General features: G+C 46.7%; 4 protein-coding genes and 2 long non-coding RNA genes across 23 annotated transcripts; 5 read left to right on the plus strand and 1 right to left on the minus strand.

Moving 5' to 3' along the window:
* Positions 1–5,372: 5,372 nt before the first annotated feature.
* SORBS3 (sorbin and SH3 domain containing 3) lies at positions 5,373–85,659 on the plus strand. Of its 4 annotated transcripts, none has more exons than XM_077919392.1 (22): positions 5,474–5,502; positions 40,201–40,309; positions 40,686–40,793; positions 42,230–42,487; positions 50,841–50,949; positions 52,542–52,774; positions 53,879–53,942; positions 56,934–56,972; positions 58,093–58,186; positions 61,467–61,563; positions 61,978–62,028; positions 63,883–63,960; positions 65,476–65,546; positions 70,108–70,253; positions 71,424–71,509; positions 73,020–73,066; positions 73,733–73,847; positions 76,723–76,848; positions 79,433–79,948; positions 80,801–80,883; positions 81,712–81,818; positions 82,919–85,659. In XM_077919392.1, exons 3-22 carry the CDS (start codon positions 40,755–40,757, stop codon positions 82,978–82,980), a joined length of 2,421 nt encoding a protein of 806 aa, XP_077775518.1. In that variant the 5' UTR covers positions 5,474–5,502; positions 40,201–40,309; positions 40,686–40,754; the 3' UTR covers positions 82,981–85,659. The 4 variants fall into 4 exon arrangements, with proteins under 4 accessions (XP_077775520.1, XP_077775518.1, XP_077775519.1 ...); XM_077919393.1 differs by having other exon boundaries at positions 70,111–70,253; XM_077919395.1 differs by having other exon boundaries at positions 42,230–42,463.
* Positions 85,660–90,694: 5,035 nt separating this feature from the next.
* Positions 90,695–143,504, plus strand: PDLIM2 (PDZ and LIM domain 2). Of its 3 annotated transcripts, none has more exons than XM_028708066.2 (10): positions 90,695–90,764; positions 107,337–107,457; positions 112,860–113,011; positions 122,450–122,519; positions 125,840–126,033; positions 127,563–127,635; positions 135,197–135,360; positions 138,558–138,703; positions 139,544–139,664; positions 143,168–143,504. In XM_028708066.2, the coding sequence occupies exons 2-10, from the start codon at positions 107,365–107,367 to the stop codon at positions 143,361–143,363; spliced, it is 1,209 nt and encodes a 402-aa protein (XP_028563899.2). In that variant the 5' UTR covers positions 90,695–90,764; positions 107,337–107,364; the 3' UTR covers positions 143,364–143,504. The 3 variants fall into 3 exon arrangements, with proteins under 3 accessions (XP_028563899.2, XP_077775760.1, XP_028563900.2); XM_077919634.1 differs by having other exon boundaries at positions 135,200–135,360; XM_028708067.2 differs by lacking the exon at positions 90,695–90,764 and adding an exon at positions 105,166–105,276.
* Positions 143,505–154,082: 10,578 nt separating this feature from the next.
* LOC144325677 (uncharacterized) lies at positions 154,083–157,922 on the plus strand. The gene is made up of 2 exons (XR_013390897.1): positions 154,083–156,124; positions 157,597–157,922. It is a non-coding gene; the product is annotated as an uncharacterized LOC144325677 (long non-coding RNA).
* Positions 157,923–168,245: 10,323 nt separating this feature from the next.
* C15H8orf58 (chromosome 15 C8orf58 homolog) lies at positions 168,246–188,070 on the plus strand. Of its 5 annotated transcripts, none has more exons than XM_077919640.1 (7): positions 168,258–168,423; positions 179,665–180,335; positions 182,158–182,319; positions 183,520–183,712; positions 185,486–185,598; positions 185,954–186,065; positions 186,876–187,013. In XM_077919640.1, coding segments are annotated over exons 1-7 (1,302 nt in total). In that variant the 5' UTR covers positions 168,258–168,374; the 3' UTR covers positions 186,878–187,013. The 5 variants fall into 5 exon arrangements, with proteins under 5 accessions (XP_077775767.1, XP_077775764.1, XP_077775763.1 ...); XM_077919639.1 differs by having other exon boundaries at positions 168,268–168,423; positions 185,954–186,069; positions 186,876–187,119; XM_077919638.1 differs by lacking the exon at positions 185,954–186,065 and having other exon boundaries at positions 168,248–168,423; positions 183,532–183,712; positions 186,876–188,070.
* Positions 179,398–195,313, minus strand: LOC144325678 (uncharacterized). Its single transcript, XR_013390898.1, has 2 exons — positions 189,277–195,313; positions 179,398–182,941 (listed from the first exon to the last, which is right to left on the minus strand). It is a non-coding gene; the product is annotated as an uncharacterized LOC144325678 (long non-coding RNA).
* An 87-nt stretch (positions 195,314–195,400) lies between these two features.
* Positions 195,401–226,735, plus strand: CCAR2 (cell cycle and apoptosis regulator 2). 9 transcript variants are annotated; one of them, XM_028708917.2, is made up of 22 exons: positions 195,411–195,527; positions 195,716–195,830; positions 195,998–196,080; positions 196,568–196,659; positions 199,617–199,708; positions 201,374–201,488; positions 204,729–204,873; positions 205,335–205,431; positions 206,485–206,601; positions 206,939–207,173; positions 208,566–208,679; positions 209,618–209,781; positions 216,540–216,714; positions 217,206–217,463; positions 218,258–218,485; positions 219,127–219,304; positions 219,691–219,770; positions 220,574–220,720; positions 220,866–220,974; positions 221,480–221,677; positions 222,882–223,087; positions 225,499–226,735. In XM_028708917.2, the coding sequence occupies exons 3-22, from the start codon at positions 196,014–196,016 to the stop codon at positions 225,553–225,555; spliced, it is 2,874 nt and encodes a 957-aa protein (XP_028564750.1). In that variant the 5' UTR covers positions 195,411–195,527; positions 195,716–195,830; positions 195,998–196,013; the 3' UTR covers positions 225,556–226,735. The 9 variants fall into 9 exon arrangements, with proteins under 9 accessions (XP_028564749.1, XP_028564752.1, XP_028564753.1 ...); XM_028708916.2 differs by lacking the exon at positions 195,716–195,830 and having other exon boundaries at positions 195,401–195,527; XM_028708919.2 differs by lacking the exon at positions 195,716–195,830 and having other exon boundaries at positions 195,401–195,527; positions 204,747–204,873.
* The last annotated feature ends 521 nt before the right edge of the window (positions 226,736–227,256 follow it).

Below are 227,256 nucleotides of genomic sequence, written 5' to 3' on the forward strand. Positions count from 1 at the left end.
TTTTCTTACTATTCTCTTGCGTGGCAAGGCCACAGTCCCCACAGTTCCCACAGAAATAAACACACAAACACAAATATGTTGGGTTAGTGGGATAAATTAGGCCAAAACTTTATTGGTTACAGATGTGAGCGATTTGGCTTAGGCAATTGGGTGAAGCCAGACTATATCCTGACTCCTGCCCGTCTGCAGGAAGTCTCAAAAGGGTCAACCATCAATAGGGGGAGCCCTATGATATACATCAGACATAGGCAAACTCGGCCGCCAGATGTTTTGGGACTACAACTCCCATCATCCCTAGCTAACAGGACCAGTGCTCAGGGATGATGGGAGTTGTAGTCCCAAAACATCTGGAGGGCCGAGTTTGCCTATGCCTGATATACATCAATTAAGAGCTCCCCCAGGGTCCCCGATGGGGTCGTGGCATGGCCCTGGCCCACGCCCAGGCTTCGGACAGGAACCACACCCCCGGATATGGGATACCCTTAGCATGGAGGGGCAGACGGAGGCAACAACCTCCCCTCCCATAACAAGGCTTACCCAATGCCAAGTGGAAAAATTCCGACCCAGTCCCCACAACCAACATTAGTCATAGCAAGGCCATAGTCAAGCAACACAAGAAAGCGGGTGGGTGGGCTGGGAGATGCACCAAAGTAGATGAGAGGCTGCCCCCAGCTGTGCCGTGGTTTAAATGGCAAGTAGCCATGCCCCCCCCCCCCGCCAACCCGATTGGTCAACCGGGGGGCATGACGCGGCTGGGCAGCCTCGTGACATGGGCAGCATCCCTCTGCCCACTGCTGGGTAACACAGGTCCCGGAACCCTCCTGCAATGCAGTCCCCCCCCCCCCCGGAAAAAGGGAGCTGTCTTGTTGTATTTCCTTGGTGGTGAGAGAGGTTGGGGGTGTGGTTGGTTGTCTTTGGTTGGCTGGGGCAAGATAGAGAGTTGAAGAGCAGGGAGCTGATAAGTCATTTCTAATCAGCAGCTATTGCAACAGGAGTGTGACTTCCTTAGGATAGGTAAAGGTACCCCTGCCCGTACGGGCCAGTCTTGACAGACTCTGGGGTTGTGCGCCCATCTCACTCAAGAGGCCGGGGGCCAGCGCTGTCCGGAGACACTTCCGGGTCACGTGGCCAGCATGACAAAGCTGCATCTGGCGAGCCAGCGCAGCACACGGAATGCCGTTTACCTTCCCGCTGGTAAGCGGTCCCTATTTATCTACTTGCACTTTGACGTGCTTTCGAACTGCTAGGTTGGCAGGTGCTGGGACCGAACGACGGGAGCGCACCCCGCCGCGGGGATTTGAACCACTGGCCATGCGATCGGCAAGTCCTAGGCGCTGAGGTTTTACCCACAGCGCCACCTGCGTCCCTTCCTTAGGATTAAGGTGTTGGCTATTTGCAGATCAGTTGCGCTGCAGAAAGCATGCTGGGGAGACCACACATTACAAGGAACGCAAAATAACTTTAGCTAGGTTTTCATAACAAAAACAAAAACTCCTTTACACTAAATATATCAATAAGCATGACCGACCAACCCCCCAGGGGATTGAGAGAGCTAGGTGCTGCTCTTTATATACTAGTATACCCAACTGTTGACACAGCTTAATTAACACAACTTAACAGCACCTACTATACTGCTTCACAGCTGTAAAACCAGGTCACGTTATTTGCTCTGGCCCTTAAAGACATACACATCTTGTGGAAGAATAATGAACCTTCAAATTTAGAGAGACCATTTAACATAAGGCCTCCTCCTCCTCCCAGAGGGGAGGGGGTGTGAGCGGGAGCAGCCTCCCGTGGGGGCAGGGAGGCATATTTGACTCCCTGCATCTGATTGCTTCAGCTGCCGCGGCCAAGACTCCCAGCTGACCAATAGGGCCGTTTAATAGGGCTGTTTAAACAGCCTTGGCAGCGCTCTGCTCCCAGTCGGTTACTGCTTTCTTTGGATCTCCCTCCCTCTTAGGTCAGCTTCTTTTGTGTATTGACCTTGCCATGGTCTTCGGTTGGTTGCCTTGGTTGCCCAAGGGGCCTGGTAGTAGGACTTCTTTATCCATTTGGCAAATTGGCACCAGCCTCTTGGTTTTTTCGCCTACCTCGTAGCAATTCGTCACAACTTTCTGGTACTGGCGGTTAGGCATCGGAATAGGTGTGCTGTGTTGGAGGACTGGGTATGGGCCATCATCTACCCCTCCTCTTTGGATATTCCGTTAAAGGAATCCGGCAGTTGTGGATCCTGTCCGATGCCCTGCTGGTGGCTAGGGCCATGGCACGACCCCCGGAGACGTCATGGGGGAGCTTCCAGTTGTATTTGCATCAACAAGCTCCTCCCATTGATTGCTAACCCTGACATGACTCCCGGCTGTGCGGGTTGGAGTCTGGTATTGCTGTTTCATCCAATGCCTAAGCCAATACTACTCACATGCTGCAACCAATAAAAGTTGTGGCCTAATTTTGCCCATTAACCTAAAATAATGTGTCTGTGTGTCTTATTATACTCCTATGTGGGTGGAGGCTCCTCGACTCACAACTATAGATTCCTGATACTAAAAAACCTGGGAGGCAGCACTGTTTGAGAAGCCGACACGTAAGTGCAAGGTGATGCAGGGCCAGTGTAGAAATGATTCATTTTTGGCAGTATGGCATGATTTTATTGTTTTTACAAACATGGAGGAATATTGCCGGCTTTTGCCTCATGTTTTTCATTGCCTGTGGGCATTATGAAAAGCGTGAGGAGGGTATAAAAGCTTAATGTAAAGATCTTAATACTGACACTATTGACAGTCTACAACAATTTCTGTGTAATGATTTCATATATCTTCCGGGATTATCTGTTATCATTTATGCTGTATCTGAATGTTGATTTTTAAAAAGCGATTTAATATTTGAAATCTACATTTTAACTGTAAAATTAATCAATCTAAGAACAATCACAATTCCTCTCCTTCCATACATGCATGTGTCTGTTTATGAAATGTGGGTTTAAGTGCACAGGTCTGGATGCCTGTAAGCTCTCAAAATTAGTATTTCATAACCAGACAGAATGAACCAAGCCCTGTGTGTTTGTGTGTGTCTCCAGTTAATGATTTCAATGTTTTGGCTCAATGCCTTGGCTATCTGGAACCCAGCCTCACTCCCACACTGTTCACTGGAAACACAAGGAGACCTTGTGCAAGCTGTAGGTTGGCATTAACTTGAACTATGGAGTTGTGCAAATGATGTTGGCTTAGGGATGGGCCTTGAGAATCCAGATGGGCAGGGAACTATAGGGCATTGCTTCATAGAAAGGACAAAGGGGGGGGGGAGCCACCTACTGAAAACCCCAAACACAAAGGACTAATAATGTCACCCGTCATTTATATAGCTCTTTCAGCTCCTCCAGACAACTTATTTATTGAGGCACCATCCTGATTTGCTTGCATAAAGCTTATGCAGAGCTTGATTATACCCAGTCTTTATTGTGCAGCTATTTTGCTTTGTCTGTGGGGCAATTAATACAACAATCAACATTCAACCAGGTTTGCTTGCATGGTGCTTATGTCTACCCATTAACTATTTGTTCATCCCATACTTTCCCTGTCCCATTTCTAACCTTCAAAATTTCCATTGAATGAAACACTTTAGTCTGCTTTAATTGTGCAAAGCTGAATTTCCTGATATGCGGTTGAAGCCCTCCTGCAATATACTGCCTGCCTGGAGGCACCCTTGGAGCGTATGTAAAGTGTTTTGCATACAATGGCTGCATTCACGCATCATAAAAAGGCAGAGCACCACTAAGCTGATGCACACTGCTTGATTGCTCCTGCTGTGCTCCCCTTCTGGTGCAAGCCAGAGAAACAAGCCAAGAAGCCACAATTAAGCTTGATTTCCCACCCCTATGGGTGGTTTGCTTCTTCCTAACATGCCAGACCAGCCTTAAACCCCAATCCCATGTTCACATGTCACAGGAAGCTAACATACGTTTCTCCAATGCAAATAGGGACATCCTACTCCGTAACGATGATGATGATGATGATGATGATGATGATGATTTTATGATTTATACCCTGCCCATCTTACTGGGTTGCCCCAGCCACACTCGGCAGTTTCCAACATACATAAAAACACAATAAAACATTAAACATTAAAAAAAACTTCCCTCTCAGTAATGATCACCATATTGCATAGGGGAACACAGGAATCTGCCTTATACCAAGTCATACCATTGGCTCTTGTCAAAAAACCAGAAGCCTTTTTACTAGGTATAATAGGTGAAGCGTTACCAAGAGAAGATAAAAGACTTTTTATGTATGCAACGAGGGCAGCAAGAATGCTACTAGCCCAGAGATGGAAGGAAGGAAGGAGAGTACCAAGAAAAGAAGGATGGCAGGTGAAACGGATGGAGTAGGCAGAGATGGTGAGACTGATGGGGAAGATCCGAAACCAGGAGGATCAAGTCTTTTCTAAAGACTGGAATAAATTTGTAATTTATTTAAAAGACCACTGTAAATAGTTAAAATCTTTGGCAGGGATGTAAAGTCACTTGTAATGTGAACTTTTTTATGGTAATTATGGTTATAGATAAGGGTAAAAGATTCAGTAAATTTAATCTTAAAGATGGAACCATGGAGGGAGGGAAGGGAGGTCTAAGAGTTCGAAAGAACGCTGTACAGTGGCACCTCGGGTTAAGAACTTAATTTGTTCCGGAGGTCCGTTCTTAACCTGAAACTGTTCTTAACCTGAAGCACCACTTAAGCTAATGGGGCCTCCTGCTGCCGCTGAGCAATTTCTGTTCTCATCCTGAAGCAAAGTTCTTAACCCGAGGTAATATTTCTGGTTTAGCCGAGTCTGTAACCTGAAGCATCTGTAACCTGAGGTACCACTGTATTTTAATGTTTGAAATGGTTTTGTTTTATACAGTATGTATAAAATTTTTCAAAGACTTAATAAAAAATTATATAAACACACATATAAAATATAATATAAATCTCTCGCCCTCCATAAAAAACACAGCTGGAGGGCATCCGGGATGTCAAAGCCGGCTGGGCTCTAAGGGTGCGAGGCAGCCTTAAGCGGCCCCAGCAACCCGCCTGGCGAGGCGCCTCTTCCCCCTTCCTGGCCGCTGCGCGTGGGAAGGCGGGCTTCTTCCCGCCCCGGAATGTGGCGCTTTCCTGACAGGCCTCCCGTGCTCCACGCGTGTCTGTGGGAACCCCCTGGCGGGGGCGCGGAGACACACCGAGTTATCTGTGACGCAGTTGGTTAGCTACGTGTTTTTATCTCCTTGGCTGAGGGGCCCCGCGGCGCGTGGACGCGGCACGCGAGGAGCGCCGCCGCCGCCTCAGGGCCTTTCCGGGGTCGGGCCGCCTTGGCGCGCGCTCCTCCTTGCGCCTCTCCTGCCGCGCCGCCCCGCTCGGCTCCCCCCGGCCGCCCGCACACTCGGCGAAGCGGAGGCTCCGCGGGAGAAGCGGCGCCTGGCGGCTCCTGCTCCGCAAACCAGCGCGGGACCCGCCGCCGAGATTTCTGCGGGAGGTAGGACCGGGCTGCGCTCTTCATGGGCGCCAGGAAGCTCGTGTGAATGAGCAGCGGTTGCGGGTCGGGGCGGCAGGGCGGGCGGGCGGGCGGCGCGCCTCTGGAGCTCCGCGCCCGGCGGCCCCTCCGCCTGACTGCCCGTCCGCCGAGGGCGAAAGGGGCGCGGAAGGACGCCTTCTCCCTCGCTCGCTCCCCGGGCGCGTCGGAATCCACGAGTTGCCCAGAGGTTGCGAAGACTTCCCGAGTGCCAGAAGGGCTCCCAAGTGGAGGAAGGAGGCTGGGGTTTTTGTTGCAACCACATGAATATGGATTCCAATGCTTTTTGGGGTAGAGTTGTGATGATTTGGTTGCCCCTCCGCAGGTGGAAAAATAACGTTTATAGAGGACGTAGGAACAAGTGAAGTGGCCCTGACAGGGTTGAAAATCAATTAAAGAGGCACTGACTTAGTCCTCCCGGAGAGGCTGGCGCACTGCAACTCCCATGATTCCACAGCACGGACCAGGCTGCCTGCAAGGGGTGGTTGTCCGAAGGGCCACATTCACCCCGATTTCGCCTGCTGTCCATTTTCTGCTTGCAAGTCTAACTAAATTAGGGAAACGAGCAGGGTGTTGGAAAACCTAGCATGGAAGCATAGATATCCTGAAAGCTGTATGGCAAGTGGAAGGTGTTTTATTTTACAGGCAGATGAGCTTTGAAGAAAATTGTACTTTGTAGGTGCAGCAAATGGAACTGGACCTCAGGGCTGTTTTCTAGCTACCAAAGTGGATTAGGGTTGGGGAACAAACTAGAAATAAATATTTCAATGGAACATTAAAACATATATATCTGTGGGGGAAATTGTGGGTCTGTGCTTGGCAGAACTTGCATATATGATTGAGTATATTGGAACCAGCCAGACCTATGCTTAGATCTGATTATTTATTTATTTATTTATTGGGGCATTTATTTCCTGCCCTTCTAGTATAAATATACCAAGCAGAGTGGCTGACAACATATCAAAATTGCAAATGCATTAAAATAGTAGAAAACTCTACAGCAGCTAAAAAATCCTAAAGACGTTGGGCTGGATTCAGCTAACCTGGTGCACTAGTAGAAGGCAGCTGCAGTGACCCTCCTGCTTCCCCCAAATCTGCTCTGTTGTGTTGGGAGAACCCACAGAACAGTTCACAGGGGGGGGGGGGGGAATTGTTCCGTCTGATAAGCAGAAATACTTGTGCTGATGGAATGGCTGTATTAATGTGATGTTGAATCCTACCCATTGTTCCAGGGGTTCTGTTATATAGCCAAATCCTTGGAGCCGCCCGGTGGGTGGGGTGGGTGCCGGGAGAGGGCATCTCCAGCACTCCCACAGCCGTGCCCACAGCGGGACTTGCCCAGCACGCAAGGCCTGGAGCTTCAAGCCCTTTTTGTACTGGGTAACCACAAGTGGCCCCGGCGTGTGAAGAGCTTTTCAACGCTTCGCCTTGCTTGGGACTTGAGTTGCACAGTTTCAACCAGCCATCCTTCAGCCGTGTATGGTTGAAATTGCCCAAGCCACATGCATGTAAAATGAGAGTTTACTGTAATAGAGGAGGAGCCGGCAGGAGCATTAATGGCTACCTAGAGTAGTACAGGCAGTGGATTGTCAAGGTGACAGCAAAGAGAAGAGCAGAGGCCTTGCAGGCCTCTAAGAAGAACAGCCACCGCAAACCCCCAGCCCAGGGGTCTGCAACCTTTAAGACAAAAAGAGCCACTTGGACCTGTTTCCAAAGGGAAAAAAACTGGGAGCCGCAAAACCATTGCAACATTTAAAACAAATATAACACTGCATATATTGTTTCTTACCTTAATGTCCGATCTGACAGCAGGCAGGAAGGTGACGTCGGGACGGTGCGTGACTAACGCACGCACCGCCCCCATGCGACGTCACAGCCAGTACAGCGCCCGCCACAGTGGGGAGTGTTGGGGCGCACAATGCGCCTCCTCCCCTCGCTAGTATCTGCCCCGGAGCCGCGGCAAAGGTGTAAAAGAGCCACATGCGGCTCCGGAGCCACGGGTTGCAGACCCCTGCCCCAGCCTATATCATCCCAGTGTATTCACAAATCAGAATCCTCTTCGGCCTCCTTTGTCAAAGCGCCCACACTAGGTGCTCCTCAGTCTGTTCTTGAAATGCTCCGAGGAATGAGATTCACCTTCATTCCCAATTAACCATTTATTTCACTGGTACTTAAAATATTTCTTCAGTTGCCCTTTTCCTTTTATTTAAATGCATCATTGCTTGTTTTGTGCCTTTGAGGAGTAATTCATACTTCCATTTTTTGCTGACGTCTGTCCGTGTTCTCCCATGTGGGGTTTTCCCTCTTCCTGGGCTGCTCATAATCATCTTCAACTTTTCCTTTCTACAGTGCAGAGCTTTCTGCTGCTCTTTATCTTTCTAACCCTCCTCAGAATTCTTTCCAGTTTGTCAACTTAGCAAAGGCACTTCTGTTTGCTCAGAGGGTCATGGGGTGGTCTGAAACTGGAGCAATTTTCATGGTTGCTCTGCAGCAAATTGGCTTTTGATCTAAGGTCAGGAGACTCGTAGATTTTGTTTGAAAAACTCCTGAGATGCACACACCCCCTTTCTGCTTCCCGCCTCAGTGTTTCTACTAAAGAATAGGCATAGGGCTGCCAACGCCACACGCTTGCAAGGGGCTAAATTTTAAGTAAGGGCGGCTATTCTTTTTGTCAGGAGCCCTGCAGGGCAGGAGTCCCCAACCATTCATATGTGACCATCCTTCAAGGAGGGGATCTGTTTCCTTCTGAGCGCCTTCTGGGGGGCAGGAGTAGAGGCCGAAATGGGCAGCACGGTCCCTGTATTTTCCTCCTTTGTACAGGAGGCTAGTTTCTGCAAATGCTCACACAGCCCTGACCAACTTCTGCCCAGGCAAAAGAGGCATCCTCAGAATTACCAGAGCACATGCCAGCTAGGCAGAAGCACACCAGGGAGGTGCATCTGCCGAGAGTCTGTTTCAGCTTTCTACCAAACCATGTAAAGCCTTCTCCTGCACTTAATAATTATAATAATAATTTATTATTTCTACCCTGCCCATCTGGCTGGGTTTCCCCCAGCCACTCAACAGAACATTAAAAACAGAATAAAACTTCATACATTATAAACTTCCCTAAACGGAGCTGCCTTTAGATGTCTTCTAAAAGTTGGATAGTTGCTTATTTCCTTGATATCTGGTGGGAGGGCATTCCACAGGGTGGGGGCCACTACTGAGAAGGCCCTCTGCCTGGTTCCCTGTAACCTCACTTCTCGCAGTGAGGGAACCGCCAGAAGGCCCTTGGCGCTTAGCCTCCGTGTCTGGGCAGAACGATGGGGGTGGAGACGCTCCTTCAGGTATACTGGGCTGAGGCCATTTAGGGCTTTAAAGGTCAACACCAACACTTTGAATTGTGTTTGGAAACGTACTGGGAGCCAATGGTAGGTCTTTCAAGACCGTTGTTATGTGGTCTTGGCAGCCACTCCCAGTTGTAGTTTCCAGGTCACCTTCAAAGGTAGCCCCACATAGAGCGCATTGCAGTAGTCCAAGCAAGAGATAACCAGAGCATGCACCACTCTGGCAAGACAGTCTGTGGGCAGTTAGGGTCTCAGCCTGCGTACCAGATGGAGCTGATAAACAGCTGCCCTGGACACAGAATTGACCTGCACCTCCATGGACAGCTGTGAGTCCAGAATGACTCCCAGGCTGCGCACCTGGTCCTTCAGGGGCACAGTTACTCCATTCAGGACCAAGGAGTCCCCCACACCCACCTGCACCCGGTCCCCCCCAAACAATACTTCTGTCTTGTCAGGATTCAACCTCAATCCGTTAACCGCCATCCATCCTCCAACCACCTCCAGACACTCACACAGGACCTTCACCGCCTTCACTGGTTCTGATTTAAAAGAGAGGTAGAACTGTGTGTCATCCGCATACTGATGAACACCCAGCCCAAACCCCCTGATGATCTCTCTCAGCGGCTTCATGTAGATGTTAAAAAGCATGGGAGATTGGACGGAACCCTGAGGCACCCCACAACTGAGAGCCAAGGGGTCTGAACACTCATCCCCCCAACACCACTTTCTGGACACGGCCCAGGAGAAAGGAGCGGAACCACTGTATGACAGTGCCCCCAGCTCCCAACTCCTCTAGATGTTCCAGAAGGATGTCTTGGTCAATGGTATCAAAGGCCGCTGAGAGATCCAGCAGAACTAGGAAACAGCTCTCACCTTTGTCCCTAGCCTGCCAAAGATCATCGACCAGCGCAGCCAAGGCAGTTTCAGTCCCATGATGTGGCCTGAATCCTGATTAGAAGGGATCCAAATGGTCTGCATCCTCCAGATGTGCCTGGAGTTGTTCAGCAACCACTTGCTCAATCACCTTGCCCAAGAATGGAAGATTTGAGACTGGGCGATAGTTGGCCATATTGGCCAGCTCCAAAGATATTTTTTTAAGAAGTGGTTTAATGACCACCTCTTTCAGTGGGTCTGGGAAGGCTCCCTCGCAGAGAGAAGCATTCACCACCCCGCAGAGCCCATTGCCCAGCCCTTCCAGACTCGCTTTTATGAGCCAGGATGGGCAAGGGTCAAGGAGACAGGTGGTCAGTTTCACTAGTCCAAGCAGCCTGTCCACATCCTCGGAGGTAACTTGTTTTCCAGTCGTCCAACTGGCTTTCAGCATGTCTTTCGTGAGGTCCCCACTTATTCCGTATCACATCCTTAACCCTCTCAGCCAGTTTTTCTATTCAGCTTATCTGTCTTTGTGCTGTCCACTCACCACTGTTCTTCTTGCTCACAGCTTCTCCTTCCTCGTTTGCTGATCTTCCTTTCTTTGTTCTTCCTAAGGTTCCTGTGTCTTAGGGCCCACTGTTTCCTCTGCTCCCTCGTGCTGCCTCCGGACTCGCTGCCACTTTGATCAGGAGCACCCCACGTACTGCCCTTAGAAGTTGATGGACTACAGCAGCCATCGTTCCTGGCCCTTGGCGATGCTGGCTGGGGCTGATGGGAGCTAGAGTAAACAACATCTGGAAGATTCCATGTTGGCCACCCCTGCCTTAGTTTGTTTCATCCTGGGCTCTTCCTTTTCTAGAACTAGTAAGGAGAGCAAACCCCATCATTTCTCACCATTGGACATGCTGGGATGGATGGGAGTTGTAGTCCAGCAATATTATTGTTGTTATTATTATTTATTAAACTTATACTCCGCCCTATACCCGGAGGTCTCAGGGCGGTTCACAACAAGACCGCAACATATAAAATCAAATATCTGAAGGGCCACAGTTTCCCCACCCCTCTTCAACACCTTGTGTGAAGTTTTCCTAGCCCTGCTCACTGGCTGCAAGGCACACCATACCTTAAAGGACACACACACCTGAGTCTTGGAAGCTGCTGTTACTCCTCACAATTCGCAGAACCCTTAGCAAACTACAGTTTCCAGGTTTCTCTTTTGGGGGTTGGGTTGCTTTAAATGTATGATATATACACAACCATGTTTTACTAATAATTTAGACGCGGCCCTGTTTGGAAACATGCTGTTTGCAGTTTCCCTCCTCACCAGTTCTGTGCTTTTTTTCTAGGAAAAGAGGTGCCAGAACTCACCATGAACGCCTTCCTTGTCCCTGAGAGGTGCTGGAACTGAGTTCCTGTGAGTTCTGGCTGAAAAAGAGCCCTGCCAGTAATGATCAGTTTGTGAACATGATGTGAACTGATACCCCAGCAGGTCAGGTGGTGAGGGGCTGGTAGGGGGTTTGCAGACAGACAGGCAAGCAAAAAGCAAATGGCAGCTTTCAGTCCTTTGTTTAGTCCATTATTGGATTAGGTGTATTCCGGGAAGGGCCTATGGCTCCGCTGCAGAGCATGGGCTCTTTTCTCTGAGAAGAAGCAAGACTTTCCCTTTCCTCCCAAGAAACATTATGTATTATTTGTAAAGATAGCATTTACCATGCTGCTGCAAGGAGCTGTCTTTAGAGCAGGCTTCTCGCTCTACGCCAGTCTTGGCCCGTTCTCCTTGACCTCAGCCACATGCACACAAGAAGTCTCCCAAAGGGACCTGCTTTGTGAAGCACATCCTCCCTTGACATCTCCCCTTGATGCCAGCTAGCCAGGAAAGGACTCTGCAGCAGCCTGGAGAGCTGCTCTCTGTCTGCCTAGATAGTGCGAGCCATGGGGGAACCGACTTGCTGTAAAGCAGATTTGTATTCTTTGCTCATTGCCTAAACATCTGGAGGCATCTGGCTGTAGGTGTTTGTGGAGACCAGATACACGAGTGCCCTTAATGTACAGCATTTGCTTTTTGAGCAGGCTGCTCAGGTGCAAAAGGGGAAGGGGCTCCAATAGCTGTGCAGAAGAGGGGATTTCAGCAGGTGTCACATGACAAGCCGAACAGGGTAAAATTCCCTCTTCTGCATAAATAGTATTAAGAAAGGAGTGTTGCTCCGTGGCAGAACACCAGCTTTGCATGCAGGTCGTCACAGGTTTGACGAACCCAAAGGGTGCTCATCAATGGTTCCTCTTCATCCTGGAGAAGAGTGACTAGTGGGGTGCTACAGGGTTCTGTCTTGGGCCCGGTCTTATTCAACATCTTTATCAACGACTTGGATGATGGACTCAAGGGCATGCTGATCAAATTTGCAGATGACACCAAACTGGGAGGGGTGGCTAACACCCCAGAGGACAGGATCACACTTCAAAACGACCTTGACAGATTAGAGAACTGGGCCAAAACAAACAAGATGAACTTTAATAGGGAGAAATGTAAAGTATTGCACTTGGGCAAAAAAAATGAGAGGCACAAATACAAGATGGGGGACACCTGGCTTGAGAGCAGTACATGTGAAAAGGATCTAGGAGTCTTGGTTGACCACAAACTTGACATGAGCCAACAGTGTGACGCGGCAGCTAAAAAAGCCAATGCAATTCTGGGCCTCATCAATAGGAGTATAGCATCTAGATCAAGGGAAGTAATAGTGCCACTGTATTCTGCTCTGGTCAGACCTCACCTGGAGTACTGTGTCCAGTTCTGGGCACCACAGTTCAAGAAGGACACTGACAAACTGGAACGTGTCCAGAGGAGGGCAACCAAAATGGTCAAAGGCCTGGAAATGATGCCTTATGAGGAACGGCTAAGGGAGCTGGGCATGTTTAGCCTGGAGAAGAGGAGGTTAAGGGGTGATATGATAGCCATGTTCAAATATATAAAAGGATGTCATATAGAGGAGGGAGAAAGGTTGTTTTCTGCTGCTCCAGAGAAGCGGACACGGAGCAATGGATCCAAACTACAAGAAAGAAGATTCCACCTAAACATTAGGAAGAACTTCCTGACAGTAAGCGCTGTTCGACAGTGGAATTGGCTGCCAAGGAGTGTGGTGGAGTCTCCTTCTTTGGAGGTCTTTAAGCAGAGGCTTGAGAACCATATGTCAAGAGTGCTCTGATGGTGTTTCCTGCTTGGCAGGGGGTTGGACTCGATGGCCCTTGTGGTCTCTTCCAACTCTATGAGTCTATGATCCCCAGCATAGGCAGGTGGAGTTAGGAGAGACCCCTGCTTAAGACCCTGGAGTAGCTGCTGCCAGTCAGTGTGGCAAATATTAAGCTAGATGGACCAATGGTCTGACTCAGAAGAAGGCAGCTTCCTGTGTTGCCATTAAAGGCGTAGGAGCCCTGTCTTCTTGGGTATTTGACCGCCCTATCTCTCAGTCTGTTGTCCGAGGTAGAGAGATATTTTGCAGCGGAAACATCCAGTCTGAAGCCAAAGAGGGCAGTTGCTAACACTGCTCAAGGATAAACGTTAGCCGTGCAATCTGGGGGTGGGGTGGGGAACATTTGGGTGGGGAATGGAAATGTTTACATGGAAAGCAGAAAGGAACAACAGAATTGGCTGCAACAAGTAATGAAATCCAGACCGCCCCCACCCTGCAAGAAAGGGCCATGCCAGCATCTCCCCAGAGGGAGCCAGAAACTTCGCAAAAGAAAGATAAGTAGTAATGCTGTGGCTGGAGGCATGTTTATTGGCACCAGGTACTTGGGGGGACACCCCCCTTCGTAGCGGTTTGGAGAGGGGGAGTGAGGCTTGGTTCTCAGGATGGTGGGACGTGGCACACTTGCAGGGACTGGGGGTGGGAATGGATTTGGCACCTAGGATCACACGGTGCAGCCGGCCAAAGCCTGTCTAAGTAGGAGAGCCACATTGCAAAAATCTTCACGCAGCTCAGAATGGAAAACACAGCCGTGCTGTGGCTGCTCCCCTCCTCCTGCTGCTGCTCTTTCTGAGAGTGTTTGGGCTCTCTGTCCAGGCTGCGTGTCTCTGAATCCTGCTTGCTGGGAATACTAGTGAGGAGAGGGCTTTTGCTCTCAGGCCCGTCTTGTGGCTTCCAACGTGCATCTGGTTGGCGACTAGGAGAATGGGATGCGGGATCAGACACAGCTTTTGTTTGTTCTAGCAGGGCTCTGCTTATAAGGACAGAGGGCAGGTCTCTGGTCAAGGACACCTGGTGCAAAGTCTGCCTCTGACAGTGGCCCAGTGGGTAACTTGGGGCAAATCACTATATTTGCATAAGTCCCCACATACATACAGATTTATTCCATTTGTTTCATAGGTTAGGTGAAGTGGAATAAAAATTATAAAGCATGTTGACATGTCAGAGTGCCAAATAATGCAGCAAAAACACTTTGAAGACTGGCAAGTGTATTATGGCATAAGCTTTTGCAGACTACCCCACTGGAAATAATGAGCTGGAAGCATTGTTTTTCAATATTTTGGGTCACCTGATGACTGACCACTCACGTACAGGGATATGGGGAGCTCTGGGTCCAGCTTGCTAGCCAGATCCTATTCCGGACCTCACCCCTGAGTTGGGAGAATCACCAGGATAACAGGAAAGACCTTGTCTTAAGAGACTTTGGACAGCCATCATATTTCAGGGAATATTAGGTTAGAAGGATTAAAAGCCAACCTGCTAGTATAATACTGTTACCTTATTCCACCTTCAGAAGTAACCAAGCAGAGTAGCATTGCTCAATTGGAAGAGCTCCCCACTTCTCTTCCATTTTTCAGTTAATCATGCATCCCATGTGTGTGGGCAAGCAAGCAGCCTTCTAAAAAATTTGTTGCCATGATATTTGAGGTCTTGTTTACAAGGCAAGAGCTGGGCCAAGAAAACAAACCATAGCATATTTGCTCCTAGCAGTTTTGCTCATCCACAATACTTACTTGAGATTATAATATAGAGCAACCTTCAAGGCTGGGCATATAACTAGGAATGGGGTAACCTGTCAATTTTGCTTTCTCTTGTTTTCTCATTTTTCCAGTCTTAAGCTCAGTTCCTCACATTTCTACATTACTTTAAAAAACAAAACAAAAACAGCTCTCAATTTTTTTTTAATCAGTGTTTAGGTTCTGCTAATATGCACATGCTTCTATGCGGTTTTGCCTGATATACATTTTTTTGCAAACTGTTCGCCTTTATAATGCATTTATGTTACTTTTGCTGACATGTGCATTTCTATGCAGTGTTTACTTGGGTGTTAACGTTGCTTGGCTGGAGAACTGCATTGCAAAATTTAGAGAAGTGCAAGTGTCAAAGGATAGCTGTATTTTGGTTTGTGTAATGTTTGAAGAAGTGCAATTTAGGTAGGTATGCATTAAAATGTGAACCGAATTGAATTGCTCCCCTAATTGAATCGTAACCCAGCCCCAGCCCCGTTATGCCTTTGTATGCACTGAGTAAGCGAGGGGCAGCATCACGACCTGGGTGGACAGGGAAGTTACCCAAATAGGAAATTGTATCTTAATAGCATCTTTAAGCAGGAGTGGTTGCTTAACAACAATAGCTAATAGTATATTTAAGGAACATAGCTCTTAGCCCCCTCACTTTCACTGCTGCCGCCCATGTAATTTCTTGTTTGTCACCCTGTGGACATCTCCCTCCCATCTGTAGTCAGCTGAAAAATCAAGAGGAACAAAGATCAGCTGGTAGCACGAGGCTCTTTTCTCTCTCCTCAGCAGAAACATCGACACTTCTGCCCTGGAAAAAATAGGGACTGGCAGCAAAATGGAGCAAAATGCGGCAGTGAAGTACAATGCATGAGCTGATCTGGGTGGGAGGGAGATAATACTCTGATGCTGCCCATCCATATTTGTTTGACAGCAGCCTAGGACCTTGTAGAAGGCAGGAGAGGAACAGCACCAGGTTTGGCCTTGCAGGTTTTGCCACCCTGCTTGTTAGTCCTCCCCAGCCACCCACTAGATTTCTCAAAAGAGGCACTCCAAGGTTCAGTCTTCAGATTGTTGAATTGCTGGCAGAATCCAGATGGGGAGCAACATGCAGATGCTGCAGCCACCCACCTGGTTTCATACAATTGCTCAGCCAGTTTAAATTGGTAATGCAGATGTTGCACTCACCTGTGCTGGAAAGTGGGTTCAAGTGCTCCCTGGAGAGGGCTGAAGAGAGGCTGGGGCTGCAGTCCTGTACCCACTTACTTAGGAGTAAGTTCTACTGAACTCAGTGAAACTTACTTTTGAGTAGATATAAGATTGTGGTGTAGGCCCTACTAGGACACTCTTCATTTCCTTCATGTTGTTAATCATCATCTTCATTCATTCATTCGTTTGTTTGTTTGCCGCCCATCTGACTGGGTTCCCCCAGCCACTTTGGGCAATTCCCAACAAAAAAATAGTGAAAACACAATGCAACATGACACACCAAAAGCTTCCCTCCACAGGGCTGCTTTTAGATGTCTTCTAAAAGTTGTATAGTTCTTTATCTCTTTAACATCTGGTGGGAGGGTGTTCCACAGGGCAGGCGCCACTACTGAGAAGGCCCTCTGCCTGGCTCCCTGTAACTTTGCTTCTCGCAGGGAGAGAACCACCAGAAGGCCCTTGGAGCTGGACCTCAGTGTCCAGGCTGAACGATGGGGGTGGAGATGTTTCTTCAGGTCTGCAGGGCTGAGGTCGTTTAGGGCTTTTAAAGGTCAGCACCAACACTTTGAATAGCCTTCCTCCAAGGCGACCTCCAGCTGCCGCGCTCACTGTCTGTCCGTGCAACAGTAACAGCAGCATGGCAGATCATATTCCAAGCAGGGGGGTTCTCCCTTTCCTTTTCCTGCTCAGGCACGCTGCCCTTCCCACCTTCCATCTCCGCTTCCTGCAAAGTATTTTCCCTGCGGGGTGTGGAAATGTTTGCATGTTGTGCGGGGGGGCACTTAAGATCCCTTTATACCTTACCTTAAGCAGAATGCAATATGCTTAAGTTGATGTTTGAGCAAGCACATACTTTTTGTTTTGAGCTACTGTTACCCCTGATTCTCTGATTCTGCCTTTGCAGGAAAATGAGCATTGGTTTTATTGTGGTCAGTGCAGAGCCCAGAATCAGTTGTGTGCAAAAACCAGCCCTTGCCAGGTGGCGTAAAGAAAAATATGCTATTTGGTGTATGCCAGAAAGCTCCAGCCACACCCCTATAATACCACCTCTTCCTATCCGCAGCCTTCCTTTCTTCAAAGCTGAAATGGGGAAACTGCAGCCTAAGTTAAGGGGACCTCATCCACTCTTGGTGTGCCCCAGCCCACCATCTGATCTAGCTTCACCCAAACCCCTTGTTAAAGGAGCAAATATGAAGCGATATCACAAAGAAAGGCACCTCTGAGTATGTGCAGAGTACCATTCTCTCACTGCTGAGCGACTGGAGTCTGTTCACATGCTTAAAATTAAGCAGTAGAACTTCCTTCTGGTGCAGATTTCTCCCATCATTGCTCTGCACCATCCTAAGCTTAGCCAATTCCTTAAGTTGCAGCTGTGCATATTTTTACAATGCAAATTCCATGCCATTACCATTTATTTAATAATATTGATAATTTATTCTCCCAGTTATGGGGCCTTTAGAAATCCTTCTCAAGAGTCCCTGGTTTCTGGGTGTTCTGGTTGCTTTCCTAGCTTTTTTAATCGGAAATAGTTTTCATCCCCAATGTAACCTTTCAGGTTTTATTTGCTCATGAGATGAGTTCTATTTCAGAAGTCATCAGCTAGGTGTGACCTAGGAGTGCCGGGCTTGGGAGGGTCCAGAGTGGAAGCAGAGCTCCGTTCCCTAGTGCAGAGGATTGCCAGCCCTGGACCTGGGAGCTGCCTCTGCTCCTTTGAGGGCGGTTCAGAGAGGCCTCTTCCAGTACTTGACGGCTGAAGATTTTATGAAGGAGTTTTGAGAGGAGAGAGATGAAGTTATATGTGTGGAATTTGATATGCTTTGACTGAGTCATACGTTCAGGGGTTTCTAAGGGAGTATAAATCAGCTCCAACAGTTGCTGACATTTTACAGGAAAAAATGGGGATACAATTGTAACATCTCTGTTACCATACTAAAGAACATGGCCTGAGGACCCCCCCCCTTTTTCTGCTGTGCCTTCTTGGAGGGTATCTGTTCTGTATGCTGTATTCTGGGGTAGCCAACTCAGTGCTCTCCAGATCTTGCTGATCTACAACCGGTGGTGAAGCTACCTGCTCTGGCACCAGGAGCGTGGCCAGTGTGCGTCCCAGGGGGCATGGCACGCGTTGGGGGATGCACGGCAAGCGGCGCATGTCCCGGGGGTGCAAGTTGAGCACCGAGCACCCCGGGGGGGGGGGGCCCACGATGTCACTCCCGGGTGGCACCCAGGGCACACCGCCCCCCTGCCCCCACCTACAACTCCTATTATCCTTGACCAGTTTCCATTTTGGCTGGAGGTTTTGGGAGTTGCCGTCCAGCAGCATTTGGAGAGCACTGCATTGGCTACTCCTGCTGCATTCATTTACTCTGGGATAGCTTGCCCTCTGCTTATCTAAAAGTTAACCTCCCACTAGATAGCTGCCTGAAGCCCCCGGAGTGGAGGCTTTGCGCAGCTAACCCCAAGCTAGAAGAGCGAGACGGAGCGCTGCGCAGCCTGCATTTGCTCTATAGGACGCACGCACATCCCCCCTTAATTTTTGGAGGGGAAAAAGTGCGTCCTATAGAGGGGGAAATACGGTGGGAAGGTAAACGGCGTTTCCGTGTGCTGCTCTGGTTTGCCATAAGCGGCTTAGTCATGCTAGCCACATGACCCAGAAGCTGTATGCCGGCTCCCTCGGCCAATAAAGCGAGATGAGCGCCGCAACCCCAGAGTCGTTCGCGATGACCTAATGGTCAGAGGTCCCTTTAAGGTAAAGGTAAAGGTACCCCTGCCCGTACGGGCCAGTCTTGACAGACTCTAGGGTTGTGCGCCCATCTCACTCTAGAGGCCGGGGGCCAGCGCTGTCCGGAGACACTTCCGGGTCACGTGGCCAGCGTGACATCGCTGCTCTGGCGAGTCAGAGCCGCACACGGAAACGCCGTTTACCTTCCCGCTAGTAAGCGGTCCCTATTTATCTACTTGCACTTTGACATGCTTTCGAACTGCTAGGTTGGCAGGCGCTGGGACCGAACAACAGGAGCGCACCCCGCCGCGGGGATTCGAACCACCGACCTTTCGATCGGCAAGCCCTAGGCGCTGAGGCTTTTACCCACAGCGCCACCCGCGTCCCCAGGGGTCCCTTTACCTCCCTGTAAAACATGACACAAGTGCAACTGATTGTCTGGGACTTTCTCAACATCTCTCTCTCAGCTACTCAGTTTTGTTTGTTTATAGCAGCAATTTTCAAAGTTTTTAGCTTTGTGAAATAGCCCTCCCATCAACTTGTCTGTCATGGAAATCAAATCTTGCATGTTGTGGACAGCAGCACTGCCAGGTCTTGCTTTTGGAGCAAACGTCTGAGGGTCCCCCCTGAGGAGAGTAAGCAGGATTTTTGCAATGTGTTCTAAAGAGCACACTCAATTCAGTGTGGCTCCAGATGACCTCAGCATTCATCCTAATTTGCTTACACAAGGCCCATGTGAACGTTAGACTGCATCCGGTCTTTATTGAGCAATAGTTTTGATTTTTTGTGTGATGAGGTTATGCAACAATGAGCATTCATCTTGATTTGTTTGCAGGGTGTTTGTATGTCTTCTGTTAATCACTCATTCGTCCCACACTTTTCAATCTGTTTCCCCATTGCTTTCATAACCATAAAAATACTGTTTGTGCTTTAAAGTGGATTTGTTGCAGCAGGGCGACAGAGCGGTTTGCTTTAAACATAAAATTCCCGTATGTGCTTGACTCATACTTACGAAGTAGTGGCAATGTGGAGGCCGCCTTATGCGGAGTCACTGGGCTTCTGGCCTATGGCCATCACACTCACTCCATGTTTATGTAAATCAAATAGGGTTTGTGTCAGGGCTGCCTCAGGTCCCAGCTCACAAGAGACCAACGCCAAGTCCACTTTATTTACAAAAGTCTTTATTGAAGTACATCGTTTGTTCCACAGCCGAGGCGCGCAGCCCCACGTCTGTTACGCTTAGACCGCTGAAGTCCCCTCTGAATCAGTCCCGCCTCTACACCAGTTTAAGAGGCTTGTGCTGGTCCACCTCTTCCTGTCCTTCCTTTTCCGCAGGGTCTTTCTGCCCCCCTGGGTTCCTTCCCTCCTGCTTTCCCCTGACGCTGAGTCCCCAGACGCCTGCTTCCCCCTCCTCCGTGCTTTGGGACCAGGCTCCTCCTCCGGACTCTCCGCATTTCCGCGCGCCTCCACATTTGAACTTGGCGCGCGTTCGCTACCCCTGACCTTCCTCTTGACAGTTATACTACTCTCTGTACTACTCTCCGCCCCTTCCGGCAGGACGTCTTGCCCCGATCTCCTTCCCCTCTCTGCTTCCTGCTCTGCTCCGCCTGTCACACTGGGAACTCCACCCTCTTCACTCCGTTCCGGCTGGGAAGCCTGCCCCGATCTCCCACTCCCACTCGGGGTTTCCCTGCTGCTCCCCTGCTCCTGACGAGTCCCCCCTGTGGCTCCCCTTGGCCTGACCAGGGGCGCCCCCTTTTGGGAATCCTCCGATTCACTTGAGAGACTCATGGAAGCCCTCAAGTCATTGTCATCCTCCTCCTCCTCGTTCCTGGATTCTTCGCCCTCGCTCTCAGTCTCCTCCCTCATCTGTGCCTCTCTCCCTGAACCCCTGACATCCATCCCCCTCGAAGCCCCCCCTTCCCCCCTCCTGCCCGTCGGGCGCAGGTTTTGGGAGCCGCGTCTCTGCGGGGGTAGATGCTGGATACAGTTCGTCTACTTCGATCTCCTCTGCTTCCAGCTCAGTGTATGTGTGCTCGAACTCAGGTTCGTCTCCCAAGGTGTTCTCGGTCACTTCTCCCATTGTTACTTCGTCCGGTGCTGTTGGCCAAGGCCCCTCCCTCCACCTCCTGCGCCAGTCCTCCTCTGGTTGCTCGTCCCACCAATAAGAGGGTTCCGTCTCCACCCCCGAGCACGATCCCCTGGGGGGGCTCGACTCTGGTGTTCCCTCCTCCGTGGAAGAAAACCCCCGGAAAGTGCTGGCTGAAAGTGTGGGCGTAAAAAGCCAGTCGTCAAAGTACTCTGCTGGCATGGGCCTGTGTGGGAAAAGGGCATGGAACTCGTCCTTGAGAAGAGGCTCGTCCAAAGCGTAGTCCGGCACCCAACTGTTGGCGCTGGCTGGGGTACCCTCTCTGGTGAGAAAATATTCTACTCCCTCTTCTCCCCATCTCGAGTCCAGAATCTCTGTAACCTCGTTGATTGGTTCAGCCCTAGGTGACCTCCCCCTCTTGGGTGACTCTCTGCGTGGTTCTGGTGCCGTCCCTGACTCCTGAAATCTGTGTGGGGCCTTGTAGGGGGTGAGCACCGACCTATGAAAGACCGGGTGCATTCTGGAACCTTCGGGGAGGGCCACTCGAAACACTACGGGATTGATCCTGGCCTCAACTTGGTATGGCCCTAGCTGCCTGTGCCCTAGCTTCTTCTTAGCTAATGACTTGGCCGGCACCGCTTGGGCCGCTAACCATACCCAGTCCCCCACCTGGATGTCTTCTCCCGCCCTCCTGTGTTTGTCTGCCTGCACCTTATAGGCTTGCTTAGCTAGCTCCAAATGTCTCCGCAGCTCCTCGTGCACCTCTTGCAGTTCTGCTGCGAAATGGTCGGCCCCCTGCGGCGCCCCCTCCCCCGTCGTTACGAGCCCCGGGAAGGTTCTGGGATGTCGTCCATTGTTAGCGAAGAACGGCGTCACCCCCATTGACGCGTGCTTCGTGTTGTTGTAGGCAAACTCAGCCATCGGCAGGTAATCCACCCAAACTGCGGGTCGCTGATTGGCGTAACATCTCAGGTACTGCTGCATGATAGCGTTGACCCTCTCTGCTTGGCCGTTGGTCTGCGGATGTCTCGCCGACGATAGGTTGATCTTAACGTGCAGGATACCTAGGAGCTTCTGCCAGAAACTGGAAACAAACTGGCGCCCCCTGTCAGACAGAATGGACCGTGGCAGCCCATGCACCTTGAACACGTGGTCGATGAAGAGTTTGGCGGTCTGTTCCGCTGTCGCCACCTTCGCACAAGGAATGAAGTGCGCCATCTTGGTGAACAGGTCCACAACCACCAGTACCGCCGTCTTGCCTCGGGAGCTGGGCAGATCAGTAACAAAGTCCAGCGCTACCCGCTCCCACGGTTGCAGTGGCGTCTCCAGCGGTTCCAGTAGTCCGGCTGGCTTCTGGTGCACTGGCTTGGACCTTTGACAGGTGTCACATCTGGCGACGTAATCCGCGACTTCTCCTCTCATTTGGGGCCACCAAAAGTCCCTGGCTACCAGTTCCGCTGTCTTCTCCTTTCCGAAATGGCCCGCGCTGGGTGCGTCGTGCAACTGGTGCAGAACCTTTGCGCAGAGATCGTCCCCTGGTACGTAGAGGGCACCCTTGCGAGTTAACAGCCCGTCGCGTATCTGGAACTCGTCGCCTCTCGTTGTACCTCTGCGCAGCTCTTCCATCTTGGATTGTGCAAACTGATCCGTTTGCAGCGCGCGTCGCACCGCGTCCAGGTCGACGGCGACTGAAGCGCACGCCCACGCCTGCGGTGCGAAAATGTGCTTGGCTGCTACTGTTGCCACTTCCTCGAGATATTGTGGTTTCCTTGAGAGCGCATCGGCTATGACATTGGAGTCCCCCGGGATGTACTCTATTCGGAAGTCGGAATCCGCGAAGAATTCCGCCCAGCGCATGTGCCTCTGGCTCTGGAGCTTCGCCGTGCGCCAATACTCTAAGTTCTTGTGGTCCGTGCGGACCTGCACGGTGTGCTTGGCTCCTATGAGGAAGTGCCGCCACGCTTTGAAAGCCGCGTGAATGGCCAACAACTCCCTGTCCCAGATGGTGTAGTTTTGTTCCGCCTTGCTGAGCTTCCGGGAGTAGAAAGCACAGGGCCTCCAGTGCCCTTGCGGATCTTCCTGCAAAAGGACGGCCCCTACCGCTCTGTCTGATGCGTCCGTCTCGACCCGCATGGGCCTGCCGGGATTCACGTGCAGCAGCTGTTCCTCGGAGGCGAAGAGGCTTTTAAGCTTCTGAAAAGAGCGCTCCGCCTGGTCCGTCCAAGTGAACTTCTTCTTCTTGGAACTGAGAGTGTCCGTGATTGCTGCTGTCTCCTTCGCGAAACCCCTGATGAACTTGCGGTAAAAGTTGGCGAAACCGACGAACCTCTGGACTTCCTTCCGATTGCGCGGGCTCTTCCAGTCCAACACCGCGCGGACCTTGGCGCTGTCCATGGCTAGCCCCTTGTCGGACAGCTTGTAGCCCAGAAAATCCACCTCCGTCACATCGAACTGGCACTTCTCCAACTTGGCATAGAGTCTGTGTTCCCGTAGTCTCTGCAGGACCTCCTTTACGTCTCTCTCGTGAGCCTCCGGCGATTCTGAGAAGATCAGGATGTCGTCGAGGAAGCACACGCACTTCTTGTAGAGGAGTCCCGCTAGCACGTGATGCATAAAGGCTTGGAAGCAGTGAGATCCATTTTGGAGACCAAAAGGCATAACTCTGTATTCATACGTGCCCAGAGGCGTGAACATGGCCGTCTTCCACTCATCGCCCTCACGCATGCGTATGAGATTGTACGCAGATCCAACTTGGTGAAGATCCTCCCCTTCCGCACGGTCGCTAGGAGGTCGTCAATCTTGGGCATGGGGAAGGCCTTGGGCTTTGTCATCGAGTTTATGGCCCGATAGTCCACAATGAGTCTCTTTTGGGGCGTGTCCTTTTTCTTCACAAAAAACACAGGACTGCCCCCCACCGCTCTGGATTCCCGAATGAATCCGCGCTTCAAATTGTGCTCTATGAACTCCCTGAGTTCTTGCATCTCATCTTCAGACATGGAATACAGCTTTGCAGTCGGCAGCTTCGCCCCCGGCAACAGGTCAATCGCACAGTCGTAAGGCCTGTGGGGTGGCAGCTGGTCAGCTTCCTTCTCGCAGAAAACCTCCAAAAATCCCTCGTACTTGCGGGGTACTGCTTGCACCATGCCTAGTTGCAGTTGCTGCCCAGCTTCCTCCCCTTGGCTGGTCTGGATGCAATGTTGAGCACAGTACGATGAGGAAAAGGTGATCTGTCGCTGGTACCACGCCACTGCTGGACTGTGTCTCTCTAGCCAGCTCATGCCTAACACTATAGGCGTGTCTGATAGGCGGGTGACATTGAAGCTAATGACTTCTCGATGATTTCCAATCTGCATTACCATGGGAGGCGTCTGTTGCACAACTTGCCCTCCTAGCAATTTTCTGCCATCGACCGTGACTACGTTCAGGGGCGTCGTGGCTGGCAGAAGCGGTATGCGATGCTGCTTGACGAACTGCACCCCCACAAAGTCTGCGTTGCTTCCAGAGTCGATTGTAATGGGGACTTCCAGGGTGGTTCCATTCGGCAACTGGAGTGTTGCAGTGAGCTGCACCGCTGGCTTGGGTGGTAAGGGGTCTGTGTGCTGCAAAATCGCTGGGGACTGCTCTACAGACTCGCCTGGCTGAGCCCCAGCATCGCTGTCTCCAGCCAGGCACTGTCGTTTCCCTGAAACTGCTCCTCATGAGGTACGTCTGCTGCGACCGTTGCTAAAGCTGCAGTGTGTCTCCGGAACCTCTGGGGACACTCTTTAGCCATGTGCTGTGCACTATCACAGATGTAACATTTCCTGTTCCCTCTAGGAGGCTTCGCCTTGACTGCACCGGACGTTGGGGCTCTGGCTGCTGTCTGAGCTCTAGCACCGCCAAGCTCCATTGGTTCCTCCCCCTGCCGCATTAGAGGCGAAGGATGCGCCTGGCCGAACTCCCTGGGGATAAAAGGAGGTGCCCTCGCTGGCGCACGCACCTGGCGACCTTCCTCATTGTGCCAAGGACGTTCTTCGTGTCGTATTCCAATCGCAAGAGCCCTCTGTACTACTTCTGCTAGGGTTTGAGGTCTGTCACCCCTGGCCAATTCATCTTTTATGGAACTGTGGAGTCCCTCCCAGAACAAATCTCTCACTGGTTTGGAGTCTTTCTCCCAGCCCAATACATTCAGCAATGCAAAAAAGCGTGAATGGTACTGACGCACAGTGGCTTTGCCTTGTTTGAGTCCGTGCATCTGTTGGCGCGCAACATCAACATCCACGGTGGACTGGAAACAAGCGTCCATCGCTTTAATAAATTCATCAGAATCGCGGCGGGCAGGACCATCTTCACGCCACAAATTGCGCAGCCACGCTCTGGCATCTCCATGCAAATGAGTCACAATAAAACCCACTTTCTCCTCCTCATCTTTAAAGTCATTGCGAAGCAAATGTAGTGCATACAGGACGTCTGCTCTGAAACTGGGGTAGTGCTTCAGGTTCCCATCGAAGGGGGCTACTAAATTTCCTCCCCGCCTTCCGAGTCCGATTCCCTCTGATCTGGACCCCGGGAACCCCTCTTTGCACGCACGTTCCCACCTGGTTTGCAGATCGTGGCATCGCGCCTCCGCTTCTTCACTCTTCTTCTGGGAGACCACTACCGCAGTGGAAAGCTCGGAGACTGCGTTTCGTAGTGCTGTCAACTGTTCTTCCGCACTCATGGTTGCCACACTTCGTGAGCTTTGCAAAAAAATTTTTGCGTTCTTTTTGAGAGGGGACTTACTGTCAGGGCCGCCTCAGGTCCCAGCTCACAAGAGACCAACGCCAAGTCCACTTTATTTACAAAAGTCTTTATTGAAGTACATCGTTTGTTCCACAGCCGAGGCGCGCAGCCCCACGTCTGTTACGCTTAGACCGCTGAAGTCCCCTCTGAATCAGTCCCGCCTCTACACCAGTTTAAGAGGCTTGTGCTGGTCCACCTCTTCCTGTCCTTCCTTTTCCGCAGGGTCTTTCTGCCCCCCTGGGTTCCTTCCCTCCTGCTTTCCCCTGACGCTGAGTCCCCAGACGCCTGCTCCCCCCTCCTCCGTGCTTTGGGACCAGGCTCCTCCTCCGGACTCTCTGCATTTCCGCGCGCCTCCACATTTGAACTTGGCGTGCGTTCGCTACCCCTGACCTTCCTCTTGACAGTTATACTACTCTGTGTACTACTCTCCGCCCCTTCCGGCAGGACGTCTTGCCCCGATCTCCTTCCCCTCTCTGCTTCCTGCTCTGCTTCGTCTGTCACACTGGGAACTCCACCCTCTTCACTCCGTTCCGGCTGGGAAGCCTGCCCCGATCTCCCACTCCCACTCGGGGTTTCCCTGCTGCTCCCCTGCTCCTGACGAGTCCCCCCTGTGGCTCCCCTTGGCCTGACCAGGGGCGCCCCCTTTTGGGAATCCTCCGATTCACTTGAGAGACTCATGGAAGCCCTCAAGTCATTGTCATCCTCCTCCTCCTCGTTCCTGGATTCTTCGCCCTCGCTCTCAGTCTCCTCCCTCATCTGTGCCTCTCTCCCTGAACCCCTGACAGTTTGTTTTTGTTCTTAAATATTATTAAGTGGTCTTTACATTTTGTCAAATAAAATAAATAAACTGAGAGGATGCCATAGCCTAGAATACATGCAATGCTCCCCTTGTGATAGGAATTTTGAGGTCTTAAAGGTAAAGGTACCCCTGCCAGTACGGGCCAGTCGTGTCCGACTCTAGGGTTGTGTGCTCATCTCGCTCTAGAGGCCGTGAGCCGGCGCCGTCCGAAGACACTTCCGGGTCATGTGGCCAGCATGACGAAGCTGCAGCTGGCGAGCCAGCACCAGTGCCGCACACGGAAATGCCGTTTACCTTCCCACTATAAAGCAGTACCTATTTATCTACTTGCACTTAGGGGTGCTTTCAAAGTGCTAGGTGGGCAGGAGCTGGGACCGAATGACGGGAGCTCACCCCGCTGCGGGGATTCGAACCGCCGACCATACAATCGGCAAGTCCTAGGCACTGAGGCTTTACCCACAGCGCCACCCGCGTCCCGTTTTTTGATGTCTTAGATATATGGAAATGTTCATAAATGTACCAACCAAGCACATACATAGATCAGCACAGGAAGACTGACCTGGAACCATTTTGATTCCCAAACTGTCCCAAACTGACCAAACGTTTTCCCTGCAAGGTCAAAGGAAAATGGAAAAGCCTCCCCATTGTCTTTTCCTTCACAAATCCTGTCTTAAGGGTATGTCTGTGTTTGAATAGGCTGTGAGCCTGTGACATGGCCCAGGAACTAAGTATTTATCTCTACAAAAGACTAGCAAGGCTCCCCAGGCAATCCAATCAAGTAACCTGCCAGACAGGAGATAAACAACATTCAAATTTCTGTTTTAGACCGCCTTTTCTGTGATGTAGGTATGATGTATCTGGGGGGTGGTCTTGATCTAGAGGATGGCAATTTCAAAAGTCTTTATAAGGCCTTGCATGCCATTTTTCTGGGTTCCTCCTCTCTCCTGCGTGTAAGGGGAGCACCCTGTTGCAACAGATCAATAAAGATCAAGCTTATTAGCTGCTTTGCTTTTCAATATTCTCTGGTTGGCCTCTGTTATTTTCTCCTACCAATAGGGAACCTATGTAAGGACTCTATATGGGCTCTTGGATACCCCATAAGGGAAAAGGGCAATTTTTGTTTACAACACCCTGTGGTTGCACGCTGCTGTTTTTCATTACCGGCCGTTACTGATAATGGTTCTATGGTTCTACGTTCTATGATTCTGTTAATTACAGGGGTGGGGAGCCTGACCTGTAGCCCTTCAGATATTACTGGACCTCAGCCTCCCTCTACCACTGACCATTGACCGTGCTGTCTAGGGCTGGCGAGAGCTGGAATCTAACATCATCTGGGGGCCCACAGGTTAGCCCCCCCCAACCGCTGCTTTGGAATGTAGCTGTTACACAGTGACCAAACTATGACTCTCAGGCAGCTGAAAACAGAAAGCAGAAGGTGAAGGAGTACAACAATCTGGGGAATTTGATGCTTTGCTTCTATGCACCACTTTCTAGTCCTGAATAAATGCACGATGCATTGGTCTGCGGCCATAGGGTTTAACAGCATGGACGTGGTAGCTTAATTTAATGCAGTTTGGAAAGTGCTTTAAGAATAGATCCCATGAGAACAGAAAAGTGTGTGGCAGGGAGGTTGCACAGTGATGCAAACAAATTATTCATTTGTTGTATGTGCAGCAGTGGCTGTCTCCAGTCAGAAAGTGTTGCCTGATTGTACTGTTGCAGATTTTGTGGCAGATTATTTAGCCTTTTGAGATCAATGGCATTTTAGCATCATTAGCTAATGTGTGCCCTGATTATAGTTAAGTCTCTATGTGAGATTCCAAAAAATCATTATTTAACAACTATACGGTTATATCCCACTACAAGTAAAATATATGGAGATAGTCTTTTTGCTGTTCCATGTTTTTTTAAACTGCAGGATGTGTGTCCCAGCACAGGAAAGAGTGAGGGTCTGTGCATCCTCCATTAAAACAGAAAAGAAAATTGTGGTGGTCTGGGCCAAAATAAGCTTCACTGCTCGTTATCTAGCTAGATGAAGTTACCAATATGATTTAAATAATAATAATAATTCTACAGACCTTTCAAGAAACACATTTTAAACAAAATGGCGTAGCCGTGGCTGTTGGTGGTGGCTGTGTCACTCAGCACTAACTGCATCAGAGGAAATGGTCCATAAATTTCCTTGAATCTGTTACCTTCTGAATTAATCCATTTCCAGTGGAAGCTCATCATTAACATCTGGTGAGTGTGCCATCCTGCCTGCCAAAGCACCCCAGCCATATCTCACAGACTCTCCCCCAAGCCTCTTCACTTTGCACACTGCATTTACAAATATGGAAGAACAAAACACTTCATTTTTTCAGGGACAAAATGTTAGGAGACCAATCTTGTTAAGCTGATGGTTTGTTGGTAGTTAGATATCACTGGTTGAAATCCTCAGTTAGAGCTAATGGGTAGGAAAGATTTGGAAAATCTATCTGGGTCTGAGAAAAGCACTGGGATTTCATGCAGCTTATGCTCCGGGCTTTTTTTCCAGCCGGAACTCAGTTCTGGCCCCTCTCAGGTGGGCGCCATTGCCATTCTAAGGGAACAAGGGAGGCGTTCAGGGTGAGTTCCTGCTCCTCTTTGTCTAGAAAAATAGCATGGCAGTTATGCCACTTTATAAAGTTCCACATATACTGGTGGCACTTCATTAAATGACAGTGGATGGAGCATAACTCTTATTCTGCAAAAATCTGATAGTGTGGGAAGGCTTGAAGATGAGGATGTTACTGACGGGGAGATCTTATAGTTACAAGATTTATTTCTGTGGAGGGGCTCTCCTACCAGCTTCCTTTGAGAAGGATGTGCTCTCACGGAGTGACTCATCCTTTTCTTCTTTGTTGACCTACAGTGTTCAAGGATCCTGAAGCCAGAGTGTCTGCCTGCTCCTCTCTAATTGTGAAAGTCGGTTCTCTTTGGGGGCATGTAAGCAGGCAGTTTGGAAACTTGGGAGACATTTGGCTTCAAAGCTGATTATGCTGACTGGCTGTGTTCCTTGGCCAATCATTCAACCTGCTGGTTAATGAGTTGCAAGCCACGGGTGAATGTCAAGAAGGGAGTGGGGAGCAGCGGTGCTCCTATTGGCTGATGTCGTGGCCCATGGGGACAACATTGCCCTTTCAGGATTGGAGGGGGGTTATTCAGTTCGCAAAAATGCTTTGTGGGTGTTTAATGAAAGAGGTAGCATAATGGAACTTAGTTTTAGAGTTGCGTCCAGCTGTGCTTTGATTACTAAGGACCTTTTCCACCCTCCTTTGAGACCTTTGGAAGCAAACATCTTGCAGGCTGAGTCCCATGCCAGAGCATGTAGCACCATCCAACCTTGTTTGAAGAACTGGTGTGCAAAAGGGTGTGTGTGTGTGTGTGTGTGTGTGTGTGTGTGTGTGTGTGTGTAATTTTATTTTTGCATTTTAAGTTTTACAAACAAACAAACAAACAGAATACGAACCCCTTTGAATCCCCCCCCCCTTTTGTGGATCCTTATGTTATTATTTTCCCTCTGCATCTTCCCACAAACAGAGCAATAGACCCTCAAACCCGGGGGTCACAGAATCATCCCAAACCCCAGAGCTTGGGGCAGGTCTCCCCCTCTGTGTCCAGGTCTCCCCCTCTGTGTCTTTTGCCTCATTGGTGGCTTTCGTTTATGGGTTAATGATGGGCCATCATTTGCCTTCATTCTTCCAATGACACCCATCCAGCTAGCTCTTCTAGCCCCTCTCATAAGCTTATTTCCATGTTTGGTGCAGCTTAATCAAGCCTTGCTTAATTCTAATGTTTAATAAAACCAGGAATTTTGGGGGGAGGATCTGACACCCAGGAGTTTAAGGAATCCTTGGCCCTCTCCAGGCTTATAACACTATTTTTTAAAGCACAGGATGACCAGAGCCCTCCCTGGCTGACCATAATCAGGGCTGTGTTTATGCCTCAATTCTGCCTGAGCTCAGAAAAAGCTCTGAATCTTGAAAATCTTGCTTTTGTTTAAAGGGAAGATAAAGTTTCTAGTCATTGTGCGCAGCGCTTAGTGATTGCTGGTTTGTTATTAGTTGTCAGAAGGGGAGGAGTCAGTTTGCGGAATTGCTCCTTGCCACTCCTCACAGTATAGTTTTGTGCTTGGTATTGGACTAGGGCTAGGAAGACCTGGGTTCAAATCCTCACTCAACCACAAAATTTCCTCAGTGATACTGGGCTACATGGTTGTTGTGAAGATAATATTAGAGGGGGAGGAAGGCTTGAGCTGCTGGGAGGATAGAAGCACAGTAAACAAACAATAAGCAAAATAGTACAAGTTGCAGGATATGTTCTGCTGGTGGCCCTCTTCTTTTTTTAAAAAAATTATACAGGCCATTGGTATATGTATCAAATGATATCATGCCCCCTTTGTAATTTATTTTACTATATTATAAAATTTTAATATAAAATGATGTCAAGTCACCTCTGCAATATGTTTTCTGAGCTAAACAAACAAAAGCTTTCCTTTCCTTTATAATTTTAATTATAACAGTAGTTCAGTACATCTGGAGGGTCCTGGGTCGGAGAAGGCTCTCCTGCACTAACTGGTAGTAACTCTTAGAGTCTCCCGGCAGGCATATCCCCAGCCCTATCTGGAGATTTCGGAGATGGAATCAGAGACCTTCTGCAGGCATAGCATGTGCTCTGCAACCAGCCTCTCTCTGAGCCACAGCCCTTCCTCAGCCACTGAGCTGATGGTGCGGACTTCAAGCCCAGCTTTTGGCAGGAGTCAGCAGTGCCAGTGATTGGCATTCCGGTGACTGGTGGTGACAGCAAGCCCCTTATCAAGGAACTGTCAGGAACATGCATCAAGGTGCCCAACTATCTGCCATCACAGATGATGTCAGGGGCAGGTGTGGCTTTGGGGAAACAGCCTCACTGGCCCAGTTGGCCCATGGGCTGAAGGCTCCCCACCCCACCCCACTGAAGATCCTACAGAGCTGGCTCCTGCCATTGGCTCATCCAGCCCAGGACTGACTGCAATGACTGGCAGTGCCTCTCCAGGGCTCTGTGAGGGGACCTTTAAGCCCTGTGTGAACATGATGGCGGCTGAGCATGTATTCTGCCACAGAGCTGTGGGTATGGATGCCCCGTCAACTTCCTTATCTCTTCCTGCCCAGGCTGCAGCCTCCTGGAGCTTGTTCTCTCCCACCCATAAACTCTTGCTCCTCCCCTCCCACCAAACCCCTTTTTATGCACCCCCACAGGAATGCAGCCATGCAGCCGAGCAAACTGTAGAGCGTTGTCTGGGGCTGAAGTATTAATGCAAAGCCATCTGCATTGCCACAGCCACCATGAAAGGACAGAGCCAACATGCACACACTCAGGCCCTGTACTGGCAGAGAAAAGGGGCCAGGCAGCAACCTCTCTGTGGGCATCACACCAGCTGTGGAAATGAGACTTTGTTTCCCAAGCGCCCAGCAGATAAGCATGTGGCTCAGTCTGTCCTGCTCCAGTTGCTCCCTGGAACAGCTTCCGGAGTTACGAGCTCCCTTGCCAGACCTTTTCCATGCAAATGGCCATTCCTTCTGGCGCATCTCTTCCTTCTCCAGCACAGAGCCTGCCCTTGCTGTGAGACTGCCTTTGGACAGAGGCCTGATCTGCACCTCCTCAGCCGGCCTGCTGCCCTCAGGTGCCAGGAGCTGTCCTGTCCAGAGTGTCAAAGAAAGATTCAGTGGCCAGTCTGGTCAGTTCCTGACCGTGGGATAGAGGGAGGCAGCATCTTGGCTTTATAAAAAGCACCCTCTAAGTGTGCTCCTGATTCTCCCACTGCAGCTCAGCCTTGAAGCACCTTTGAGTTCAAACCAGTTCTTTCTCTGCAGTCAGGGCTTGAATTTAAAAATACTGTTGACCAGGAAGATATCCGGATGATAGTATCAAAAGCTGAGGGGAGGTCAAGGAGAACCAGCCATGTCAGACTTCCCTCTCCTGATTGACGCTGTTTTGGTGCTAAAACTGGGCCTGGAACGGGATTGAAATGAGTCAAGAAAATCAGCTTCCTCCAAGCATTATTGAACTTGTGGGACTTCCACCCTTTCAAGCATCTTGTCGCAGAAGGGGATATTTAAAAAAAAACAAAAAACAAAACAGCATTTCTAGTTTGCTCTTTGTTGAATATTTTCAATCCCAGAGCAGAGAACAAAATTAATAAAAATAATCATAGAGCTGGAAGGGACCCCAGGGGTCATCTGCCCCCCCCCTGCAATGCAGGAATAACAACAATGTGCAAAAATGGCAATATCATATAAACAGATCCGATAACAACAAATTAACATGAATAGTAATTATTATGATAATCAGCTGGAATGGGAACCGTGCAGGGGCAGGAGGTTCCTGACTGGGTGGACCGAGCCAGCTTCTTCTTTGTGCCACAGAGGCAGGTGGGAATGGTTGAAAGAGAGGGATCCTGATGGAGGCAGTACTGTCTACTTTGTGTTGCTGCTTCCGTCCCTGGCATCTCCACTTAAAAGGTCAGGTGCTGGGGAAGACCGTTCTGTCTGAAAATCCCAGAGTGTCACAGCCAGTCTTAGGCAATTCTGGTCTAGATAGTAAGGCAGCTTCCTATATAGATGGAGAAAGTTGGCTTCCACTTCTCTGTGACTAGCATCCGATTGGGTCAGAGCTGCAGCTGTTTCCGACTGGTTCCCCAAAGAATCCTAGGAAATGCAGCTGGCCACTCACAGAGTTACAGTTCTGAGCCCCCTTAACCCCACCCAGGATGCTTTGGGGGAAGCCATAGCAGTTAAATGTATGGTGTGGATGTGAGCAATATCTTTTTTTTTTTTTTTTTATAATAAATTTTTATTAGTTTTCCATAGATAAAGAATAAACAAAACAAAAACATAGACATAAACAAACAAAAACATGACTTCCCCATACCACCCCTTTTCTGCATTCTTGTTTCAAGATTTTTCAGCAACCCTCTGATCATAACTTAAATATATTTCATGTATTTAACTTCAGTTAATTATTAATACCACTGTAGTTCTTTATCTCTTATAACTCTGAGCCCCTAATTTTCCAAATTACAACAGTTTTTAAGATAAACTTTGAATTTGTTCCAGTCTTCATCCACCGCCTCTTTCCCCCGGTCTCGAATTCTGCCAGTCATCTCTGCCAGTCCCATATAGTCGATCACCTTCGTCTGCCATTCTTCCAACGTGGGTAAATCCTGCGTCTTCCAATACTTTGCTAGAAGAATTCTTGCTGCTGTGGTGGCGTACATAAAAAATGTCCTATCCTTCTTTGGCGCCATTTGGCCCACCATACCCAAGAGAAAGGCCTCTGGTTTTTTAACAAACGTTCTCTTCAGAACTTTTTTTATTTCATTATAGATCATTTCCCAGAAAGCCTTAATCTTCGGGCAGGTCCACCAAAGGTGATAGAAGGTTCCCTCCGTTTCACTGCACTTCCAACACTTGTTATTGGGCAAATGATAGATCTTTGCTAACTTAGCAGGAGTCATGTACCACCTGTAGATCATTTTCATAATGTTTTCTTTTAAGGCATTGCATGCCGTAAATTTAACACCAGTGGTCCATAACTGCTCCCAGTCTGCAAATTCAATGTCATACCCAATGTCCTGTGCCCATTTAATCATATTAGATTTCACCATTTCATCTTGAGTATTCCATTTCAACAGCAAGTTGTACATTCTTGACAAATTTTTAGTATTGGGTTCTAACAGTTCTGTTTCTAATTTTGACTTCTCCACCTGGAAGCCTTTCTTTCTGTCCTGTTTAAATACTTCATTTATCTGTCGATAATGTAACCAATCTCTCACCTTAAATTTCAGTTTCTCAAAACTCTGCAATTTTACATTTTCACCGTCTTGTTCTATAATTTCACAATATTTAGGCCAATTAGAACCCATATTCAATTTTTTCACCTCTTTTGCTTCCATTGGTGACAACCACCTGGGGGTTTTACTTTCAAACAGGTCTTTATACTTAATCCAAACATTATACAGAGCTTTCCTCACCATATGGTTCTTAAAACCTTTATGCAATTTTACCTTGTCATACCATATATATGCATGCCAGCCAAATCTGTTGTCAAATCCTTCAAGGTCCAAAATGTCTGTATTCTCGAGGAGCAGCCAATCCTTCAACCAGCAAAACGCTGCTGATTCATAATAGAGTCTTAAGTCCGGCAGGGCAAAACCCCCTCTATCTTTCGCATCTGTTAATGTCTTAAATTTTATTCTTGGCTTTTTGCCCTGCCAAACAAATTTCGATATGTCTTTCTGCCACCTCTTGAAACAGTCCATCTTGTCTATTATTTGTAATGTCTGAAACAGAAATAACATTCTAGGCAATACATTCATTTTGATAACAGCAATTCTGCCTAACAAGGAAAGTTTCAGCCTTGACCATATGTCTAAATCTTTCTTAACTTCTGTCCAACATTTATCATAATTGTCTTTAAAAAGATTCACATTTTTCGATGTCAAATTCACCCCCAGGTACTTCACTTTTTTTGCTATCTCCAAACCTGTTTCATTCTGGAATGTCTCTTTTTCTTCATTTGTTAGGTTTTTTTCCAATACTTTAGTTTTTTGTTTGTTCAGCTTAAATCCTGCAACTTGACCAAATATCTCGATCAATTCTAAAACTCTTTTTGTACTAGTGATTGGCTGTTGCAAAGTCAAAACTAGGTCATCTGCAAATGCCCTTAATTTATACTCTTTCACTCCGACCTGAATTCCTTTAACCAACTGGTCCTTTCTAATCATATTTAACAAAACCTCCAGAACTAGTATGAAAAGTAGGGGGGAAATAGGACATCCCTGTCGTGTTCCTTTCTCTATGGCTATCTCTTCCGTTACCACATTGTTCACAATTAGCTTTGCCTTCTGCTCAGAGTAAATTGCACCTATACCATTTTCAAAACCTTGGCCTACCCCCATCCCTTGGAGATTCTTTTTCATAAAACTCCAACAAATATTGTCAAAGGCTTTCTCCGCGTCCACAAAAATCAGAACCGCTTTTCTGTTAATGTTCATTTCCAACAGTTCCACAATGTCTATTATGTTCCTCACATTGTCAGACATGTGTCTACCCGGGAGAAAGCCAGATTGATCCTTATGAATCTCACCTGTCAATACTTTCTTCAGTCTTTTTGCTAAAATGTCTGCAAAAATTTTGTAATCCACATTTAATAATGATATCGGGCGGTAGTTCTTAACCTGGTTCTTTTCAGTCTCGGTCTTTGGTATAAGTGAGATAAAAGCCTCTTTCCACGTTTCAGGTGCCTTTTTCCCCTCCAATATTTCATTGCAAACTTCTTTTAGTGGTTGCACTAGACCTTCTCTCAAAGCTTTATAATATCTAGCCGTCAGTCCGTCTGGTCCTGGAGACTTTCCCAGTTGTGCCTTTTGTATGGCCTCCTCTATTTCCTGTTCTGTTATTTTCTCATTCAAAATCAACTTGCCCTGTTCTGGAATTTTCGGTAGTCCATAATTTTTAAGAAATTCTTCTATTTCTTGTTCATTTACTGGCCCTTGTGTGTATAATTTCCTAAAAAAACTTTGGAAACAGTTACTTATCTCATTTGGCTTATGAACATTCTTTCCCTCTATCTCCAAACAAGTAACTGTGTTCAATTTTTGTCTCTTTTTCAATTGCCATGCAAGGAGCTTCCCACACTTATCTGCAGACTCAAAAGTCCTTTGTCTCATTTGTTTGATTTTCCATTCTATCTCTTGATTTGTCAGTTCCATATATTGCGTCTGATAATATTTTATTTCTCTCAAAATTTCTTGAGACTTTGGTTTTGACCTCAGTTTCTTTTCTCCTTCCTTCATTTTTTCTAAAATTCTTTCTTTCCTTTCATTTTGCTTTTTCCTCTTGATTGAATTCTGTTGTATCAGGAAGCCTCTCATCACAGCTTTACTTGCGTCCCAAATTGTTCTTTTTTCCACATCTGTTCTCAAATTTATCTCGAAGTAATCTTTCAATGTCTTTAGGGCCTTTATACAAAATTGTTCATCTCTAAATAGGGAGTCATTCATTCTCCATCTAAAGGATCCAGTTGTTGTCATTTTCATTTCCATCTTTACGGCATTATGGTCGGAGCAGGTTTTTGGGCAGATTTCTACTTTTTTAATCTTTGTAGCCATCACACTAGATACCCAGATTTGGTCGATTCTCGTCCATGTCATTTTAGATTCCGAGAAAAAAGTTCCCTCTCTCTCGAGAGGATTCTTTGTTCTCCAAATATCAATCAAGTCCATATTTTCCGTCATCTCGAAGAAAGTCTTTGGTAATCTTCCTTCTTTAGATATTGTCTGTCTTTGTGCCTTGTCCATGTTTGTAGAAACCACTCCATTCATGTCCCCCATCATTATTATTTTGCAGTCAAGATAATCTAGTAAAGTCTCATGCAACTTCTTAAAAAATTCTGCCTTCCCATCATTTGGTGCATATACTCCAATTATCAAATATTTTTCCCCCTGGATCTGTACTTCAATTGCCAGGTATCTTCCTTCTTCATCCTTAAATTTTAACTTTGGGTCCAATTTTTCCTTTGCATAAATCACTACTCCTCTCTTTTTTACTTTATCAGAAGATATAAATTCTTGTCCCAGTCTTTTGTTCACCAACAATTTCCTGTGTGCTCTAGTTATGTGAGTTTCCTGTAGACATATCAGATCCAGTTGTTCCCTTTTCAAAATGTGGAAAACCTGTCGTTTTTTTCTGGGATGGTTCAAACCGTTGCAATTCCAGCTTAGAAGTTGCAGAGACATTTTGTTTGTTAGATGTTTGATCCTCCGACTGCTCCAAGTTTTTCTTCCTCTTCAGTTGGCAGTTGTGGTAGTCCAAATGATAGATTTGCAATGTCTGTTAGCCCTCCTCCTTCTGGTGTTAATCCTTGCCCTTCTTTTGCCGGATCCACCGTACCTTTCTGTAGGTCCTCTAGGTTTCTCTCCAAAAAGTACTCTTTCTCCTGTACTGTTCTTATTCTTACTTTCTTCCCTTTGTAGTTAAAGGACAACCCCTGTGGGAATTCCCACCTGAAGGGTATGAAGTTCTTCCTCAGCAAATTGGCAAGATCTCTATAAAAGGTCCTCACTTCCAAGATGTATTTAGGGATGTCTTTAAAGATTTGGACTTGAATGTTTCCAATCACCAAAGCTTTTTGATAATGAAGGTTCAGTATCTTGTCTCTTTCCTCTTTGGTTCTAAAGGTGATCAGACAATCCCTTGACTTCTTGCTTTGCTTTCTACCAAGTCTGAAAGCAGTTGTTATCCCCACTTCATCTTCCTCCAGATCTTCTTGCCAATTTTCCAGAATTGCCTCTGTGAGAAATTCCGCCAGATTGTCCTCTTCTTTCTCTGGAACCTGTCTAAATTTCAGATTTCGTTCTTTCCGTTGTAATTCCAGTAAGGAGAGGGCCGCTTCATGCTCATTCACCTTTTTCTCAATCGGCACAAGTCTTTCCTGTGTCTCACCTGCGACAGATTTTGCACTCTCTGCAATTTTCCTTGTTTCTGAAGATTCCTGAATCAGTCTATTTATAGATTCTGTATTTGTTGCCACTGATGTGGTATTCAAATCCAATCTTGCTGTAAGTTCTGTCAATTTCTTTGAATTTTCTGCTGATTGCTTTGTTAAGGCCTCAAGGGATTGATTTATTTTAAGCAGTGCCTGTGTCATAGGTTCCATTGATGCTGCTGTCCCAGTGTCTGGTACAGGCACTGTGTTGCCAGAGATTGAGCCTCTTTTCTTTTGTGTTTGTTTAACTTTAGATCTGGTTCTTATCTCCTCTGCCGTGCCACTCATATCCCAAGGCCGTTCTCACAGGAAAAACTTGCAATGGAAAATCCCAGTATTAGTCAGTTACTTTACAATTTTTCCCTCTTAGCCCTCAAGAGGGAGCAGTTAAAAGTTTCCAAGTTAGAAACAACAAAGAGACAGAAAGCCGGATGTAGAAAATCTCAAGTCCGCCATTAAAGTTATAAAACTTCTTCTCCAATTTAAATTTGGTTAGTCCAATATCAGTAACAAAGTCCCATTTAAATCTTAAATGTCTTAAAATTTTTCCACCATTTAAGGTGTAGTCTATATCCACTTCAAAGTTATTTTAAAGAACAGTTTTCCCGGTGTTAAGTCCTGGCAGGTCGTCCCGGGGATCAGAGCAGTGAAAAACTTTGTTTCCCTTTAAGTTAAAAGTATCTTCGCAAGACTGTCTTTTTTTCCCCCTTCTCCTGCCAATCTGGAGGGGAGAGATACTTTTGACAGCTCAGGTTGACAGTTCGCAACTAAGTCTCTAATAACTGCAGCGAGGTCTTTCGTTGCTTTAAATTCCTGCAGTCCAGGGGGGGCAGACTTCCTTATTTTTTGCCCTCCCGTTTTCAGCCAAATTTTCAATTTTTAAAGGTTCCTAATTTTTTCCCTTCTTACTCATGGGAATCCAGTCCAGATTTTCTTTTCAGGAAGGAATCGGCGCTCTCCGCTAATGGCGACGCGGCTTCACTCCGCAGGCTGGGTAGCGACTCTCAGCACCGCGCTCACTCCCGATGCCGCTCCGGAGCCTTTAAAAAGGCTCTTTCACAGTACCGGGGGGCGCAAAGGTGCCCACCGAGTCTCCTTGCTCTCAGGCTTCCGCGCCTGAGATTTTAAGGGTCCCCCGCTCGCCGTAGCGGGTAAGACCCGAACTTGCGGAGCAGTCCTTCTCCGGAGCTCGGAGGTAGGACCGCCATTAAGCGCTGGCACCGACCGGAAGTCTGGATGTGAGCAATATCAACACGGTGTCACTTCAGAAGGTGGGGCAGATTTGTTGCAGCAGGGTTTAGCAGCCTGGTCTTGTACATCCAAGAACAATTCGCAAAGAAGAAATATATTTTAGGAATTTTGTTGTGTTTAAATATTATTATTTTAATCATTTTTCAAGTCATTTTCACATTTTCCTCTTATTATTATTATTAGGACTTTTTTCAGCCGTAACGCACCAGGACAGAGTTCCGGCACCTCTCAGGTGGGCCCGGAAGTGAGGGGAGAGACCTGGCTAGCTTCAGCAAAGCCCCAGTGCACCTCTGGCTCATGAGGAGGCTCTTCCTGGAGCCTGCGTTCCTCAGCTACCAGCACAGCTTTCAAGATCGGCCACTGGTAGCAGAGGGACACAGGAGCAGCGGCTGTTTCACCTGCGAGATACCGCCAGGTGAAACCCCATTGCGCTCTGCCCCTCATACCACAGAGGGAGGAGAAGCTGCACCAGCTGGTTCCTCGCTTGGCTTCTTTGAATTGCTCCCTTCCCCCAGCTGAGCTGCACGAAGAACCCCCAAGATCCCTCCCGCTTGCATGCAAATGACCCCCCCTCTCCGATTCTGGAATCCCCCTCCAAAGGTGACTTGCCTTGCACCCACTGATAAGTTTTCAGTGCCAGGTGTTTAGTGTATTGTTTAGGGTTTGTTTAGTTCTTAATTGGCCCACATGTTTAGTGTATAATTTTAATGCTGCTCCTCTTGAGTTTTAGATTTTGAATATTATTACCTGTTGTTGCTTTTATTGCTTGCTGATTGCTTTTATGGTTTTATGACTGCCTTTTGTTTTTAACAGTATTTCAACAATTCTGTGTTTTCTTCCTGATCTTAAATGCAGTACCACTGTATAGAGGTTTTGGTGGTATGCACATTTCTTGACACTTGATCAATTTACTAGTTAAGAGGCGGGAGATAAATTAATTAAACATCCCATCAGTGGTTGACAACCCTAGCAAAGTGAACAAATGAAGGCATGTGAGGACAGGTGGAGCAGGGAACACATTCCTGGCTAAGGAACTAACTAAGTGAAGCTGTAAAGAGGCTGGGCTCCAGGGCAACTCCATCATGCCTTTCTTTTCCTCTCCCTGCCTAGGAAACAGCAACCCTGAGCTGACGGCTGCCTCTTCGAGGGAAGCATCTGCATGTGACAGGCACTGCTGACGTTTCAGAACTCCAGATCTGGGATGCTTCAGTCCCTGAACGTGAGCCTTGGTTATTATGCTTTAACTCATAGCGATACTGTTATCAGTCACATTAGTATTATTTTTACCATCGCTGTGCCTGTCTTTAAATAACAGGAAATGTTTTTGAACAGATTGGTCTGGCGTGTGGATTGGAGATCCCAGGGGAGCCGTTGATGTCTCTTGTAAATAAAGGCAGGGATTTAATCCATTGCTGGCTGAGGCACTGGGATTTTTGGTCAGGCATTTGTCTAGGGGCCAAAAGAAGGCATTGGCTTCTCTCATTCCCATGGATGTCATAATGTGAGGCTCAGAGCCCTGGGCGGATGAGTAGATCACATGCACAAAGCAGAGGAATAGCTAAATTGGCAGTGCTGTTTCCATCCCTTGTTTTCAGGAGAGAGAAACACCGAGTGGAGTGGAGCAGACCGTAGCTCAGTGCTAGAGCAGCAGCTTTGCATGCAGCATGAGTTCAGCTCCTGGCATCTCCAGCTACAAGAACCAGGTAGCAGCTGATGGGAAAGGCCTTCTCTTGAGGGGCCACCTGTCTTGCATGCTTTTTGCAGGGGGGGTTGGACTAGATGGCCCTTGGGGTCCCTTCCAACTATACAATTCCATGATTTTATGCTGTCAGTTAGGGGGCACGGTACTGGGCTAGACAGATGGAACAATCTGATACAGGCAGTTTCCTCTGCTCCTGTGGGTTGTATCCCATGTGCAGTCAAGCCTTGGCTCCTGAACGCCTCCGTTTTGGCTCCCAAATGCCGAAAACCTGGAAGTAAATGTTCTGGTTTTCAAATTTTTCGAGACCCAAACGTCCGATGTGGCTTCCACTTGAGCACAGGAAACTCCTACACCCAATCAGAAGCTGTGCCTTGGTTGTTGAACATTTTGGAAGTCGAAGGGGCTTCTGGAATGGATTACGTTCAACAACCGAGGTTTGACTGTATTGCTAAGTAGCTTGTTCTATTAGTGCAAGGATTTATGCTTGTGCAGTGGAACTCTCCACCCCCCACCCCCCGTCTGCATGCCCCCTAGATCTGTGCTTGAGCAGGATTGGAGAGGACACAGAGAGGAGGGGGTGAGGGAACGTTGTTTTGCGTGAGTGTAAATGCTTAGGCTAGCAGAACAAGTGCATCCCACCCCATATCCCAGTAACCAGAGGCAGCCTCAGGTAAGCAACTCTGCAAAATGTGCCCTACTTTGCAGAGGACAGTCTTCTCTTTGAAGGGCTGTTGGAAGACGCTTCTTGGTTCCAAGGGATACGAGGAGTGTCTGCTTCAACAATACTCTTAAGAACGGGGCGGGAATGGGTTGCCCAGCAGCAGTCGGCTCCTGGCTGAGCAGCCATAAGGGTTGCCTGGTCCAGTCTTCACCACAATTATTTCAAAAAATTATCTATGCATAAATCAGTTTATGCAAACATCTGCCTGTGTGTTTTCCCTTTTTCCAACAACTAATTTCAAAATTTGACTCCCTCTTCCAAGGGCTTCTAATCTGGTGCCCGTGAGTGAAGTGGCACATGCAAAGGCATTCACTTGTGCTCCTGGAAAGGTGTCTCAGACTCTGAGCTCTTTCTTTTGACAAAGTGTCTATCCCTTCTAGAAAGAAAGTTACGTGGCAAAATGTGCAACCAGTTCTGATAGCCACAGAGGCAGAGCCCAGGCCTTGTTCTATGGGGACTGGTAGGGAGGTGGGATGAGGTGAGGGAAATCCCACCCACCAACTAGGACCTTCCACAGAATCTTTTCCCTTAGGCTCTCCTGACCCAGGTAGAGACCTCCTCAGCCCACCGGCTCCTGCCCTGAGGTTATCCGCCAGCCACTCTTATTCTGAGCTGAAAGGGTTTACCTGGCGGTGACATGTTGCCTCAGTATTACTGTGATTGTATACACCAAGTCGTAATGCCTAAAGAACGTTCTCTTTTCCCAATCCGTGCAGAGTGCGACATACACGGAGCATCGTCTTCATGTCCCAGGAAACTATTCATCATCTCCTTCCCCACAAGGAAGGCCTCGTTTTACCTCTCCGCCATCTCACTCCAGAGCTGGAGCACCTGAGGAAACACTGGGCCTCAGTCTGGATGACTTCATCCCATCACGCCTCCAGAAAAACTCCTCTTTCATCAGCAGCAGGAGCCCAGTATCTCCTCAGGCCACATCTACTCCACAGATGGTGAGGGCTCCCTCGAAGCACAGAGTGAGTGACTGTTGTTCATTTATAAGATTTCTTAGCTGCTCTTCACCACAGGATCCCAGAACAGGTGACTACAATATCATCATACAGTTACACAAAACAAGTAAAACAATCATATGGTTATAAAAACAAGGAAAATCCTTCCAAACAAAAGCAGAACGGTATCAATTCGACAAAAAAGCCAGGTCCCACAAAACAACATGACCTTAACTGTCAATGGCCAGGGTAAAGAGATGCGTTTTCAGCAGAATCAGTGCAGCAAAGATGCTAGAGGCAGTCACAGAACTTCATTGTGTGAATAAAATTAACATGCACATTTTTTTGTTTTGTAATTAGGAACCCCAGTTTGGGCAGAGCAGGGGATGGGAAGATGGGTACGTGGAATCTAACCCTTAGTCTAACCAGTATTTCACAAACTTGGGTTTCCAGCTGTTTTGGGGCTACAACTTCCATCATCCCTAGCTTAGCAAAACCAGTGGCCAGGGATGATGGGAACTGTAGTCCAAAAGCAGCTGGAGACCCAAGTTTGGGAAACACGGGTCTAAACCTTAGAGGCTTAGACCTACCATAGTTCCAATGAAAACAACACACCCCTCCCACAAACGGAGGCACAACTATTTGCATGCTGGTGGAAGATCCCATAAAATTATGCAAGTTAATTTCATTCACGCAGTCAACATCCTATCTGGTTAGGTCCTAAACCATCCCAGCTGCCCATTTTCTCTTAGCACCTGGCCTGCAGCTTCCAGTGACTGTTTGCCAAGTCAAAAGAAAAGATGGGGGGAAAGTTGCATGTAATTTTGTATAGCAGGTAGCTTGGCCTTCACACTCTAATATTTGATAAAGCAACATGTGTAGCAGGGAACTTATAAGCCTAGACAGAAAGGCCAAAGGGCACATCTGCCTGTATTCACATCATAAAGATAAATAGAAGCAGGTGTTTCTCAAAGGATATAAGGAGGAAATCCTTGGAAATAATTAAGCAATTAACCCTGCAGGTTTAATTCTCTGGATGTGCTAACTGTGGGGAACCTGCGACCCTTTAAATGCCACTGAACTATGACTTTCCTGGTTCAGGACCCAGGGCCATGCTGGCTGGAACTCAGGGGAGCAGTTTCTGAAGGGCCTCAAGTTCCAGGCAAATGTTCTGCGTGTTTCTCCTCCCCAGGGTCTTGCACTTCTTTTTTGTGCTGCCTGACAGGTTACTTCATCAGGGACAAACTTTCCCAACCTTGGGCCTCCAGCTGTTTTTGGACTACAACTCCCATCATCCCTAGCTAGCAAGACCAGTGGTCAGGGATGATGGGAATTGTAGTTCAAAAACAGCTGGAGGCCCAAGGTTGGGAAACACTGAACTAGACGATAATGAGAAAGGGTGACTGCACTTCATGCTTCTTAAAAAAAGGGGGGGGGACGGGACAGACAGCATTACTGGAGGGAGTCCAATAAGGATTTGCACTTTCCTCTCTGCTTCCCCCAGGAAAGCTGCCATTAGTACAGTGGTACCTCGAGTTACAGATGCTTCAGGTTACAGATGCTTCAGGTTACAGACGCTTCAGGTTACAGACTCTGCTAACCCAGAAATAGTACCTCGGGTTAAGAACTTTGCTTCAGGATGAGAACAGAAATCGCGCACCAGTGGCACGGCGGCAGCAGGAGGCCCCATTAGCTAAAGTGGTGCTTCAGGTTAAGAACAGTTTCAGGTTAAGAACGGACCTCCAGAACGAATTAAGTTCTTAATCTGAGGTACCACTGTTAGATAGTATGTGTTGTTGTTTAGTTGTTTAGTCGTGTCCGACTCTTCGTGACCCCATGGACCAGAGCACACCAGGCACCCCTGTTTTCCATAGACAAAAACAACAGATAGTATGTAAGACTGTTTAATTAATTTAAGCAGTGCCTCTGGAAAAACTGGTTCAGGTAAAGTGGTTGTATATTTGTTTTTAAACTGAATTGTTTTAAAAGACTCACAGCGAGTGATTTCTTTATAAAATAAGGAATAGGAAAGAGTACTTTAGTTTTACAAGGCTTTAGTAAAGGGGTTGTGTTCTCAAGTCTCTCTGTGGCTCCTGGACAGCTGACTGCTCATCATTTCTTTTCCATATCGGAGCTGCAGGCTGCAAAGTTGTTTTAAGTCTGTGTGCCCTAGACTAGGTTCCTGAAAAGGAAGAGGTTGACTAATTATGGCTGATTGTATTAATGAATTGGTTTTCATCATGGGCTGGTGTAGGTTTCATTAGTACATTGATCCTTGGTCCACTGGGAGCAGGAATTAAGCATTGCTGGTTTTGCTTGCATGAGGCTGTCCGGGTAACCATTTTGTTGACCAAGGTAGACTTTTTATTTATTTTTTTATAAATATTTTTTATTGAGTTTCTTTTCTTAGGTTCATAAACACAAGATAACAATAAGAAAGTGCAAGAAACAAATACAAAAAAAGTAATAAAAAACAAAAAAGTAAAGGTTATTTCTGTTCAACTTTCAATAGTTTTTTCAGTATTCCAGGTGGACTTCCCCACATCCTCCAGACCCTGCGTTCTTTGCAATAAAAGTTTCAGCAATTTGTTACCTTGTTTCTTAACTTACTGTATCTTTCAGTTATTATGTTTCCGAATTCACAATCTCATATCCCAATCTTTGTACATTTAAAATTAACATAATAAAGTTGATTCATGTTACCACCTCTCTTTTCTTGTCTTAATTTTCAGTTTACCTAATCAAGTTGCTAAAGCAAAAATTTCCTAATCGTGCATATTTCTTAACATTCATACAACTTAAAATGTTTTTGCAAATAGTCCTTAAATTTTTTCCAGTCCTCTTCCATTGTTTCCTCTCCCAGATCTCGGATTCTGCCAGTCATTTCAGCTAGTTGCATATAGTCCATCAACTGCGTCTGCCACTCCTCCAGCGTGGGTAGATCTTGAGTCTTCCAGTGCTTTGCAAGAAGAATTCTTGCTGCTGTGACAGCGTACATAAACAAAGTTCTGTCCTTCTTTGACACCCTCTGGTCCACCATGCCCAATAGGAAGGCCTCTGGTTTCTTAGGGAAGGTATACCTAAATACCTTTTTTAACTCATTGTGAATCATTTCCCAGTAGGCTTTCACTCTTGGGCAGGTCCACCAAAGGTGAAAGAATGTCCCTTCTGCCTCCTTACATTTCCAACATTTATTATCAGACAGATGGTATATCTTAGCTAGCTTGACTGGGGTCATGTACCACCGGTATATCATTTTCATAATGTTTTCTTTCAAGGCATTACATGCCGTAAACTTCATACCGGTGTTCCATAACCTTTCCCAGTCTTCAAACATAATGTTGTGTCCAATATCCTGTGCCCATTTTATCATGGCAGATTTAACTGTCTCATCCTGTGTATTCCACTTAAGCAGCAAATTATACATTTTCGATAATATCTTAGTTTTTGGTTCTAACAATTCTGTCTCTAATTTCGATTTTTCCACTTGGAAACCAACTTTTTTATCTATTTTAAACACCTCTTGGATTTGAGCATAGTGTAACCAGTCCCGCACCTTATCTTTTAACTTGTCTTGGCTCTGCAGCCTCCAATTGTCTCCAGTTTTTTCAATTATTTCCCAATATTTTGGCCAGTAGGCCTCCATATTGGGTCTTTTTCTAGCCTTGGCCTCTACCGGTGATAGCCACCTCGGGGTCTTGCTCTCCAGTAAGTCTTTATATTTTAACCAGACTGCAAAAATTGCTCTTCTGACAATATGGTTTTTAAAGAGTTTATGAGCTTTAACCTTGTCGTACCACAAATATGCATGCCAACCAAAAGCATTATCAAACTCTTCCAGATCCAGGACATCAGTGTTCTCCAGCAAAAACCAATCCTTCAACCAGCAGAAGGCTGCAGATTCATAGTACAACCTCATGTCCGGCAGGGCAAACCCCCCTCTTTCTTTCGAATCAGTTAGTATTTTAAACTTTATTCGGGGCTTTTTGCCCTGCCAGACAAACTTAGATATATCCCTCTGCCACTTTCCAAAACATTCCACTCTGTCCACGATCTGTAGGGCCTGAAACAGAAATAGCATTTTCGGCAATACATTCATCTTTATAGCTGCAATTCTACCCAACAAGGAAAGTTTCAATCTTGACCAAATTTCCAAATCCTTCTTAATTTCCGACCAACATTTTTCGTAATTGTCCTTGAATAAATTCAATTTTTTGGCAGTCAAATGAACCCCTAGGTATTTCACTTTTTTAACAACACTTAGTTCTGTTTCTTTCTGGAACCCATCTGTTTCTGTGTGTGTCAAATTTTTAGCCAAAACCTTGGTCTTTTGCTTGTTTAACTTAAATCCCGCCACCCGACCAAATTCATGAATCAGTTCTAGAACTCTTTTTGTACTAGATACTGGCTCCTGTAATGTTAAAACCAAGTCATCTGCAAATGCTTTCAATTTATATTGTTTCACTCCGACCTGTATACCTTGCACCAGCCGGTCCTCCCTAATCATGTTCAGAAGGACCTCCAGTACTGAAATAAATAAATGAGGGGATAGTGGGCACCCCTGTCATGTCCCTTTTTCAATTTTGAACTCCTCTGTCACCACATTGTTCACTATCAATTTGGCTTTTTGCTCTGAATAAATTGCTTCTATACCATTTTCAAACCCCCGTCCCACTCCCATCCCTTCCAAGTTCTTCTTCATAAACATCCAAGAAATGTTGTCAAAGGCCTTCTCCGCATCAATGAAAATTAACACTGCTCTCGTGTTGATATTTGTTTGTAAAAGTTCCAAAATATCGATAATGTTCCTAGTGTTATCAAACAAGTGCCTACCAGGGAGAAAGCCGGCCTGATCTTTGTGAATTACTTCATTCAAAACTTTTTTAAGTCTACTTGCCAGAATATCCGCAAAAAATTTGTAATCCACATTTAGGAGTGAGATGGGACGGTAGTTCTTAAGTTGAGTCTTTTCAGTTTCCACTTTTGGAATCAATGTGATGAAGGCTTCTTTCCATGACTCCGGTGCCTTCTTCCCCTCCATAATCTGGTTACATACCTCCATCAGAGGTTGTGTCAAGTAGTCTTTCAAAGTCTTATAGTATTTGGAGGTAAGTCCATCAGGGCCTGGAGACTTACCTAGTTGCATGTTCTGAATGGCACCTTCAATTTCCTGTTGCGTTATTTTACAGTTCAGGATTGTTCTCTTCTCCTGAGTTACTTTTGGTAGTCCATTGGTTTTTAAAAATCGGTCTATCTCAAACTCTTTCTGAGGCCCCTGTGCATAAAGTTCTTTAAAGTATCTCTGGAAACACTTTCTAATTTCTTCCGGTTTCTGAACAATTCTCCCTTCAATCTCTAGATTTGTAACTGTATTCAGTTTTTGTCTCTTTTTCAACTGCCATGCCAGCAGCTTTCCACATTTATTTGCTGATTCAAACGATTTTTGCTTCATTTGTTTAATTTTCCATTCAACCTCTTGATTTATCAATTTCGAATATTGTGCTTGATGGAATTTAATTTCTCTCAGCACCTCCTTCGATTTTGGATTAATTCTCATTTTTTTCTCTCCTTCTCTTATCTTCTCCAGTATCTTCTCCTTTTTTCCATTCCAGAGTTTTTTCTTGATCGTATTTTGTTGTATCAGAAACCCTCTCATAACTGCTTTACTTGCGTCCCAGATGGTTCTTTTTTCTACCGTAGTATTCAAATTTATTTCAAAATAATCTATTAAGGTTTTTGGGGCCTTCTTCACCACCTCCTGATCTCTTAGTAAGGTGTCATTCATTTTCCATCTGAAGGAACCGGTTGGAGTAAGTCTCAATTCCACTTTCAAGGCGTTATGGTCGGAGCAGGTTTTTGGGCAGATTTCCACTTTTCTAGTCTTAGGTGCCAGCCCTCTAGTTGTCCAGATTTGGTCGATCCTTGTCCATGACAGGTGGGCCTCAGAAAAGAAAGTTCCTTCTTTACCTAAGGGGTTCTTTGTCCTCCATATGTCAATCAAGTCCATATTGTCAGTAAGTTCAAAAAAAGTTTTTGGCAGTCTGCCATCTTTTGACAAATTTTGGTTTTGTGACTTATCCATATTTGTAGATACCACCCCATTCATGTCTCCCATCATAATGATGTTGGAATAATCCAAATAGTCCAGCATAATCTCATGCAGCTTCTTAAAAAATTCCGATTTCCCGTCGTTGGGTGCATATATTCCTAATATCAGGAATTTTTCTCCCTGTGTCTGAATTTCGATCGCCAAGATTCTTCCTTGTTCATCTTTAAATAAAAATTTCGGTGAAAGGCTCTCCTTTGCGTAGATTACCACTCCTCTTTTCTTGACTCTGTCAGATGAAATAAATTCCTGGCCCAATCTTTTGTTAATTAGTACTTTCCTGTGGAGCCTAGTCACATGGGTTTCTTGCAAACAAATAATGTCCAAATGTTCTTTTTTCAAGATGTGAAATATTTTCCTTCTTTTTTCCGGGGAATTTCCACCATTTATATTCCAACTTAATAGCTGCGGAGACATCCTGTACTAATTTGTTGGTCTTATTGTGGGGTCTCCTTCTTTTCTTCTGCTCCTGAGGGTATGGGCGATGGTCCAGCTCCAGATGTTAGGCCCGGTATCGGCCAAGCTGCTGCAGCTCCTTTTTGGAGGTCTTCTCCGTGTTCGTGTAGGAACTTTTGCTGGTCTTCTGTCGATTTGATTTTGACCTTCTTTTCTTTATAGGTAAAAGATAGTCCTTGTGGAAATTCCCACCTATAAGGAATTCCGTTTTGTCTCAACAGTTTTGCCAGTTCTGTGTAGGCCGCTCTAAGGTCCAATAGTTGCTTCGGTATATCTTTGTAAATCTCGGCCCTTTTACCCTGTATTTCAAGTGAATTTTTAAAGTGAAGGCCTAATATCTTGTCTCTCTCCTCTCTTGTTCTCAAAATTATCAAACAGTCCCTGGATCTGTCCTTCCTTACCAGTCTTCCCAGTCTGAATGCCGATACAATTTTGAAGTCTGTATCCTCTTTTAAACCCCAGGACTTGGAGAATTCTGTTGTCAGATAACCACTCAAATCTCCTTGTTCCAGTTCTGGAATCGCTCTAAGTCTGAGGTTGTTCTCACGGTTTTTCAATTCCACCATTGACAGGTAGGCTTGTTGTTCACCAATCTGTTTACGCAGAGGCTTGACTTCTCCCTTGATCTCCTCGACCTCCTTTATCGCTTGCTCAGCTTTTTGAGTGGCTTCCCCAGCTAGTTGACGATTTTCAGCTGTTGCTCCTTGTAGGTTTCCAATTGCTTGTGTATGCTGGGAAACCTGCTCCGTCAGTTTCTGAATCGAGGATGTAGCTTGGTCTATTTTTAAAGATTGATTGTCCACCTTTTGGTTCAAAGTTGACAGTTGTTCCAAAATTTGTTTCAAAACTGCTTTGGATCCTCCTGCTGCCATATCTTCCTCTGCAAACTTTTCAGCTTCCGCCTTTTGTGGTACCAGTACGGCTGGGACCAAGGTAGACTTTTTAAACTCGGCAGCCTAAATGAGCTTTCACCAACTGGAGGTCCTCCAGATGTTTTGGACTACAACTCCCATTGGCAGATTTACTATCTCCACATTCATCCTAAGTTAACAGTCCCAGAAAACTGTTCTGTGCCCCCAGATTCACAACCAGAGAACAGTCCTTTCTCAGGTAGTTACTGTGGCTTTGTTTCACTTCTTTCAAGCCCTGGTCTGCCTTTCTTCCTCGAAAAAGTCCCCATCCTCAAAGTGGCTTACACATTTTAATGCAAAACACAGTAAGAACAATCAAAAGAATTCACCATGCCTCTAGTTTATTAGGTGCCCAATTTCTCAGTGAAACTGGGTATAAGTCAAAATAGTTTATTATTCCAGACAGTAACAACTTCAGTTACAACAAAAAATCAGACAACATACATATAGACGGAGATAAAAGAAATTCAAGGGCAAATATCAATATTAATTCTACCCTTTCTTTTGCAGCTAAAGCCAATTTGCAGTTGGGTTAATCATTACTTTTAGATTTATTTTCTAACAATTTTATTCTAGACATTCAGATACAACAATCTTTTGGAGGCAGTTTGTTTCTGAATGCCAGTTGCTGAATCCTGAGGAGGGGAGAGGACAGTTTTGCAAAGAGGGAGAAAAACTTATCTCTTTCATTTGCATTTTTGGAACAAAAAGTCTCAAAAGATAGCGGGATAGATGTCCCACTCTCTGAAGATTACAAGAACAAATTTATCTTATCAATACATGGAACTCCTGAACCTTCCAAGGGTGATATTTATGAAGAATGTGAGAAGTCTCATTTCGATTGGAATCCTTTTCTGGTGCTTTTAAAACTGAGGTGAAACTAATGGGCTTGTGCTGTTGCTTGCAGATTCCTGTGATTCGTAACTGTGGTTCAAACACCTTGAATTTTGAGTTCCACGACACAGCCCCCCGCACTGTGCACAATGGGATCTCTCAGCCGTGGAAAACAACCTCAGGTAACTCTAGCCAAATATGGAGGAACTAGTGGTTTCTTCTTGGCAAGAGAATGGACACCTGGTGGCCTTTTGCCTTCTTCGCTTCCTGTGCTGCCCATTCGCTTGGGCCTTTGTGTTTGATTGAAACTCAGCCCAGCTTCCCACTCTCTGCTTTCACAGTGCTCCTGGGGGGGAGTCTGTGGGCCATACATCTTTTTCTAAGGACTGGGCAGGGGGGAGATCGACTTGCAGGTGTAGGATATCAATCCGGAAGAGTAAATTAATGTAAGATGGCTTTATCTAGAGATAATGGATCATATTCAACTCAGAGTAAGCCCACTGAAATTAATGGACCTAAGTTAGCCTTGTCTGTTAATTTCTATGGGTCTACTTTGAGTAGGACTAGCATTAGCTACAGCCCAATGAATGGATCTAATTGAAGGGGAATTGAATTGATTCAGAGCAGGATTTTTTGATAAATACCGTAAATTGGAAGTAATTGAATTGAAGGGGAATTTATTTGGAGTGATCTGGGCTGGGGTGCTATGAATAATTAATTTGACCTGATCTTTTAGATGGATAATTAATTGACATGCCTTCTGTGACATTTAAATTCTAAATGTATATCCATATGTCTCCATGTATAAATATGTGTCTATACATATGCAAAGCTTATGAAATTTTGTGACTATGGCCACATGCCCTGAATCCTTCTTAAGTGTCTAGCAATGCCCCTACTGTGCTCCCATCAGTGGAGGAGCTGACATCTCATGGGACTTTGGTCAGGTAACCTTTGGCTGTAGAATTATGTCGCGGAGGAGGAAGCACCAGCTTGTATGTTCAACAGCATGTCTAAACTCCCCTTTTAGACCAGTTGGCTGGGGCAAAATTCCCATCTGGTGGGAGCAGAAACAGAATTAGGGCTGGTTTTTACTGGGAAACACATGGAGTCAGCCAGCCTTGTAAATTAGTCCCCCCAACAGTCACTAGCCTGCAAAAACGTTTATTCATCTGCTTTTTATTCATGAGAGAGGCTGGCAAGTAAAACATTTGATATACTAGAAACAAGGGTTTCTTTTCTCATCCACCAATGCACTTTCTATGCGGAGCTTTTAACTCCTGTGCATCCAGCATAGGAACACGGGGGGGGGGGGGCGCTGAGTGCTCCCTACCTCTTCTGGCCGTCTGCAGACTTGCCTGGGTCAAATTCTAGGTGCCTGGGGCAACCAGGCAAGTGACAACAAGGCTGGTGTTATGTCCAGGATAATTGTATCTTCCAGCCATCTGACTCATCTGACTACTAGATTCATAAGAACTTAAGGACTGATTTATTGCGTCTTACCAAGGTCCATCATATCTAGCATTTTGTTTCCATGAGCAGCTAGCCAGATTCCTCTGCTTGGAAACCCACAAGCCGGCTCTGCTGGTGATGGCCACCCTGTGTTTATCACCAACACATCCTCGTTGGAGGTATATTGCTGCCTTGAAATGTTTGGCTATTGTGGTTAATATGGCATGAGCCCAGTAAACCGCTGTGTTTGCTTTATGTTGGTCTGGCTGACCTTACCTCCTGCAGAGCTGGCTCACTATACATTGCCCATATCTGTTTGCAGCAAATAATTGGTATCCCACCTGGCCTGCTAAAGAAATTAGACCACTGACATCACAAACAGCACCTGCTCCCCACCCAGCTGGTTCACCTGCTCGCCCAGCTGTCAATGGCACTGCACAACCAGGCTGGTCCGCCACCTGGACAAAAGATGGCCGGAGGAAGGAAAAACGCTGGGTGAAGTATGATGGCATTGGACCAGTGGATGAGTCTGGGATGCCCATTGCCTCACGATCGGTGAGTCTGTAGATGAAGCAGATGTAAATAGGATGCAAAAATCCAAGCTCTCTTCAGCATCCCCTCTCCTCTGCTATGTACTTTAAGTACTTAAGTCTGTAGCCAAGCTGATTTGAGCTCATGGTCTCTTGAGGCTTCTTTTGGAAAACTGGGCTGGTTCTGCAATTAAGTGAGAACCTCTTAAGAATGGTTATCTGAATGCTGTATCAAAGGGAACAATGTGGGAGGTTGGCCTGAAGTCGAGAGTGTTCCCAGTGGCCTCCATGAGCTTGTTTGCAACAAAAGCAACAACAAATCTCCCCCGTTGCCAAAAAATATGAAAAGAAAGCACATTGGCCCAGCTCAGATGGCGTGTGTGGTTTAGTACAAAGCATAGTTTGCAAACTGACTTAGGAATGTGTTCTCCTTCTTCCATTTTCTACCCTTCTCCACTGGAGCTCTAGCCTGCTCTTTCCTTGTCAGCCTAACCATGGATGAAGCTTGGTGTCTGCACTGATGCTGCTAACCATGGCTAACATGAACTAATATTCCCATCATAGCTTGGATTTGAGCGCATATGCAGATACGCAACATGAAATCATAGATAAAGGCCAACAAGGAAAAAGAAGGGAATCTGCACCACAGGGAGGGGGAGGAGGAAGTGGGAGGCATTGCAGTATAGAGCTGAACTGAAATTTCTCAGAATAAAACTTTATTTTTCTCATCCTCCTGAAAAAAGATCACTTTGCAGAATATTCTCCAAATATTTTCCACTATTTTTGTGGTTAGCACCATTCTCCCATCCTATCCCCAATGCCCTAGAATGACGCTAGCTGTGAGATATTGTGGAGGAGGTTGCAAAATGATGGCTAGGCTGACAACTGAGATACTTAGGAAAAGAAGAAGAAACTGTGCTCCCTTCACTGCTTATAGTGAGTCTTCACAGCTTCAAAACGGTCGGAGAATGTATCTTCTCCCTAGACAAATTTGGGGAAATGATCCCCATAGATTCCTGCCCATAGTTCCTTCCTGCCCAGCACTTCAACCCTGTCTTACACCCCCACCCACCCCTTCAATTCTCTTTTGCAGCTGTTAGTGAGTTTGCATATCTGGTTTCTGTTGCAGAGTGTGGATAGTCCTCGGGACTGGTATCGGAGCATGTTCCAGCAGATCCACAGCAAGCTTCCTGGTACAGTTTGTCAGGCATCACATTAATCTAGTCCCTAAAATTGTATCAATGATCCTTGAGAAACTATCGTCAGCATGTGATCTATCCAATGAGACATGCTCTCTACAGGTATTGAGCATCCCCTAGTGGTTCAAATCTCATTTTCTAGGCTGCCAATAGCTCCTTGTTGTAGTGAAATAGTGCAACTCTGGCCAGTAAGAAGTCTTATCCTGAACACAGCTGGTGGCTTTCAGCAAGCTCAACCTCAGGCTTCAAACTATGGGCTCCAGGAGAAAATGTTCCTCTCTCTTGTGGGAGGTGGGACTTTTGGTTTGTTTTTATTCTTCTTTTTATTATGTATTTTGTGTTTTTTATATCGTAATTTTATGTTGTGAACCACCCTAAGATCTGTGGATGGAGGTCGGTATATAATAATAATAATAATAATAATAATAGGTAACAGCTGCATTTTATATATTAAAATGGAGGGACTGGTAAAGGCTAGGGCTGGGTGAATCTGACAATTTTGGCTTCTCTCAGCTTCTCATTTTTTCAATTTTAAATTCAGTTCTTCACATTTCCACATTAGATTACATTTTTTAAAGTCCTCATTAAAATTCATGAGCATTTTCATCCAAATTTCAACTAATACACAAATTTTTGTATGCAATTTTGTTTCACTCACACATTTTTTGCAAAGCAATTTTCTCCAATACAGTGCATTTTTGTATGTTATTTTCCCAAATATATGCATTTCTACAAAACACATTATCCAGTGTATGCATTTCAGTGCTCATTGGATTGTTGTTGTTGTTGTTGTTTAGTCGTTTAGTCGTGTCCGACTCTTCGTGACCCCCTGGACCAGAGCACGCCAGGCACCTCTGTCCTCCACTACCTTCCGCAGTTTGGTCAAACTCATGCTGGTAACCTCGAAAACACTATCCAACCATCTCGTCCTCTGTCGCCCCCTTCTCCTTGTGCCCTCCATCTCAGCTTCACGATCTGTCCTTCCAGTGAGCACTCAGGTCTGATTTCCTTAAGAATGGATGCATTTGATCTTCTTGCCGTCCATGGGACTCTCAAGAGTCTTCTCCAGCACCATAATTCAAAAGCATCAATTCTTCGGCGATCAGCCTTCTTGATGGTCCAGCTCTCACTTCCATACATCACTACTGGGAAGACCATGGCTTTAACTATACGGACCTTTGTTGGCAAGGTGACATCTCTACTTCTCAAGATGCTGTCTAGGCCTGTCATTGCTTTTCTCCCAAGAAGCAGGCGTCTTTTAATTTCGTGGCTGCTGTCACCATCTGCAGTGATCATGGAGCCCAAGAAAGTAAAATCTCTCACTGCCTCCATTTCTTCCCCTTCTATTTGCCAGGAGGTGATGGGACCAGTTGCCATGATCTCCGTTTTTTTGATGTTGAGCTTCAGACCATATTTTGCGCTCTCCTCTTTTACCCTCATTAAAAGGTTCTTTAATTCCTCCTCACTTTCTGCCATCAAGGTTGTGTCATCTGCATATCTGAGGTTGTTGATATTTCTTCCGGCAATCTTAATTCCAGCTTGGGATTCATCCAGCCCAGCCTTTCGCTCATTGGATTAATGCACTGCAAAATTCAGAGAAACATCAATGTCAAAGGATGGCTATGTTTCAGTTCTTGTGTTGTTTTGGAATGTGCGGAGTCGATTGCTTCACCTTCAATTGCAAACGGAACCAAATGTCTTCCATCCCTAGTTACCCCTCGCTTCCTTGTCCCAGGTGCAGCCTGAAACCTGAATGGCACCTACCAAATTCTAATCCTATTAAGTCTGCAATCTCCTCTTTCACTCAATTCTAAGAGTGTGAATAAATGCACACTTTGTGTCTCTAACATCAAGCCAGCTTCTGACTACCAGTTTTGAAGAACTGTAAAGCTTCTCACTATTCTGTCACAATTTGGTTGGTCCTAGTGAAGATATGGCTCAACTGTGGATTATTGCAGTTTTTCTTACGGAGGAATGTGTCTTCCTTTTTGTAGAGATAATGTTGTGCGACCCTACAGGGTTCTTGAGAGCCAGGCTAAAGGGTACTAAACAGTCATAGGGATTTCCCACCACCCCAGGTATATTAATGCTGTGTGAGCAGAGGCCATCGGTTGGTCAGTTTCTTTGCCCATGATCCAAGTCAATGGCCTTTGCCAAGTGGTGGAGGAGGAGGCACAGCGCAGACCGCCCACATTTCCCTTTGAACCGCTCTGTGTTCACTGGCCTGTAAATGGCTCCCCAGGGTCCAAAGTCCTTTGCCACATGCCATGCACTTGACGAGCAGTCTTTCCTTCCTCCACTTCCTGTTAGGTGTTCAACACGCTCCATTCTGAGCAGAGACCTCACTTGGGTGCCCTTTGGCCTCTCGGTGTGTACGGGGCTGGAATCAGCACCTGCTATCCTTGAGCAGGTGCCTGGACCCCTCCCCTCCCCTTATTTTTATTTCTTTCTTGGCCTGGCCTTCTGAGCAGCACAAAACAGATGGACCCAGCAACGCTTTTGTTTTGCCACACTGCCCCTAATCTAGAGCTGTGGGGCATGGTGGGAAATCACAAGAAGGGATGGGGAGAAATTTGGTTTGGTTTGCCTTTGAATGAAAGCCAACTAACTCACACCAGGTAAATGATACATGAACCGCAATGCAGGTTTCCTTCAAAATTTGTACTTTTCAGCAGTTCTCCCACCAAATAATGTATAGAAAAATGCATATATTAGGGGAAAGCACTAAAATGCTAGCAAATTTTCATGAGGACTTTTAAAATAAAAATCCACAAAGTGATGCAGAAATGTGGAGAATTGAACTTAAGGTTGGGAAAATGAGAAATGGAGAGAAACTGAGACTGGCAGGTTTGTCCATCCCTAGCCAAGAGAATGGCATTGCCAGCACAGCTAGGTGATCATGGCAGGGAAAGAGGCTCGCTAGAGACCCTTAGGCCAGCTCAAACCTGGAACTGGTTCTATCTAAAAATCTCCCTTTCCTTTCAGAATCAGAACTGGACTGGGACTTCTCCTACAACTCTAGAGGTAGGAATTGGTTTCTGCTTCTGATTGTGCAACTTAGATGTCATGTTTGGCAATGGCCAAGTAATTTTACACTGACAGATGATTCCCAAATAGTGTCAGGAACAACCATAGGCTTGTGTGGGAGTCTGTGTTTGGGGGGGGGGGGGACCCAAACGCAGAAGGCTGTGTGTGTGTGTGTGTGTGTGTGTGTGTGTGTGTGTGTGTGAAGTTATTGGTCAGGAAGTGGTACAAAGGAAAAACAGAAAGCTGTGGGTGTATCTTGGGGCCATTCTCATGGTCATTCCATATCAAGTGATCCAACTTTTTTACCTCATGTCATCCAATTTTCTTAATATTTTGTATACTTGTTGAATGATCAAAACTAAGTTTAAATCTAAAATCACCTTATCCCATTTTTGAGTTATGAGGGTTTGAAATTTAAAAAATATATATGATAATTTTGGCCTTGCCAGACTATACAAAAACCTTTAAGGCTCATCCCAGGATTGAGATATGTCAAAACTAAAAACACCAATCTCTTCAGAATTTCATGGGCTTTAATATGATATGTCACATGATGGCCACACTTAAAATTTTAAATTTAAGTTACAAAATTTATAATTTTAAAAAGTGTTAAAAACATTAACGATAAAAAGATTCCAAACAATGTATTGGTTATTTAATATTTCTAAGAGCAATCTGCAAATTTTCATCTTGGGATCTCAATGGGATCATATTAAAAAAATATTTTGTACTTACATGTCTCCTTTATTGGAGACATTTACCTAATTGGAGACGTTTACCTAATTAGGGTAAACGAGTCTTCATAATATCAGTTGCTACAGGCATTTCTTTAAAAAGTTATTCAGTTAAAAGGTGTCTTAAAAGCTAGTCAGGCTTTTCTTTTTAAAATGTGTGCCAAAGCAGACTGATAGCTTGCTGTCTTCTAGATAATATGGACTCCAGTTCCCAGCAGCCAGAGCCAGCAGAGCCAATAGTCAGGAATGATAGGAGCTGGTGGCCGCTTGCCCAGAGAGTGTGGGGCGCATGGGGTTTCTGAGAAGAAGCCTAACAGGAGAATCACAGCTGTCCCTTGAAGAAGCCTGTCTGCTCCAGGGAGCTCTCATTTTGTCCTTCTCAGATCACAGGCTTCCGGGGCTCATGCAGAAAAGCCAACCAGCGGCCCTGGCATCAAGCAGCCCTGGCTTCAGGCATCGGCAGAATGGCTTAGACTGGTAAGTGCAGCCCTGAGGGAGAGGCCTGCGTGCGGAACCTGTATTCCGTCAACTGGGGGCGAGGAACTTCAGAGGCCAAATGAGCCCCCCAGGCCTCTCTGCTTGGGCAGTGTGACCCCTTGGAAGATTCCCCAGAAGGGAATATAGCTCTTGGACTGGAAAAGATTCCTCACCCTTGAAGTAAAGGACCACATCCTCCCGCACACACAGCAGGCTGCTGGATTAGAGACAGGTTGCTCTTGTCACACAGCCCTAAACTAATAACTTGCAGAGGCCTTTTGAAATTAAGGCAGAGGCTACAGGTTGCCCAGCATTGCCTTAGGGTAGACCCTTGGTTTCCAGCCCATGTGCTGTGGCCCCTGGGGGGGGCGTGAGGAACATTCAGGAGAGCCCAGAGGGCCGTCCTGTCATGAACTTGCAGCCCATATTTTCCTGCATTCATTCTCTCTCTCTCTCTCTCTCTCTCTCTCTCTCTCTCTCTCTCTCACACACACACACACACACACACACACACACACACACACATATATTCAGGGGAACCAGCAGCTTTAACTTCCCTAAATAAAACAACGGCAATGGGAATACTTTTGCATGACTGTTTATCTTCTTAAAATCCCCCCCCCCGCAAACAAAAATCCTCCCCGGCTTCAGTAACCTCCACCTTAGACCCATCAAGGGAGACAAAGGGATGCATCTTCCTAGGATTAATCTACAATACAGGCTTAAAACAAGTTGTAATTCTATGCGTATTTTCTCAGAAGCAAGTCCCACTTCTCCCTAGAAGCTGTGCATATGTTAGCAGCCCTAACATCCATTCGCTTTCTCAGGGGACCTGGGTGTTATAGTTCCCTGGGGGGAGAGCTAAGGATCCTCTTTCTCAGCTGTCTCACTATAGTTCCCAGGAGGTTGGGGCATAAACTGTGACCGTCCAACTATTATAAAACAGGGAATATGTGCATGTATGCTGAGAGCATTAAAAATGAAAGTAAGTTGCTTACACAGCCACCTGGTTTTTTGGTGGGTTGGGAGGCAGTGTGCTGTGGATGTGGCCAATGAGGGAAGGGGAAGATTTGTAAACTTAAGGGGCAAGCTGTGCCTCCTGCAGTTGCATTTTGTAACTTGGGGATAGTTAGCCTCACTGTGACTTAGGAAGTAGGAGTGCCATACTAGACATTATGTGAAATAAACAATAGCCGTCACAGGGTGTGTGAGAGCAGGAAGGAAGACTACAGCCTGATTTAAAAGCACACATGTAAGCTGCTATTGATGCCAATTGCAACTACTCTCTCAGGTCAAACTGCAGATCTGGGCAGGAGGTTTTTTTTGTCAGGACCACAGTGTGGGAGGAACTGGTTGACTCCCCACCTCTGGGTGCTGTGGTCTCAATCCTGATTGGTGGGCAGTGGCTGCTCTTAAAACAAACAGGTGAAATGGCAAGCACACATTTTGCTTCTTTAGTTTCTGAAAGGTTCTGTAAAGGATAACACACCCATCTGAATCTATGTGTGTTCCAGTGCCCAGCTGTGCACTGGGGGGAGCTGTGGAGCACACCAGCAGAAAGTGGATTTTGGAATTCTGCTTGGCAGAACAATTGGCTGCTAGACCAAGTGGTGTAGATGGGTCCTTGATATCTTGACTTGATGACTTATCACTTGAGCACCAGCAGCTGAATGCAGGAGCTTCCTCCACTCAGACCGTTGGTTCTGAGATGAGGTCAGGTGGTCAGAGGTGTAGCTGCTGCGGGAAAAGTTTTGTCACCCCCCTCCCCATCGACGGCTTGGGGTAGGCTTGGGGTTGCCAGGGGTTATGGGCACCCTGGGACTTCCTTTGGGCTCTGCTATATATTTAGTCAGCCTCGATCATGGCGCCTCCAGGCACTTTGCTCCCTGGCACGCAAGGGATCCCTCAGGACTCCTTTCTGCACTGTCCTGTTTCCCTGCCACCAAAAGCACGTGTGGCCGCGGAGCTCTCACCGCCTCCTGCCGGGCTTGGTTAACGCGGCTCTGTCCGTGCCTCCTTGCTCTCCTTCTGCGAGGTGCGTGAGAGGAGGGTGGTGGAGCCAGCCTTAGCGGCCCGATGGAGGCTAAATCGGGAGGTGGACAGCAGCTAACTTCAGGAAGTGGCAGCAGCAGCGGGCATCACTGGGCTGCAGGTCGGAGAGGCTTATCTTTGGCGCTTGGCTCCTGGGCAGGCCTCTTCTCGAGTGCAAGGAAGGCCAGCGTGGCGCCTGCCCAACCTCCCGCTTGCCCGCCTGTTTGCAACGGCGAGGGCTGCCTCCAGGCCCCGGTGCTCGGTCGGGCCACAGGTCCAGCGCTCCCGTTCCCAGTGTGGTTGAGGCCGCTGGGGGGCTCTGGGTTGCCTTTTCGGTCCTTGCGCTGGGCACCCCTGGCTCCCCTCTGGTCGCGGCGGTTGTGGCAGGTGGTTTTACGGCTCAGGGATCGGCTAGGCAGTGCAGCTGGTGCTGGCTGCCCTTGAGCTTTGCACCACTGTGCGCCCGCCATTTTGCCTCGCTAGAAGTCCTCAGGATTCACCCTTTCTGGGGTTCCGAACAGGCAGGCAAAATGAGGCGGGGGGAGGGTCTTATTGTTTGTTTACCTCCTTGCGTCTGGCCCCTGGCGGGTCATCCTTCTTTCCCAGTGGCACGTGTGCACATTTTAAATAACATTATTTTTTTCAACAACAACAAAAAGTGTTGTGAGCCCCCCGCTTTTGAAAACATATTTTTGCCAATTTTTCACTCCCCTTAGAGATGTCACCCGGGGCAGCCTGCACTCACCACACCCCCCTTCCTCCGCCACTGCAGGTGGTACAGAAGTGCGCTCTGCAGTGGTTTCATGGCCATTTTGCAACATTTGCTTTGCAACAGTCCCGTGATTTTGCCATGTGTGTGCAAAGGACACCCCCTGAGATAAAGGCATAGGGGGCAGAGGAAGCAGGGCCAGCCCTGTCATTAGGCAGAGTGAGGCAGCTGCCTCAGGCAGCAGATGATGGGAGTCTCAGGTTCAGTCCCCAGCATTTCCAAGAAGGGCTGGGAATGTCCCTTGCTTGAAAGCTTGACCAGCCCCTTCCGGTCAGTGTAGACAATACTGAAGCAGATGGTCTGACTTAGTAGGAAGCACCTTCCTATGTTCCAGTCCAGGGCACAACACAGCTATCCATGGCAGCAGCCCCTGCTGAAATGTGTCTTGCCTGCCTTTGAAGACTTGGGGGGGATAGTCACAGGTGCAAGAAGTGGAGGAGCTCACAGCCCCTTTGAGATTCTGTTCTCTTTCTCTTGCAGGAGAAATTGGGAAGCAGCTGATGCTGCAGCCATGGAGCCCAAGAGCATTTTTGACTATGAACCTGGGAAGTCATCCATCCTCGATTATCCCAGCTCGGTATGCAAGCCTCCCTGGATTTAGTTGTGCCTGGATTTAGTTGTGACTGAACTAGCAGTAGACCCAGATTGTGTCTGGACTGGATCACATATTGTCCGGCAGCTGTCTGAAGGACAAGACTGCATTGCTCTGCACATTTCCTGGCGTGTCAACCCCACTAAACTCCGTGAGGCACGTTGTTCACATGTAGTGTCACACTGCACAACTCTTTCTGCTCATATTTGAAAGCAAGGATGTGGAACAATGGTTGCAACATATGGAGAATAACTTAATGAAGCTGGAAATCCCAGCCATTCGCCCCCTCCTCCCCCTTCTCCACAGTCCTCATTCAGACCAAGGGGGGGGGGTGTCCTGCTTGAGGATTCCCTCCACTACAGCAGCCTCTTTACTGATGCTTTGATTTGCCCTTTGCAGCCTTCGAAGCCCCTCACAGCACAAGGCCGCCCCCCCTCCCCGCCCATTGAGGTGAGTATTCTGCAGTGCCGAGGGTGAGGCATGCGTAGCAAGACCTGGGATCCAGCCAAGCCTATGCTATGCACTTCCTTGGGGGCAGGGGGAAGCTAGCGTGGAGACTCATTGAGCCAGGAGGAGGGGATGGGGCTGTGCTTGAGATCCTCCCTGCTGGCTTCTCCCAAGGCGGCTGGGGAGCAGCTGTGTTTACTGGCTTCCATGGAGTAGGATTCTTTGTTATTTCCTCTCCCCCTTCCTCTGCCTTCAAGATGGTCCTCCGCACTGCAGATGCACTGCCAAGATCTGCATGCTGTGGATGGGGAAGAATGCTCTAGGTCATGATTCAGAGCAGGTCCCCAAATAGGTCTCACAGAACCAGGTGCACCTTTTGTGCTCTAGTCAGGGTCATGCACACACCACACTAAAATATTTAAAATCTGCATCCAGACCATTCAAATTCCACATAAAGAAATACTCATTTCTGCGACAGGTGTGAATTGTGCGAATGAAACAGGTGAGGATTATTTCAGTTTTACATAATGTATCCTGCATTATGCCAGTTCTGCATATTTTTTCCTGGTTTAGCGGCATGTGGGAGGGAGGCAGGAATCATAGAATAGAATCATAGAGTTGGAATAGACCACAAGGGCCATCGAGTCCAACCCCCTGCCAAGCAGGAAACACCATCAGAGGACTCCTGACATATGGTTGTCAAGCCTCTGCTTAAAGACCTCCAAAGAAGGAGACTCCACCACACTCCTTGGCAGCAAATTCCACTGTCGAACAGCTCTTACTGTCAGGAAAAGGAAGCTTTCAGGTAATGCAGCAGGGCAACCCACAAGTAGCCTCCAGCCTCTAGAACTTCCAAAGCTACACCTGGAGCCATAAGGGCTTGAAACTTTGTTTTGAATTTTAAAAATGATATTTCCAAGAAGCCAAATCTTGCATCCAGTATTACATTCTGCACTCTTGTTGAATCACGCGTATATGTGGTTCTAGTTATAGTACCTCATTACCTTTGCCATTATGACATTATAGTTCCCTTTCACTGCAATGTGTGTCCGCCCCTGCTGCTGCTGCTGCCAGAAATCAAGGCCATCCTCGCTTTGGGTGTAATATTTAAGCTACCCATCTCGTTGCCTTTGCAATCACCCTAAATTGCCACCCTATAACTCTTGTTCTGACTTGCCTGCAACGAAGTGGTTAATAGCTGCTTGAGGCCTGATTGGCGCCTCCACATTAAGAAGCGACTTCCAGAGGAGCAGCTGTGTTAGTCTTGCAGCAAAAACAACAGAGTTTTGTGGGACCTGTAAAGAGCAATAGGATTACTGTGGCATACCTTTTTAGGGACTGGAGTCCACTTCAGCAGGTGTGTGATGCAAGTTTCCACAACAGTGAAAAAACTTTCAGGCACATAAAATGCACAGCAGCAGCCCAGCCATATCAAATTCAAGTTAAAGCATACTAGCTTTCTATGTGCAGGATTCCTCCCCCACCTGCAGGCTAAATCAAGCCACGGATTTACCCTTTTGGTGAAAAACGAGAGCTCTTTGCCCATAGCTGTCTGTCCATCTCTGTGTGGTGTTCTTAAGACTACACAGAAGGTTGCTCCATTGAACTCAGTAGGACTTCTTCTATGCATGCAGTATCTGGTGGCTTAAGGAGCCACTTCAACATGGCAGTGTCTGCCTCCTGGAGCAACAGACGTCTCCCTGCTGCGAACCTTGTTTCCCAGGCATTTCTGTGCAAGTGGCCCCATCACTGCCTCCTCATGCTTCTCTCTTGACTCTCATGTAGCTCATTTGCTGTGGCCACTGCAGGCTTCTGCCTACAGCCCCCCCCCCACAGCCTATTTCTGCCCTCTTTCAGGAGTTACTGGAGAGGGAGCTGCAGCAGCTGAGTGAAGAGCTGGACAAGGACATCAGGGCCATTGAGCTTTCCCTCAAGGTAACTCTTGCCTCGCTGCCCTTGCTTTCTGTGGCTACTGCTTCTTCCCTCTGCAGGGATGGCATGGCTGCCTAAATGCCGCCTTAGAATGCTGGGCACTCTTCTTCACCATCCTTGTGCCATTTGGGTTTACTCAGGCAGGTAAGCCGAGGGCTGGAACCTTAAAATCTTAAGGATAAGACTAATCCCTAGTTCATTGGATAGAGGGGTGGTACTGGAACGATTAAGACTAATCACATTTCAGACTTAATTTAAACTAATGAAATGGTTCACTTCTCTTGCATTAGCAAATCAACATAATGTCTAAAATAATAAATGCTTTGCCAATCATTCCTGACTGTTTTCAATGTACAGTATCAATCTATTTTTGTTGCTATTCCCACCCAGTGTAGGAAAAGAAACAAGCTTGCAGTGTTAACCCACCTAATTCATGCTATGAAGAAGCCAGGGTTTGTGGCTTTTTGGGTTTATTGTGGAAAAGCTGAATGCTATTGCATGTGCCCCAACTGCTTCTGCTTCAACTTTCCCCTGGTGCAAGCAGAAGAAACACATCAGGAAGATTTGCGCTCCTGTTATGTCTAAACCAGGAATTGCAGTTTGTTGCTTCCTGATGTGCTACAGTAAGCAAGCAACAAACCATGGTTTAAGGTTGGCTTGACTCTGCAGGTAAGTTTCTGTAGAACTGTAGCCTTAAAAGCACTGTGCTCATTTAACCCACAGCGCCACCGCTCACAGTAAACCATGATAAACCAGAAACTCCCAGTTTATCCTTTAGCCTTTCCCATCAGTGTGATTGACTCTGCAGGTAAGTTTCTGTAGAATTGTAGCCTCAAAAGCGCTGTGCTCATTTGAAATTTTATTTACAGCACAACTCTGTGCATGTTCATGTGAAAGTCTGAGTGTGCGCAACAGAGTGTGCTTCCAGGACTGCAACTCCAGCCTTGCAGGTGTAATGGATCAGCCTTCCTCTGCTGGCTTCCTCTTCAGAGGTTATGTACTAGTACTGCAACTCCCATCAGCCCCAGTCAACAGGCTGACCTGACTGGGGTGATGGGAGTTGTAGTTTCGAGCAGGTTGCAATATGCCACTGAAAAGCATTTTATAGGACACCTCTCTGAGAAAGGGGAGCCGCTGGATGGCAGCCTGCCCTGCCCTGCGCTTCTGCTGACTCCCGGACCAGCTGGCAAAGAAGCGAATCCACAACAAAAGCAGCTTAAAGCATAATAGGAACAAGTCTGGGAGCGGGTGGCTTCGCTAGTCACCCTTGTCGTTTCGTAACCGCGAATTCTACCTGAGGAGAAGCGACTGGCGGGGGCTCCCCGGTCCTGGCGGCGGACCTGCTGGCCTTTAGGACCCGCCCGGCTCCCGCCCGCCCGCCGCCCGCCCCGCCCGCGGCCAGCAAGTTGGCGGCGGAGTCTCTTCCGCGCGGGACGCGGCCAGGGCCGCCTCTCCCCGCCCGCCCGCCCGCTCGCCCGCCCGCTGCTCAGCGCCGCGCTCTCTCCCGTCTCTCCGCAGGGCTCCTCCCGGGCCGCGTCGTCCGGCTGCGCCGCCGCCGCTGCTGCTCCGGCCTCGGCTGCTGCCCGCCGGTGAGTAGGGGCGCGGGAGGGGGGGCGGGGGCGCCTCGCGAGGAGTGGCGTCACCCCAGAAGCATCTGGGCCGGATCCGCGGGGGGGGGGGGAGAGGAGCATTTGGGCATTAAGGCCGGGGGGGGGCAGCTCCCTCCCTCCCTCTCTCTCTCGCCGAAGCTCTTTGGAGCGCGTGTACTCCTCCAGGTCTCCAAAAGGCTTTCCAGCGCAGGACCCACTCTGAACCCGAACCTGCACCGGGGACCGAGTTCTTAAACTGCTCCTGCCGGGACTGGAGCGTGAGGCTCTTGGTCTCCGGGTGGTGGGCAAGAGATTCCTGCATTGCAGGGGGTTGGACTAGATGACCTTCGTGGTTCCTTCCCACGCTAAAATTCTCCAATTCTGTGACTCACCTTGGATCAGGGCTGCCCCCCATCCCGGGGTCCCAGCCTACCCACCGAAGACCCCTGGCGTAGTATTAGGGCGGGCAGCACAGCTTTGTGGCGTGAACTTTCAGTAGGGACCTTGCAGTCTTTGCCCAATGAAGCCCCTGTGATTAGGAGCAGAGTACAAACAGCAGTTCATTGGGTGACAGCCCTGAAGTGTTTGGCGCTCTCAGACTGGGCTTGCCATACCTGCTCTTCAGGCAGTCTTGCTTCCCTTCCTTTGAAATGTGGCAAGCAGCCCCTCCAGCTCCTTCCCTTGATTGGAGCTCTGGATTCCTGCCCCTGGTGGCTACCAGCCAGGTAGAAGACGCTGCCCCACCTGAGCATCCCAGAGGCAACCGGCTCAGTGTTAGTAAAAGCAAAGCAGCATTTAGTGGAAATGACCGCTCTTTATTTTATCTGATCCAACAAGACTTTTGTCTGAATCTATTCCTGTTGCGCATATCCTGCCCCACAAGGAAAACAAGAAAGATAAGCGTGGGGTCATTTGCAAAGAGGAACCGTTCCCTGGAGCAGAAGAAGGTGCTTTATAGCAAGTAATGTTGCTTACTGACAGCCGCTCTCTGGCATTTCCGGCAGGGAATCCCAGCCCTGTCTGCACCTGGGACCTTCTGCATGCCAAGCAGGTGCTCTGATCGCTGTGCTACAGCTCTCCTTCAAGCGGCAGGCCTGTCTGGGATTGTGGGCGGACTGTGCACTGAACATGCCAGTTTCTAATTTGTGGAGTTTGTCTTACGCAGCTGAATGTATCCTGTTCCATCCTCCATAATGGTAGGGCTGGCCCTGGGAGCTCCCACCACCCACATTACGGAGTAGCCAGCACTGCCGTTACTCTTAAAATTCAAGGTTCAGTACCCCAACGCATGTGCAAGAGATTTAATGATCACCATGAGGGAAACTTCTAGCTTCTGCCAAGTGGTCCTGTGACCCGTCTGCCCCATTGCACAGTCATCTGATGAGTTTGGATGAGAAGATGCTTCAGATTTGCTGAGAGTGACCCAATATATTTCTGGTCAGAAACCCAGATGACACTTAATAAGGGGCATGATTCGCCAGCTCTCCTGCAAACGTTGCATTGAAATTAATGAGGGCACTTTCTGATGGGATGTTGCTCTTCTCTCTGCCTTTCTCAATGGCATTTATCACCCTAAAACCTTATTGGGAAAACAGACAAAAGAATTTATTCCCAGCTCCAATCCACTTTGCCTTGCAGGCCCTACCATACTCTAGAACAGGCTTCCTCAACCTCGGCCCTCCAGAAGTTTTGAGACTACACTTCCCATCATCCCTGACCACTGGTCCTGCTAGCTAGGGATCATGGGAGTTGTAGGCCAAAAACATCTGGAGGGCTGAGGAAGCCTGTTCTAGGGACTATTGTTGTTTGTTGGTGTTATTTTCTTGTTCTTCCAATGCTTCTGCTAGACTTGCATTTAAAGGATGTTTTGTATAGGATTGGTAACCTTGCTGCAGAGATAACTGATGCTGTTGAATTACAGTTTCCCTCATCCCTGGATTATTGGCCCTGCTGGCTGGGACTGAGAGCAGGAGGGCACCGTGTTGTCTACCCCTGCCTTGTTGTGTTGTTTCCTTTTTAAAAAAACAAAAATATAATATGTAATGTGGTCAGAGCACATCACATACACTATCTCAGTCATTATTATGACGACCCCATAAATAGATCAGTGTTACCCTCTACTACAGAGATGGAGGTTAAGGAAATTGTTTGCCTTGTTCACAAATTCATGGCTGAGAGAGTTCAAATGTTTAATAGCTTACTCTGTTAACCACTCTGCTTTTGTTGTTCAGCAATGGCAATTTCATGGCTTTAGGCATTTCAATATATGCAGAAAAGCAAGAAAACAAACACTCCAAGTCCCTCTAGAAATGGGTGTACCTGCATTCCTGATCATGTGCGCTGGGGGGGGGGGTGTGTGTCGTGAGTCTCTTTGGGTCTCTTGTACCCAAAGCAGATGGTGAGATGGATCTCCTGCTTATTTATTTAACAGCAGCCCCAGGAGGAGGAGGGAATGGCTTCAAATCAAAGCCATGGTGCTGAGGGAATCAATGGGGAAGGGACCCTTTCTCTTCTTCCTTCCCCCCAACAGAAATCCCCACTGAGCCAAAAGTGCTGTTTGCCCAACAGAGAGTCTGCATAGTTACCCTCTGGGCAGCTTCCAAGGCAGTAGTTCAGTGTGGGTGAATTGGCACAGGGAAAGGAGTGGCTCCACCTGCGGCTGCCTTTAGATAAAGACACAGCCTGCTCTCAGGTCTCCCACCCCACATCTCCAGTGGGGCCCTCAGCCTAGTTCCTCGCATTTCCCCCTCCCACCACCCCCTGCTCACTTTGCCTGCAAAGGGGTTCTGCCCCTTTAAATACTAAAAACCGCTAAAGTTAAACTTCAGCAAAATAGCTGCTGCCTGCCAGTTTCTTGTTGCCGCCTCAGTGCTTCCTGTTGAGCTTGGCCTCTGCTTGCCAAGACAGCTCCAGGGGCCCTGGGCTGGGAGAAGGATTACAGGCAGCCCCACCAGCCCCACCGGGAAATGGGGAGGGACAGGGCTGGAAAGGACCTGGAGCTCCAGGCCTCTTGCTGCCTCTGACCTGCTTCTAAACGGACTTCACACAGTGCAGAGGTAGACCAGGGATCCCCTCCCACAAGAGCAGCCATGGCCACCCACCGGGATGGCTTCAACAGAGGATGGGGCTGTCAGTGGCTTGTAGCCACAGGGACAGTGTTCTGAATGCCCCTTGCTAGGAATCACAGGTGGGGCGAGGGCTGCTACCCTGGGGTCCGGCTTGCAAGTTTCCCATAGATCACACAGTGCTGGACTTGGGTGTTTATTTTGATCCAGCAGGGCTCCTTTTAGGTCCTTAATTGCTGGTTCTTTGGTTGCCATCTTGTTTTTCTTCAGTTCTTACAGGGCAATCTTTGCCAACCTGGTACCCTCCAGATGTTTTAGGCCAGGCATAGGCAAACTCAGCCCTCCAGATGTTTTGGGACTACAACTCCCATGATCCCTAGCTAGCAGGACCAGTGATCAGGGATGATGGGAATTGTAGTCTCAAAACATCTGGAGGGCCGAGGTTGAGGAAGCCTGGGTTGGCCAAAGCTGATATAGGACATGTTTCTCCTGTTTGAAAGAGCTGTGATGAAATCACAGGCGTGGGGCGATTCTGGCCAGATTCTGTGTGTGGAATATGCAGAGAGAGAGCAGGGCATCAGTGAGCCAGTTTGTATCTCGGTGTTGGGGGTGTAGGAAATGAGGCTGATTTGGACCGTTGTGCTTTATGTGGCAAGGCAGGGCTTCTGTAAAAAAATAGTTTTGTGAATTCATTCAGAATATTAGATCTATAGTAATTGATCCCCCCCCCCCATTTGCTGTCTTCCCCAATTAAAATCTCCCCTCTCCCTTCCAGCTGTTCTGTGCCCCACAAGATAGCTATAAGTTTTCCTCTATGGAAAATAAGCAACTTGCAAGCTCATTTAAAGTACTGGAGAAAATATTAGAGATCCGGCTACGTCTTAAATGTGAAGTGTTCATTAGCTGTGCAAACTAGCATTTCATCCCGATATCGTTAATCTTCTAAGGCGGGTATCTCATGCTGCTGCACCTTTCTCTTCTGGCCCTGAGCGATGGGTGGAGAGGCCCAGTTGACATTTGAGCTTGAAATAGAGAATAGCAACATATGCTTACACACCACACTTTTTATTGTGAGCTGTTGATATTCCAAGGAGATAAGTTACAATATATTTTAAATCATTTCTGGCCAATTTGAAAATTAGTGTAGAGTTTGAGCTGGTGTTTGAACTCAAGTTTGTTGAATCACGAATTTGCATGCCAAATTAATATTAATTTGCTCTGATTCAAAGATTATTGGCTGCAGCAGAGTATAGGGGAGAAATCCCCATACTCTCATCTGCCCAACAGATGGCTGATTGGGTTGAGAGATCACAGAAGGTGGATCAAGTTTGCAAGGTTGCTTGAGTTCAAAATGTGAGAGAAATGCTGTGCTAAGCATGAGAACAGAATGATTTGTCCAAGAGCCTCAGCTGAAGATCTCCCGGGTCCATTTCCAACATCCCCATTTGCTCAGCCATGCGCTCTCTCTCACTGTACCTCCATTTTTTCCAACCCAGCAGCCCTCTGCCTGACCGCAGCGCCTATCCTTCCACAGGACAAAGCCTCTCTGTGGCTCAGGGCCACTTACCAGCCAGCCCTAGAATGGAGAAAGGAAGCCCAGGCGTTGCCAGGAATAACTGGAGCAGCTCTCCACCCAGGAATGGTATGGCTCCGAATTTGCATGTGCTCCTTATGGGAACTAGCGAAACTTCAAAGAGACTTACGGAAGTTCTTCTGATGGTGGAGATGTTCTTGTTCGCTTGGAAAACGCAGGTGTACCTTCCTAAGGGATGCTCTGGCTCCTAAAGCAGGATGCTTATTGTCCAGATCAGAGCAGCCGTTGTCATCGTAAGTGGGGGAATCTGTGAGAGCTAAAGCCCCTCTCTGAGTATGGAATTGTGGGCATTGGGTGCACTCTGTATGTTTTGCACACAACAAGCGCTGTGCAGGTGCGCCCTTATTGCTGTGCCATTGATGGAGGAACTGAGGTGGTTCAAGCGTTGTGGCAGGGGGAACATATACTCCATGTCAGAATGTAAGTAGGAACTGCATCCTTGAAAGCTTCCCATATTCAACAACTCCCTGCAGCTGGAAAGGTAGCATATCAAGGAGAAGGCTCATCTAGAACCCTCCTTTCAGATATGCTGGATTTCTACATGTAGGGAAATTTGGTTTTTAAAAAACCTTAGACACCCACATCTTACTATCTTCATTATGAAGTGGTTGGTCCTAAGAGAACTATCTGAGCCGCATGCCCTCTCACAAATGTTTGAATCTGCTCAGAGATGTATATGTGGGAAGTGATCTACCTAAATATGTAACAGAACTAAGAGTAATACCAATTCCTCCTTTTTTCCACCATGATGCCCAACCCACCCACTCACCAAGGCCTGGCTTGCTAATAAGATGCACCCAAGTCTACAAACATTTGGTTTGAAATCCTTAGTTTGTGTTGGAAATGTATCTTAGTTATGGCTGATGGCCAGCTGTTCTACTGCCCAGGGCCAGATTCATACTGAGAGGAATGTGAAGCTTTAGCTTGCCCAGTAGCCTTTCTCTTTAACCCTGAGTGTATGCAGACTAGATTTGGTGATTCAGTCGTGAAGGCAAAACACTCTGCACATGCCTAGAGGTACTCATCTCTAGCTATCCCACAGCTGCTTGCCATGTTCTGAGGCCTAACCTTGAATTTTGACTTCCAGAAGTGTGCTATGGTTCAAGTTAAGTTCCGCCTTTTCTTCTGACTTTGACCACCACAGTCCTCTGAATATATGTGGGCATCCCTTTGTGGGGAACACTGTTATCCAGCTGTTGTCTCATTCTTTTCACACAGATCCTCTGAGACTTGTTGGGATAAGCCCCTTTCTTGATTCTTCAGAAATTGTCCTGGATAGTCCCCCAAAGAGAGATGAGAAGAAGGTGAGATGTGGCTTCCACCCGAGAGGAGATGGATGATGGGTTTTGTTTACACAACTGGACTGGGTTTATCATTGGACATCTTTGCACTAGACATAAATTCATTTAGCACATATTCCATCTCCTAGGAAGCCCTGCGGGGTGTAGTTCTGTGAGAGCCTCTCAGACGCTGTAGCTGATAATCTTCTCCATGCTACAATCAATTCCCAAGATTTCTTGCTGGAAACTTTGACCATTGGAACTGTTATAATACAGTGGTACCTCGGGTTACATACGCTTCAGGTTACAGACTCCGCTAACCCAGAAATAGTACCTCGGGTTAAGAACTCTGCTTCAGGATGAGAACAGAAATCGCGTGGCCCCATTAGCTAAAGTGGTGCTTCAGGTTAAGAACAGTTTCAGGTTAACAACGGACCTCCGGAATGAATTAAGTACTTTACCTGAGGTACCACTGTACTATTAGGAAATTGTAATGTATATATAGCTACTTTTATGGTCCAATTTTCCCTCAAACCAGGCTAAATTTCTTAAACATAATGAGCTGTGCCCAGTGTTCTCTGTACAACAGCTGCACTAGCACAACAAAGTTATCAGCAACCTCCTTATTCTGTTGGTGCAAAATATTTTGCCAGGGGAACAAGCATACCTCTAAGTGACTTGTAATGTAGTGCCAAAGTGGATACAACCACTTAAAATATTCTTAAATATCTTAAAATGTTAGCTTCTATGTCATCTTAGTGTAAATTGTTAAACATCGTCATCATTATTATTATTACATTTTATATCCTGCCCTTCATCCACAGATCTCTGGGCAGTTCACAATATAAAAATACAGAATAGAAGGACAAAATAAATAGTTAATATAAAAACAAAACAGAACTTTGTTTTCCTTGTAGCATATTCTGCTGCTCTGAGCAACGGGCCATATTCGTACAAATGGTTGGTTTGGGCCAGCAAATTATTAATCTGCTGCAACTTCTGTTCTTCTCCCACTAAGAGCAAAATTGAATTGATGAGGGACGAATGCTGCAGGCTTTACTTTAAAAAGGCTTATGCACCGCAGTGTTGTGGGGCTTTTTGGCAATTGCCAGTTTAGGACTAGTCCAGCTGTCCACCCTTTCTATAAGTGAGGCACAATGGAAGAGAATCCGGGAATCTTTTGCAGGAATTTGGTCAGGACAAATCCTCTCTAGCTGGGAATGTTTGCATGCTCTTAAAGAGAAATGAAGGGTGTAGAAGTGCATGAATTAAACCCCTACAAAGAGTGCCTAAATGTGTTTTTTTCTCATCCATGTGAGCCTCGTTTCGTTTTTACTCCAAGGGTTGCCTGTGGCTTAGTGAGTCTTGTTCACTTCTGGCACTTGTGATTCAGGCCAGAGATTTTCAATGCCATTATTCACTTGGTTTTGTGTTGTGCTGGCAAGATGCCCAGGTTCCCTTTTAAAACCTGATGGCTTTGAATTGCATCTTTTAACTCCATGTCTCCTTTTAAATAGTTTTCTCCTCTTTCCAGATGAAAGCTGCTCGGCTCAAATTTGACTTCCAGGCAGAGTCGCCAAAGTGAGTCGCAATACTGGTAACCTTTTGGCATTCACACAATGCTTGGGTCACTTGGCATCCTCATTACGATTTTTAGTCATCTTTGTTAATTAATGCAGCACCATTTGCATCAGAGTTGGGGAACCTGTGGCCCTTCTGATGTTCTTGACCATTTGCTGTGCTGGCTGGGTTGATGGTCCAAAAACCTATGGGAAGCCACCAGTTCCCCAGCCTTGCTCTGCTAGCAAAGAAAGTCAGGGCTCTGCCCTGGGAAACCTGACACCAAAAGACAACAGAAGAGAGGCAAAAGGAAGGGCGGAAAGGCTGAGGCAAACAATGAACATGATCAGGTGCAGTTTCATGTTCTTAGGCTTTTGTTTCTTACACTCCCTAAGGCTTAATTTCAGGTGGGAATAAATTTAAGTCAAAGGGTTTATGAGAAAAGTGGGATCTGAGGACAGATTTGAAGTGGGAGAGAGAAGTGGTGTTGTGAGCTGCAAAGGGCGGGTGTGCTGTTTCACGAGTTCACCTCCTGATCCGTATCCTCTCTCTGTAAAGAGTTGGTGTCAGCAACTCGAAGAGGAGGCAATTTGTCCAATTGAAATGAGCAGCTTTAAGGAGAGAATATTCCTAATGGAGGTCCATGATGCATCTCTGACAGTGGGACTTTGCCATTTGATTTTTCAGGGAACTGACTTTGCAGAAGGGTGACATTGTCTACATTCACAAGGAAGTGGATAGAAACTGGCTGGAAGGAGAACACCATGGCAGGGTGGGCATTTTCCCTACCAACTATGTGGAGGTAAGTATACCTTGCTATTCCAGGAGAAGGCTTCATTTGATAAACTGAATACATTTTTGTTCAGTATGTAGAAGAGAAGGGAGATAGCAGATTTTTTTTTAGCAATCTGGACCTCCATCTGCTTTTAGATTCAGGCAAGATTAGTGGTAGTGGGAGAGGGTCTCATTTTCGGCAAAAATATCCTCTATTTTTGTTTCGGTCCCATTATTTTGCTAATAATAATAATAATATAATATAATACCCCAGGTAGCTAAACTCAAGGGTTGATCAAGTCTAGGATCACTAACAAGAGTTCCAGTGTTCTGGGTATTAACATCGCACTATCAGTGCATAAGGTGGTTTATAGAGTAACACAACCAAATGCCAGGTCCCTGCCCCAAGCAGCTTACAGCCTAAATTCAAGCAGCTCTGGCAGGGGGAGGAGGGCAACAAAGGGAGGGAGATTCAATGTTAACAAGGGACAAAGTGAACCACTGCTGCTCTGAATACTGCTCATCCCTCTCGTCTGTGTTGTCTGGCAGTGACTCCAGTGTGGCCGTGGGAGTCTTTCCCGGCTGGATCTGGAGATACTTGGAGGATTGAACCTTTTGGGTGCAATGCATGGGCTCTGGCATGCAGCAGCCGTCTCTTGAGTTGGGCAATGAGGACTAAGGGGTTAAGCCAAGAGCTTCGAAATAGTGGAGGGTTTGCGCTAAGCTTAGAAGGAAGGAAGAGAGGTGGCCCCCTGTAGCATCCTGCAAGAAGTGGATATATAAAAAGAAAAATAACAGGCAGAGTGTTTCAAAGCAAAGGAACAATGTTTTCATACAGGACACAGATAATCTGTAGAATTCAACTGCCATGTGTACCTTTTTGAAGGCCACTATTAATATAAACTAACAAACATTCGGGGGGGGGGGAGGACAGCGAGTACTAGAGTGGGGCACAGAGTATTCCCACCCCCTAGTGGGGTGGGGTGAAGCTTGGGCCCCACACAGTGTTGGGGAAGAGAGAGTCTTTGTTTCCACAGTAATTGTATCTTCAGATGCACCACTTAATTTTCCTTTAGGTGGTAGCCATTCACTCCTATGGAGAAAGCATCTGAGCAGTCATGTGCTTCAACCTGCTTCTGGGGCTCCTAGAATTTGGGAAGGAGGACCTGGTTTTGCTCCTTACACAGCACACTTGCCAGTATTAGCCTTTTCTGTTTTGACTCACTAAATGTAAGCCATTGAGGGGGTCTGTGATCTATTCCTTGTTCTGATGTTAAGTCCAGTGATGGAAGACTTGGAATTCACTTATTTGCATGTGTTTGGGAAGCCAAAGTCATCCCACACATCTGTTATGGCACACAAATATGGGGATCTCTTCAAAAAATGAATCTGGAAAAACCCTAGAATAAATATCTTGTGCCATTTCTGAGCTCCCCCAAGGCAACTGAGTCTTTCATTCTCGGTTTGTTCAGTGGAGGCCAGCGTGCATCTCCTTGCCCTTATACATTGACTAAAAATTTAAAAAGGGGATTTGGCCCATTTTAGTACTTTCTACTTTCAATGAGATGTTGAGTCTTAGCCATTCCATTGGAATCAGGAAATGCTACTAGTTATTGATAAGTATGGCCTTTCTTTGGACAGTCTGAGTTCATTAGACTTTGAGATAGCATCTCACCACATGAAATCTCATATTTTAAAGCATGATTTTTGTGCTGATTGCACTTCTGCCTGTCTGTCCAAATGTGCCCCTTCAGATTCCTTGCCCCTACTTTGCAACCTGCATTGCAGATATCCTATTTATAGCCCTGGGGCTCCAGTCTGTGCCGTAGCTGAAGAACGCTATAGCCCCGTCCCCTAGGAGGAGGTCGTGTGCCTGAGGATTTGCACTCACTACTCGCTGGTTTGCCCAACCCACGAGGACTTAGGAGCAGCCTTGTTCAAAGATGTAAATCTCCCAGTGGGGTATTCGGTTAACTTTGATTAAGAAACAGATCTCCCTACACCTTTGAGAAAGGGGCCTGTTGTGCCTTTAGGGCAGCAGGTTTAAGGAGAAATGTTTGTGAGGAGGATAAGTTAGATTCTTCAGGGGAGCAAACTCTTACCTGGCAGAATGTCTGGCTTTAATAATTACTTTAATTGTGTAATGTACTTTATTCTGTTTTATGTATTTTATATTTTGTAATGACTTTGGCTTGACTGACTGACTGAATAAATGAATGAATGAAATGTTGGCACGGGATTCATGCAGAGGTCGTGGAATTCCAGGCACGCCAAGGAGTGGGCCAGTGGAGGGAGAGGCAAGGCACTCCATCCCTCTTCTGCACCCAGCACAGGCAGATGGAGGGGAGAGAGGCCCCCCTTCTTCAAACAGCAGCGGTGGGGAAGCTTTTTTAGGCCAAGAGTAACATTTCTTTCTGGGCTACAACAAGGGAGTGGTGGGCAGGACCAAAAGCAGAACAAGGACAGAGTGATAGACGTTAACTCTCCCCTTGTGCATTAGGTTAGTTCCTACACGTAGTCACACACACACACACACACAGTCCTCTTTCGAGGCAAGCAAAATGCATTATCAGAGCTCAGGAACACATTCTAGGCAGATAAAGACATTCAAGAAAGGGTACAAAGCAAGCCAGTGAGGGGTGTGGCCTGAGGCGAGTCCCAAAGGCCAGAGAGAAAAAGAGAGAGAGAGACCTGGACAGCCACACTTGACCCCTGGACTTAAGGCAAACAGCACAACATGCAGCAAATTGCTGGAGACGGAGGAAAGGACCACTCTGTCCCTTCTCTGCAGCCCCTAGGAGACTGGTAACATCTTACAGACTAGTAACTTGTGTGGGCTTATTTGCAGAGCAGGACTGAATCCAGAACCACTTGTGCCAGGCCACTGCTTGTCTTCCCAATAGGTCCTGCCTCCAACAGAAATCCCCAAGCCGATCAAATCCCCCACCATCCAAGTCCTGGAGTATGGAGAAGCCGTAGCTCAGTACAGCTTCAAGGGTGACCTGGCAGTGGAGCTGTCATTTCGGAAGGTACAAAACGAAGCAAAAGAACGGGGGTTGGGTGAGGGTGGGAGTGGGAAGCCCAAAGATGGGCAGAGAGAGGAATTCCAGCTCAGGATGGGGCCGGGGCAAAGGGCGCCAGAGCCTGCTGCCCCCACTGCCTCGTGGGCTCCAGGCCAGCTCATTCCTCTCTAACAGATGTTCAGTTGTCTGTTTCTGCTTCTCATAAAACTGAGCTCCAAGACAGTCAGTGACATTTTAGTGCCTCGGGCAGAAGATCCAAACGGCGTCTCCCATGGTGATGAAAAATGTAATAAAAATGCAATAAATTGACAATTTCAGTGCCCCTTTTCATGGTAAACCCCCAAATCTGTTTTCACAGACAGGCCACCTCCATCTTGTCTAACAGCAGAGCCGGCCCTGAGTGGGCTATTAATATTCTGCTTGCTGTTGCTGACTCACTCCCACCAAACCCCGTCCGCATCCCCAGAAAACTTCTGGGAGTTCTGCACGAAAGATAAATTAGACAAAGAACATTTTGTATAGCTTGCTTGAACGTGAATTAAAAAAAGGTAAAGGTACCCCTGCCCGTACGGTCCAGTTGTGTCCGACTCTAGGGTTGCGCGCTCATCTCGCTCAAGAGGCCGGGAGCCGGCGCCGTCCGAAGACACTTCCGGGTCACGTGGCCAGCGTGACGAAGCAGCAGCTGGCGAGCCAGCACCAGAGCCGCACACGGAAACGCCGTTTACCTTCCCGCTATAAAGCGGTACCTATTTATCTACTTGCACTTAGGGGTGCTTTCGAACTGCTAGGTGGGCAGGAGCTGGGACCGAACGACAGGAGCTCACCCCACCGCGGGGATTCGAACCGCTGACCTTACGATCAGCAGGTCCTAGGCACTGAGGTTTTACCCACAGCGCCACCCGCGTCCATGAATTAGATTTTACATAATTTACAGACTTTGTTCTGAACTTTTTTTTTTTTTTTTTTTTGGAGTTGGTGCTTAATTTGGTGGTATTTTACAAAGTGTAACAGGATAATAGCAAGAAAAAAGATATGGGAAAGTGGAGTTTTTATGGGACAAAGACTCTTGACTAGAAGCAAAGTAAGATGGAGGGACAGGTCACTCTGCAGAACTGAGATGTGCAGTTCCTAAATACAGGATTTTTTATGGATGCTGCCTGAACATGTGTCACACTCAATAAGAACTAGAAACTTGTTGTTTTTACAAAAAGAAACTCGTCTATTTTGTAGAGAAGCCAAAATTTTGCATTGATTGGCAATTAAGGTTTCACAAGGAGAAACCTTGTAAAAATACGGACTTCCAAATATGATTCCCCCTCCCCCAATGTTAGGCCTAGTTTTTCGTCTGCTGGTTCAGCCAATGATAAAGTCAGTTTTGTTGTTGCTGGACTGAGCTATGAAATTGAGCTAGGTCCTCTGACAACCTACTGGGTGCTAGAGGAAATTTGGCAGCTTCCTCCCGACAGACCACCAGCACTGCCCAGTTTGGACTTAGCATTGCTCTGAAGTTTCCATTCTCAGCATACCTTTATCTGTTAAGCAGTACATTCCCAGCAGGATCGTGGGTGACCTTTATTTTCTAGGAAAAGCTGGGAGCCCTGAAGACCTGGAATTACCTGTGTGACATGATCAGATCTCTTTGATGCACCAGGAAGTTCCTTTGGGGGCAGACGCTTCTGCGGTGCATAAACCTACATGAAAGTTTGGTGCAGATTGCAATGTGTAAAATCACTGGTGAGGGGTTTGACTGTTGTGTTTTGCTGCTTAAACACGCTGTGTACACTTGCAGGGAAGACCAACCAATTGTGATTTCCTAGCAAGCATGCACAGGAAAACAACAGCATAGGTGCATATGCTCATTGTGTGATATTCTACGTGTGGGTTTCACAACTTCTTAACCACGCCATGTAGCCTGTCCAGAGTGTGCCTCCCACCCCGTAATGTCACCAGCTGCAAGAAAGAGTCCTTGGTTTAAGAGGCCATGTGGTGTGTTGGTCAGAGTGTCAGACTAGGACTGGAGAGAGCAGCTTTCACATCCCCTCTCAGCCTTGAAGCTTTCTGGGCCAGGCACTCTCTCTTAGCCTTGGCAATAAAATGGGGGTGTGCATGCTCCACGGAGAACAGGTGGGAGATAGATAGATAGATAGATAGATAGATAGATAGATAGATAGATAGACAGACAGATAGATTAGATATGGGTTGTTGTTGTTTTAATGAGCAGTGTCCTTAGTGTTTCAGGAGACAGCTGTCGCCTGTATGACGATCATAGGAAGACATCATATGGGGGTGATGTTGCTAAACCTTTCAAGGCACCAAACAGGACAGAGGAGTGGAGCAGAACAGCAAATGCTTGGGCTGGAAGAGCTTGTGGGTCTGTCAGGCTCCAGCTTTAAATTAGCCTCTTGCAAAAGTGCAGGAAACGACCACCTGTCAGAAATTCTTCAGCTGGAATTCCTGCATTGCAGGGGGTTGGACTAGATGACCCTTGAGGTCCCTTCCAGCACTACATTTCTGTGAAATCTCTTAACCAGGCCAATTAGTCAGCCTCAGGAGCTTCCTTGTGCTGATCTTTCCTTCTCCTCCTTTCCAGGGCGAGCGCATCTGCCTGCTTCGCAGGGTGGACGGAAACTGGTATGAGGGCCGCATCTCTGGCACCAACCGCCAGGGCATTTTCCCAGCCAACTATGTGCAGGTGGTGAAGGAGCCAAGAGTGAAGAACTCGGAGGAGTTTCCTTCCTCTCCAGGCCTGCGGGCCCCTTCTGGCTCCCCGTCCCAGCCACACTCCCCTGGCCTGAGCAGCAGGGGGCAGCTCAACACCTCTCCGTTGGGCCTGCGGGGCTCCCTGGCCACAGATGTGCTGCATTCCTCCTCCTCGAGCCACTCAGGATTCACTTTCCCTGCATCCCCGAAGTTTGAGCACCCAGAGGCTGCGCCCCGCAGGCCCCAGAGCACAGCCAGAGCCGCCTCCTTCAGTCCCCACAGCCAGAGCCCTGTCAAAACATCCAACGGCAGCCCATCGCCAGCCTCATCCTTCCAGATTCAGGAGCCTGAGCAGCCTGCTGCCCCCACCTTGGCTCCACAACCACAAGGCGTCTTCCCACCGCAGGTGAGGCCCTGGCTGCTCCCCTCAATTCTCCTTTCCTTTCCCCCCACCTGCAGTGGTAGGTACCCACCATATCCTTGCTTTGCAAGCAGTTTGAAGACCCCAGACCAGCTTTGCAATGGGCCTCCTATGTCAGTGGACACTCAGTCATGAGTGAACGTGGCCTTGACAGTGGTAGGCAGCCATTTAAATTCCCCCCGCCCAGTGTAGCACCAATCCAGGCATTGTGGGAAACTAAAATGGCGGCCAGAGACCCAGGACAGGCATGTATGCTGGTAAGCCCTGCCAAGGTGCTGGGGCTTCAGCTCCCAAGGCCTGAGAAGTGATGTCAGAGAGGGCAAATGCACTTCTGTTTTAGAGGAAGCAGAAACAACATCTGTCCTCAAAAAGCTGATCTTTAAGGGCAAAGATTCCACTTTCTGTGTTAAAATGAATAATGTAAGCTAGAGAGATGGTAATATTCTGTCTCCATTCCTCAGACCCTCATGGCTGTTGGCCTTCACTCAGCCACCAGCACTTTGAAGTTCCATGTCTGCCCCATGTCTTGGGGCTCAGTCTACCAGCTACAAATCCACTGAACAGTAACATAATCTAGCCCAGGTGTTTCTCAGCTTCTCTGTAGTGCTTCTGCAGCAGACCAAAGGCATTATGGTTCCTAAGTTTGCTTAAGGTCTCCAGGTGCAGTCCCTTCCTCCCTGTCTCCATGCCTAAGAGGCAACGTGTCCCCATTTTACGGCACTTCCTGCCCAAGGGCTCAGGACATGGTGCCATTGCTCCCCCCCCCCCCAGCTCTGGCTCAGGTGGCTCCCTGTGTCCTCCCCACGGCTTCCCCTTTCCCCCTTCCTTTCTCCACAGGCAGCTGCTCCTGGAGCTTCCCAGCCACGCAGCCCTGAACACGTCTCTTCATGTGCGCCCCCCTCCAGTGCACAGTGGACCCTGTAAGTGAGGCTGGTGACGAGGGGCTGGGAAGTGCAAAGCGGGGGTGGGGTGGGGAGTTTTGCTCCTCCGCCTGGCAGCTGGCCAGGCCCCTCCCTCCCTGTGCAGTGACCCATGGGGAGGGCTGGCTGCAGACGGCCCCCTGGGGTGCCAGCCAGGGACAGTGTCTGGACTGTGGCTTGGAACAAGGCCCTTTTTCAGAGGGGCTTGCACAGTGCCTGAGGAAGGGAAGCCTCTGGCTGCTGCTCTACCTGTGCCTTGGCTGGCCTTTCCAAGCGTTGCAAACTCCTGCTGGAGAAGACAGAGACGACTCAGCTTCTCCTAGGGCAGCACTCTTCCCCCCCCCCCGCCCCGTCAGGAGGGAAGGCGATGGGGCGGAGGGCAGCCCAGAGTGTTTGCCTCGGCACATTCCTTTTCCATGTGCAAAGCACAGTTCACTGGCTCTGATCCACACAGCCTGCAGAGTGGAAATGGGAAACAAAAATGTCCTCTCCTTATTCTTTGATTTGCTTTTTGAAGTGTTTACTGTTTGAGGCACATTTCTTTTTTTTAAAAAACCCCCACATCTTTTATTTATTTGTATTTAATTTATGATTATGCTTGCAGCCCACCTCCCTCCCCCCCCCAAGCCCAAGGTGGCATGCCTTGTTTTCCCTCCCCCTTCCTCCATATTTTATCCTCACAACAACCCTGTGACGTCAGGTAGGTAGGCTGAGAGTTGGATTTGAACCCTGGTTTCCCAGCTCCAAGCCCAACATTACACCAGGCTGTGCTTTCACTTAAAGAAATCAGGAAGGAAGTGGGCTCACGAAGAGGCTTCTGTTTTTCAGATACCAGGCTCTCTATCAGTACAGACCCCAGAATGAGGATGAGCTGGAACTTCATGAAGGGGACCAAGTGGATGTCATGCAGCAATGTGATGATGGCTGGTTTGTGGGTGTGTCTTGGCGCTATAATTTGTGGGACGGGGGAGGACTGTACCATCCTAGCACTGGAAAGTGGGTTGGGGTGTATGCTGCTTTTCTGGGGCCTTTGTTATGGCCTTGAAGGTCTCCTTTCCCTCCCACCCTGGCCACCAATAGCCTTAGGAACAGGCTATCGTGACACCGGCTGCTTTTGCATGCCAGGCTTCGTGTGAACGTGCTGGCTGCCAAGGAGCTCCTCCGTGGGCTTTTGAGGTCAGCCCATCACAGCATGGAAGCCAAGGTTTGGCTTATAAGGCATGTCATCCAAATCTGGCATCTTTGCTCAGTTCTCTCCTTCTTAACCACAATCTGTAGCCAAGGTTTATCCTATGGTTACAGGTCATGGTTAAGAGGGAGAGATTTTAACTGTGATCCCAAGTTTGGACAATATGCTAAGCTTAACCTTTGCTTCCCTCCCATCGTGTGCCCAGGGAAGAGCAAAGTGGGTGCCAGCGCTCTCTGGGAGCCAGCACATTTGTCAGGTCATGGTAATCCATACTTTGTCTTGCCATGATGCGCAAGCCATGCCAGAGTATCAGTATCAGACAGACCTCAGTTTCAAGTATCAAACTTGGCATTTGGCTTGCAGGAATGCGATACCTGTTGAGTATGACGCTCTACCCTTGCATCTCTATGATGCAAACCTTTTACCTGGCATTGGTCACTGCCCACATGCCCATGTTTTAATTGAAGCCTAGAAACGGCAAAAAGTACATTGGAACTAAGGTCCCTTCATTTCCCCCTGTGTTCACCCACTGAATAGTCCAGCATGGCGTGGGTGATGTAGAATCATTACCCTCCAGATCATGCTCTTGAGTAGCTGCAATAGAGCCAAAGGTTCCGGAGAGGCCCCCAAAAGAGGATGGAAGGACATAACTGTGGCCAAGAAAGCTGGTGCTTCAGAGTGAAGAGTTAATTAGTGCAGTGAATTAGTGCTTCCTTAGAGGCCAATATTTATTTCAAAAGGTTTTTTCAGGACACTCCTGGGAAAAGTTTCCACTGCAGGGTGGGCAACCTTGAGCCTCTTTTTCCTTCATCAGGGATCCTTGTTTTGCTTTTGTTTGTACCTTAGGTGTCTCTAGAAGAACACATAAATTTGGCACTTTCCCTGGGAATTATGTTGCCCCTGTGTGACTGCTCCTCGACCAACCCCTTGTGTGCCAAGTGGAAACTGAATCTGCTGCTCTTGTATCCGGTTTCCTTGGAAAGATGCCCCACAATCTGTAGACAAGGAGCAAGAAGAGGTGGTCGTGTGAGAGCCAGCCTGGAGCCCAAGCTGTGTTCAAGGAAGGTCTTGCTGCTTGTACCCTGGAGTTCTCTGTTCCCTGACCACCGCCTTCCACTTCTGTGTCTTGGCTTCCTTGTACAGGGTGATCACACTCTTATTTCCCCCACCCTCCAGTATTTGTGAAGCATCATTATTTCAAGCCTTTCTGTGACTCAGGCTAAGCAGACAGTGCAGATAACCTCCTGGGCTCTTTGCTTGCTGTGGTCCAACTGAGTTTGTGGGCAAATCTGGGAGTGTGAGCCCTTCTGCCAGCTCTCATAGCAGCAGCGCAAGGTGGAGATGGGATTGGGACCCTGTGATTGCCCTGCATCAAATCTCCAGAAAGATCCTGCTTCCTTGCAATGGAGCACAAACACTGCTGTGGTGTTCTGCAGACTCTGTAACCAATGTCCCACTACAACTGAAGAGCTGACGGCGCTCTCTGAGCACCCACAACCTTCTCTGTGTTCCATGGGAATCCGTGGACCCTGCCTAGAGGAGGCTGCTCCACCAAGTGTACGCAAGGCCGCTTGGCTACCAGTAGTAACATTTTTGTACCCTGCCCAACTTCCCTCAAAGGCTTTGGCTGCTGGAGGTCCATCTAAATGGTCTCTCCATCTAAAGGATTCATTTAGAACTTCCAATCATTCCTCTTCATGTTTGACCCTGTGAGTGGATGCACTATCTTGCTTGTGTGAAACTAAAAGATGTGATCACTTGGAGAGTTAGCAGGTTCCTAGGGCTACTCTGCAGCCAGAGCACACTTTGAGCATTCCTTTAGCATAAACTCTCTGTCTTTACTTGCAGTTCATCTTCACCTTCCTCCTTGCCTAATTTTAAGCACCTGCTACAAAGAGTTTAATATTGATACAATTGTTGGGGGTCGAAGGAAGGAAGTGAAGGGGAGAATTCAGTCCTGCTACGGTTACTGACATCTGTGCTCATTGACCCCAACTAAGAAGCAGTGGTGGTTCCTGCTTTTGCTTAAGTGTCCATTGTCCACAGCTCCTCTCTGAAGATCCATCTCATTCCTGCCCCCAGCAGCAAAAGCCAGACGCCGTTGGAGACCCGCAGGACTCCTATCCTGGCATTAGAAATCTGGGCCTGTTTGTATGTTGCCTGTATCCTGCCTTTAATCTCCTTGAACTTTCCATTCTGGCGGTCTCCTTTCACCTCCAAAGTCAAGGGTCAAGACTGGAGGGAGATTTCTAGGTCTAAAGATATTCTCTAGTGGCCAGAGTAGCCGCAGCTTGAGCTGTTCTCAAACTTCTAGGGGTATGCAGCTGCTGAGGCAGAAAAAAAGAGAGGGAAGAGACAGTGGGGGATTGTATTGGGCCAAGAACACTGAGACATCTATGTCTCCTGCAGCCTCTTGCACAGTGCTAACAAAATTGCCCTCCACACTGCAGCAGAACAGCTGTGCAAATGGGGTGTTGAGAGAGTCCCACCCGTGGAGAGAAGATGTGCAGGTTGAGACCAGCCCTGGTGGAGTGGAGTCTCTGCTCTAGGTAAACAACAGGGGCTGCCTTTTGTTTTTAAGAAACATGGCAGCAGCACCTTGCAGGTTCAGACTCAGCATCTTGGCTCAGTGGTTTCCAGACTCTTTACCTTCAAGGAAGCCTTTCCTGCCGTCCCCCACCTGTGCATATGCCACAGAACCAGCACATAGCAAAGGACTGTGGTGCATGCCCAAGTTCACTGAGGCACTATCATGAGGCAGTGAGGCAACTGCCTCAGGTGGCAGAGGCTGGAGGGGCTCAGCAATGCCCTTCATGGGATCGGAGCTGTGTGTGCCATAAGCCTGCCCTAAAGTAGCTTGCTTTCATCAGGTGAGCACTCTGCAGGATGTGATCCTCTTGCCAGTCTCAGGTAGATTAGACACCATACCTTTAAAACACCCCCCCCCAAAAAAAATCATGGGAATCATAGTTTACCCCTCAAAAGCTACAATTCCCATCACCTTTAACAAGCTGGTTTCCAGGATTCTTTTTTTTTGGGGGGGGGGGAGGCAGAATCATAGAATTGTAGAGTTGGAAGAGACCCTGTGCTTCAAATGTGCCTTAATGTATGGAGGGTGTACAGCCTCAAAATGCGATTCAGGGGCCTCACTGAAACACGGTCCTGGTCCATTCAGCTTCTGTATGTGGAACGGAGGGGGGCACCAGTGTCTTGTTTGTCTCCAGCAGCAAAGTGTTGGGGGCAGCCCTGCTGTCAACCCATCACTCCCTTGAAGCAGCACTTTTGCAAGGGGAGTTTGGTAGAGATGGCAAACTCTCTTGTGGGAGAGCTCTTCTCTCTCACCACTTGGGAGGAACCCCAACCACCACTATTTGAAACAACTTCATCTAGCGTTTTGGATAAGACTGGGTCTCCTGACCTGACACATGATTTGGAGATGCGTTGTGCCTGCGCTGCACAGCACCACTGAACTTGGTCAGCTTGGAGGAGGCGAGTGGCTGTCTGGTTCGCTCTGGGACAAGAGAGTCCTTGATATTATTGCCTCTGCAGCTTGTCCTGCCAATAAAATGTCGCTGATATAAAGTCAAGTGTGGCTCTTGCCGTGTTGTTTCTAAAGCGTCCACAGATTGAAGATCCCACAAAGGCAGAGAGCAAGAGAGCACTATCTTAAATGGCTAATTTTGGGAGCCCTGACGGGTGGGAGGTAGACAAATTGACTCTAGAAGCCCTGTCCCTTGGGTTTACTATACCTGTGTGGTATAGTGCAGCTCTTATTTACTTCATGGAGTTTGGCCTGGAGAACTTCTGGCTTGTGTACTTTTCTAGAAAGGCAGTGTAAAGTCTTCAGTTGTCCCCCTGCCATGTGTTAATGTTGGAAACATTGCCATTTGGATTTTCTGCCTGAGGTACCAGTGTGAAGAGTCCTCTGGTGCAGAGGCATGATGGCTGAGCATCTCACAGCAGGGACAACGCCCAGCCTCTGCCCTTGGATCTTGGAAATCCTGAGTGCCTCAGGGAAGACTGCATCCCCTAATTCTGCCATGCGAGATACAGCAACATCACAGTTTAAAATGGAAGGTTAGAGAGATCCCCATACATTTGTTTATATACAGAGCTATTTAATTTCATTTGCGAATCAAATACTGATTGTGTGAGAAAGAACAAAACAGAGATTTGCAAGGAGTTGAGGGGGCAGTGCCTTATTCTGGGGGCACTCAAGGGTACACATTTTTTTTCTAGAAGAAAAGCAATTTGAGGGGGTATTGGGAGCAGTAAATATTGTAGAAACAGCAAGGAAGAAAATTCAGGATGGATGGTGGGGGGGAAGAAGCCCTTTCTAGGGCTTCTCTCTTCTCTGACAGTTTCCCCCCTTCCTTTTGAATGGCTCTTTTCCTCTCTCTTAAAGGCCAGGGAGCTGGCATTTGTCCACAGACAACTTTTGGGGTCATGTGGCCAGCATGACTAAACCGGTTCTGGTGCAACAGGACACCGTGACAGAAGCCAGAGCGCATGGAAATGCCATTCACTTTCCTGCCACAATGGTACCTATTGATCTACTCTCGCTGGTATGCTTTCAAACTGCTAGGTTGGCAGGAGCTGGGACAGAGCAACAGGAGCTCACCCCGTCGCGGGGATTCGAATCCCTAACCTTTTGATCAGCAAGCCCAAGAGGCTCAGTGGTTTAGACCACAGCGCTACCCGCGTCCCTTTACCTTTACCTCTTCCTTTAACAATAGCTGGATGTGTAGAAACTGAGTAGCTGAAGATTTTCACATCACTTTTATTTTGTTAGCTTGATATGTCCACATGGCACATAGCAAGCTACTGTTGCAGGCACATGAGCAGGTCAGTAAAAGCAAAAAATGGCAATTTAAGCCTCTGAGATGCAAATACTTCCTCTCTATATAAAAGTGTTGAGAGAGAGAGAATGCAATTGGGTTGTTGCCAACAAAGTTCTACTTAGAGTAAGCCCACTGAGATTAATGAACCTAAATTATCACACCCACTGACTTTGATGGGTCTACCCTGAGTAGGACTACCATTGGATACAACCCATTGATCTTCTGTCTCTGTCCCGAGATGTCCCTGCCCACAGCAGAATGACATGCTTGTTTTTCAGTAGTCAAGTGTACGCAGAGATTAGCATGGAGGTAGGCTGAGCAACATACCTGAGCTTGGCTGGGTCTTTCTTTGTCAGCTGCCTCCCAGCCTTAGTCACTTTAGGGTTTTACAGAGTTTATTGACTGACCTCAAGAGACAGAGGGAATTAGGCTTCAGGGCAAAACAAAAGACCCCTCTCTGGCTCCAGACACAAACCTATTTTGCAGACATGCCTTCAGTTTTTTTATATTGCCTGTGCAGAAGGGCTGTGATCGTCTAGGGTGCCGTTTGGGAAGGGCAATCTTCTCCCTGCCCCTCACAAATATTTCACTCCCTTGTCTCTCAAGACAGACGGATGCTAACAGGAACACACAATGAAGCTCCCAGGAACCCGCCTCATACATATTAAGGCCATTGGCTGACAGCTTCCAAGGGTTTCAGGCTGTGCTTTCTTACAGCCCTACCTGAAGATGACGAGGATTAAAGTCATCCTTAATATGGAATTTATTGCCATTCGAGTTAAGGAATCCACCAACAATCTACTATTTTAGCTACATGCTTAGGACTTTTATCCACCTAAGACTTTGTTGCCTTATACTTTAAATTATTATTGATCATCTATTGGTATTGTATTTTATCTATATTGCTCATGGTGAACAAATACATATATACTTATTTTGTGGGATTGGGGGTTGTACACTACTCTGATACTTTATATGAGAGGTTTATAAATCTTTAAAAATAATAAATTATTATTATTAAACACATTTATAGACCATTTCACATCATTAAGCCACCAAAGCAGGTGCACACAATAAAAGCGGAATAAAACACAGAATACAAGTTCTGCAAACATTGAAATCAATTCAACAAACTCTAAAACAGCAAAACTAATAATCAAATTCCAAAAACAGCAAAACCATTTCATCAGATATAAAATTGATATTCCGTAAATAAACAAACAAACCTAGGATCTGCACTGCAGCATGTGCTGCCCCACTGAGGTGTGCCCTTCCCTTAAATACTGGAAATAAAAGCATATTTTCTTTTGTACCATTATTGTTTGGCTAAAATGCAACACATTTCTTTTTAACAGTTTTTAGTAAATAAGTCTTCGCAGAGAGGATTGCTAAAGTCACTTCAAGATACTTCCCTCAGATATGGAGATGAGAGAGATCAGCTGGTACTAAAAATATTGTTAGTCTAAGCATTTTTAATGGGCTAAATTATAAGAACTGAATCTGCAGGTTTCCCCTTCTTGCCCTCTCTAATGCATGACAATCCTGTTTCCTTCAGCTTTAATGGATTACAAAGTGTGGAACCAAAGAGATTTGCACTTTAATTTATAGTGCAAACATTCTGTCATTGGAGTAAGTGATTAAATTTGGTGGGAGAGGCAAGACATTGCCCACCCTGCCTCCATTCTGGTTTCACTCTTTCAGGTCAGTTTTTCTAAGGCTGCAGTGCATTTAGTAGGGAGGGACCAAATCCCGTTGAACTGAATGGGGCTTCTCCCAAGAGAATGCATCGGCCTGGGCTGTGCCCTTGTTTTTAACTAAAACATGGTGTCAAAAGTCTCATAAACCAAATTCAAAATTTGCTGAAGTTGAAAGGCCAGGTGTAAGACCATCTCTTTGCAAGGCCAGTGAGGCATGAGCTCATTCATTGTGATTTGGAAGTCTGCCTCCTTCTGGCAGCTCCTGCAGTCGAGCTGGTGCCAAATGTATTGCTCTGATTTCTTTTGGACCCCATCAGTACGGCTGAGAGGGAGACAGCCCAGGACCTCCATACAAACGGCCCAGGCTTGTGCCCCAAGGAGGTCACTTTGGTGCTGCTGACACAGCAGTTTGACTTCACCCCCGGAGGAGCACTCCATTGTCTCTCGAGACAGACAGAGGCCAGCAGCAACAGCAAGCCCCACTGAGTGCAAGGGGCTATTGCCAGGGCAGGACTTTGGGGCAGACACCCTGGGCTCAGCTCACTGGCATGGGCAGAAAGGGTCCCAGAGGTAGCAGGGCTGGCTTGCCATATTTTGAAACAAGTGAAGCAAGACACATCACCATCTAAGGGAGGTGAGGCCATTAAGCCCCAAGTCTAAAATGCCCTGTTTACTCACAGGTAAGTTCAGACACAATCTGTGCTGGCATCAGGGGACCACTGCTGGTTCCTCAAGGATGCAGGCGCTGCTGCTGCTGCCCCTTGTTGTCTTGACCTGCGTAGGAGGGGTGTTGGTGTTGTCTACACTGGTTGGCAGAGGCTCTCCAGCCCCCCCCAGCCCCCGCCGGAGATGCCAGAGTCTGAGTTTCAGGCTGCCTGCATGCACAGCAGATGCTCTGTCACGGAACTATGCTCCTTCCTCTGGCTTCAATGGTCTTACAGTGGGCAGCTCCTTAGAAAGCAAGACACATCGCAGGACTTCCCATTTCAAGATGTGGCAAGCCCATGCTGCTGTGCCAGGGCCCCTCCTGCTTCTACTGGACTACCCTGGACTTCTGCCCCAGAGCCCTCCGCTGATGGTGCCACCACTGGCAACGCAGCCCAGTCCTAGATGTGTGAATGTTTCCAGAAGTGAGCCCCACGGTACTCCAGGAAGCTTACTCCCATAGATGTTATGGGTTTCTATTGATTGCATAACATGTATACACCGCTTGATTGTAAGAAAACTCAATGTGGTTTACAAAGAAAATGTTCACAGTTGCAGCCTTATCTTCTTTGCATTAAGATGGATGTTCCCAGAGAGCAGGTGCAACCTGGGAGGGCTTTTGCCTCTCCCCCCAGCCCAGAAGGGAGAACCTCTGTGCTTCCAGATGATGTTGGTCTAACTCCCATCTTCCCCGGCCAGCAGAGCAACCCGGTCAAGGCAACCCGGGTTGAAGTCCAGCAACATCTGGAAGGCCACAGATTCCACACCCCTGCTTTTGGGTTTATCCTAAGCACCTATTGCTGGAAGTGAGGTGATGGACTAGTCAGCCCTAGATTTTGATCGAGCAGCATGTTGAGAGCCAGGTGGTGTAGTGGTTAAAATACTGGACTGTAGTTGGGGAGAGCCAGGTTTTAATCCTCCCTCACCACAGCGTTCCCTGGAGGAATTCTTTCCCGGGGCCAGAGGTGTAATACAGCCTTTCTCAGCCTCGGGTCCCCAGATGTTGTTGGACTACAACTCCCATCATTCCTAGCTAGCAGGACCAGCGGTCCGAGATGACGGGAGTTGTAGTCCAACCACATCTGGGGCATTTCGCTCTCCAGTGAAGAGCGAGCCGGGGCGCCGCCTGGTCGCAGCGAGAGCCAAGGCGCAGGGCAGCAGCCGCCTTCCCCGGCGGAGCCTGCAGGGGCTCCGGGGCGCCTGAAGGGGGCGCTCGCCTCCGCTCCCTTCGCCGGCGCCGGCCCACCAGGGAGGCGCGTCCGCCCCTTCGCGGGAGCGAGGAGGAGGCGGCGGCGGCGCGCGGCCAGAGCAGCTCGGGGCGCCCGGGGCAGCAGCCGCCTCCTCCTCCTCCTTCGCCCGCCCGCCCGCCCGGTGCTGCGCTGCTCTCCCGCCGCCGCCGCCGCCCGGCCTCTCCCCCGGCGCCTTCGGGCCCCCGAGCCCCGTCCCGCGGTGAGTGTCCTCTTGCAGGCGCGGGGGGGGGGGGCAGCCCGACAGGTGAAGTTGGCGCAGGAGCTCAGCCTCCCCGCACAGCTCCTCCGGGCGAGACTCGGGCTGCGGGGCTGCGGGGCTGCGGGTTCCGGGCCGGGGAGGGAAGAACCAAGATCCCGTCCTCCCGTTCTTTGGAACTCCCTGCCTCTTGAAGATTTGGCGCGCACCGTACAAATTCCCTCGCTCCTATCCTATGTCTTTCGGGGGATGCTTTCCGCAATCAAATCAAGCAAGTTATTTTTGCCTCCGGTGTCTTTTTATTGGGGAAAGGGTGGAATTCGTTCATGTTTTTTTCAAACTATAGTCCGACCCCCAACAGTGTCTGAGGGACAGTGAACTGGCCCCCTGCTTAAAATGTTTGAGGACCCCTGCCTTAGACCCTGGAGATAGTCGTCATGGCTGGGCACTAATAGCCTTTGGTGGCCTTTTCCTTCAGGAATTCATCCTGTTCTCTTGTAAAGCCATGCAAGTGGTGGTCACTGCGACTTCTTGTTGGAGCAAATTCTGTCGTTTAGCAGCTGTGTGTGAGGAACTTCTTTAGTCTGCCTGGAATCTCCCAACATTCAGATTCATTGGATGGTTCTGGGATCCAGGTAGGATTAGGAGAGAGTGAGATGGAGAGCAGCATCTCTCTCAGTGAAAAATGTTTCTGGGGCAGAATGTGCTCCACCCGGATGCACGTGAACCTGAGCACCTCTCATTTTAACATTCAAGCCTGTTCCCTGCACCCCACATTTTCAGACTCTGATTTGCGTGTTGCGTGTGCCACAGACTTGGCCAGCTCACACAGCTCTTTATGGCTGTGCGGTGATGACAGGAGCCAAGGAGTGACTTGACTGAGCTCTGTGAACACCAGCAGGGGTGTGGCAGGGACTTTTCTTGGATGGGTGAGAAGACTTCATAGGAGCCTCCTGTTTCCTCTTCTCATTGGGGTTTTGCCCCAGGACTTTTCCACTTCTCCTGCATTGATCACGTTTTAACACATCCAGCTAGTGCTATTGTCTGCTTCAGAACCTGTTGCGTTTCCTAATGGGGGGGGGGCCCTCGTTGGAATGCTTGATTGCTTTCATTTCTTTCCCACAAGTTTGGCATATGGAGTTGACTTATCTTTCCAAACTGATTCCATTTTGATTATAGTAGCAACTATCTAGATGCCTCTGAGAAGCTTGCAAGGTTGCTTCCCTCTCTGGTATGCTGTCCCAGTGATATAGTGCCCCTGCACATGGAGGCTTCATTTTGCTCCTAGGAAGTGAAATAGTTCCTGGAGGTAGCACTTAAGCCCTTCAGGCTGCAAAGGTAGACTTGATAGTTACAGAAGATGCATGACAAACATCATCAAGCCAGCTTCTCAGAAGTTGCAAAGCTTCAAAGCACTGCAAAATTCCTCGTCCCGTATTTATTAAAAGCAGAATTAATTATGAAGAATAAGCAAGCTTAATTTGCTAGTATTTGGCATGATTGGTACACTTTTCAGAATTCATCTTTTCAAGACACAGAATTTGTATTTCATATATAATGTAATATTTAGGGTTGTGGTCGATGCTAGTCCTACTCAAAGTAGACTTACTGAACTTAATGGTCATGACTCAGGACAGTATTCAAATTGCGCGTTCCATTAGCACAAGGATTTCTGCTTGTGTGACAGAACTTCATCCCCGCTCCTTGTCCTACATCCTTCCCAAATCAGCTCCAAAGGGTTGGGGGAATCTCTAGAACAGGCATAGGCAAACTTGGCCCTCCAGATGTTTTGGGACTACAATTCCCATCATCCCTGACCACTGGTCCTGTTAGCTAGGGATGATGGGAGTTGAAGTCCCAAAACATCTGGAGGGCCAAGTTTGCCTATGCCTGGAAGGAAAGTTGGACGAGATGACCCTTGGGTCCCATTCAACGCTAAGATTCTATGTTGCGCATGTGGGAATCCTTGCACTGGCGGAACATGGGCACTTAGGCTTGTGTCCAGTGTAGCACTAACAGGTTTCTTTATTTTGGTGGGTTCGCTATGCTTTGAACTGAGTTGGATGCAACTCTTAGTTCAGAGAATGTGCATGGCCCTCAGGCCTCCCCTTGAGCTATTCAGGACCTGCTCCCCCAGGGTGTGATTTGGAGGAAGCTGCTCTCCAGACAATGGGGGAAGCTTTTGCTTTGGATCAGCTGCCAAGTGCTGATCCACCCCAATATTTGATCCAGTCCAATAGGGGAAGCAGCAACCTCCTAATCCTGCTGCAATTACACATAAAGCCAAGGTTTGTGGCTGGGCTGCTGTAAACCCAATTCTTCCTTCTTCCAGATGAGGTGTTAACTGTTTGCTCACAGTATCCATTGCTATTTCTCAGTTTATTACCAAGGTAGGTCTGGCCCTAAGTTTGGTCCTATCCAGGCTGCATTAATGTGGGGCATCAGGAGTGTTGTGTTAGCATTTCCTCACTTTGCTGTTGAGCGGAGTTCAGGATTTCATGGTGGACTAGTCTCCTGAGAAGCTATGTGGGTGAACAGAGGCTGGTGTGACTCTGCTGATTCTCTCAAGTGAGCTGAGGGTGTCAGAAGGAAAGTTTTGCCTTTCCTTGGGACACTCGGGCTCAATGGGAGGCTGTTGCTGCATGCCTTAAAATAGCCAGTATTATAAGGTAGGAGCAAGTCTCTCACAAATAAAACTCCACTTGCCATTTGATCACGGTTGTTCTTTCATCTGGGCTCTTTTTATCACTGTTAAATCTAACATGGTTCAGTTCAGCTTCTTTTGTTTTAGCAATTTCAAAAGGCCATGAAAAACTTAAATCATCAAAAGATGAGTTGTTGTTGCCATCCACCTGTCTCAACAGACAATGGAGTGTGCCTCTAGGGGTGAGGTCAAACTGCTGGAGAATCACAGCGCCTGCTGTGGCTGCAGAGACCAGGAACTCCCAACTGCTGCTTGCCTCCCACATTGTTTTTGCTGCCCTAGCAGCATCAAAGTGACTTCTCTGGGGCGCAAGCCTGGGCCGTGTGTCTGGAGGTCCTGGGCTGCCCAGATAACAAGACTCCCCTCTTTCTCAGCCTCACTGATGGGGTCCAAAGAAAAGCAGAGCAAGACGTTTAGCATCAGCTTGGCTGAAGGAGTTGCTGGAAGGAGACGTACAAGGTGCCACCCAGCTGTCTTCAGGACTCCACTCCGGATTTGTGTAGCCTTTTCTTCTCTTGCATGATTTCCTGCAAGGCAGCAGGCATGGATTTTTCCTCTGTGTGTGTTTTTCCCCAAAGACTTTCTCACGAATGAGTATAGCTTAACTTAATGTAACTTAAAAGAAATCTAGGGTTCTTCTGTGATCTAGTTGATAGCATTCCATACTCTGATGTCAGCATGTTATAGACAAAGTATCCTGCAGGCTCTCCGCCTAGTCACAAAACCTATGTGGCCAGAGTTCCTGAATGGGTGCAGAGCCTACGGCTGTTCACACTAAGGCAGCGGTGGAGAATCAATCCTCCAGGCTGCATGGCTGCTCCACACCACTTCTTTGGAACATTCTGCTTTGCATGCCGAAGGTCCCAGGTCCAGTCCTCCAGTATTTCCAGGTAGGACTGGGAGGGTTCCCTACACCTGGAAAGCTGCTGCTAGTCAGTGTAGGCACAACTGAGGTGGATGGGCCAGTGCTCTGACCCCCTAGAAGGCAGCTTCCTATGTTCCTAGATGTTGTTGCATTGGAACTCCCTTCACCTCTGACAACTGGCCATGCCAGGGGCTGTTGGAAGTTGGAGTCCAAGGACATCTGGAGGGCCATCGCTTTCCTGTCCCTACTTTAAAGCATTGCACTTAATGTGCAGACACTGGGATGTGTGGCCAGCAGTGGGGGCAGAGCTCAGTCGCCCTGTCCTCACCATGCATTAGATGTACACAAGGAAGGGGAATTTGACCGCACTGTTAGTGAGCAATTGGGAAATGACACAGCTTGCTTGCAGGCTTCCCCCTCACACTAAGTGAAAGGGCGATGGATAGTTTTTAAGACTAGAAGAAGAGTCTGCAAGATCTGGCCAGCGGCCCATCTAGTCCAGCATCCCCTTCTCACTGTGACCAACCAGATCCTGCCTGTGGGAAGAAAGCAAGCAGGACCGGAACGCAACTCTGGTGAACTGGTATTTGGAGGCATTCCGCCTCTGGCAGTGGAAGAAGAACATGACCATAGCCTTATCCTCCATGATTTTCGTCTAATCTACTGTTTAAACCAACCAAGCTACAACTGTTTTTAGGGTACCTTAAAAATAAACACCCCTACTTATGGTGGTCACATTTATGAATGAATCTTTTCCTCAGTGCCTGGTGACTTAGGGCGTGTTGTTGTTGTTTAGTCGTTTAGTCGTGTCCGACTCTTCGTGACCCCATGGACCAGAGCACGCCAGGCACCTCTGTCCTCCACTACCTCCCGCAGTTTGGTCAGTGGCAAATTCCAAGTTGAGCAATTGTAGTAATGGACATGGTGCTCTTGTGCAACACCTCCCCCCCCCAAAAAACCAGACTTTCTGTGGTGAGGAAAGTGATGAGGAAATGCCCTGGAAAGTGTGAGATAACAGTTGCTTCACACCCACCCCATGTAACCTCCCCACCAACAAATCAGAGTGACTGCTCAGTGGACAGGCAATGCCATATATCCTCCCTACAACCTTTGTGCAAACAAATCAGAATAAATGCTCAACAACAAGGCTGCCTGCAGGTGACATCAGCTGCTGCTCCCTCCTTCAATCTCAGCAGTGCTGGCTTGCACTCGTTGGGACTGGCCGGCCAGAAGGCAGAGAGAGCAGCAGTTGGTGAAGCCAGAGCCAAGGACTGGCAGAAGCAACTAAGGCTTCTGTTTCCTCTGCCCAGCTAGCTCTAAAAGGCAAACTTCCCCATATCTTTTGAGGAAATTGTGTGGATCTTTCTTCTGGGGAACTGCCTGTCTGTCTCCCATTCCTCCACCTTAATATTGGGATTTTTTTTAAAGCAAAGAATGTGCCAGAATCTCCCAGTCCTTCTTCCTAACACAATGTTCTCCCTTCCTCTGATATCTCATAATTTACCACACTGGTCTGGTTCATTTACTACATCCATGTCCCTCTGTTCCTCCAAATGGCTCAAAATGTCATTCACGGGCCTCCCCACTTCTTCCCAGGGGCAGACTTTGGTAATATGGTGCCCTGAGCAAGGATTTGGCAGCCCCTAACTTTGAGTAAAATATAAATATAGGTTGCAGCATTATTGTTGTTGTTGCTGTTAATTCACCCTCTTGGCTTGGCACCCTGTGCTGCCCCTTCCTCTGTATTTGATCCTCACAGCAACCCTGTAGGCTTAGCCCTGTAGGCTAAGATAGATTGACTGGCCCAAGGTTGCCCAGGGAGCTTCATGGCTGAGTGAGGATTCAACCCCTGGCTCCCGGGTCCTAGTCTGACGCTCTAACCACTCCACCACACTTGCTGTCAGTTGATCTTGGCAGGATAGTTCTGGCTCCAGGCTGAGCTACAGATCTGTTACCAGTTTTTCAGCTACTGCTAAAAACCCACCTGAGGGACCTACCTGTTTTGGGGACGTGTGGGATATGGGGCTTCCAAATGTTTTCAATGGGCCGCCTCTGTCTGGCCTCCTCCAGATCACTCAGCTCCCAGGCCTTGCTCCCTTCTTCTCCAGCTCTTTTGCCTGGCTGGGATGTGTCATGGAGCTGTAGTAATGGCTCTTGCCTGCCTGAAGGGAGAGATGTAGGAGCAGAAACGGTTGACCTTTGTGTAACTGAAAGGACATAAAGATGGGAGTCACATCCGCTGCCCCACCCAGGGAGATGCCTATGAAGAAATGCAGCCTTCAGGCTGACAATGCCCCGCCGCCCCCCCGCCACTCCTTTCAATGTCATCTTTAGGGTTTCAACCGCCTTGACCGGTTGAGGAAGCCTATTAAGATGGACACATTTCTATTTTTTGTTTTGAAGAATTTATAAACTGCTTGATTAAAAACAAACCAACCCTTAAGTAGTGCGCATAAAACAATTAATAATATACAAATAAAACCAGCAAAGTTTTAAATATTCAAAACTCATTTTATGTCTGGATAGGCATGCTGAATGGTTTGTTTAAAGCAGTTTTCTGAAGCAGTACAAGGCGAGTTTCTGCCTGGTGTTTATAGGCAGGGAGTTCCAAAGAACAGGTAGCCGCCACAAAACAAGACAGACACGCAGATGCAGAACAAATATCATGTCGCGCTTGTAAAAGTGCACAATCTGCAGATCAAAGCGGTTGAATGGGTTTGTAGCGGGCAAGGTCCCAAGCTGTTAAGGGCTTTATATACTGATAATAAGACCTTGAATTTTGTCTGGTAGCAAATCAGCAGGCCAGTGCAGATCTTTGAGCAGAGGCATCATGTGCTAGCAGGATCTCACTCTTGTTAGCAAGATGGTCACACACTGTGTTTTAACATCGAGAGCTGCAACAGGTTCTTCATCTGGCAAGGCGAGTTCTGGTAGAGCCATCTGTCACTCATCCTTCCACTCATCCTTCAGGCAGCAGACACCTGGAAACATTTAAAGTGGTGCCTGCACGTTATTTATTTTATTTTTATGTGTAATCTGCCCTTCAACCTGAAGGTTCCCAGGGCAGTTACAACATTTGATTAAAGTATAATACAACAGACATAGCTTTCAAAAACCACAGAATCAATAAACACCCTCTACTTCCTAACACAATCAGTAAGGCAGCAGCAAAGGAATCAGTCCTTAAACCAGCTAGGTCCATAGGTCTGAACCAGCAAGCGCTTCTCCCATAGATTTGTAGTGGTAGACTAGCATAGATGGTCTGACCTGTGGGTTTACTTTGGGCGCTATTTCCCCCCCCCCTTCCTCCCGCCCCACCTGATGGAACTGAGAGCTGCAGATGGAGCACGAGAGAAAAGATACAGAAGTGCAGCAGCATCTTCATAGCTTGGACTTTGTTTTGCGCCAAAAGTGGTTGCTGCTTGTAGCTATTTAATTGCAGTGTTTCATCAGCTGGTGTCTTGAGGAGCAACCTCTGAAAACGAAGGGCTAAAAACTGGCGCTGCTCTCCCAAATTATCTGGTCCCTTTTCACTTCGTATTTCAGCTGGTTGACTAAAATCCCTTATTTTGGCTGCTGATCCCTTATTTTCGAGGCTGCTGGTCCCATATTTTCAAATCTGTAAGTTGACAGCTATGCATAATTCGCACTTTCTGAAACAATACATGAACCAAAAGGCAGTCAGCCTTCTCTGAATCTTGCAATGCCATTTTCCAGCCACGTAATGTTGTGTATGCTAAGGTAAAGTGTGCATTAAAATGCATGCATTGATGAAAGTAACATTGATGATGTAATGCAGAAATTCATTACATTAGGGGAAATGTTATTTGCCAAAGTGTATAAATTATGCAAAATTGCATACAAAAATGTGTATGTTGGAAATTCACAGTAAAAGGCTGATGAGGACTTAAAAACAAATGATGCGGAAATGCAGAGAACTGAACTTAAGATTGAAAAAATGAGAAATTGACAGAGACGGCAACTGATTGATTCACCCCTTGTGGAGACTTGGTTCATTGCGGTCTTAGCCCCTGGGCCGTGGCCAGCAAGGTCTATCTACCCTAAAACACCCCCCCCCCACGCGCATAAACAGGCCGTGGCATGCTCGGGGAGGTGTCAGCCCAGCATCCTCTCCTGGGAGGTTGTGCTTTGCTGCAAACTTCCCAGCCTCAGCTGCAAAATATATGAATCAGGTCTTGTGGCTGTGAACTTCCTGCCTGGTTCTCTGGGTGCTTTTGCTTGTCTTCTGCCTCCCCCACCAAAGCCTCCTGGGCCAGCACTGCTCCCCCCCTTCCTGCTTCTTGATGAGAAGGAAGCAATATGGTGTGGCCTACGGCACCAAATGTCTGGCGCTGACAATTGCTTGCGTTTCTGGGGACCTCCCTTCCTCTCCTAGATCTAGGAGCCACTCCCACCCTCATAGAATCATAGAATCATAGAGTTGGAATAGACCACAAGGGCCATTGAGTCCAACCCCCTGCCAAGCAGGAAACACCATCAGAGCACTCCTGACATATGGTTGTCATGCCTCTGCTTAAAGACCTCCAAAGAAGGAGACTCCACCACACTCCTTGGCAGCAAATTCCACTGTCGAACAGCTCTTACTGTCAGGAAGTTCTTCCTAATGTTTAGGTGGAATCTTCTTTCTTGTAGTTTGGATCCATTGCTCCGTGTCCGCTTCTCTGGAGCAGCAGAAAACAACCTTTCTCCCTCCTCTATATGACATCCTTTTATATATTTGAACATGGCTATCATATCACCCCTTAACCTCCTCTTCTCCAGGCTAAACATGCCCAGCTCCCTTAGCCATTCCACATAAGGCATCGTTTCCAGGCATTTGACCATTTTGGTTGCCCTCCTCTGGACACGTTCCAGTTTGTCAGTGTCCTTCTTGAACTGTGGTGCCCAGAACTGGACACAGTACTCCAGGTGAGGTCTGACCAGAGCAGAATACAGTGGCACTATTACTTCCCTTGATCTAGATGCTATACTCCTATTGATGCAGCCCAGAATTGCATTGGCTTTTTTAGCTGCTGCGTCACACTGTTGGCTCATGTCAAGTTTGTGGTCAACCAAGACTCCTAGATCCTTTTCACATGTACTGCTCTCAAGCCAGGTGTCCCCCATCTTGTATTTGTGCCTCTCATTTTTTTTGCCCAAGTGCAATACTTTACATTTCTCCCTGTTAAAGTTCATCTTGTTTGTTTTGGCCCAGTTCTCTAATCTGTCAAGGTCGTTTTGAAGTGTGATCCTGTCCTCTGGGGTGTTAGCCACCCCTCCCAGTTTGGTGTCATCTGCAAATTTGATCAGGATGACCTTGAGTCCATCATCCAAGTCGTTGATAAAGATGTTGAATAAGACCGGGCCCAAGACAGAACCCTGTGGCACCCCACTAGTCACTCTTCTCCAGGATGAAGAGGAACCATTGATGAGCACCCTTTGGGTTCGGTCAGTCAGCCAGTTACAAATCCACTGAGTGGTAGCATAGTCAAGGCCGCATTTTACCAGCTTCTTTACAAGAATATCATGGGGCACCTTGTCGAATGCCTTGCTGAAATCAAGGTAGGCTACATCCACTGTGTTCCCTTCATCTACCAGGCTTGTAATTCTGTCAAAAAAACGAGATCAGGTTAGTCTGACATGACTTATTTTTCAGAAATCCATGCTGACTATTGGTGATCACAGCATTCCTTTCTAGGTGCTCACAGACTGTTTGCTTAATGATCTGCTCCAGAATCTTCCCTGGTATTGATGTCAGACTGACTGGGCGATAATTATTTGGGTCCTCTCTTTTCCCCTTTTTGAAAATAGGGACAACATTTGCCCTCCTCCAGTCTGCCAGGACTTCGCCTGTTCTCCAGGAATTCTCAAAGATGACTGCCAGTGGTTCTGAGATCACATCTGCCAGTTCTTTTAATACTCTTGGATGCAGTTCATCTGGCCCTGGAGACTTGAATACATCTAAACTAGCCAAGTATTCTTGTACTACCTCCTTAGTTATTCTGGGCTGTGTTTCCTCTGCTGAATCATTTGCTCCAAATTCTTCAGGTCGGGCATTGTTTTCTTTATCGGAGAAGACTGAGGCAAAGAAGGCATTGAGGAGTTCAGCCCTTTCTGTGTCCCCTGTTTGCATTTCACCATCTTCTCCTCTGAGTGACCCCACTGTTTCTTTGTTCTTCCTTTTGCTACGGACATACCCATAAAAGCCTTTTTTGTTGCTTTTAACCTCTCTAGCAAGCCTGAGTTCATTCTGTGCTTTAGCTTTTCTGACTTTGTGTCTACATGTGCTGGCTATTTGTTTGAATTCCTCTTTGGTGGTTTCCCCCCTTTTCCATTTTTTGTACACATCCTTTTTTAATCTTAACTCAGTTAAAAGTTCTTTAGATAGCCACCCTGGCTTCTTTAGGCACCTTCCATGTTTCCGTCTCATTGGTATTGCCTGAAGTTGTGCTTTTACTATCTCCCTCTTAACAAACTCCCAGCCATCATGAACTCCCTTTCCTTTTAGTATTACTGTCCATGGGATCTCACCCAGCACTTCCCTAAGTTGTATGAAGTCGGCTTTCTTAAAGTCAAGAAATTGAGTCCTAGTATGCTTGGCTGCTCCTTTCCGCTGTATAGTAAACTTCAGAAGAGCATGATCACTCGCGCCTAATGATCCTTCCACTTCTACCCCACTAACCAGGTCATCAACATTGGTTAGGACCAGATCTAAAATGGCTGTTCCTCTTGTTGCTTCTCCCACTTTCTGGACAATGAAGTTGTCTGCAAGGCCAGTGAGGAATCTGTTTGACTTTATGCTCTTGGCTGAGTTTGACATCCAACAAATATCCGGGTAATTGAAGTCCCCCATTACTACTATCTCCCTTCCTTTTGCATGCTTGGCCATCTGTTCCAGGAAGGCATCATCTATGTCCTCCGTTTGGCTTGGGGATCTATAGTAAACTCCCACAATGAGGTCTCTGTTATTCTTCTCTCCCTTAATTTTGACCCAAATGCTCTCACTTTGGCTTTGAGGTTCTAAATCTTGGATCTCTTCACAGGTATACACATCCCTGACATATAACGCCACTCCTCCTCCTTTCTTGTCTGGTCTGTTTCTCTGAAATAGATTGTATCCCTCCATTATTACATTCCAATCGTGGGACTTATCCCACCAGGTTTCAGTGATGCCTATTATGTCATATTTAGTTTGCTGTACCAAGAGCTCAAGCTCATCTTGTTTATTTCCCATGCTTTGCGCATTAGTGTACAGACATTGAAGTCCATTAATCATTCCCCCGTGTCTCTTATTTAAGGATTTTTTCCTCCCACCACTAGGTCTGTTTGCTTCATTTGGTCTATGACATTTGGATGATCATCTTCATCAATTGATAGACTCCTACCTTCAGGAGCACTGTCTCCCTCCCCCACATTAGTCAGTTTAAAGCCCTCCTGATGAGGTTTCTGAGATTTTTGGCAAAAACATTCCTCCCAACCGTTGTGAGGTGCACCCCATCGCTTGCCAGAAGTCCATCTTCAAGAAACTGCAGTCCGTGATCTAAGAATCCAAACCATTCCTGTTTGCACCATTTGCGAAGCCAGTTGTTCACTTCCACTATTTTTCCCTCTCTCCCTGGGCCACGTCATTCAACTGGGAGGACAGATGAGATGACAATTTGTGCATTTAATTGCTTCAATTTCCTGCCCAGAGCCTCGTAGTCTCTTTTGATCCTCTGGAGGCTATTGCTTGCAGTGTCATTGGTTCCCACATGAACCAAGAGGAAGGAGTATTTGTCAGTGGGTTTTATGATTCCTTGCAGTCGTTCAGTTACATCTTGGATCTTAGCCCCGGGGAGACAGCACACTTCCCGAGACATCTTGTCAGGCCCACAGATCACTGCTTCTGTTCCCCTCAGTAGGGAATCCCCTATCACCACTACACGCCTCCTCTTAGGTTTGGTCAGGGTTCTTCCGTGAGCTGTCCATTCCCTGAGGACTGACTTTGCTGCTCGTCTTCATATACCTGATCGACTGTAATGAGGGAGAGATCCTCAAATGGAGTCTGTTCTTCGTCTTCCATGCTAGGGGAGAGGACTTCAAAGCGATTGTGTATTTCTAAACAATCAGAGCGAACCCTGGGCCTCCTACTTCTTTGAGTCACGTTTCTCCATATATCTGGCACCTGTGTTGGTGAACTAGCCTCCTTCTCAGGGGAGTCCCCTGTCTCCTCCTTGGTGGAGACAGTGTTCTCTGTTGCTTCCAAGAAGAGCTCCAGCTCTCTAATTCTTTGGAGCGTAGCTACATGTTCCTCCAGTTGGTGGACCCTGTAATGAGCCCTCTTCTTGCTCCTCAAGGCAAAGTGACCTCCTGCTTTATTGCTATCTCTCTAAATTGTTGCTCCATAGTGGTGGCAGTTAAGGGACGCGGGTGGCGCTGTGGGTTAAACCACAGAGTCTAGGACTTGTCGATCGGAAGGTCGGCGGTTCGAATCCCCGCAACAGGGTGAGCTCCCGTTGCTCAGTCCCTGCTCCTGCCCACCTAGCAGTTCAAAAGCACATCAAAGTGCAAGTAGATAAATAGGTCCCGCTCCGGCGGGAAGGTAAACGGCGTTTCCATGCGCTGCTCTGGTTCGCCAGAAGTGGCTTAGTCATGCTGGCCACATGACCTGGAAGCTGTACGCCAGCTCCCTCGGCCAATAAAGCGAGATGAGCGACGCAACCCGAGAGTCGGCCACAACTGGACCTAATGGTCAGGGGTCCCTTTACCTTTACCTAGTGGTGGCAGTTATGCCCATTTTCTGCCTCATTCTAGCTGATAAACACACACACACACACACACACACACACACACACACTGCCATTGCTGCTTCTCCATCCCTTGTTGTTTAGTCGTTTAGTCATGTCCAACTCTTTGTGACCTTATGGACGAGAGCACGCCAGGCACTCCTATCTTCCCCTGCCTCCCGCAGTTTGGTCAGGCTCATGTTTGTAGCTTCGAGAACACCGTCCAACCATCTCGTCCTCTGTCGTCCCCTTTTCCTTGTGCCCTCCATCTTTCCCAATATCAGGGTCTTTTCCAGGGAGTCTTCTCTTCTCATGAGGTGGCCAAAGTATTGGAGCCTCAGCTTCAGGATCTGTCCTTCCAGTGAGCACTCAGGGCTGATTTCCTTAAGAATGGAGTGGTTTGATCTTCTTGCAGTCCATGGGACTCTCAAGAGCCTCCTCCAGCACCATAATTCAAAAGCATCAATTCTTTGGCGATCAGCCTTCTTTATGGTCCAGCTCTCACTTCCATACATCACTACAGGGAAAACCACAGCTTTAACTATACGGACCTTTGTCGACGAGGTAACGTCTCTGCCTTTTGAGATGCTGTCTAGGTTTGTCATTGCTTTTCTCCCAAGAAGCAGGCGTCTTCAATTTCGTGACTGCTGTCACCATCTGCAGTGATCATGGACTTCTCCATCCCTGGAAGTCCATAAACCTTCAAGCAGCAGGTCACAATCTGGCTGGCTGTCTTTGAAGAAAGACAAAGAGGTCAGTGGAAAGAGGAGAGAGAGAGAAATATGTACAGTGGTACCTCTGGTTGCGAACAGGATCCGTTCCGGAGGCCAGTTTGCAACATGAAAAGAACGCAACCCACAGCGGCGCATCTGCGCATGCGTGAGTTGCGATTCGCCGCTTCTGTGCATGGAAGACTTGTGGCCAAATTGGAAGTTGCATGGAAGTTTCGGGGCTCCTGCTTCCACTTCCTTGTTAAGGAAGGAAAACCATGTTGCAGTAGGATGTTTTCCTCTCTGTGGCTTCAGGAAGAGGAGATTAGCATTTGGGAATTGTGGGAATGTCAGAGAATTCTGTCAAAAACAGACATGGGAGTGGAATTGCAGTGTTGATGCTCTTGCAAGCTAAACCCACCAGAGGGTACATTGCCAAACTTGGAGCTCTGCATGACGTCTGGTGTGGACCTTGGGCTATGTGGGGAGCAGAAGCAGGGCTAGAGGGCCTCTTGGGACTGGTTCACATGTATGAACCTATCTGGATAACCTAAATATCAGAAGAGCATTTAATTCATTAGTCTACAGAGCATAACATGCATGCTCATCACTTGATCGCAAGTGGTCACTTGCATGTGAGAACAGGCTCTTGCTTGCTCCATCTGGCATGGCCGTCTTCCCAGCAGGCCAAGCATCATACAGCTGCGCTGGCAGGAGTTCAAAGTAAGTGTAGCCCAAAACATCTGGAGGGCACCAGGTTGGGGAAGACTGCTCTAGAGAAATCTAGCAGTGAAAATGAAGGCATGCAACAACATATTTTATTGGGCTCCACTTACTCAGCCTAGATGTGTGCTGCTGGGAATATGCTACTGTTATTACATATTTAGCAGTTATGATCGTAATTATTTTAATTAATAGCCATTCCAGGTTAGCCCTTTCTAGTCAGCTTTGCTGTCACATTCTTTGTCATAAAAATCTAGGGTCACCATTGCTCACTTTGTTGCAGTTGGGATTCCAGGTTAGGAGAAAACATGCCCAAGCATGCACAGGCAATAAACCATCAACCTGACTGTGAGGGACAGAGCAAAAGAAAAGTTGGATTTATAACTTTTATTATCACCTGGAGAGCATCACTGCAGCTGTTGTTACTGCTCCTCCAGGTGTCTGACATGGTTAGATCTGCAACTTGCTCTGCGCCCTTCTCTGCTTAGAGCTCCTTTTCTTATCAGGCACTTGCGGTTGGCAAGGAGGAACCTGCAGGCTGGGGGGACGGGGACGGGCGGGGGGCGGAAGTGAGGTCTGTGACAGGAAGGCAAATGTCGGTCGCATCATGTGGTCTAGGAAGGAACCAACTGTTTTTCAGTCTTCAAGTTCCCCTTCTGGAGAGCGACTGTGCAGGAGAGGAACAGGGCTTTGGGGTGTGCTGAATCTTTGGAGACAATTGCTGCACCTCACTTTGGGGGTTGTAGAGGTAGGTACAGGATTTGAGGTCTCCTGAACAGAGCCAGGGCTGCAATTGCTTGGAGAATTGTGTGGTTTGGGGGTTCTAGCCCTGACAAAAAATTGGGAAGCCCACTTCTAGGGTCCTTGAGTTGACATTATGGACTGTGCTTCTCTGTGAGGGAAATTGCAAGGTGCTAGAGAAGCCATTTTATTTAAAAAAATTCTCAGAAAATAATATCTGAGGTAGAGGTATCAGGTATTTTGGGGGGAGGATTCCAGCTGAACTGTTGGAGAATTTCACCAGTGCCCTGGAAAATATTCGGTGAAATCCCCTTCCTGTGTGTAATTTCAGCCCCCAAGAACAGAGTGGAGAACTTAGGGAACAACTGTTGATGGAATTTTATTATTGAAATGTAATTGGCGGGAGCAGTGGGCTTGTCCCCTACTCCTTCCAGCCTTCTCCTCCTCCAGTGAGAAGGCCCATTGCTTCCTTCATCTACCTGTATGACCACCAACAATATACAGGCGTCCTCCCACTTACTTGGCCCCCCACATGCATAAATGAAAGTTGTGTAAGTGGGGGAGCACCCTCTAAAAAGCTTCTAAATGCCCATTTTTTCCTGCTCCCACTCTCCACACAACTTTTTCTTTAACTAGAGTTGAAGCTCTGGGTCCACCTGGAGGCTGGAGGATGTGCGGAAAGGTGGCTGCTGCTGCTACTGCTACTGCTGCTGCTGCTGCACTACCGCATTCATCGCTGCTAGGCAGGGAGGCTGAGCAGCCTTAACAAAGCCCCACTGGACCTCGTGTCTCTTTGGGACTTCCTCCGTCCTCACTGATGTCTTCCTTGGGCCCTGGGGAGGGTTTCCTCACAAACCACAAGGACTCTCTAGCTCTCTCCTGCCATTTCCTCATATGATTTTCTTTCTTTCTTTCTTTCTTTCTTTCTTTCTTTCTTTCTTTCTTTCTTTCTTTCTTTCTTTCCCAGTGCTGTGCATGCAAGTGGTCACAGACAAGGCAATCTCGCATATGGGGGGGGGGGTGCCTGTGCAGTTTAATTTGATAGTAGCCAAGCTGAAATTTCTCAAAAGGGAACTTACTTAGATTTCCCTCTCTCTCTAATATTTGTTATATTTCTTTTGAGAAGGCTCTTTCTGTTAGTTGTTAGCATGGTCACCCTGCTTGCAAATTTAAGGCCGCTTTTGACACTCTCCACTGGCTAGTTTCACTCATGGTGGTTTTGCTTGCATGAGCTGGGAGCTTGCTGGATCCAGTCACTGCTGCATCACCTGCCATTAGCAGAAGAACCTTCAGGTTTCCAGGAAGCTGCTGTGCCTGATACTGGTGGTTCCCCAGCCTTAAAAAGAAAAGCCACGTTGCACACATGAACCAGATGCCTTATGGTTCACTCCAGTAGCTGCCTAGCAAGAGCTGCAGAGCAGGGAGGAAGAAGGCACTCAGGGCTATTTCCTTGCCTCTGCGGAAAGAATAGCTGCCTTTGACCCTCTCTCAGCTGTCAACTTGCAGCAGCCATTCCCCCAGACCTCCTGACTTGCTTCCACCCCAGCTGGTCACTTACTGGTCGTTGTAACTGGTGCCTGTGGTTTCTTTCTTTGTCCTCCCTCTGCATCTTTTTTCTTAGGTGTGATGTCTTTTAGACTGTAAGCCTGAGGACAGAAAATGTCTTACTTCTGGTCTTCATATGCTGCTCTGAGAGCCTCTTCAACTAAAGAGCAGTGTAAAAAATAAAAAAGCTTTACATACCCAACTAATAAATGATTGAATAGAGTTGTCCTGACAATTGGGGAGGAATAGGCACAGCATCTGCTTAGCATGTGGAGCATCCCAGGTTCAGTCTCCAGCATCTCCCGGACCGGGGGGGGGGGAACCCTTGCCTGAAAGAGCTGCTGCCACTTGCTGGGGACAACACTGCACTTGACTCGGCGGCACAAGGCAGCGTCCTCTGCTTCCGGGGCCAAGAGCACTTCCTCATCTTCTCCCTCCTGGAATGCACAGCCATTCCTTCCTATTATCCACCAACATTCCCATCACCCTCTCTTCACAGAATTCTTATCCTTTCCTTTTCAGGCCCACAGGGTCTGCTGGTGGAACTGCCATGGCGGTGAATGTGAATCTCATGGGTCCCGCTCCATGGGGCTTCCGCATCACAGGGGGACGGGACTTCAGGAAGCCCATCATTGTATCTAAGGTAGGTACCCTGTCTCCTGTTCCTCCCACTGGCTGCCCATAGAGTGCAGCAGAGTTCCCCTTCTGGCCTGTGGGCCACATGATGGATGTTGCTGATGGGGTAGGCAGTTCTGCATGGGAAATGACCTGCTGCTTCTTATTACTGTCTTGTACTCTGGAAAGTCAGGCAGCGAGAGAGCCACACACAGCAAGGAAACGTAAAGTGTGTATAGCAATGAAACTTAACTCCCACACCGCCCTCTGCTAACCAGGTAAGATTGTCTGCTGTTCCTTACTTGGCACCTTCAATCAAGAAGGCAAAAGGGGGCCCTGCATAAAAAGGCTGCCGTGTGGCAAACCCCGGTCAGGGTTCCAGTCACTCCGTTCCATTTTCCGCCTTCTCTAGTTTTCTGTTTCATTGCCCTCCCTCAGTTAGCCAGCATTTTGTTCTTGCTGAGCATGCTCAGTCCTCACTGAAGTGTTTTGGTGAGGGTGGGGTGCTTGGCGAGAAATTTGATTCAGTTTGCATTGTTTCATTTTCTTAAACAATCCACAAAACATAAGCATCCTCCCGGGTTTTATACATCTCCGGCCAAGGAACATGTCCGAAAATGTACACACATTACATTAGGGCAAACTGTTCTGGAAAATGGGGTATACTAATTAAAACGGCATACAAAAATATGTTTATTAGGATAAATTCACATTAATGTGCTGATTAATTTTCATGGGGGTATTTTTTTTTAACATGCAGATTGCTGCAGAAATGTGGAGAGCTGAATTCAAGGTTTAAAAAATTAGAAATTGAGAGAAACCAAAAATAACAGATTTGTCCATCCCTTTTGGTGCCCTGTCCCACTTATTTTTAAATCTTGTCTTTCTTGATTGATTTCCATTGCCAGTCCCCAGTTCCATCCCTAGGGACATTTAAAACTAGCTTCTGAGTGTGAGACAGGAAAGGACCCAACCAAACTCGGTTTCCACGGAGCTGGTCTCTTCCTCAGTCTTCCGTTTCCAGCCACTCTCTTCCTCTGCCCTCCCACCTGGTTTTCAGTTTTCCCCTTTCAATAGTTGTTCAGAATTCTGTGGGCACTGAGTGTTCTCCCAAGTGCACAGTGGTGCCGCCTTGGCTGCACAAGTATGAGCACTCAAAAAATTTGAGGCAGAATTATAGAGATGGGATGCTAACTGGAATGGGCTGCTAAATCTTGCCAAGAGAGGAAGATGAGCAGGTGTAATGTGTGTGACATGAAGACAGTTACAAAACTCTGATGTGGAAGAGACTTCATCTGTGGGCCACACAGTGCCGCCAGGTGACTATATTGTAGCTGGAAGCTTCAGCAGGTACTTGGACAAGGAGGCACAGTGTATTGACTCAAACAAAAAAGGTTTGAATCCGCATGACAGGGTGAGCTCCCTTTGCTCTGTCCCAGTTCCTGCCAACCTAGCAGCTCAAAAGCACACCAGCACGAGTAGATAAATAGGTACCGCTGTGGCAGGAAGGTAAACAGCATTTCCGTGCACTCAGGCTTCCATCACTGTGTTCTGTTGCGCCAGAAGCGGGTTAGTCATGCTGGCCACAGGACCCAGAAAGCTGTCTGTGGAGAAACGCTGGCTTCCTCAGCCTGAAAAGCGAGGTGAGCGCTGCACCCCATAGTCGCCTTTGACTGGACTTAACTGTCCAGGGGTCCCTTACTTTTACCTTTACCATTGCCTCAAACTAAATAGGCTCTGTTTTGCTGAACAACTTGCTGGGTGCTCTGAGTGGAATTTCCTGTGGAAAAGCGGGAGTGAAGAGACTGGTTGGCCTGGCTGTTCCTGCATTGAATGTCTTTGGGGTTTTGCAGGACATCCTGGAATGCTGAGCTTTTTTTTTTTTAATGTGCTGCTTGGGGCAGAAGCTCTAAAAGGAAGCTGCCCCTTTTTCTGGGCTGGGCACTGAGCCAAGTGTGACCCTTCAGTTTATAATGAGGAGAACAGATCCTGTTTACCATTTCTTCAAGGAACCAACTCCCTGGGAACAGACTGTAAGTCTATGGTGCTGCACATGGAGACTGTAAGCAGCAGGGGTCTAATATACTTCTTCCTTACTCCCCTCTCCAGGGCTGGGCAAGGGAATATCCCTGCCTCCCCCCCCCCCTTAGCACAAAAGGAAGCAGAAGGTGTTCTGCCCATGCTGTTTGCCCCCTTGCTGGGCAGATTGAAATCAGAGTGGAATCTCTTCCAAAGCATTGCTATGGAAGTGTCAATTTCTTAAAATAAAAAAAATAAACATTGCCAGAATCTGTTAAAGGCACAGAAGCCTTGGTGAGTAAGGTGGCCACTTGCCCAAAATACAGGAAATACATAATAAAAAAGAGAGCAAAAGGCAACATAAATCTGAATAAAATGTCACATGCTGATTTACATGTGAAGATGCAGATGTAGAAACAATTGCCATAATTGAACGTAAAAAAATGCAAAGCCTTTCCTCATAGTGGGGTAAATTGACCAGGCGACCTGCGTGGCTGCTCCGTCTCCTGTCCAGGTGCTGACTCTGGGTGGGCAACTTCCAGACGCCCCCCCCCCTCCTTTGGGTGCTTTGTCTTTAACTTGGACTTGGACTGGGTGGCCTTTCCTGAGCTCCTTCACTTAGATGGCTGCCCTCTGTGAAGGCTGAAGGTGAATCTGAGAAGGTTGGGGGTCTGGTCAGTGTCTCTGTGGGCTGAGGACCCTATATGCTGCCTTGGGTTCTGTGGAAGAAATGTAGGCTATCATTAGATTTGCTGCAATGGTTGTGTGGGTTAATCATTGGGGGCAGTCGTCTGGGGCCAGGCTACCCCAACACAGGCTTTTCTGTGGGAGATGTTAGGTAAAGGTAAAGGTACCCCTGCCCGTACGGGCCAGTCTTGACAGACTCTAGGGTTGTGCGCTCATCTCACTCTATAGGCCGGGAGCCAGCACTGTCCGCAGACACTTCTGGGTCACGTGGCCAGCGTGACAAGCTGCATCTGGCGAGCCAGCGCAGCACACGGAACGCCGTTTACCTTCCCGCTGGTAAGCGGTCCCTATTTATCTACTTGCACCCGAAGGTGCTTTCGAACTGCTAGGTTGGCAGGCGGTGGGAGATGTTAGGGACTTGTTTATGTGATCTGGGCTGCCTGAGATAGTTTCAGAGGTTGCTATTATCCTAAATCAGCAACCGCCTGTTTGCATTGCCAAGGAGGTTTTTGAGTGATTCAGCCTCACCCCTTGGGTGGTCATTGTGTGAGCAGGGAATTCTGTATTCCGCCCACCAGGTGTGCATAAAGAGAACCTTGCTTTTGCCTATAGCCTTTCATGATGATTTATCTGGGAGAACTTGAGCAAGGTGAGTCAAGGGCCACACATTTTCATTAGCAAGTCTTTCCTCACCTCCTGTTCGCTGGTGCCTGTGGACTTTGCATTTGTAAATGAATTGGAGTCTGAAGTGAGTTAAGAGTGACTTGTTCCAGAATTGCAGTCTGGTGTCTTGGGATCCATGATAAGGAATAGAGCAGCCCAGTGTTAATTCTGGAGAGAGATCTCCTCCGGCTCCCGTGGGTTACCAGGTGAACACCTTTGCCTTGGCAACAGCCTTATTCGTTCACTCAGTTATAAACAAAATATTAATTGCCAGCTTTCTGAGAGGAGAAAGTCATAAGGTGAGCAAACCTGTTGTCAGACACTTGACTGCTGATGGTGGCTAGAGAGTGGTCACTGTTTTACTGCAAAAACAAAACTAGAATAAGAGTCACAGATGTTGTAAGGGATAAGGGTGTTGTTGTTTTGGTCTCTTTACTAGCATTTCAACAGCATCACATGTCACAATAATGCATTGTTAACATCCAGATGTTTCCAGAATACAGGACAAAAGAAACATTCAGTATTTATGTAGCTGCCTTGAGCGCTATTTTGAAATGGAAGAGTATGCTATAAATTATTGTAATAAACTGCAGTGTTTAAGGGAATCTTTAACAGAAACTATGACTGGAGTACAAAGATGGTTAAAATATTGCAAGACACTTACAGAATCAAGGAATTGTAGAGCTGGAAGGAACCCCAAGGCCATCTAGTCCAACCTCCTGCAATGCAGGAATCACAGCTCAAGCATCCCTGACAGATGGCCATCCGACCTCCAAGGAAGGAGAGTCCACTACCTTCATGAGCCAGCTCTTACCATCAGAAAGTTCTTCCTAATGTTTAGTTGGAATCTCCTTGCAATTTGAGTTACATTCAGATTATATCATTGTTTCCAATACATCAATTGATATAGAGCAACTCCGACATTGCTCAAAATTTTTGTGTGATCTCCATCCTTCTTTTAATTATATACTTTCTTTAAGCCTCCCCATTTCTGCAATTTTTCAAATGTTGCAAAACCAATCTGTAGCCAGCATGAGAAAGACCATCAGCATATGCTGTTTATTGGATATCCAATTCTTCATGGCTGTCAAACGCTTTTATATAAGGAGTGTGACACTTCTTTGTTTTTAGAATTATCCATCACACTCCAATAATGTAAGTTTAAGATTGAAGGGACGTTGTAATTCAACAATCAGCCTAATTGCATGAACAATTCTTTCCATCCCCCTCCCCCGGTAGGCACACATTTCTGGACACATGGATTTTGCTGTGCCATGTAATGGAGTGATTTAAAGTAGGGTGAAAGTGCTTTTAAAATAATAAGAAAGGCATTTTACAAAGTGACTGGCATTATGGAGAGAGCTCTCTGGATGAATTTAGAAACTGGCACTTCCCCAAAAAGCAGTGGGCCTTGTTAAAAAATACTGGTTGCTTTGCCAGTTTTGTATTTTGCTCTTTGTGGTCTTCATGGCAGTAACTTGCTTAGTCCATAATAAGATGTTATAGCATAAATGCACAGTGACTTAGTTTCTTTCCCCAAATTGTCAAATGCACACGGTGAAGCAGAGCCATACATTTCAAAAGGCCATGTCACAATACACTTATTAGCCTTTATGGTGCAACAGGAATCTTTTGATGTTTTTGCTACAGCAGATTTAACTCTGTTACTCTTCTGGAATGTTTTCAGTCGGGTTTAATTAACTTTTTTCTATTAAGCATAACACATTGCAAATCCACTTTTAATCTTTAAGATGGGCGGGTGCAGAGACTCTTAATAGGGGTTAATTTAGCCCATGTTATTAACTAATCCAGACAAATCCTTTGTGCAGACGTTTGTTTGGATATGGGGACAGAGCCAGTGGAAGGAAACTGTACAAACTCCATAGCACTTTGAGATTTTATTATATTAAGCAGTCTAACATGTTAAATAAATAAAGGAGCTGGTGGGATAGAATGTCTGCTATTCATCTGCCTTCATCTTGATGCACAGTTGGGCATGGCTTGTTCCCAGGAGCCGCATTTTAGCTTGATGTGTCTCTGCCTTTCTCATTCTTTATGCAGGTGACTGAGCATGGCAAAGCAGCTCTAGGTGACCTTCGTCCTGGTGATGTCATAATCTCCATCAATGGAGAGAGCACTTCCGAGATGCTCAATGTGGAAGCACAGAACAAGATTAAGCAGAGCTCTGGGCAGCTGCAGCTGCAGGTGGACAGGTAAGGTTGCCTGTAGCAAGGGCCAAATTAACCATAAGCAATTGCGCCAGAGGTTCCTGGCCCCATAGTTTTGGGGAGCCAAATCAGAGCATCCATTCCTTCACTGTGCCTTTAATGATGCCATCAGTGAAAGTAAAATAAAGGAATACTGAAAGGCACAAAACTGGAATGAGCAATGTCAGTAATCAAACATGAAAACACTTTAGTGCTTTTTTCCTGGACGGACAGTTGCAGTCCTTCTCTCCATTTCCATTTGGGTTGTGGACAAATAGGGCTGCCATTCTGCAACCCTGCTGCTTTGGGAAGTTCTAGCAACTGCTCTCCTGTCTTGAGGGGGACAAGAACTGCTGTTTTAGGAGCTGGGGAGGATGCTTTTAGCTCTTAGTTTCAGCTGCAGTGGGTTGTCCTTTCTTTTCTGTCAGTTAACAAAAGGCAAGTATGGTGCTCTTTACCAATTGCTTGGTTCTCCCACAAATGCCATTTAATTTCATAAAATTCAAGATATTGATCCGTGGTTGCTGAGCAAAGGCCCATGGATGTTCCTGCATTGAAAGTGAGGGGCCTTATTTAAAAGGAAGGAGGAGGAATAAATCCTATCAAGAGTGACAGAAGAAAAAACTCTAGCTTCTGCTTACTGTAAACAGAAGCTGGAGTGGAGCGTTGCTCTCTGGGTAACTTGCAGAAGATTGGAATTGTTACACCTAAAAAGTTTGGTGTATTTGACTGCTGAATTTGACTGCTAAAACACTTGGGGGGAACCAGCTGTGATTTTTGGGGTGTTACTGTGAGCTCAGTTCTGGTTTCGAAAACAAACTCTTGTGCTGGACATGTGCTCAGATGCACCCTCTTCCGTAATCCTAAATGAATCTCTTCCACCCTACAGTTTCGCATCTGGATCTGGTTGGCAGATTCATGAGATGCTAGTAAAAAAGAAAGAAAAAGCAAAAGTAAATCAAAACAACAACAATTTAGGCTATGCAAGACTGACATCTGCCCACTCTTGAGATAAAGACACGAAGGGACGAGTGGACCGGCTGCACCAGGAATAGGAATGGACTGTGTCCAAAGTGGGAACTGTGACTGTGGGGTGTGAGGCCTGTGGCCTCCATTATGGGAAGCGCCCTAAGGTTCCTGACCATTGGTTCACGTTCTGCTGTGGGTTAAAGGCTTGGGAGGTGGGCAGGGCCTCCTTGGATTAACTCCTGGAGCCTTCTGTTAATCTTGAAAAAGAGCAGTAAGAAGTAACCCAGTCCCAGTTCTCAGGCCAGTTAATGCAAACAAACTGGGATGACAGATAGGGTGCTAGGACTTTTTACATTTTAAGAACACTCTTAAAGAAGTGTATATGAAAACCTATGAGCATTTAGGTGTTTGCTGTTTTGTGTTATTGTGACATTTCCCTTCTCCCAGCAAGGTCTGTCCTTAGGAGCCCACTCTGGGCCTGCTTGTCATACGTGGGGACTGCAGGGGTCAGACACTCTGAAATGGTGCACCCAGCCATCTCCTTGGCTGTACCCTGGAAGCTGCAGGGGAAAGCAGCTAAAATCCCTGATCTTTTGTGTACAGCTTGTGGGTTATAAGGACAGAGCCAAGGACTGGTTGGCTGGAGTTGACCGACTATTGGCTTCCCTTGCGCAGTGTTCAGGAGCTGTATCTTTGGCTCTGAGAGCATGCTAGTGGTTTGCAAAGCAGCACAAAGCTAAGCTGGGGCGGATTAGCTGGGAAGGGAAGCAGCTTGGGCAGTTGTTTTCCTGCTGCCCAGGTCTGACTGCTTCTAGAGCCTGGGGCTGTTCTTGGGGGGAAGGGGCCGTGCTTGTCTGTATATTCTGTGCCAAAGGGAACTTGGGAGGTGTAGCTTGGTAAGCTCTGCAGATGAGGGGGGTCCTGTGTGAGGGGGTCAAAACCAGCTTCTTAGTGCTGCTCTGGTTCTCCTTTATTTATGCTGGTGTGTCTACTCTACATGCACAGATTCGGTGGCCAAGGAAGATCAAATTCCACCATAAGAATTATGACAGAAACCTAATCTGCGCAATGTATGTTTATTGCAGTGTATTGTTATTTTATTGTTATGTTTTTGTAGAATTAAGGTGGATTTTGGTTAAGCACAGGCCTGGCAGATGCCAAGGCAAGAGAAAAGGCTTTTGAGGAGGGGAGTGAGGCAGCCGAGGCATGAGAACAGAAAGTTGGCTTAGAGGGGAGAGGAGGAATAAAAAAAGCCATACTCTTAGGTAGCTGAAATATTTGCCTGAAATTTGCTCTGCTTTTGAGCCTCAAGTTTCAAAGTACTTTCAAAATTTCTTTTGTCTGCCGAAAGGACTAGAAAGTCTGCCAAGAATGGTTCCCAGTGTAGTGTGTGTGTGTGTGTGTGTGTGTGTGTGTGATCATTTCTTCCCAATGGGTGGTGGGAGAAATCCTAAAAAACTAACTTGCTTTTGTATGAGTACATTTTAAACAACCCCATTGACTAGCACAGATGGTGGGCTCAAAAAATAACAGCCCAGCAGTCAAGTCTTACTTTTCCTGCTGCGCCTGGCATCCAGCTATCAAAGCTGGCAAATTAAAACTCCTTGGTGCAGAGAGAGGGAGCAACAGAGCGCATAGGACTTTTGGGGCGATGGGCGAGAGCTTCTCTCACCGCCAGGGTGGGGCAGGCCCTTCTGGGATTCTGTTGTTGGGCAAAGCAGGCTACAGAGCACAGGACAGATGTGTGTGGAAAACCTCAGCCCACTGGCACTCTTCTTGCTAATCCTGAATGTCCCTTTTCAAACTCTTAATGGTGGCAATTGATACTTGTTTTGGAAGAAGGTTTACAAAAACAAAAAAGCTCTGTGTTTGCACACAGATTCTCCTCCTTTCAAAGGGCCTGTGAAAGTGAAGTAAGCCAGAATAACTCTGCTTCGAGGCGTGTTGAAGATGCACCTCCCACTGGGTCCGGTGCTGGAGTTTTCCTGTGCCCTGTTGCATAAGCCCAGCTGGGTCTGTAATAATCCCACATGAGCCTGCATGTGACTGCAAAGCTAGTGAGCTGTGAAGTAGCCTTTGGGGCAAGGCTGGCAATATTGCCTAGGGCGGGGAAACGGGTAGCAATCTCCTAGTCTCCGATGAGTCAGACTCTGTGACAGACGAAACTTGGCCTTGTCTTGGGGGTGGGGAGAAGGATGGAGGGGAAGAAGCAGACTGTTGCATTGTGTAAAGCCATTTGACAACAGGCCGCTGTCCAGGGTGTGGCCTTCTACTGGCATGACTCAGATATTCTCTTTCCCCACCCAGTGCTGGCTGATACTGGAGTGTGGCCCGCAGCCTCAGGTGCAGCACAGCTGAGTTCAGATCATGAGGGAGTCCTGGAGTGCGTGTGGTTGGGGGCAGTGGCTGTGGAGCGGGGTACAGCCCTAGATCAGGTTCCTCAAGTTCCTTTCTGGGGCCCAGTCTGCGCTATCCACTTAAAGCAGTATTGCACCACTTTACACAATTGTGGCTTCTGCCAAAGAATCAGGGGAACTGTAGTTTGCTATGAGTTGTAAGAGTTGCTAGGAGACCCCTCCCGCCCCCCAGCTACAATTTGCAGAATGGTTTAACAATCAATCTCCTTCGCAGGGAACTCAGGAAATTGTACCTCCGTGAGGGAATAGGGGTCTCCTCCTAAGAACTCTCAGCATCCTTTACACGGCTTAAAGCGGTATAATTGTGCTTTCATTCTGCCGTGCAGGTGGTGCCTGGCACTTGGGGTTCAACCTGAACTGCCCCACTCAACACCTGCAGTGTGAGCCTTGACAGGGCCTTGGCACGCCTCTCCTGGCTTGCAGGCTCTGGCTTGTAGGCTCACAGTGCTGTGGCATGCACACTTGAGTGTTCTGCAGACCAGCTGGGCAGTGCACAACAACATGCCTTTCTGCACCACTTGGCCAGGAGACTCCGTCTTCTGCCTCACTGCTGTGTCCCCTTTCCTTGTTTCTTCTGCTTTTGACATGCAACGGATGCTAGATGAGAGTTGGAAAGTCTTAATGTATCTTGGCACCACCCCAAAACCGACAAACCGAACTGAAGGAGCTTCAGGAGGCAGCATTCCTCTCATTCCGGGGCCTTCGGCTCATCTTTTTCTCTTCCTCCTCCACCCTCTCTGCCCCCACCCTACAGTTGTCCTGGGGCGCTTGGAGCTCTTTGAGTTAGCTCAGTGCTGGGTGCCTTTTTGCCTCTCTTTCTCTGAAGTAGCAAACATTTCTCCCTGAGTTTCTGACTGTTCTTTGGAGACCCCTTCAGACATAGCCAGGTGAAAACTTAGGCTTGTGTGTTGCTCAGTGCTAGGGATGTAAGAAAGCTTTGGTTTCCATTCCAGCCTTGCGTTCATCTCATACAGCACCGTGTCCTTTCTGTTGCAGATGGGCTTCTTACTGTCCACTGTGGTGTTATATATAAATCAAGTTATCATCACACAATTCCACACCATTCATTTCAATGCAAAAGAAATACAGTGCAAATTTTTGGCTGGTATGAATTATGTATCATTATGTATCATTTGTGGACTGGAAATAATAACAGCTAAAACAGATCATATTCACTGAATAGATTTCCGTTGTGGAATGAGATGAATGTTAATATAAACAATTTCCATTCACACTTCCACCTAAATTCTCCAACAGCCCTACTTCCTGCTGCCATTGTTCCTTGGCCACTTGGGGGCAATTCCCATTCGCAACCCTCGGTCTCCACTCGGTGTCAGAGATTTCCCTGTGTGCCCTGGAATGCCCTCTATCCCTCTCCCTCTTCCTGTAAGTGTGTGCAGCATCCCCACATGGTGGGCACCCATTTTCCTGCACAGGAGGAGCTATGCCTAGTATTTTTTAAAAAGGGGGAAGGGCCATAGCTCTGTGGTAGAGCATTTGCTTTGCCTGCAGAAATCCCGGGTTCGGTCCCTGGCCTCTCCAGGGGGGGCTGGGAAGGTCCCCCGCCTGGAACCCCAGAGAGCCATTCCCAGTCGCTGGGAAGAAGACTGCGCTGGCCGGACCAGCTTGGGCGAAGGCAGCTCCCACCTATAATGCTTCAGACAAATGTCCAAAGTGCAGCATGCACAGTATCCTGGGAGTTTCAGTACAGCACTGTTTTGCCCAGACGGGGAGTTTTGGCTGAGGGAACAGGGACTTACTTGCCTAAGGCCACCTAAAGAATTTGTGACTGAGGTAAAGTTTAAAGCGGGGATTTCCTCTCTTGCACTTTTAACCACTAATATTCAAAACTTGTTCTTCAGGTAACACTCAGGAGAGATACTTTGGGGTTTTTTAAGGCTTAGGTTCTGAGAAGTCGCCACTTGATCTTGCCTGATTCTTGGTGGAAAGCCATTTATGGTCATGCAGATTTTCAGGCCCATCTACATCAGCCTTCCCCGTCTTCCTCTCTGCCCTTCTGGAAGCTTCTCAACTTGATTTTCAGACTCTCCACGTGAAACGCTCTGGCTGAAGTTACCTCCATGTGGCCTTGGTCCCACCCAGATCTTGCTCTGCCTCCTTCTGTGGGGCCAGGGGTCCCGCAAAAGGTTCCGTCCGCCTTTATTTTTATGTTGGCTACAGTCTACCGTAGGAATGCAGAAATGCATTGCATAAATTGGTGAATGGAACCTCTTAAAAAAATTACTCTTTTAAGCCCATAAACATATTTGTAGGAATGTAGGAAACTGCTGTGCTCACTACAAAATATGAATTTCACATAAGAGACTCCCCCCACCCCTCAAAAAACCTAGGCAAATCGCTCCTGTACTTTAAAACACAGACAAAAAGTAGCATAACAAGGCTCTCCAAGCAAGCAACCCCCCCACAACTGAACAACCACAAAAGGCAACCCCCCCCTCAATTTAAAAAATAGAAATTGAGAAGAGCAGACGCCTTGACAGGCACCATGGGATGTGCGTCTGAGGGGAAGAACCCTAGCTTAGTGGCAGGTCCTGGGTTCCATCCCTGGCAGACTCTGGAGACCTGCTGCCATTCATTGTAGACAAATTGATATAGATGGACCCAAGGTATAATGCAGATTTTAAAAATAATTCCTTCTTTGTGTGCCTTTTCCTTTTTTCCCCCTTTTTTTGAGGAGTTTTGTCCTTGACTGACCCTCACTTAAAAGTCTAGGAGCTGGGAATTATTTTGCATCCCCCCCCTTGCAAACATAGATTTAGGTTGCCATGCTAATGGTACCCTGCCAGTTACTTATTCCACAGAAAGATGGGCTCTGCAGATAAGCACACACTCACATAATTACATTACAATAAGGACTTGCTATCAGCCTTCATGCTAGGAATGGCCAGTTGGTAGCTTTCAGGCTTAATCTGCCTCCCAGTTGAGGCAATTATATGTCTCCTTGGAGGCCATACCAAATTTTAATCTGAGTACAGGGTAAAGTAAATGTGGGCAGGCTTGCAGGATCTCCTTTGTTTTATAACTCTGACTCTGAGGTTCTCCATCCAAAGCCTGATCCAAATGGCAGCTCAGGAGTGGAGCCAATTGTCTAATGCACCCCATGAGCTGTATTCTAGGATGACCTGAAAATTGAAGTATGCCAGGGAGAAGAGTCGGTGGAAGAAGATTGGAAGAAATTTAAAGATTACCTACAGAAATATTGTAAAATTAATGAGTGTTAAAATGATGTTGGATGAAAGTTATGTGGTTTTTAGCTATAACGCTATAAGGAGTATGGAAAAAATAGATTATTAACAGACAAAAATTTAATGTTACATTATTTTAAGATTAAAGATTAGGATAAACAAAGAGGGGAAGGATTTGCTGAACTAACAAACTGAACTGGAATACAAAAAGGGAGGTGTGAGGAGGTCCGGGAAATAAGCAAACAAAAGAAAGTGATGGAAAGATGGAATTGTGTTGTTGTTTTTTTTAATCTATCCTTACTTTGTATTTTTCTTTTTTCTTTTTTCATTTTGTAAAATTCTAATAAATATATTTTTAAAAAAGGGAAAAAAAGAAAATTGAAGTATGAATTACCGTGCATCTGGGTTAGTACAGTTCAGCCTTTGTGCTGTTGATGCTGTTAATAACTTGGTCTCAGAAGCACAGCCCACCACAGATAGTCCAGTGATCCCCCACAAACCCTCCAAGTGTCCTGATTTTCCAGGGATAGTCCCAGAATTACTGAAGCCATCCTGCTTTCTAATTTGATCCCAAAATGTTCCACTTTTCCTTTTTCCTCCCCTTCATGTATTGGAGAACAATTAAAAGTGGTCAGACCCACCCCCCTCCTGTCCTTTTGGGAAACAAGAACTTTGGTCATGATTAAATGGAGTCCTGTTTATACTGAAAATAAAATATTTACACCAAATGAAAGAAACAGTGATGCTGGCATATACCTGTAGAACTTCCTATAATATTGAAGGAAAATGTAACCAATCCACATTAAATTCTTTAATTGCAATGCTCCAGCAGCCAGCCATTTTTAAGGAAATGCATTGAGTGTTTATTCCTTTATTGTAAACTGAGCCTTACACTGTCTACCCAGAAGTAAGGCCCACTGTATTCAATGGAGCTTACTCCCAGGTATCTGGGTAAAGACTGTGCAGCCTTACATTGCAATCCTAAACATTTCTACTCAGAACAAAGTCCCCAATGAGTTCAGTTACTCTCTGGTATGTTCCTGATCATTCTCACGGTTTCCATTCTTACTATTGCTATTACTATATCACACCTTTTCCTGCCCTTTTCAAGGTGGCTTACAGCTAAAATTTTATTCCATTCCATTTATCTGTTTACAACAATTCTGTGAGGCAGGTTCATTGGAGAGGTTGTCATCAGCTCAAGGTGACAGATGTCAATGTGTATATGCCGTTTAGGTGTGCGGGAGATCAAGTACGGAGAAGCTTCCTGGTGTCCCTTTTTTCATTGGAGGGTGGGCTACCAGTAGATGCAGGCTAAGCAAGTTAAAGGTTCCTGGCATCTCCAGGTCAGGCTGCAAAAGACTCTTCTCTGACTCCATGGAGAGTGGACAGTAGTGAACTAGATGGACCATTGGTCTGGTGTGATATACCTGCATGACTGCTTACTGTAACTCCTGCCCACCACCGGTGCAAAGCATGCCAACAGTTTGACTGTTGAGAAAATAAAAGCTATTTGCTAATTATGAGACACTGAGAGATTCTATGCTTTAATGATACATCTCACTCTCTTCATTTTAAAGGTGATGCATGTGAGATATCTATCTGCATATTCATACACCTTAATTTCTTTTTCGTGGCAATAAATGCCTCTGGGCTTGGACTGCTATCTGGAAAATATTTCCCCCACCCACTTCCCAAAGAATACAGGCTATCCTTGAAGCATGCTTACCATAAATATGTGGTCCTGTGGACTGTGCCATATCCCGCCTATTTGTCATCCCCTTTGCTCTCTGCGTTCTGTCCTCATTGCCATCTCACTGCACTGCCTACCCTCCCCTGCCTGATTTAATTCCCTTTAATGAATTCCAGATTCCTGCTACATCAAAGCCCCAGATGCATTCCTCTTGAGAGAATATAAAGGCAGCCGCTTCTCTCTGACCAGAGTCTGGGATTGGGGGCAGGGGATCAGAGTCTGGGATTGGGGGCAGGGGAGGTATCCAACCGTGCCCCTTGTTTTGCGGCTGGAGCCAGCAGCTCCTCTGATGGAGGTTAGTTGGGGGTAGAACAAGGCTGCTTTGATCCCTATATGGGAGGGCAGCTCTCTGTTCATCCTGGTGGGAGGGCAGCAGTATTAGGGTAGCTCTCATACTTGCCATCTGTGCCTCATTTGAAAGCCATATAGTGAACACCCTTTGTGGGAGAAGCAATCTCTCTCTCTCTCTCTCTCTCTCTCTCTCTCTCTCTCTCTCTCTCTGTGTGTGTGTGTGTGTGTGTGTGTGTGTTCATGGGAGGGGGTGCAAAATAAGGCTACTCAAGGTTCAAATGGGGATGTGGTACACACACCAGACCAGAAATCTTAACACTTTTTGAAATCAGCACATACCAAAATAAAACTACCCCCTGGTTCCTCAGATTTGAGTAGAAACTGGTCACACATTTTCAGTGTTTTCCTTGATTAATTGTGCTTGCAACCTATGCTGGTCACACAATAAAAATGATACTGCTCCTGTAATCATAATAGCTAGGAACACAATTTTTAGATGTCATTTTTAAAAAAGATATTATACTATGTGTTAAATTTCCATTTGTAATTTGAGTGCATTTTATAGATTAATATGTTAACCACTTAGAATGTATCAACTTCTACAAGCTTAGGGTTAGAGATGGCATCTCATTCTTCAATGACCTTTGAACCCTGTGGATGCTCTTTCTTCTGGATTCACTGCAAGACTGGAGGGGTCACCTGCTTATAAGGCCTTGCGGGGGGTTGCTTTGAGCAGCACAGACATCAAGGAAATTGCCAGCCCACTGACTATTTTGTTCCCTATCAATCTTCTTCATCTCTTTTCCAGGTCTCAACAGTTTTCTCCCAGTCAGACAAATGGTGAGAGTTCAGCAGAGTTGTTGTCCATACGGTTTCAGGTGAGCACCCCTCTGCTTCTGACACCAAGTATACGGTGGGGCATCCTGAACCATGCATTTTATCTATGTATTTTTGGTCAGTAATTTACACCCCATATTTCTGTCAAAGTGACTAACAAAGATTTGAAAACATCAATAAATACAATTAAAATATTAAAACAAGACAGAATATTTAAAAATACATCTGATAAAACTTTAGAAAATAGTACCTAGGGAATAAACCAGTGGGTTTTACTTTTACATAGAACTGTGCTGCATAACAATTCATTAAGAGAGCTAATGATTCAACGGGAATAAAATGGTTTTACTTGCCTTCCACAGAGCAAGAAAAGCTGAGGCAAAGTGGATCTCCCTCAGGGGGGCCTTTTTCTTTTCCTCTTCACCTACAGAAAGGCAGCTGGGCACTGTTCCCTTGACCCATTAATACATATCTAACCTAAGTGTGGCCCTCTGCTACCTCTCACCTGGCCCTCAGAACTCTTCACAGGCCACACTCTCACTGAACCTGTTCCATAACTGCCTCCAGTTTTTTGGCCTAGCAGGAATCTGTCCTTGGGCTCTTGAACTGGCCCCTTGCTTCCCTGATGGAGAGCTGCAGGTGTGGAAACTTGTTCGCTGGGCCACAGCTGGACTGTGTGCAAAGATACGAGTCTCCTCCACTGCCACAGCTACCGCTATCATGTGCCCCAACTAGGAATTCAGCCTTTGGTCTAAAAAAGAAGTCCCCCCCCCCCACTGCATTGATATTGCCCCTCTTCTGCCATACTATAGAGATCAGGGCTGTGGTATTCCTTTTTCCTAAAAGTTAGCATTACAAATAGGCACAAAGTGAAAACCACTGGACAACATAAACATTGGTGGATGTTATGTTTTCCAACATTCCTTATACCTGGCTGATTTAACTCAAATCTTGGGATAATGTTTTTCTTTATTTGCCTGTGTATAATTTATGTAAGTTTTCCTCCTTCATCCGTATCAATAATCTTCCTTAGCCATCCTACAATTGACAGAACAGTGTCAGTTTTCCAGTGTCTCACTCAACCAATTTTAGCTGCTGTGATTATTTGCCAAACTGGATGTTTTCCTATTGGCAGCAAGCCATCAAGCACTTTCAATCCACACATTTAAAGGATCTGTTAAAAAAATACCCCAATTCAACCATTTCACAGATAGCTTTCCAGTACTGCTTTGCTTTCAGATAATTCCAACGCAAATTGGAAAAAGCAGCCTGATATCTCCAGTATTTACAGTATATTATAAAATTCTATGCTTATATCCTGTTAAGTTTGGTCAGAATGAAGGTGTAACTAGACATGCCTTTCCCAATGTGCTGACTGGGGCTGATGGCAGTTGGAGGGTGCCAGTTTGGGGAAGACACCTGTAGCAGATCCATGATTCGGATCTCTTATTGTTAAACACACAGAGACACATGTGCACATAGAAAGAGTACTCCAAAAAGCACATACTGTAGGGTTTGAGTTGTGATCATGTATCTCTGCCAGGATATGAATACAGTATAGGTGATACATGGAAATGTATCATTACATCTCAGTTTGTTGAGAATGTCAGCTCTTCAACAAACTTTCAGGTGCTTATGGGTCATTCACGGATACACGCCTCTGCTTGCCTTTGTTGCTGAATTTCTGTTTCCATGAAAGCTGAGGCTTAAGAGGTTTATGTTGAGGGTCCTGCCCCTGGGCATCCATCTCTCTCCACCTACATTTTTGACATACAATCTTTTTCTCAGGTCCTTTGTAGTTTTCACTCTGATTGGCAGCGGCACCCTGTGAAAGGCCATTCTCTGGCAGTAGTCTTCTCCTGCACTACTTCAGCTGCTGCCATGGGTTGAAAGTTTATCAAAAATAAGACCAAGACTCTTGCAGCATATTACACTGTTGCTGAGATGTCTACTCTGGCTGCCAATTTGTTACTTGAGTGCACCCATTTTCCAAAACTCTCTACCAGTTAATGCTGGGTGTGTACCTTTCATCTATTATTATTATTATTATTATTATTATTATTATTATTAACATTAACATTATTTTTTATACCACATAATGCCAAATAGACATTAAGTGACACTTACTTAAAACCTTTTGGCACCAACTAAAATCTATTTTGTTTATGTAAGCCAATGAAGACATGTAATTTTATTACGTACATTGGTTTTTTAAGTGTTCATTTTAGCTATGTGCTTATAAATTTTATGTGTATTTTCCAAAGTTTGCTTTTAAAGTCTGGTTTTATTATTGTTTTCTTTTTTCTTACTGTTTCTTGTAAACCACTTAAATATTTTTCTTAAGCATTATATAAATCTTGTTTTAAAACAACTCGATAACCTGAGGAAACGGCCCTGGAATCCTTAATGTGATGGGCAGGTTCCCTGAGTGGTGCCGAGTCGCTGAGCCCTAGCCGTTCCCACACACTTCTGATAACCTGAGAAAGGAAGCAGTTCCATGGACAGGCTCTGACAGGTGGTTGCTGCTCTGCCAGCATTGTCCTGCCTCAATAATCACAGTGATGGGCCTTCCCACAGAATTGCTCCCTTTCAAACTTTCCTAACCCTGCATGGGAACAAAACTGGGCTGAGCCAAGACTCGTGTTATTATTAAAGCAGGTAGAGGAAAACTTCCTTGTGCATTAACTTTTGAGATACCATCAAAGAGTAGTTAATGTTGATTATTATGGGCTATGAGTGGTGTCACTTGGATTTTCTTTACACACAGAAGGTCCCAGGTTCAACACCAGCATCTCCAGGTAGGGTTGGGAATGTCCCCTGCCTAAAACTCTGGAGAGCTGTTGCATTTAGTGTAGATAATTATGAGCTAGATGGACCAATGATCTGACTTGGTCTGATGATCTCAACTAGATGGACCAGTGATAAAGCAGATTTGTGTGTCTCTATGCAGCCTATCAGGGACGCGGGTGGCACTGTGGGTTAAACCACATAACCTAGGACTTGCCGATCCGAAGGTCGGCAGTTCGAATCCCTGCAACCGGGTGAGCTCCCGTTGCTCGGTCCCTGCTCCTGCCAACCCAGCAGTTCGAAAGCACGTCAAAGTGCAAGTAGATAAATAGGTACCGCTCTGGCGGGAAGGTAAACGGTGTTTCCGTGCACTGCTCTGGTTCGCCAAAAGTGGCTTAGCCATGCTGGCCACATGACCCGGAAGCTGTACGCCGGCTCCCTCGGCCAGTACAGCGAGATGAGCGCCGCAGCCCCAGAGTCGGTCATGACTGGACCTAATGGTCAGGGGTCCCTTTACCTTTACCTATGCAGCCTATCAATCTTGACATGGTTTTTTTATGGACTTCTCCTGTAGGATGTTGTCAGAACCAGAGATGATGGTCAGAACTCAGTGAGATCTTCCTACTCCAGCCCAGCCTCCATCAGCCCACGGCCCAGCAGTCCCTACTCTCCTTCATCTCCTGGATACCGAGCTGGTAGCCCATACAGTCCCCAGAGGCCTGACCTACCCGGTGAGGACAGAGGGGAATCCGTGGTGAACAGCCGCAGGTATATAATAATCCTGATCCATGTGACTCTGCCTCCTGTTTCCTGTAAGCAGCCAGATGCCTCCATGCTCTGTTTGTGGGTTTCTTCCTGGCAAGAGTCCTCCCCACAAAACATTGGAATTTGAGGTCTACTGCATCAGTCCAATGGAATCTCCATGGCCAGTCATAGCAGCTGCCACCCCCTTTTAAATCAGTCTTAAGGCTGGTTTAAAACACAGCTAGATCACTCTCTCTCTCCGTTTGAATTGAAGGGGGTGTTTGGGAAAATGCATCAAAACACAGTATTTCATAGGAAGCAACATGATAGATACAGGAAAGGTATGGATTGTGACTAATGTCATCTGTACGCCACTTCCCGAACCAGCAGTGGAAGCACACTGGGTGAAGAATAAACATGGATATGTACACAGCCTAAATCATTGCATCCCAGTGAATTCCATAAGTTACTGATGCATTGTATAAAATATTTTCTTTTGTCTGACCTGAATTGACTTCCAATCAAACTCATTGGCTGATCCCCAATTCTTGTATGTACTGTGTGGGAGAGTCTAATCTTTGGACTCAGCTACATTAGTTGTTGTTTTTTTTAAAGCGTTTTATATACATTATAACACTGTGGCACCAGATGGCGCTGTGGAGATTTCCCACGTTGAGATTTACAACGTGTTTTCCTAAAACACTTTTTTGATGTGTCTAGATCAGGCATAGACAAACTCGGCCCTCCAGATGTTTGGGGACTACAACTCCCATGATCCCTAGCTAATAGGACCAGTGGTCAGGGATGATGGGAGTTGTAGTCCCAAAACATCTGGAGGGCCAAGTTTGCCTATGCCTGGTCTTGATCCATCCCCTCTCTTTTTCTCATTCGGGTATCATTTTATTAGCAACTCTCAGGTCCCCTTTGGACATCTTTAAATTAAAAGGCCCCAAATGCTTCATCCTTTCTTCTTGGAAAGATATGCTTTCCGCTTGCTCAATCTGGTTGCCCCTTTCTTTATCTTCTTCCAGTTTTGTAATATCCTTTTTGAGATGTGGTGACCAGAAGTGTCCCAACAATATTCCAAATGCCCCATAGATTTTAACATTGTAATGTTGTTTTGTTTTGTTTTCAGTCTTCTTTCTAATATAGAATTTTCTTTGTCACTTTTGCTGTACATTTAGCTGATGGATTCACTGAGCTGTGCACAATATCTTTTTCTCGTTGGTCAGGGTGCATTCAGATCCCAGTGCACTCCATTATGGAGAGAGCCTTTGGGGGCTCTTCACAGTAGCTTGGGTTTTCTCCCTCCTAAAAGAACATCATCTTTCTCTCTCTCTCTCTCTCTCTCTCTCTCTCTCTCTCTCTCTCTCTCTCTCTCTCTGTGTGTGTGTGTGTGTGTGTGTGTGTGTTTGTGTGTGAACACTGTCAACAAAATTCTGGGTGGTGGGAGTTGTAGTCCAGCAACATCTAGAGGGCCACTGAATAATTATTTGTTACTTCTTCCCTGTAACATGCAGATATTCACTGTAATATCTGTGTTCTCCTTTCAGCTTACATTCTTTGGAGAGCTCATTGGGAATCTCTGATGAAATCTACGGGCAGCAGCATTCAAGCAGCAAGCAGGTAAAGATGCTTATGAGACTCCTTGGAGCCCCGGGGATAATACCTGTATAGGACCATCGATGTATCCATGCTGCTCTATGCTTGGGGATGAACCCTGTCCTAAAAGTGTGCTTTCTGGAGCCTGTTTCTGCTGCCCCCTTTGGGCTGTGTCCTCCTTAGCTTCTGGTTTTTATCTGCTTTGTTGCACGTGTTGCTGTGTGTTACCAGCACACCTGGCTAGGGGTGTTTGCTTGTTTTTACCTGGTGTCTCCAAGCAACAGCTGGGAGCTGGGGAGGCAGAACCAGTTTGGGGAGGCACTACCTGCATCTCGTGGATGCAAGAGGCAGGGGTTTGGCAAATGATGCAGCCTCACAAATGCTCTGCTTGCCTCTCCTTCCTCCCGGGATCTATTAAAGTGTCTATTCAAAGCAATCCCCCTGACTGCTTTTGCCAAAGGGACCTGCTTGTGTTGTTATTTTTTTGGGGGCGGGGGGGGGAAGCTTGTGTTCTGTGGCAAACCCTCAGACCTGAGACAGCTTTGCAGTGGAGCCTGTAACACTGTTCAGCTGAGCATCTCCTGTAACGTCAGCAGCTTGTAGCTTTCAAGAATTTATATTGAGTTTTTACTTGCAACGACATCAGAGACAGTGAGAGAATGAGAGAGAGAGAGAGAGAGAGAGAGAGAGAGAGAGAGAGAGAGAGAGAGAGCGGGAGGGAGGGAGGGAGAGATTCACAGGATCCTCTTGCCATCTTCTAGCTCCATTTTGTTTAGGTACTGTATCTCTCAATTGCTTCTTTGAGAAGGAATTGTGAGCCTTCTCTCTATTGAACAAATTGACATTGAGATTCCTGCGTTGCCGGGGGCTGGACTAGATGACCCTCGGAATCCCTTCCAACTCTACAGTTCTAGGATTCTATTATTCTGTGACGTGTGTTTCAGTTTTGCTTATAGTTGGGGTGAGAGCTGAAAAGGCCGCAGGTGTGGATATGCACAGAGGATCTATGGCTTATCATGGCACATTGAACATGAAAGAGAAAGAGAGAGCTTCCAGTGCAGATGGTGGCTAAACTCTACAGAATTTGCATAGTTCTGGTTCTTTGAAACAAGCCCATCATCATTTTAATCTTTATGATAGCATTGAGAACTTAACAATATGTGGGCAGTTCTTTGCTTTTTAAAAAACCAGAGGGGCCTTGGTGACCAGGTTGGCTCTGGCTTCTTCAACAGGAACATTTTCCAGTACCCCCTCCCCGCCCCCTGCAATGCACACACATGCCATCCTATCCTCCTCTCTTTCTATCTTACACAAATATTTTCTCTTCCTTGGACCCATGCTTTTTGTGAATCCCAATGCCAGTTCCTGAGAGAGAGATGGGGGTGGGGACAGTTCCAGATTGTGCAATGAAATGAAGCATGTGAATTAAGTTCATTGAAGCATGTCTGCCCTGTTTGCATACCGTAATTTAAATTGCAGAATTTTGCTTTTGGGCTGCACTGTCCTGAAGGTTTTAGGTGGGTGTCAAAAGCAAAGTCCCACTCCAGTCCACCACAACAGAACATTAAAAAAACAGAACATTAAAAAAACACATTAAAATATAAAGCTTACCACCACTACCTTTGGCCAATTTAATCCTGATCTCCACAGAATTAAGACCAGACAGGCTGGTCTTCACGTTTAATAGGGCTCAGGTTAGACTTAGTTGGTAGTCATAGAGGATTTCATACTAGCAAAGCCCTCTTCTGCACTCCTGCAATCCAAACCCATTAGTCTTAGGCTGTTGTAAAGCAAAGTGAGAGTGAGCTGGTGTCACACGCCATTCTCTCTGTCTCCCCCGCCTGTGGCATGGGATTAATAATTCCAAGTTACCTGCAAGGTTGTTGTATGGATTACACCTAGTTAGTGCAGGTGAGACTCAAAAGTACTATACAAAGGTTGATTTGCCATTAATAATGATTACAGGATGCTTCCATGCTCCCTAGACATGCTACAGATGCCAAGACCTTTCTGGACCTGTCAAGTGAGCTTCCTAGCCAGTTTCCCTGGGTGATCCTTCTGGAATGCCCCTGCCCTCCCTCTCTTCCGATGGTCTTTGTTGAGCCTCCTGATTCCTTGCCATGTGTCCTGGCATCTCGCTCTCCTGTTGCTCTTGGGCTGGGTGCTGCTGTTTGTTTGCTTGCTTTGGCTCCAGGCGCTGGCCGCCCTCTGCTTCTTCTATGTTCTGGGCCTATTTTTCAAGCCCAAATTGGGAAGGGAGGTTGGCCCCAGAGCGCAGTGCTTGCCAGCTGGCACCTTGCTTGCCCCAGCCCCTCAACCCCTTGGCTTCTCTGCCATGTTTTTCTTTCCTTCTTTGCATTTATTTCCTTTAGCTCTTGGCCCCATTGGGTGGCCTCCTCCCTACCCAGCGGTTGCATCAGTGGTGGGGGCTGAGATTTGAGTGTTGGAGGGTGGTTAAATGAGGCTTAGGCCTTGTTGGTTTCCTCTTATCTTATTTTCCCCAGAAAAATTCCTTGGCCTGCAGTTCTTCAGATGCAGAGAGCAGTAATTAACCTAAAAGTGTTGCATTTCTTACGTGAGCCCCAAATTAAGGAGGAACCAGCTGCAGGCTGTCAGTCTGTTTCTGTTCTTGCTGGTGTTCACAGTTGGAAAGTTTGGGTGCAAAGAAAGATTTACTGGCAAGTGGGTGCATGTTTAGGCATGTGTCTTCTACAGGGCTGGCCCACTCAGGAGGTGAGCTGAGACGGCAGAATCCACAGGGGCAGCAGATCCTGTTGTAGATCTTTATTCCCCATCCCCCCGCACAACCACCCCTTGTTCCTGCTATAGATGCTCACTCACCCATGCCATTTGTGGTCTGCCTCAGGGGTCAAATTGTCTTGGGTCAGCCCTAGTGTTCTGGCTTGGATAGATCAATGGACCATCCCTATGAAAAGAGCCAGAGTCTTTCTGTAGTGAGCCCACAGGACTAGTTTGGTGCTTCCAGGAAGCTAATAAGCGGGGCACAAAGTCAGTAGCTGCCCACATTGTTGCTGCCCCAGCAACTCTCATACAGTGATAGACATTATGGAAAAGGGAGGTTTCATTTAACAATGATGTTTAATAGCTATTGATGGGCCATTCTGCTCCAATGTTTGCCTAAGCTTCTTAGACTTGGCAATCACTCTTTCTCTTGTTGGCCTGATCAGTAATGCTGTCTTCTGTAGAGTAACCTGCCCTGATGACTGAAAAGGCATAGCAGTAAACCTTAGGTTCTGTTCCATCTCTGACATCAGTCTCCTAGCTCTAACCCCAGTCTTCCAGGCTCTACCAAAGCATGAGGGTTTGTGACTATTTTTTATTATTATTCAGAGTTGGCAACCTTAAATGTGTTTGGGGTGTGTGTGTGTTTGTGTTTGGTAGGTCTCCAAAGTTAGGCCAGTGGAGTCACTTAGCAAAGCTCCATGGAATGGTATGTAGGCCTAGGCTGGATCTTCGTATGGGTTTCATTATTCCTTGGAACTGACAGTGTCTCTGTGCGCTAGATGGGTGGGCACTCTGGAACCAAGGAACCAAGTCTTTGCTTGGAGGGCAAAAGAAGCGTGCTGAGGTCCAGCTGAAATCTCCTTTGAGCAGACTGGCACGGAAGGGGAAATCTCCCCTTTGTTGGGTAGGTGTGGTGTTGTTGAGAATGGAGATCCTACGCAACACTGATTGCTGTGTTCCTATCAATTCCCTTGCACTCTGCTGCTTCCCAAAACATTTGCTTCTAGTTAGGAAGGCCTTTCTCCTTTCTTCCATCTTCAAGGCCTTTAAACAGGAGCAGATGCAGCGGGTAAGGAAATTTTATCATTTGGGCTAGCAGCAGTGCTGAGCCTTCCAAATATCAAGCTGCTTGGGGGTGGGGAAAGATGGGTAGAAGACACACAGCAGAAGAGAGGAATGGAAGAGCACCAGGACACTGGAAGGGTGGGATGTGTTTCTGCATGGTGCCTGTCTATGCTCTGGTGACTTTCCCTGGATTGCTGGGTAAAGACTTCCTTCCCTTCAGTGCGTTCTGCCCCAGCTGCTGCCTCACTTAGGGGCTGGGAGCACACAGACAACCTGTTCATTGAGCTTTCATCCTGATTTGCTTGCAAAGAGATTGGACCCTTTGGATCTGCTCTACGCCCAGTGTGACCTAACCAGTCCATGACTAACCTCAAGAATTGCCCCAGAAACCTCATCAGTCTCGCTGCAATGGGATGGAAAGAGAGAGTTTGGTAACATTGCCGTTCACATACTGGTGATACTGTGCTCTAAATCCCTGGAAGACCTCTCCCAGCAATTCAAGTGTTGCCACATAGGAGAAGAAGTTGTCTTGAGCCATCCAGGGAGACCTTGTATCGTGCGCTCCAACTGGCAGGGCCTCCCCAGGGTCGTCAGCAGAGGCCTCTCCCACCACCTGATGCTTTTAACTGGAGGCGCCCGGGACGTGGCTGCCTGCTTTCTGTACGCAAAGCCCGTGGTCTTCCACTGTCCCACCAGCTCCTGCAGCCTGTGCCACTCGTGACCCCCGTGGTGCTTCTTGTCAACAGCCTTGTGTTGGATTGGACCAGGGATCTTCCAAACCATCATCATCATTTTATTTGTATGCCGCCTTTCCAAAGTTAAAACAATGCTCAAGGCAGCTTACAACATGACAAGATTTACATAATTACCAACATAACAAAAGTCATAATAAATAAAACACATCAAAAGGTACACAACCAAATGGAAAACATTTCCACATAAATCATAAAATCTAAAACTAAAAATACAACATTAAATCAATAACAATTTAAAATGACATAGTTTAAAAATAAAAGCAATGTTAAAAGAGGAGCCCTCTCTGTTGAGCAGCAGCAGCCCTTTATGGAGCCTGTCAAGCCAGGTGGAGAGAGGCAGGGCCCTTCAGGCTCCCAGCAGGCAGTCCTGGGCCCTTCTTCAGCCTGAGGGCCACATTCCCTCACAGGCAACGTTCTGGAGGCCGTCTGCTGGTGATGGATGGGGCCTGGTGCAAAACAGAGCTGAGCAAGGAGCACATGCTAAGCTCTGATTGCCCAGGGTGGGGCGGAAGGAGCTCAGTTCTAGGGAGCCAGAGATTTATGTTGAGGTGTTGCAGAGGCGCCAGGTGCCCCCAGTATTTCGGGGGCCTGGTGTGCATTGTGCATACATGACGTCACACAGTCTCCTGACCAGTGCAGTCTTCCGCAACATTGGGCCGGGCCCCCTCAACATTGCGGGGGGTGGACCCCCTTCAAACACATATTGAGGGGGCTGAAGACACCTCTGCCCCCTAGAGCTGGCATGCCTGGGGTGGGAGGGCGTGTGGGTGGGAGGGATACCTGCACAGAAGCCTATGCCCATACCATTCTGGGAGCTCTGGAGATTCCCTGAAAGCAAAATGACGTGGGGTCCTTTCTGGTGCTCCTGACTGATGCTCTGGCCAAAACCTCTCAGCCCTGCTGCTGCTTCCAGTCTGGGCACCATGCTCCTGGGAACTGTGGCTCAGCAGGGATGGTGTTGCCCGGCTGCCTCCTGGCAGTCATGTTTTCAGCACCTAGTTGCCACAGTCGGTGTAAAGGGGGCGCAGCAAAGAGCCCCGAGTCAGGTTTCCACCCTTCTCTTTCCCCACTGATCCCCTCGCTTCTGTGCCCCCCTCTTCCCCTTCATCTGTTCTGCTTCTTCCCAATTAGCAGCTGGAAAGTGTCTTTTGAAGGTGTGGGGCTCCCCCTTGTGGTTGGTGCATGCCCTGAAACAGAGAGGCGTGAAGGTTGTGGAAAGGATTTTTGGACAACACATCACTGTTGGGCGGTTGAATGTGTCCACCCAAAGGCTTTAGGCATTGATTGTTTTAGCTCAAGGATGAGTTATGGACACAAGAATGTGCAAACTTCTTCTTCTGCCCCCTCCCCACACCCTTGCAGGAAATGAGTTCAATCTAGGGTTAACCTGTTTAACTTTAGCCCCATTCAAGTCTGTGTACAACTCTCCCGCTGTATCCTCAGAACAAGCTTACAGTATAATGACTCCTTGCCCTGCTGTACTGCAAAGTGTATCTTGCCATGGAGACCCTCCCAAATTGCTTGTAGAGTTTCCTTATGATGAAGTAACATGTGGATGGTCCTTAAAAGCCATGAGAGGACACAGGAGGACTATTGCAACAATGAATGTTGTAGTCCTACTGTTCTGCTCTATTCTGCTCTATCTATTCTGATTTCACAGAGCAGCTCCATTCTTTGTGGTTTGCTACCTTCACAACAAGGTGCGACACCGTTGTTCCCATTCCACTGGTGATCTGAGGCTGAGAGAGGGATTTGGCAAGAGAGTGGAAGGCATCTGTTGCCAAGATGGACATGGGGCTCAGCTTCCCAGACATAAGACAAAGTCTCATCTGCTGGATCAGTTTGGCTCCAAAGTGGAGGTGCAAAGTATCTCATGAGACTGTACAATTTGAACTTTGCATGATTCCCATGATTCACCTATCCCTGTGTCTAGCAAAACTTTTTTTTTTACAAAATATCCCAATAGAAGCAAATGCAGATAGTTAAAAGAATCCAGCTTTTCTTCAGTTCAGGTAGCAATGTATTAATTAACTTTTGTTTTTAATACTCACCTTTGACTGTGACCTCCTTCCAGTATTATATGGCAGAGGAGTAGAACGTATCTTCTGGGTGGGCAATCTGCTGCCAGCAGTGTGTATTTTGGTCTGCAAGCATGTTTTTTGGGAATAGATTCACAATGGGGAATTGTAGTGGTGGTGATGGACAAAAACTTTCAGGATCTTGTTCCGACACATGTGTGTAAGAGGGAGGGTGAGAGTTTGTTGGGGATTGAGTGTGCTGCAATTCCATGGAGGCAGATTGTGATATTAGGTACACAGTTAACCTTCAAGAAAATCTCGGCTTGTTTGTGTGCCCACTGCTGTGTTAGCATTTTATTTATGCATTGCGTTTATATCCCATCTTTCTTCTGAGGAGCTCAAGGGGGCATGTATTGCTCTCTCTCCCACCCCAGCTATATCTTCATAACTTCCCTTTAAGTATGTTAGGCTGAGAGTGTGTGTGCACTGGCCCAAGGTCACCCACTATGTTTTGTGGCTGAATGGGGATTTGAATTTGGGTCTACCCAGTCCTAGTCCAACTCTCTTAACTGGTACACCACACAGGCAAGTTTCTAGCCCAGAAACATGTTTGACAGGTTGGTGTTCATGCTCAACCTCAAAAACCTACAAAACCAGGAAGTTAGCTGAATTAGATTCCTGTGGTTAGGGGTGAAACTTCTTGTCTATGTCTTTCTATCTCAGTTCTTCTCTCTCTCTCCCCCCCCCCATTATTTTATAAAATTTGTGTCATTTACACAGTTTTCCCTGGTGCTGAATTTGGATTGTTTGGCTGCACTCACCCCTGGTTGTGTATACTCCTCTTATTTTGGCAATATGGGTTGTGTAGCAACTGCTTATTTTTGTGGGGCCAAGTCCTATAATGTGTGATGGTCAATTAATCTCTTCCTGAGGCAGAGAGGCTCCTGGGGCCACTCCTTTCCTACAAAATGCACTTACACCCAGCCCCATCTCTTTCTGCAGCAGCTGCAGGAGCAAAGGAGCATCAGCCGCTCTAGTGGATCTCCAGTTACAGTTCTGCTTCCATTAAATGGATCTCCGTCCCCTGGAGCATATTCACCCCGCAGCCCTTGGGAGATCAGGAAGGACCAGGACCGGAACTCCTCTTCCTACCAGCGCCGTTACAGGTAATCTGTCTAGTTTACCTGCTGTTGCCTAGTGGCTAAGGATGCTTTCAGACTGTCTGTTTTGGGGTGGGATTCAGTCACACAGCAGCCAATTCAGGTTCATCACCATCATCACCACTTTTAGTTTGTATACCCTCTTTTTATATACAATTTACCAACTGAAGAACCAACAAAATGTACAACAAATGTACAACCCACCTTAGAACAATCTAATCCAATACAAATAAGTCCTAATAAATAAATAAAAACTGTTTTGGATTTCATCCACAGAACTAACCCATTTCCCTAATAGATCAGACTTTTGCAATAAGGAAAGTGACAGGGTAGTGCAAAAGTGTGAGATAACATTTGCTTTAAACTCCCTGCAGATGAATTGGAGTGAGTGCTCCTTAGATAGGCAACAAAGTCTAATCTCCCTACAAACTAACCAGGATGAATGTTCAATACAGTGGTACCTCGGGTTAAGTACTTAATTCATTCCGGAGGTCCGTTCTTAACCTGAAACTGTTCTTAACCTGAAGCACCACTTTAGCTAATGGGGCCTCCTGCTGCTGCCACACTGCCGGAGCACGATTTCTGTTCTCATCCTGAAGCAAAGTTCTTAACCCAAGGTACTATTTCTGGGTTAGCGCAGTCTGTAACCTGAAGTGTATGTAACCCGAGGTACCACTGTAAATGGATTGTCTGGAAGCACCTATTTCCGAAAATTGCTGAAATCATGTATGAGAAGCTGCCAGACCAAAATGACACTTAAGAGTGCTTGCAGGCGCCAGGGTTCATGCGTTCAATATAGGGAGAGCTAGCAGAGCAGGTACCGGTACTTCTCAAAACACAGAAACCTTGTTTGCACTATGGTAGAGTGATTCCTGCCTTTCAGGCCGCATAGACGTCAACGTTTTCCCTTTTTTAAGGGAAATTCCCTTATTCCGAATGGGATTCCTCGCAAGAAAAGGGAAAAGTTGACAGCTATGTACATTGGTTCTTCACTTCTATGGGCTTCTGTGGTGCTGGCAGACAGGAGTGGGTGGAGGTCAGAGTTCAAGGGCAGTGCCGCTGCCAATGCACATCCCTCTGTCTTCACCACCAAGCAACTGTAGAGTAGGGTGACCAAGGGTCCTGCTTTATTGTTTGTTTGCAGCTTCTTTTGTTTCTGTAGCCTCAAGAAGTTCTCCAAGCAGCCTGCAAAAGGTTCTCAAAATAAAATTGCTCTCGGATCTGGGACAGGGGCAGAAAGGACTTTGTTGTCCTCGCATAAAACACCCTCTGAGCCAAAGGAGTGGGGTGAGCGGTTGGATTTTTCTGAGCAGGAACTCACCCCCCCCCACCTCAATGTCCCAGGCTCCATCTGGAAAAAATTGCAATGGCAACCTGAGAATTGGGGCAGACATTTCAGTCCCAAACCTCCCTGAAATCACATCACCTACTTTGGGGGGAGCTAAAATGCCCCCCCCCCCCAAAATCAGGCAAACCACTTTGATGCAGTTCTAGGGAGTGTTCACATTATGCAGTGAATGCACAGTAAACAAGTGTGTGAACACAACCAGAGTCTCTCCCTGGGTCACCAAGCAGCAAACTCAGCCAGAACTTTAGGGTGGTTTCTGCTTTCTCTGCCTAGAATACGAATTCTACAAATACCCCCACAGACCCTCACTATTGTTCCCAGGCTATTTCCTTAGGTGGAGACCAGAGGCAGATGGCTTTGTATATACTCCTGTTGACTCTGCATGCAGACCCTTCCCACTGCTGGTTGGGGAAGCCACGAAAACACACATTGGCCACAAGGCACATCTGTCCTGACCTTTCCTGTGAAATGCTACACTTTGATGTGTTTCCCCCCCAAACCTGCTTTGATCTTAATTGAGAACTGCTTACAGGGTAAAGATATCTCAGCCCACTGGTATGAACATATAGCGGGAGATTAACATACACATCAAACTGTGCCAATGTACACACAATATGCAAATGTGGTTTGAAATGCAGTGAAAAAGAATGACCTTGCTGAATTTTAAGCAGGTGATGTATACACAGCTTATCTCTCGTTTTCCTGGAAGCAGGGTGTTGGCCTACTTTGCTCTTCAGGGAAAGCATTAGAAAGGAGGAGTTATGACAGAGGCTTATACCGTTGTGCGTTGCCTGCAGAAGGAGGAGAGAGAACTTTTTGTCTCCTTTCTCATAACACTAGAAGGTGTGGACATCCACGTTCAGGATAGATAAAAGAAAGTGCTTCTTGCAGCACATGCTCCCACAGGAGGCAGCGACAGCCACCAACTTAGATGGCTTTGAAAGAGGATTAGACAATTCTGTGGAGGATAAGGCTGTCAGTAGCTCTGCCTTCATGGTTGGGTTCCTTCATGGTTCCTGGGAAATCCAGGAGGGGAGAGGGTGCTTCTTGTGCTCAGAACCTGCTTGGGGGCTTCCCACAAGCCTCTCGCTGGCCACCGAGAGAGCAGGATGCTGGAGATAGATGGACCACTTGCCTGACTCAGCAGTCTCTCCCTATGTTTTTATGTTCTCCTGCTGTGAGGCTGGGCAGGTGAGGGTTAATTTGACGCTGCAGACAAGTCTAGAGGCTGGGCAGGTGTGTCAGGCAGGGTGTGTTCCACCTGCACTCTCAGGAGAGTGAGCCTGATCAGGTCTGGAGACAGGCAAGCAGGAAAGGAAATCTCTCTGGAGGTGAGGGGGGAGCAGGATTCAGTCCCTGCTGAAACACTTAGCCTTTGAGGGTCATTATACCTGCCTGGAAACAGCAGGTGAAGCCTCCTTCCCAGGGTGGGACATTTCCTGCTGCTGTTGCTCTCTGCTCCCTTTCCCGGAGGTATGCTTGTCTGAGCAGCAAGCAAGGCCGCAAGTGAGGGCAGGCTGGGTGGGGGTGGGGCAGAACCCTCCCCTTTCGCCTCAGGTGGCAAAAGGGGATAGAAGGAAGAAGAAAAGGCTCCCATTTCTCTCCTTGCGCCTGCTCACGGCAAACCCTCTGGAATCCTGCATCCTTCTACTGAGGCCCCTGTTGTTCTGAAACAGTGTTCAGGTGTGCCTCTTCCTGGATCTCTCCTGGTCCCACCTCTTCCTGAAAGCTCGGCAGAATTATGTTGGTGATGGAAGACTGGTTTGTCCTGTCCTTCTGGGATATAAAAAGCCTGAGGTATTTTCCTCTTCCAGGACAGACTGGCTGCATTTCTTTTCTCTCTCTCTCTCTCCAGTCTAGATACAGAGCCAGCCATGCGCCATTTGGAAGGGGACTCGGAGGTCTACAAAATGATGCAAGAAAATCGTGAAACCAGGGCTCTGCCGCGGCAATCCAGCACCTTCCGCTTGCTCCAAGTGGCTCTGGAGTTGGATGAAAAAGGTGAGTGTCGAGGTGGCTGGGAAGGAAAGCAGGAAAATTGTGTTTCTTTGGACTTGGGAGTAGCAGGCAAAATGCAGCCACCACCATAAAATGTGGTGTGAAATACTTCCTAATGCTTCTGGTTTGGTCTGTCTTCTTGTCCCACACTGTTTGCTTGAAACTCTTTTTTTTTAATCTGAGGCGCAGGTAAATGCTGAGGTTGTGTGTGAGTCCGTGAGAATACTTTTGTAGTTGAAGGCAAAGACCAAGAGACAGGTGGCCCAAGTTTTCTGCAACTTTGAATTAGCAGGTTAATCAACTAAAAATTAGAAACCTGCCTAATGCTGAGTCACATTCTTGGTCCATCTTAGCTGTAGTATTATCTATACTGACTGGAAGCGGCTTTCCAGGATCTCAAACAGAGGTTTCTCCCAGCCTGACCTGGGCTTGAACATGGGACCTTCTGCCCTCAACTTGTTGATGGCAAACTTTAATCTGTTACTCTGTGAATGAATTGTTTGTGATAGAGTCTGTTTTGGTGCTGTTATGAAGGGAAATAAAGAAAACATTAAATATTGCATTTTCCTTCTGACCATTAGTAGATTATCTATGGCTTTATTAGTTTACAATGTATCTGGCTTTAATACTTTTTAAAAGGCAATTAATACTGAGGGGGTTGTGGGAATGATGAAAATTTTCCTTCATTAGATTAAGTCTGCAATGCTATGCACACTTACCTGGAAAGAAGGTTCATGAAACACTCTAACGCTCTGAGGAGATGCTCACAGGGCGGCACATTATTCGGAATCTGTTGCCAGCCTGCTTCTGAATCCTGTTGTGCCCTCTTGGTTGCTTTGGCAGGGGGCTCCGTCACTCACTTTCCCAGCCCGCTGTCTCCCAGCGCCCAGAAGCCGGTCAGCAGTTCCATGGCAGGCGGCGCCCAGAAGCTGCATGTGTGTGAGAAGTGTGGCAGCAGCATCACGTGAGTGTTTCTCTCCCTTGGGTGGGATGCGGCTGTGGAAGGGGTGCCTGGTGGTGGTCTGGAGGGATAAGAGATGGGCTGTTGGCCATAAGCAGAGTGGGGGTGGATCTAGACACAGGTTAAAAAGGTAAGGTACCCCTGCCCGTACGGGCCAGTCTTGCCAGACTCTGGGGTTGTGCGCCCATCTCACTCAAGAGGCCGGGGGCCAGCGCTGTCCGGAGACACTTCCGGGTCACGTGGCCAGCGTGACGAAGCTGCTCTGGTGAGCCAGAGCCGCACACAGAAACGCCGTTTACCTTCCCGCTAGTAAGCGGTCCCTATTTATCTACTTGCACCCGGAGGTGCTTTCGAACTGCTAGGTTGGCAGGCGCTGGGACCGAGCAACGGAAGCGCACCCCGCCGCGGGGTTTCGAACCGCCGACCTTTCGATCGGCAAGCCCTAGGCACTGAGGCTTTTACCCACAGCGCCACCCGCGTCCCGGGCACAGGTTAAAAACACTATAAATAAGTCAGAAATTAAATCGTTACAACAAAAGGGGGGGAAGCCTATATAAAAATCCATATAAACTCCTTTTTGCTCTCTGGCACCATCTGGTGTTGGATGTTTATAACACATTCAAAACGTATTCTTGTGAGGAATGTAGCTGAATCCGAGGAGACCTTTGCCACTCTACACTTTCATGGTATTATAACCACAGTAGGGGACCAGTTATGCATTGCCATCTTCTGGGCAAAGACCAGAACTGCAATTTGGAGCTTGTGAAAGTTCACTGTGGCCATTTGAAATGAACTTGGTGGCTGAAGAGTAGGGAAATTGCCAAAAAGGCATGGGGTTACTTATGTGTACACTATTATGGCATTGATGAAGAGGGAATTTTTTACCTGTTGTTCACTGTATGGTCCCAGGGTAGATTATAGCAATATAAAAATACAATACTGAAAGTGGTTAAATCATTTTACAATCAGAAGATTATAATCAGAAGAATAGAGTAGATCCTAAAATATATGTATTGGGTGTCTAAGGCCAGTGTAAAAAGGAGTGTCTTCAGCATACAGTGGGAGCTATGCAGTGTTGAAGCAAAACACATCTCTGTGGAGAGGAAACTCTATAATTTAGGCTCTGCCACAGAGAAAGCACTCTACTAGGAATTTTTTGTTTACTTCAGTGGAAATGCCATAGAATTTTTTCAGCAACAAAAATATATGCCATTATATATGCAAATATATGGGCAAATATGGGTCCTACTACCTTTGCTTTTCATTACTGATTACATTTGTATCCCCCAGTCTCCCTCTAAGTTCAGGGCAGCACATTCCCACATTTTCTCCTTGAAACAACCACCTGAGATGGTGGGACTGAGAGAGTGGCAGGTCCCATGTTGCTGAATAAGTTTTTGTGGCTGAACCAGACCCAAAGCAAACACTCCATCCATTGTGCTGAGGAGGCCAAATGGTTAGGGTGCTTGATTACATATTTACTTAGTTAAGATATTTATAGTTTGTCCTTCATCATGTAATCCCAGGGCAGGTTGTAATACAGGTAAATAATAAAGCAAATCCTAAAGACAATTAAAGAGCAAGCAAAAACATATCACATCTATTAAAAAATCAATAATGACACCCTCCTTGAAATGGCACCACCTGTGGCTCTTAATTGCAGTGGCAGATACATACTTGCACCCCACAAAAGTTTGGGGAAACATGTAGATCTTTACCTGGCAAAAGTGTCAGCACCAGTCATACTTCCAAGGGGAGGGCATTCCATAGATGGGACACGGCTTGGTACTAAGGTCTAACTTTGATCTAAGTTGGCACTCCAACTCAAGGAACCTGATGTGGTACTCCCAACACACACATAAAAAAAGTCTTTCCCTCACAGACACACATTCATACCCCCTTTCTCTCACACCCATGCACACATGTACAGACTACTTAATACTTCTCTCCATCTTTCTCTCATGCACCCCCCCCTCTAGCTTCTATTCTGCAGCCCCCTTTGCACACACAGGGCTGCCTCAATCCACTTTGGCACCTGAGGCAAACCACAAAATGGAGAGGAAGGGTGGAGGAAGATCTACATCAGGAACAAGGAGAGAATAAAGATCTACACTGGGAACAAGGTTGGGAGCAGACCAGCAGTGCCTCCTCTTCACCCAGTGGCTGCTCTCCCCCCAGAGGGGGCTGCGCGCGGGGTGGGGGGTTTAGATCTGGCCTCTAAGGAGCGCGTCACAGATGTTGCCGCAGCAGCAGTGGGCAGTGCATTCCTTGGAGGATGGATCTGCTGTCGCTGTGTCTCCTGCCATCTGAAGCAGCTGCCTCACCTTGCCTCATGGGTGAGTCAGCCGTGCGCTTGTGCCCCTTCAAGGCATTGCTGTCTGCCTAGCTCCCCTCAGGGCTGCCTTAGGTCCCTCACTCTCACTCAGCCACATGCCTACCAAAGCTGTTCCCTCACAGGCAAAGTTCTGCATGGGTGCCTCATCACACCCCCTCAGACTTTCCAGGCTTCCCCTCGGCTGCGATGGCAGGCTCTCCTGAGCTCGCTGGCTTCCTCTCACTCACACACCTGCCCCCCCAACCTGTTCCCTCCCTTCACACTTACAGGGGAGAACAATAGGAAGGGAGAGCTGTCACTCACGGCTGGCTGCACATGCACACAAGAGTGTTAGCATGCCAACTCCTTACAATTTTATATATTGGAGAGAAATGAAGGTGTAACTCATTTTTAAGGTGCAACAAACTTTGGTTCTCATCTTGGGACAGCGTAGAAGCAAGAAGGAAAGTGTTGTTCTGTTGGGTTGAAAAGAGACACAGAAAAAGCTCGGTTGTGGCACTGCCTGTACCTAAGGCAAGGAAATGGAAAGCTTCTACTGATTCCATGAACCAAAATATCTCCCTACCTGCCTGATTCTGCCCAGGATAACCAAATGGGCCCCCCATGAGCAGGGGGAGGATGCTGGAGGCTCCCTGGAATGGACACAGTGCTGAGAGAGATTTTGCCCTAGTCATTTGTTTAAAGGGGGCTGAACCAAGATAATAAATGATGATATGTAGGCGGCAATCTTTTGTTTGGTGGTGTATGTTGGGGAAGACTCTTGCACAGAATAACACATGCAAAAGTATCTCTGTGGCTTGTGTGTCTATATGTAAATTGTGTTGTGGCTAATATGACAAAAGTAACTAACTAAATCTACTGGGTTGTGTCCCGTGCTAGCCCTACTCAGAGTAGACCCATTGAAATTAAAACATATCTAGCTTAGATCCATTAATTTTGATGCACCTACTTTGAGTAGGATGTAGTTGGACACAACCCATGCTCCTGGCACTGCCCCATGCTCTCAATACTTTCTCCACAATCCTGAGGGCTAGAAACTTTGCTCTAAACATGCTAACATTAAATTTTAACGGGGCACCAGATTCCAGAGTTTGCATCAGGTGCCAGTCATAGCTGTACTCCCCTCTGAGTCATGTTTCACTGACTGCGCCCTCGGCTGTGTCTCCTGCAGGACCCAGGCAGTGAGAATCCAAGAGAACCGCTACCGCCACCCCTCCTGCTACATCTGCACCGACTGCGGCCTCAACCTGAAGATGCGGGGCCACTTCTGGGTTGGCGAAGAGATGTACTGCGAGAAGCATGCCCGCCAGCGCTACCAGGGGGCAGCAGGGGGCAGCCCGGTCACAGCCGTCTACTCCCAGTCCTAAACTGCCCATTGGCATGCAGGAGAACGAGCAAGAAGGAAGCTGGTGTTTCCACCACCCTGGAGCCTTCTTCCCAACATCTACTCCGTGTGACTTCCAGAGGCGTCCCTGGGTCTATTTCGATTGCCTATCAGACCTTTCGCTTCATGCACAATCCCAGCCAGTCAGGATTCTGCCTGCTGAGACATATAGGGAAGAGGAAGCCAGAAGGGCTCAGGGATCTAGGGAACAGGCAGGGAGCCCCTCTAGGGAAATGTCATTTTCAGCTTCCGGCCTATTTCTTAGAAGGGCAAATGTCTTCATAGCACAAGCTTGGTCACGTTGGGCACTAAGCATCTTCTGGAGGGATGATTTGCAGGAATAGCCGAAATTTCCTCTCTGCCAAGCTGTGCCTGCAGAGGGTCTGTTTGGGGCACCCCATGGAACGCAGTGGTGCTGCCCCTGCCCACCCCTGTCCCATGGGTAGTGGAAGCCAAACCCAAGTGGCTCTTGCTGCTTGCAGGGTAACTAAGCCATGCTATTCCCTTCTGGGTCTCTAGCGCCTCTTTCTCGCCACAGCTGCCAACTTTCCTGTGTCAATGTAGAGATGGAAGAGGAAAGATTAGGGGTGTCACTGAAGCACTAGGTACTGGGGTGGCATGGATGCAGCTTTGAATACTGACTCTCTGTAAAGCTTCTATAAAATAATCAGCCAGATCTCTATATGAAATATAATATATATGTTGTATGTATAATGTACTTGCTTGTGCCGGCGTGATGCGGATTGGAGAAAGGAGCCTCTTTTCACTCTGCAGCTCCATTTTAAAGTTTTATAACAGCATGTCACCCTCCCCTCAGCAGTTGCACACAGGACAAGAGTCTCTTACAGTGCTACCTCTGCTTACAAACTTAATTCGTTCCGGAGGTCCATTCTTCACCTGAAACCATTCTTAACCTGAGGCGCGCTTTCGCTAATGGGGCCTCCTGGTTCTGCTGTGCCGCCAGCGCACCACTTCCGCTCACATCCCAGGGCAAAGTTTGCTACCAGGAGCGTCTACTTCCAGGTTAGCGGAGCTCATTACCCGAAGCATTCGTAAGGAGGACGATACGTAATCCGAGGTTCCACTGTATTTCGGGAGGGGGAAAGGGCAGCCTATGGGGAGTCCCTCATCATATGAAATGCCCTATACAGTGGATAGAGGCTGCGGGAGGTGGCATTTTAATAGTTCTCCCAGCTATTTATGGGCAGGGAGTGTGCAACTTGAGCACTATGCCACTGACGACTGCAGTCTTAGCTTATTGTCACGAGCTAAAGGAATTGCTGTTAAGTGACTGGCAACATAGAGGCACAACAAAATCCGGATTGACTACAGATTACCTGGCACATTCTTGCGCTCAACAAGCAAAGACCATGCAACCAATCTCCCTTTTGATCACTAGCAAGCGAAAAGTGTAATAGTATTAGGTATGGCAACTTGCATCCTGCAGACAGTGTGCCATAGCAGGGGAGCTATATCAGCCTCAAAAACAAAACATGTAAATGAAATATGTGTACATACCCTAAGGGTTTTTCTGTATGATCCTAACACCCTAAGTGTTGCCTTGCTGAATCATACAAAGGATCCATCTAATTCCATGTTCCGATTCCAACAGCCACTGGACATTCTTCCAACAGCTGGCAGTACCACCTTCTTAAATGTGGTGCAGGTAGTCAGCCAACCACTAGGGTAGTGAACCAAAGGTAGTTCCGCCTCTGCCCCGCAGTCACTTAGAGATCTCTAGTTTCTGGCTAGCAGTGCCTTGGATAAAGAGTATGCAGGAGGTGGTACTTGTACATAAGCAAATGTTAAGCACTTTAGTATCTGCTTAGAGATGTTTTGAAGAGAAGCAGACACAACAAGGGCCAGTTGAAGCTGTCTCCTTGTAACCTGTTTAGAGTAGGACCACCCATTCCACCCCACTTCTCTCTCTGCCTGTGCGTTTTGTCTGCAAGATGCTGGGCTGTTCAGCCTGGTTAACAGTTCATGGCGTGTTCAGACTGCACTGGGGGTTCAAATAAGTTCAGATCCTTCCTGTGTTGTATGCTATTGCCATCTCCTTTCTCATATGTGGGCTCACTTGTTACGTATTTGTGCCTAGGCCATGTGGTCTCGGTATAGACACATGGGAAGGCAGAGCTTAGACCGCCTATGGGGGTAGAAAAACCTTTATGCTAGAACTTGAGAGGATCTTATAATAAAGCAAAGGACTCAGATTCCCAAAAGCTATAGAAACCTTACTAATGTAAGAATATGCTCTGTAAAGAGCATACCTGAGCAAAATAGGCCTGGGTGTTCTTCAAGTTCTGTTCTTTTAACATATTAGTAAGTGACATGAATAGTAAAAAGAAAAAGAAAAAATCAAGAGTCAGCTATTATAAAAAGTTATTTCCTCTTTCTAGTCATTTATACCCCAGTCCGCCGTCTCCTCTCTCCCTAAGAGGCAGGCGGGCGGGCACTAACTCACTCTCTGCTCAACCCAAAATGCTGAGCTTCAACTCTGCCGCTTCCCCTTCTTTGCTGTTCAGCCTCCTTATCACAAAGCTTTTCTCCTTCAAGGTCAAATCTAGATCTTCCCAAAGAGGGAGTCAAACACCAGTCAGCCTCTTGCTGCTGGCTTGTTGCTTGCTTTCCCGCCATATGGTGGCCCTGCTCCCTTCTGCATGGTGTGACAGAATGAAAGATGACCAGATTAGCCATTTTATCTCAGGCTTGTGATGGGGATACAAGACCTGCCATCTCCTGTGGTTACCAATGTAAGGAAAGCTGTCACTGTGCAGTAGCCATTCTCATACTTTCATGTGCAGGAGCTCAAAATCCTCCTGTGGCAGGGATCTACAGCCTTCCCTGGTCAGCTTGTCCCATTTCCTGAAAGCTCTTCCACAGGGCGGAAAGGAGCAGCCAAGCATACTAGGACTCAATTTCTTGACTTTAAGAAAGCCGACTTCATAAAACTTAGGGAAGTGCTGGGTGAGATCCCATGGACAGTAATACTAAAAGGAAAGGGAGTTCATGATGGCTGGGAGTTTGTTAAGAGGGAGATAGTAAAAGCACAACTTCAGGCAATACCAATGAGACGGAAACATGGAAGGTGCCTAAAGAAGCCAGGGTGGCTATCTAAAGAACTTTTAACTGAGTTAAGATTTAAAAAGGATGTGTACAAAAAATGGAAAAGGGGGGAAACCACCAAAGAGGAATTCAAACAAATAGCCAGCACGTGTAGACACAAAGTCAGAAAAGCTAAAGCACAGAATGAACTCAGACTTGCTAGAGAGGTTAAAAGCAACAAAAAAGGCTTTTATGGGTATGTTCGTAGCAAAAGGAAGAACAAAGAAACAGTGGGGTCACTCAGAGGAGAAGATGGTGAAATGCAAACAGGGGACACAGAAAGGGCTGAACTCCTCAATGCCTTCTTTGCCTCAGTCTTCTCCGATAAAGAAAACAATGCCCGACCTGAAGAATTTGGAGCAAATGATTCAGCAGAGGAAACACAGCCCAGAATAACTAAGGAGATAGTACAAGAATACTTGGCTAGTCTAGATGTATTCAAGTCTCCAGGGCCAGATGAACTGCATCCAAGAGTATTAAAAGAACTGGCAGATGTGATCTCAGAACCACTGGCAGTCATCTTTGAGAATTCCTGGAGAACAGGCGAAGTCCCGGCAGATTGGAGGAGGGCAAATGTTGTCCCTATTTTCAAAAAGGGGAAAAGAGAGGACCCAAATAATTACCGCCCAGTCAGTCTGACATCAATACCAGGGAAGATTCTGGAGCAGATCATTAAGCAAACAGTCTGTGAGCACCTAGAAAGGAATGCTGTGATCACCAATAGTCAGCATGGATTTCTGAAAAATAAGTCATGTCAGACTAACCTGATCTCGTTTTTGACAGAATTACAAGCCTGGTAGATGAAGGGAATGCAGTGGATGTAGCCTACCTTGATTTCAGCAAGGCATTTGACAAGGTGCCCCATGATATTCTTGTAAAGAAGCTGGTAAAATGCGGACTTGACTATGCTACCACTCAGTGGATTTGTAACTGGCTGACTGACCGAACCCAAAGGGTGCTCATCAATGGTTCCTATTCATCCTGGAGAAGAGTGACTAGTGGGGTGCCACAGGGTTCTGTCTTGGGCCCGGTCTTATTCAACATCTTTATCAACGACTTGGATGATGGACTCAAGGGCATCCTGATCAAATTTGCAGATGACACCAAACTGGGAGGGGTGGCTAACACCCCAGAGGACAGGATCACACTTCAAAACGACCTTGACAGATTAGAGAACTGGGCCAAAACAAACAAGATGAATTTTAACAGGGAGAAATGTAAAGTATTGCACTTGGGCAAAAAAAATGAGAGGCACAAATACAAGATGGGTGACACCTGGCTTGAGAGCAGTACATGTGAAAAGGATCTAGGAGTCTTGGTTGACCACAAACTTGACATGAGCCAACAGTGTGACGCGGCAGCTAAAAAAGCCAATGCAATTCTGGGCCTCATCAATAGGAGTATAGCATCTAGATCAAGGGAAGTAATAGTGCCACTGTATTCTGCTCTGGTCAGACCTCACCTGGAGTACTGTGTCCAGTTCTGGGCACCACAGTTCAAGAAGGACACTGACAAACTGGAACGTGTCCAGAGGAGGGCAACCAAAATGGTCAAAGGTCTGGAAACGATGCCTTATGAGGAACGGCTAAGGAAGCTGGGCATGTTTAGCCTGGAGAAGAGGAGGTTAAGGGGTGACATGATAGCCATGTTCAAATATATAAAAGGATGTCACATAGAGGAGGGAGAAAGGTTGTTTTCTGCTGCTCCAGAGAAGCGGACGCGGAGCAATGGATCCAAACTACAAGAAAGAAGATTCCACCTAAACATTAGGAAGAACTTCCTGACAGTAAGAGCTGTTCGACAGTGGAATTTGCTGCCATGGAGTGTGGTGGAGTCTCCTTCTTTGGAGGTCTTTAAGCAGAGGCTTGACAACCATATGTCAGGAGTGCTCTGATGGTGTTTCCTGCTTGGCAGGGGGTTGGACTCGATGGCCCTTGTGGTCTCTTCCAACTCTATGATTCTATGATTCTATGATTCTAGGGCAATGTTATGCTACACCTTATGTAATTGTGGCAAATCCATGGTTGCATTAAAGTTTGAAGATAGCTCTCCATTATCTATCCACTGGAGCACTCTAGGAATGGCCAGGGTGAGCCTTGCGGCTGCATCTTCCACTTGCCAGCACATGCTCAGGACCAACATTACAACAAACATGCTTTTAAATCTATGTGCTTAAAGGTGCTCACTTCTATTATGAGGAAAAGTGATGTGAGGCCTGGAGCCAGAGGGGAGTCTGGAACTGGTTTCCTGCTGGAGACCTCCTCTCCCCATTTGCCTGCTTGTCTCCAGAGGTTCTGTTCATTGCAGGGATGACTAGCATGTGGCCCTCCAGATGTCATTAAACTCCAGTCCCCATCTTACGCAGTCAGCATGCCCAATCGTCAGGGAGAATGAGAGTTGTAGTCCAGCAGTACTTACTGTTGTTGCCATTCGTCTGTCTTGGAAGAGACAATGGAGGAGTGCACTTTTGGGGATGAAGTCAGACTGTTGGAAAGTTGCAGCATCTGCTGCGGCTGTGGAGACCAATGCAGGAGGGACATATTTTGTTGCAGCTGAAGCAGATGAAGGTGTCCAGTTGTGCTGCTGCAGATGTTTCTTCCCTCTGCACTCCTCCCAGCAGCCATTCGTCCCCTGGTTACCTGTCTGTCTCTCTCCAGGCACTGGTCATCTGCAAGGGATTCCCACATGGCGGGGTTGATGTTGCCAACCTTCATGTCACGTTTGCAGCCATCTTTGTCACGCAGAGTTGGTCTGCCAACTGGCTTGGTGCCTGAAGCCAGCTCCCTGTAGAGCACGTCCTTGGGGATCCTGCCATCTTCCATTCTGTGGACACAGCCAACCAGTAGTCCCAAGTTTCCCACCCCTAGTTCCCAGGGAGAGAGCAATACCAGTTTCTGAAGGGATTCCTGGGAAGAAAAGTGCAACAGCAGACCCCAGGTTTGATCCCTGGCACCTCCCAAATCCGGCTGAAATTCTGGACAGCCACTGCCAGTCAGTGTAGACAATACTTGGCTTGATGGGCCAATAGTCTGACTCAGTATATAGCTACTAAGGCCAGAAGAGCAAGGGCATAGAGTAGGATGTGGTGGTGACCATTCTCTTATTGCTCTTTTCCCCTTTTGTTGCTGTTTCAGGAATGGAATGTCCAAGGGATATTCCTCGCGAGTTCAAAGATCTTGAGCTGATCCTGCCATCTGTGGCAAGAGAATTTGGTGGCTTCAGAATATTTTATGTCCTATTCTCTCCCTGTTGAATCCTAGGGAATGGGGATTCATGCTGAAAAATGGGGTGATGGTCTAGAGGGGAGGTGAAAGTCCTGTGGCCCCCAGCTGTTGCTGGACTACAACTCCCTTCATCCCTGATTATTGGCCATGGTGTCTGGGGCTGATGGGAGTTGGAGTCCAACCACACCTGGAGAATCACAGCTTCCCCAACCCTGGTCTGCTGGGGGGGGAGGGGGCGTATGGCCTGGACATGTCCCTGCGCTGCCTTTCTCACCCCATTCTCAAAAGCCTGAGGCTGCCGGCATGCCTGGAATGCTTCACGGGTGTGGGTTTCCCAAGAGGTTGGTGGGAGCTGTTGCGCCATTCAGAAACACAAAAGCACAAAAACCGCTCCTTCTTTAGCAGTGCAAACAAAGGCCCGTGCCAAAGTCTTGGAGAGGCATTCTGGGTGCCGCCCAGTTTCCTGTTCTGAACAGCATTCCTGCCATGAAGTCACCACAGAAACGGCCAGCCCAGCGTGTTGTGGAATGCGGCTTGCACATTCTCCACATTCAGATGCCACAAGCAAAGGGAGAGGTGAGACGCAAGACCTTTCACTAGAAAGTTTCACCCAGGGGAGCAAAGGCCTCTCGTCACTTGCCAGGCATGGGGAACCTGCAGCCCTCCAGATGGTCAAGGGATGAAGGGGAGTTGCAGTCCAGTAATATCTGTAGGACCAGAGCTCCCCCATTTTGACTGTTCAGCCTCTGTATCAGTTTGATACTGATGCAATTGTCAATCTCACTGCTGTTAATCCTGGGAATTGTAACTGAGAGTATTTCCTGTCCCCTGTAAGAGAGCATGCAGAGAGAGAGAGAGAGCACACTATAATTACAGTTCCCTGGTGGAGAAGGGCTGATTACTTTTAAGTGTTCTGCCAAACATATGTTCAGGAAATGAAGTCATTATGGCTGTGCTGCTAAATGTGGATGGAATACCCCTCATTGCTAAGTAACCAAACTATTGTTTTCTGGGATTAGGTGCATGTTGAGGAGGATAGTTTTCAGCCACACAATGGCTTTTCATATCTCTGGATCTCTCAGCCTCTGGCAGGTGACCACATCTGGAGTAGCTTCAATACACAATTGTCTGCAGTCAGGCCCAGGGTCAAAGGTCAACATTGTGGGGCAATTGCTGAACCCTCCCCCAAAGCCTTTAGAAGAGTCCACTGCCTACACATGCTGCCAACCCAACAGGCAAACATGCGCTCCTCTCCATTCTTGTACTTGGGTGATGGTGGCTGGTGCCTGCCGTTTTATCTCACAATGCCTCTGAGGCCACAGCCTAACATCACACTGGATGGAAGAGCACTACATTGAGTGCCGGAGACATTGGGGCCGGCTTACAGTGACAGGGCCCAGCAAGAGGGTTTGCAGCTGTTGCTGAAATTGCACCCATCTGCTACCACCAATGTGAAGGCAGGGGCTCCTACTCCATGCTGGTGGTAGGGTGGCAGATGGTGCCAAGGTTCACACCAAACCATGTGTCAAGCCCTATATCTAGTGGTCTCCTCAGTCCTGTCCAGAACTCTGTACTATTGGGTGTAAGGAGGTGGGGGGTTCTGGGTTTGGGGAAGGGGCACAAGGGGCATCTTGGCTACCTGACAAATGGAGTCTCTGATTTCTCCAGCTCCTTCATCACACAGAGTCTGTTTTGGTACTGATGGAAGCATGAGGAAGGAGACACAGTTCACACTACAACTTGTGATCTCTTATTGGTGTACTCCCTACAATCCGTCTCACACACCAACAAAAATGTACACTAAACGCTTGTACCTCTGATCACTGTGGATCAGAGTCTTGTTCTGTCCCTCTTCCAAATTGTGTCACACACACAACCCAACACATTTTGCTGCCTGGGGTGAAATACAAAATGGCAGCCCCTCCTCATTCCCCATACAGAAAGCTGACTGGATTGGTGATGGGATAGTCAGTGTTCTTCACTTTACCTGAGGGCAGCAGGGGAGGACGTGTGGCGGATACATATGTGTTCTCCATTGCAGGGAAACAACCATGGAGTTTAAGAGGACTGGCACGTGGCACTGCTGCTTGCCCTTGGCCTAATTAAAAGGCTGGTCCTGCACATAGAGGCACACACAGGTGCATGCACACAACTGCTTCAACAGATCCCTTTTATTTTTTCTTAAACATTTGTTGTTGCATCTATCTGGTTGGACACCTTGCTGATTTGTGTGGCAGCAGAATCTGTTCCTGGTTCCTTTGCAGTTAGATTAGGTTAGAACACATTTATATCCCAAATCTTTAATAAAAAAGGGAGCACAATGAGATGTACATGGTTCACTGCCTCTCTATTTCACAACAGCCCTGTGAGGTAGATTAGTCTTAGAGGTATTTACCCGCCCAAAGTCAGCCGCGGAGTTTTGTGGTCAAGTGGGGATCGAACCCTGTTCTCTCAGGGCCTAGTTTGACAGCAACCACTATGTCCAAGTGGTGTCATGTTTTGACTTTGGCAAACAGGATGGGGCCATGCAAGTGCCAAAGCTCAGTACTGACAAGAGTCCATATTTGAAGAGAAAGAAGTGGCCACACATGCAAGGCAAATATAAAGGCTTGCCCCAGGGGAGAGAGGTGGGGAGTGAAGATATCTGAACACAACTTTACTGGAGGGATGAGAGGGGTATGCCCAGACTTTTCTCTCCCTGTAAGTTTAAAGACTCTTCTTGTCCCAACAGTTAACCATCCTTAGGCCAAAACAATTCCCAGAAGCAACGGCTTGGAACTGCTTTTGTTCATAATTTGAGGAGAACCTTAGTGGGTGAAATTGAGAAGGATTCCCCCTCCTTAACCATCCTGCTGGGTGCTTTTGTGTGATTGATAGGTTTGAATCTGGCATGCATCAGCACACCTGTATGACTAATGAGAAGCAGGTAATACAGTATCAGGTGCAGTTGGGGGCTGTGTGATTTCCCGGAGAACTGGTGCAGGTGAAAAATGCAAGGTTCTCTTGTCAGTTTGGATTTGCTTCTAAGGTTCAGTAGTCCATCCTACTCCATCCTTTGCACCTAGATAATCTGAAGGACCTTTTAAGAGCCGCTTGAGGAGGAGGTGATGGTCCCTCGGGGCTGATAGCATTGTATTGGCTGGATTCCCAGACCCCTCCTGCCCGCTCCCCTTGTCCTTTTCTGGGAGTGTTAATGGGGGAGAGAACTGTGATCTTTGAGGACAAAGAAAGCCCCTTTAATCATGTGCTATTTTAGGCATAAACCTCACCCTATTTACAGTGGAGTTATTATCTGGTTGCCCATTTACCTTGAGGCCTTGGGCTTCTCTTTACTATTCAATCACTCACTCACTCACTCATTCACCATTATCCATTTTCATAAAAAATTAAAAAAAACCAAAGTGGTTTACAAAAACAACAACCACCAGATTTTAAAATCAAAGATAGTTATTACAGATAAGTCTTTTCCTGATTGTCTGCTTAAGCTTGGCAGCATTGAAAAGTTTCAGCAGGCGTTCAAAGGTTAAAACAGAAAGTCCCTCTTGGCAGAATACTCCAAGGGACTGAGCCCGATGACACTAAGGGTTCAGTTTTTGTTGGTGTCAAAATGAGCCTCACCATCTCAGGGTGTTGCCACCAGTGCCTCTTCATTTAAGTCCCCCCCCCCCCCCGCTTTAAGGAACTCAGTGTAGCATATAAGTATCTCTTAAAGGTAAAGGACCCCTGACCGTTAGGTCCAGTCGTGACCGACTCTGGGGTTGTGGCACTCATCTCGCTTTACTGGCCGAGGGAGCCAGCGTACAGCTTCCGGGTCACGTGGCCAGCATGACTAAGCCGCTTCTGGCAAACCAGAGCAGCGCATGGAAACGCCGTTTACCTTCCCGCCGGAGTGGTACCTATTTATCTACTTGCACTTTGACATGCTTTCGAACTGCTAGGTTGGCAGGAGCAGGGACCGAGCAACAGGAGCTCACCCCGTCACGGGGATTCAAACCGCTGACCTTCTGATTGGCAAGCCCTAGGCTCTGTGGTTTAGACCAGTGTTTCCCAACCTTTTTTGGGCAAAGGCACACTTGTTTCATGAAAAAAATCTCGAGGCACACCACCATTACAGCCCCGTGACGTCAGCGCGCAGCGTCACGCCGGGAGGGACATGAATTGCTAGCAAATTACATAATCACCTCCTTGAGGGCTGGCTCATCTTCTCCGAAGGCAGAACCCCATTAATTAACAGCACAGACTCACACCATAGCCAAGACGAGGGGGGAAAACCACAGTCATGCACATGTGGGGGCTAAATGAGGACGAAGACCGGGCAGAGAGCAGGGTTCAAATCACCCCACCTGGCCAGGACAATCCCTGGGTGTTCCCTTGGGCCACTCGCCTGACCCACCTCGCAGGGCTGTTGTTGCGAGGATAACACGGGGAGAACCACGCGCGCCCCCGGGAGCTCCTTGGAGGAGAAAGCGGGCGATGAATGCAATGCACGAAATATATGAGAGGCGACCAGGTTTTGCAGGTGAGGGGCCCCCGCCAGCCTCCGCTTCCAACACCCGGCGCAACGACGCCGAAGTTTCCCCCCGGGCTCGGCTCGGGGAGCAGCGCTGCTCCCCCCCGGCTCCCCTTCGCCCTCCCGGCTCTCTCTGCCGCCCACTGGGGACCCCCCTCACCTGCCAAGTCCGGAGCGCCGGTGGAAGTTGCATGCATGCATGCAGGGCGCCGCGTTGCCATTGCATTGCACTGCACTCCATGCAACGCCTGCACGCATGCATTGCCTTGCACGCCCGCCAAGGGGTCTCCCCGCGGTCCGATGCGTCCCCTCCGGCGCGGATGCAGCTTTGCAAAAATAAACCCCCCCCGACGCAGCCCTACCTGGGGGGCAGCCTCCACCTCCGCCGCTCCGCCTCCGCGGGGATCCCCGGCCTCCATCCTGCCGCCCGATCTCCGCGGGGGCGCAGGCAGGCTGCGCGGGGTCTGCGCGGAAGAGCCCCTGACCGCCCGGCCGCCGCGCTCATTCCATGGCCGGGAGAAGAGCGCTTCAAACAAAACGCCCGGCCCGCCAGGCCACGCTGGGAAACGCAGTTCGCGCACCCCGCGAGGGCGCGGAGCCCAAGGGCGAGGGGACTACGGATCCCGGCAGCCCCCGCGCCGGGGACGGAGGGGGAGAGGCCGGGTGCAGGGATGGAGGGATGGGTGGGCGAGCGAGTGAGTGAGTGGCAGCCGCCAAGCCTTGGCCGAGAGCCAGGAAGGGCCTCCCCGGAGGAGGAGGAGGAGGAGGAGGGAGGCGCAGAGCGGGAGGGAGGGAGGGAACCCCAGGGGTCATCTAGTGACGGCGCCCCAATCGAAAATTTGACTTAAAAAAAAAAATCTTTCAATTTTTTAATTTTTCCCGCGGCACACCAGGCAACATCTCGCGGCACACTAGTGTGCCGCGGAACAGTGGTTGGGAAACACTGGTTTAGACCACAGCACCACCCGCGTCCAAGTATCTCTTGACCTTCCCTATTCTACATCAACCCTAGGAGGCAGTCTAGGTTAGGCTAAGAGAGAGCAACTGACCCCAGCTCACTCAGTGAGCACCATGAGTGGGGATTTGAACCTGGGTTGTCCCCATCCTAGTGTGATACTGCAAGCAAACAACACTGCAGCATATAGATATTTGCCCTGTAAAGTAATATATATATATATATATATTCTTGCTCCTGGGTTTTATACATGTGCTCTTCTTAATCATTGCCTGGCCTCCCGAATTCCAGTATGTGACACAAGGGGAGAGGGGTTTCTAACCAAAAGTGTAATGGCAATGAGACAGACCCAAGAACACAGTGGCAGGCCTTCAGAAATTGGTGCAAATTATAATTATTTATTAAATTTGTATACTGCCCTTCACCCACAGAACCCAAGGGGGTTCACAGCATAAAACTGTAGCATAAAAGCAGAAAATACATGATAAAAACAAGAACAAAAAAAGCCAAACCAACCCATAACCCTCCCTCTCTAGATTGCTAAGACTTCAACTACAAAGAGTTCCAGTAAGTTTAGCCTTTCAAGGTAAATAAATAACTTTAATGTGAACTTGTTGAACAACTCCACTTCCAAAAGCAGATAGGTAAGGAGGCCACCACAACAGGGGAAGGCATGGACCCCCTCCGTCCGGAAGGTAAGTCACCGTTTATTGTGACATCTGAGCACCAGCGGCCATTTCCAAGAGCAGGAAATGATGGACAAAGAAACGAAAACTACCCCATGCTTCAGATGGGCTCTGGGCTCTGAAGCCAGAGGTTTGTTGAGCATGAGACCTCCTTGTTTTGACTCCAGTGCTCCCTTCCCACCTTTGCTAAAGCGCTGCCCTGCGTCTGCCTCTTCTTCTGCCCAGGGCTGAATCCTGTTTGTCTGTATTAGCAAGCAAAGGCAAGTAAGTGAATTCCAGCACGTCTTTGGAGGAGTGTGTGTGCTCTTTATCTTCCTTATCAGTCTGCCTACCTCCCTTCTCCCTTTAAACTTCTCTTGCTGAAAGGAGAGCTTGGATAAGAGCAGAGGGGTTTGGGTGTTGTTATCATGCTGATGCCTGTTATTCTCCAGGAGTCTGGCTTCATGAAACAGCTGCCTGCTCATCCCCTTCGCTTCCCTTCACTTCTGCTTTTGTGCTACAGCTAATCAGGTTCCTTCTTACGGAGGCCATAGGTGCCAACTCCCTGGGGCCCGGGGGGCCCAAGCACCCACAAAATTCCCCGCGAAGGGCCGGGCACCCACTAATTTTGGTCATGGGGCCAAGCTGGCACTGCTGATGGAGCAGCCTCAGCCCCTGGTTTCAAATCTTGGTTGAGACTGGCAGGAGAAACTGGAGCCAGAGGTGAGGGGGGGGCCTCCCAATCTCTACTTTTAAAACTGTTGCTTCTTTGCTTTTAACTGTGGCTAGTTTTGCTTGCTTCTTTGTTTTTGCTTCATGGCTGCACTTTACTCTCTGTGTCAAAGGCACCTTGTGAGTCACTTCTATACAAATCTCAAAGCAATTTCATAATTAAAAACTTTAATAGAAATAATGAATAACAATTCCATATATAAAAGCAATTATAAACACACTGTCATGTGTAAAACAGAAATCAAACCCAGTACAGTGGTACCTCGGGTTACATATGCTTCAGGTTACAGACTCCACTAACCCAGAAATATTACCTCAGGTTAAGAACTTTGCTTCAGGATGAGAACAGAAATCGCAGCGGGAGGCCCCATTAGCTAAAGTGGTGCTTCAGGTTAAGAACAGTTTCAGGTTAAGTACAGGCCTCTGGAATGAATTAAGTACTTAACCCGAGGTACCATTGTAGGTTGGTATAAAGATCTCCACTTAAAAGGCTTGTTGAAAAAGGAAAGTCTTCAGTAGATGCCAAAAAGGCTACAGAGTGCTAATTTTCATTTTCAAAATAACTTTTCCTTGAGAATTAATTTGCTGTGTTGTTGGTCATTAATCTTTCATTTTACGGATGAAGTACTGGTGTTAAGGCATAGTGTCTCATAATGAATCAGTGGCAGATGGGAAAGTTTTAAAAAATTCACTGATTAGAATAGCTCAGGGGTAGGCAACCTAAGGCCCGTGGGCCGGATGTGGCCCAATTGCCTTCTCAATCCAGCCCACAGGAACCAGCGTGTTTTTACATGAATAGAATGTGTTCTTTTATTTTAAATGCATCTCTGGGTTATTTGTGGGGCATAGGAATTCGTTCCTCCCCCCCCCCCAAAAAAAAATATATAGTCCGGCCCCCCACAAGATCTGAGGCTGAAAAAGGTTGCTGACCCCTAGAGTAGATATATACCCTGCCTTGTCCCACAGGCTCAAGCCAACAATCAGCAGTCTGTCATCCCTCCCTCCCTCTCTTTCTTTCCTTAAAGGGCTGACAATAAAAAACAAAGCACGTACATGGATGCAGCAGGAAAGGAGGAAGAAGAAGAAGAAAGATGGGAAGTGAGACAAGAATTTGAAATATTGATCAAAGCCCAGTTTCAATACTATCACTTAATTTGTTTGTGGAACTCACTGCCAGAAGAAGCTGTGGTGGCAATGAACTTTAAAAAGGGATTAGACCATTAACAGAGAAGGAAAAGTCAATTGGTGGCTAGTAATCATGACAGCCATATGGAACTGTCACACTTAATGGCAGTACACTACTAAAAATAAAGGTAAAGGAACCCTGGACAGTTAAGTGCAGTCAAAGGCACTATGGGGTTGCGGCGCTCATCTCGCTTTCAGGCTGAGGGAGCCAGTGTTTGTCCACAGACAGTTTTCCGGGTCATGTGGCCATCATGACTAAACCACTACTGGCGTATGGAGGACCGTGATGAGTGCCAGAGTGCACGTAAATGCCGTTTACCTTCTTGCCACAGCGATACCTGTTTATCTACCTGCGCTGGCGTGCTTTCAAACTGCTAGGTTGGCAAGAGCTGGGACTGAGCAGTGGTTTAGACCACAGCGCCACCTGAGTCCTAGTACACTACTAAATGCTAATTGCAGGGTGACAACCGGAGAAGATTGTAGGCTGAATAAGCCCGTCCTGGGAGCTGCAGGTATCAGGTTCCACACCTACAATTCCAGAAGAAAAATGCACAGACTGCTCCCCATTTGTGAGAAACTGATGTCTGGCTTAGAGACTATGTAACTCAAGTTTCTTTTCAGGATACCTTGGACATATTGTTTATTACTGCAACTGTGCAAAAATTATTCCCAAGCTTTTGCTCCTATTGTTAGGACACCCTTAGGTTCTTCCAGAGGTTCCTTTACAAGATGGCTTTGGCCAATCTAGCGCCCTCCAGATATTTTGGAGCTCAGCTCCCATCAGCCCCAGGAGTTGACTTTGAAACCAGAGCAAAGAACTTGCGCTGGCTGCATTGAAATGGAAATCTACCCTGCCTTCCTCTGGCTCTGTCCCTCCAGGACAAGTTATGCTGGTGTTGCCAAACCAAGGGGACAAGAGGGAGGTGTGACCTAGTCAGGATGGGGTTAAACATGTCATTGGAGACACTGGCCCAAAAGGTCTTCAGGAAACAATCGCTATGGGGATGAAGCATTTGTCTCTCTGCCTCTCCTTGCTCTCCCCAAAATGCTCCTCCTTTCCATCTGCAAGAGCTCTCTTTATTGCATCTCTCCTCCCTCTGTTGGGATACTGAAGTTTCTAAGTAGTTAAGGATCCAATTCAAGAGCCTGGTTTAAAAATAACAAACAAACTCTTCCTAGCTAAAATAGGGGTGGGGAACCTTTTCTGGCCTGGTGGGCCAGACCTTTATCCCCCATGACATTTATCATCAAGTGACTGATAAGTGGGCTGCCCCATTCACCTGTCAAAGTTGACATGGGGGGGGGGGTAAGGGTAGGGTCTGCCCAGGGCTGGCCCAAAACATTTTGGCACAAAATGGTGCCCCCTCCCCTCCAGGGAAGAAGGAGTGAGTGGAGATCAACATCTGGAACAAAGGGGGAAGGGAGAAATACGTAACTACATCCAGTTCTGCTGCGCCTGAGGGAGTCACCTTACCTGGCGTTAATATGTGGACAGGTCCTGGGTCTGCCCCACCAGTAGATTCTTTGCAGGAAATGTACTGGTGAAGGATTGAACTCAGCCACCTCAGCTGATTTACAGGTGGCATGGTTGGGGAGGGAAGGGTCTGGCAAGCCAAACTGGACCCCCTGGTGGGCCCAGGTTGGTCCATGGCCTGGGGGTTTCCCACCACTGATCTGAAACTTGGGCTTGCTTCTGCCAGACAACACCACCAATTCCGAGTCAGGCTGTTACAGATAGTGGAAAAGACTGCAGAGTAGTTCTAGCCATAGTGAAGAGAATGAGCTCTTTGGAATGCTCCTTTCTTTCACCCTCAGCTTGGCTATATCTCCAGGCAAGCAATTCTCACTCAGTCTCTTCCCTGTCTGCAATATGGAGATGGGGATACCTGTCCTACCTTACAGGGTCATTGTAAGGCAGAGATACCCACTGTGGTGGCCTCCACAACTCCAGCCTACGTGGCTAGTGGTCCACAGTGATCAGAGGTGTGGTCCTCCTGCAACATCTGGAGGGCACCAGGTGGGATTGCAACAAGTTAACATGTTTAAATTGCTGCATAAATGCTACACGTTATTATTCCCTAAGGAGAAGGAGGGCACAGTGGTGTAGACAGACTGGCCATTAAGTGCAGTTAGCCAAGACTTGAACTCAAGTAGAAAAGACACATCGCTGTGTGGTGAAGCACATGCCTTCAGTGGCAGAGGAAGGGGTGTGTGGGCTGCCCCGGGTGTCATCATGGGGGGGGGGCGCATTTGACAAAAATGTGAGTGTGTGTTTTTTTAAAGTGGGCTCACAAAACTTTTTAGTTCAGTCAATAACTGTAAAGAAACGCGCCTGGCACTGGGCGCCACACCGCAGGGGCAGGCACTTACGGGCCATGTCCTGGGAGTGACGTGGTGGCTTGGGTGCCTGCAGGCTCCGTGCTGCCTGAAACGGCAGTGTGGGGCTTGCGTCTGCCCCCCCCCGCCTCTCCCTCAGCTGTCCTATAGCTGAGGGGAGGCAGTGAAGAGGCTCCATGAAGCCCCCCCCCCCCCCCGCCCCATGGGCGGCTCACCCTGCCCCCAGCTGCAGGACGCGTGCGCGACATTGGGCACCTGAGCGGCTAGCTACGCCGCTGCATGCCTTGGGTGCAGAAGGCCACCGGTTCAGTCCCTGGCCTCTCCAGGGAGGGGTGGGAAAGGCTGCTCTTTGTCACCAGAGAACTGTTGCCAGTCCCTGTTGGCAGCACTGAACTGGATGGATAAGGGACTGACTTCTTACAAGGGGGATGCCTCAGCTGGGGGAACCCTCGGCCGTCCTCCAAGCCCTAGGTCAGGCTTCGTCTCGGGGCAGGGAGCCAGGATCCTGCAAGGAACCCAAGAAGAGGCTGTCCACACCCAGGGTGAGTTTGGCCTACACAGATCTGCTTTCACTCATTTTTGTGATTTCTCTTGCTGAGCTTTAGGGCAGCGGCGTGCGCCTAGCGGCGCGCGCAGTTTGATCCATATTTTAGATTTAGGGGAGCTAGTCTCAAACATTTGTTGGGGGAGACCTGGGTTTTTTGGGAGGGATTTATTTGTCCTGTCTCCACACTTTTTATGATAGAGGACCACTGTAGTCACCCCCAACGACACGTTCCCAAGATGGAGGGTGAGGGAACAGCTGCAGTCGCCTGTGGTTCCTGCGCAATGTTTGCCATCTTGCCAAAGGTTGCAGGCAGCTTTACCTGCAGCAATTGCATGTTGATTGCCCTCTTAAAAGACAAAGTCCAGCAACTGGAGGAACGTGTAGCTACGCTCCAAAGAATTAGAGAGCTGGAACTCTTCTTGGAAGCAACAGAGCACACCGTCTCCACCAAGGAAGAGACAGGGGACTCCCCTGAGAAGGTGGCTAGTTCACCAACACAGGAGCCAGATATATGGAGAAACGTGACTCAAAGAAGTAGGAGGCCCAGGGTTCGCTCTGATTGTTTAGAAATACGCAATCGCTTTGAGGTCCTTTCCCCTAGCATGGAAGACGAAGAGCAGACTCCATTTGAGGATCTCTCCCTCATTACAGTCGATCAGGTATATGAAGACGAGGAGCAAAGGCAGTCCTCTGGGAATGTCCAGGCGACCTTGGAACCGACAGCTCACAGAAGAACCCCGACCAGACCTAAGAGGAGGCGTGTAGTGGTGATAGGGGATTCCCTACTGAGGGGAACAGAAGCAGTGATCTGTGGGCCTGACAAGATGTCTCGGGAAGTGTGCTGTCTCCCTGGGGCTAAGATCCAAGATGTAACTGAACGACTGCAAGGAATCATAAAACCCACTGACAAATACCCCTTCCTCTTGGTTCATGTGGGAACCAATGACACTGCAAGCAATAGCCTCCAGAAGATCAAAAGAGATTACGAGGCTCTGGGCAGGAAATTGAAGCAATTAAATGCACAAATTGTCATCTCATCTGTCCTCCCAGTTGAACGACGTGGCCCAGGGAGAGAGGGAAAAATAGTGGAAGTGAACAACTGGCTTCGCAAATGGTGCAAACAGGAACGGTTTGGATTCTTAGATCACGGAATGCAGTTTCTTGAAGATGGACTTCTGGCAAGCGATGGGCTGCACCTCACAACGGTTGGGAGGAATGTTTTTGCAAAAAATCTCAGAAACCTCATCAGGAGGGCTTTAAACTGACTAATGTGGGGGAGGGAGACAGTGCTCCTGAAGGTAGGAGTCTATCAATTGATGAAGATGATCATCCAAATGTCATAGACCGAATGGAGCAAAGAGCATGCAGACCTAGTGGTGGGAGGAGAAAATCCTTAAATAAGAGACACGGGGGAATGATTAATGGACTTCAATGTCTGTACACTAATGCGCAAAGCATGGGAAATAAACAAGATGAGCTTGAGCTCCTGGTACAGCAAACTAAATATGACATAATAGGAATCACTGAAACCTGGTGGGATAAATCCCACGATTGGAATGTAATAATGGAGGGATACAATCTATTTCAAAGAAACAGACCAGACAAGAAAGGAGGAGGAGTGGCGTTATATGTCAGGGATGTGTATACCTGTGAAGAGATCCAAGATTTTGAACCTCAAAGCCAAAGTGAGAGCATTTGGGTCAAAATTAAGGGAGAGAAGAATAACAGTGACCTCATTGTGGGAGTTTACTATAGATCCCCAAGCCAAACGGAGGACATAGATGATGCCTTCCTGGAACAGATGGCCAAGCATGCAAAAGGAAGGGAGATAGTAGTAATGGGGGACTTCAATTACCCGGATATTTGTTGGATGTCAAACTCAGCCAAGAGCATAAGGTCAAACAGATTCCTCACTGCCCTTGCAGACAACTTCATTGTCCAGAAAGTGGGAGAAGCAACAAGAGGAACAGCCATTTTAGATCTGGTCCTAACCAATGTTGATGACCTGGTTAGTGGGGTAGAAGTGGAAGGATCATTAGGCGCGAGTGATCATGCTCTTCTGAAGTTTACTATACAGCGGAAAGGAGCAGCCAAGCATACTAGGACTCAATTTCTCGACTTTAAGAAAGCCGACTTCATAAAGCTTAGGGAAGTGCTGGGTGAGATCCCATGGACAGTAATACTAAAAGGAAAGGGAGTTCAAGATGGCTGGGAGTTTGTTAAGAGGGAGATAGTAAAAGCACAACTTCAGGCAATACCAATGAGACGGAAACATGGAAGGTGCCTAAAGAAGCCAGGGTGGCTATCTAAAGAACTTTTAACTGAGTTAAGATTAAAAAAGGATGTGCACAAAAAATGGAAAAGGGGGGAAACCACCAAAGAGGAATTCAAACAAATAGCCAGCACGTGTAGACACAAAGTCAGAAAAGCTAAAGCACAAAATGAACTCAGGCTTGCTAGAGAGGTTAAAAGCAACAAAAAAGGCTTTTATGGGTATGTTCGTAGCAAAAGGAAGAACAAAGAAACTGTGGGGTCACTCAGAGGAGAAGATGGTGAAATGCAAACAGGGGACACAGAAAGGGCTGAACTCCTCAATGCCTTCTTTGCCTCAGTCTTCTCCGATAAAGAAAACAATGCCCGACCTGAAGAATTTGGAGCAAATGATTCAGCAGAGGAAACACAGCCCAGAATAACTAAGGAGATAGTACAAGAATACTTGGCTAGTCTAGATGTATTCAAGTCTCCAGGGCCAGATGAACTGCATCCAAGAGTATTAAAAGAACTGGCAGATGTGATTTCAGAACCACTGGCAGTCATCTTTGAGAATTCCTGGAGAACAGGCGAAGTCCCGGCAGACTGGAGGAGGGCAAATGTTGTCCCTATTTTCAAAAAGGGGAAAAGAGAGGACCCAAATAATTACCGCCCAGTCAGTCTGACATCAATACCAGGGAAGATTCTGGAGCAGATCATTAAGCAAACAGTCTGTGAGCACCTAGAAAGGAATGCTGTGATCACCAATAGTCAGCATGGATTTCTGAAAAATAAGTCATGTCAGACTAACCTGATCTCGTTTTTTGACAGAATTACAAGCCTGGTAGATGAAGGGAACGCAGTGGATGTAGTCTACCTTGATTTCAGCAAGGCATTTGACAAGGTGCCCCATGATATTCTTGTAAAGAAGCTGGTAAAATGCGGTCTTGACTATGCTACCACTCAGTGGATTTGTAACTGGCTGACTGACCGAACCCAAAGGGTGCTCATCAATGGTTCCTCTTCATCCTGGAGAAGAGTGACTAGTGGGGTGCCACAGGGTTCTGTCTTGGGCCCGGTCTTATTCAACATCTTTATCAACGACTTGGATGATGGACTCAAGGGCATCCTGATCAAATTTGCAGATGACACCAAACTGGGAGGGGTGGCTAACACCCCAGAGGACAGGATCACACTTCAAAACGACCTTGACAGATTAGAGAACTGGGCCAAAACAAACAAGATGAATTTTAACAGGGAGAAATGTAAAGTATTGCACTTGGGCAAAAAAAATGAGAGGCACAAATACAAGATGGGTGACACCTGGCTTGAGAGCAGTACATGTGAAAAGGATCTAGGAGTCTTGGTTGACCACAAACTTGACATGAGCCAACAGTGTGACGCGGCAGCTAAAAAAGCCAATGCAATTCTGGGCCTCATCAATAGGAGTATAGCATCTAGATCAAGGGAAGTAATAGTGCCACTGTATTCTGCTCTGGTCAGACCTCACCTGGAGTACTGTGTCCAGTTCTGGGCACCACAGTTCAAGAAGGACACTGACAAACTGGAACGTGTCCAGAGGAGGGCAACCAAAATGGTCAAAGGCCTGGAAATGATGCCTTATGAGGAACGGCTAAGGGAGCTGGGCATGTTTAGCCTGGAGAAGAGGAGGTTAAGGGGTGATATGATAGCCATGTTCAAATATATAAAAGGATGTCACATAGAGGAGGGAGAAAGGTTGTTTTCTGCTGCTCCAGAGAAGCGGACACGGAGCAATGGATCCAAACTACAAGAAAGAAGATTCCACCTAAACATTAGGAAGAACTTCCTGACAGTAAGAGCTGTTCGACAGTGGAATTTGCTGCCAAGGAGTGTGGTGGAGTCTCCTTCTTTGGAGGTCTTTAAGCAGAGGCTTGACAACCATATGTCAGGAGTGCTCTGATGGTGTTTCCTGCTTGGCAGGGGGTTGGACTCGATGGCCCTTGTGGTCTCTTCCAACTCTATGATTCTATGATTCTATGATTCTATGATTCTATGAGCTTAGGAAAACAGCAGCCTAAATGGAACAGCGGCATGGAGGGATCCCCAATGAAAGGCAAGCCCTACATTGGCTCAAAGGCTGTATTTATAGTGTGCTTAAATGGATCATCTCTCTGCAGTGAAATTGTAAGCAATTACGGTAAATGGTTAATGGCATTTGCCTCAATTCAGCTTGCAGGTTAAAAAGCAACCAAAGCTGAGGGAGGAAGAGAGGCACCTCCAGCTACATCCTCCTTCTGTCTGCTGGCTAACCCCACTAGCAAAAGTGGCTTTGTTGCTTTGATCCTAGTGAAACTAGGCTTTATTTCACCTGGGTCAGAGACCCAGTTTGGCACACACACACCCAATCTGCCTTTGTGTACGCATAACCCCCCAACCCCCAGCTGTGGCTTGGCCTTCACCAAGCCTTTTGAGGATCCTTTGACTTCCCATAAAGCAACAGGTTCTGCTAAGATTAGATCCATTGAAATGAATAAAACTAAATTATTCCTAAAAACTAAATTATTCCACTGGGTATATTTTGAGTAGAACCAGCACGGGCTACAACTTAGTATTTTTGGTAGCATCAGCCATGGTCTGAATAAAGCAAAGGGAGAACAGGATCCTGCTAGCAATTTTGTGCTGGTGTATTTGTTTCTCTCTCTACTGCTCCCCCATGAAAGGCAGCTCATACTTATTCAGCAACAGGCAGGCTGTGAAGGAGGAAACGGGAGGGAAGCAGCACATTGGCATTTTGCTTCCAAATAAATTTGTTTGCACATATATAACCTCTAGAGAGATTTATGGGGTGGGCTGGAACCCTCCCACAATCCCACTGCTTTATTCTTTCAACATCCTGTGAGGTAGGCTGGGTTGATCAGATAACATGAGAGGTTCAATGCTGAGTGTGGATTTGAACCCAGTTCCTGCTGCTCTTTGTCCAACACTCATAACTACTTGCCCCAAGACTGAGCAGGATCAAGGGGATTACACAGAGTAGGCTTCAGAAGCAACAACTGCCATCCTGCGCAAGCAACCCATGCAGTAATCGACAGACAGGAGTCCTGTTGCTAGCTGGCCAGAAAAACACCAGTCCTCCCTGGTCTAGGTTTAACAGGATAGTTGCTATGGAAAAATCAGCAGGTGAAACTGTTTAATGGCACACAGTTAACCATGATCACCTGCTGATTGCTGCAGCTCAAATGCAGGAGGCTGGTCATGTGCTAGCTGCCCTACACGGAAGCAGCTTGCAGCCTAAAAGGTGCTCCTTAGAACCCTTTGCAAGGTTGCAGAGGCACCAGGCGAATGTTTCCAGGAGGGCAGCCCTGTTAAGGTAAGATCCACACCATATGTTGAAAGCATGGGTGTCCCCTAACAGGGGTGTCCAGACTTTTTTCAAAGAGGGCCAGATTTGAAGAAGTGAACATGCATGAAGGCATTCCCCCCCCCACAGTTGTTGACCTTTTTTAAGGGTTGAAGTTGTTCACCTTTTTAAAAGGATTTTACCCCAAAGTTGATTACCCCCCCTTTTTTTAGGATTTTACCCCAGAATTGTTGAACCACAGGAAGGAACTGCCTGTGGGGGCCAGATTAAACCGACCAGTGGGCCAGATTAGGCCCCCCAAACGGCCTTTGGACATTCCTGCCCTATAGAATCCTGGTGAGTGTTGTTTACATCTATCAGAACTACAGTTCCCAGCACCCTGGGTGGGGTGAGGAGTAGAAGGAAAGATGCTGTATCCAATCAAGCCCAGTGACTGGTATCGGCAAAATGGTTGCTTGAGGCAGATATTATGCATGCATTGTTATGGAAATAGGAACCATTCACAATGATGAACTTCTCCAAACAGAGTGAACGGGTAGTAAAATAGCAAATGCAATTCAATGCAAACAAGTGTCAAATGCTGCTTATCAGGGCAATTTTTTTTAATTTTACAAAGACATTCATAGAGTCTGAACTGGAGGTGGCTGACGAGGAATGTGATCTTGGGGTCCTGGTGGAGAGCTTGGTGAAGATGCTGTGCAGCTGCTGTGAAAGGCACTAGGGATCATTAGGAAAGGAACTGAAAATAAATATTCTGCTATCATAATGTCATCATATAAATCTATGGTGCAACCACATTTGGAGGACTGTGTCCCATTCTGGTTACCTCACTTCAAAAATGGTATCGTAGTGTTGGAAAACGTTCAGAAAAGGGCTATGAAAATTATCAAAGGGTGGAAGTAAGGAAAGCTTACAGCATCTGGGGACTCTTAGAGAAAAGGCGAGTAAGATGATGACACAATAAAACTCTGCAAAATCATATATAGAAACTGGATAGAGAAGTTTTCTCCCTCTCTCATAAACTTGCGGGTATGTGGTTAAGCTGAATGCTGAAGCTTCAAGGCAGAGAACAGAAGCAGTGCCTCGTTGAACAGAACGTTGGACTAGATGGCCATTGGCCTGAGAGGATCCTTGTCACTTCCAGGAGGAACGGAGGGATGTCAAAATATGCAATGTGTTGTTCACAGGGTATGCCTTCACAGGGCTATACATGTCTACTCAGAAAAGTCCTATTCAGTTCAGATGAACTTACTCTATACAGTTGAAGTGCTGCACTTGCTTGGGAGTAAATTCCATGGCACCCAAGGGGGCTTACTTGTGTGTAGACATGTATCGGATTGCACTGTAAAACCACAATCTCCCATACCTGTGAGCATGTCACACCGAAGTCAAGGGGAGGTGCTGGCTTGAGGCGACAGGAGTTGGCGCTAAAACAACTGGAGAGCCCAGCTTGGCAAAAACTACTTCGGGCGCATTTTTAAAAGCAAACTAAAACAAGAAAGCTGATTTCGCTCCATGAGTAAAATGGGCATGTCTGTGGTTGCTCACTGTATCTTATACTTCACCATCCTGGGAACGGGGATGTGGGAATAATAAATACGGTATTTCCAGGAAAAGTTCAAGGCTAGCAAAGCAAAGGCTGTCTTCATCTTTTAACAAGGGTGGGACGTTTTAGGAACATTTTGTTTTTAAATCAGCTTTTACTTGGTTTTGCTTCTTTGCATTTTACCTTGACGCTCAAAGTGACTAACAAATGCAGCAATAATTATTTTATTGTTGGTTTTTTCGGTGTCCATTGTTTTCTTAACGTTGGCAGTACTGTATATATATTTACGGTATTCTGCAAATAAAGAAATGAATACTTTTAAAATAAAACGAAGGCCAACACTTTTTTTTGGGGGGGGGGGTTAGAGGCTTTGGGGGACTCCCGTTCACTTCATCTTCAGATGCACGAAGGCTTTTGTCGTAAGAAGAGAGGCGGGCTCTCCTGCCTTCCCGGGCTCGGGGGGGTCCCTGGCTGCCCCGGCGGGGAGGGTCCTGGCGGCGTCACGGGAGCGGCGCCCTCCCGCCGCGTATAAATCTCTGGCGCGCTGCCGCCGCCGCCGCCGCCGCTGCTCCTCCTCCTCCTCTCCGGCCGCGAGATGCTGCGCAGGCGGCGCGTCTTCTCGGTGGCGCCTCGGGGGCGCGGAGGTGGGTTTCTGCGCGGCTGGCGGGTTCCCGGGCGACTCGCCCCTTCTGGTCTCCGGAGTTCTGTTAAAGAAAGTCTCTCGTCTCGCTTTCGAGGGCTGTTTTGCGCGACGCTGCTCGTGAATGCCTTTACCAATGCAGTCTTAGGAACCCTTACTCCAAAGTAAGCCTCACCGAGCTCCGTGGGGTTTACCGCTGGTTAGTGTGCGTAGGATTCCAGCGCAAGTGGACGTGCAAATGGCTGTTGAATTGCATGCTGACCTCTGTGTATTTCTTCTGAGATTTATTGAGCATAAAGGCAGACACGCACAGGATGCATTTCTGCTTTTCTTTGATGAACGTGCCGGGGCTTTTAAGAGTAATGTTGCCTGTCCTGCAGTTTTGATAAACAGAAAAGCAGTACGTCTGTTTAAATTTTAAATTGCTTGCATAAAATTCGTTTTGCTTTTATATTGCAGGATGCATCGATGCCCAAAACAGAAAGGCATATTAAGGTATTGGGGGTGGCACTTAAATTGGGTGCGTTCTTCTTTCTGTGTCACATTTGTGATAGTCACAAGTTTGCATAACTGCAAGACAGGCTCAAAGACGTATTTTATGCCCTTGGTAAAGAAAGTTGTGTGTGCACACAAATGTAGGAGACCTTGAAAGAAGTTGGCCTGGGCATCTGGTCCCTTGTCTTTCTTTTATTTAGGATGTGATTATCTTGTTTTTAAACACAATGGCCTTGCAAAATGTGTGTGTTATTTTCTTTTCTTTTTTTATAATATTTTTTATTCATTTTCCAACAATTTTTTTATACAATCAATTCACATTTTATCACACATTCATCTCTTTTTTGACTTCCCTCAGCTCCTCCACCGATCTTTCGTTTACATCTATATTATTAACGCATTTCTTAACTTAGTATTGCCTTTAGATATCTCCTTCCCTCCTATTATTCTCTTTTTTACAATATTTCTCTATTTTTCAGAGTCTCTTGAAAGCCAACAAACATTATCTGTTCATCACATATGCCTTTCAGATAATCTGTAAATCTTCCCCAGTCCTCGATGAACTTTTGGTCTCGTTGATATTGAATCTTCCCCGTTAGTTTATCCAGTTCTGCGTAATCAGTCAATTTCAATCTCCATTCTTCCACCGTTGATATTTCTTCCTGTTTCCATTTTTGGGCCAGAAGTATTCTCGCTGCTGTAACTGCGTATTGGAAAAGTTTACAATCTTTCTTATTTATCTCATTTCCTACCAATCCCAATAAGAAGGCCTCTGGTTTCTTAATAAACGTATATTTCAACATTTTTTTCAATTCATTATATATCATTTCCCAGAAGCCTTTCACCTTTTTACACTCCCACCACATATGATAGAATGTCCCTTCTTTTTCTTTACATTTCCAACACTTATTACATGTTTTATACATTTTAGCTAGTTACAGATAGGTAGCCGTGTTGGTCTGCCATAGTCAAAACAAAAAAAATTCCTTCCAGTAGCACCTTAAAGACCAACTAAGTTCTTGGTGTGCATGCACACGAAAGCTCATACCAAGAACTAACTTAGTTGGTCTTTAAGGTGCTACTGGAAGGAATTTTTTTTGTTTTGACATTTTAGCTAATTTTACTGGCGTTATATACCATCTGTATACCATTTTCATTACATTTTCCTTTAACGCAGTACATGCTGTAAATTTTAATCTTTCATTCCACAATTTTAACCTCTTCATCTTTTGTAAACCACTCCAGCAACATTTTATACATTTTAGACAAATTTTTGTACTCATTATTCAATATCTCTAATTGGAATTTTGATTCTTTTTCACCATATCCATACATTTTACAATCTTCTTTAAACATTTCACAAACCTGATAGTAATGCAACCAATCATAAACAAATTCTTTTACTTCTTTGTAGGATTTAATTTTCCATTTCCCCCCTTCTTTGACTGTTAATTCTCTGTATGTTATCCACTTCCCCCCCCCGTATGTTATCCACACACACGTGTGTGTTATTTTCTGGGAGGAAAAGTTAGGACAACATACAAGCTGGGGACCAGACTGAGGAGACGAGCTTCATTCCAGTGCCTGAATGCTTCCCTCCAGGGAGTGGGAAAAACTTTCTGTTGTTTGTTTAGCTTTTGTGGTTTAATTGGTAGAGTTTCTGTAGGACTCTGGCCTGGGGAGATTTGGGTTCAAATTTCCACTCAGTCATAAGGCTAAGGGGGACTGGGTCAAAGTTTCTATTTTTTCAGCCTAACCTCTTTTGCATGTTTATTAGAATAAAACAGGATAACCTCAAAGAACATCACCCTAAGTTGCTTCTAGGACAGATGTGGTATGAATGTGATTAATACAATTTTAAATAAATAAAAATTGGTATTGGAGTAATTGGTATTGGAGTACTGTATTAGAGATTGGAGTGATGCAATAGAGATCCTTTTTCTTCACTGCTTCCATGTAGGTGCCTAGACTTGAATATGCCCACACTGTAAAACTTAAGAAAAGTTGAGGTCCAATGCCCATCCATACAAGAGGTTGCATAGATGTGCTGGATGATTTAGACTCCAATCCTGTGTTCACTTTCTTCAGCGTAATCACCATTGAATATAGTCGAACTTCTGAGTGTACATAAGGTTGCTCATTTATTTGTTTACTGAGAAGTAAGTCTGAATGTGTACTAAATGTGGCAGATTTACTTTCTTGTCCAGTTTGCAGAACTACATTTCAGAACTGGTTTGTCTGTGCTAAACCATGAGCAGAGCTGAACCATTAGCTTTGCTCACTTTGCCATAAATGACAGATTCATATTCAGAAATTCAACTGGTTGAGCAACAGTGAGATTTGTGGAGCATTTGAGCTGTTGCTCTGCGAAAAGGACTTGGGTGTTTGCAGGTATGTGTCCCAGTTTATTATGCAAGTGTGGAATATTGTGTCTTGCACAACATTTGGAAACTTGACTTTGATACAAGTTTCCAGTCCTCATGGCTATAGAGAAAAGCTTGTGATCAGCCATTGGCAAAAGCTCAGATCAGAGACTTTCGTGATCCATGGCCATCGTTGTGAACGATAGCCTCAAGGTGATGTACAATAAAAACAACAAAACACAAAGACAGAAGATAGACGTAGTCAAAACTAAACAAAACATAAGCTGTACAGAATAGATTGATGGCGAAGATTCATTCATTCTGCTGGGATGGAAAAGCTCATTAGAACAAAATGTCTTCAGTTGAAAAGGCAGATACTGTGGGCCTTCTATTTCTTTATCTGCTCCCATTATTGGCTACCTAACTTAAGTGTCCCAGTTCTTTGCAGTCTGCAGATAAGAATTACGGTATGCATTCCAAGGAATGGAAAAATAGTACATTAGACCTAGCAATGTTTCTGTGAGACAGAACCCATCTGCTGTAAAGCTGGACTAGGTCCTGGGCCTGCTCTCCATGCATATTCTCATCATGAACAATTACCGGTATTTCCACCAAGTAGTTTAAGGTGGAATACATGGCTCTTCAATTTCATTCTCACTACAGCACAGTGAGGTATGGTGAGTAGCCTTTTGCCAGCCAGTGCCTTCACGTCTGAGGTGGCATTTGATCCTGGGTTTCCTCAGTCCCAGTCTAACTACTATGCCACACTGACTCGTATGAACTGGTCCATAATTTTGTCCCAGCAGGGATGGAGAACTTGTGACTCTTCAGATGTAAAAAAGGTAAAGGGACCCCTGACCATTAGGTCCAGTTGCGGACGACTCTGGGGTTGCGGCGCTCATCTCGCTTTACTGGCCGAGGGAGCCGGCGTACAGCTTCCGGGTCATGTGGCCAGCAGGACTAAGCCGCTTCTGGTGAACCAGAGCAGCGCACGGAAACACCATTTACCTTCCTGCCAGAGCAGTACCTATTTGTTTATTTGCACTTTGACGTGCTTTCGAACTGCTAGGTTGGCGGGAGCAGGGACAGAGCAACGGATTCTTCAGATGTAGCTGGACTACAACTCCCATCGCCATCCTATATTGAATCAGATCAGACAATCATAAAGTTGGAAGGACCCACAAGGGTCATCTAGCTCAACCCCTTGTAATGCCGGAATTTTTTGCCTGGTGTGCAGCTCAAGCCCACAACCCTGACTCATATGCTCTATCGGCTGAGCTATCTGTGGTGATGGGAGTGGGAGCCCACCAACTATCCTTGTTAATGCAAGGTTCTGCTTCCCAAGCACATTTTTAGAAACGTCGCATTTCCCTGTAGCAAATTTCAAAACTCAGTGCACTTTTTCAAATTTCAAAACTCAGCAACCCCATTTCCCAAATATTGGAAGTAAGGCAGCAGTCCCATGACTGGCTTTAAGCACAGCTGGACGGGGTTGGGAAGCAGTAAGAAACGACAGGATATTGTTGAGTTTGCAATGCTTTCTAAACCAGCTCTCTGGATGCAGAACAAGTGGGTGCCCAAGTCTTTTTAAGTTTAATGTAATTTCCTCCTGAGTCAGTGTAGTTTGGTTTCATTACTCACAAGTTGCCAATACTGTTATTCAGAAAGCAGGTACTGGTATTACTAAATAGGTACAGTTGGAAGGGGAGAAGGTGAAGGTTTGGATCCATTCCACCTGGAGAGACTTCAGACCATATAGATCAAACGGCTCATCTCTCATTTCTTCCAGTACCTGTTCCTCCTCCTGCTTCTCCCCCCTCCCCACCCCACCCTTCTACCTTAAGCCTTTGGCTGGCTCAGGAGAGTGGAGGTCTCTGTGGCAGGACCAGTGGGGAGCTCTTGATGGAGCTGTGCTGGTTTCGCTGGTTGAAATGATTGCTTCAGATTGCAAGGTGATGGCAGATCCTCCGCAAAGAGCTCTGCTGTTTCCCTGCAGGGCCCTCTTGGGGCTGCGCATTCTTCCACACTTCAGTGGAACTGCAAAGTCCAGCCAGGCTGATGAAAGACGGAGATATGCTTGTGTTTAGGTTCTCAGGATGCCAGAAAAAGAGAGGGAGAAATAATGATGGATCTTCGTTATTGGGCTCTGCTTGTCTGGGGGGAGGGAGAGTGAGTTGGATAGGAGGAGCAGCCATTACATAGGATCCTACCACTGCCTCCACGATGCAATGTTGTTTATTTGTTTGTTTATATAGTGGGGCTGGGGCACCAGGTGCCGGGCAGAGTACCAGAGGGCAGGCCTGGGTCCCGACAGAAGAGGCAGTGGAGGAGGAAGGGTTTAAATCCGGGTTTCCCAAAGGTGTGAGTTCATTGACTCCCCTGATGAGCTAGTACAGCGGTCCTTGACTCCAACCCAAATTGTTAGCAGTGTAAATATGACTATATAATCAACACTTATTCCTCAGTCTCCCTTACCGGAATTCATAACAATTTAAAAATATGGAATGCTGCTGGACTGTGAAATCACATTGTTAAATACAGAGGTTCCTCGCTGGCAAGGGATGTGCGTTCTGTACATGCCCCGTGCCCTTTATTTCTGCGGCTTGAAGTTCCCAATGGTTTTTGTGTTTCTTGCAGTATACCTCATAAACTTATTTTCCACCCACCCCCTGCAAAATTCCACTGACCCCCATGGGGTCAATTTAGGAAACTGTGGTTTAAACAAATAATATGATTGTTTCAGTTAGTGAAGGAATTTGGCTCTTTGGCAAGTCTGGGATGGACACCAATGGGCCCCTTGTTTCTCTTCTGTGTCCCCCACCTTCTGCCTGTACTTGGGAATGGTGTGGGTTGAGCCCTGGCCATTCGTTCTGCCTGTGGTCTTGCATCTGATGTTTCTGGGCAGTCCAGAGGAAGGTTGCTGCATGCAGAATTAGCTCTTGGTGCACATGGATGGGGAAGGAATACTTAACTGGCATTGTTGCAGAATGACTTCGTTTTCTCAGAAAATCAGATTGTTCCTTTTTTGCATTCAAGTGCCTCAGAGTGACTTACACAGTAAAATAAAACAACAAAGTCAGATGAAAGCAGCAACGCACAAAAACTGAAATGCTCATCTGACAATATTTTAAAGCAGCAAGTCCTATTCTGTACACTACCTGGGCCACTCCCCACTTAAAAGATGGGCATAACAAGGAACTACCTTTCCAATTAAAAACCCTAAGCCTGGGTAGAAGGAGGATGTTTTTGCCTGGCACCTAAAAACAGATAGTGATGGCATCTGTGCTCATCTGTGCTGGTGGTGTAGATGCACAAGTGCTTGCTATAGAGATGTCACCTGAGACTGAGGTCTTAAGCATTTTAACGTCCATGCCAGCTTCTAGGCAAAAGGGGAGATTGCTCCTGAGCACTGCCAAAATCCAATCCCTCCCCCACACAAGTCATGGACCTGGCCAAAAAAACTTCCAATGTATTTATTCTGGAATCAGTTGCAGCCTTCAGAATTCTATGCCACATTGTCTTTTGGAGGATAGGGCTCTGTGGCCCCCATTATTATTATTATTATTTACTTCTGCCATGTACAGTTAGCGCTGTAATTCTAATAATTCCAGAGCTTGGCTCAAACATCCTGTCCTCTAAAATCTCCTCTCCCGTGGACGCAGTGGACAAAAGCAACACATTCTTTGAATAGGTTCTGGCTCATTATCTTACTCAATTGATTTCTATTTACAGAATGTGAGTTGGATGCAGAAATCTAAATTCCTGTGCCAGACTGCCAAAGTGCCTCCACCCCCATCCAGAAAAGGGCTCCTTTTCCTCCCCTACCGCATCTGATTCACCCTGCATGTTGGAGGCCACTTTGTTCCAGTCGAGAGAGGCTTCTAGAGCCAAGGGAGTGATCCTGTGTTTCTAGACACTGGGCCCCTGATTCCGGATTCTTTGTAGGAAACTAGTCTAACCGGGACGGAGAGGGTGAAATGGCTGCTGAGTGATACTGAAGACTCTGGGACTTCTAAGGAGGCTCTCTATACCCTGCCGCTGGTAGGAGGATTAGGAGGAAAGAAGTGGATGGGCTAGTGGTCAATTGCAAAGGGGTCTCTGAGATCTAATGTGCACATTATATTTGAGAATTACCTTTTATTCTGTGTAATAAGAAATTTTGGTGGATTGGACCAAGCTTTTACTGCATATGTAGCAACTGCTGTGTTTTTTGTTTGTTTTGTTTTTGTTTTCCTTTCCTTTTCCTTCTTTGGATGTTGCCATGGTTTTTGGCTAGTGCAATAAAAATTCAATAAATTAAATGTAGGATCCTTGTTGGGAATGCCTAGCTTGTTGTGTGGCTCATTTAGATAAGAATGGCACAGTACTAGTACTAAAAGTGCGGTAGAAGTCATAATGACTTTAACTCAAGTGCCCCCCCCCCACTGGTCTGGGTGACTCTACCACCTGGAATGCAAGTAGAGGGAGGCCTCATGCAGAACTGAAAGCAGACAGACCATCTGCAGTGGGCTCCCACTTTTGTCTTTTCTCTTCTAAATTAGGCCTCTGAAATTAAAGTTTTGATTGGCAGAGGGAATCAGGAGTTATTTACTTTATTTTTCTCCCATCCTAAAGGAGCCCACAGCAGCAAACAGCAATATAAAATGAATTCTGGGAACTTCTGAAAGCAAACCAAATATCCCCACAACTCATATTCATATATTTCATTCCATAAGCAGGGACTGCTACCAAGAAAGTAACATGGCTGTGTTATGGGTCAGTGCTAGCAGAGCAGCACCCAGCAGCGGAATCACAACAGGACCTCTCCTTTCAGTTGTAAGGCCTGTCCCTTAGATCCTTGGGTCCTGGGCTGTTTACAACTTTGTATGCTAGCACTAGCACCTTGGATGGGGCCCAGTAGTTCACTGGCATCCAGTGCCACACTTCCAGGACTGCTAACACATGGTCCCTCTGAATTGCCCCACCCTCCAACCTGGTGGCTGCATTCTGCACTAACTTCAGCTTCAAGGCCATCTTCAAGGGTAGCCCTATGTGGAGTGCATTGCAGCAGTCCAGACAGGAAGTCACTAGGATGGTTTACCAAGGCCAGGCTATCCTGGTCCAGGAACTGCTGTGGATCATACCCTTTTTGAGTATGTTTTCTTGGCTAGAATGTGTTATTGAACTCTGAGGGTGCCTCTTTCTTGTCTGGATGGTGGATAGAGAAGGGCATGTGTAGAAACGAGCCTCTTGTGCTCTGGGAAGTTGACTTTCTTTATCCTGTCTGCTTTTGCCTCTGGTCCATGCTCTCTGCCATCACCATGTGGCCCCCAGAAGGTTGCCTGGTCCTTGGGCTAAAAAAAGATTCTCCACCACGTTTTTTCACAGTTGTTATCCCTCGGTTTTTCCTTTTTGTGCTGCATATATTTCATTCTATGCTATAAATGTTAAATATGGAAAACTATATTTAAAAATGCAAGTTTTTTAAAATGGAAATTTGGGGAAATAAAAAAAAAAATGCAATCCTGACTTATAAAACCTAAACTTTATTTGACATGCAGGTGTATCTTAGTAGTTACCACATTTCTGTTCGCTGTATTTATGAAATATAAATTCTTTGGTATTTACCGGTATTTAATCCAAGTGTTAAGAGATACCTCCGGAGTTATCTTTGTGCTAGTCAGTAAAGGGAGTCAAAAATAAAAACCATCAATGTTGTTGTAAACACAAAGGCTTAGGAATTACCTTTTTTGGCTTAAATTGCATGCATGGATGGAGGAAACTCCTGTTTCTGAAGCTGCAGCTCAGAAGCAAACATTCCAATGATGCAATTAACATAACTTGTCTAACTGCAATGCAATCACCTTCGTGAAGTTAAGCAGGTCTGGGTCTGGTCAGTGCCTAGAAGGGAGGCTAGGAGTAGGGCGGCTGAGGATTTTAATTTGGTCAGGGAGAACACTGTCTCCAGGAAAGGAGGAATAGAAATTAAACTAATCAGTTAATTCTGAAACAGAAAGGATTGTATTCAGTGGGGTTCCTACTCAGAGTAAATCCATTGACATTAATGGACATGTATAACAAAGGTTCATTAATTTCAACTCTTGAATAGAATTAGCATTGGATAAACCCAAAATACCCTACCAAGTGGTTTACACAGAAGAGGGAATTCTTGCAGGTGCCTGGTACCACCGAAATGCCAACTTTACCTGTTTGCCAGATTGCAACCTAAAGATCCTGTAATGCCTCCAATAATTCCAGGAGACAGATTGCATTTCCTTCTTTGCTGGCCTTTTTGCCCACCCTCCTCTCCCAACCTTCCTGTGGGATAAAAATTGGGAGTCCTGCTGGCCACAGTAGAGTAGCTGTATTGGGGGTGGAGATGGTGCTGGGGGAAGGACGAGGCACCTGTCACTCAGGTGCTCTGCATCTCCCAGGGCTCACTGCAGCATCAGCAGGGCTAAAGGCGGCATGGAAGGCTTTAGCATGGTCACAGGAGTATTTGTTTTTGAAACTTTTATCCTGCCCTACCTCCAGAGGAGTCCAGGGTGACAAACACTTCTTTAACAAAAAATAGAGTTAAGAAAAAACATACTTAAAACACTTTAAAACAGTTAAAAAACCTAAGAACAGATGCAACCAAATCATATGTCTGGTTAGACTTGCCGAAACAGAAGAGTGGATGTCTAAAAGGTTTCAGTGATGGTACCTGCCTGATGCAATGCAAGTGATCCCGCTCTAAAGGAACAACTTACAAGCGCAGAACGGATGTTTTGTGGCTCTTATAGAAGTGCCTGTTCTGCAGATAATGAAGTGATTGAGTTGGCACATCTGGGGTAAGACCTTGATCCAATAATAGCACCTTAAACTCAGTCTGGTAGCAAACGGGCAGATCTTGGAGTGCAGGCACAAAGATACTCTCTCCTGTGTAGCTAATATGCTGCAACATTTTACACTAACTGCAGTTTCTGGACCAAGCGCAAGGAAAGCCTCACACAGAGTGCGTTTCAGCCTTGTGGTTAACAGTGCCTGTTAAGTTGTTCCAGTCCAGGAACAGGCACAGTTGTCTTGGCAGCAGAAGTCTGCTAAAGGCACTCCTCGCTGTGATGAGGAGGAGGATTAATTGAATCCGTTGTAACTCAGAGCAGTTCACTTGGGGCTCCAGTGACACAGCTGGACCCAGGAGCCACCCCAAAGCTGTGTGCCTGCTGCTTCAGAGGGTGTTCGTCACCCCCATCCACTCAGGCAGTGGACCAATTTATTGGGAAAGAGAACCACTTGCCAGAATTCAAGCAAAATTTATTTCCCCGTATCCATCCCACCGCGGCATCCAGAAACTGGTCTCTCCAATTTAGATCTTGAGAAGCAGAGCTGAGTGTCACCAGCATATTGTAAAAAGGAATAATCTGTGAACTGGGACGCCTCCGGTTCCAATGTCTCCGTTTACTAAGAGCTTGTTGGATAACCTTAGGCGAGCTGAGTTCTCTAGGCCTCCTTGGTACAATAAGTATAGATAATATTGGTCTACCTTAGAGGGCTGTTTGAAAAGATTACTGAAACAATGTCTGTGAGGTGGCAGTAAAAACACTCTGAAAGTGTTGTCTAACTGCTTAGCATTTGTTTTATATAACCTCCTTTGCACACAGTGTGATGTTTTTCTCTCCCTCTGGGCTCTCCCCACTCTCATGGGAAATTAGGCAGAGGCCATGGATCAGGGGTCGGCAGGGTGTTGGTCTGCCTGGGCCGGTCAAGTCCCGCAGAGATCTCTCCGTGGGCTGGATTGCGTGCGTGCGATGACTCTGAGTGGGCAACTTGGTTTGGGGGCGGCTCGTGAGCTAGTTAAACTGCCCCCATGGGCCACAGGTTGCCGACCCCTGCCATAGATTGTCCACCCCTTCTTCTACAGGCTAACAGCAAGAACCCTGCCATCAAATTAAGTAGAATGTGTGAAAGTTGCTGGGGCCACAAAGTTTGCACAAGACCTCTCTTGTAGCCCCAGTTACATAATTTTTTGAACAGACCGATTGAGAGACTGAAGACAGGTGGGCAAGTCTTGGCAGTAGGGTGGCACACACCATTCATGGTCCATGTGCAATAATACTTGTGCCGAAGCTATTCCCCCAAGATTTATTTCCTTAGCACCGTCTTCAGCTCTCTCTTCTCTGCCACGCCTTGTCTGAAGCAAAGGCCAGCATGATTCAGGTGCATGAGGAATATTCTTGGAATGCATATGTTGCAAGCACACACATTTCCTCGTCCAAAGGAGCTTTGGGGGGAGGAGAGTGGCCAGGGCGGAGTTATCTGTTGGGAAGGCACTATATTTACTTGGATCCAGGTGTTGGGCTTTTCATGATCTGTGGAGCAGGGTTGGCCTCTGTCTCAACAATGTCTGCTTCTCTTCTAAATCTCAGCTAGTGCCTGGAGCCCCGTAGAGAACTGCGTGGTGTTGACCTCAGTCAGCATGTTTCAGAGTCTACAGGAACCTCAACTCCAGTGCCCCCTTAACATGGAGCTGGATGGCAAGAAAAACAGCCAGGTGGATCGATTGGATGAGGCTGGCTCCCTAACAGAACCCATCCCCCACCAGCTAGGCTTCTTGCCTATCAGCGGGAGGTTCCTCAAATCTGAATCGGAGGATTCTGGTGTTGAAATGACCAGCAACGATCACTCTCCCTCCAGCCCGGAGGGCTCAGAGAAAAGCTTCTCTTTGGACTGTCTTGATGGCTTCCAGCCTTCGATGGAAGACTCTCCACCACTTTCTGCAGCTCCCTGCCAAGGCTTCCCCAAAGGTGAAGAGCAGGAGGACCTGGGTCCCATCCAGGATCGTGCCTACTGCCGGAAACTCTCTGCCAGCAAGAAGTTGGCCCAGGTGGTCCAGCGGTCTCAGAAGCACCAGCTGCCTCACCGATCCCCCAGGCGGCTGGGTCAGAGGCCCCGTAGCCCAGTGGACTTGGAGGGCCTGAATTCCTATCGTTTGCACCGGGCAGCAAGCGTCGACGAGAATGTGGGTGCTGCTGCAGGGGAATTGATTCCTATGCTGTCTGGCAACAGCACCCCAGAGGAACGGAGCCCACAAGGACAGGTAAGTGGGGAGAAAGGTGCACTGCTCTGCTGTTTTAAGCCAAGCCAAGCACAGGTCCTCTTTCCCAGGCTCCTTTGCAGCAGGTTTTCCAGTTTTAAGCATGGTTTGGCCAAAAGCTGCTCTTCCTTTTCTAGGTTCCTTTGCGGTGGGTGTTTATTTCTGCCAAGCTAGTCTCCTGTTTGGAGAAGGAATAGCCGTGTGCTGGGAAACAGGTCTATAGATGGCTGGAAAGGCGGCTTTTATGACTGGCTGGCAGTTTTAGTGACCCAGGATTGTGTGATAGCTTGCATCCTCTCCTGCTGTATCCCAGTCTCTCCTCCCACTAGCCAGGTGGGGCAGTTTCGTATGGGAAATGCTCTCCATTCCACCTGATGACGATACCTTGCCTAATTGCCTCTTGCTGGAATGTGGCAAGGGCCTTGCCCTCTAGTGACATAACGTAACGCGCACACGCTGCTCTTTCCTGACCCGGTTTTTAGGAGGAAGGTGCTGGGGCACTTGAGAACTTACTTGGCCTTCCAGTCTTGATTCACCTGAGTTTGAGCTAGATGCATACATACATAAAAGTTACTGAATTAGTCCATAGACCATATCAAAAGAGAACAAAGTAAAATACATCTAGACTGCATGTTAGAGTATGCAAACAGTGTTTTGTGTATCTGTGTGGTGGTGGTTGTTCCCTAATATCAGAATAAAGCTGGCATTCCAGAAACCAATCCTCTAGCATGGCTGCCTCACATAAGCCAACTTGGACTCTGGCACCCATAAAGCTCTTCCCTAGTCCAACTATTGAATCCATCTGTTCAAAAACAGTCGGGCACAAGCTTTTTTGTACAGTGTTACCTCGGGTTACATAGGCTTCAGGTTACAGACCCAGAAATAACCCAGAAATAGTACCTTGGGTTAAGAACTTTGCTTCAGGATGAGAACAGAAATTGCGGCGTGGCAGCAGCAGGAGGCCCCATTAGCTAAAATGGTACTTCTGGTTAAGTACAGTTTCAGGTTAAGAACAGACCTCCAGAATGAATTAATCCAAGTTCTTAACCCGAGGTACCAGTGTATTGTGGGAAATGACGGCTATTTTTCATATTTGACACTGAGGTTTTGGTCTTGCTAAGCAATGTTGAATACTTTGGATGAAAAGACAGGCCACGTCAGTTTGTGCTCCTACATCTGATGCCCTTTGCTTAGAGATGTTTCCAGTTACATTCCCAAGTGAGTTCAGTGTCTGCACTGAAATCCATCCTGGTGTAATAAATGTGAAATTTTGATACTACAATCTGTTCAGAGCCGGCACCATCTGTTTCCTTAAGGCAGATCTTGGAAATCCTTTATTTCTTTCCCCTTCCCCGCTCATAATGGCTAACTCAACTTAGGTGAAAGGTCCAGGACTGACAAAAATAAGTATTTCTTCATACAGTGCATAGTTAAACGATGGAACTCACTCCCACAGCATGCAACTTGGATGGATTCAAAAGAGGATGAGACCCATTAATGGAGGATATGGATATCAGTGACTCATGAGAGCGACCTTCTGCTTCTGCTATTGAAGGCAGTATTCCCCTGAATATCAGATGCTGGGAATCACAAGCGGGGGTGGGGGGCTGTTAGCCCAGGTCCTGCTTGCAGGCTTCCCATGGGCATCTGCTCAGCCACTGGGAGATGAGCCTGTGGCACGATGCTGCAGGGCTGTTTCAGGAGCTGCTTGCCGCCTCCTCCTCCACTTTAGACTGCTTCTCTCTGGGGCTGTTGGCTGTCTGCTGTATACGGAATGTGCAAGTGAGCTCCTATCCCTGATGGCCCATGCTGGCTCCTTTCTTAGGTGCACGAGGCTTTGCTGACCATGCCTGGGCAGGGCTTACGGTACTTGGAGCACATTTGCCAGATGCTGGAGAAGATCGCCCACCTGCAGCAGGCCAACCTTCGACTTCAGCATCAGCAGCAGATTGTGGAGTGCCGGGTGCGGGTCCAGGAATCTGAGAACGTGAGAGAAAGGGCTGAGGGCTGTTTATTAGAGGGCTATAGAAACAAGTTCATGTTGATTTTGAGTCAATTTGTTGTAGGAAGGAGATGGCAGTACGGACATTGGGGGCAGGAAGTGGTGGTGGGCAGAGATGAGCTCCTTTCTTTCTTTTAATATAATTTTTATTACTTTTTGCACATATTTTCCAACATAACAACTTACAAAACAACATGGCAAATCTTTGGCTATTATCGCCTGAGACTTTCTTCAACCCCTTCTAATGGTTTTCTAAATTCCTTTCTCATTCTGAATTGTATTACTACTTATTGCTATAATTCAAATCTTACATCCATATCCCAGTCATCTTCACAATAATTTATAAAATCCTTCCTACAAAACTTCCATAACCCTACTAGCGATGTTAAATAATTACAGTTGTCTTTCAAATATAACATAAATTTCTTCCAGTCCTTCAGAAAATCTGGTCCTGCTGGTTTTGAATTTTCCCTGTTAATCTCGCCAGCTCGGCATATTTCATTAATTTCATTTGCCAAAGAGATGAGCTGCTTTCATGTGTTGGACTTGACTCATCAGTGGGTCAGCAGCAGTATGTGGGGCAGACATTTTTTAGTGCTTTATTTTTCTGTGGAAAATTTTAGTTTCATACATTCATTAGCAAGAATGCACAGGAGCCAATTGCAAATACAGTATTAGGCAAGTTTGGTGGTGGACATTTTAAAAAAAAACAACACCAAATACAAGCAAATAAAAATTAGGTCTTTTTCTATTATCTCACAACATTTTCTGATGCTTAACTGAAAATTTTCTAATGCAAATTACCCTATGCATATTGAAAACCAACATCACCAATCAGCAGTATTCACAAACACACTCTGTGAACTGAAAGGGCTCATTTTATTTAATTACTTCCTTTTAAATCACATATAAGAAGCAGAGAGCAACATTCCCCCCCTCCAACAACCCTGTGAGGTAGGCTGAGGGGGGCAAGCTTTGTGCCTATAGGGGATTTGTTCTCACAGGTCATAGCTATGCACTCTAACCAGACTGGCTCTTTTGCAATTGGATCCATAGTCCTGGGATCAGTAATCTCCACATTCTTTAATCTTAGCCCCATTTCAGCTGTTGAACCTGAAATATGTCCCCCAGACATGTGTTTCTAGAATGGTTTTTCTTCAACTCTGCTACCATTTTGTCTGACAGGAAGGCTTTTCTGAAGATGTGCCAGATGGCCCTGGGCTGATGAGACTTGAAATGCAGGCTGAGGATCCAGCAACCATGGAGGAGGTGGAAGAAGCGGAGCATCTCAAGTCGGCTGACTCCTGGCACCTCCACCACTTCCGGGCCCGCTCTGCCTCGGACACGCGGGCGCTACGGAGCCCAGCCCGTAACCTGGGTGAGCTCTTGACTCTTGGTTTAAAGACAAGCCATTGGCCCTGATCCTGAGTACTAGAGTATCTTAGCCAGAGCATGCAAACGTTTCTGGTACTGAGGCAACATACTCATCTACTGTGATCACATGACAAATAGGATTCTTATCTTTAAACCCTTTCCCCTTTTAGAAATGTTAACAAAACATGCTGGATCCAGGTTCAGTTGTTTTCTAAGAATATTGTTGATAGCTTTTTAAATAAGTTATGAAAAGGTCAGCGCTTTAACGTAAGACTACCAACATTGGTAGTCACTTTTTTCTCTTGTGGGTATATGTTAAGTAATTCTTAGTAAAGGTAAAGGGACCCCTGACGACTCTGGGGTTGCAGCGCTCATCTTGCTTTACTGGCTGAGGGAGCCAGTGTACAGCTTCTTCTGGCGAACCAAAGCAGCGCACAGAAACGCCGTTTACCTTCCCGCCGGAGCGGTACCTATTTATCTACTTGCACTTTGACGTGCTTTCAAACTGTTAGGTTGGCAGGAGCAGGGACCAAGCAACGGGAGCTCACCCCATCGCGGGGATTCAAACCGCCGACCTTCTGATCAGCAAGTCCTAGGCTCTGTGGTTTAGACCACAGCGCCACCCACATCCCTTATGAATTCTTATTAATCTGAGGTAATTTACAGCTGGAGTTTGATAACACTGAACTATCATTTTGAAACCAGGTTGTTTGAAACTATTTGTTTGAAAAAAGGTTGAAAGTTGTGATGTGGTGGAGCAGAAACTTCTCAGAAAATTCCAAGAAATTTTCTGTTGCTACCTTTTCGTGTGTGTGAAGTTGTTTCTGTTCCTAAAAATGCATTGCTTCATAAAATTCATCAATGTAGCAAAGGGATATAATACCAGTTGAGCTGGGTATTTTCAAAGTTGCAGTTAATTTATTCAGATCAGTAGAATAAGTATAAACAGATTTCCAGGTCCTTCAGGTTTTTTTTATTGGAAATTTTAACACACGTAAGAAAAGTGATCTGTCACACTGTACAACATTTAGACCTGTCATCAAGAACAAAAATGAGTGGAGCTATTTAGGTGTTACATTCAGAACATGCTCTTGGGAGATGTCTATCTGAGAAAATATAATGAATTTAGACATGGAGGCAAATTGGCAACAAGCTGAAAAGCCAGAAGGAAACAAGATTCCACCTTCTGGTTAAACGCGTTCTCAAATGAGACTGAGCCTTGATTCAGGCAGTCCTTTTAGGACACTGGGTTCATGAAGAGAGCAGAGTCCACAGTTAAATTATGGTTCCAGTGTGATGTAGTGGTTAGATCAGGGGTAGGTAACCTTTTCATACCTACTGCCCACTAATGCATCTTTCTTGAGGGATTTCCTTACTGCCCACCTGTGCTCGATGGAAGGAGGATTCAGGTTGTGCTGTAGAACCCCCTCCCACCCATCTAGAATCCTGAAGCTCCCACTAGTGGGCAGTAGGGACCAGGTTGACAACCCCTGGGTTAGAGGCTCGGACCACTGGATGTACCTCACTGGATGACCATAGGCTACTCCTAGTCTCTTGGCCTAACCTCCCTCACAGGGCCGTTGTGAGGCTAAAATAGGAAGGAAGAGAACCATATCTGCCACCTTGAGCTCCTTGAGGAAAGATGGGGATATAAATGTAATAAATAAATTAAAAACAGGATGCTGGACTAGATGGGCCTTCGGTCGGATCCAGCAGGGCTATTCTGATGTTCTTATGATTTGATTGTGTTGGCTAACATACACTTCTGCTGCCATAGGGAACAAGGCTGGTTGCCCTCAGAAGTCAACGGCCCACTCTGCCAGCTCTCCCAGTTTGCTGGATCAGCTAGATGGGGGCTCACACACCTTGCCACCAGGCATGAAGCTCAAGGTAGGTCTGTTGTGTTCCATTAGGGGGGGGGGGAATCTTCAAAAAACTTCCCAGATTGAATTAAATCTGGAGAGGCGTGACTGATGGCACAAAGAGGCAGTGTGGTATAGTGTCTAGAGTCTAGAGCGTGGGTAGCCACCAACTGGGTAGCATTCAGGTCACCCACAGGTGATCTCTAATCCTCTTGGCAGTAGACACAAGACTAACGTCCTTCCCTTCAGTAAAATGACAGAGAAGGGATCAAAGATTCCTGGCTGTTGGTTTCATTTCTGCGATGTTGGGATTATGGCTGGTATAAATGTCATGTACCCTGGGATAGACCCAGTCTCTCCACATTGTGTCCTCTTTCTCTCAGGACCACTCTCACTGGGGCAAAGTCAAAGGGCTGATCAGCAGGATTACGAGGAAATCTGTGCGGGCCAATGAACCCATCTCATCTGGTGAGCCTGACCCCAGCAGCAGTCAGTGTAGGTAAGATGATGATGATTAAAAAAAAAATATGCCACTCATCTGACTGGGTTGCTGTGGCTGTTTATGGCGTGATAGCTGCTATAAGCAGATTCACCCAGCTTGCTTCTGACCAGGCTTTTAACAGAGTTGAAATACAGTCTACAGTGAAGCGTGAGGAAATCGGCCCCTAGTCTTGATTGATGACCAACACACAATTGTTCTAGGCAGATTACTTTATTGCCTGTCATTAAGCTTAATGGTTGCTGTTTACAGAGACTGCTGTGGATTCCCACAGCGACAGATCGGCTTGCATCCTCTCAGCAGATCAAAACCAAAAGTCTCTCTTAGTCACACTCACATAACGTACTGCGCATGTCCATGACTTCACTGTCGTATCTTTGAACCTGTGTAAACAATCCAGCTTCACAGCCAGAGTTTCATCTTAAATGCAGAAACTCATGAAGACATTGTTCTGAAAACGAATGACCAAGTACCCCCAACAGTTGCCCCAGCCACTCTGGGCTCCCAAGAAAAAATAGTAAAAACACAACACTTTGTTACTTTTGGGGTGTGCCAGTGGGGACTCCCCAGTCAGACTTGGTGTAGTGGCATTGGGCATGAGCCCAGTCTTCCAGCTCTTACATATTACATTGGGAAAATGTGTTTGTTAAAAGTGGAGCTCATATTTCCAGCTGCCTCATGCGCAGGGAAAGAAACTTTTACTAACGCCAGGTAGTTTGGATATTGTAGCAACCTGTGTTGCAAGCAACCTATTGAGTGAGTGCCTCCTATCTGATCTCCCTCATCCCTTTTTATTTTCCTTACAGAACATATACCATATTGGACAAAGAAGAATCCCAACCCAGGTGGCGTTTCCTGCCCACTCTAGGTGGAAAAAAGCACAGATCGAAACACCTTTCCATGCGGTGAGCCACAGGTTCTCTTGGAGGCATGACAGATCTGGGGCCCCCAAGTCAGTGCTGTCATGCACATGGACTGTTCTTCCCTTCCCTGTGAGCTTATTGGGAGCCGAAATGCTCCACCTACTTTGTGAGGGTGGTGAGCTTTGAATCCCCCTCCAGTGGAAGAGAGAAGAGACTTTCAGATAAAGAATGGAGGCACAAAATCTCCACCTAGCAAAATGATTCTCTTCTATGAAACCTTTCCAACCAAGTGGAAACATAACTGCTCCCTGCAAGCCACAGTCTGCAAATTCGAAGCCAGCCTTGTGAGCAAATGCTTCCTCCTGTTGCAGTTTACCCCTTCTGTCCTGTTTTATTGTTTTCACATTACATATGCACCAGTGCAGTAACGTAAACTATGCACCAATGTGGGCTTTGTAAACCATGGTTAGGAGGGGACCTGGTATAAATTAACCATGATTTGTATCAGCACATATATTGTATTGTGTTGGGTCTCTATTTACAAACCACAATCTACAGAGAGCCAGTTTTACATTGGCACATAGCCTCGTTTTCTTTAGCCTGCCCTTCTTTTTATTTTTATACACTGTCTTTGGGACAGATCTCCCTGAGGCTGGCCCTCTGGAGAAAACAGGTTTTAGGTCTGTCTCATACACACCACCAAACATCACCATATTCTGTGTTAGAAAGATCTTTTCCCATCATTGCCAACTCGCCTAAGATTTTAGGCTGCTGTCTCATTGATTAGGAGCATAGGCATAAAATCTCATGTGTGTGGTTACTAGGTGAGGACGATGGCTCTGAGGGGAGAGGATAGGCCTCTTTTCCCAGTCTTCACTAGGAAATCCCTGCATGGCAGAATGTGAAATAACTTATTGGCCCTGCCTTTAATTATGGTTTTCCTTATTAAACAAATGACTGACACTCCACATCTTTTTGTATGTGCTCACATACAGCTATATAACTTCACATATGGAGTGAGCCCTGTATATATTTATATGGCCTAATGGTCACGCATGTATGTGTATATAGATGGAAATTGATATATTCACAAGTTATATAAAAGTGAGGAAAATAAAACTATTTGCAGACTTTTTTACATTCTGCCTTTGAAATTATGTTGGAAGAAAGTTATCTGAAAGTTCAACAGAATGCTGTGAATTGTGCCACTTCAGCCTGGGGTGGGGGATATTGCATGTGTGAAAGGACCTCCATGGGGTGTGTATGGAGGAATTCCCTACATGCATAGCATGTTGTGAGAACATACGGAGAGCCTTGCTAGATGAGACTTAGGGTCCATCTAGGTCACCACACTGTGTTCCTCAGAGCCAAGCAGATACTTCCATGAATCCCACCAAACAGGGCTTGAAGACTCCTGCCTGGAAAACCTGGCCTGGAGAGCTGCTGCCAGTCGGTGCAGATGATATACTGAGCTAGACAGGCCTGACCTTGTGCAGTGGAACCTCCTGTTACATACCGCCCTCCTTAAGAATGCCCAGAAGTAGATGCCCCTTGTTGCGAACTTTGCCCTGGGATGCGAGTGGAAGTTGTGCACCGGTGGCGCGGCGGCAGCAGGAGGCCTCATTAGCAAAAGGTTAAGAACGGTTTCAGGTTACAAACGGACCTCAGGAACGGCAAATTCCTAAGTCCACCTTATTATTTATTTAATTTATTAGTTGCTGAATGCCTTGAACAGGATTCAATGAAGACTTTTACTTTTGAAGTTCTTTGTGATTTGTTGGCAGCAAACAAGCCCCCCCCCCCCCAATTTGGGGTTTCGCTAGAGAAGGATCTTTGCACGTAACTTTTCTTCTCTTCCTTTTCCCTCCCCCACTGCTTTCCCTTGTTGGATTTGCCCTCCTGTGCACAGCTTGGAGAGGAAGAACAGAGTTAGATTTGGCCTCATAGATCAAAGACTTTTTCCCAAACAAAAGAAAAGCACTGGACATCTGGTGCCTGTTGCACGGACTCTGTCCGTAGCCCTCTGATGCGTCGTTAAAAGCAAGGAACAGCAAGGAAGTCTTGAGTTACATCAACATATAGAGTTGGTGGTGGTTGATCAAGATAATAAAGGGCTGTAACTGTCAAGAATTCAGCCTACACTCGAGTAGGACTCTGGCAGAGACACATGCCTGGCTGGCATGTTCCCTCCCTCCTGGGGTGCTGAACCAAGTGGAGTCATAACATACACTGTCATGTGGAAGACAACAATCCTATGACTGCAATCATGGAGCAGGAATTCTTAACAGTAACCTCCCTGCAGCAATTATGTAAAATTGGTTGGGAACATAGGAAGCTGCCTTACACTTAGCCAGGCCATTGATCCATCCATCTCTCTACCGATTGGTGAGGATTATCCAGGCTGTCAGGCAGGGTTCTCTCCCTCCTCTGCCTGAAGATTAAACCTGTGTGAAGAAGTCCTTTATTTTGTCTGTCCTGAATTCTCCAGCATTCGGCTTCATTGGATGTCACTGGAGTTCTAGGGTTACGAGAGCAGGAGAAAAACTTGACCCACTTTTCCCGTTCTGTGCATAACTTTATATACTTCTGTAATATCCTCTCACTTGCCTTTTCTCTAAGAAGTTCCAAATGCAACATGGGGGAGTTAGCTGCTGCATCCCTTTTATCATTTTGGTTGCACTTTTCTGACTCCCAGTTGGCAAACAAATGATTCCCGACACCCAAATTATACTGTTGAAGCGGGGAAAGGTGTGCTGGGGGTAATCAGGAGTGGATTTGTGTGTGAAGTTCGTATGTTTCTCTGCCTGGGTTCAGAATGGTTTAATTCTTAATTACACACATAATCATTGGTGGATCTTGGGGTATAGTAAAAAGAAAAAAGTTCCTGCAAACCTGTGGTCTGCCTGCCCCTGGTGAAGAGTAACAGCTAACAGTGCAATCCTACACATGCCTATCCAGAAGTAAATCCTATTGAGTTTGATGGGACTTATTCCCAGGTAAGTTATGATAGGAATGTGACCCAAGACACTGAGCTACAAATTAGAAAGCAACCAGTCTGAATCTTGTCTGTGGCATGAACTTACTAGGCGGCCTTAGGGAAGCCACGCTCTCGCAGCCTCAGCCCCTCCGTCTGCAATATGGGAATAATACTACTGACTCAGCTTGCAGTCTTGATACACGTGAAGAGCTTTCACTTGACTGTACATAGTGCTGCTGCCAGGCTATTTTGTGCCCTAGCCTAGACTACTTTCACACACCTGTTGCCAATTTCAATTTTCAAAAATGGATGTAGAAATGATTAAAGTGAGCGGGAAGAAGAAAAGATGAGAAATGAGATTGCAGATCTAAACAGAGCACAGGAAGAACTAAAAGACTCTATTGCAATGAATGAATTAAAACAGAAAGAAGTGAATCTGAGATTGAGGCAAATACCAGAAATACAAAACGAGAACATAAAAGCAAGACTGATAAAAGAATTTGCGAGGTGGATGGAAATGTCGGAGGCAGAAATTGTGAAGACAATACAAAACGCATTCAGAATGAAAGGCAAAACAAATAAACTAAAGAAACTCCCAGGGGATTGTGTAGTAACATTTAAGGATAGAGAAATGAGGAATCTGATTCTGTATAAGAACAGAGAGAAGAGACTCTATATTGATGGAAACTACATAATCATATTTAAAGATATTCCAATAAGGCTATTGAAACGAAGAGAGGTCTACAAACCATTAGTGCAACTACTTAAAAAAAATAGGATAGACTTTAGATGGGAATTCCCTGAAGGAGTCTCCTTCCATTACAAAGGAGTAAGGAGAAGACTGACAAGTTCAGATGAAGTCGGGAAATTTACAAGAAGATACAAAGAATTACAACAAGAAGAGGAAGAGACTAAAGGAGCAGAAGGAGGAGTAAGTGGAAGGGACTCTGAAGTAGGAGTAGAAGAAGAACAGACCGGGAGAAAATCAGAAGAGGAGGAAGAAGAAGAGGGAGAAGGGACAGAGGGTTTATAAGGATCTTAAAGCATAGAAAAATCTAAAAAGTGGTAAAAGGAATGACATTAAAATTATGGAATTGGAACATCAATGGAATGAATGACAAAAAGAAACGGAATGGAATCGAACACATCTTAAAAAAGAAAAATCTGGATATCATATGCTTGCAAGAAACGCACGTAGCCAAAAAACATAGGAAAATTTTGATTAATAAAAGATTAGGGAACGAATTCATATCCTCAGATAAGGGGAAAAAAAGGGGCGTTGTCTTATATATTAAAAATAAAATTGAATGTCACCAATTATTTAAGGATGAAGAGGGGAGAATTATTGCGGTTCAAATTAACTGGCAGGGGGAAAAGATGATAGTTGTTGGGATATACGCACCAAATGGGAATAAGACAGAATTCTTTAGCCAGTTGGAGGAGAAATTATTTGAGTATATGGATCAGAAGATTATAATAATGGGAGATCTGAATGGTGTGGTCTCAACAGAAATGGACAGACGAAGGGAAACAAAAACTAAAGATGGAAAACTACCTAAAACGTTTTTTACGTTGACAAAGAACTGCAATCTGGTAGATATTTGGAGGTTGAGACATCCTTTGGAGAAGCAGTTTACTTATTACTCCGAACCAAACCAATCGTTTTCTAGAATAGATCAAATATGGGTTTCGAACGAACTAACCCCGAGAGTCCACAAAATAGAAATTCAGGCGAAGGTGATTTCAGACCACAATCCGATAGAAATGGAGTTAAAAGGGTTTGAAGAGCGCTCCTTTAGGTGGAGGTTAAATGACAACTTATGGGATGATCAAAAATCTGTGGAGAAAATACAAAAAAACCTAACCGAATTCTTTATGAATAATATGGATAAAGGGACAAAAATGAGCGTGGTGTGGGATGCAAGTAAGGCAGTGATGAGGGGCCTCTTGATCCAACTGAACGTTTGGAAAAATAATAATAAAGAGAAATGGTCAAAAGAGATTCTTAGACAGATCATGGACCACGAACAAAAATTGATTAAAAAACCAAATAATGCGAAGATAAAACAGGAAATAAAGATCCTACAAACCCAGTTTGCGTTGTTGATAAATAAGGAGGTTGAAGGGAACATTAAAAGATTAAGGCAAAAAAATTTTGAGTACGCTAATAAATCAGGAAAGTGGCTAGCCTGGCAGGTTAAGAAAAGAAAGGAAGTAAATACAATTAGTAAAATAGAGGTAAATGGAGAAGAATCAACAGAACCGAAGGAAATTAGGAGAGCTTTTGTGGACTTCTATAAGCAATTGTATAAGAATAAGGAGAGGAATAATAATAAGAAAATAGAAAGATATTTAAAAGAAAAAGCGGTAAGGAAGATCCCAATAGACTATAAAGAACAACTGAATGCCCCAATATATAAAGAAGAGCTAGAAGAAGCTGTAAAAGAGTTAAAAAGAGGGAAAGCACCTGGACCGGATGGGTTCACTGCCAGTTATTACAAAGAAATGAAAGACACACTGATAGACCCGTTGACTAAGGTAATGAATAACATTCTAAAAGAGAAGGACATTCCTGTAACATGGAAAGAGGCATTTATTACAATAATACCAAAGCAAGATTCGGACCTTACACAAGTTAAGAATTACAGGCCTATCTCGCTATTAAACACAGATTATAAGATCTTCGCGGGAATTTTGGCTAAGAGATTAAAAAAGATATTGATAAAGATTATACATAGTGACCAAGAGGGCTTCTTACCGGGCAGACAGATAAGGAATAATATAAGGAATATAGTTAATGTTATTGAATTTCTGTCCGAAAGATGCGATAAACCAGCAAGCCTAATATTCGTGGACGCGGAAAAAGCGTTCGACAATGTAATCTGGGAATTCATGTTAAAAAATTTGGAGATTATGGAGGTGGGTCAGAATTTTCTCAATGGTATTCAAGCTATTTATACAGAGCAGAAGGCAAGATTGATAATAAACAATGTCATCACGGAGGAATTAAAAATAGGGAAGGGTACAAGGCAGGGGTGCCCACTCTCGCCATTACTATTCATAGTGGTCTTGGAAGTTCTTTTAAACGCAATTAGGCAAAATAAACAAATTAAAGGGGTGACATTAGGGGTAAATGAATATAAAATTAAGGCATATGCAGATGACGTGGTCCTGACTGTGGAAGAACCTACAGATAGTATAAAGGAAATCCTAAACGAAATGGAAGAATTTGGCAAATTGGCAGGATTCAGATTGAACAAAAGAAAGACTAAAATGATAGTCAAAAATATGGATAGAGACAAGATGGAACTTTTACAGCAAAGAACAGAGATTGAGATAGTAAAGAAGATTAAGTACTTAGGAATTTGGATCTCCAATAAAAACATAGATTTATTTCAACACAATTACATCCCTGTATGGAAAGGTGTAAAAAAAGATTTGGAGTCGTGGGCCAGACTGAAATTATCACTCTGGGGGAGAATAGCAACAGTAAAGATGATGGTGCTTCCCAAGCTGTTATATTTATTCCAAACGATACCCATAATAAAAGGTATAAAAATTTTCAAAGAGTGGCAAAAGGCGATCTCAAGATATGTCTGGGAAGGGAAGAAGCCGAGAATTAAATTTAAGTTTTTGACAGAGATAAAAGAAAGAGGTGGCTTCTCCCTACCAGACATGAGACTTTATTACGAGGCAGCATGTTTGTGCTGGATAAAAGAATGGGTAAAGTTGGAGAACAAAGAGCTACTAGACCTTGAAGGTTTTAATAACAGATACGGGTGGCACGCGTACCTATGGAGTGACAAAAAGAAGGTACATAAAGGATTTACAAATCACATCTTCAGAGGTGCCTTAATAGAGGTCTGGGACAGGTACAAAAATATATTAGAACCCAAAATTCCACACTGGCTATCCCCGCTAGAAATGAGGTGTATCAAGACAATCAACATGAGGGAGAAGTGGGGAAATTACGGAGAGATGGTTTTTAAAGAAGGTGGGAAGTGGAAAATAAAATCCTATGAACAGGTCAAGGCATTAACGTATGATTGGCTAAACTACTTCCAGATAAACGAAATGTTTAAAAAAGAACTGAAGGAAAGGAACTATGAGGAAAAAGAATCAATCTTCCAAAAAGAGATAATAAACAACGAATATAAAAATTTATCAAAAATGTACAAAATACTGTTGGAGTGGCACATGAAAGACGAAGAGGTGAAACCGGTGATGGAAAAATGGGCGAGGGATTTAGGATTCAATATAAAATTAGAAGATTGGGAAAGGCTTTGGAAAGAGAACATAAAATTTACGGCCTGCACACTACTGAGGGAAAACATGATGAAAATGTTTTATAGATGGTACATGTCCCCCACTAAACTGGCAAAGATGTATAAGGTGGATAACAAATGCTGGAAGTGTAAATCTAAAGAAGGGACATTCTTCCATCAGTGGTGGGAATGCAATAAAGTTAGAAGCTTTTGGGAAGAGGTTTATAACGAGCTGAAAAAGATGTTGAAGTATACTTTTGTGAAAAAACCCGAAGCATTCTTATTAGGCATCATAGGGAAGGATGTCAGGAGAAAGGATTATAAGCTCTTCCAATATGCGGTGACAGCAGCCAGAATCGTGTTAGCCCAGAAATGGAAGTCGGAGGATGTCCCTTCAGTAGTAGAGTGGAGAGTAAAATTGACAGAATACGCGGAACTGGATAGACTAACAGGGAAAATTAGACATACTAAAGATCAAAAATTTATAAAGGACTGGGAGAAATTTGTGTGTTATCTGGAAAGTAATTATGATTTAAAAATAACGCTAGTGGGATTTAAAGAGGCTTTGTAAATAAATATTAAATATTGCCTAATAGAGATTGCGAGGAAGGGAAGAATAATCGGTAATATGGAAAAAAGGAAGGAGTGTGTATCAAAAGGATAGTAACGAATGATTGTCGGTAACGCTGAAGGAAGTCTAAAAGGAATACGAGTTGTGTTATAACGGTTTGTTTATGGAGTTCTGTTTTTTGTTAGTATGTTGTATTGTGTGTATTACCTTTTTCTTTTACTTTTACTTTTTCTTTTTTTCTGTTATCTTTTTCTTTCTCTCTTAAGAAATCTCAATAAAAACTGAATTTAAAAAAAAAAAGAAAAAGAAATGATTAAAGTGAAACCTGACCGGGAAGCGGGTCTGCATGGGCCCCCGGCGGCCTCGGGGCAGCGCTGGCCCGGCGGACTCGGCCAAGGCCGCGACGAGGGGAGCCGGGAACACCCTGGGGGCCGCTGTGGGGAAGCAGCGCAGCCCGGCAGGCAGCCCGCCGCTGGGAGCCTCGCGCGGCCCCCTCTTCCGCCGCCAGAACCCCCTCCAGGGAGACCCGCCCACACGCGGAACTCGGGAGGGAAGCGCCCCCGCCCTCTCTTCCGCCTCCCGCCAACCACTTCCGGGTAGAGCGTCACTCCGGGCAGAAGCACTTCCGGGGCCTGGGAGGCGCGGCGGGGGGGGGGGCTGGCGCGCGGGAGGCGTTTCCGTTGAGGCGCACATCCGGGCGGAGCTTCCGGGTCCCTTTGTCCCTGGCGTCGCCGCCGCCGCCGCTGCCGGGCTCCTTTCTTCTTGCCCCGCGCCGCCCTCAGGTGGGCGCCCTCAGGCACCTGGGGGAGGGGGCACCGCGGGGAGGGGGCGCGAGGACCCCGCCGTCCAGGCCGCCCCAGCTGGAATCTCTCCCTCCCTCTCAAAAAGTTCCAGCGCATTTTCCTTTCCTGGCCTGTCGGGGTTTTGTTCTCTCTCCCTGCTTAGCTCTGCCTGTTTCTTCTTCTTCTAGCCGAGGATGAGCTGCTTTGCTGCTGAATAGGAACCCGGGTTGCCGCTTGCAGGGCTGCTGGGTCAGGGGGGGGGAGAGAGCCACAGTGTCCCCCTTGCTGTGGAAATCTGGCAGGGTGAGTCACGGAGCAGCTGCACTTCTGGGGGGAAGTTGTGGCAGAGCACCGCTGGCTTGTCGGTGTGGTTCTGACAGCTGAAAGGGTTCAACTCTTTCCCCGCATCCCTTGTGCTGGTTTGCATGTGGGATCTCTCTGTGACTTTTGTGTCTCTCTCATTACATTAGAAAAGAACCCTTCAAAATGGCACAGTTCAAGCGTCAGAAGCAGCTGAGAGCCAGCAATCTTCAGGGAGCCAGGACCTTCTCAGGTTAGTCAGATAAGGATGTTGTAAAGTTTGCCTCTGATCTATCCATGCTGTTGTTTAGGCCATGCTGGGTGGGTGGTATCTCTGCTGCTTCTTTAAACCCTTCTTCATGAGGGATATGTGGTGGGTTTGTTTTTTAAATTCTTTAGAGGGAAAGAGATTTCTGCTTTACTGGCTTTTGTTAATGCTCTGTGTTCTGTGTGTGTATTTGATAGAAAATCCGCATACAAAAATATGAGCATTACTTTTGTTCAGTTCTTAGCTAAGGGTGCTTTAGTCCCATCCTTGTCACCACACTTCGTTTACTCTAATCTTTTGAATCTTAATGGGAATAGTAAGGAGCTAATCTCATGGTTGTAATGAAATGCATGCATTAATTTGTTTTTGCTAAGTGCCATCTATCTAATGAATGAAATTGTGCATAAATGCACTTCTATCTGACCATTCAATGATTTTCTAGTGTTTAAAATTATTTGCTCCTTTTCACTAGGAACCCAACCAGCCTCTTTATTGGGACCTGCACCTGGCCTCTTAAATCCTCCTATCTCAGCAGAGATTATTCAGGCGGCACGCCATCTTCAGGTCTGTGGGAGATGATTGGTTTTTTCTTGTAGATGTCAGTGAAATTCTGGTGTTTTTTCGTTTTCCCGAGAAAACAGTTAAGGGATTCTACTTCCACTGGAGAGCTCTATGAACAAGTTTCAAGGCAGTTCTAGTCAACTCCCTGGGCATGTGCCAGCAGCTATGTATTCTAGATACAGGCAAGTGGTTTATGATGTGTCTCGGATGGAATCTCAGCCAGAGGTCAGGTGAAGACGGTCTGTGTGGCTCTCCTGATGTCTTTGGCATCTGGCTTCAAACTCTTTGCATTTAATGAAACCAGAGCTGCATGCTCTGTGCCAGTTTGGCTCAAAGCCATTGGAGGGGGGGGGGGGTTGGAAATATGTATCTCAGATCCTTGGAGATAGCAAGTGTGTGTTAGGGTTTACACACTGCCGCCTTCCTTCAAACCATCAAATTTGGCTTAAGGTCATGTAAGTGGTCATAACTCTGATTGCGACAGTGAAGCTCTTCACGTTGAGTGGGAAGGCTAGAAATTTGGGGGGGGGAAATAAAGAAAATGTTAAGCCATGCTGCTTAAGAACTCATATGAAATGCTGCACAGTGTGAATGGGTGTCAGAAAAACAGTAGCCTTGACGAGGATCTGCCTGACACAGAGTTTCAAATTCACTTGTAGTCGTAACTGATCTAGGATAATTAGTATCTCCCATTTCCTTCTCAATTGTTTCAGGACTAAGTATATATTGTAGATGGTTACAGAACCGTAGATGATGGCTCTATGGTATTCTTAAATTAGTCCCCCTGCCACAGTGTCATAGATCAGCCTGTTCATCCTAGTTTACAGTTTGCCTTTGCTGGAGCATAAGTACACTGCATCTCTGTGTCTACCTTGTGACTATCACTGCAGACTCTTATTTTTATTTACGTATGTTGCAGCCACAGCAAAGGTGGCATTTTTACATCTCTGCCGTATTAAGCAGTTGGTCCCTTTCCTTTCTTGCCCTGATCTGGCCACATGCGACGGTCACCTCCAGGCTTGATTATTGTAACTCGCTCTACGCAGGGCTGCCCTTGAAGCTGTCCCAGAAACTCCAGCAGGTGCAGAATGCCGTGGCGAGGCTCCTAACGGGGTCCTTGCCACGGGATCACATTCATTCAGTCCTTTACCAACTGCACTGGCTCCCGGTGGAGTACAGGGTCAGGTTTAAGGTGCTGGTTTTGATCTTTAAAGCCCTATGCGGCCTAGGACCCATGTACCTAGGGGACCACCTCTCCTGGTATGCCCTGTGGAGGACCTTAAGGTCCACAAATGACAACATTTTGGAGGTCCCAAGTCGCAAGGTGGTTAGATTGGTCTTAACTAGGGCCAGGGCCTTTTCAGTACTGGCCCTGACTTGGTGGAACGCTCTGTCACAAGAGACTAGGGCCCTGCGGGACTTGATATCTTTCCGCAGGGCCTGCAAGACAGAGCTCTTCCGCCTGGCCTTTGGTTTGGACTCAGTCTGACCCTTATGATTCCCTCTCTTTATGGTTTTGATCTATGGGCTACTTTTAAAATGAGGCTGCATTTTAAATTGCATTTTAACCTGTATTTCAAATTGGTCCCCATTACGTTTTTACTGTAATTTTTCTGGTGTTAGCTGCCCTTAGCCCGGCTCTGGCCGGGGAGGGTGGGGTATAAATAATAATAATAATAATAATTATTATTATTATTTCCTGTCTTGATGAAAAGGTATTCAAGACAGCTTCCAGCAGGTTACACAATAAAAAAGCCACATTTAAACTATGTGGCCTTTGGTCCTAACCAATGGAATTTGCTCCCCTTTAGTACCCAGGGCACCTAGTTGTTGGAGCACAATATTCTTTCCAGCAGAGAGTTAGTGGGGAGCAAGCTCTGTACAGCTTTTCCTCTGGCTGGGAGTGGTCTTCTATTTATTTTTGTGTTCTTCCTTAGAAGCAGGGCAAACAACCTCCAAGAGTCTGTTGGGTCCTGTGGCTGATGCATGGAGCCCGAGAGTGCTTCCTTGCAGAGCAACTGGCATTTAGTTGAGCAGTTGAATAACTCAGTATAGAGCAGATGTGGGGAACCTTTGGCCTTCCTGTTGTTGCAGAGCTACAACTACATGAGGTCCATCATACATGGCCAATGATGATGGCAGATGTAGTTCAGCAACATCTGGAGGGCCAGAAATTTCCCATACCTGCTATTGAGAAAGGCAGTATTCTTCTAAGTCACAGTTGGTGTGTGTTTGTAGTAAGTACTTTGATGAAGTAGGGTAGAATAGAAATTTATGATGAGGGCCTTTCTGTGATTCCCTGGTTTCCTGAGGTTTGCTTCAAATGTTAGTGGGCCTGGTAACCTCTTGTTTCGTGGCTCTCATGATCACATGCATTTTGCCCTATGAAGTAAGTAATCTGTTTTACAGGTGTATATCCTATTTGCCCAGTTTCTGCCTGAGTGCCCAAGTCAATAGTGCTTTCCTTTCTCTAGTACAGGCATACTGATCCCGAGTTCCAGCCTCTACCGCATGTAGGGCCTGCTGATGTCTGAAGAGGCTCATATTACAGAATAGTTTTTCAGGGTTCAGTTGGATTAGGATGGAACATAATTGTTCAGTGTGAAAGAGAGTTGGTTACTGCTTGACATCAATAGTGATATTGAATCCAGTGTTAAAGGATTTAGAAATCAATAAATGGCAAATGCCTCCTTTGGCAGATGAAAGAGCTTGAGAGTAGCCAGGACCTGATATGGCCTCAGTATTAAGAAATATTGTGAACTGTCTAGAACTCCAGTGACCGACAAAGAGAGTGAATTAGACGGCTTGTGAATAGGTCGCACCTGCAGTTTGTTATGATTGTACCTGTTGACTGAGCCTGGGGATTGGGTATGCAGATGACCAGATTTGTGACACCGGTGATTAGTGTGTAACCTTTCATTATGTCATTATAGTGATTTCCCTGGGCCTTTGCTTTTCAGGGGGGAGAGAAACAACGAGTTTTTACTGGAATAGTCACCAGCCTCCACGATTACTTTGGAGTGGTGGATGATGAAGTTTTCTTTCAATTAAGGTGAGTAGAGAGCCATTAGGATGGCAGCAGAGACAAGAGGACAGCGAGTGGCTACTAATAGCATTGTCCCCTTGCCATCCAGCAGACTTGTGTTTCCTTCTATCTTCTTGAATTGCACCAAAGCCTGATCTACACTTGGGAAGAATGAGGAAGCCTGACCTAGTATAGCCCTTTCTGCTACTTTAGATTGCAGCTGGAAGATGCTATTTAAACCCCCCACCCCATTTTCCATTTTACAATATTCAACAATAAAGAAGCATTCAATAATAAATATATATTCAACAATAAATCACACACAAATCCAGTAATGTTTTCTTTGACTTCCATCCCTCCTCTTCTATGGTTTCTTATTTTTCTTTCAAATTCTTACTTCATATTTTAATTTGTCCTTTTTACTCATTTGTCCTTTTTAATTCCATTAGAATCCGCGTGTTTATATCAATCCTGCTAATGTTTTTAATTGTTTACAGTTTGTTTTCATATATTCAATAAATTTCCTCCATTCTGCTACAAAGAGTTTATCATCCTGATCTCTTAATCTTCTGGTAAGTTTCGCCATCTCTGCGTATTCCATCAATTTTAATTGCCAATCGTCTCTTTTGCAGGTCTCAAAGTGGTTCACAGGATAAAATCAGAATTTAAAGCTACTAAATACATAATCAAAATAAAAACAAAAACAACCCAATAAACACCCCCAAAACATTTTAAATAATAAAAATAAATTTCATAATAAAAATGAACTTGACAAAATAAAACATAAAAATGATTTAAAAGCAGAAAATTTTAAAGCAGTTGAAAATACTTAAAATTCTCTTCCAGCAACATATCAAAAAGGACTAAGTCCTACCCACCCCACCATAAGATGAGCATAATCATAGGAGGCAACATTAATTAACCAGAGTCTAGGTAAACAGAAAGGTCTTAGCTTGGCACCCAGAAACTGACAAAGATGGTGTCAGGTGAGTTTCCCTGGAAAGGAGCATTTCATAGATGGGGGGGGGGGCACCGCTGAAAAGGCCTGTTCTCGTATGGCCACCCTCCATACCCCCCCTTGGGTGGGGCACACACAGAAAGGCCTCTGATGAAGACCACCGGGTCCAGGCTTATTCATATGTAGAGAGGTGTTTCTTGGGGTATTGCAATCCTGAGGCAGCACTTTGAATTGTGGAGAAACAATCCCAGCCAGTTATTGCTGTTCTAGCTTAATACTTGCAGAGATTTTTTTCTTCATGCGACAGATAACGAAAAATCTGATTTCCTCACGTGCAGTCTTTAGTGGAGGAAGCAGAGCTCAGTGGTGGAGCACATGGTTTGCCTTCAGAAGGTTCCGGGTTCAATTCCTGATATATCCATTTTAAAAAAAAAGAATTGGACTGCAGGTGGTGGTAAATATCTGTTTGGGATCCTGGAGAGTGGCTGCATGTCAGAGTTGACAATACTTTGCTAAATGCATAATTAGCCGGACCCTGATATAAGGCAACTTTGTATGTTTCCTGTGAAGTACAGTCAGAAAACGTAGACTGCTGACTCTGCTGTCTGCACAGGACAGGGCCTGGCTGGTGAAGCTGGACTTGACCTTCAGTTATGAGCTTTAGAGGTGCCCATTAGAAACTCAGCACCAGCAGAAATAAGACATGTGTTTTCATCTCTTCTCTTTTGTTTCAGTGTTGTCAAAGGTCGGATCCCACAGATTGGCGAAAAGGTGCTGGTGAAAGCTGTCTACAACCCTAGCCAGTCGGTGCCCTGGAATGCCTTGAAGGTCCAGACATTGTCAAATCAGGTACCTCAGTGTTTCATTCTCCAAGTGGGATTCTTTTGTCGTATATAGAGTTTGAGTTACTTTGCTTGTGTTCGCTTTGATCTCATGTACGGAGATGAGTTACCTTTCTTCTACTAAGGCGGCACACTTTATTCAGTGCTACTTCATATCGTACAATGAAGCAGTGAAAGATTCACAACTAACATGAAAAGTGGGTCTTCCACCAGAGACATTAGAAAGGCCCAGATAGCTTCTGAATCCTGAATGGAATTGCAAGTCAGAACTAAGAGACCTTCACACAGAGCCAAAGAAGTGATGATATTATTATTATTATTATTGATAATTTTATTATTTATATGCCATCCATCTGATTGGTTTGTCCCAGCCATGCTGGGTACCTTCCAACAAACTATAAAAGGTAAAGGTACCCCTGCCCGTACGGGCCAGTCTTGCCAGACTCTAGGGTTGTGCGCCCATCTCACTCAAGAGGCCAGGGCCAGCGCTGTCCGGAGACACTTCCGGGTCACGTGGCCAGCGTGACATCGCTGCTCTGGCGAGCCAGAGCCGCACACGGAAACGCCGTTTACCTTCCTGCTAGTAAGCGGTCCCTATTTATCTACTTGCACCCGGGGGTGCTTTCGAACTGCTAGGTTGGCAGGCGCTGGGACCGAACAACGGGAGTGCACCCCGCCACGGGGATTCGAACCGCTGACCTTTCGATCGGCAAGCCCTAGGCGCTGAGGCTTTTACCCACAGCGCCACCCGCGTCCCCTTCCAACAAACTATAATAACACAATAAAACACCAGACATAAAAAAATTCCCTATACAGGGCTGCCTTTAGATGTTTTCTAAAAATCATATAGTAGTTTATCTGTTTGACATTTGATGGGAGGGTGTTGCACAGGGTGGTCACCACTACCAAGAAGGCCCTCTGCCTGGTTCCCTGTTTCTTCGCTTCTCGTAGGGAGGGAACTGCCAGAAGGCCCTTGGCGCTGGACCTCAGTGTCTGGGTAGAATGATGGGGCGGGGGGGGGGGGGAGATGTTCTTTCAGGTATACTGGGCTGAGACCATTTAGGGCTTTAAAGGTCAGCACCAACACTTTGAATTGTGCTTGGAAATGTACTGGGAGCCAATGTAGGTCTTCCAAGACTGGTGTTATGTGGTCTTGGCGGCAGCTCCCAGTCACCAGTCTAGCTGCAACATACTGGATTAGTTGTAGTTTCCGGGTCACCTTCAAAGGTAGCCCCACGGCTATAATATACCGTATTTTTCGTTCCATAAGTTGCACTTTTTTCCTCCTAAAAGGTAAGGGGAAATGTGAGTGCGTCTTATGGAGCGAATGGCGCTGCACAGAGAGGGAGAGCTGCGCAACGCCCGTTCAGCGAAGCGGGAGGAAGAACAGAAGGAGACCCTTCTGTTCCTCCTCCCGCTTCTCTGAAGGGGCGCTGTGCAGCTCTCCCTCTCTGTGCAGCGCCTCTCCTGCAAAGGAGATATGCTGTGCAGAGAGGGAGAACTATGTAGCGCCCCTTCAGCGACGCGCCTGTCCTGGAAGCCGGAGGAGGAACAGAAGGGTCTCCTGTTCCTTCTCCAGCTTCGCTTGAAGGGACGCTGCGTAGTTCTCCCTCTCTGCGCATCGCCTCTCCTGTGAAGGAGAGATGCTGCGCAGAGAGGGAGAACTGCGCAGCGCCCCTTCAGCAACGTGCCTGTCCTGGCCTCTGCCTTAGCTGCGCACAGCCTCTTCGGGCAGGGGGAGCCTTCATCCCGCTGCCCTGAAGAGGCTTGGCGTGGTTATCCCAGAAGCCAGAACAGCCACACGGTATCCCAGAAACCAGATCTCTCTTGATGTTCTGGCTTCTGGGATTCAGAATAATTTTTTCTTGTTTTCCTCCTCCCAAAACTAGGTGCACCTTATGGTCCGGTGCGCCTTATGGAGCAAAAAATACGGTAAATGTAACGTGTTTGCAGTGGCTTCTAGAGGATCCAGATTTCAAACCAGCCAGTTTTCAGTTTCTATATAGTGACTCTGCCCTGGCCATTCTCTTCAGAAATCTGTGTTGCTTGTACTGGATTCCTTTTTGCATTGCAAACCAAAGTTATGGGAGTTATCAGTGTCCTTTCTTGTCTTGTCTTATGCCATTGGAGAACAGCTTTATACCATACAGCTAGATTGGAATTCTTTATTTATACAGAAATAATCCCAAGCTTTCTATAATTAAAAGTTCCTTTCTATGTTGCAAAAAAGTGGGATGAAATGTAAAAACTGTGACAAGCCAAACATGGAAAATGGGAAACACTGGATATTATCTGGCATTGATTGGCATTGTAGAGACACTGGCCATACATGGGTGGCAGAGCATGCTCTTGGCATTGGGGGTGTGATATACTGTATCACCATCTGCAAGAGATTACACAGTGCATATTGGTAACCTTTTGGAGTCATTTTAACAACCTAAAATCTGATGTTCCTAAAGTAGCTAATGTCAGGTGCTAGCAAATGAATTGGCCTGAAGCTGTTAAGCATAGGATCTTTGAAAGTCTCTCAGTTTCTCGTAGTGTCTTGCTCCCTAGCGAGTGCCAACAGGGTTGTAGTCAAAATGGGGCCGTGAAGAAGCAAGAGAGGCAGTGGCGTATCTGCAGAAGTACAAAAACACTTTAGGTGGGAAAAAGCCCAACGACCCTAAAACAACTCAGTGTAGACTGATCATACTCTGTAGGTGCACAATTCTGCGTGTTGTAGTGGGGATCTAGATTGGTGGGTGGTGAGGGGAATGGTGTATCTTGGAAGATAAAATCTTGTTTTGAGCCCCTCTTGCCAAAGTCTAATAAATACTAAATTGGCAAGAGAATGGGTACAGTAATAGTGACTGTTGTTCCTTTCCTTACTACTTCAGATTTTTGGGCACTCTAGATTTGGAAAAGCATCGTTGATTATCCATCCCAAGCACTTTGCATTCTGGAATGATAGATGTGAGATATTAATATGAAGTCCATAGTGTAGCTTTTCTGTTGCTGATGATGTACATGCCATGCAGAAGAAAATGGTGTGCATGTATGTTTCTGGTTTATTTCTTGGCCACACTATCTGGTATTCTGTGGTGGTTTTCTGGCATAGGCACATTCCACTTTTGTGTCTCTGCATTGCCAATACAGTTGACATTGTGGAGAAATGGGGAGTTCCCTCCTGATTCTTCGCCATGAGGTCTGCATTCTTAAATATGGGAACTAGTAGGGTAAGAAGGGTTGTATTTCTGGTTCATAGCCTCTGCTTGTACCACAGCCTCTTCTGAAGCCCCCCACCCCTCTGCTCCACGTGGCTTCTTTGGGGCAGAAGCAAGGCATCCTGGGAGCCCAGCCACAGCTGCTCTTTCAGCCTCACCGTATCCCACCTCTCTTTCCCCAGAAGCGTAAGTGTTGCTGCATCTTGTCTTTGCTGGTGGAGAAATGGAAGGTTAGGCATACTAAGCATTGCAAATATACAATTTGGGGTGGTATGTCTGGTGATGGAATTTGAGACAGATCTCTTTTGGAAACCATGGAAAAACTGAGGCAAGATCCTCTTTTAGGATGGTAGTATGGAGCCCAAGTCTTCAATAAGCCCTCTTCACTGGGCCATGGGAAAAGACTATAATTTATTTGATAAGGGACGGGTGGATAGGACCTGTGTCGCAGCTCTGTGAAGGACCTCTAGGGTGGTATATATGTGGCCAAGGTGGGGAGCTAGATTTTCAGCCTGAGATGGGATTAGTATGTGAATTGGAACCAGCTGATGACAACAATTTTGAGTGAATGGGGGGGGGGGGCAGCACAGGGAGGCCAATGAATTGTCCAAAAGGCAGAAATAAGACTGCATGTCTTTCTTCCTCAGCAATGAGCCTTTTCCAGACATCTCCATCGCTGCACTTGAGCCATCTTGGCAGATATACTGGTCGGGGTCCAAAGGGCAGGCAAGACTCGGGCAGATGGTAAGGACTGTAGGTGTCCTCTGTGCTGGCACAAAGTCCCTTTCTGTTCCTCCTCCTTTTTGGATTGCAAATAGTGCAAGCTTCCAAAGAGAGTTATCCTGAAGAGCCCTTGACACATATGCTTGTTTTTTCCACAACCTGTTCTCTGTGCACCCCCCCAATTGAGATTTAGTATTTTCCTTGTGCTCACACTGCCTCTTTCTATTCAGCAAAAAATCTAGGAAACCTGCTTCATACCAGGTCAGACTGTTTGTCCCCTTAGCCTAGTCTTGTCTGCTAGTATTGATTATGGTGGCTCCCCAGGGTCTCAGGCAGGGGGAAGTCCCGTCCTCCCAGTAATTGCTACTCAATCCTTTTTAACTGGAGATGACGGGGGGTGGACCCTGGCTCCAGGCTTTTCCCTTTCAGTCTTGTGCTGCTGCTTTTAGTTTCAGTTGTGCTTGTAGTATTACAGGGTGGCAGCTGCAAAATTCTCTCAGCCTTTCTCCTGCCTCTCAAGGATTCTTGTGCCACAGTTAGCCATGATGGCTAAATGGAATGGTTCAGAGGTGGTATGCCAATGGATACATGATACTGGTGGGCAAGGGGGGGGGAGGCCTGTCAATGCCTTTGTGTGCCAGTTGTGGGCTTCCCGGAAGAATTTGGCTGACTGCTTTCAGAAACAGAGTGCTAGATAACATATACACTCCTTTATGGTCTTCTGCGATATTTGTTGGGGTTGTCATAGGTCAGTGGCTAAGCAGACTCAATCCTGGTCGCACATTGCATGGGAGAGTTGATAGATGCAGTGAATCTTAGAGCAGAAGGCCCTGACATCTTTGGATAAAACACATGGTTATAAATCTGAGTGACTGCAGTAATTACAGGTTCCACACAATTTCTTCCAGGGTAGGGATATACGTTTGTCAGACTATAATTTTGGTAATCAGGCTGGGGGTCTCTTTCCTAAGCTTATGGCCTTTGCAGGGCTGTGTATTGCTAAGAATTGAAGCTTGGAGGATCTGGCATCTCATGGCTATTGCTGTCTTAGCTGCTGTACTGCCATGTTTTTAGGGATGACTTTGACTCCAAGAAACGGAAGCAGAAAGGTAATGAGCCATGGGGACTGAAAAAACCACGGCACGAACCACCCCAGTACCGAGTCCAGTTGGCCTGCTATGCTGTGAACAGGTAAGGCCAGGAGACCAAGGGGTCCCTTTGGGGGAGGGAATTGCTGAATGAACCCTCTCGTGTCAGGAATAGGAGCTTTTCAAGCTCAACAACTAACTGCCTTGGCAGAAAGGAAGTATATAAATGTCACCGTCTTCATTATTCTCAACCTTTAGCTGATGTTGCTTGGGAATTAGAAACTCACAAATCAGTATAGTTAAAATCAATGCAGTTTTGGAAGGTTCATTCCACCATCTTGTATCCAAACATGCACAAAACCTGCTCCTTAATCTTGAGAACTATAATTCAAACTACACTCTTTTGGGGGTTGGCGTTGGCATCTGTCTGTTTTCTCCAGCCCCTTCTGCGATGCCATGGAAATCTTGAGGCGTTACTGCAGCATCCAGCTGCCCAAGGAGTTCTATGATGTGCGCCTCAGCTGGTTGGACACCTTTCCACTCACTCAGCCACTGACTCTCCGGCACCCCAGCCGCATCCAGGTAGCCAGTACTGCTGAAGAGGCGCCTCAGGGTGATGAAGGCACGACGCAGGAAGCTCAGCCAGAAGATGCCAACTCTGCATACAGTGCCAAGGTGAAGGATTTGGTGGTGGTTCTGTTAACGCAAACCAAATGGGGGCTGGACCCCATGGCAGATGTAGTGGGTGAAAACCAGGTGCTGCAAATAGTTTTAATGTTTGAGTCAGGCTGAACTTCAAGCTTATTTGCGCACCTGTTGAGCTTCACCTTCTCTGTTACTAATGCTTCATCCCATCATACCTGTGAGAGTCCATACTAGGGCATCAAACTACTTTCCCCTTGCAGACTCAGCTAAAGCCCAGTGTTGCTTTGACCATGCTATCCATGCTGAGTACAGCACTGCAGTACAGTAGAGATTCAGCTGAGGCTGACTAGGTGTCCTGGGATTAACTGATTCTTTTTGCCCATACATGGCTGGTGCCCAACATAAAGGGAATACAGTGGATGCTCGGGTTGCGAACGTGATCCGTGCGGGAGGCACGTTTGCAGCCCACAGCGTTTGCAACCTGCAGTGCTGCATCTGCGCACGTGCAGGTCGCGATTTGCCGCTTCTGCGCATGCGCAAAACACGATTTAGGACTTTGCGCATGTGCGAGCGCCGAAACCGGGAAGTAACCCGTTCCGGTAATTCCGGGTTCGGTGTGGTGCGCAACCCGAAAACGCACAACCTGAAGTGTCTGTAACCCGAGGTATGACTGTACTGGGAACTGCTTGGCATTCCTGGGGCTCCCACACATTCACCTTCAACTAACAGAACTTGCATATGCACCTGTCTCTTGGTGTTTTAAAGAAGAAAAATGAGAGAGGTGGTAAAGATGATGACTTCTTTGTTGTACATCAAATTCTGCCTACGTATGTTTGTTGAAGACATAACAGACATATGGAAACCATAAGCTTTGGTGCCACTTCCTTCACCTTCCCTTTAGCTAGTAGCCTCTTCTTCAGATTCTGCATACGTCTCTGTGGCATTGTCGGATTTGGAGAAAAATCTGGGCCCTTCTCGGTGTGTTATATATCCAAGACATTTATATCCAGTTTTTCCATTAAAATGTTCAAGGTGGCTTACAGTTTTTTTATTAAAAATATCATAAAAATAATACAAGGCAGCAACAGTTAAAAACAGTATCAATGAATTAAAAACTATAAAAATATGTAAGAACAGTTTACCCGTTGCATAACATTTTGCTAACCCCTTTTCAGGATCAACCATGCAATAGCCTGTCTGCAATAGGGGGTGGGAGTGAGGAGAGGTCACTCTAGTACCCATGAAGCTGTATTATACCAAGTCAGACCATCCTCTCTAGAGAGCCACTCTGATGTGATGGTAGCTGTCTAGAACCCTGGACAGAGGTATTTCCCTTTTTGAGATACCAGGGATTGAACCTTCAGCTTTCTACATGAAATGCTTCTTCCTCGCTGCTAATATATTAGTCCCTCCCCAATGTAGGTTTTGCTGCTTTCTTCTCCGGGCATTGAAGAATTTTACCGCAATTGTTTGCTATATATTGAAGATCCCAGTGACCAGAGGGAGAGTCCTGAGCACCCAACTAAGCAAATTAAGGTGAGAATCTTCTGGTTCAAGAGAGGGCGGCCTAGAGGGATGCCAGATTTTACTCTTAACCTTGTGCAAGAACTAGGGAGGGTGAAGCTATTCAGATAACTGGGAAGAATATCCATGAAAAAGATAAGAAAATAAGGTGGCGTTAGAACTATACAGGGGCAAAATTTGAGAAGCAGGGTCAGGTGGGAGACTGAAGAGTGATTCAGGGCAAATGCATCGATGAATATATTCTCTAGTGCCCTGACCTATGGTTTAAAACAATAAATTTGAATAGATTACAAATTTATGGGCAGAATATTGCAATTCCTTTTCCTATGTGGGAGTGAACTTTGTTCCATTGAGATCTGGAACAACTTTTTTCTCCTGTGAAAGGGCTTTTATTCCCACCTTTTCCTATGTGGTACCAGGAATACCATATCTAGAGACAAAGATTTTAGATGATGTAGGTATTGCTTTTGAGAGTATACATTTGGGGTCAACAGCAAGCTTACCCCCACCTACAAACTACTGTGGGATGTTGGCTGCCTTCTCTAGGAGCAGGTACAGTTGGGCTTCCTTAAGGTCTTCTAGCTGGATGATGTACAAAGTGCCTTAGATCCCTTGCCCCATTCCCCACACTCAACCTAGATGAGGTTCCTTTTTTATAGCTGAGAGGCTGATGCTGACAGTAACATGTTCTCTGCCCTGCTTGTGGTTCCCTGCATTTTGGATTGGACAGGTTGTGGTCTGTAAGAGGCTATTCTAGCCATGAAGCATTAGGTTAGACTTGATGCCTTTTGGTCTCTTCCAGTTTTCAGTGGGTAAGGAGCCATGCTGATTAGTCAGGTGTGGTTGGGGGCTGGGGTAGCAGGAGTTGGGGGTAATCAAGGCATCTCCCTGAGCTCAGTCACCCTCCAAGATCTGGGTAGTATGTCTCCTTACAGTCTCTCTTTCCTTAGTTCTTGCTGGGAAAGAAAGCAGACGAAGCAGTGCTGATTGGAGGGGAGTGGTCCCCATCTCTGGACGGTCCTGACCCAGCTGCAAACCCCATGGCTCTGATTCACACAGCCATTCGTTGTACCAAAGCGCAGATTGGTTTGGACTTGAGTGCTTGCACTAAGTGGTGAGTCTAAGTGGTGTTGGGACTGGAGATTATGGGTCTGTTTAGAGCTGGGGTGGGGAACATTTCAGCCCAGGGGTTGCATTCCCTTGTGGGCAACTTTTCAGGGGCTGCATGCCAGTGGTGGGTGGGGCAATGGCTTTATTTATATCCTACCCTTCATCCCTAAAGAGTCAAAGGATTTGACTCTTCCCTTTCTGCAGACGACCACATTCCAGTCATGCCAAAAGTGCACATGCACCTCCCAATCCAAGGAAACGAGAGGTGTTATCACAGTTCGGGGGCAAATTCTAGCCAGACCAAAGCACTCAAGGGTGGGGAGCAGGGCTGCTAAGGGGAGTCGCCCAGGGAGAGGCCTGAGAGCCACATTCAGCCCCTGAGCCAGGCCTGAGGTTTCCCCACCCTGGTTTGGAGAGAGATTCATGCAAACTATCAGCTACCCCCTATTTATTTATATATTGCCTTTCCACATGATATGTTCAAGGAAGAATACATCAAAACTGATAATGTGAAATCAATAGAATCTTGTTACCTGGGATCCCAGGTGAATGATTATTACAGTGGTACCTCGGGTTAAGAACTTAATACATTCTGGAGGTCTGTTCTTAACCTGAAACTGTTCTTAACCTGAAGCACCACTTTAGCTAATGGGGCCTCCCACTGCCGCTGTGCCGCCGGAGCACGATTTCTGTTCTCATCCTGAAGCAAAGTTCTTAACCCGAGGTACTATTTCTGGGTTAGCGGAGTTTGTAACCTGAAGTGTCTGTAACCTGAAGCGTCTGTAACCTGAGGTACCACTGTAGTTCTGATCAGTTTGATTGAGTTAAGGGGGATGTACTCGGTAACCATATCTTTGAATTGCCAGGTAGATTTTAATAGTCCTAGGAACACATGCAGCTGCCTTATACTGAGTCAGTCCATTGGTCCATCTCGCTCAGGAGTGTCCACGCTGACTGGCTGTGGCTCCAGGGTTTCAGGCAGGGAGTCTTCCTCCAGCCCACCTGCAGATGCTGGAGACAGAACCTGGGACTTTTCTGCATGCAAAGCATGGGTTCTTCCCCTGAGCTATGGCCCTTTCCCTTTTAGGCAGAGTAAATGCCTGTTTTGCTGTTGGCATACTATATCCTATAGTCGAAACGGGGCCAAAAATAAAACACATTATAAAATAAAACTTTCTGGGTGTCCCCCCTGCCTTCAGAAGTGAGGTGGGTAGAGACTGGAAGAAGTTCCTTCTTGGTTGTGTTCCCGAGCTGTGGAAATCCTTTTCCAGGGAACATCCCCAGTGCCTCTTCTTCTGTCTGTTTGGCACCATGCAAACCCCTTTTTATGTTTCCAAGCTTTTCATCTCTGTTTTTCTTTTCCCCTTTTAAATGTTGCTGCTGTCTTGTTTTTATGGCTTACGACTTTCATTTTTTATTGTTCGTTATTTATGTTGATATTTTTAGGGTTTTACATAAGCTGCCTGGGGCACCATATGAATACAGGCTGGGTATAAATGCCTAGAATGAAAAAAAAGTGAAACTACAAGTCCATGTTGGAAAGGGACTTGTCTGTGATTTGGAGCAGACGGCCTGTGCATGCAGCTTCATGCTCAGGGACTACAGAAGACTCTGCGATCAGAAGAAGTATTGAGCAGATTATGGCGGGTGGCAACAAAGGAACATGTGCCAGAGCACAGGATTGTTGTCCCCGGGGCCCGGGGCCCTTTTTGCTTACCATCTGCCACCATGACTTCTCCTGTGATGGGAGACCAGATTGCTGTTCAGACGGCCAAGCAATACAAATACCCACTAGTCATATTAGTCTGTTAGAACAAATTTTAAAAAATGACTATGTGGCACCTTTGAGGCTGATTTAACTGTGGCATCAGCTTTCCTGGACTAGAAGCCTAATAATGCATCCGGTGAAGAGGATTTTTAGTCCATGAATATTGATACAACACAAATCTCTTCATTTTTCAGATGCTATAGGATTCATTCCCTGTTTCTCATTTTATCATTCAGAAGCACACCAGAATGTCATTATTGCTTGGCCACTAGGTGGCCTGCCTTTTTAATGAGATAAAGCAAGCAAATCGGTTTTGTTGAGTCTCAGCTTTATGCATGTGCTATGCAAAATTACGTTGATTTTATTCTGGAAATTTATTGCTGCAATGTAAGAGGGCTATTTTTCAGAAATGCCTACAGCACTAATTTCTTTTTAGGCAGAACTGAAATGGCTATGGCAGGGGTTGGGAATCTTTTTTGGCCAGAGGCTAGAGCCTGTCCTCAGGGCCAAACGCAAAGGAACTCTTTGCCAGCAGCAACCAGCGGCTTAGTGCTGGACAGCTAACACTGGTTTTTCCATTTGTAAACTTAACATTTTCCCTTTGCAGTCCCACAAACCTGTTGCTTCTTCAGAAGATAAATGCCTACAGGTGTGGTTTGAATTCAAACCAAGCCTGCAGATAGACAATTTCAAAAGGGCTTGTCAGTAACTCCCGCTTTTCAAGAAACCATCAGCAGCATGCTTTAAGTTCCTCATTGCTCCTTTGCAGCCATGTCTTTACCTGCCTGTGGGGCAGGTGTTTGTGGTTTGGAGAAAATTGCTTCAAGGGCCAGTCTAGAAACTGCCAGGCCTAATTCTGGTCCATAGCCTGGCAGAGGTTCCCCGTGTCTGGCATGGGAATGTCTGGGATTATGACCACATTTTCCAAGTCTGCTTCTTTAAAAAAAATAAAAAATTGATAAGAGCTAGTGTGTACTTTAAATAACCCCATGAATCAAAGACCTGAGGAGAGTTCTGTAGTTAATGATGAAGTTGTTTCTGCCCTTTGTGAGCTGAGAGCATCCTCTCCTCTGTTTACCTTCTGGGTCCCCTTCCTCTCACCTGTAGCAGTGAAGCAAAGGCAGCCTCCTTTTGAGCCATCACTGGCGGGGGGCGGGGAGCAAGAGCCGCCTTTGTGGGTGGGAAGCATCAATACACAGAATAGGTGGAGTTGCAGAAAACATGGGTGGATACGGGTCTCATTGCTCAGGCTCAAGCGCTTTTGCTCAGTTCTTGGGGCTTGGGGAGCTACTTCTTGGGAAAGCCCATTTGTGCTGCCATCCTAACTGAGAACTGTGTGCCACTGGTTCCCTGGAAGTCCAGCAGATCCTTTTGCACATGAGCTCCTTGGAGTCAGTGAATACTTCCTAAGATCAGACCTCCAGACAATCGACACGGAGGGGAGAAGCCGGAACTTGGAATACATTGGTTTGGTTAGTAGCAGCATGGCTATATATAGATTCCTTGCACTGGGTAACCATGGCAACAGATCTTATTTTGCTTAAACCTGACTGCACATGTGACTTGTTTGGGAAGTAACAGATGCAGGAAGATGGGGCTTCTGGGCCTTTAAAGCTTTGCCACCTGTTGAATTCAGTCTTGGGTTGGAGTACTCGTTCCTCAGAGACCCTCTTCTTCTGTTCTCTAGTGCTGAACAAAGTCAAATGTTTCTGCAACTGCAGTGAGCGAGGCTAGCAGAATGAATGACACTCAAGTTCTGGATTCTGGAACCATTATAGGCCAAGAGCAGCAATAGAGCTTGGCTGATCACTGGATTTTGTGGAAGGAATCCGTCCTGGGCCAGTATTCATTGGGCAACTGTTGCCAACTTGGATGGAAAGTAGATCTTCTCCAGTAGCGTTTGGCTGTCTCACTAGCTTATTTATTCATAAAATGTATATACCACAGTAGACAAAGAAATCACTTAACTGACTTACGGGGGAAAGGATTATAATAGTAAACCAATGGCCCCACCTGTGCACTATACATTTAAGCTGAACAAAATAACACAACACGATGGCCAATAGCAATGGCACTAAACACAATTTATAGACTAATACAAACGATCAGAAATTGCAACCAAAGTCTCGAAATCTTCTTCACCGGTCACGGTGGAATAATTCAAAAATTTGATCTATACATAATCTGTCACCAAATATCACCGGAACAGAGTTTCCGGATAACCAATCTGTTTTGTTCAATTCTTCATCAGCCAGACTTGTAAGAATTAATATGAGAAGGATGCAGTTCAGTTTCTTAACAAGATATAAGTAAATATAAATGCTGTAGGAAATATGCTAGTTAGATTTTCATTGTTTTATTTAATTGCATTATGATTCACTGACTGGATGGGGTACTGTTTTCATCTGGTGTTTAGTGCCTTCCTGCCGCAGCAGTGCCTATTTATCTACTTATGTCAGGCATTCTTGCTGTTAATGTTGTGCTGTGTCTTTAATTTTCCTTACAGTATATTAGTTTCACTTGTGGCTAACTATATTATGTTCTTTACAATTTGTTACCAGCATCAGTGACTACCGTATCATATCAGCACTGATCCAGAGCATATTTCCTACAGCATTTATATTTACTTACATCTTGTTAAGAAATTGAACTGCATCCTTCTCATATTAATTCTTACAAGTCTGGGTGATGAAGAATTGATCAAGATTGGCTGATGAAGCATTGAACGAAACAGATTGGTTATCTGGAAACTCTGTTCCGGCGATATTTGGTGACAGATTATGTATATATCGAACTTTTGAATTATTCCACCGTGACCGGTGAAGAAGATTTAGAGACTTTGGTTGCAATTTCTGATCATTTGTATTAGTCTATAGTGTTTAGTGCCATTGTTATTGGCCATCGTGTTGTGTTATTTTGTTCAGCTTGTCTATATTGTAACATAGAGGTCTGTTCACTATACATTTAAGGCAGTATCATTCCGTTTTAAACACCTGTGGCTTCTCCCACAGGGCTGTGGGAGCTGCAGTTTGTTAAGGAGGTTGAAAGTTGTTAGGAGATGATTCCGCTCACAAAGCTATAAGGAATTGATGATATATTCCTATGAGGGAAATAGGGATCTCCTCGCAACTTTAATGCCCCCGCCCGATTCTTTGGGGGATGCCCACAGCTGTCTAAAGTGGAATGATACTGCTTTAAAGGTATTGTGCAGATGTGGGGCAGTATCAATTCTTATAAAAATACAATAAATTAAAACTTTTAAAAAGCTAACTAAAACAGAAGGTAATTTTATACCATAGATAAAACTGAGTGGTGCATAAAGAGAAAAAAAGTATAAGCATTAGGAATCAGAGTCCAGGGAACTTTGGGTAAGCATATATGTATTTAAAGCTGTTTACTGCCTCTGTTTCTGCAACCACCTGAGGGAGGAAATTCCAAAGGCGGATGCCACCACCAAGAATGCCAACTTCCATGTTGTTGCCAAGCAGCAAACCCAGCAGGGACAACCAACAGGGTTTCCTTGGAAGATCTTAAAATCTGGTTTGGTCTGTACTCGGGAAGGTGGTATGCTAGATTAATGGCTGCTGCACACACAATTCTCTTCTTTAGGTGAATGCCAAACATGTTATACATGTACATGTAAAGTGTGAATGCTGAGAACATGTGCTGGCATAGAGAGAGGCCTCTCCAGAGGTTTGAGTTAATCTGCCAATTGAGTGTGTGTTTGGTGCCAAACCCACGCCTGCTGTTGTGTAATGTGTGAAGATACAAATTGTTCAGATCCCTGAATATATTGAAGACTCAAAAGAACTGAAAATCATTTTAAGGTGCCGCTTAAAAACTGGTGGTGGTAATGGGGCTTGGAGTGGGGAGAGATCAGCTTTTGAAAGATATTTCCCCAAAGCAAAAGATGAACACTTGTGAGACTATGTTGAATCTATATATGTATTTTTAGAACAGAATTGGTGATGCTGTTGAGGAAAGGGAGTCCAGGAATGTGTGTGACCTCCTTAGTATTGTCAGATGATGGGAACAAATGAGCCCGACCACACAGTACAGCCAGGGTGGGGAACCGTTTTTCTGACGTGGACCTCGTTCTTTCAGGGATAATCAGTAGTTGGGAGTGGAGCACCCCTTTCCCCCTCTCTTTCTGCCCTTCCCTTCCCCCCCACCTGAAATAAGGCTGAGAGCTGCAGGTTGCTCTCCTCCACACTACAGGCAAAAAAGTCCCTGCATTGCTGGCTGCTGGCTGGTATGAGTCAATATCCCAGGAGTCCCTCCTCCTCCTCCTCCTCCTCCTCCTCCTCCTCCATCCTGATGGCTGACAAATCCATTCTGTAGGTTCTTTTTTTCCAAAAAGGGAGAAATGCAAATAGCATTACATACACAGGTCATTTAAGTATATCTTCATTATCTAATTTGTAGAGCTTAGTGTGTGTAGTTCAGTGTCTGAGTCCCCTCTTGTGACCTTTGGGGAAGGAATCCTCACAGTACTTACTGGCTCATTGCTGTGACATTTCTGCATTTTTCAGAAATCATTCTGTGTTTTGCTGCTTCTCTAGGAATGAGGCAACTTCCTGTGGGAGTCTTGCATCCCTACACACTTTCTGCATTTGCAATCAAGCCACCCCCACTCTACTTCTTGAATTTAGTGTGATCTCTCAAGGAGGCTGATCCTGATTTACTTTGGCCTTGGCTCCATGGGTGGGATGGAGAGTGTTTAGCAGGAACCACCCTGAGTCCTGTAACTGACCTGGGATGCACCCAGCTCTTTCCTTTTGGGACTACCAGGAGAGGCATAGACTTGGAACAGATAGGATTGATCAAGACCTAAAAGGCTCTTGGTCTCAGCGACCAAGGAAAGAAACCATTCTGTAAACAGCCTGCATACCAGCTGCAGCAGAAGAGCTTGGTGGGACTGTACAGCCCTCCTGAGAAGGGGCATTTTTGTGTCCTGTTGTGTCTCAATTCTCTCTCCAATCCCTGCTCATCAGGTTCCGGTTTGCAGAGTTCAGATACCTGCGTGAGGGAAACCCATCTCATCAGGAGAGGACAGTGGTCTTCTTGCCAGACATTTGGAGCTGCATGCCATCTCTTGAAGAATGGGAGGCCTCATGCAAGCAGAAAGCAGAAAAAGCTGCTGCACCATCAGAAGAGAAAGTGGAGGTGGTAAGAATGGCTTGGTGTTGGACAGAAAGTTAACCAGAGCGCAGAGAAATCAGAGGCACCTGGTAACCTACAGCATGATAGCTTAAAAGGAGGGTTTTTAATATTTTATTTATTTACTTAAGGCACTTTTATACCACTTGGGAGAAGAGCCATTTGATTCCCAGCACCTACAGGTAGGGCTGGATGAGAACCCTGCCTGAAACCCATTTTAGGGAGTTGCTGCCCTTCTGTGTAGACAGTATTCAATGGGCTGTTGGTCTGACTTGGTATAAGACAGCTTTCTAGGTTCCTATGACTTCAGTCATGGGACAGTCCTTGTCTCCCAGGCTTTGTGGGGTCACGCCACCAGTTTAAGAACACGGTTGGGAAGAGGCTTTGGCTTTGGCATCAGATTGAAGCTAGACATTAGCCTTGGCTCAGGAGTATGTACTTCATCCAAATTAGGGGTTGTTGCACCCAGTGCTTACTGAAATGAGTATGCTCCTAAACAGGAAGAGGAAACTGTGCAGTCCTCTGAACAAGGCTTCAAGCAGGAGTCCAGCGAACAGGAGGTAGACTCAGCTGAACCCGTCCCTGAGCCAGCTCTTGAGACCTCAGCCCCTGAGCCAGAGATTCCAACTCCTCCCCTGGAGCCGACCATTGTTGCTCACCTGCAGCCGGCCCTGCAGGGTGGCCAGCCCAGCTGCACCAACATCTCCCTTTGCACCCTGCTGGAGTACAGGCGGCAGCGGGAGAAGCTCTCCTTTGAGGTAGGCTTCATTTTCTTTGGGATCTGGCTTCTACAGGGAGACTCTTCTTCTGGCTTCTCTTGGCACCTCCTCTTTCTAGCTGAAATTTGAGATTTGCCTTTTGGGGCGCATATCTCAGGCAAGCTGCCACACTTATGTTCCTATCAGCTCAGTAGCCTTTTATGGTGTTTGAAGTTCATGGAAACTAGTAGAGGTTACTGAGGAAGCTCTGGTGTGACCATGAATGTCTGCTACTTCCTCTGCTCCAGCCACCTGCTTGCATAAGGGGTGCATGGGAGGAGAGGATGCTAGAAGAAGAGTAGAACATCTGCTTTGCATGCAGAAGGTCCCAGTTTCAATCCTCGGCCTCTCCACATAGGACTAGAAATGCCCCCATGTCCTCTCTGAAGAGTCACTGCCAGTCAGTGTAGGCAGTACTGCAGCAGATGGACCAGAGGCCTGACTCTGTAAAGAGCAGCTTCCTATTTCCCTCGCAGACAGCAGTGTTGTGATCAGTAGGGCCTTAAGAAGGTGTATTTCTAGAGGGTGGTGGTGGATGAGCCTTTGCAGTTGGAGCGAGGGGAGAAGAAGGTTAAGGAGGCTTGGTGCAGATAGGTCTAACGTAGAGTGAATTGCAGTTTATACGAGCATAAGATTGCCTTATGAAGTTTTTCATACCTGGTATGTTCAGCTTTGAGATTTTTGCTTGCATGCAAGTGTCTACCCACTTCTGTGGCTGATGTAGGCATCAAGATCTTTCCTTGTTTCTTGCTCACTGCTTTCTCTTTCTCTCTCTCTCTCTTTCCACCCCTGAGGTGGCAGTGGTGGCAGAGTTCTTCCAGGAGATGCTGCAACGGGATTTTGGTTATAAGCTCTACAAGGCATTACTGGCCCTACCAGAGAAGGAGTCAGTGGAGGCAAAGAACCCCGAGCAGGAGAAAGCAGCCGAATCAGAGAAGGAGGGAGAGAATGAGCTGAGAGAAGAGCCTCAGGAGAATATTGGGGCAGAGGAAGCCCTGGAAAATAGCCAGAAGGATGCTCAGGTGAGGGTGACGTGCCTCTCTGGCCCGTTAGTACAGTGGTACCTTGGTTTGCAACCGCTTTGGATTACAACTGTTTTGGATTACAAACACGTCAAACCCGGAAGTGTGTGTCCCTTTTTTGGATTATAACCCATTTTTTTTGGATTACAACCCATTTTTTTGGAGGCCCCATTGGCAAAAGCGCGCCTTGGGTTACAACCTGGTTTTTACAACTGGACCTCTGGAATGGATTATGGTTGTAAACCAAGGTACCACTGTATAGCAAAGTGGCCTCAGTTGCTTAGGTGATGCAGGTATGTCTCGCCTTCCTCATACTGGGTCTAAGAGCACCTGCTGGCTTTTGAAAGCATCCATGGAAGGATTGGAGTACTGGACTGCAAATTTCCAGCTGTTGTGGCTGTGCTTGATAGTGTGTGGGCAATGCCTGCTGACATCTCAGAAGCCAGAGTGGGTGGCTAACTTACATTCGCAGGGATCATGGACAGTAAGTGTGTTTCTGCTTTTGGGGACTTCTCAGGACTAGCCAAAACCAAACCGATAATGCAGAAACAAGAGATTATGTATATGTACTCAAATTTTCATAATTCGTACAAACTGCAGAATTTGGAAGAGTTCTGTTTATGTGCTTTTCATTCCTGTAGAAGGAGGAGGCTGGGGATACCGAGAAGAAGCCTTCAGGTCAAGATGGGGCCAGTTCAGCCAAGGAGGAGGTCAGTGGGAATGTCAAAGTGGAATCGAAGGATTCTACAGATGAGCTGTGTGAGCTGAGCCTAGAGGATGACTTGCTGCTGCTGAGAGAGGAGGAGGAGGAGGATTTTGGTAGGTACTCTGGGAAATGCAGAAATCCTACAGTGCAGTGTTAAGATATGGCTGCTCTCATTGAAAAGTGTATGTGTGTGTACCCACATATGTAAAGGTTGGGATAGCCATGATGCTGCCTGCAGACAGCTGCACCTATCAGTGTGTTTAATTGCAAGGAAGATGTAAGTTGAAAGGAGCATTTCCATAGGTTTTCCTTATGCCTAGTAGGGCAAGAGTAGGATCCTTGGGTTCCTTTCTCTGGTCTGTTGTTCATTTCACACAAGCCAGTGGTATCTGCTCAGTGAGATTGTACTTTGGAAGACGCTGGTATTCACTCAAGTCTCTCTTGGTAAGCACTGAGCAGAGGTCATCATCTGAAGCCAGTCATGCTGCATTCTCCACAGGTGTCAAGTTAGAAGATGCTGAAGTGAGATCAGTTGCATCCAACCAATCAGAGATGGAGTTCTCCTCCCTTCATGATGTGGTCAGTGACAAATCCCTTCCTTCTCAAAGTCTGCTTTGAACTCTTTAGGCCAGTGGCCCTGGGAATTGTGGCTGGGGCTTGGGTTGTAGAAAAGGATACTGATTTCTCAGTATCAGAATTCCCATCTGGGTATCTTCTGGGTTTTTAAGCATTATGTAAAAGCTGTCCCTTTTGCCTTGATGTCTTTCTTCATACCTATGTGAATTAGAAACGTGTTGCTTGTAAAAGGAAAAGTGGAGTTCCTAAGAATTCCAGCAGCTGCTATTTTTTTATAAGCTCTGTATCCCATGGTTTGTGACAAGACTTATCCATGTGGATTTTTCTTCCTCAAAATCCTAGAATTTGCTGTCTCATATTTATTTTCCATAGCAAGAAAATAAATATGAGAGCAGTTTTTTGTTTTGCCCGAGATGCCTGTTTGTAATATTACCAGTTCTAGATTAGCCTGTGCTGCCCCCAAGGCTTCTCAACACCTAATGCCATTTCAATATCGTTCTGGTCCAGTTTTAACTAGGCTTGTCTCTGATACCCAGTGGGCTCCTGGGTGCAGTGATGGTACTCCAGGATAGGAGCTGATCTCAGAAACCTGATCGTTCCTAGTTGCTGAGACTAAATCTCACCAACATGTTCAGAGTCAGCTGTGGATATGCAGTTTTTGGCTCGGGGAGGCTTAGTCCCTAACAGTTCACTGTTGAAATCTAGCCCATAGTGACAGCGCAGGGAATGGTCTCTGTAGTAGAAGGGAAGTGACACCTTGACAGTTTGAACAGCCTTTTACTTTTTCTTACACCACCCTTCCCCAGCCCAGAGAGCTGGACCCAAGTGCTGTGTTGCCACTGGATGCCCTCCTTGCCTTCATTTACTTTGACTTGAATTTCTGCGGCTACCTGCACAGGAGGGATATGGAAAAGGTGCTTCTCACCTTGGGGCTGCATCTCTGCAAAGAGCAGGTGAGTGCCAATCTGATTTCTCCCCTGCTTTTGCTGGAGGTTTGAATGACTTGAGACCTTCTTGATTAGCGCTGAGGGTACGAGGATCTGTTTGCGGCCTTTTCCAGTGCCATTCATGGAGGGGGGGTGTCTCATCTGGTGGCAGGTGAAGCGCCTGGTGAACAGGGTGGTGACGCAGTTCGTGTGCCGTTACCGCAGCCTACGCTACAGCCGACAGGAAGGGACTGAGCCAGGCCCTGAGGAGGAGCCATTAGGTAGGTACTCAGTGTGGGTTGGAAGGGGCTGTTCAGTTGCATAGAGCTTCATGGGTAGAAGGATCCCTTTATTTTTCCTTCTGAGCTAGAACTCTTTAACAGTTCTGGCTTAGCTCTTACACATGATCAGTGCTTTCTGGTCCTATTTACTGACCAGTTCTGCTAGGGAGCACTCCCAATATTCTTCTGTCCTGTCCCGATTCCTGAATGCATGGGGCAGCTTGCCACTAGTGACTCTGCAGTGATGCAAGGAAGGGAAAAGTTACTTCTGTAGAATCTCTTTCAACCCATCTTTAAAGGGTGTGCTCAGCTTTGGGATGGTGGCAATTGTGTGTGATTGGAGGAAGGAGAGAACAGAGCTTTCTAACCCACAATGGGAGGAGCTGGAAACTGTAGCACAAAAGTAATCTGAATGGGGTTTTTTTTCTGCCCTTGGTTCCCATTCCCTGTCTCTGGATGCTCCGTTTCAAAACCAAGCAGAGTAAATGTTGCCTTGTTCTTACAGGGAACCTCAATCTACTGTGCTCATCCATCTCTGTGCCTGAGGTGCCTACCAAGTATTCTCCAGAGTCTCAGTCCGGCAACCTGGTTTCATACAATGGGGCTGTCCTTAATGTAGGGAAACTGCTGGAAAAGGCAGAACAGACAGAAAACAGCCGACTCTATCTAGAGAACAAAATCCACACGTTGGAGCTCAAATTGGGTGAGCCACACATGGTTAGGATCGGCTCATCTTGTAAAGGATTGGAGTGGGGAACCTGTGGTCCATGGGTCTCATTAGGCCTGCCAGGCTCTCCATTTGGTCCCAGGACCATTTTGGTCAAGCCATGTCCACGCAGGTGACACCAGCTGTAGGGCAGGTAAAGACTTGCCTCAGCCCAAAAGGTTTGCAAGACCCAATTATCAGCTGTCAGGTTTTGAAAACTGTTCCACAAAACTCATGGGCAAAATAAGTGACTTGACATTGCTATGCTAGGAGATTGACAATTGGATGTCGCCACAAGGGATCCTGTCTAGATCCAGTTCCCCAGCCCTGCTGTACCGTATCCCCAAGAAGCTGCACCAAGCCGGAATTCAAGGGAAAGCACCTGCCTTGCTTTAGCCTCTCAACAACATGGAGCAGTTCATTGGGCACACTCATACAAAGCACTTACATCTGATGAATGACAGGGCTCTTTTGATCAGAATATATTAGGCAAATGAAACCCAACAAGAATTGGATGCAGGAGTGCAGTTGGCACCTAATGCAACAAAGCATTGAGTGGTGGAAGCATTGTTGATAGAACCTTTGGGGTTGGTGGGGCTGCAGTGATTCTAGGCTAATGCTGCTTGCCTGTTTTTGGCTACTCATACCTGCTTGACTTTCCAAGAATTTGAGCTGGAGGCAGAGAGTGGGCTAGCTGGAGTTTCTAAGTGGAGTTGGGTCCATATACTTAAAGGCCTAATTTGGATGACATAGTAAACCACAGTTATGGTCTACTGTGAATGCACTAATTTATGCCACTTTGCTCATCCTCACGAGCACGTAAGAGAAACCACAATCTGTAGCCAAGGTTGGTTCAGAGTGGAACCACCACAATCCCATTCAGACATGATTGGCCAGGGATTGTGGTTTGTTGCTCCTGCTTGCACTAGCCACCTCTGTGTTCACATGGAACAATGTCTGGTTTCCTGGGCATGTGTTGCCAGGGCCCTTTCCCCAATTTATATATCACGGCCATATATAAATATCTCCTCCAGCTTCCCTTTTTGAGATACTTTGAATTTCTGCCTTCACTCTTGTCACCTGCTGTGTGAGTTCAGAACAATGGCTTTTGTTCCGAGGGTTGGGAGATAGCACTGCTCTGATCTCAGTCCATTGTGTTACTTCCTGGAATCTGATTCTACCCTCTGTGCTGTTCTTACAGAAGAGACCCAGGTTCGCTTCTCTACAACAGAGGCTTCCAACAAGGCCCTGACATTGGAGGTTCAAGAGCTGCAGAAGCGCCTCACTGAGATGGAGGAGCAGTGCAAGGGGAACGAGAGACAAAAATCCAGTTTCCAGAGGCTGCTGCTGGAGAATAAGAAGCGCCTGATTCCACTGCAGCTGGAAATCCAGAAGATAATTGAGAAGGTAATCTGGAACCTGCGGAATATTTTAGGACAGAGCCTATCTGGTGTCAGGAGTTTTCAAGTTGTCGTCCCTGCATGCTGCTCCACAAACAGTGGATTCTGGTGGCAATTGGCTTGGTAAAATTATAAATGTTCATTTCTGTGAGATGCTGAACAGGCAACTCTGGACTGCCATGCCATGGCCCTGCAACTCTTCTACTTTGTCCTTATGGCAAAGAGGGAGGGGCTGTGGAGACTCAGGAATCAGTCTCTTTCCTGGCAGTGACTTTTGTCTCAAGAACGCACTGTCAAATCTCTGCTCTTTGATTCTATACATATTTATTTACTTGGAAGCAAGTTCCACTAACTTATGCACGGGGCTTACTCCCTGGTATGTGTGCTTAGGTCTGCAGACAGTGTAAAGTGCATGACTTAATACAAATTGGATCTACTTTCCCTCAAACCTGAAGCTGGGGTCAGGAGGACTTCTGTCTTATTCAGTCTTTGCCTCTGGACAAATACAGAAGCCAGTTTATTTCTACCTGCGGATTCGGTCTAGGAATGGAGAGGCAAACCGAGACCCATGTCTTCTAGTCATTCCATGTCGCTGCTCCAGGTCTGAGGACAGATGTTGCTGGACTCCCAACTCCCATCAGCCCCAGAAAGTATGAAAATAGTTGGGGGTTGTGAGAGTTGTCCAGAAACATCTGGAGGGTCATGGATTCTCCAGACCTGCTTAGCTCCTAATTGCCCGTTATTTCCATATCCTTACCCAAAACACTGGGAGATGTTCATTTTAAGTTGTTAAAAAAGCCACTACATCTTGAAAATGGGTGGCTTGGATCCCTTTTTCAAGAATATGATCACTTTCTATGGGCTAGGAGTTTTTGAAAGAGGGAACATTCAAATGTGTGTTTCCCACTCCCAACTGTTTTGTTGTTGTTTATATGAGGCAACCTAGGAAGGCTATACTGTATGCCTTCTCCATATGTTTAGATCAGCTATAAGCCATTTGCAGAAGTGTCTCTGGCAAATCTACTGTACATGTAAGCACATAGAATCATAGAATCATAGAATCATAGAGTTGGAAGAGACCACAAGGGCCATCGAGTCCAACCCCCTGCCAAGCAGGAAACACCATCAGAGCACTCCTGACATATGGTTGTCAAGCCTCTGCTTAAAGACCTCCAAAGAAGGAGACTCCACCACACTCCTTGGCAGCAAATTCCACTGTCGAACAGCTCTTACTGTCAGGAAGTTCTTCCTAATGTTTAGGTGGAATCTTCTTTCTTGTAGTTTGGATCCATTGCTCCGTGTCCGCTTCTCTGGAGCAGCAGAAAAAAACCTTTCTCCCTCCTCTATATGACATCCTTTTATATATTTGAACACGGCTGTCATATCACCCCTTAACCTCCTCTTCTCCAGGCTAAACATGCCCAGCTCCCTTAGCCGTTCCTCATAAGGCATCGTTTCCAGGCCTTTGACCATTTTGGTTGCCCTCCTCTGGACACGTTCCAGTTTGTCAGTGTCCTTCTTAAATTGTGGTGCCCAGAATTGGACACAGTACTCCAGGTGAGGTCTGACCAGAGCAGAATACAGTGGCACTATTACTTCCCTTGATCTAGATGCTATACTCCTATTGATGAGGCCCAGAATTGCATTGGCTTTTTTAGCTGCCGCGTCACACTGTTGGCTCATGTCAAGTTTGTGGTCAACCAAGACTCCTAGATCCTTTTCACATGTACTGCTCTCAAGCCAGGTGTCACCCATCTTGTATTTGTGCCTCTCATTTTTTTTGCCCAAGTGCAATACTTTACATTTCTCCCTGTTAAAATTCATCTTGTTTGTTTTGGCCCAGTTCTCTAATCTGTCAAGGTCGTTTTGAAGTGTGATCCTGTCCTCTGGGGTGTTAGCCACCCCTCCCAGTTTGGTGTCATCTGCAAATTTGATCAGGATGCCCTTGAGTCCATCATCCAAGTCGTTGATAAAGATGTTGAATAAGACCGGGCCCAAGACAGAACCCTGTGGCACCCCACTAGTCACTCTTCTCCAGGATGAAGAGGAACCATCCCCCATGTAGTTCAATGTGCTGGGAATTGTAGTGGTGAGGGATGAATTAGTTTCCAGCATACTGTGGCGAGGCAGGGGTGGCATGTCACCTCTGAGACATGTATCATTGTATGAGAATTTTTCAATTTTTAAAAAAGTAAAGGGGGGGGGGGGATAAAAAGGCACCCAACAATGTGTCAGTGTTGTCGTCCTGGAAATCTGTTCAAAGTCTCTGCAACTTACCTAAAAGTTTTTCTTTATGTGCTGTTTTGTTTGATTTTTGTTGATAAATCGTCTTAAGACGGGGGAAGGGAACGAGAATGAAATAAATTGAATGTTTGCTTTTCTTACTATTGTGCTTCTTTTGTCTTTTGTCTCTTTCAGACCAATAATTGCCTAGAAAAGAAGGAACCAGCACCCACAGCCGTTTCCAGCAACTGACACTCCCTGGAGAAGCAGCTTGGCAGGGAAGATCTGTACCTTGGTTTGATATTTTTGGGCTGAGGGTTAGCAGTCTGGGTAAGCCTTTGAAACCTTCAACCCTTTCACTGCCATGTGAGAGGCTGGAGCTGGAGTTCCTCCTTCGCCCACTCCGCCACCTCTGGCTTGTGTCTGTTGGCAGAAAGGCCACCTAGCCTAAACATGGCTGGGAATCACAGTTCATATGCGGGAGCCACCATTATTGTTTAAAGGAGGAGTACCCATTAAGTAGGAGTTTTGATGGTCTCTTGTGTCAAGTGGAGAAGCTACCATGCAGGTATTCTCAAGCTGTCTGCCAGTAGCAAGTACTAGAAGGGATTTTTTAAAGCCCAGTTTGGTAACAGACAACAGGTGCTGACTGCACCAAAGGACAGGGCATGGCTGGCCTCTTTGTGCTGCGTGGAGAATTTTGTTCTCTTCTCCTCAAGCCCTCTCTCCCTCCCTGCCCCACAGCTTTTGCTCAAGAAGGTGGCATTCTGCCTGCCTCTTGATTAAAAGGTGGTCTGAGAAGGCTGCAAAAGAAATAGCAGGACTTTAAACATCAGATGAAGCCAACACAGTGGTTCCTGGCTTATATCCTCAACAGATTATGCATTCAGTGCTGCAGGCTAGTTTGTGACTGTTGCAGTTTTGTGGGTTAGACTTTGGACCCTCATACATTCAGTGCTGCGTGCTGGCCATTCTAAGGAAAACAATGCCATCTGGTTCCCTCTCTGGCAGTTTTGAGTCACTCACTTGCAAGATGTAGCTTTAAAGGCTTAGCAATCTGCTGTGTTTTCGCCAGTCTTCAAATGTAAGCAAAGTTATCGGCCACCAGGTATGGTCTTAGGTGGTAGGGTGGCTGCAGTGCATTTAACTTCCATTTTGGGGAAGTAGCAATGGCAGGAGGGCTGTGGTAGGTAGCCCATTGGGTCCCTGTGGTAGCCTTTAGCAGAGTAGCGGCAGGCCAGGTGGGTGGGGGACTGTCCAAAGCCGGGGTGAGCCCTCTTCTGCAGTCACTGTTGGTTGCATCTGCTCTGGCCACCTGTTTCCCCATCCTCAGGTGGTCTGTCTCTTCTGGATGTGTTGCTTTTAGTCTGTAAATGTGGTAACAACTTGTATTTAACTGGCCAGGTTCCCTTTTATAAAAGTCTTTTCCTCAGTTAGAAGGCTGTGCTGCCCTTTTTTGCTTTTGAGTGAAGTCTGCCTGTCTTAATTAGAGAGAAACACATGCAGCCGACATACAGTGATCATTCAAATGCTGCTTAATGAAACAGTTAGCCAATGACTTTATACAGAAGTAGGCCCGCAAATAGCAGCTTACATGGCACAGCAACCCATCTCCCACTGACTGAAATAAAGCAAAACTTGAAATAAAGCAAAAGGCAATGCGGTGCATTCCTGCACTCTGTTCCATGCCTCATACTTGTTATCTCCAGAAGTAGGGGCATTATTTAATGCAATGATGATCCCTCACGTGGTAGGGAGAAGCTGCTTTGGGGAAAGTATTTCTGGCTGAGAGGCATTGTCAAGGAGTGAGTGCCTCAGCCTAATTTCACAATGGCTTTTAAGACTGGTTCGTTGGGTTTAAAAATTGTTGGCATTATGCTATAACCAGTATGCTAAACAGGTACCGAGAGGGAAGGAGTACCGAGTTTTTAAAATAATCTATATAGTTCATAA

This window comes from Podarcis muralis, chromosome 15 (genome assembly GCF_964188315.1).
Source record: "Podarcis muralis chromosome 15, rPodMur119.hap1.1, whole genome shotgun sequence".
Taxonomy (NCBI): domain Eukaryota; kingdom Metazoa; phylum Chordata; class Lepidosauria; order Squamata; family Lacertidae; genus Podarcis; species Podarcis muralis.

Excerpts from the sequence above, each read along its gene's own strand:
- PDLIM2 (XM_028708066.2), top strand. The coding sequence starts at position 107,365 with ATGGCGGTGAATGTGAATCTCATGGGTCCCGCTCCATGGGGCTTCCGC. Across the intron at positions 107,458-112,859 it reads AGCCCATCATTGTATCTAAG|GTGACTGAGCATGGCAAAGC; the intron begins GTAGGTACCCTG and ends TTCTTTATGCAG. Across the intron at positions 135,361-138,557 it reads TCCTACCAGCGCCGTTACAG|TCTAGATACAGAGCCAGCCA; the intron begins GTAATCTGTCTA and ends CTCTCTCTCCAG.
- CCAR2 (XM_028708916.2), top strand. The coding sequence starts at position 196,014 with ATGGCACAGTTCAAGCGTCAGAAGCAGCTGAGAGCCAGCAATCTTCAG. Across the intron at positions 217,464-218,257 it reads GGGAGAAGCTCTCCTTTGAG|GTGGCAGTGGTGGCAGAGTT; the intron begins GTAGGCTTCATT and ends TCCACCCCTGAG. Across the intron at positions 220,721-220,865 it reads TGCATCTCTGCAAAGAGCAG|GTGAAGCGCCTGGTGAACAG; the intron begins GTGAGTGCCAAT and ends ATCTGGTGGCAG.
- SORBS3 (XM_077919392.1), top strand. The coding sequence starts at position 40,755 with ATGAGTTCAGCTCCTGGCATCTCCAGCTACAAGAACCAG. Across the intron at positions 52,775-53,878 it reads TGCCCATTGCCTCACGATCG|AGTGTGGATAGTCCTCGGGA; the intron begins GTGAGTCTGTAG and ends TTTCTGTTGCAG. Across the intron at positions 70,254-71,423 it reads CAGCTCTCCACCCAGGAATG|ATCCTCTGAGACTTGTTGGG; the intron begins GTATGGCTCCGA and ends CTTTTCACACAG.
- C15H8orf58 (XM_077919637.1), top strand. The coding sequence starts at position 168,375 with ATGCTGCGCAGGCGGCGCGTCTTCTCGGTGGCGCCTCGGGGGCGCGGA. Across the intron at positions 180,336-182,157 it reads AACGGAGCCCACAAGGACAG|GTGCACGAGGCTTTGCTGAC; the intron begins GTAAGTGGGGAG and ends CTCCTTTCTTAG. Across the intron at positions 182,320-183,519 it reads GGGTCCAGGAATCTGAGAAC|GAAGGCTTTTCTGAAGATGT; the intron begins GTGAGAGAAAGG and ends TTTGTCTGACAG.